General features: G+C 42.2%; 4 protein-coding genes across 5 annotated transcripts in view; 1 reads left to right on the top strand and 3 right to left on the bottom strand.

The window, feature by feature from the left end:
• The first annotated feature begins 58,806 nt into the window (after nucleotides 1-58,806).
• On the top strand, nucleotides 58,807-191,075 carry TRPC5 (transient receptor potential cation channel subfamily C member 5). Its single transcript, XM_063313359.1, has 10 exons — nucleotides 58,807-59,184; nucleotides 96,176-96,697; nucleotides 134,980-135,316; nucleotides 140,833-140,972; nucleotides 150,363-150,685; nucleotides 164,576-164,771; nucleotides 176,189-176,392; nucleotides 178,984-179,025; nucleotides 186,874-186,963; nucleotides 190,173-191,075. Exons 1-10 carry the CDS (start codon nucleotides 58,807-58,809, stop codon nucleotides 190,902-190,904), a joined length of 2,964 nt encoding a protein of 987 aa, XP_063169429.1. The 3' UTR covers nucleotides 190,905-191,075.
• A 1,212-nt stretch (nucleotides 191,076-192,287) lies between these two features.
• On the bottom strand, nucleotides 192,288-272,534 carry LOC134504245 (UDP-N-acetylglucosamine transferase subunit ALG13 homolog). Of its 2 annotated transcripts, XM_063313361.1 has the most exons (5): nucleotides 272,437-272,534; nucleotides 268,596-268,758; nucleotides 266,897-267,035; nucleotides 263,360-263,517; nucleotides 192,288-192,299 (listed from the first exon to the last, which is right to left on the bottom strand). In XM_063313361.1, exons 1-4 carry the CDS (start codon nucleotides 272,515-272,517, stop codon nucleotides 263,409-263,411), a joined length of 492 nt encoding a protein of 163 aa, XP_063169431.1. In that variant the 5' UTR covers nucleotides 272,518-272,534; the 3' UTR covers nucleotides 192,288-192,299; nucleotides 263,360-263,408. The 2 variants fall into 2 exon arrangements, with proteins under 2 accessions (XP_063169431.1, XP_063169430.1); XM_063313360.1 differs by lacking the exon at nucleotides 192,288-192,299 and having other exon boundaries at nucleotides 262,862-263,517.
• LOC134504521 (putative bifunctional UDP-N-acetylglucosamine transferase and deubiquitinase ALG13) lies at nucleotides 199,691-245,229 on the bottom strand. The gene is made up of 21 exons (XM_063313770.1): nucleotides 245,089-245,229; nucleotides 243,006-243,089; nucleotides 242,116-242,166; nucleotides 239,376-239,422; nucleotides 236,767-236,839; nucleotides 234,174-234,255; nucleotides 233,828-234,008; nucleotides 232,911-232,986; nucleotides 231,431-231,536; nucleotides 229,685-229,749; nucleotides 226,365-226,462; nucleotides 225,306-225,412; nucleotides 220,586-220,817; nucleotides 219,537-219,650; nucleotides 218,790-218,946; nucleotides 217,329-217,464; nucleotides 215,521-215,556; nucleotides 208,772-208,888; nucleotides 204,189-204,229; nucleotides 202,580-202,714; nucleotides 199,691-200,157 (listed from the first exon to the last, which is right to left on the bottom strand). The coding sequence occupies exons 1-21, from the start codon at nucleotides 245,227-245,229 to the stop codon at nucleotides 199,771-199,773; spliced, it is 2,466 nt and encodes an 821-aa protein (XP_063169840.1). The 3' UTR covers nucleotides 199,691-199,770.
• Nucleotides 272,535-288,302: 15,768 nt separating the features above from the next.
• The window catches only part of SERTM2 (serine rich and transmembrane domain containing 2), a 623-nt gene continuing 567 nt past the window's right edge, over nucleotides 288,303-288,358 (bottom strand). Inside the window, exon 1 of the mRNA XM_063313728.1 lies at nucleotides 288,303-288,358. This exon is cut by the window's right edge and continues 567 nt beyond it. The gene's annotated coding sequence lies outside the window, so the exon portion shown is untranslated.

Raw genomic sequence — 288,358 nt, 5'->3', positions numbered from 1 at the left:
TCCCCAGTTGTAAAGCTTCTCTTTTAACTATCAACTAATGTGCTTAATTATGATCACTCTGTATGTATAAGTAAGCAAGCCCCCTCAAGGCCTCTCACTAGTCTATAAAGTTTCCCCAAATTTAGCCGTAAAATCTGTGTTCTGTCTCTAGTAACTATTTTTTAATTTTGGTTGAGTAGTTGTTGCATCTATGTAACTTCCTACTTTTTTCCATGACTGGTAAGTAAGCTGACTTAAATGTTAATAATGCAGCATTTTTATTAGATATGCTGAGTTTGCGCATGTGTGTACATAAGGCACGTTTTGATTGGTATATGAGAGGTGGATTTTTTTATTTATTTCTCTCTCTCTTTTTTTCTCCTTCTGCCTATTTTTTTTTAACCAAAAGAGAATCAAAATGCTGGTCCTGCCATTTATGCGATTTCACTGCATAACAGTCATGCTTTTAGTGGTTATATGCATGTTTGTGTGTGTGTGCAGCTCCTTAGCCACAATAATGTCGGCCACCCTTTAGGCTGTCCTGGTGTGTTTTAAAAAAGTATGTAAATATATTCTTATTCTTGAATATATGCTTAAATCATTTACTCAGGCACATTTAGAATAACATAAAAGATCAGATAATCCCTTAAAAGTAAAAGAAAGAGCAGCTGCTTTTGAATTTCAGATATTAGCCTCATATTTAGACAATATGGAATATGCATCAGGGTAAAAGCTTCTAAAGTCCAGGCTTGTAAAAAGGAAACAGTAGTCTCCTTCGAGACAGGCTGGATTTCTGGGGACTTCATGGAGCCATTCATTCAGGTTTCTTGGCAGAAAATGAAAATGGGATGAAAACTATGAAAAACATTAAAAATAGGAAAGTACCTTCCAGGAGATTGGGGGTTTTTAATTTCCCAATCTACCCTTCAGTCCTGGAATTTTCTGAGGTCCCCTATCCAAATGCTAACCAAGACCAGCTACAGTTAGGAAGATGCTGGGTCTCATCTCCAGAGAGGTCCATCTATAAGGATGCCATAACAGGGCCTTTTCAGTGATGGCACCCCCCATAAAACAACCTGCCCTCAAATGAAAGAATTGCCTCCTCCCTAACAAATTTCTATAAACAAGGGACAATTTGGCTCTGAGACAGAGCTGTTGAGGGGCATCAGATACTTTAGGATCTACTCTTGCTGCTTGGTGCCACGATCATCTATATTACTTGTTACTATTTGGCTATTTTTAACCCTCTGTTTTCTTGTGGCACTTTGCTGAGAGCCACTGGAAGTACAGTAGTATAAGAATATCAGCGACAAAATGATAAATCAGTCAGGTCAAGTAGAAGCACAGCTAAAATATTACACCTGAAATGGAAATATGATCTGAGCCTTGGTGGTTTAATTGTTTGCTCATCTGGGATGTATTGTCAGTTTACTGATGTAGACTATTACATGTCTATCCTCTTTCCTCTAAGGAATCCAAATTCTTCCTGCCTTTCATGTTATTCTCATCACAACCCTGCACAGGAAATGACATGAAAGCAAATGATTGATCCAAAGTCACTCAGTGAGCTTCATGACTGATGGTGGACTTTAACTCTCTTCTGTCCCAATCCAACATCATTGCTGGGTTCATACAACACCCTAAATTACAGACCATGTCTTAGCTTAGGAGATTGTATGGACCCACCCTACGTAGTTAATTCAGGACTGAGTGTTCCATAGGTAAAGGTAAAGGTTTCCCTTGACGTAAAGTCCAGTCGAGTCCGACTCTAGGGGGCGGTGCTCATCTCCGTTTCTAAGCCTTAGAGTGGCGTTGTCATACACTTCCGGGTCATGATGACACGGAACGCCGTTACCTGCCCGCCGAAGCGGTACCTATTGATCTACTCACATTTGCGTGTTTTCGAACTGCTAGGTGAGCAGGAGCTGGGACGAGCAACGGGAGCTCACCCCGCCGCGCGGTTTCGAACCGCCGACCTTCCGATCGGCAGCTCAGCGGTTTAACCCGCAGCGCCACCGCGTCCCGTTCTATGGAGTGTTCCATAGAAACCAAGAAATCTGGATGAATCCGGTAAACCAAGAATCTGTATGCTCTGATCTCAGTAACTCATGACCTGATTACCACCTGCCTGGACCACTGCAATGTGCCCTACCTGAGGCTGCCTTTATAGAAGACATGGAAGCTACAGCTGGCACAAAACGCAGAGGTGGGACTGTTGGTGAAAGTACTTCGGAATGTAGAATAACACTATACTAAAGTCACTTCATTGGTTGCCAGGGGGTTTCCAGGCCCTGTTCAAAATACTGATCATTGCCTTCAAAGCTCTATTATCTGCCACAGCATTAGGATGCCACCTGCAACACCATGCCAGGATTGAATATGCCCATCCATCTGGCCATCTAAAGAGGGTCTGTTGGAAATCACTGCACTTTGGACGGTTTGTGGATATGGGCTAGACAATAAAATTTCTCCATGGTAGCCCCCACTTTATTGAACTCTTTCTCCCTGCAGTGCCTGCCTTGTTAATATTCCATAAGCAAGCCAAGAGTGTAGTGATTTAGAATCCTCTGAGATAGGGGCAGATTTTACTGATGAAGCCCACCCCACCCCAATTCTCATGATGGCAAAAGAGGAAAGGTAGCACATTCAGACTTGCAAGATTCTGTTACTATAACTGTTCTAATAAAGTAGCTTTAGGTCTGCACAGTGTCTGTTTCTTAGTCTGGTCTACCTGATAGGGCTGATATCAATCTTGCAGGTCTCATACTCTCCTTCTAGAGAGGCAGGAGATCTCATGTTTGCTACTGGAGATGGCCATACTCTTTATTCATGACAATCCCATGCTGAATGGCCTATTCTCCAGCAATTGCCTGGATCATCAGACAAGAGGAAGGCTCCTGCCTCATTGTAGTTATTTAATTGGGATTGATAGAGATTGAATTTTAGATTGTCTTCATGCAAAGGATGTTGAGCTATTGATCCTCCTCCATTCATTTAAAAATCAAGGGGTGGTGAGAGGTGGCCTTTTTATCTCAGCGGTCTTGGGGTTAACTGTAGGCCCCACAGGAGAGAAGTTCAGCCAGAGAGTTTCTAGATGATCAGCACCATGGCCAGCTCACTTTCAGCGGGATGCAGAAACAAACTGGCTCTGTGAATTGGCTTTGATCCCATTCAAATTATTGATTCAGTTCAGATCATCAGACTCATGTTTTTCAAATCATTTACTTGATTCTGAGAATTAACTCAATCTGATTCAGAGTATCTAACTGACTATGGGGGGAAAAGGACTTACTGACATGCATAAAAAGCCCTTCCAAATCATTAAATCAATTGGGAGGGGGGTGTCTCTCAACAATTCAACCCACATTGTCAGACCCATACAGAAATTGGATGCAGTCAGATTCAACTGAATTGTCTTCCAAATCAGAGTGTTGCATAGCTCTAGAGTATACAAGCCACCAAGAGTAGCATGTTTGTTGTTGCAACTTAGAAAAAGCTGGGAGTTCAAGCAGACATACAGCAGGTTGCTCCTTCTTTTTGGAAGTTGGTTAGGACTTTCGGCCAGCATATATGATGGACTGAGTCAAGTGTTCTTCTTCATCAACTGCAAAAGTTCTGAAGAGCAGCCTTCTAAGAGAAGAGGAAGAAGAAAGAAGAAATACCCAGAATGAAGACAAGTGAAAGGCCTGAGAACCACTCTGCCTCCATCCACATGCATTCTTTGGTGTAAAAATATCTCCCTTCCCTATATCGTATACAAATGGGTCAGATAAATGAATAAGGCATTGTGGCTGTCCTGTTTATACTAGTTGCTCTTGAATATACATTATTGTACCTATGTATATTCATCCCATTATTCTTGCCTTTTCCTTTATTTATTTATTTATCAAATTTATATAGCTGCTCATCTCATATACATGACCCTGGGTGACTTAGAAACCAAACAAATAGAAGAGCGGCAAAAAGAACAATCGAATCAAATCGAATTATCCATTCAGTCATATCCAACCCTTGGCAATTCCATAAGCCAGCTCTCTCCATGATTTCCAATCTTGTACAGCTTCTTTTGGTTGCTTTTTATTTTGGCCTGTGTCTGCCTTGATGAAATTCAAATAGCACGTTCCTTGGCGACCTTGTCATCTTTTGCCACTGACCGTTCCAAGCATAAGGTCTTTTTCGAACGATGTTGATCTCATGACATGACCGAAGTAACCAAGTCTAAGTTTTGTTATTTTCCCTTCTAGTGACATGACCAGTTTTATGTGCTTCAACACTTCTTTTTGTTATCTTTGCAGTCCAAGGGAAGCACAAGAGCCTCCTCTGACACCATAGTTAAAATAAATAAAAATATGATAAATAAATAAATAGTTCAAAAGAATCAATACAGCGATTTAAAAACAAGAAAAGAACAGTACAAAAGCATATAAAAACATCATAAAAATACATAGCCAAGGTAGTTTGAGCTAGCCAAACTAGGTTTAGTTTGAGATAACAATCTCCCATTACAGCATCTTCTCACCAATGGTCTGCAGTCTTCCTAGCTTCCCAACTTCCATTAAATCCCACGGAAGACCTTAGGATGGAACTTTTCAATGGTTGTTGTTTTTTTGTTTCAGATTGAGAAATGTGGAGCAGCCAAGGAGGATGTGGGAAGTTGCATCTTGGAAAACAACACCAGCAGTAACACCCTTTTTTACCCCCAACCAAAACAGACACAGCCAAGAGAATTTTGAAAGAGTAAAGACATTCTCAAGGGTGTTGAGATTAAGGTAGAAAAACAGAGGAATCTTTTGCAAATGCCAAAGCAGGTTTTGGTGAAGATTTTTTTTCCCCTTCTGCAGAATTTGGAGTTTGGATTTACATCTGTAATACCTTCAGGACATAGACTTTTTAAATGTATTGTTTAAAGTAGCATATGCATAAAGGTTGCAAATATATCTGTGCAGGGTTTTTGCTTGTTTATGCTTAAAAAATCATCGTTCTGGATGAATCATGGATGGATGGATTGAGATGCAATTCATATAGCCCTGCTATAGGTGTAAGTTTAACTGGTTTATTTAAGAAGAAAACACATCCAGTTCTAACCCCCTCCCCCCCACTAGTCACCAACAAGAAAGAGAAAAGATATCTGGAGCATTTATTTGCCTATAATGGATCAGCCATCAAAATATTAGCTAAACGTAGTTACCGTTTTTTAATGGATTCTTTGAATTTCCCCAAAATGGCAAATACCAAATAGTGTTTTGACATCTCACTCGAACTAGAAGGTTACGAACAGGATCCTTTGATTCCTAGGGAAAACAACAACAACAACAGCAGTGTTGCATTTGGATATAGCAGTTTCCCAAAAACTAAAGAGAAACAGCTTGAAGATCCTCAACAATATAGACTCTTTCACCAAGGGCCACCTAAGCAAGGTTGCAAAGATCTAGAACTACTTGGTGGCTATCTAGTGGTTATCCAGAGTTGTGCAACTCGGGTTAGGTAGCTATACTAACTATATTCTATAAAGAGTTGTGCACATGTCTACATAACTGTTGCTTTAGGACAAGAGCGCATGTAGAGAGAAGCTAGGCTGTGGTCCTGGACCACCTGTATGCTACTAAACAATCTTCTCTGTTGACCAGCTTGTGTCAGGTACTTACTGGAATTCTTGCAAAAGGTTGCAAGGTTCTGGGATTGTTGACCTGATCCTACAGAGCAATTTTTTCATCTTAAACAAGAACACATGTTCATAAGCATCAAAAGTAGGTTGATATGCTTCCTCAAGTCATTCTGAGGATGTACTCTTGATTGGTGAACTTTAAAAAGAAGCTGATTAAGCAAGAGGGCAGCCATCCTTACAGGAAAGTCTACAGGAAAGTCTACCTGGATTTCTGGGCCCAGATCTCTCCTAATAGGATTCTAGATACCAGCAAGAAGGGAGAGAGAGGGAGATGGGGAGCCATCTATCTGCTCTATTATCACAGAAACTTTAGGCAGTCTGGAGAGAGCCAAAAGCTCTTCTTTGGTTCCAGATAAAATCTACATCAGAGAAGAATTCAAGAGTTGCAATGTTCACCTTGAACTGGAGTCACCGGTTTCAGTTTTTGAAATAAGTAATTATGAAACTCTCTCTCAACCCTAGGAAGAAAAAGGCAATGGCAAGCCACTTTTCCAAAATCTTGCCAAGAAAACTGCAGGGACTTGTCCAGGCAGTCACCAGGAGTCAACACTGACTAAGTTGTACCTTTCACCTCTGGCCTTTGGTTGTAGTAAAGATTCATTCATTCAGTTCTTGGGGATAACACAGGCTCCAGAACTGCTCCTGCCAATCAAGAGGAACCAGTAGTATACAACTTCTCCAAGATACTACTGCAAGCATTAACAGACTTCATTCTGGTTCTAAAAATTGACTATTTGTCCCTACACTTAAATTTATGTACACTTCTGAAGAACAGAAGGAACACCCAGTGCATAGTTTTCATAGCAAGCAGCGTATTTTGTAAACAACCCCTTGGCGTCCACATATATGACCCAGGAGGATGTAAATTGGATTGCTGAAGAAGTTCTATGAGATGAATTGTTTCTCCAAAGTCCGGTTTTATGAGCAGAATCCCTGTTTCTCTAACAACTGGGATGGGCAGCAAAGCTGATTTCCAAAATAGTCCCATCCAAAACATTTAAGTACCCTCCCACACCAGCCACACTGAAATCAAACGTTTTCAGCCACCTCAAGCTGCATTTCAAGAATATAATCATGGAGATGGGATTTTTTTGAGGGGGTGGGCAGTTTGCAAGATGCAAGTTTTGCCTATATGACCTGGTGGTGACTGAGTTCTAGGCTTAGCTCAGATACGCCTGAATTATTCTCCTCTTGCATATGGCAAAGCAAAAAGGAACTTAAATGCAAAAAGTACAACAAACTCTTGGTTTTTGGGAAGTATGGAATATACTGAAATCTGTAATTATGCTTAGAGCGCCATCGCCACTGAACAGCAGGACGACCAAGTACGGTAAAACAAGTTTGTTGACTTGGTTTCTAAGAGGCAACTTCTCCCTAACACAAGACACATGAAGCTTCCTTATAAGCAGATAAATATTTTGTTTCCAGGAGAAAGATACCAGAAATATGGAACCTGTCTTCTGGACATGAGTCCATGTCCATTTAGGGCTAGTAATGGGATTAATGCTTGTCAGTGACTTTCTATTCAGTTCACTGTTAGAAAGAAGGAGAGAGAGAGGGGGGGGGGGAGATATTCCAGCAATTCTCATAGATCCAAGTTTCTATCTTGGATTATAAAGGGAAACAAAAGGTTTGTTAGTCTGAGCAGTAAATTAAAACTGCTCGGCTCATAAGCGTTTTGCAATTTTAACAGTTGTTCTGTGGCTCAGCACCACAATTCCTACCTAGCATCAGCCCAACGTGCTTACTAGAAGGGAACAGTTCACAGCAGGTTGCATGACTGGATAACTGCTTTCCTACCCACTGGGTTTCCCCAGCCTGATGCCCTCTTTCCTAGCGTATTCAATTCTGATTCCTGTAATTCCCAGCCATCATGGTGGGAGTTAGGACCACCATGGCTTCTACGTGAGATCTTCCTACTTTCCATCCCTTCTCCTTTTCCACAGATGAATGAAAAGAAGTAGAAATTTCTGCTGCTTTTGTGCGCAGGACTATTTATCTATTTGTTTATGAGATTTATCGGCCATCCCAATCTGTTACAACTCCGGGCAGCTTACAATAAAAACTCAGAATATTTCATCAGAAGAACATCAGGAGAAAATCAACCATTCGTTTAAAAGACCAAAACAACCCACAAGGGGTTTACCACCCATTCTGACCAAGAGCCTGGGGACAAAGCCAGGTTCTAAGGGCTTGCTTAAACAGGGCCAGGATGGAGGCTGTAAAAATCTCAGGTTTAATGGAGTTCTAGAGGCAGGTGCCATGACAGAGGCCTGCTTCCTGGGTCCCACCAAGCGGCGTTGTTTAATTGATGAGACCTGGACCATGCCAACTCTGTCAGATCATGTGAGATAGGTAGAAACTATGGAGGGAAGGCATAAAATAGCCCTCAAATAGCCAGACCCTATTACTGGGTTTTATAATTACTCATTTCAGAAAATGAAATTGGTGACTCCCGTTCAAGGTGAACTGATTTATTTGCATTATTTCTCTACTGCCTGATTATGTCAATTCTGAGTAGTATACCATAAAACCCTCAGCAAAATGCAACATTTAAAAAGAATACCTGCCCCCAAACTCACATTTAAATAATGGAGCATAACAATTCAATAATAATAATAACAATAATTTAACTGTGGTTGAAAAGAAGGAAGTGTGGATAACTGATGTGGCAATACCAGGGGATAGTAGAGTAGAAGACAAGGAACTGGAGACCATCACAAAAAATCAAGATCTGAAAATCAAAGTTGAAAGATTATGGCATAAACCAGCAGTGGTGGTCCCAGTGGTTATCTGCATACTGTGTGCCATCCCAAAAAGCCTTGGATGGCACTTAGAAAATCTGCACATTGACAAAATTTCCATCTGTCAATTACAAAAGGCCACGCTGCTTGTATCCGCACATGTACTATGCCAATACATTACCACATCCTGGGTTCCTGGGGAGAACTCAGTGCGAATGAAGGCCAACACCAGCTAAAGAATGGACAAATGTGATTTCATGTTGTTGTGAATAACAACAACAACAACAACAGCTAGATATTCCTTTCTAGGAGCTGAGCACCTCTGGAGTGCTCTGCAGTACTGGGATACCCCTGAGAAGGCTCCATTCCGGGCCATGCACTTCTCACTGTGGTGGGACCTGAGCAGACCCCCTCAGGATGTCCATCCAAATTGAAGAGCACCATCCTGGGTCAGACGGGTTCACTTCTGTTTGCCAGCATTGCACTGATTGGTGAAGCAATGAGTGAGTGAGTTAGTTAAGGGGCGGCCGTTGCAGGAAACCGCTGGAAACGACGGTTCCCGAGCCCCCCTTTCCCCCTTTTCCGGGTGGGAGGGAAGAAGATCAAGTTCAGGTTGGGAAGAGCCGACTGGAAAGCCGGTTGGGAAAGGGGCGCATCTGGCGGGGAACGAGAGGGCAGGGCAGCCAGCGCTGCCGTCGCCCCGGTCGCTTCCACGCGCCTCGCCCGGCCACTTTCCCGACTGTTGCGCTCCGGTTTCTTGCACGCGGAGGCCTCGTGGACCGCTCGCCGCGGGGCCGGAGGGGGTGGGGGGGTGAGGAGCGTGCAACGCCTTCCCCGCTCTCCTCCCGCCCTCGACCCCGGAGCCCCGAAAAGCAGCGGCGGCGGCGGCGGCGGCGGCGGCGGGGACTGTAGCCAATCCTGAGCGCAAAAGCAGCCGCGCCTGCCTCCCCCCGCCCCCCGCGGCTGCCCATCTCCCCGCCCCCCCGTCTGCCCCGCGGATCCGCGCAGCTCCGGGACCGGCGTCGCGAAGGGAGGTACGCCGTTCCTCGCCTCCAGGTTGGCGGATGGGCAAGTTTAGGGACCCCGGAGAGACTCCTGGAAGAAGACGCCGCGGGACGGCCCCCCCGGACCCCCGCCCGTGCGGCCCCCCTCGCCGCCGCCGCCGCCTTTCCTCCCGTGGCCTCGGTGACTGGATTATGGTGAAAGGGCGGAAAACGCTGGTTCGCGCCCTCCTTGTTTTTTCTCCCTCTACGGAAGAGGAGCGGAACCCGAGGACGATCCGGATCAGGTAGATCTCCGAGTGTCGCTCGCTTAGGTGAGTCGGGGTCCGGCGGCGTTACCTGGGCGAGAACCCCGCTGTTCCGCATGGTCCTCGGGGATGCCGGGGGGGGGAGCTAAAGATGCTGCGGGGGGCGCATAGATGCGTGTCTCTTGTTTACGGGGTTCAGGCGTGCAAGGGAGGGAAGGTCTCGTCCTGGTCCCCGTCTAGCTGGGGTGTCCTTCAGAAGCAATGAGGGCTTAGGGACTTCTGAGCCGGGGGTGGGAGAAAAGTGGCCTTCAGGCGATGGGCTTGGCGTTGCATTGGGGGAGAAATGGAGTTAGATCTCAGTTGCGCTCAAAAGCAGGCCCTCAGTCGCACCCCAGCTGTACCCCAAGTCCAAATCTCTCCTCCGTTCCTCCCTCCCCCTCCCACTCCCCCCAGTTTGTACACACCCGGAGAAAAATGGGGGGAAAGGATGGACATAAAGACGAGGACACATGCATTTCCCAGGCGTACAGGCACCCCTGTATTATAGTCTACGCAGGCTATCTTGGCTCCCCGCAATTTACTCCCGGGAAATTCTGTGGAGGCTGTACAAGCTGAAGGGTGCGATTTGACACCTTTCCTAACTTAATGGGACTTACTTTGACATGGGTGAGAGACGGGGCTCTGTAAATTTCTGCTCTGGCGCCTTCCCTAAGTTCCTCTAGGAAGACAGTCAAAGTGTCATGGCACAACTTTGGGGCAAAAGCCCTGCCCCCCCAGCAGAATGAGCAGGAGGGGCCCCAGGGGGCTCTGAAAAACAACCTAAAAGAGCTCCTTCTCAGAAATCCAGAGTACAAAACCACAACTCCGAAACTCCAGTTTCCAACCGGTATTGTATGACTTCAAGAGAAGCCAGGATAGCCATCATATAAACTGTGCAGAAGCCCTTGGAAAACCTACTTGCCATGAAAGGCCGTTTAAGGTAAGGAAAGAGGCTGGTTGCTTTTATGATCTCTGTAAGCCTCACCAAGATCTCTGATGCAAATTTGCTTTCTTTTGAAATGATTTGCTTTGATTGCTTCCCCTCAGATTTGATCCCTGGTCCCCAGGTTTGGGGTGGCTTCAGACAGTCTTCCTTAATGTTACCCCCCATCCTCAGAACTATAAATTCAAGTCTCTCAGAGACTTTACTTCAGAGAGAAGTAAAGACTCATCCCCCCCCCTCTCCCCCCGTATCTGTCTGTCTGTCTATTAATCTATCATCAATCCATCCATCTGTCCATCCTGGCTATCTGTGCAATCATAGACGGAAGCTGCATTAGGGAAGCCAAATATCTCAGGAGGCCTTGTCTTGAAAACCTGAAAAGATGCCAGCTCATCTACATTTTATGACTGGAACTTGTCTGCGTTGGGAGGGAGAAGCAGGTCTTAAATATAAACCACTCCATTTAATTTTAGTGGACTTGATTTTTGTTGAATACAGGATGGCTTTGATCCCAGGTACCCGCACACACATGTTTTCTTGTTAATTGTTAACAATTATTTATTGTTAATATCAAGCACTAAAACACGGATGCATTCTTCTGTGAAAAGGGTGGGAAAGAAGGAACAGAGAGTTGCTTTTCTCTCTCTCTCTCTCTGCCTCCCTTGAGGACAATTGAGATATCACTCTGTGTGCGTGCGTGCATGTTTCTAATTGTGTTGCTTTTTTGTTGAGTGACTGTATATGTATGTGAGAGAAGGAGATCCAAGCATGCACGTACACACCCAAAATGTGATGCCCCTGGGAAGCCTTTAACGTTTCCCACTGGACATATTTAATGCTGCCCGCTATACATATTCTTTTTCTCTACCTAAATGCTCCTTTGCTCAGCTATTTGCCAGATCTCCTGGCATGTTAAAATGCACACGCACCACCTCTGCATGACCACCAATATTGCTCGCCTCCATTTGACTGGAATGTGCTCGGAATTTTACTGTGGCTCTCTGGAGTCTCGCCAGTTTCTGGGCAGTGGCACGATTTGCTCCTGTTAGCAGTGTTGACACTTCCCGATGTTGCAGGCACTCCTCCCAGGACCTCCGTGTGCTCTTGAGTTGACCAAGATCATAGCACATCCCCTTCTTCACCGTACAGGGCTGGGGTGAATTTTTTCTTTGATCAGACCCACTGCCTGTTTCCACCGCAGCCACCAAATTTAGTTTCCCTTAAGCGCCACTCTGCTGGCCAGAGCAGCAGGAATCCACGTAAATGCTCCTTCAGGTGAACCTTAAACATACCTCGTCGTGTGACATAACTGAGCAGCTGAGATGGAATGAGAAGCTAGGCTCCTGCTAAGCAACCTTTCAGGTAGCAGGACTGAGATTTTTCCTGATTTCCTGTGGGCAAATCATCCACTTTTCCAGCCCCTTTCTTTTCTTTCCCCGTTTCTTTGCGCATTTTTATGAGGAAGAGCTGTATAAGTCTAAAGTATTCTTCTTGTTGATCTCAAGCTGCAGCTATCAAGAAGCTAATGTGCCTTCGATACCATTCTGCACAATAGGCACCTATGAGAAAGAGCCATCCTTTTGCTGTATGCGAGACTCAACAAGGGCTTTGAAATTTAGCTTTTTGTTACCCTGAACAAGACAAGATTCAGTAAGGGAGCACAGACCAATTTGTTTGTTCTCCCTGTGAGTTCTCTTGAGTTGAAAGCTATGGAGCAGTAAGTAGAAGCAGGTTGGGTATGTTTTTCCTAACTCATCTAGTGAACATAAAACACATCTATATATGGGAGTGAGAATATTGGTCTGTTGACCCAAATATGAGCACTGTTTGTTCCTTGGTTTCTCATTTTATTTTCCCGCTGTGTTTTTTAAATTCTCCTTCCCATCCATCAGGGAATGCAGTAGTAAGTTTGGGTTATGGGCCACCTAAATTTGTGTCGCATGCCCACCCGTGCAGAGTTGCATGCACAGACGCATCAGCTTCGTGCTGATTTTTCTTTGAGCTGTGGGAAGGCACACGTTGGATTGTCATAATGAATCCTGTAGTTGTTAGGCATCAGAAGTGCAAGCTGAATGTTGAGAGAATTCTTGACATTTAGTTCCTAAAAATTCTATGGGCCAACTGTCTTTAACCCAAGGGGTCCACAAATTAGATTGTTATAGTGGAAAGCCGACCATAAAATGGACAAGCCCCACTCTCTATATTAGAGCAGCTTTCTGGCTTTTGATCCTGGAGTTGGGATGTGTTTGGGACACATTGCAAATGCCACTAATAGGGCAAGGAAGGTGCAAGTTTAAGCCTTGCTGTTTTAGTGGGCTTTCTATGGTGGTCTTTGACTGTAATAAAGATTAGTTTTTTGTTCATGGGCTTTCTTACTCCAGGGAAAGCCAGCAAAATATTTAGCTCCTGAGTAGGGAAATCCATGCATGCAGTTCCCTACCTATTAATCATACTTTCCTCATAGCATGAAAAACAAAGGCATAATTTACTTTAAAGGTGGCATTTCTTTCGGTTTGCTGTTTGCTATTAGCTTGCCAAGTCAAATTAGACTTTGGGGAAATAACGGAAGAAACATTGTGTCCTTTCAGCTTCTGAATTACTAATAGAGATGTTTGTGAAATTACCATGCAAAATTACCTGCTGATATACAGTAAGTTTATTTAATTATGTAAAAAGTGACAGAAATTGAAGAGTAGCCAACCAATATCATCCCCCTTTCACAGGTCAAATTAAGTTTGGGTATTATCTTATTAATTTGCACATCTAGTCCATTTTAACCAAACCCTCATTTCCTCATTCAATTCCAACTAAGTTCATTTTCACGTCTGAGTGGTTTCCTATAACTTTTATAACTGTTTGCCGCCCAGAGTCAGTGGGTTGAGATGGGTGGCGTAGAAATTCAAAATACACAAACAAACAAACAAACAAATAAATACACTTCACGCACTGTTCTTCAATCAACATTGCATCTGAGAATTCCCCAATGCTAGCTCTGCTTTAGCAGCTGCCAACAAAATCGCTGCTAATCTCTATATCCTTTTCCTGCATAGCCTAATTTTACATTTTTGCAATGGATCCTTACGGAGATAGCAAAGTTGTCTAAAAATAGCAATGTACAAACACTTATTCTTTGGGAATAGCATGTTTTATCCATGCAGAAACAGAATTAAAAATGATACTGGGATTATAAAGCTGTTTGATGCTTTCCAGGAGCCTTGAAGTTAAACATCCAGAATTCTTGCCATTCTGTCCCACAACAGGCTGACTGTTCTTGAAACATTTTGAGTTGAGGACATTTTTTCATTTCCATCCTTGAAGCCCACATAATTTAATCAGCCTTGCATGACCTACATTTAAAAAAAAAATGAAACTCAGGTCTCCCACAGTTTTCCAGAACCAACTTTCTGCTTCACACCCCTGCCACTGCATTCTGTGAACCATGGTCTATGCCTTAAGCAGGCTGGGTGGACTAAAATGGTAGAGGTCTGGTCAGCAAATTGTGGCTTGGCACAATATGTGATGCCAGCTAAATGAAGGGTTCATGGAACATGCTACGTTTGCTTTTTGGTGGGGGCTTTGTGTGAACCCAGAAATGTAGTTTATTTCAGTAAACCAAGACTAAACAAATAATGGCTTGGTATCTTCTATGAATATGACCAAAGTTTACACAGATTTGGAAAGTTAAGAATGCTGCCTGGAGATGATGGAACAAACATGTGACACCCTCGGAGAAGAATAAGGCAAGGTGAACTATTTCAGACTATATGGATGACCCTGTCACATTGGTTTATTCATTTATCAAATTTATAAGGCCGCCAACTCCATAGCAACTCCGGGTAGTGTACAACACTAAAAACAGTGTGAAACAATACCATAAAGAAGAAAGAGAAATGGGTCAGATTCCACCAATAACAGCTATCTGTGCAAGGCTTCATGGAGGTAACAGGCACTTAACTCAGTGTGGTATGGAGGCATCCTTTCCACTACCTTCATCTCAGCTATCAACATCCCAGCCTAATTCATTTTGCTGTTTTCCAACAGAATTTGTTGATTTTAGAGAAAGCCAGAGAGGGAGAGAAAATACCAATTTAGGGGGTGGAGGGGAAGCAGGAAGATTCAGCCCAGAAATTTTGGGATGTCGTCTAGAATATTTGTAGTGCCACAATTTTTTCTTGTAGAAATGCTGCTTCAGAATTCATTGTAATCTGCTAGCAGGAGAGGGTGTTGCATGACTCAGATGAATGTAGCTCAGAGTAAACAAACATGTAAATCATTGTGGGCTACAGAAAGAAAACGAGAGAGAGAGAGGATGATCCCGGAGAAGGCGCATTCGCAGATGAGGTGCTTGCAATGATCGGCTGTGCCAAATGTCCATCAATTTTGGAAGAGCTGAGCTGCTCAACATAAAAATTGGGGTCAAATGTTGTCAGTCTTCATTGCATTTGTTTACATCTAGGAGCCTGTTCTCCATGCTTTAAGGTAGCGCTTATAATCTCCACATATTGTACAAGCATTGCTCTGTCCAACAGTATCTGAATCACTGGATCTTTCCCCTGTCCCAGCTCTAGTTTAGATGGAAGCCTATTCACTTTAATATGTGCCAACCAGGAGAAATGTTGAGCCAACGCCAGGCTGAAATTTAGCTTTGTCTAAGTCCATAATATTTATACAACGGAATGCCCTCACTCTGGTGGTTAAACTAACTGGGTTCACATGTACTGAACCATAGTTTGTAGTCCATGGTTTACTGAGTAAGCCTGGTGGGTTCAACCAATAAGCTAATCCATAAACCCCGGTTTTCAAACTGTGATAGCTGGCTCCACACCCTGCATTTTGCCAAAGCCACGTTAAGGCCTGGTGCGCTCTCTTTCTCTCTCAGGCCTATAGGCTTAGACACAAGCTGTGCCCAACACACTCTTGACACTTCTCGCTCCAACTACTTTGGCAAAAGAAGGTCCCCCTTCTCTGGTGCAAAACAGGTGATTGGAGCAATGCAGGATGAGATCCCATTCAAAGTTGCTGGCTGCAGGGGGCGGGGGGGAAACAAGATGAGACAAAGCTGTCTGTTTCACATTCTCCCATCTTGGGAGGGAGGAGAAGGAAGGAAGGAAGGAAGGAAGGAAGGAAGGAAGGAAGGAAGGAAGGAAGGAAGGTCCTCAAGTTATTTTCCCCCTCTTTATGAAGACATTTGAAAAATTTGGCACCTCTGGAAGAAGGAATGAACTGGAAAATGGATTTACAAGGCTGAGGAAAAGAAAATGGACAACCTACCTCCCCCCCCACCCCCAGTGACAGGGAATTCTGGGATTTGTAAGTCAACACACCAAGAAGGAACTCAGTGAGAAAGATGGAACTATACACTGAAGAAATCTTTAGCCCCAAAATGCAGTTGTGAGGTCTTTCTTATCAGATAACCCCAGCTATGGTCCCAGTCTCTTCTATTGCTTGATCACTGGGATGGGGAGGGGGGGCGGCGGCATGTAGTGCCTTCTAGCTTTGTTCATTTTCATTTGCATTAGTATCATTCTCATTTGTGATTTGAATAACTTGTAACTATTGTACTGCAACCAAAATGAGGGAAATTCTATAATAAAATAAAGGGGGAAATGGTTAGCTCATAGACTCATAGCACAGTACATAGAAATGTCTGCATTAGAATCGGTTCTTCCAATAAGCTATCAATGGCTTCTACATATCATTAGATTAAGTTTTAGAGATAATTGAATTTTCCAGCTCTTCTTTTCATTGAATAATGCATCTTGTTTATTTCAGCCAACAAAACGTTTTTCAATGAGGTACCAGCTGATAGAGGGAACTCCTACTTCTTTGCTCCAGTTAAATTTATGTATCAGTCAAGCATAGCTCTCATCATTCCACATTTTGGGAAAACTACACTTTTAATTACTCATATAAAGCTGTCAGAGGGTAAGATTAATGAGATTAATAACATCACATTTAAAATCTCATTTATGGAGATCCAATATGGCTTAATTTTGTCACTGGGCTGCTAAAGGTGAATAAAGACGACATCTGGTGCATATTCTCTCTACCTCTCCCACCAGTATAAAAGGCCAGAAATACAGCATTTTATCTCCAGTACTCACTGTAAGCTAATAATATCCCAAAGAGAGATCTCTACCGTAGCTACTTCACATAAACCCTATAGGTGAAATTACACTGAAGATTTGAACAAGTCAAACTGAGAAGGTCTTCCAGAACCCATGGTGCTGGGAAGCTTCTGACTCATTCTGGAAGCTAGCAGAGTTGACCCTCATTAATTGCTAATAGAGGAATAGCTGGTTTAGTCTGTAGGAGCAACATGATCTTGGGGCATCTTAAAAGCTAACAGATTTCTTATGGTGGAAGTTTTTGGACAATGTAGCCTGCTGACAGTTTGTGCTGGAGCCCCTCTCCCCTCCCCATTAAATTAAAATAGAACTCATAATAAAAATAACTAGACAACCCATGACCCATTGGGTCATCGTTTCCGATATTTCCTTACCAGATTCCTCAATGCCTTCAACAATGGCAGAGCTTCTTATCTACTGGAAAAGTTCTTAAAAATTCAGGGAGACATAGCAGAGATGTATCAGCCTTGAAAGTAGCCCATGTTGAACTGTATAGCCCAGTCAAACATCAGGACTTGACCACAGGAAATGTTTTATGACATTTAGTATTATGACATAAAATGTTTTATGATAATTTTTATGTCATAAAATTTGCCAGATTTCTATTTCATGGTGTCATGGGTGCATTTTGTAAATTACCCCATTTGAGGTATCTTGGTTCAAAAATTGTTGGCTGATGATGCACCATTTCACCCAGTTAAATGTTACAAGTATCAAACAGACACCACAGTTTAGATAGATAGATAGATAGATAGATAGATAGATAGATAGATAGATAGATAGATAGATAGATAAGTAGATGATAGATAGATAGATAGATAGATAGATAGATAGATAGAAGTATTAAAATATTAACATTTTGTGAGATTACAAATATCAGCAATCTGATGAGACATGAGCATTCTTGTAATTTAATTATTTCATATTATTGTGATATCAGGTATCACATGAGTTTGGGGTGGGGTGAGGAACAAAGCATTTTTTTTGCAGTGAGGAAGAAGGATCTGAGTCCTCCTGTAACATCAGACTGTTATGATGTTGCCAAGTGTTTTAAGTGGTTTATGTTTATCCCTGGCAGTTTAGTAGTAACAATATAGTTGGTGCAGCTCAACAATAGGTTTATACTTGCTAAGCATAATGAACAGGAAAAAACCTGCTTGCTAAACTTGCAAATAGATTTTGAAAATGATTAACTTGGGATGACATGGTTCAAGAAACTTAGCCTCCAATTCATTGCACGATGCAATTATTTGAATTCTTTCTGTCCAGGATATCTTTAGAATGGTACATACAGTCCACCTTCTTTTTCATAAGCTACCACACAGGGAAGTATAGATTTTATGTCCTCATTTTTACAAGGTTTATATGACTTCCACCCCACTCTTAGACAAGGGGGAAATTGCTCTATTTTTTTAATACTGTATGCATCCTGTATGGAGAGCCAGTTTGCTGTAGTGGTCAAGACACCAGGCTAGAAACAAGGAGACCGTGAGTTCTAGTCCTGCCTTAGACACAAAGCCAGATGGGTGACCTTGGGCCAGTCACTCTCTCTCAGCCCTAGGAAGGAGGCAATGGCAAGCCACTTCCAGAAATCTTTTAGAGAAAACTGCAGGGACTTGTCCAGGCAGTTGCCAGGAGTCAACACTGACTCAAAGGTGCGCACATGCACGCGCGCGCGCACACACACACACACATACACATCCTGTATGGTGTTTTTATTTCAGCTGGCCACCAGGAGGGGGTGCACAACTGACTTCATTCTGTCTGGAACTCATCCGGGATATATAGCCCTTCATCAGGTGTATAGAGCCGACCAGAAACTGAACTCACAGAATCTTACACTTTAGGTAACTGTATACAGTGCATTCACTTCAAGAGCTATGCCCCATGGTCACATGACTGCCATTTCTGACCTTCCCTGCTGGCTTCCCACAGGCAAAGTCAACGGGGAAGCCAGCAGGGAAGGTCGCAAGTCACTCTGGTAACTTGTCCTGGCCTTCCTGCACTCACGCATGGCTTGCGGTGGACTCGGAAGTCCTCCCCTGGCCTCCCCCAACTCTCACACAGCACTCCAATTGGCTTTTTTTTTTTTTAACATGTCTACTTGCCTCCCTGCAAAAGACAAAAGTAACATCCTTGGGGAGTTAGAGAACATGATCAGGAACACAACCTTAATAAATGGTTGCTTTGTGCAAGGGGATCTTCTTTGACATCCTGCTGTTAGAAGGCTCATAATATACTCTCAGCGTTGAAAACATGCTGCACTTCCCAAAAGCGGTCAAGGTCCCATGAGCTGGTATATATTATGGTATCTCATTCCACCAGAGCTGAAGTGGCAATTGTAATGATGAAGACCTCATGGCAGAACTAAGTCTCTGAAAGCTGGAAAGATGAAATCAAGTGCTCTTGAGCCTCACCAGGGGCAATTAAATAAATTACTAATAACATGTGGTGATAGTTTGTTGATGGACTCATGTGTGCAGAAGTTTTCACATAATGGAGAACCTTCCAGGGCCTTTCAGGTTTAAATCCACCTTCCCAGAAGGAGGCATACAGCCAAGCAATTGTGACTATACTTTATATAAATAAAAGCTGAACTTCATCTCTAGAAGGTCTCCTGGTTTCTCAAGGCAATAAAAGAAAAGTAAAACAGCTGAAGGGGGAGAGATAAATGGCAGGTCTACTTTCTCCTGCCTTTAATTTCCCCCTCAAACATAACCCTTGAGCAAGGCTATATTGCTGAATTAGCCATGTGCTTTTTCTTTAATATTGCCTCAGCAGCCTTCTACCATTATTCACCTCTGGTGTGAGGCTTCCACATGGAATTACCTGTCCTCAGAGAATTGTTCCTGATGTCTATTCTTAGTCACTTCTGATCTGGGGAGTGCTGTCTTGATTTTGGAGGTAAGATTAGTCTAGGGCAGGGTTCCTCAACCAGGGTTCCGTGGCACCCTCGGGTTCCATGAGAGGTCACTAGGGCTTCTCTGGGAGATCACAATTTATTTTAAAAATTATTTCAAATTTGGGCAACTCCCCTGTGTGGGGGAGATGGGCGGTGATAAAGTTTGATAAACAAACAAACAAACAAACTTCACATTCAAGAAGTACGTTTCGTTCTTTATTTTTAGTTTAAGAACACTGTTAATGCATCTCTATAGACCTACCTATGAAACGAATATCATAATTTTGTAACTTCTGGCCCATGGTTGAGCCTGAATGTGCTGGGGTTCCTTCCCCGAGGCCTGGAAAATCTTTCAAGGGTTCCTCCAGGGACAAAAGGTGGAGAAAGGCTGGTCTAGTGGCTTGTTCAGAGATCAACAGAGAGCTTTGACATTTCTACTGTGCCTTTTCTTGGTATCGTTCCCCTGTTTTGTCTGTAGGACTGTGCAACTGGATGGGATGTGGTTGAGAGCACTGTGTGCTGGGTTCAAGCATTACATGGCAGATTGTCCAGATATGGTTTTGTTGACAAGTCTTAGCTATGCTGCAAGCCCTTGTGGCCACAGAGCTGATTGCAAATTTAATAAGTGAATTAATTTATCTGGAGGTAATGGATTAATTATTAGTCTGTAATTAATTTGGCATTTCCATTTGAGTTATGAATAGAGCTTATGGTGATCCCAGCAAGTGTTAATTATTTGCAATAGTATCCCTCTGAATAGTAACATATGGCTGCGAGAGCTGGACCATAAGGACGGCTGAGCGAAGGAAGATCGATGCTTTGGAACTGTGGTGTTGGAGGAAAATTCTGAGTGTGCCTTGGACTGCAAGAAGATCAAACCAGTCCATCCTCCAGGAAATAAAGCCAGACTGCTCACTTGAGGGAATGATATTAAAGGCGAAACTGAAGTACTTTGGCCACATAATGAGAAGACAGGACACCCTGGAGAAGACACTGATGCTAGGGAGAGTGGAAGGCAAAAGGAAGAGGGGCCGACCAAGGGCAAGGTGGTTGGATGACATTCTAGAGGTGACGGACTCGTCCCTGGGGGAGCTGGGGTTATTGACGACCGACAGGAAGCTCTGGCGTGGGCTGGTCCATGAAGTCATGAAGAGTTGGAAGCGACTGAACAGATAAACAACAACGTGCCTCTGAATGGCTTATATAACTTATAGCCTGATAGCAGCAGGTACAGAGTTTGTACAGCATGCCAAACTGAGATAAAAGTGGTTGGGTAGTTTAGGGTTAGGGGAAACCAGCTGTTGTCCTCGCTTGTATGTGTTCAGCTGTCAACTATATAGATAGAAAGTTTCAGTCTGTATATAGAATGTACTTTCACCTTGCGTATTGCCATTGAGGGGACCCAGAGTAATGTGCTTGAAACATCTTTTCTTATCCAATATTTCAGAGAGATGGGAAAAAATAGTGTGTTCTCTCTCTTACTCTGTGAAAAGTCCCTCTGAGATGCTGAAATTAGATGACTTTGATGCAGAGCAGAGAATTGTTCAACCGCTGTGCCTCCATGAAGAGCGGGCAATTCTGTCTTCCCTTCTAAGATAGTATCCCGGCTTAGGTCATCCATCATGCCCAACTCCTGGTTAGGACTAGAGCAACTGGGTTTACCATCTTGTTATAGTTGGCTTTCACAATGGTTTGTTGATGAAAACATAGTTGCCGAAGCCATGTTTTCTAAGTCACAATGGCTGGGTTCATACCACAGAATAAGCCAGAACCAAGCAATCCATGTTATAACAGCCCAGAGTCCCCCTTTGGGGGACATGGGCAGTGACAGAAGTTTGATAGATAGATAGATAGATAGATAGATAGATAGATAGATAGATAGATAGATAGATGACTTCTAGGGTGAAACTAAGGCTCTGCTCTTCAGTTCCTGGTTTGCAATAACTATAGTTCACTGGTTTGCAAACAATGATTTTTTTGCTAACCATCATTTTTTTCAAAGAATCAGAATTAGAGTAATCATCCAACTTTTTCAGAGGACATTCCAGAAGATGTTCTGAGCCTTTGAAACTCTCATAGCCAACAATAACCCAATTTTTCATGATTTTCCAGTCTCCCTTAAAAACTGCTTAAAATTATGGCCATCGCCATCTCTGATTGTAGTGAATTCCAAGTTTAACTCTGTGTTGTGTAAAGAATTACTTCCTTTTATCAGTCATGAATCTTCCTGCATTTAGTTTCAATGGATGAGTCTGGGCTGCAACACTGTGAGGAAGGGAGAAAAACCTCTCTGTTCATGTTTTCCAGCTGTGCATGAACTTATATACAGTACTTCCATCGTATATTTTCTCTCTCACTTTCTCTCTAAAATGGAAAGTTTCAGATGCAAAGCCTTCTGTTGTGGGGGAGCTACTGTCACCTGCAATCTCACCCAAGGTGATATTGGGCCCAGCCCTTTTGGCCTTCCTCAAGGCCCTTAAAACCTGGTTTTGCCATCCAGCCTGGGATCCCATGGAAGTATGGAGCCCATAAAATGGTTACAGTGTTTGTAAATTTTGGAATGCACTTCCCACTGTTTTTGTTTTATTTATAATTTATATATAAATAAATCATAGTTTATTTATAATAGTTATTATAAATCATAAATTATAATATAAATTATGATTTATAATAACTTTTAATGGTTTTTTAATGGTTTTAAGTTTTTAAAATTGTTTTGATGGTTTGGTTTTTGTTATTTTTATTTATTTATTTATTTATTTATTTATTTTCTATCCCATCCTTATTATTTTTATAAATAACTCAAGGTGGCAAACATCCCTAATACTCCTTCCTCCTCCTATTTTCCCCACAACAACCACCCTGCAAGGTGATTTGGGCTGAGAGAGAGGGACTGGCCCAAGGGCACCCAGCCGGCTTTCGTGCCTAAGGCGGGAGTAGAACTCTCATACCACGCCTGATTGGCTCTTGGGCTGAGAGAGAGGGACTGGCCCAAGGTCACCCAGCTGGCTTTCTTGCCTAAGGCGGGAGTAGAACTCTCATACCACGCCTGATTGGCTCTTGGGCTGAGAGAGAGGGACTGGCCCAAGGTCACCCAGCTGGCTTTCTTGCCTAAGGCGGGAGTAGAACTCTCCTACCATGCCTGATTGGCTCTTGGGCTGAGAGAGAGGGACTGGCCCAAGGTCACCTAGCCAGCTTTCGTGCCTAAGGCGGGAGTAGAACTCTCATACCACGCCTGATTGGCTCTTGGGCTGAGAGAGAGGGACTGGCCCAAGGTCACCCAGCTGGCTTTCTTGCCTAAGGCGGGAGTAGAACTCTCCTACCATGCCTGATTGGCTCTTGGGCTGAGAGAGAGGGACTGGCCCAAGGTCACCCAGCTGGCTTTCGTGCCTAAGGCGGGAGTAGAACTCTCCTACCACGCCTGATTGGCTCTTGGGCTGAGAGAGAGGGACTGGCCCAAGGTCACCCAGCCAGCTTTCATGCCTAAGGCAGGACTAGAACTCTCATACCAAGCCTGATTGGCTCTTGGGCTGAGAGAGAGGGACTGGCCCAAGGGCACCCAGCCGGCTTTCACGCCTAAGGCGGGATTAGAACTCTCATACCATGCCTGATTGGCTCTTGAGCTGAGAGAGAGGGACTGGCCCAAGGGCACCCAGCCGGCTTTCACGCCTAAGGTGGGATTAGAACTCTCCTACCACGTCTGATTGGTTTTTGGGCTGAGAGAGAGGGACTGGCCCAAGTGCACCCAGCCGGCTTTCACGCCTAAGGCGGGATTAGAACTCTCCTACCATGCCTGATTGGCTCTTGGGCTGAGAGAGAGGGACTGGCCCAAGGGCACCCAGCCGGCTTTCACGCCTAAGGCAGGATTAGAACTCTCATACCATGCCTGATTGGCTCTTGGGCTGAGAGAGAGGGACTGGCCCAAGGGCACCCAGCCGGCTTTCACGCCTAAGGCGGGATTAGAACTCTCCTACCACGTCTGATTGGTTTTTGGGCTGAGAGAGAGGGACTGGCCCAAGGGCACCCAGCCGGCTTTCATACCTAAGGCAGGACTAGAACTCTCATACCAAGCCTGATTGGCTCTTGGGCTGAGAGAGAGGGACTGGCCCAAGGGCACCCAGCCGGCTTTCACGCCTAAGGCGGGATTAGAACTCTCCTACCATGCCTGATTGGCTCTTGAGCTGAGAGAGAGGGACTGGCCCAAGGGCACCCAGCCGGCTTTCACGCCTAAGGCGGGATTAGAACTCTCCTACCACGTCTGATTGGTTTTTGGGCTGAGGGAGAGGGACTGGCCCAAGGGCACCCAGCCGGCTTTCATGCCTAAAGCGGGATTAGAACTCACAGCCTCCTGGCTTCTAGCCCATTGCCTTAACCACTAGACCAAACTGGCTCTCTTTAATTGTGTGCACCACCCAGAACCCCATGAGTGAGATAGGCAGCTATATATGTTTAATAAATAAATAAATAAATCATTTTGGTTGCTCCCTTTTGCAACTTTGCCAGCTCCAGAGGATCCTTCTCTAGGTCTGATGACCAGAGATTTGCCCACTATTCCAAGTCCAACCTTGCCATATCGATCTCTTATTGTAGTTTTGAATTCAGAGAAGATGAACTCTGATTTTGATTTATACCAGTGTTTCTCAACCAGGGCTGGGGAATTCTGGGAGTTGAAGTCCACCCATCTTAAAGCTGCTAAGGTTGAGAAACACTGGTTTATACAATGCTTTGTTTGCATAGGTACTGAATTAACTCATTTTCTGGGCTCACATAATACTTTGAATCATACATTAAGCAAATGAGATGGCTCTATCCAACAGGGAACATTTGCTGTGAGTCCTGGCTCCAAGGAAGGTCATCATCAGGCACCCCAAGGGCAAACCTTCCTGTAGTGCTTCCTCATCTGGAATTGTCTACCTCCAGAGACATCAGCTCTATTCCTACTGCTATTCCAGAAACGAATTAAGAACTGACCTTTCTGAAGGGCCTTTGGGGATGGGTGAACACTGAGCGGTGTGGGTTTAGAAGGAGTGCCAGTTGACATTGAGTATTGGATGAGTATAGTGGCGCGATGGCTTATGGTTTTAATGCTATGCCATTTGGTGGCGTTGATGAGAGTGATTTAACTATATTTTAATTTTATTGCTATAATGAGGAGCGTAAGCTTCTCAGGGCCATTCTCTGATTGGAGCAGCCTAAAAGCTTTTAGTAAATAAACAAAAAAATAAGGATGGAAATCCATCATAAATAAATAAATAACCCACCAAGCTTGGGATATATATGGATGGATAAGCTAAGGATGAGGGGAAAATCTTGAGTTATACGCATGTAGTTAAACACACACACACACACACACACAGAGATTTCTCTGTGGTTGGAATTCATCTTCTCTAAACACAGATCTCAGATACTTTTACATTTATATGGGCTTTGAGCCACACAAACAGATAAGCAGCCAACATTAATTTTCTAATTCCAATTTCAAGCATCATTCTACTAATTGCTAGATTGTCAGTGTAATTCTCAATGATGGCAAAGGCATCGTTGATGGATTAGTTTGCCATGATGCAATGGGCTTCTGAGGCACTCTGGGCTGGGACTTATCTTTGCATCACACTACATCAAAATCAGTGTCTGACACACATCAGTTTGAACACAGATTGAAACATGACCATGGATAGATGGGACACCCGGAGAGGAAGCAAGGGACAATTAGGGGATCAATAACATTGTTGTGTTCCTGCCAGTTCTATTTGGGTTTCAGATCCTATTTTCTTAGGAGTATCCTCTGAACTAAGAATAAATATTCCTGATTGGAATGGAAATGATCCATAACCTGGAGCAGAGCAAAGGAGGTATTGCTTTAGCACGGGTTCAGAAAAGATAAGCAGCTTTATAGGGGATGTTGATGTTCCATCACTTCCTGGTTAGACCCTTGACCCAACACAGTCTTTATTTTCATGAGCAATTCTCAGGAATATTTAATAAACTGCCCAAGAGAACCGAATACAAGGGATTAACTAATGGCAATTATGTTTCATTGTAAAATTTCATAAAGAATCCATACTATTAGCAGGAGACTCTAATATCTGGCATAGATGTATTCATATTCTGTGTGGCCATAAATTGATATCTAGTCTTACAGGTGGAAAAGCAGAACTTGCAGAATGGTGTTTGGGTCATGGTCATCCAGAAGATAACTACCATAACTGTTCATCAAGCTGTTCAGGAATATTCCAGATCAGAAGCAATATTACGCTGTTATCGTTTAATCATATGAAAGATATATTGAAGCAGGATAGGCGCCAGTGTTCCAATGGCCCCCAAGAACAAGGGCAGGTTCTAGACCTAGAGAAGAGATACTGAACTTGCCTTCTAGTTCCATTGATGGAAGAATATTATACTGAGCATGTGTGAACACTCCGCAGTATTCAGAGATAAAGGCAACTTACAAGAACCAGTCTGGTGTAGTGGTTGAGGCACCGGGCTAGAAACCGGGAGACCGTGAATTCTAGTCAGGCCAAAGCCAGCTGGGTGACCCTAGGCCAGTCACTTTCCTTCGGCCCTAGGAAAGAGGCAATGGCAAACCACTTCTGAAAAACCTTGCCAAGAAAACTGCATGGACCTGTCCAGGCAGTCACTGAGAATTGGACACGATTGAATGGAATATATACAGTATAAATACAGTATATATAATATATATATATATAGTGTGTGTGTGTGTGTATACACACTGTATATACAGTATATATGATTTTTATTAAGAGTTTTCACAAAGATAAAAGACAAATATGAAAATATATGAAGAAGAAGAAAGACAAAAGAAAGAAGAAAAGTGCAGAAAGCAGTACAGTAAAAGAAAGAAAGAAAAGGATAAAAGAAGCAAAAAGAAGTGACTTCTGGCCTTCTTTTCAGCAGTTACAAACAAATTCATTATCCCTCCTCCCTCTTTAATATTACAAAAATCCCCTCATCTGCTTATTCAATCCTTTTTCAATCATCAAATCCAGAAATCATCATTTCAGTCTTTTCCATTTTCAGCAAAACGTCCATAAAGGGTTGCCAGTCTTTTATAAAAGTTTTTATTGTTTTGGCCCTGACCAAACAGGTCAGTTTTGCCATTTTTGCCAATCCTGTCATCTTCACAATCCATTCCCCCATTGTGGGTGTTTCAGTATTTCTCCATGGTTGTGTATATTATAATCTTGCTGCGGTTACCATATATAAAATCAGCCTTCAATGAGTCTTTTCTTATTGGCTATCCATAAAAGGTAAAAAGTTCTGGTTTCATCTCAGTGCTAATCTTTAAAATTCTTTGTATCATCACGTATTTGTATCCATTTTTTTTTGCCCTGTCACAAGTCCACCATGCATGATAAAATGTCCCTTCGTCATTTTTGCATTTCCAGAACTGACAAGACAAAGCTTTATACATCTCTAAGACAATTCTCTAGTGTCATATACCAACGGTACATCATTTTATCAAAATTCTCTCTTAAATTATAACTTGATGTGAATTTTGATCAATTTGCCCACATTCTCTTCTATTGATCCATCTGTATGTTATGACCAAAATTCTTGGCCCATTTTACATGCAGTCCTTAACTTGTTGAGATAATGGGAACTTTTTGACCAAAGGGTCTCCCAGTTGGTGGTCACAGGATACTAAAGTCCTCAGTAAGGATAATCCACCTCTTTCTCAGTGGTCTCATCCAGGCTTGGATGATCCTATCAGGAAGGTGGTGGGGCATGGTGCAGATTAAAAAGGAAAGGAAATGTAACACATTGATTAGACTGAGAAGCATAGGCATCCATACCTTAACCTCAAAGACAGCAAAATAATTAGTTATGAATGGGAGCATTCCTGGTCCCCTCAATTAAATAACATTTAGTGTGACCCCAGAAGCCTTCTCTCTTATAGAACCTGTGCATCCCTCTGGAGATTCACATAGCTTCCTCCATACAAGGGATCCATAAATCTTTGCTTCCAGGCCTGGAGTTAGATTACTTGTTGAGCCCTTGGCAGTTTTCTTTTGTAATGTAATGGGTGATACTGTACAGGCATACATGTCCTTTTCTTTTACATTTTTTCCCTTTCCTTTTAACTATGTAAGCTGCCCAGAATCATTTGGGAGTTGAGTGGCAAGTCAAGTCGAGTCAAGTCAAGTCAATCAGATCCATCCTGTAGAGGAAATTTAGAACTGACCTTGGGAAAGGTATGATTTAGGGGAGAAGGAAAGAGCAACTATTAAGAAAGGACTTGGAGAAGAGGTTACGCAATCCAGAGATCGAAGCAAGTGTAAGAAACTCAAAATAACCCCACCTTGTTTTATTTTGGTACACGATTTTGGTACAGAGAAACACTTGGGCAGGCTTTCAAGATTGAGTTATATACCTTACAACAACAGAGTAGCATTCCTGGAATCCCTGTTTGACCTGGCCCATCTTCAAAGGCTGACAACCCTTATCCTCTTTGCATCACAACACTGCATACAAAAATGGAAGGCTGGAGTTTGCACTGCCCATTGTGACACACATTTTATCACCCGCCCCTCCTTGTTGCCGTGCAAGGATTGCTGTGTTGAGAGGTTTTGGGGTCAGCAGACCATGGGCGATTTCTGCAGTGAGAAGGCCTTCTTACCTTACAAAGGTGGCTATACTGGCTTGCTCTGAATAGAGCTATTATCCAGGAATGAATTACTTAGGGGCTGGTTGTTAGAGGCTTGGACATAGCTCAGGAGCATCGGTCATTTCATGCACAGGAACAGGGAGTGTCTTCACTGCCTAGACATTATGGCTTGTTTTCTCAATTGTTCATGGCATGTTTGCATCAAGCCTCCACCCCTCCCCTGACAAAGATGAATTGTTTCACATTGCAAGGTGTTTGTTGGCATCAAATCATCCCTCTCCTACGCGTATAATCAGGGGGGAAAAAAAGATGACAATTTCTACAGTCATGCTGAGTTTCCTGTTTCATCTTGGGGATTTTGGAAAATTGCAGGTTAAAAAAAGTCCTCCCTTTTCAGTGTTTTACATTTCCATTGAAAAGTCAGAAAAGAAAAAGAGTGGGGGGGGGAGGGAAGAGAATAGATATCTATTACCAGCATAAGATGTCAAATTATCTAGTGAATATCTTTATAATAAGAGGCCATCCTGTTTTGACAAAGCTAGAAGTGTGTATATGCGTGCGTGTGTGTGTGTGCGTGCGTGTGTGTGTGTGTACTGTCATGAATAATGTATTACCTTCTCTGTCCATAAATGTTAATGCATTGTAGTGAATCAAATTCTACTTGCAGAGCAGAAGGACTTACACCCAAAAAGTATTTCCAGTGCTGAAATTGGCTTTGGCGTTTCTCTCGCCTGCAATTTGACTTGTTCGAATGCACACGGTGTTCAAGATGCCTTCCTTTCTTTCTCTCTGCCATCAATGGGTGCATTTGCACAGCTGGCTAAGCATGGCTTACCATGAAGCGTGTTAAGAAATTGACCCAGTCGAAGCAACATTAAAAAGACAGCAAGGAAAAGTAAAGCAGGCAGGGAACAGGAAGTCAAATTCACTTAAAATGCTTTATTGAACAGAATTCTCTGTTGGAGCATGTGCAAACTTGTATTTAGTCTCATTTTGAAGTGGCCTTCTTTGAAACTCAGATAAAACCAACTTTTTTTTCCCAAACCCAAGGGTGTATTTTGGTTGCACTGGTGTAATGCAAAGGGAAACACTAGGAAATTGGTTTATTCAGCAAATGTTTGATAGGACTGCAGCAGAGTCCCTGGGTCGAATTCTTTCTGCAACCTGAAGCCTCTGTTCTCATTGTCCACATAACTCAATTTTTGTTTTAAAAAAAGATTGCATAGAAAAAAGTCAGTACTGTATACATTCACACAGATCACCACCACCCACCATTCTCTGGGAAGATTTAACAATTTACTTGATTTGCAGATTCTGTAGCAGAAACAGGAGGGCATGTTCTATTGTCCAGGAACTTAGAAAACTCAGTGCATAAATTACAATCCTAACTGTCAGCCTTCCCAGGTAGACCAGACAGGAAACACGACCAGATGAGCTAATTCTACTTTATTTTAAGGCTACCTTGACAGAATCTTGCAAATCTGAAAGTACAAATCTCCCACTGTCTCTTTTACTTCCTGATAAGTTAGGAGGGTTCCTTTCTGAGTTTCTTCCTCTGCTTATTATGCAGCTGTGGGCTACACCCTTTCTTATCTGATTGTTCTGAAGGCAGCATCTCCTTCCCCGTCTCCCAAGGTCATTCCCCCATACCATCACGTAGCCCTGTTGTTTATTATTTATTGATAAGATTTATAAACCCTATCACTCCAGTGGCTCTAGATGGTGTACAAAAAGGATCAGAATACAATACAATAATGATATATAATATATACAAAACAATGGCAAATACCACCAGAGGTACAGATTTTACAATGGCTGATAATCTCTGAGAGCCTTCCAGAAGAGCAGCAGGTGCTGTGAGTCCAGGAGGACCTGCCAGATTGCAGGCCTGTGTTTTTCAGGAGATACATAAGCTTACCAAGGGTCAAAGTTGCTCTCACTGCAGAACTAGATGGCTTCTGGAACATCTAGCCATTCCATCTTGCTTGGGATGAGTCAACCTGTGTCTCCCCATCCAAACTACCAGGGGGTCAGCAGAAAGATGGAGAAATGATCATGCAATGAAAGACAGGAGATCCATACCTATCCCTTGATCACATTTTCACTAAGATACCTGCAAGAACTTGGATCCACTCATGAGAACTTCATATTTTTCTTAGCCTTGGGTGTGGGTCAGACCATCAATTTACCCCAGAGATCCAAATCACAGCTTGACACTTCCCTGGCCGCTACAGTGTTTGTAGATGGAGGGAAATTGTCTTTGATGATGGAAATTGTTTTTAAGGAAAGGAAACATCAGCTTCCTTTTAGGAAGAGAGAAGAGCAGATGTTCAGAGATGCACATAACCTCCTCATTATTCCTGATCACCCAGTTTAAAGATAATATCTCTATCTTTATGAATTCAGATCAAAGATCCTGCCACATAGAAAAATGCCTAATGCATTTTAGACTGTTGTTATTCTATAAACTGTTTCACTGCAATAACTTTAGATCTTTCTGCAGTAGTGAACTACAAAATAATGAGAGATTGTTTGCAGTGGCCAGCAGGTAAAGGATGACCCCCTGTTTCTATTCAAATTATAGAAATTATTTAAAAATGTGTTTCTACCCATATGTATATGCATACATACTTTTTGGAAATTAGTGAGATCTTTTGCTGTCTTTTGTCCTATTTTGGATGGGAGCAATGTTAGGGCTACCAGATATGGACTCTAAAACACTGGATGACCACAAGATGGCAACAGCAAGCCAGCTTTCTGCAGCTCTTTGCTGCCACCTTCTGGTTAACTGAATTTCTGCAGCTCATCTAATGGTCCTTAGCAATCTACAGTGGTCACCCTGAGGCCACATTATTTCTACTTCAAAGGAATTTGCAGAGAACTGGCTAACTTTGTGAATCTCGTTCACACATAACTCTAACCTGAGATATTTTAATCATGATTTCTTGAACAAGCCATAATAGCCTAATAATTCTCACCAACAATGGTTGAGTCTGTCCATAGTTTGGTTGAGTCTGTCCATAGTTTCAACTGGGAAACTGTGAGCATCCTAAACCAAGCCAAATCCAAAAATGCCAGAGAATTCCTGGAAGCCTGGCACTCAGACAAAGCAGCCATCAACAGACACATAGAGGTAAGCAACATTTACATGCCATTCAAAAGAGACAATAGAAAAGCCAAAAGACCAGTACACTCCCTTGCCAGCAATCAACACCCAGATATGCAAAAATCAACGCCAGGATTAACACCGGATGAACCATCAAACAGCACAATACACCCTAATCAAGGAACTATTAACTCAACCAAGCAGCAAACAACAGCCCAATCAAAGAACGCCCAAGGAGAGAACACCGCCCCCACCAACACAAGCAGGGCAAGACACCGTATATAAACTGAGAGCAAGGCCCACTCCCTCTTGGCACTGAAGATGTTGCCCAGTCTGGCAATGAAACATCTGCAAGAAAACAACAAGGCTCAGAGAGCACCAAGGACTCCACAGTTCAACTCTGAGCTACAGATATTCACTTCAATTGGTACTTAGCATTATATTTAAACCAGCTCATGGTCCACCTAAGGTTGCCAAATCTCAAAGTTGACCAGAAATCTGTATCAAAATTCACTTACTGTGTTAAGCCATGTTTTGGTTAACAGTGAATTACTGAATGAACAGCAAGTGATTTGATTCACTCATTGAAATAAGCTTTAAATCATGATTTACAAAGCATGGTGTCTGGATTTGTCAAGATCAGAAGAAGTCTTTATCAAGAAGTGCCAGTCCTAGCACTATCTTCTCCTTCAAATTCTCCAAGATTTGACGAGGAGGAGAACACTCAGAATCAGTGTTCTCTTCCTAGCTGATAGGTGAATATAACATTGGATGATTTTCAGAAACCTATAAGAAAGAGGATAGTTAAGCTACTGTAAGCTACTCCTAAATTTAGGAGAAGTTTGCATCCACTTCAGATCAACAGCCAAATGATATCAGCTTCCAGCAAGACACCATCATGAATTTATAGCCTCAGCCCCCCTCATAAACTAGTCAGATTGCTGTGAAGATACTAGATTGCCCCCCTGATCCTGAGTAATACAAGTGGGGTGGATTTGACACAGATCTAAAGCTGTAAAAAGCAGCTAAGAAACAGGTAAAGATTTTGCTTGCCAGCAGATGGCAAAGTGTAACAAAGTCCAGCTTATGTTTATATACTTCCTCCCATTTTCGTCTGCATAGTTTTTAAATAAAGTGGAGCACTTTATGTTTGAAATATTTGAAGTTTCAGCATAATTAAACATCAGAAATCCACAGGTAGAAAATAGGTTGTGCAATTTTTTTCCAGCTTCCTTTTTTCTTCCCTGGAATAATTACAGATGTGTTACAACCAATCAGGGAACTCATAGTGATCATGGCATGGCAGTTTTTTGTAAGCTGTGCATGTAACAACCTTTGATGCAGGCAAAGTGGGTTTGTGCCCTTAACAGGCTATTGGGTGGCTATTTACTAGTCCAGACAACAAGCAGTTTTGTGGTGAGTAATGCTACTCCAAAACAGGACTATGGCAAGGACAGTGCATCTCGTTCTGCAGCTTCCTAGACTTTGCAGGCATGCTGAGGACAAGTCTAGGATCTAAGGCATGCAAAGAACAAGGTCCATCTCAGCTGCCCCTCAAATATTTCCTTAACTTAATTAGTCTATTAATCACATTTATTCTTCCCAGATATTCTTTAAAATGCAATAAATCACCCTGTTGAATAAAAGCCATGTTTCTGATATATATTTCCCAAGGGAAAACCAATGGAAGATTGACATTACAGTATGTAGCATCAACAGAATGTCCATTGCCACATAATGTCAATGTAGCATTTGTCCATATTATGTGGGAATGGACATCCTGAGTGTTCTTTGGGTCTGCTGCTTAAGCTCTTTGTCATTTCCTCATCTGCATGTAAAGGACTATACCTTTCCCAAATTGAAGTTCTTGATATGTATTGCAGTACAATTTTCAAGGAAAGCCATAGTCAAACTCATTTGGAGGGCCCCAGATTCAAGAAGGAGGCATAGAAATTTAAGGTCTTCATTAAGGATCCCATTCTAACTGTGCTTGTTATGATCAGGAAGAATCTTTTTTTGAACATGGTCTCAGATACATAACTGGCCAATTTTGTCAAAGGAAATGACATCCTTTTTCTAGTGCTGAGGAAGTCATCCAACTCCAGCCTAGGAAAAGAGCGTATGGAATCTTTAAGAACTCAGGATATTGTTGGCTGGAGTCAGTTGACTGACTGTCAAGCATAACAGGGTTTGCTCATAGGGAAGCATGTGTTATGGGTAGCAATATTACATGTGATTGAATCTTGGCTCATGAGTTTTTGGCTTCTGGCCCATTAGTCTCTAAGGGCTAGCAACGGAGCCTGCTGAGCAATCCAGGCAACGTTGCTTTGCATTTTCTTTAGGGTAAGCGAGGACAAACTTTAATAGACAGGGATGTATTTGGGGGAACAATGTTGCAAAGTTGACTGGTTGATTATGTGCCATTAAGTTGGTGTCAACCTTTTGTGACCACATAGATAGTTTTTTTCCAGGATGATCTGCCCCTCACCTGGTCCTTCAGGTCTTCCAACTCTGCACTCATTGCCACTGTAACTGAGTCCATGTTGGTTCTTCTATTCTTCTCTTTCCTTCCACTTTTCTCAACAGTGGAGCCTTCTCCATAGAGTTGGGTCTTCACATAATGTGTCCAAAGTAGTATAACTTGAGTCTAGTTATTTGTGCCTGGAGTGAGAACTCTGGGTTGATTCTTTGATAATCCACATGTTTTGTTTTGTTTTTCTTGGTTGTCCATGGTATTTCTAGGTGTCTTCTCCAACACAGACATTCAAAAGTATCAATACACTTTCCCAATGTCCAACTTTCACTTCCCTAGAGTGTCCCAGGGAATAGCATTGCTCATATGATTCTGACCTTTGTAGGTATAAGCACATCACAGCATCTGAACATCTTTTCCAAGGCCTTCATGGCTGCTGTTTGTTTTCTGCCTCAGTATGGTAAAAACCAGTTGTGGATTTTTAGCAGCTGTGATTATAGATGACTCTGGGCACCATGTAAGAAGTTTGGGCATGGCTTGTCTAGAATCAATGACCTTCCAACATTCTATGCTTCGTCCTTGAAAGTTAGCCTTGGATCTGGTAGTACTTGTATTTAGCCTTCCTAGGAACTTTGGGCTCAGTCATGGTTTGCTAACCATGATTTACTCAATAAGTCACACTTTGTTGAGCTTATACAATACCTTAAACCATTACTGAAGGACCATTAGAATAGGGGTGGGTGAGTCATGTCTGTCATGTTTTGTGTAGAATTCTGATTTTGCTGTTGGAAAGGGAAATGGGGCTTTGCTGCTTATGACCCTGGCAGATAAAGTTAGCATGAAAAATTGTGTGCGTATCTGTGTATGCTTTCAGTGCATGCGTTTCATGATTAACTGGGTTTTCCTTTGTGTATGTGTACTTTGTGAGCCGCTTCTGCCTGTAATTCACTGAATTGTGAATCCCACTGCCAAATTCCGAAGCATTTTCATATGCATTGTGATTTTGGATGCTTCTGAATAGTCAGGACTTCTGAAATCCATTATTTATATACTGTACAAAATCTTTAGGGGGTGGATTTCTCATCCATCCTTTGCGCTGAGTCCTAGAGAGAAGGTAACAGTAAAGTGTTTTAGCAATAAAGTAATGTAAGCTTGGGGTGGGGAGGTAAATAATAGGCACAATTATTCAAAATAGATTCCATGCTTGAAAATCTACAAACTGTGTTTTAAATGTTAGTGTTTTAAGCAGTATGTTTCTTTCTATCGTAATTAAAAGACTCAGGTTTCTAAATGAAGTGAAAATCGCATTAGCAAATTAGGGGTAGGGATTTAGAAGCATGGCATTTGAACTTCTTGAGAATGTTAGCTAGTGTCATAGCCAGATTGACTATGAAGCCATATTTTCAGCTATGAGAGAGTGGCTTTTTCACTACAGTGGGGTTCTTGTAACATAATGCCAAAACCAAGCAAAACAATACAAAAAATGTATTGTTCACCATGTTGTTTAAGCCCAGCCACTATGGTTTGAAGCTAACGTTTAAAGCTTAGCACTCAACCCAGCTATTGTGGCTTATGCAACAAGCAAGGGTTTAGCAAACCCAGGATTAGTACCATGAATGAAATGAAATTTTGGATGAAAAGGATCTTGGAGGAATTGATATGAGTGTGTTCTGGACAGCAAGAATCTAATATAAGGACGAATGAACCAGCTCTCTGTAATTGTAACAGAATGATTTGTTACAAGAAAAACATGGAAATCCTAATGTCTAGTTGTAATGATTGCCTATCCCAACAGACTCAGTCTCACCAGCGGTTTCTGAATAAAACTGGTTTATTGAAAGAATAGTATGCTTATACGAAGAAAGCTGAGAATAGGCAAAAGCGCGCCAAATACAAACTAAAAACCCTCGCCTCTAACCCTAACCCTAACCCTCCCAGGTGTTGGCAAGCGTCACACATCGGCCTGGGAAAGCAACCTTGAATACATGTCATAACCCAAACACACATTCCTTCAGAGCAGCACAGAGATAACAGCCTGGCAGGGCTGACATTCCCCACCCCGCGGATGATAGACACGGATCAGAAACATGACATGCGAAACGTTACGATGTAGGCAAACCATTGGAACGATGAACATGACATATCGCCCCCCTTAAAGAAACTAAGCAAAATTAAGGAGCAGGCTTATCAGGATAAGCAGTATGGAAATGGGTAACCAGAATAGGGGAGTGAACGTTGTGGGCAGCAGCCCACTCAGGATGAGGGAAATGCTTCCAGCAAACAAGGTATTGTAAAACAGAATGACATCGTCGGGAATCAAGGATTTCTCTGACTTCAAAGTGTTGTTGACCATCAATCATGATAGGTGCAGGAGGGGAAAGTTGTGGATGCCAGCGGGTTGATTCATTGAAAGGCTTAAGCAGGCTGCAATGAAACACAGGGTGCAAACGTTTAAGATTTTTAGGCAAATCTAATTTAAAAGTAACAGGATTAATTTGAGCAACGATAGGAAAAGGACCAATAAACTTAGGCGCCAGCTTTTTGGAAGGCTGTGTGGATTTGATGAATTTGGTGGAAAGATAGACCTTATCACTGACTCGAAAAGATGGTGGGATGACTGCTTAGAATCGGCATGACGCTTATAAGTGGCTTGGGCATCTGCAAGAGCTTGTTGTATTTTTGGCCAGGAGTCTCCCAGGCATGCTGCCCAATCAGCAGGTGAAGAGGGAGGGGATGTTGGTTGAGGCAGCTCCGGGATAGGAACAAAATCACGGCCAAAAACTGTATGGAAAGGTACTTGGCCAGTGCTTTGATGAATGGCATTGTTGTACGCCACTTCAGCAAAAAGGAGAAGATCAACCCAATTATCTTGTTCAGATACAGTAAAGCACGCAAATACTGTTCAAGTGTAGAATTAACTGCTTCCGTATTTCCGTCAGTCTCCGGATGCGACGCCGTAGACAATGCCTGTTTAGTGCCCAGTAATTTCATAAATTCCCGCCAAAATCGGGACGTGAATTGTGTGCCCGTCAGTCACCAAACGGGAGGGGCATCCGTGAATTTTGTACACGTGTACAATGAAGAGGTGGGCCAGCTGCTGCGCAGATGGGATGGAGGTACATGGGATGAAATGGGCTTGCTTAGAGAAAAAATCTTTTACCACTCAAATTACAGTTTTCCTCTGGCTAGGAGGTAAATCAACGATGAAGTCCATAGAGATTTCCTCCCAGGGGCGGGAAGGATTAGCCACATGTTGCAACAAGCCCTGGGGCTTTCCCATTTTTCGTTTAGAAGCAGCACATACTGGGCAGGAACTAATATAGTCTTTAATGTCACGCCTGAGCGTTGGCCACCAAAACTGGCGTCTAACCAAATGAAGGGTCTTTAAAAACCCAAAATGCCCAGCCAATTTGTCATCATGGGATCGTGACAGGATGGTTCTGCGTAAAGCCTCAGACACATAGAGACGATCATGCTTCCATGCAAAACCCTGTTTAAAAGTAACATCATTGAGGTTTGCTTGCAATCAAGTGTCAGATTTCAGTTCGGAAAGAAACTGTTGTTGCAAGTCTGAGGGAACAGGCAAGGGTTTTGTGCGAGGCGCAACTGAAGCATCTGTTTGCTGCGCACGAGTTTGACTGCGAGTCACAGCTGCCAGACTCATTTGGGGCTCTGTCCAGAGAGTTCCCACTACATCGGGCACAGCGCTGGCATCCTGAGGCTGGTGCGATAGTGCATCAGCCAAAAAGTTTTTTCTTCCTGGAACAAATTTTTGTTTAAAGTCAAAACGACTAAAGAATTGAGCCCATCTAATTTGCTTTGGGTTGAGTTTACGAGACGCAGTCAGTGCTTCAAGGTTTTTATGATCAGTCCAAACCTCGAAAGGGTGGGCAGCCCCCTCCAATAAGTGACGCCAGCTTTCCAAAGCCGTTTTAACAGCAAAAGCCTCTTTTTCCCAAACGTGCCACCTCCTTTCTGTCTCTGAAAATTTATGGGAGAGGTAGGCACATGGCTTTAACCGTCCGAACTTGTCCGTTTGTAATAACAGAGCTCCAATAAAGAAATCAGAAGCGTCCACCTGCACCACAAATGGTTTGTCAGGATCAGGATGCTATAGAATAGGTTTGGACGTAAACAGTTGTTTAAGGGTTTCAAAAGCCACTTGGCATGCGGGTGTCCATTTTAGTAGCACTCCTGGATTTTTCGCCCTCCGTGTATCCTCCACACCTTTTGTTTTGAGTAACTCAGTGAGGGGGAGCGCAATTTCCGCGAACCGCTGGATGAACGGCCGATAGAAATTTGTGAATCCAAGGAGACTTTGTAGCTGCCTACGCATGCGTGGCGGCTCCCATGCCAAAATGGTTTCAATTTTAGCAGGATCCATTTCAATTCCTTTATCTGAAATTCTATAGCCCAAATAATCAATTTGCGATTTATGAAATGCACATTTAGACAATTTAGCATACAATTCAGCATTTCTCAGTTTGCTCAGTACTTGTCTAACTAGGTTAACATGCTCTTCCATAGTTTCGGTATATATTAAAACATCATCCAAATACACCAACACCCCTTTAAACAAGTGGTCATGCAAGACCTCATTGATCAGTTGCATAAAAACTCCTGGTGCTCCCGCCAATCCAAATGGTAGCACTTTGTATTGAAAAGTACCCAAAGGACAATTAAAAGCAGTTTTCCATTCATCCCCCTCCCGTATGCGAATATGGAAATACGCCTCCCTCAAGTCCAACTTAGAGAATATTTTTCCCTTTGCCAGATGTGTTAACATATCTTTTATTAGGGGCAAAGGATATTTATTTAATATCGATACTGCATTTTGCCCACGGAAATCTGTACACAGTCTCAAAGTGCCATCTTTCTTTGGTCGGAACAGTACAGGTGCGTCCACCGGAGAGCTGGCTGGTTCAATGAAGCCTCTAGCTAGATTTTTGTCAATGAACTCGTAGTGTTGCCAGCTCCTTCTGGGTCATAGAATAAATTTTAGGACTAGGCAATTTCACATTAGGAACAAATTCTATGGCACAGTCAGTTTTGCGATGCGGCGGCAGCCGGTCCACCTCCTTTTCACCAAACACAGCTGCAAAGTCCTGGTATTGCTCCGGCAGCCCTTCCAGCGGCTCGAGGACCTGCAGAGAAGTTGTTGCTGCCCATCCCACCTCGCTGTCGTCTAGTTGGTCCTTAGCAGGGGCTTTATAAAATCCATCTGCGAATGTCACCATTCTATGCACCCAGTTTATAAGGGGATTTTGCCGTACAAACCAGGGCATCCCTAAGATGACCAAAGGCCCCCCTACCGGTGCCACAATAAACGGTAATTTTTCCCAATGGCTGCCCATTTGCAATGCAACCATCCCGGTAGAGTGGGTAACTGGTTTCCCCCCTGCCATTGTCCCGTCCAACTGGGTAAAGATCATCGGCTGCTTTAAAGGGAACGTGGGTAACCCCAATGCAGTAACCACGTCGGGGTGCATCAAGGACCGTGAACACCCCGAATCGATCATGGCCCACAATTCTATAGTTCTGGTGCTGGACCCCAACTTCACTTTAACGGTCAGTGTAGGAAAATTCCCACTCACCGAAACATGGTCGCGCCCATTTTCTTCTTCTTCCACCTGCCCCACGGCACCCTTCAAAGCAGGTGGCTGGCATTTTCCGCCGGCTCTTCAATCTCCGGTCCCCTCTCTTCTCCAAAAAAGGGGATGCCTTCAAGCTCTGCCTCGGCCAGTGTGGCTTTCATCTTCCTTGGTAGGGATGGCGACTTCCTGGCTGGTTTAGCTGGGCAATCCTTGGTTCTTCTTTTTGGGCACACCGCCGCTCGGTGTCCTTCCTTCCCACAGCGCAGACATTGCCCCTTGGCAAAGCGACGTTCCCTCTCCTCCTCCCACGAACGCTGGCTGGGTCATCCTGAAGAGATTGGGGCGTGGGTGCTTTTGATTGTTTTGCCTTGTTTTACTGCCTTGCGATGCGTGAAGGTTTCCAGAGCATTTTCAGCACTGCCTGCTAGTTGAATCCAGCCATACAAAGTCTTTGGGTCATCACGCCCCAGAGCCCACTGAAGGACCTCAGTTTCCAACCCATCTTTAAACATCTCCACTAGGGTAGACTGGGACCAATCCTCAACTTTTCCGGCCAGTGCTTTGAATTCTAATGCGTAATCTGCCACTGAAAGTGACCCTTGGGCAAGGTTCTTCAGAGCCCGTTTCACTCTTTCCTGTGCCAAAGGGTCTTCAAAGTGTTGCTTTAGTGCCCACAGGAACTCCTCGAAGTCTTCTAACTCTGGGGCCTCTGCTTGGCACAGCTGGACGTACCAATCCGCCGCCCTCCCCTTTAGCTTATTGGCAATGGCATTGATTTTCCCCCTTTCGGAGTGAAAGCTCTGCTCCCAGTCCTCCATATAGCTATTAGCATTGGTAAGGAAGAAAGATAGCTTCGTAGGGTCGCCATCAAACTTCACCGAAAAAGGGGGTGGGGGTCTCACCGCCTCTAGAGGTTTGGATTTTTCAGTAAAGTCTAGGGTTCTCCTCCCTTTCACTGACTGTCGGAACTGGGCTCTGCTTCTTCACTGCGGAGATGGGGGTGGTGACTCAGGGTTGGCACTCTGGTCCCTATGGTCTTTTTGTCTTCCCTCAGCGGACCCCAACTTTCTATGGCTTTCCTTTAGCATAACCGCTAAGGATCCCAGTTTCTCCTCTAAAGCCTTCATACGCGCGGGGGTGACCGATTCTTCGGGCGTGCCGGTTACCACTACCACTGTGGGTGACAACGGAGGTCCTGGTTTCCGGACCTCTTGTGCCTCCCCTACAGCGGAGTCCTTGTCCCAAGTTCTATAGTCGGCCCCTGAAGTGCCCGTCATTTCCGACATTACCAGCTGCTCGCCAGGTTGTAGACCCAGCTGTTCTCGGCACGCCGCCCTCTCTGCGTGGGCGCTCCGGGCCACCTTTGCTGCCGTGGTGTCCGGCTCCTCTTCAATCCACTCAGCTTCCCGTAGTAGAGACATCGCTAGCGCTCCCCGTCACAGGTAACGTGGTTAGGGGCTAGCGGGTTAAGTTTTTGATGATTCTCAGCTTTATGTAATGATTGCCTATCCCAACAGACTCAGTCTCACCAGCGGTTTCTGAATAAAACTGGTTTATTGAAAGAATAGTATGCTTATACGAAGAAAGCTGAGAATAGGCAAAAGCGCGCCAAATACAAACTAAAAACCCTCGCCTCTAACCCTAACCCTAACCCTCCCAGGTGTTGGCAAGCGTCACACATCGGCCTGGGAAAGCAACCTTGAATACATGTCATAACCCAAACACACATTCCTTCAGAGCAGCACAGAGATAACAGCCTGGCAGGGCTGAAATTCCCCACCCTGCGGATGATAGACATGGATCAGAAACATGACATGCGAAACGTTACGATGTAGGCAAACCATTGGAACGATGAACATGACACTAGTGAGCTACAGCCTCTCACCAGAAAGGCGCAAAGAAAGTGTCCCGGAAGACTTCCAGGATGGAAGGATCCGAGATCAGCAATCTCAGAGACAAAGAGCAAGTAGAGAAAGGGACCCAAGGAATTGCAAAGGAAATTTCTAATTCTCTACCTGCACCTACCCAACACCCTCTGTGGCCAGTAGGTAGTGAGAGGCTGTAGAGTCAATGCTACTAAATTTACATTTCTAACAAAGGAAGGTTAGGAGGGAATCTGTAGCTCAGGGTTGAACTGTAGAGTCCTTGGTGCTCTCTGAGCCTGGTTGTTGGCTTGCAGACGTTTCATTACCTGACTAGGTTACATCATCAGTGCTAGTGAGTGTGGGGTTTTGTCTCTGCAAGTATAGAATAGCTTGCCCTGCCAGCTTTGGTGGGGGTGTGGTTTCCTCCTTGGTAGTTCCTTGATTAGGGTATTGTTTTCTGCTTGATGGTTTGTTTGTCTGGTGTTAATCCCTGCTGATCTGGGTGTTGGCTGCTGGAGAGGATTGGTTCTGGTCTTTTTTGTTTCCTTCTTAGCTTTTGAATCGTCTCTTTTGGATGGTGTTAATGTGGCTTATCTCTATGTGTCTATTGATGGGTGATTTGTCTGAATGCCCAGCTTCCAGGAATTCCCTAGCATAGTGATGATGATGATGATGATGATGATGATGATAATAATAATAATAATAATAATAATAATAATTCCCTAGCATCTGAGTGGTTGGAGAGCACCAGGGAATGTTACTATGGTCATACAGGTTGATTTAATTCATGGTGATATGGACTGACTGACTTATGGAATATATTTTCACTCATCTTCCATTATAAAATGAGGGATGAGCAGACATTTAATGGTGAGAGGCAGCACTGAACATTTTTGAGATGGAACGGGTAGGGGCAATTATGCAAAGTGGGTGAAGATGGGTTATATATCATTATGTTTGTCAAGAGTGCGGAAAAAAGAAGGAGAAAGCAAGTGATGGGGATGGATGGGATTAAACGTATCACTGGCTTCTCTTTCAAAGAGCCATGAGCTATTACTGGGTGCAGGTCAAGATGGGAAGAAATAGTCACCAGGAATCAAATCTGACTTGAAGCACCTGATGCTTTTTGAGCATGTGTCTGTTCTCTATCTCTTTGTGGGTGTGGGCGTATCTCTGCTGAGACGCATTTGCCCTCATGTGAATTTTCTAAATTTTTTCAGGCCATATCAGCAGAGAACCATGCCAGTCTACGGGAGCCAAAATCCAGAAGGAGTCTGGTAGCATCTTTTCAGGTGAACAAATGTTGTTAATAAATTATAATTTATATATACATGCACACACAATTTACAATAAATAAATAAATAAATAAATAAAATTTCTTAGTCTGAAAAGGTGCTACTAGACTCCTGAATTTTCGCATTACTTTGCCACTGAGTGTTGTCAAAGCTTCATATGGATTCTATTAATATATAGATAGCAACAAAGTTTGATTCTAGTTTTATTTCCTAACAGGTCATCCAGTGTGAGATGTGCCTGCATGAAAAATGTACTTGTCCCCTAATGAAACCAAGTTAAAGTAATCATTAGGGCCATTTGTGTGAGTACTATATTTTATCACCAGAGGTGATTTGGGCCAGCCCTGTCCTATATAAACCTCAGAAACTGATTCTTCACCACACCAATTCTTGAGGCAGGTCAAGCCCTGCTCAAAATACTTTTTTAAAAAGTCTTTAAAAAATACTTGATCTATCAGCCTGGAAGAACTGACAAACCTTTTTCTAAAGCTTTGCAATGTACCAATCCATAGCTGAAACATAGTCTTGAAAAAGGACCATCTTTCCAAGAATGGTTGTCCTTTCAAAATCATGCCAAGTGTGGATCATCCAGGAAGTCCCAAAGGTCCCCAAGGATCTGCAGGCCTTTCCTACTTTGGCTGAAGTCAATTTTTTTTGTTCCACCATCAGGAAAGAATTGGTTAAAAATGGTTTTCATAAGACAGTAGTGATGGGGAAAACAATTGCTCACTAAGATGTATGGGGATCCTCATCTCAAATTTATCAAAAACCACCACTCTTAATGGCACCACTGTAGGGTCTAGTTCAGTTCACACTTCAATAAATGTTTCAGATAGCAAGTCTGGTTACATAATGTCTGTGTAACTGTTATGTTGTAATACTAGAATACGATGCACATTTACTAATCTGATTCCCATCAGTAATGTTGTCTCCAAAGTAAACACAGGGCTAACATCATTTTCAAGAAATAAGTTTCAAGAGTCAGTTAATATTTCTTGTGAGGTCAAACTTCTTTGACCTTCGTTGAATCTATGATTATTCATTTCAATGGATGTCTTGGAAGAAAAAAAGACAGACAGTAAGCATAGATGTTGTGATCCACTTTTCCTGGACTTTGCATAATTTTATAAACCTCCCTTGTCTTAGCTTTTCTGGGAGTCAAGCAATATCCAAGTATTTGCAGGGGCAAACTATTCATGTGAAGAAATTCCTGATGCAACCAATTTTCCTGAAGTTTTCTCTTTGGGTTGCTCATAAGAGAACACTAGCCTGCTTTGGGTCAGGTGTCTTTCAGCTTAAAAAAAAATTCAAGACATGCTCTAGTAGGGTTGGGTAAAGCTTTTTGGCTAGGCTGGGGGAGGGGGGGAAATAAACTTGGCTTTTGAATAGCCTGTGAAGAGAAGCAATCTCTAAAAACGAGATGAGGCCCATACAAAAACTAAAGCTAATTCATTTGATTTTAATTCTGCTTACTCCATGTGACTGTATTAATAATTTCTTTTTCTGCAACATTAGCAATGGTGATCCAACAGCAATCATGTGTGGCTACACAGATCTTTTTTTTAAAAAAAAAATGTTGTGAGCTACCTAGAATCATTATATGAAATAGGCAGCCATATAAGTCTTTTAAATAAACAAACAAACAAATAAACAAAATAAAAATAAATACATTTTATTTATTAGTGTGGGAGAATTCCTGGGAAAACTTCACTCCCACAAAAATGTTCAACTGGATGCTGATTCCATCTCTCATTTTTCTCTCATCACTTCTGTGGTTCTGATAACATTTATTAGGATCTATAGTATAATGGATTCTATTAATATTCAAGTGCACCCACAAGCATTGGGTGCACATGTTTTTTCTTTGCTTGATTATGCACTGAGTGCTGTTATGAACATGTAATGGTTTAAGGGATGATGTGAATGTTGTGGCTGTTCTCACACTGAGCTTCCCACTTTCACTGCCTGTAGAACCACTTCTGTTTGGCAGCAAAAGCCCTGGAGAACTTATTTGAGGACAGGAATGGCAAATTATTAACAGAAGCACGTCTCTGCTAGATCAGTTTTCCAGCTTCTGGGCAACTTTATTAAAAAGGGGACTTATTAACTTATGATTCTGCTGCTCCTTGTCTTGGAGATGGTGTTTAATCTGATATTTGAAATTCAGTCTTCATACATCTAGTTTATTGTTATAAGTAGCTGTGTAAAGTCGCCCTGCCCTTTGTTTTTCCTGTACATTTTCAGAACCCGCACCATGTATGCAAATTTTGTGTTAAAATTTCCCACCTATGGAAACCAACATATACCATGCAACAGTTGGCTTCATTGTAGAAGACGTTGGCTATAGTCCAATGCCAGGTTTCTCCACCAGGGTTCCGTGGCACCCTCGGGTTCCATGAGAGGTCACTAGGGCTTCTCTGGGAGATCACAATTTGCTTAAAAATTATTTCAAATTTGGGCAACTTCAAGAGGCAAGTTTCATTCTTTATTTTGAGTTTAAGAACACTGTGAATGCATATCGACAGGCCTACCCATGAAACGCATATAAGAATTTTGTAACTTCTGGCCTCTATGAGCCTGAATGTGCAGAGGTTCCCCAAGGCCTGGAAAATATTTCAAGGGTTCCTCCAGGGTCAAAGGTTTGAGGAAGGCTGGTCCAATGCATCCAATGTGGTACCCAGTTTGGAGAAAGTTGGATGGATGCTTTATCAGATTCATATTAGAAGCAGAGTTCACATGATTTATTCTTTCTTTACACCAGATTTCTCTGCTGATATATTACAGTTTTGACACAAATTGCTATAGCTGAATGCCTGTTTCTCTAGTGTTACTCTTTTGTGTGAGTTTTCAAACAAAAGGACCGGAGTGAAATCCAGGTTGTCCAGTCTGATTTAATGAGACTGCCGCTTCATTGAAAACCTTCCAGAGCACAGTTCATAAAGGTAGAACACTTGGTGACAGATAAATATAGGCTGTGCCAATCAAATGTCCATTAGGTTCAATGGATATAATGCCAAGAAGCAGGGAACTTGGTTTGCAAGTGGTTTGGGGAGAGCAGTATTTTCATCTGTGGACCTTTGCTGCATTCTGAATAGCAAGGATTTTTTTTAATCATTCACATTTTTCTTTAGTTTTTAGAGTTCCGAATTACCTTCTTTTGGTCTGAAAATAGAAATGATATATTAGGCATTCTCAATTGTTCCATTTTTATTTCTTAATTTCATTCTGAATGGGGAATAAATCTCTCTCTTTAGAGCAGGGAGAATAACTACATGGATTCCATCATTCCTATGCCTTGAGAAAAACAATGCAGGAACAGAGTGTTTGATGGAATTTACCTGGGTGTAAAAACATGGATGTCAACAGGGGGAGGCATCTCATATCATGGGCATCATGACTTCATAGTGCAAATGATGCCAAATATACAATTCATATCATTTCTGCAACAACATCCAGATAGGCATAACAGGATTATAGTTTCTTAAAGATACCTGGAAGGATCAGATGCTAGGATTCTGTGCAGCACATCAGCAAAATAAACCCATTAAAAAATCTTGATACAAGACTATATAATGACTGAGCGTGCAGAAAAGTCTTAAATGAGTGAATTAACTATTTTTCAGATTCACTCACAAGGAAATCACCAAGAACCTGAAAAGGCCTGAGTTTGCACAAGGCATGAGGAATAAACCCAGGTTAAAACTAACCAAGCTTCACACATGAAGCACATGCTGCCACTGGGGGCTTCTATTTGCTACAGCTGCAAGCTGCAGGTCTCCCTGGTGTAGGCCAGCTGGATATTGAAATCCATTTCTAGACTTCAACCCCTTCTTCCTCTTTGGCGATGGCTTTTTAAAACGTTTTTATGACTTAAGTAGAAAAACAACAGGAAAAGCATTTTTTTTTAAAAGGAAAGGAATACATATGCATCCCTAAAAGTACACACATCACATTGTAATCCCTAACTCATCTACATTGTTTAATTTTTTTTAGTTGTTGTTAATATTATTACCATTGCATAAGCTTTGTAGTAAGGTGAAGGCTAAAATAAAAATTCAGAGAATGAAATTTGATATAGTGATTAAAATAAAACAAAATAAAAATTTTTAAAAGGACATTAGAGAAAAAAAGCATTTAAGTAGCCCTCTCTGCTTTATTTTTTTTTCCTTTGTTCCTTTCTTTTTTTTCCGCCCCAACTGCTAACTACTACTTAAATATTCTTTTTTTGTTAATCTGTTCAGTCATGTCCAGTTCTCAGAGACCACCTAGACAAGTCCCTGCAGTTTTCAGGGCAAGGTTTTTCAGAAGTGGTTTGCCATTGCCTCCTTCCTAGGGCCGAGGGAAAGTGACTGGTCCAAGGTCACCCAGCTGGCTAGGGAATTCTGGGAGCTGAAGTTGCTGAGATTGAGAAACACTGCCTCAAAATATCAGGCAAATCTCAGACAGGGTCAGCATGGGATGTCAAGCTCCAAGCAACAGAAAAAAAAATTACATTGATTCTCATTAGTTAGTCAAGCTGTTTTGTTGTTTATTCGTTTCGTCGCTTCCGACTCTTCGTGACTTCATGGACCAGCCCACGCCAGAGCTTCCTCTCGGTCGTCAACACCCCCAGCTCCCCCAGGGACGAGTCCGTCACCTCTAGAATACCATCCATCCATCTTGCCCTTGGTCGGCCCCTCTTCCTTTTGCCTTCCACTCTCCCTAGCATCAGCATCTTCTCCAGGGTGTCCTGTCTTCTCATTATGTGGCCAAAGTGTTTCAGTTTTGCCTTTAATATCCTTCCCTCAAGTGAGCAGTCTGGCTTTATTTCCTGGAGGATGGACTGGTTTGATCTCCTTGCAGTCCAAGGCACACTCAGAATTTTCTTCCAACACCCCAATTCAAAAGTATCGATCTTCCTTCTCTCAGCCTTCCTTATGGTCCAGCTCTCGCAGCCATATGTTACTACGGGGAACACCATTGCTTTAACTATGCGGACCTTTGTTGTCACTGTGACGTCTCTGCTCTTAACTGTTTTATCAAGATTTGTCATTGCTCTTCTCCCAAGGATTAAGCGTCTTCTGATTTCCCGACTGCAGTCAGCATCTGCAGTAATCTTTGCACCTAGAAATACAAAGTCTTTCACTGCTTCTACATTTTCTCCCTCTATTTGCCAGTTATCAATCAAGCTGGTTGCCATAATCTTGGTTTTTTTGAGGTTGAGCTGCAAGCCAGCTTTTGCACTTTCTTCTTTCACCTTCATCATAAGGCTCCTCAGTTCCTCTTCGCTTTCAGCCATCAAAGTGGTATCATCTGCATATCTGAGATTGTTAATGTTTCTTCCAGGGATTTTAACTCCAGCCTTGGATTCCTCAAGCCCAGCTTGTTGCATGATGTGTTCTGCATACAAGTTGAATAGGTAGGGTGAGAGTATACAGCCCTGCCATACTCCTTCCCCAATCTTAAACCAGTCCGTTGTTCCGTGGTCTGTTCTTACTGTTGCTACTTGGTCGTTATACAGATTCATCAGGAGGCATACAAGATGACTTGGTATCCCCATACCGCTAAGAACTTGCCACAATTTGTTATGGTCCACACAGTCAAAGGCTTTAGAATAGTCAATAAAACAGAAATAGATGTTTTTCTGAAACTCCCTGGCTTTTTCCATTATTCAGCGGATATTGGCAATTTGGTCCCTAGTTCCTCTGCCTTTTCTAAACCCAGCTTGTACATCTGGCAATTCTCGCTCCATGAATTGCTGAAGTCTGCCTTGCAGGATCTTGAGCATTACCTTACTGGCATGTGAAATGAGTGCCACTGTTCGATAGTTTGAACATTCTTTAGTGTTTCCCTTTTTTGGTATGGGGATATAAGTTGATTTTTTCCAATCTGATGGCCATTCTTGTGTTTTCCAAATTTGCTGGCATATAGCATGCATTACCTTGACAGCATCATCTTGCAAGATTTTGAACAGTTCAGCTGGGATGCCGTTGTCTCCTGCTGCCTTGTTATTAGCAATGCTTCTTAAGGCCCACTCAACCTCACTCTTCAGGATGTCTGGCTCTAGCTCACTGACCACACCGTCAAAGCTATCCCCAATATTGTTATCCTTCCTATACAGGTCTTCTGTATATTCTTGCCACCTTTTCTTGATCTCTTCTTCTTCTGTTAGGTCCTTGCCATCTTTGTTTTTGATCATACCCATTTTTGCCTGGAATTTACCTCCGATATTTCTAATTTTCTGGAAGAGGTCTCTTGTCCTTCCTATTCTATTGTCTTCTTCCACTTCTGTGCATTGCTTGTTTAAAAATAATTCCTTATCTCTTCTGGCTAACCTCTGGAATTTTGCATTTAATTGGGCATATCTCCCCCTATCACTGTTGCCTTTTGCTTTCCTTCTTTCTTGGGCTACTTCTAGTGTCTCAGCAGACAGCCATTTTGCCTTCTTGGTTTTCTCTTTCTTTGGGATGTATTTTGTTGCCGCCTCCTGAACAATGTTGCGAACTTCTGTCCATAGTTCTTCTGGGACCCTATCTACTAAATCTAGTCCCTTAAATCTATTCTTCACCTCCACTGCATATTCCTTAGGAATATTAGTGAGCTCATATCTAGCTGATCTGTGTGTCTTCCCTAATCTCTTGAGTCTGATCCTAAATTGTGCAAGAAGAAGTTTGTGATCGGAACTACAGTCAGCTCCAGGTCTTGTTTTTACCAACTTTATAGATGTCCGCCACCTTTGGCTGCAAAGGATGTAGACAAGCTGATTTCGGTGTTGCCATCTGGTGAAGTCCATGTATAAAGCCGTCTCGTAGGTTGTTGGAAGAGAGTGTTTGTTATGCAGAGTGAGTTGTCTTGGCAAAATTCTATCAGCCTATGTCCTGCTTCATTTTGTTCTCCCAGGCCATGCTTACCTGTAATTCCAGGTGTCATTTGACTGCCCACCTTAGCATTCCAGTCTCCTGTGATGAAAATAACATCTCTTTTAGGCGTGTTGTCCAGTAGGTGCTGCAGATTCTCATAAAACTGCTCTACTTCAGCTTCTTCAGCATTTGTGGTTGGGGCGTATATTTGGATCTCTGTGATGTTAGATGGCTTGCCCTGAATTCGAATTGAGATCATTCTGTCGTTTTTTGGTTTGTATCCAAGCACTGCTTTAGCCACTTTACTATTAATTATGAAGGCTACTCCATTTCCTCTGTGGTCCTCTTGTCCACAGTAGTAGATCTGGTGGTCATTTGATGTGAAGTGGCCCATTCCAGTCCATTTCAGTTCACTGACGCCCAAAATGTCTATCTTTAATCTTGACATCTCACCCATAACCACATCCAATTTGCCCTGGCTCATAGGTCTTACATTCCAGGTTCCAATGGTGTGTTGATCCTTAGAACATCAGATTCGCCGTTCACCACCAGCACCGTTGGCCGCTAGCCATCCTTTCGGCTTTGAGCTAGCTGCGTCATCACGTCTGGGGCTAGTTGAGCTCATCCTCATTTCTCCCCAGTAGCATTTTGACCATCTTCCAACCTGGGGGTCTCATCTTCCGATGGTATACCGACATGTCTCTGGTTGTACTGATCCATTTAGTTTTCACAGCAAGAATACTGGGGTGGGTTGCCATTACCTTCCCCAGGGATCACATTTAGTCTGACCTCTCTGTCATGACCTTCCCATCTTGGGTGGCCCTTCATGGTGTAGCTCATGGCATCATTGAGGTGCTCAAGCTCCAGCACCACGACAAGGTAATGATCCTTTGCTGAAGAGTCAAGCCATAAGGGGTTAATATACAGAAAGTTGGCAGGTGAATAACCCTGACCTCTAGCCCTCATTAGCAAATTCCTTAAAGCAGGGCCTCTGAGACCCTCTTGAGCCTCCCTATTTCCTAGAATGTGAGACAGAAGGACTAACTCCTCATTTGAAAGATGCCCCCTTTTTCCGCAGCCCCTAAGATCTCTTTTACGCTGGAGAACACCAAAGGATGCAGTCTGCAATTCCGTTTTTGGAGTGTAGAGAAGCGATGGTATCAGAAATATTTTCATCTAAAGTGGTTATGCTTTAAATGTCTATGATGAATCTGTAGCATCCTAGCCCTGCAGAAAATAAAGAAATGCATCGGTCGCTTGACAACATGGCGAATAAGATATAGTGCTGTAAGATAAAGTGACAGTATTTAAAGTAATGATAACCAGTGTAGCTTCCCAAGTGAATTTATTGAAATAACAAATAGCTTGATGTGCCATTTGTGAGCTGGCAGATGGTTCATCCTGATATCTGCTCTAGTCTGTTTATTTCAGCTTTGCTGCTCAGGATCCCAATAGGCTAGTGGTGGAAAAAATAAACCCAAAAACTCTGCTGTAGCAGTTTCTGATTTTTCTTTGGTGAAGTGGATGGTTAGCATCTTTGTATGAGCAATGCCTTTCTGAATCAAAAACACTTTATAGAGATGTATCCCCCATGTTATCAAGATGAGTTGGAGCTGATAAATGCTACCAGTTATCAGCTATGAACAAAAGGAGCCAACAACAAGATAAAGCAAGGTGCTCATTCTGCAGAATTTGACACGGATTGCACAGGGGCATGAAAACGGTTTTTCTGCTTTGGCTGAGCAATTTTCATACGTGAAAAAGAAAAGGTTGTGGTGTCAAATCCTGAAGTTCTAATGGTGAGACTTTTCTCCCTCCATCTGGAGAGTGGCCCAAATTTATGACTTTGGGCGTCATGGCAGTCTGTAGTGTAATAATATCTGGTTATCATTTGGTTACGGCTGTGTAGGAAGCAAGATTCTGCCGTTGTTCAACCAGTTCGCATTCAGTTTGCTAAAAAAGAATTTGCTTTCCTTTTCTTTTTCTTTCAAAGGAGAAGTTCTCATAAGTGGAGTGTGTTCTTGCAGTACTGGGTCCATTAAGGGATTGAGGTTATCAGAAAATTGTCAAAGGCTGGAATCAAGGCATGAGGTCAGGCTGTCACAGAAGGTGTTCTAGCATTTGACCACACAGACAGAAGTGAATATACTGAAGATATTCAGAGTAAGTCTCCATCCAGATATCAATCAGAGCTAATTGAAGAAACTGGGGGTACTCAGAGTATTAATCTATTTCTGAGTAAACTACTACTTCCAATTCCTTAGGCACTGTTCTAAAGAAACTGTCGCTTCATTTCTCTGTCCTTCAGTTCTTGACATTCTTGTGGTGTTGATACTCTTGTGGCTTGGAAGCCAGGTTGAAGTTGAATCCCAGGGTTGGGAACTTGAGAGTTCTCAACGAGGGCTTATCTGTTACAGATTTACACTCTTTGCAGCAGTGTCTCTCAACCTTACTAACTTTAAGCTGTGTGGACTTCAACTCCCAGAATTCCCATGCTGGCTGGGGAATTCTGGGAGTTGAAACCCACACAATTTTAAGTTGCTAAGATTGAGAAACTTTGCTTTGCAGGATGCTTCTGGTTCAGGATCAAAGGTATCTGTCTAAACTGAAATTATTTTCTAGGCATGATTGTCAGAGTATCTTTACAGACAGTCCTTGCTTAATGACCAAAATTGGGACTGGAATTTCAGTTGCTAAGTGAAGTGGTCATTAAGCAAATCCAACCCAATTTTACTACCTTTTTTGTGGTGGTCACTAAACAAATCACACAGTTCCCCATTGATTTTGCTTGCCAAAAGCTGGCCAGGAATATAAAAAATGGCAATCACGTGACCATGGGACTCCGCAACAGTCATAAATGTGAGCCAGCTGCCAAGTGCCCAAATTGTGATCATGCGACTGGGGGGACATGTGAGGACTGGTCATAAGTCAGTTTTTTCAGCACTGTTGTAAGTCATAACCATCACTAAACAAATGGTTGTTAAGTGGGGACTACCTGTATTAAGAACAAAGGGACTGGCATATAAGAACTTCAGCAACTGAACCGTTTCCCATTTTCAACCAAGATATCCCAAATGTCATCAGGCTGGGGCTTTTCTCATTTTCCTTTCTGTATTGCCTTCTGTAAACCAGCACGTATCCTCACTGATAATGGTAGAAGTTGCAAGTGCCTGTTTAGAAAGCTGGTCCTGAGAACAGTCTTCTCCACATTGGGTGCTCTTCAGATATTTGGACTTCAGTCAGCAAGTTGATGATTCTGGGAGTTGAAATCCACACAGATGGTGGGTGCTAAGGTTTGGGGAGGCTGTCCCAGAACATGGATAGACAACCTTTTTGGAGGAGCAGTTGGTGTAAGGGACATATTGAGAGCATGCTGTAGGTACTCTTGTAAGGTGACTTTAATGGTATGTGGGAATGACCTTGGGAGACAGGAAGAAGAGCTGTAGATTAGACAACCATCATGCAAAAGGTATCTCAGCCCACAGAAGCAGAAGGGGCATGGAAAGTATCTCAGAAGGGACCCTTCCTAGTTTTCTGGAAAGGAGGGGAGAAATGTTTTCAGACTTGCAAGATTGATGTCAGCCGTTTGAGGTGGTCCAGAGAAGAAGCACAAACCATGAGTATTAACACTACCTTATTGTAAGGTTACAGTCACAGAATCTTGAGTGCAGCAAGGCAGCCATGCTCCATTCCCCTTTTCTTTGCTGACAGCAATTCATTAGAAGTTGACGTGCTGCGTTGTGATTTTAGTTGAAGAGTGGTATTAATGAAATGAAAATGTCTTTATACCATCTTGCATCCTCCCATTTAGAACAGTTAGATAACGATCAGCTCCCCAAGAGTCAACTAGCAGCTAATTTTCCCTAATATGAAAACTTGTGGGAAACATAATAATTTTACTACAGCACGCAGTTATCCTGCTTGCCAGCATCTCTACTTTTGGGAACAGAGAATTGGTGGTCACAAAAGAGAGGTGAATGATGAAGAGTTGGTGAATAAATTGTTGAGCAAGCTAGACTTAGATGATCTGGGGAGATTCCTGGCTTGCTTTCAGTTAAGCAAGGTCTTAGACTGTTTGGAGTCTTGTCTGGGCTCTGTTGGATCAGATTGTCCACAGCTATACATTTCTGGGAAGGCCATGAGGAGGCCGGAATAAACACCAAGTGCCTGCCTCTATTGCTGACTATCTGTGCTCAAAGAGATACTGAGGATAGATTGCAACAGCATATCCTGTTGATGAGATCTATCCTTTTCTATAAATTGGTCTAATCCATTGTTTCTCATCCTTGGCCACTTTCAGAAGTGTGGACTTCAACTCCCAGAATTCCCCAGCCAGCCAGGCTGGCTGGGGATTTCTGGGAGTTGAAGTCCGCACATCTGAAAGTGGCAAGGATGAGAAACACTGGTCTAATCTATAAATTGGTCTAATCCAGCACAGTCTTCATTTGGATTGCTGGGGGACATGAGTATAATCTCCCCCAGCATTCTGATCCAGACCATGAAGATGTGTAATAACAGCATTTTATTCTATTTTATTTTTTGCATTTGCATTTGAATCTCTGCCCGCCCTCCCCGCCTTCTACCCACAACCAGGAATTTTGGAAGTAGGTATGTATAGGTATGTATATGAAAAAGGAAGGAATGTCAAAAGATACATTCTCTGGAACATCACGCAGGATCAAGTGGTTTTCCCACCTTCTGATTCTGAGCTAGGTTAGGTATGCCTAGAAAACATCGGTGATGAAAAACAGTTGACATGAAGCACAGTACGTTGTCTTCCTGTTCAGTTGGAAGAATAGTGGTTGGTTGCCTCAGAAACAAGTAACGGCATAATCCACTTAAGTTGAAGTGCCAACCTGTCTTGTTTTATGTCCCACTGGAACAGTTACATCAGTTTAAATCTCAGCACGTTGACTCAGACAGACTGGAGAGTTCAGGGAAGGTCTTCAGGAGGCCATGCAAGTTTAAAGGCTCTGCCCAGTCCCTCAAAAGTTCAGGGAATTATTCAATTGTGTAATTTTTGGGGATGGGGCAGGGGGAAAATTTCTGCAGCTTGCTGCAGGGCCACATGTAGTGGCCAGGAGGACATGTAAAACTATGATGTGACTGCAGGTTTAGGCACCAATGGGGAATGTGCAGAATTCCCTACTGTATTTATTACTGGGCATATATCCCATTTTTCCTTTGCAGCTCAGGCAGGTACACGGGGGGGGGGGGCACCCCTCCAGTGTTATTCCCCCTGCAAAAGCCCTGTGAGATAGCTGAGACAGAGTGTGAAGATATCCGATGAACTCTGCCCCTGAGTGGAAATTTGTGTCTGGATGTCCCCAACATCATAAACTGCTGTGCTACATTGTTCTTGCTTTCTCATAATCTTTGAACATTTAGAATCAGCCACAGCACCGCTGTGGTTCAAGCAAGGCTTGCTAATATGTCCTAATCCAGAATACAGGTAGTCCTTGCTTAACAACCAATTGTTTAGCGATGGTTCAGACTTATGACAGTGCTGGAAAAAACGACTTACAACCAGTTCTCACACTTATGACCATCGCACTATCCCTGAAGTCATGTAATCACGATTTGAGTGCTTGGCAACCAGTTCACATTTATGACCGTCACAGCATCCCATGGTCGTGTGATTGCAATTTTTGACCTTCTCATCTGGCTTCTAGCAAGCAAAATCAATGGGGAACCACATGATTCACTTAATGACCATGTGGTTTGCTTAACGCCTGCAGTGATTCACTTAACAACCACTGCAAAAAGGTCATAAAATCAGGTCAGATTTGCTTAATGACAGTTTTACTTAGCAACCAAAATTCCAGTCCCAATTGCAGTTGTTAAACAAGGACTACCTGTATAAGAGTTGATTCCCAGACTAACAAGGTTTTGGAGATTGTTATGTAAACAACCAGGTGCAAGTTTCCCTGTTACTAGTGAAGAGACCCAACTGCTCACTGGATCATAGGAAGATGGTTAGAAAGACAAAAAGTTTTCAGCCCAAATGTACATGGAGATAAATTGGTTCTAAATGAGAAATATTTCAGTAGCTGGAATTCATGTAACCCCATCCTTTTTGCCTCAATAAATCTTGCTAAAGAGAACTCTGAAAATATTGCTTGGAAATACAGTCACTTTCAGCTGTGAAGATGCCTCTCATTGAAGGTAGAGGATTGGGAGGGTTACTCTCACTGAATGCTGGCATTCTATAAATTCTTCTTTAAATTATTGGATGCTAGGCAGGCTATGAACACAATAAGTAAGCAAACACTGATTTGTTGTTGCTGATAAGATAATGCCATAGGTTGATTTTTTTTTTAAACCCATTCAATTGTGTCCGATTCTTGGAGACTGCCTGGACAAGTCCCTGCAGTTTTCTTGACAAGGTTTTCAGAAGTGGTTTGCCAATGCCTCCTTCCTGGGGCTGAGAGAAAGTGACTGGCCCAAGGTCACACAGCCAGCTTTGTGCTTAAGGTGGGACTAGAACTCATGGTCTCCCGGTTTCTAGCCTGATGCCTTAACCACTACACCAAACTGGCTCTCAGATTGATATTAGTTCATTGGAACAGACGTATCTCCAGAATTCTGGGGGTGCACATTAATTGCCAGAAATTTTCTATTTCCCTTCATTACCCATAATCACACAATTGCAAATGCACTGAAGCACCCTTTTGTTTTGCTAACAAATGCTTTTCTTTGGAAACCCACAATGTCAAGTCGGAGGGATAGAAGGTGGTGACAGAGTGACAGCTATTTAATGAACTCTTAACTTTTTTTAATTCTAGTTCCTTTATTTAGTTCCAACCAAGTAGTTTTTAGTGCAATTTTAAGTTATCTGCCCCACTGGAAGCAGTTTAAGGAGGATTCCAGCATTTACAGACTTACCTTAAAAGTCCCTACTGGTAGTTTTTCCATCATCACCTTCCAACTCAGTTTATTCTATCTTCCTCTTTGGGATTAGAGACCGTGCACCCCTGAAGGTTTAATGGCTAGAAAGAACTCGTGTTCAATTTGCAGTTTTTGCCGAAGAGAAAACTGTCTTGCACTTGAAGATGGCATCAGTGGACCAGGAGAAATCAGCACGCCCTTCTGTACCCTGAAATCCTCGTCAAGATTTATTTATAAATTGTGAAAAGAGAGGAGGTTGCACTAAAAATAATTAAAAGTGTCAGAATGTAAATAAAACTACTGCCAGGTCACACAGAGAGGGCTTGGGAAGAGCATCAGAAGACTGAAAAGATGCTTGCTCATTAGTGAGACACTGTAAGAAGGTGTCACTTCAGATATGTCAGTACTTCATTAATGTTCCAGTGACTGCAGTTAGTTCTCACGTATTGAGGATCTCGGACCCTGTGGTTATAAACCAGAGAGTGTTCAGCTTATGCATACATTCATATAGATTTGGCAACAACCTTTGACTTTTCCTGTCTGCTTCTAGACCTCCACGCATTTGCCATCATTTCTATGCATAATGCATTTTAGTGCACGTGTTCTGCATGCAGAGAGTCCCACCTTGAAATCTGGGCATCTCCAGTGCAAAGGACACTGGTCTTGAATCTGCCTTGCAACTGAAGTTCTGGGAAAGGCTCCTTTTTCAAACTGTGTAAGGATTCTGGGTAGCATCTTTGATGTCCCTTCATTTCTGGAGCGGGCTGAGGGTGCTACTGCTGACGATGTGGTTTTCTGTGACAGATCTTTATGTCACGCAAAAGCCTCCCTGGCCAGATGCTCCTTTCAGTCTGAACAAGTCCCAGAGAGGAACTTCTTGCAGGTGACTTCCTTTGGGATTTAAAGAAAATGCAGGAAGGCCACTGGTGATAGGATTGTTCAGTGGAAGACACTCTTTGGGGCATCTGGTAACTAAGTGTGAAAATGCCACAGTCTGGCCAGGAGAACTTCACTGTTTTTTTTCTTCTCCTATGAAAGAAGCAAGTTCTATATCATCAATCCGAATAAGAATTCTCTGGAAAAAAAGGAACAGTTCAGCACTAGGTGGTAGATTCATAATTGTGTAGTATTTAGGCTGGCAGAGATTTTTAGTAAGTGATGTTGATAAAGTCTGGGGTTGTTGGTTTTTTGGTAAGCCTCCTCCTTTGGTGTCAATGCATAAGCTGTGTTTGGAGGACCTTCAGCTGAGTAGGGCTATATGGACCACTGAAGTCTTCTTTAATGCTACCAGTGCCTTACATCCTTGAGGAGTTGCAGCTAGTCTAAATAGAGCTGATTCAGGGCTGGGTAGAGAGATAATTATTTTCTTTATAGCCTGCATTTCTATCCTACCCTTTCTATCAGAGTTCAAAGTGGCTTATACAACAGCCTTCTGAATAGGTGGAGCTCAAAGAGAATGCCTGCCTCAAACTCACCCAGGAAGCTCTTTGGTTAAGTTGGGACTTGAACCTGACCTGTCTGGTCCAAGACCCATACTTCAACCATTACACTACAACTGGCTCGGTGTAGTAAAACATCGCATACGGCTATGGAGCTACTAGTTGCATTGGCTACTACCTTTTTTCCTATTCCATCCTTCCTCCAATTGCTTGAGGTAACCCACCAAATCCGACCTGATCCTAACAATAATGCCGACCTTTGTAGCAACTGAGTAAAGCAGATGAGTCTTGACCACTTTAAGGTGGAGCCCTTGCATTTGTTGGGCAAGTTGGGATAAATGATAGGGATTTATCTGGAAGGCACCAGATTGAAGATGTTTGGTTTAGGCAGTGACAGGCCATGAATTGTTTAGAAAGTTTTAGGATCCAACTGAAATCCTGGTTTGAACCTTCTCAGGTTTCATTCTAGGCTCCAGTCAAGATACTACATTTGTTTGTTTGTTTGTTTGTTTGTTCATTCATTCATTCATGTTTATTACAGCCCTAAGGCCAGACACAACAGAACTATACAACAGCAACAATCTTACATTAATACCTATATATAAAAACGGAAGCAATCAATATACTACAATCCAAAAGTAATTAAGAATGAAAATACTAAAATGAATTGAAACAAAATACTATGTTAAGAAATTCAAAATCTAAGTGATGGTGCCAACATACTACAATGACAAATGTAGTAAATGACCCTCCCCATTTAGTGACGATCAAGGGGTCAAAAAAGTCCTAAGGAGCATACGCTTGGTGCTTTCCGGATATGCTGGAGTTTGATTTTCTATGGAATTCACATAATGGACATGCTAGTTTGGGATCAGGAGAGCTAATCCAATACATCTGGAGGACTTCAGGTTCAGAAGAAGTTGATGTGGAATGTTCTGCATGTAGTCTTTCCCAGTAATGAATTTAGGAACTGTCTCCTATAAATCCCTTCCTTCTTTGTTTTCCAAACAGGCCACCCAGTCGCTATGAAAAATGGCTCAGCTGTATTACAAAAAAGTGAATTATTCCCCCTATAGAGACCGGATCCCGCTGCAAATTGTACGGGCAGAAGTGGAACTGTCCTTGGAGGAGAAGGCCTACCTCAGTGCTGTGGAGAAGGGGGACTATGCCAGCGTGAAACATTCCTTAGAGGAGGCGGAGATCTACTACAACATCAACATCAACTGCATGGACCCTCTTGGCCGCAGTGCTCTTCTAATAGCCATAGAGAACGAAAACTTAGAGATCATGGAGTTACTACTGAGCCACAACATCTACGTGGGTGATGCGCTTCTGTATGCAATACGGAAAGAAGTGGTGGGGGCCGTGGAACTGCTTCTGAATTACAGGAAGCGAAGTGGGGAGAAACAGGTATGTCAAGAATGAACTTAGGTGCTGCTATTTTATCTCCACAGGGAGGGACGGCAGCATCCAAGAGATCAACACATGCAATATTCTGAATGTGGGGGGTGGGGATAGGGTGAACCAGTTCAACAGTCTGTGGGGCTGGTTTGAATCATCGAGCTGATCTGATTTGGAGAATTAGTTTGGAATTCGAATGAATTACCTTTGAGTCAAATCCCAGCATCAAATGTTTGCAGAGTCCTCATGGGGTTGCTTCTGTTTACATGGGATACAGTAGGGGACCCAGGAGAACTTGGTACATGGTCAGTTTGGAATACTGGGAGTATCTTTGACCTACCTATAGGCTGAAATGGGCAGTAAACCATACCAGTCATACCTTTTAGATGAATGAAGCATGATCTTGCATGGCAACAACTAGACAGGAAAGTTGTGGATCCTGAGTTATGCTCCATGCAGCTTTTCTCATGCCTCTGAAGCCACTTTGCTGTCTTCAGCTGGACTAGAAGATGATGTCCCTTTTATTTATTTATTTATGAGATTTGTCGGCCATCCGAAACCAGTCACTCTAGATAGACCACAGAGCCTGCGTATAAAACCCAATACATAAATCCACACAATGATTAATAAACATAAAAATGCCAGTCAAAATCGCAATTAAAACACGAAGAGTAATATGCTAACATTATTAAATATAGTGTCAACAATTGACTCATCACCAGTGATGGAGAAAAATTCAGACCCTAATTTGAGTTTTTTTCCCCTCTCTTATTACATCCACACAATGCTGGCTGGCAACCCTGTTTAATGTGACCCAGGTCATACTAGGGAGGGAGGTCAGAGGAATATTTGTAGGGCCATTGTGAGGATTATTCAAGGTATTTGATGGATAAAGTTGCTTGGATCTGCTTTAAGCTGGATTCTGTGATTGTGCATGTCCTGTTGAGGTGACTGAGGCATGCTGTGGCTTGGTTATCTGAGATGAGCTTGAATATATGAATCTTGAGAAAGTGCATGGAATCCTTGAGGCTGTGAATGCAGCCATCTGTTGATTAGATCCTGGTTAGTCAAGGTCTCCTGGGAGATGATGTGTAGTTGGATCCAAGAGGTGGTGAATTCATCCTTGGCTGAAGGGATGCACTTCATTCAGTACTTAATAAAATCCCTCTTAAAGAAATCATCACTGGACCAAACATAGTTGAATAATTTCTGACTGGTCTCCAATGTCTCTTTCTGGAGAAGGATTTAGAGAAGGTGTTGGTCTGAAGTTTTAGAGGACTGTGGAGGAAGCAGATTATCTGGATTCCTTCCAGTCAGGTTTCAGGTCTGGGCATAATATTGAGACAGCATTGTGACCTTTGACAGGCTCAGAATGGAGATAGTGTGTCTATTCTGGCTCTCCTTGATCTCTCAACAGCTTTCAATACCATTAATCATGGTATATTTTTGGACCAACTCAGGGCATTGGAAGTAGAGGGGATGGACACAGTGTTGTGGTGGATCTCTTCCTCCAGGACAGCTTCAGTTGGGTGAGGAAGAGATCTAGCTCTAGATCTCTGTTACGTAATGTGACTCAGGATTTGATGGCCTCCCTTTTCCTTTTTAACATCTACTGTAAATGAAGCCACTGGGTGAGGTAATCCAATGGCACTGAGTTAGGTATCATTAGTACACTGATAATACCCAGCTAGATATCTCAACCCTGGGCTGACCAAGTGATGCTGTCAAGGTTTTATCCTGGTGTCTGGAGGCTTTGGGAGTCTGGAGGTAGATGAACAGGTTTAGGCTCCACCATAGCAATACCATGTGACTGTGGATTTGGGGACCACCCAACTCTGGAGATCTTCCACCATTAGTTCTAGATGAAGTTGTACTACTCCAGATGGAACTGGTATACAATTTGGAGGTCCTCCTTGACTCCTAGCTTCTGCTGGAAGAGCAGGTGGCAGCTGTGGGTTCGCCCAAATCCATCCTGTGCTCCCAGATGCACCCATTTCTGGATCAGGAGGCCCTGCTGACAGCCATTCACACCCTTTATTGCACCATGCTCTACCTTAGGTGCCCTTGAAGACCACTTGGAAAATGTAGCTGGTCCAGACTGTAGCAGTGTGAGTAGTTATGGGAGCACCACAGTGCCCCCATGTGACATCTTTACTGCACAAATTGCACTGGTTACCAGTACAATTCAAAGTGGTCACCTTTGAAGTCTTTCATGGCATCAGGTCTGGATATTTCTGGGCCTACCTGTCTCCAATTACCTCTGCTTGGTCCATGGTCCATCTATTAAACAGTGACATCTCACTGGACCCAGGAGACATGTCTTCTCTACCTGCCCTCTGGAACCACTGCCTCCCCAAATTCAGTAGGCCCTGATCTTGCAGTGTTAAAAACCCCTGAGCTTGCTATAACCTGTATGTGTAATCCCCAGGGCATTGTTTTACCTTACTATATTTTTATCATTTTTCTGCATTATTGTTTTTCACCCTTGTTAGTTGTACAGAATCACTTGGCAAGTGGCCAGCCAAACAGATTTAATAAAGAAATAAACAAATTGGCAGTTGGACATGCACAAAAATCAACCGATCAATCAATCCATCTTCAACTGCCCTTATCAAGGTAGTTTTAGAATTAGCCTTGCTAACATTTAAATCAATCATTACGCTATGGCTTGGATTATTTAAAGCCATCATTTCTCCTCTGTCAAGTTTTAGTTTGTAAGTGCCTCAAGGCAAAGACTCTTGAGAATTGCTGTGCTGGTAGTACATAAATTATAATTACAGGTAATCATAATGCTACATTTTGGGTTCCCTGCCCCTCAGAGGTTACCATAGAACTGGAAAAAGGGGAAGAAAAAAGGAATCAGAATGATCAAAGGTCTGAAAAGATCAGTGGGCTATATTTGTTTTTTTTTAGGGACAACGAAAATGGCAATCATATATAGCTTTCTCCACAGAGGATTGCCTTGCAAGAGATGATACAGAGAAAATAACAAAGGACTTGGGAGAAAATATGAAACTGGACTGTAAATTTCAAATCAGATGTGAACAGGCTGCAGGCAACGCCTGGGATGGGGGTGGGGGGAAGACACACACCTGCTCATGTGTGAGTGCACACACATACACACACATTCTGCAATCTTTAGAATCCCCAGGGACCGTGCTGCTGATATCAAATCACCATATATTGGAAGCTTGTAATGTAAACTATCAGGCTGGCTAAACGTACCTCGCTTTTTTTAAAATGCCAAAACTGTTCATGAAAGATGGCAGATCTTTTTTCTGTCCCACAGCAGGCAGTCCTCATTTAGCAACCACAATTGGGTCTGGCAACTTGGCCATTAAGCAAAGCGGTCTCTAAGTGAAACTGTGACTGTGCTTACTATCTGACTTCAGCTTTCCTTTGCTTTACAGACCTGCAAAGGTCGTAAATGCAAGGACTGGTCACAAAGTTACTTTTTCATCACTGATTGTGGCACTTGCTAAATGAAGACTACCTGTCTGCGGGGTCCTGCCACTTTGGCTGTTATCGACTGAGTCCTCCAACCATCATGAGTATAAGCTAGTCTCCGAGCTTCAAAAAGTTTGCATGCTTCAAGTATATATTTTCTCTTGAAGGCAGGCATTAGCTAGCTGGTTGGTCTTCATTTTTCTCATTCAACTGCTATTTGGTTGCAAAGAAATAATTGTTGAATCACTACATTCCAAGGTGGGGGCAGGGAATAGATACAGACATTGCTTTTAATGTACTGATTTACAAAACTAAGGGGACTGAAGATGCCTTGTTGTCTAATCTGCAAGGTTTGAAACTCTTTATTTATATATTATTCCCTCCACCTTCTTCGGTATATGTGAACATTGATCTGCATCCATGTGTTTTTCTTGCCACTCACCTAGGTAACAAAATACCTTGAGCCAGCTCAGGGGAGAAATGCATTGCTACCTTATTTTAAGTGCTGGGAGATGCTATTACCCCAACCAAGCACAACTTCCTTTAGGAAGATATCTAATAACTGGACCATGACTGCAGGGGAATGGTCTGGCCTATGAATAGAAACAAGCAGGGTTCACCGTCAAGGGTCAGGATCACGGGGCCTATTCATTCATTCATTCATTCATTCATTCAATTTCTATAGCCGCCCATCTCAACTAGTGACTCTGGGTGGCTCATAACAATAAAAACCATAAAACCATAAAACAATTACAATTAAAACAATTACAATGAAAAATAAATATACATGGCTGCCAAGTAAACAATGTAAGATGTCAATACAACCAAGAAACGGGACCATTCACACGTTCGGGGCCCCAGGCTTGGCCACATAACCAGGTCTTCATGGCCTTATGGAAGGCCAACAGGTTGGGGACATCCTGATCTCTGAGGGGAGAATATTCCAGAGTGCAGGCACTACGGCTGAAAAGGCACGCCTTCTAGTCCCCGCCAACCGACATTCTTTGGCTGACGGGATCCGTAGCATGCCCAATCTACCAGATCGAATTGGATGGGAACAACTGGGATAATGCAAGAAGGCATTTCAAGCAATAAAAATGAACTTTTAAAAAAAATAGCTAACTTGCAAGAATTTTGGCCAGGTCTTGCAAAATCTCTGCGTTTTTGCAGGAGACTTTATAAGATTTCTGATGCTTGACTATACATACACATATATTTATGATGTTGTAGTGTCAAGCATAATAACTTTGATGATGCTTGCTGCCCCCAAAGCTTGCTTCCCAGTACAACCAATTCCTTTGAGTGGTAGGCTCTGCTCTGGGAATCAAATAAATGGTTACAACAACCATGATAAAATAAATTCAAACAGCAAAAACAACCCCTGAGACAGCATTACTTAAACCAGTGATTGGCAGCCAGGGAGTCTGCCTTGCCTGCCTACCCACAGTCCTCAAACTGCCTGATTTGGCCCTTCTTGGAAGATTAATGGCATATTGTTGGAGGACAGCAGCTAGCCTTAAAACTTGGTTGATCCTTCTGTGAGTTGGTAAACATGTTTTGTTTAAAAATATAACAAGGTTAGCTTGGGAATCCCCTATTGGATGACCACCATTCCTGTATTTAAATAGAATAAAACACTCCTATGCCTGCCAAGAATAGCTTAAAAGGCCAAAGGAAGATTTGGAAAAAATGGATGCATTGCTTTATCAACTAGCAAATTGGCCATGTTTATGGACTCTGCTTACTGTGATCAACTGAACCATGGTTTACTCAACTCAACCATGGTTCACTCAGCTGAACTATAAGGTGGCCACAAGAGCTGCTTTTGAACAATCTACCAGTCTAAATTGAGGATGGCTAGAATGTGGCTTAATGATGTTTTCATGCAACATGTTAACTAGCTCAGTTAATGACCAAGCAGCTGTAATCGTACAACATGCTAAATTTGGTTAGTGTTAATGTGGGAAGAGGAAAGCAGGCCTTTAGGCCTAATTCTATTATTATTATTATTATTATTATTGTTGTTGTTGTTGTTGTTGTTATTATTATTATTATTATTATTATTTTGCTTTCTTGTTTAGCTGCTTAAGCTTGCATATGAATATTATAATTCCCGCTTCTCTCCCCGCCCCCATGAGATTGAAGGATTGGTAATAAACTAATGCACTCATCAATTTATGTCTTTCTGTGGATCAACCTGTTAAATATATTTTCCTCCCAGTCCTCAGGCTTTTTTTTGTCTCAGAACTGACTGAAGTCTGTTCATTGTTATGGCAAAAACATTATTTTGCCCACAGAAGGGATTGCTGCAGTGGGCAATGCTTTTGACAATAGTGGTACATAACCCCAAACAAGCAAGGAGAACCCATGCCAGTTTACTGAACATTTTTGAAGGGGCTCCAGATTACAGATCAGAAACAGTCCTTGTCTGCCTCCTGCTTCAGCAGGTTGAAATCTCCAGAGTATTGACATGGAGTGGGTGGGTGGCAAGGGGAAAATACTTACTCTAAACATACGGCAAAACATATCACCAGGGATCTTGGCAGGCTGAATTTGGCCCCACTGTTTACATTTTGCTAGACATGCCTACACAGATCTTGCTCTCTGCCAATGGAATATAGTATTTCCTACAGGTAGTCCTTATTTAACAACCACAACTGGGACTGGAATTTCGGTTGCTAGGTGAAGTGGTAATTAAGTGGATCTGACCCAATCTTACAACCTTTTCTGTGGCAGTTGTTAAGTGAATCACCATGGGCGTTAAGCAAGCCACGTGGTCATTAAGTGCATCACACAGTTCCCCATTGATTTTGCTTGCCAGAAGCTGGCTGGGAAAGTCAAAAATGGTGATCACATGATGCAGCAATGGTCATACATGCAAACCAGTTGCCAAGTGCCCAAATCGTGATCACGTGACCGTAGGGATGCTGGAACAGTCTTAAGTGTGAGGACCGGTCATAAGTAGTTTTTTCCCAGCACCATCGTAAGTCCAAACCATCACTAAATGAATGGTTGTTAAGTGAGGACTATCTGTACTTCTTTCAACCCAATGGAATGTTGGAAAGAAATTAAGTAAAAAGAGCTGCAACTCTTCCTGTTTACACCATAATGCTCTGAAAACTAAACAGAACAGGTCCAAATTTAGTAGAGAGAAACCAGCCCAAGAGTGATTGTGAAAACACTGTAGGTTAAATCTAGCTGGAGGCTACAGAGGAGAAAATTCCAGGGCAAGATTCCCCAGAACATCTGTGGAAAAGGGGCAGTGATCTGGAATGTTGAGGTCTCTCCCATTCCAAGCCTGCCTCCTTCCTGGACGTGTGGCCCAGGACAGAAAGTGTGCAGCCTGCCTGTGTTCCTGGTGCAGACATACGCACCAGTGCAATGTAAGAGAAGAATACAACCACAGAGACATAACACAAAAGACAGTTCCACTCTGGTAAAGGGGTCGGAAAGAACCCCAAAATGATAACCTGCATGCTTCCCATGCTTTGTTGAAATTAGGGGGAAGGAGTAGTAGCTGTGGAGAGTAAGGAAGGAGACCTTGATGGAGAGATCCAGGAACTGTCACCTAGGCAAAGGGGCTGAAATGCTTTTTAAGCCCAGAGCAACAAGGTCACATTTAGGAGGAGCTTGGGCAAAGCCTCCCTAATTTACTGAAGTGTAGGAAGGAGGCGGAAGTACAGTGCAATCAGACTTGCAGTGTTATTTTTTATTTTGTGAGCTGCCCAGGGTCACTAATATGGAATAGATGGCTATGTATATTGGATGGATGGATGGATGGATGGAAGAAAGAAAGGAAGAAAGGAAGAAAGGAAGAAAGGAAGAAAGGAAGAAAGAAAGAAAGAAAGAAAGAAAGAAAGAAAGAAAGAAAGAAAGAAAGAAAGAAAGAAAGAAAGAAAGAAAGATTACCTGGTCTGGGCTACCTTGGGTAGACAGAAGCTTAGTGCATTGTATGAACCAAGCCTCTTTGAACCATCAGCTGACCAGTTTGTTGGGCAAACCCAGATAGCAATTAAATTTGATAGTTAGGTTACATGACATATGCATGCACCCTATCTCTTCACGATTGATAGTTGATGGTTATGGGGTTTTCAGCTCCCCGCTCCTCCCCATCTTCTGTGCCACTGTTAAGAGGCTTTCCAAAAATGGAAGGGGAAAAATATTGTAGAAAAAGAGCATCTAATTTCCTGAGCATGATTAGAAGATAAAGGCAGGCATGTAACTCCACGGATCACCCATCTGTCTGACCTCATCCCAATTCTCAATAAAAGTTTTCTCTGTCAGCACGTGAAATGCCATTCCCTGGAAATGTTATTGCAAAAATGCTGAGATGATTCACAGGACAGTAACTATAACAACCCAGCTCACCACTTTGCTTGAATTAGAGGTGCCTGACAAGAATGCAGAGAAGAGATTTTGTTTGCCTCGATAGCTTAAGAAACCTGAAAGCAAAAGAAAGGCCACCTGAGGGGAAGGTGTTTTGCAAAAGTGTTCACCACATTCAGACAGGAGAGAACAGGCTGATTTGATTTTAACCTCTAAGAGAAGGTTCATGGGCTAAATTATGGTATGTGAGAAGTTGAAAGGTCTGAATTCCCTCCTGGTACTCAAAAAAAAAAAAAAAAGATTATGAAGAAACAATGGATCCATAGGGGAAAATGTCAGGGGTTGAAGTGGAACCTTCCTATGATGCTGATTCAATCACCAAGGTTAGGGGCAGAAAATCAGCTCTTCAAACAAATCTGTTCCAAATTCTTTTCCATTTAAGATGTTAATGTTCTAGCCCTGAAACAGCTTAGGATCCGACTCCCTGAAAGACTCTCTCTCCCATAATGACCCTTTAAGATCTGTGGGGGAAGCCATTCTCAAGATGGCCTCCTTGGAGAAGGCTATTTATTAGCAGACAAAAGAGGGGTGTCTCCTTCGGAAGCAACTAACAAGTTTAGCTTCAGGAAAGAGAAGTAAACTGTAATGGTGGGCATAGATAGCCTTTGGATCTTCTCCACCCAATCTCTGGGTGGTAGAATTAGTTGGGCCATTTCATTATGGAAGGAGAAATTCACCCACTATTTTTCAAGAGTAGGTTTTCTCCTCAAGACCATGAGAGGATTCCCTCATGGCAAGAGGGAGTCCTCTTGTGAAGTCTACCTTTGGGGTTTAATTGAAGCAGGGGAAGGCAAAGAGGGTGCAGGCCACTGGTGAGAAGTTGAATGAAGAGAGGGAATTCACAAGTGCTCTGCTTGGTGGTGGTTGTTTATTCATTTAGTCGCTTCCGACTCTTCGTGACTTCATGGACCAGCCCACGCCAGAGCTTCCTCTCGGTCGTCAACACCCCCAGCTCCCTCAGGGACGAGTCCGTCACCTCTAGAATATCATCCATCCACCTTGCCCTTGGTCGGCCCCTCTTCCTTTTGCCCTCCACTCTCCCTAGCATCAGCATCTTCTCCAGGGTGTCCTGTCTTCTCATTATGTGGCCAAAGTGTTTCAGTTTTGCCTTTAATACCATTCCCTCAAGTGAGCAGTCTGGCTTTATTTCCTGGAGGATGGACTGGTTTGATCTTCTTGCAGTCCAAGGCACTCTCAGAATTTTCCTCCAACACCACAGTTCAAAAGCATCGATCTTCCTTCTCTCAGCCTTCCTTATGGTCCAGCTCTCACAGCCATATGTTACTACGGGGAACACCATTGCTTTAACTATGCGGGCCTTTGTTGTCAGTGTGATGTCTCTCCTCTTAACTATTTTATCGAGATTTGTCATTGCTCTTCTCCCAAGGATTAAGCGTCTTCTGATTTCCTGACTGCAGTCAGCGTCTGCAGTAATCTTCGCACCTAGAAATACAAAGTCTTTCACTGCTTCTACATTTTCTCCCTCTATTTGCCAGTTATCAATCAAGCTGGTTGCCATAATCTTGGTTTTTTGGAGGTTTAGCTGCAAGCCAGCTTTTGCACTTCCTTCTTTCACCTTCATCATAAGGCTCCTCAGTTCCTCTTTGCTTTCAGCCATCAAAGTGGTATCATCTGCATATCTGAGATGGTTAATGTTTCCTCCAGCGATTTTAACTCCAGCCTTGGATTCCTCAAGCCCAGCATGTTGCATGATGTGTTCTGCATACAAGTTGAATAGGTAGGGTGAGAGGATACAGCCCTGTCGTACTCCTTTCCCAATCTTAAACCAGTCCGTTGTTCCGTGGTCTGTTCTTACTGTTGCTACTTGGTCGTTATATAGATTCTTCAGGAGGCATACAAGATGACTTGGTATCCCTATACCACCAAGAACTTGCCACAATTTGTTATGGTCCACACAGTTAAAGGCTTTAGAATAGTCAATAAAACAGAAATAGATGTTTTTCTGAAACTCCCTGGCTTTTTCCATTATCCAGCGGATATTGGCAATTTGGTCCCCAGTTCCTCTGCCTTTTCTAAACCCAGCTTGTACATCTGGCAATTCTCGCTCCATGAATTGCTGAAGTCTACCTTGCAGGATCTTGAGCATTACCTTACTGGCATGTGAAATGAGCGCCACTGCTCGATAGTTTGAACATTCTTTAGTGTTTCCCTTTTTTGGTATGAGGATATAAGTTGATTTTTTCCAGTCTTATGGCCGTTCTTGTGTTTTCCAAATTTGCTGGCATATAGCATGCATTACCTTGACAGCATCACCTTGCAAGATTTTGAACAGTTCAGCTGGGATGCCGTTGTCTCCTGCTGCCTTGTTATTAGCAATGCTTCTTAAGGCCCACTCAACCTCACTCTTCAGGATGTCTGGCTCTAGCTCACTGACCACACCGTCAAAGCTATCCCCGATATTGTTATCCTTCCTATACAGGTCTTCTGTATATTCTTGCCACCTTTTCTTGATCTCTTCTTCTTCTGTTAGGTCCTTGCCATCTTTGTTTTTGATCATACCCATTTTGGCCTGGAATTTACCTCCAATGTTTCTAATTTTCTGGAAGAGGTCTCTTGTCCTTCCTATTCTATTGCCTTCTTCCACTTCTGCGCATTGCTTGTTTAAAAATAATTCCTTATCTCTTCTGGCTAACCTCTGGAATTTTGCATTTAATTGGGCATATCTCCCCCTATCACTGTTGCCTTTTGCTTTCCTTCTTTCTTGGGCTACTTCTAGTGTCCCAGCAGACAGCCATTTTGCCTTCTTGGTTTTCTCTTTCTTTGGGATGTATTTTGTTGCCACCTCCTGAACAATGTTGCGAACCTCTGTCCATAGCTCTTCCAGGACCCTATGTACTAAATCTAGTCCCTTAAATCTATTCTTCACCTCCACCTTAGGAATATTAGTGAGCTCATATCTAGCTGATCTGTGGGTCTTCCCTAATCTCTTTAGTCTGATCCTAAATTGTGCAAGAAGACGTTTGTGATCTGAACTACAGTCAGCTCCAGGTCTTGTTTTTACCGACTTTATAGATGTCCGCCACCTTTGGCTGCAAAGGATGTAGTCAATCTGATTTCGGTGTTGTCCATCTGGTGAAGTCCATGTATAAAGCCGTCTCTTAGGTTGTTGGAAGAGAGTGTTTGTTATGCAGAGTGAGTTGTCTTGGCAAAATTCTATCAGCCTATGTCCTGCTTCGTTTTGTTCTCCCAGGCCATGCTTACCTGTAATTCCAGGTGTCATTTGACTGCCCACCTTAGCATTCCAGTCTCCCGTGATGAAAATAACATCTCTTTTAGGCGTGTTGTCCGTAGGTGCTGCAGATCCTCATAGAACTGCTCTACTTCAGCTTCTTCAGCATTTGTGGTTGGGGCGTATATTTGGATCACTGTGATGTTAGATGGCTTGCCCTGAATTCAAATTGAGATCATTCTGTCATTTTTTGGATTGTATCCAAGCACTGCTTTAGCCACTTGACTATTAATTATGAAGGCTACTCCATTTCTTCTGTGGTCCTCTTGTCCACAGTAGTAGATCTGGTGGTCATTTGATGTGAAGTGGCCCATTCCAGTCCATTTCAGTTCACTGACGCCCAAAATGTCTATCTTTAATCTTGACATCTCACCAATAACCACATCCAATTTGCCCTGGCTCATAGATCTTACATTCCAGGTTCCAATGGCGTGTTGATCCTTAGAACATCGGATTCGCCGTTCACCACCAGCACCGTCGGCCGCTAGCCGTCCTTTCGGCTTTGAGCTAGCTGCGTCATCACGTCTGGGGCTAGTTGAACTCATCCTCTGTTCCTCCCCAGTAGCATTTTGACCATCTTCCGACCTGGGGGTCTCATCTTCCGATGGTATACTGACATATCTCTGGTTGTACTGATCCATTTAGTTTTCACGGCAAGAATACTGGGGTGGGTTGCCATTACCTTCCCCAGGGATCGCGTTTAGTCTGACCTCTCTGTCATGACCTTCCCGTCTTGGGTGGCCCTTCACGGTTTAGCTTATGGCATCATTGAGGTGCTCAAGCTCCAGCACCACGACAAGGTAACGATCCTTTGCTGAAGCTCCGCTTGGTTAACTCATCATTAAGGAAATGTCAGAATGCCACATTCCACCCATAAGGATTTCTCAAAATGTTCTTTTTTGTAATCAGGAGCAATTTCTTTCATCAAATTCAATAACAAGTGGTAAAACACACACACACACAAACAGTTCTCTGGTGATATTTTAGCATGCAAATGTGCGCACGTTCAAGGATATTTTGTTTTTAATTTCATTTGCCCTTTGGGGCAGCAAGGCAGGAGGACAGATGGGGGTGGGTGGGTTCACTAATATAGCTGCTGTCTTGCCTTCTGCAGTCTATCTTAAGAAACCATTTCCTAGGAGCTGTGAACCATTCAGAAGGATCTTCTAATCAAGGGGTTGGATCTTCTCATCAAGGGGTTGGATCTTCTTGATGGCTGCTTTGAAAGGGCTTCTGTTTATCACCTAAGGGGGTAGAGAGATTTCTGCCAGAATTGGTACAAAAAAGAAAAAAATGGAGGACAGTCCTGGTGGCAGAGTTGGAGCCATAATACACTGAGCACTGGGCTTGGACAGGGTCTTTATGAAACACCTTCTTTACCTTCCTCTTTTGGAGGGCTAAAACTCCTTTTTAGCTTAAGATTTTAGCAACCATCAATGTGCACACACTGACACTAATCAACAAGTAGCTCCCAATGGGGTATTTCGTTCTGTGTAAGTGTGTATGTGCAGATGCACCTTCCTCCTCATGCTCTTGTCCAACTCAAAGCAGCATACATACATGCTTCCACCTCCTATTTTCCTCACAACAACCTTGTACCTGTATGTCAACTTGAGCCAGGGGTGGATCTGTATGCATCTTTTCCCACTTCATTCACACAACTCTTTGTGGGTCCCTATTGGGACTTCGTCACCACTTTTCCTTTTTCTTTGGGAGGTGATGTTGTGACTCTGTAAGTAAATCCAGCACCTTGGAATAGCCCTCATAGGCTTTCCTCATTAGGAGCTTGAGCCCATAAATCAGCCCACCCTCTAGAGAAAACCTCTACCAAGTCTGCCCCAGTTTATCACAGCAATACCCCTACAAGATTGGCCCCTAAGGTCCCCCGTATGGGTCTGCATATTTCTACCAAGTCTTGCTCCGGTGACACTTGCCAGATTGGCCCCTAAAACCCTTATATTTCTTATTCAATCACATGTTCTAGTCTCCCAGGCACAATCACACACAATGTTCAGTTTACATTCATTTGCATTCTTTGAGCTGTACACATGAGGTGAATAACCAGACTTGGTTTGTTCTTTACTATTTCTTTACTGAAAGCTGAGTGAGTGATTCTAAAAGGTCAGATTCTGTGCTTCTATCTGGAGCTCACTGAAATGATTACAAAATTAAGCACCTAAAATTTGGCAAGTTATACAGTTCAGTATCTTAATCTAAGGGAAGAGGGAAAGAAAGGAGGGGGAAGGGAGGGGGAAGTAGGGCAGGCCTACTTGAGGTCTTCTTGGTGGTTTCAAACTTTCCCAAAATCCACTGTAGAGTCATTAAGTACTTCATCAATCTCTCCGAGACAGGATCTGGTGAAAGGGGTGCTGGGATAATGGGAAACAAAGGACTAGTTTTTCCCAGAAGGCAAAGTCCAGAATCTTCTTCGGTCTCCTCCTGTGATGTCTCCTTGTTTTCAGACTTAAAATATAATGTGTCACTGACCCATCCCTCTCATTGTTCTTCCCCCCAAGTTTCCTATATATGGCATGACCTTGTCCTCTTTTTCCAAGTGTTCTATTTGCATCAGCATCTTGTGTCAACTCATTTGTGAACTGCTGCTAGCTGTCTTCTTCATGGCTTTGTGCCAACTTAGCTGCAAAATCTGAAAGAGCGTGACAATAGGTCAAAGGGAGGAGGGAGGCTTATGCTACTGAGGCAAAACAAACTAAATGTCTTCTTTGGTAAAGCAGAACTTCTTAGCAGAACACGTGCATGTGTGAAAGTGTGGGCTGTGACAATGTTGCACCAGATTTGGAATCTCCTGTGTCTTTCCTTTTACCTTTTCTTCTATACCCTGTGTCTCGCCTCATCCTCCCCTACTATTGCTCCCTGTTGATTGACGAGCAAAGAAAAACTTCCATTTGGGGTCCTCATTTTAGTATGCCATGGCTGTTAAGCATGTGAGTTCTTCATTTACGCAGGGGAGGAAACCTTCGATAGGACAAGCTGAGGTTCTCCTTAGTGCTCCAAGTGTCCTCAGCTGCTCGCAGAAGCTCAGTGGCTACCCATATGCTCCTCAGCAGTTCTGTAATGTGATTGCTTGAAATGTCAGTAAACCCCATGAACCTGGCATCTAATGCTCAAGAGACATCTGTCCTTGTGTGTTCTGGGGAGAGTACACGTTGCAAGCTAAGGCAATATGTTTTTCTGTAAAAAATAAAATAAGAGTATGATCTTTTGCAGCCACCCTGCTAATCCTCTACTGCTTAGTACAAGACATTTCCATTGCTCTGGTGTTGGATCCCATAAATCCAATCATTGGTTTCTGAGAAGCATATTGGCAATGAACTTTTATTACTGCATGAAGTCAGTACATTTTCTTGCAAGTTAGTCTGCTTGCTTCTCCTGAGCTGATTTCCTGCAATGAAACAGAGGTGAAACATTGAGAAGTCATGAAAAACGGGGACGCTTCTAATGACTCTCCTCTAAAAGGCTACATAGAAAACTATCGTCAGGCAGTCTGAGAAGTGAGCTTTTGTCTGTCACTTTTGTGACCATGGCTAGCCAGTAAGCAAATCCTATCCTTTTCTTCACAGCTATTTGTATCATTCCATCTTTCAACATGGTGGAGCTGGGAGATGTTGGAGCCTGGCTGGGGTGCAATCTAGGGTGGCTTCAAAATTTGGGGAAATGAAGTAACAAATGGAGCTTCCCATGTTTCAGGACTGAAATGACACTGATGGATGACTACAGCTGTGCAGCAATCAGGATTCAAAGTGGAGGCATATATCATGCTTGTTAGCTGCTTCTCAAAAAAGCTGCGTCTTTTTCTGAGTTCCTGAGTTCCATTTAAGGCAAGCTCACCAGTACAACATGCCTGCCAGACACGTTTTCCCTCCACTGAACTGAAAGAGCTTCACTACTGACAATATCATGTTGAAAAAGTAATTGTCAAACCCTACATTGCTGGGCGAGGTCAAGGAAGCAAGGAGTACACAGGTTTCAGGAAGGTCTCCTGAATGCTAATCTGGGTAATGACAGGATCTTGGAAACTACAAGATAAATTTCTAGCCTTCATTTACAGCCATGTTCTCCTACCTTGGCAACTTTCAGATGTGTGGACTTCAACTCCCAGAATTCCCCAAATATGCTGAAGTTGAAGTCCACTCATCTGAAAGTTGCCAAGGTGGAAAAACACTGATTGACAGTGAGTTCATTAAGGTGGAGTCTCTTTGAATAATGTGAAACACTTCTTCCCAGTGTTCTTTCTGCGGCTTGGTCTACGTTGGCTGTTTCTTGGATAAGAATTGACATGCCTTCTGTCTCTTGATTATTTATGTCTACTCCCCTTCCCTTCCTTTCCCAGCCTCCCCACAGTCTTCTTCCATCATCTGGTATCTCTTCCTTCAGTTCCAGCTTCAGGGCTTGTTTCTTCATCCTCTTATGCGTGGTGTGTGGAGAAATGTAATGGATTAGAAAAGAAAAGAAACAAAAACAACTTACAAGAAGAAAGAGTGAGACTTCTCACAGGTCCCCTGCACTGGAGAGGAGAGGAAAGAGGACCTGTCTTCCCCTTGATGAAGAGATAGAGTTATTGCTATTCTCATTACAGTTGGTACATCTGTCCATGAGATACAACTATTGTGTGACATTGAGGACATAAAAATATATTATGAATATTAGATAGACAGACAGACAGACAGACAGACTGTATGTACATGTAGATCAGGTTTCTCAACCAGGGTTCTCTGGCACCCTCGGGTTCTGTACGAGGTCACTAGGGGTTCCCTGGGAGATCACGATTTATTTAAATTATTTCAAATTCGGGCAACCTCACATTAAAGAGGTAAGTTTCATTTTTAGTTTTAGCTTTATTTTTAGTTTTAGGACACTGTGAATGCATCTAGACAGGCCTACCCATGAAACGAATAGAATCATTTTGTAACTTGTGGCCTGTATTTGAGCCTGAATGTGCAGGGGTTCCCCGAGGCCTGGAAAATATTTCAAGGGTTCCTGCAGCGTCAAAAGGTTGAGAAAAGGCTAGTGTAGATATATATCACTTCCAGACAAAGCACTGAGATGTAACCCCTCTTCCTTTTCTTCTTCTTCCTCTTCCCTCTCTCCTCTACTGGAGGCTGGCAACCATCAGTGTTCTTTTGACGTGGATATTACATGTTTAGCAAACATTTTCAGCCAGGATCTGAGTCATCTTCCAAGGCTATATTTCCCTTTGATCTTCCTCCTCCAATTAATTGAAGAAACTGGTATTTCTTGTTGCTCATAATGTGACTAAATATTCCAATTTCCTTTTCTTGATAGTATTCACAGCTTCTCTATCTTTGCCATTCTTTGGAAGACTATCTCGTTTTTATACATCCAACCATGATATTTCAGTTCACGTTCTTTAAAAACCACATCTCAAAGGTCTATGTTCTCCTGAAGGTCATTTGGGTCATTGTCTGTTCTTCCCTTCCACACTAAAGAACCGGTAAGCCTACAGTGGCATACAATCCACCAGGAAAGTTCAAATCTAAAATCCCGAAAGCAAACAACTTTACTTATTCTTTGAAAAACTACTGTCACCTATTCAGTCCTTCCTCTTATTTTCATGGTATGACCCCATCTGTCTGTCATTCATAATGCAGCTCAGGTATTTTAGTTTTACTGATAACCATTATTTTTGTTTTCTTCTGATTCATATTTAGCCCATAAGATTTACTCAAATGATATACTTGGTTGAATAACATCAGAAAACCCGGCTCACTATTTGTTAATAGAATTGCGTCATCTGCAGAATGTAAGTTGTTAAATCATTACATCATCCATGTTTATACTCTAATGTAGCCACCCATCTTTTCATTTCCTAAGCATCATTATGGAGCTTACATGGGGCTAAGAAGCATTCTTGCAAATAATGAAGTCAGAGGCTTGCACGTTACTTAGCAAGGTGCCAACCATTGAAGTTAGAAGAACTTTAAAAAGTTGGATGCGGGAGTGAAATTACAGATCTCCAGAATAAATCTCCATTGGTGATGCAGGCATTGTTTTGCCTCTCCCATTATAGGACTTATGCCCACTGCAAGGGGGGAAAAAATTGCCTGTTTTGAAAGTTCTCCTGCTCTGCAATTTTTCTTTCACCCCCAGCCAGTTGAGAAAAAGAGCTATCCATCAGCTCAGTTTCCAAACAGTAGCACCAGCATCTAAACGTCTCATTATTTTTTTACTGATGCAGTCATAACTCATGTCTTCAGCTGGTAATAGGCCTTTGTCACTAATGGATTACATCCAATTAGCTAACCAAAAAATATATGTATCAAAAGCCACTGTAATAATCACTGATGGAGCTGGGAAATGCAATCTGCGATGTCAAAGAAAAGCTGGGAGTGAAGGAGACAAATCCAAGTCAGAGGAGAACTACACTATTTAAATTCACAAAGCGCACCTCATACAGGGATTCATCCATTGCCCAATGGATCTCTTTTTTGTTGAGTGACTAGTAAGCCATAACAAAAACCTGGTGACCTGTGTTTAATTTGGTAGGTCACTGCTTGCACTGAAACACCTCTCTAGTGGTATGGCAAATACTGGAGGATCCCTTTGCAGGGACTGCAGAACTAACTGCCTAGATCACCCAGCCCTGTTCTTGCTGCTAAAGGAATACAACAGCCTCCATTTGACTGGCACATAGACAGGTCAGCAAAATGGAAATGGTTTTAAGAAGCTGAAAATTTCTTCCCCCTTCCCAGCTTTCCATAAAGAAAGCTGAGTAAAACTCCAGACAGATTGTGTGTTAATTATTACAATAGCATATCTAGGATTCCTTGATTGAGCATGTTCCTCCCTCTCCCTCTCCCTCTCCCTCTCCCTCTCCTTCTCCTTCTCCATCCCATCCCCTTCCCTTCCCTTCCCTTCCCTTCCCTTCCCTTCCCTTCCCTTCCCTTCCCTCTCCTTCTCCTTCTCCTTCTCCCTCTCCCTCTCCCTCCCCTTCCCCTTCCCCTTCCCCTCCTCCTCCTCCTCCTCCTCCTTCCCCTTCCCCCATTTCAAAGTGGCTTATCTGCAAAATGCTCATAGTGTGCAATGCAGCCATACTTGGTATTAAAACAGTTTAATTGGGTAAGCTCTTTAGCAGAATTAATTTCCAGTCTTTTTTTCAAAATCGTACCACTGATCTTTCTGTCACTCTTATCACCAGCATGCTGATTCCCAACATTTAAATAGCTCTTAATCTGGATCAGTGAGTGAGTGCTGAGGTGCAGGGCGGTGGGGTGTTGGCTTGTGAAGTACAGGTAGACAGCTTTATGTCTTTAAAATGTTGATTGGCTCCTTTGTCATCAGTATTAGGAACCTTGCTCTGCTGCACCGTCATCAGGAAAGGAGGCCCGGCGAATGCTTTGGGGAACTGGATGGTGTCTAAAACCCTGCCCTCCCCCACTATTACAGCCCCCCCCTCTGAGATTGCTCCCTCTGCATTACAATTAAGCTTGGAAAAAGCTTCCATTAGTGTAATTAGACGTGCTGGATAAAAGGGGTGGGCAAGTGTGTGCCTGCCAGTAGTGGATGTAACAAAAAGTCAGTTCTTCTTGAGTCACGCTTGACTCATGTTGACTTCATGAACGTGAGCACAGAGACCCCCCCCTTTTTTTGTTGTTGTTGTTGCATCAAGACATAGGTGGTTTGTCCCTGCTTTTTCTGGGGTGATTTTTCAACAGCCCCATCTAACCAAAGCTTTTGGGATTTCCAAACCCAACCAAGTTCCATTCTCCTTAACTCCCTGAGATCCACTGAGTTTGGGGATCTGACCTTTGAAAGAGAACAAGGCAAGAGCAGTTGGCAGGGATGGAAGTACAGAAAGCAGCTTCAGTGGGGAACAAGAGACCAAGTGAGTTCCATCTGTTGGAAGCATGCCACAAACACTCTTGCTGGAGCTGACGAGGTCTAAGGGATGAAGAATTGCTGCTAATGCAAACACAGAATCCAATAGAAGAGAATAGCTGTAGCTCAGGGTTGAACTGTGGAGCCCTTGATGGTCTCTGAGCTTGGTGGTTTTCTTGCAGACGTTTCGTGACCTGACTAGGTAACATCATCAGGATGAGTAAGTCCTCTCCAGCAGTCGTCTCCAGCAGCCAACATCCAGATAAGCAGGGATTAAATACCAGACAATCAGGCAGAGAAGAATACTCTAATCAAGGAACCACCAAGGAGAGAGCCACACCCCCACCCAAACTGGCAGGGCAAGCTACTGCATATAAATAGGCAGCAAACCCCACCCTCCTTTGCACTGCTGATGTTCCCTAGTTGGGTCATGAAACATCTGCAAGCAAACCACCAAGCTCAGAGAGCACCAAGGACTCCAAATGAAGAATTTTGGGGCAGATTGCTGCTGGGTATATATACCAAGTCTTGCATGTCTGCAAACTTCTTTCTCCCTTTGCATTTCTGCAAATTTAGGGGGCTCCAATAATGTTGTCTTCTGCATGGCTGTCCAGAACTGGTATGTAGAACAGAGGTGTTACACAAGCTGCTGAAACAGGGAAATATATTTAGTTCAAGAGATCAATTTGAAAGTATCTCTTTCTGGATTACCTCTTTGGAGTAAGGTCTGAAAGCTATTTGTGGTGAATTTATCCTTCTGTCCATGATGAAGGCTGTCTGCAGCACCAATTTATATTAATTCTTCCAGTTATATTAATATTGCACAAAAGAAATATAGCAGGAAGTTTTAATAACTGGAGGAAAAACATCAGAAAGCACCCAATCCATCATTATAATAAACTTCCCTGGTGTGTTTGCTTTAGTCATCGAAAGCAGAAATTGTAAACAGAAATTTTCCTCTTTAAAATGTCAGGATGGATGTGGAATTTACATGGAAAATGGCATGAAACCTCCCAGCCATCCCTTTTACTCCTTTGGAATATCCTCAGAAAAGTCTGTAGAAGAGATCAAAGTGTAATGGGGAGAAAGTTCAATAGATGCCAATGATCTAAATTCAGGATTACAGATTTTCCCTTGCTGTGCCACACAGATGGATCATCCCAAAAGGGAACAGGTTTGTAGAAGATGTGCATGGTTGATGTATATGTATAGATGAAACTCTGTTAAATATATGCACTCTGGTATAAGTAGAAGAAATACAATATATTTCACCTTAGTGAAAAAGAGTTTCACTAGGAATACCTCTTCAAATTGGTGTCCAGCTATTTAGTTCGATTGGGAGGGGTTGGGTTGGATTCCACTTAACAGTTCATATTCTGTCTTTCTGCCCATTGGGCAAATCAACACCATCTAAAAAACAATAATAAAATTCAGTATTAAATCCAGATTGAAAATGGTTGGGGTTGTGCATTATTCACAGGGCATTCTATAGTTTGGGAATAATATAGCAAAGAGTCAGATCCTGGGTCTTCAACAGACATACCTTACTGAGGACATATTTCAGAGAGTCTTTCCCGATGATGTTAGTGTCCAGATAGTTGAATGCTGAGACAGTTATGTGTCAACACATTTAGGATTTAAAGAGTCAAGCAAGGTCATTAAATTGGGCCTCGAATTCCATCAGTAACCACTGCAGCTCTTTTAACTGGAACATAATTGCCATACTTTGGCCCCAAGTGATGCATGCATACACTTTGTAAGGGTCACCTATATAGAGTGCATTGCAGTAGTCAAGTCAGGATGTAGCCAAGGCATCCCAAGAAGGAAGAAGCAAACAACAAAACATGCATGACAATACCATCATACAAACATTGCAGTTTGGATCCCAAGTCTGATGCAAGTACATCAATATGTAAGGGTAACATTTGCACAATGATGTCATTGCATGCACATTGTCATTTGGTGTTGTGGCTTGCTGGCATAGATAATATCAAGCGGTTGGCTGCTTCAGCTAGCTCAGAAATGGTCATAGCAAGAACACTAGAACTTAATTGGGCAAATATATTCCTTGGTAGTATTAACTCCTTGGAAGCCAAAGTTTTCTGGGGTGCTGGAGCAATCTAATTTACAAGTTTGCTGGGATAACATTTGGCAGGCAATCAGAAGACCTCCAGGCTCTCCTGTGGGAAAATTCTTTATTTTTTAAATAGAGTTGGATAGTGCAGAAAATGTTTCCAACAGAAAAAATGCTCTCTGGAAGGAGTATATATGGCTGCCTTGTAATACTCTCTTAACAACTCACGGGCTGGGTTTGTACCATATATTGAATCCTAAGTTCACAAAGGCTGAGTTCATAAAAAAAAACAAATTAAGGTTAAAACTAACCAATCTTAGGATGTTGAGTGAGTGTTATTGTAAAATCTTTCAGTGACCTGATATAACATACTCTTCCAATATAGCCTGTCCTGTGTTGAAAGGGGAAGGATGAGGAGACAGTCCAGAAGAGATAGAGATAGAGGTAGAGGTAGATAGAGAAAATAATTATGTATAATATCTTCACAATAGATTCTCTATTTTCTGTCCTACTAAATGCCTTACAGATTTTAGATTCATCAGGTTGAATGTGGAAATTACTACTAGTAGTAGTTACAGTAGTTGGGAGAGTAAGAAGGAACATCACAAACTGTATTGGATCAGTGGTTCATCTGTTTCATAAACTGGATTCACACAACATGCCAAACCCAAATTCCTGATTAACAGAACATAGTTGCTGTGTTCATATAAGATGCAGTGGCAAAGCCAATAAGCCCCATGATGGCTTAATGCAATTTCTCTGGTTCAAATGATATGCAGAACCCCAAATTACCCCACCCTATTTGAGCCTAGTGTAGCATAGCATATTGTGGAAATCCAACTACTGATTAGCTTTACAGACTGGGATAAGCCATGATTTGATTTTGCTTTAGCAAAGTATCTCAATCCAGACTTTTTGGCTTGTAAACCTGGTTTAGAGCTTAGCGTGTTGGGCCCACCCAGCTAATGGTTAAACAGGGCTTAGCACAGTGTGTTAGAGAGCACCTTTCATACATCAGAGGCACTCAGAACTTCAAAACCTCAGTTGCCAAAAAGTAGGCTAACCATATTTCCTTGAGACAAAAACAGGACATCGGGATGGCAAAATGGGGTACGGCTGGGCAACGGGCTGGATCAGCAGGCAGGAACTTCTCCAGTTTTCTCGGGCTGGGAATCTTTGGATTCCTTCATTTGCAAGAGGCAAGGCTGGGCTGGAGAGTACAGTGAACGGTTGTCCCCGACAAGCCGTTCCTCCTCTGGCCGTGCTTTTACGTTCTTTTCTTCCTGCCCTTTCAAGGCAGGAGCCGATCGGCTCACCCTTTGATCACTGCCTCTCAGCTGATCCTGTTTTTTCCTTTTTAGGTTTCCCGCCAGGTTGAGCTCTGCAGCTTTTTCCCTGCCATTTCTGCTGAGCTCCCCCTCCTTCCACTCAAAGTCAGACTTCATTTGAACTTTCAAATTTTTAAGTAAGGTTTTTAAGAAAATGGGACAAAATGAACATTTATATTAAAATGATGGGACGGTCTGGAAATATTAAAAAAAAACGGGACTGTCCTGTTCAAAACGGGACGTATGGCCAGCTTACCAAAAAGGGCTGTGGCTGGCTCTCCAAACATGGCCAGAAGTTGGCCATCACACAAAGGGCTGGAAAACTCTCAGATCTTATGCAGCATCTTACTTTTTCTGCTGAGTCTAGAGCTGCTTTGCTGAAAATGGTGGAGCTGATCGGTCCAATGAACAGCCCTGCTGAATTGTTATTTGTGTTGCCCTCGCAAAATGAAATGCTTGAACTAGGACGTTATTTGGTATTACACATACTCGCCCCATAACTAGATTTGCTGTGCCTCCTGAAATAAATAATCAATATATATATCATGAGTACTGATGGTGAGCAGGAGGGGGCCTCGATCCAGGGGGGAAAACGCATGCGTAGTACTGAGGAGTTAAGCAGTCATTCAAAGAGACACAGAACAGACCCGCCTTGAGTTTTGGGGTTTATCTGTCTGGGTTTTTCCCACGCTTCTTCAGTTTGTTAGGATTTTCTGTCTAATGTAGCAGTAATAAACACTAGAGACCTATTCCTTGTCTCAGCATGGTTCCTGACTGTTAGGACATCAATCCTAACAAACTCAACTACTCCCATTGAAAGAGGAACAAAAAAAAAAAAGGAAGAGACTTTTGGGAAAATGTCTTCGGAAAACCAGGAAATTCGGCAAGCCATCCAACAACTGGCAGCAGCATTGCAACAACATCAACAACAAGTAGATCTCCAGATCAACACATTACAAGCTGCCATGGTACAGCAGTTACAACAACCAGCTCCGATTAACCCACAACCGGTGCCAGCAGCAGCAGCAGCAGCTCCGCCAGTAGTCTTGAGATCCCAGGGCAGTCTGCCAGAGAAGTTTGGAGGAGAAGCAGGACAGTTGAGAACCTTTCTCACACAGTGCACAATGTTTTTCGACAGCAGACCAGCAGAGTTTCCCACAGACAGAACCAGAGTCACCTTCATCCTAAGTCTGCTAAAGGACCCAGCAGCCAAATGGGCTATTCCCATGGTGGAGAACAATGACCCAATTCTCAATGACTACCAGAATTTTCTGGCAGGGTTCCGAGCACACTTTGACGACCCGATCAGAGAGGTCACTGCCAGCCAGGAAATTCGGAAGCTCAAGCAAGGCAACAAGAGGGTGGGAATTTACATTGCTGATTTCAAGCTGTTAGCAGGAGATCTGGACTGGAATGAGAGTGCCTTGAAAGACCAATTCAAACAGGGGCTGGATGAAGAAATTAAAAATGAATTAGTGCGCCAGGGAACACCAGCTACCCTAGAAGGTTTATATCAACTGTCTGTAGTCATAGACGCCAGGATAGAAGAGCTCAGACAGATGCAGCTGGGGAGAAACAGGGGCCTCAGAGCACTTCCAGGATTTCCAGCTCTCTCCGCAGCATCTCTCTACTCAGGACCAGAGGAGCCGATGTAGATTGGGGTGAGCAGGAGGCTTACTTCCGAGGCTGAGAGACAGAGAAGGAGAAAGAGAGCCCTCTGTTTCTACTGAGGAGTCCAGGGGCACATGGTGAGAGCTTGCCCAGCGAGAAGCCAAGCAAATTCCGTAAGAGCACCACGGCAAGCAGCAGAACCAAGAGCCACCTCCACCTCAACTTCCAACCAGGGAAACTCCATCAGTCTCCCTCCACAGAGCTTAGTAGGGAGACCATCAATCAATTAAGAAGGGCTCATTCCGAGGATTCCAGGCAATCCTTTTACTACTTACCAGTCATAATGCACGTAAACCCAGAGCACCAGGTCAAGCTAGAGGCCCTCATGGATTCCGGAGCTTCCACCAATTTTATTGATGTACAGACTGTACAAGACCTCAACATCCCGACCATAGAATTGCCACGTCCCATAGAAGTTGAGACCACTGACGGCCAGCCCCTCAAGGCAGGGCTGATTTGAAGTCTCACAGAACCTTTGCAACTAACAATGGGAGACCACACTGAGTGGATCCAACTTTATGTTACGGCATCACTTAATGTGCCTATAGTCCTGGGCACACCTTGGCTGAAGATCCACAACCCATTGTTGAACTGGACTATGGGAGCAATCTCCTTCCCAGCTAAGGAATGCCAGCACCACAAGATTCAAGCCGCTCTTCTCTCTCCAGCAACCAACACAGTCACGGAAGCAGGGGGGGTCCAGTTGCCAGCCAAGGATGCAGATTTCGCAGACGTTTTCAGTGAACAAGAGGCCACAGCACTACCCCCCCCCCCATAGGGACTGTGATTGCACCATTGAGTTGATACCAGGAGCCAAGATTCCAGCAAGGAAACAATATCCCATGTCCCCCAAGGAACTAGCCACCTTAAAGGATTACTTGGATTCTAATCTCCAAAAGGGTTTCATCCGACCATCTACTTCCCCAGCATCTGCTCCTACCTTCTTCGTACCAAGGAAGCCTGACCCATTGGCACCGGCAAACCAGGAGGCACCCATGAGAGTGGTGCATGATTTCAGTTCCCTCAATAAAGTCACGGTCAAGGAAAATTACCCACTCCCCCTAATATCTGATCTGCTGGATCACTTCCAGGAAGCACACATTTTTACTAGGTTGGACCTCAGGAATGCGTACAATCTGATCCGGATGAAAGAGGGGCATGAATATCTGACTGCCTTCGATACCAGGTTTGGTAAATTTGAGTACCTTGTTTTGCCCTTTGGCTTGTCTAATGCAGGAGCCATATTTTCCCGATTTATGAATCAAATTTTCTCTGATTTACTAGATAAGTATCTGGTCATTTATCTAGATGACATATTAATATTCTCTGAGGATGCTACAACTCATGTAACCCATGTACGTAATGTCTTACAAAGACTGAGAGAGAACAAGCTGTTCGCCAAGCTAGAGAAGTGTGCCTTCGATTTAACTGAATTACATTTCCTGGGCTATAAAATATCAACAGAACGCATATCCATGGATCCTTCTAAGGTCCAGGCAATACTCTCTTGGCAACCCACTCAAAATGTGAAAGAGGTACAAAAAATTCTAGGATTCTGCAATTTTTACAAGAGATTCATAAATAAATTTAATGACAGGGCTAAACCCCTCACACAGCTTTTGAAGAAAGGATCAAAATTCATTTGGGGGGAGAGGGAGCAAGCAGCCTTTCAAAAATTTAAGCAGCTCTTTGCATCCCAGCCGCTTTTAAAGCACCCTGATCCCACGAAGCAATTCATAATGCATTCAGATGCTTCAGATTTTGCTATTGCGGCAGTTTTATTGCAATATACTAACAAAACAGAGAATACATTGCTCCCTTGTGCATTTTTCTCCCGCACGCTCTCACCAGCAGAGAGAAACTATGATGTTTTTAACAAGGAGTTGCTGGCAATTAAAGCAGCATTTCAAGATTGGAGGCACTGGCTAGAAGGTGCAATCTTTCCTGTGAAAGTTTGCACCAATCACAAGAATTTACAGCTTCTACAAAACACCAGATCCCTCACCCCATGCCAAATCAGAATGGAGCCAGTTTTTCTCCCATTTCAATTTTGTTATTTCTTATGTTCCTGGGGCGCAGAACCGTTTGGCAGATGCCCTGTCTCAATCTATTCAGGCAACCCCCACTACTCACCAGGAGGTACAGGCTACAATATTACAACCTCACAACTTTCAGCAGTCTATGAGGGGGAACCAGACAGAGATTTTAGCAGCAGACAGACAAGCAGAGGACCTATTTACAAGTCAGAGCTCAGCAGCAACAGGACCCGTATGCCAGGGCCAGGATGGATTACCTCCAGAGGGGCCCTCAAGACACTGCCTCCCCATTTAATGTGGAGGCAGGAATCCTCTGGCATAGTGGGCAATTATACATTCCCCCCTCATTGAGGGAAGAAATACTGAGACTTTGCCACGACCATCAAACGGCAGGCCACAGAGGTGTTTTCAAAACTCTCCATAGAGCTCTGAGAGACTACTGGTGGCCTAAGACGACTGCAGACATAAAGGGTTACATGGCTTCTTGTCATACCTGTAGACGAGCCAAGCCTCTCCCAGGGAAGCCCACAGGATTCTTGCAACCCATACCCACCCCCAGTAGGTCTTGGGATACAATCTCCATGGATTTCATCACTGATTTACCCCTGGTCCAGGGGCTGACTTCCATACTAGTGGTGGTGGACCTTTTCACTAAAATGGCTCATTTTATTCCTTGCAAGGGCCTCCCATCTGCGCAAGCCACAGCGCAGTTGTTTATGGACCATGTTTTTAGGTATAGAGGCAGGATAAATCACTTGGTGAGTGACAGAGGCCCTCAGTTCACTTCCAGGTTCTGGAGGGCCCTTTTCCAGTCATTAGGGGTCCAGATCCACCTATCATCATCGCATCATCTGGCTAGTAATGGGCAAGCTGAGAAAATTAACCAATGGTTACAACAGTATCTCAGGTGTTACACCACTTATCAGCAAGACAATTGGCCAGCCCTGCTCCCCATGGCAGAATTTACTTATAACAACTCTGTGCAATCCTCTACCAAGACGTCTCCTTTCCAAGCACTCTACGGGGTTAACCCTCGGGTTTTGCCCACCTCCTCCCACCAGGGAACTGTTCCAGCCATGGTTGATTTTCTTAAAGAGCAACAAGCTGCACAGGAGTTGTTAAAGGAGCAGCTGAACAGGGCAAAGAGTGCTTACAAGAGAGCTGCAGATGCTCACAGACAAGAGGGGCCAGTGATTGCGGTAGGAGACAAAGTGTGGCTCTCTACCAAGTTTTTGACCTCTACCAGGCCCTCCAAGAAGTTGGACTCTAAGTTTGTGGGCCCTTTCACTGTGGTACAGCAGATAAATCCAGTGGCTTATTGCTTAAAGCTGCCAGCATCCATGAAAATCCATCCAGTCTTTCACAGAGCCTTGCTAGCCAAAGACCCTCCCCCAAGTACCTTACAATTGCAAATGCCCCCCCCCCTCCAGTAATTGTGGAGGCGGAGGAAGAATACGAAGTTGAGGAAATTCTGGACTCTAGGAGGAGGGGAAGGGGCATCCAATATTTAATACACTGGAAAGGGTACCCTGAGGAAGAGCACATGTGGGAAAATGCCAGAGATGTGCACCAACGCTGGTTCATCGATTCCATCAGCTTTTCCCTCACAAACCCAAGCCTCGCACTCTACCAGAGATTCCTCACTTGACTGAGCAAGCAGAGGAATCCCAAGCAGAGGAGTTCATAAGTTGGCAACCTCCACCCCCGCCAGAAGCTCTGAGGCCAGAGAGAGAGGAGGAGGGGGAGCTGCAGCCCTCCACCTCCGGCTTGCATTTCCCAAGGGGGAGGGGGGAAGAATCTTCTAATTATCTATAATTTTCCAGCAGCAGCCACCTGGGCCAGAAGCGTTATCAGATCTGGAGAGCAGCAGTGATTCGTCCTTGGAGGAGTTTTCCTTTGAAGAATTTCCATCGTTGCCCAGTTCCCATGGGAGCTTGGAGGGGGAGATGGACTCTCATGAGACCCTGGAGGGAGGAAGGAACTCTGGAAGGGAGGGGGCTGAAATGGAATGTGAATCTGGAGGGGAGGGTGATGTCATGAGCACTGATGGTGAGCAGGAGGGGGCCCCTATCCAGGGGGAAAAACGCATGCATAGTACTGAGGAGTTGAGCAGCCATTCAAAGAGACACAGAACAGACCCGCCTTGACTTTGGGGTTTATCTGTCTGGGTTTTCCCACGCTTCTTCAGTTTGTTAGGATTTTCTGTCTAATGTAACAGTCATAAAACACTAGAGACCTATTCCTTGTCTCAGCGTGGTTCCTGACTGTTAGGACAATATACAGCCTAACTCATTTAAATCTCCCCACATTTATATGCATTATGGTCTGGAGGGGGGGCATGAAGAAAACATGCTACTGGCAATAGCTTCCACTCGCTAGCCTCCATTCTTTTTCATGCCCTCAATTCCAAATGAGGAAATAGATCACTTCAAGACAGATTCAGAGGGATTCTCAATTACCCTTTCCAGGCACAGTGCACTCTGTTAATTTACTTCCAAATGTTTCCACTCAACATTGCTAATACAGATGATGAGGCCTGTAGTCCAAAACATCTGACAGTCCCTGCTTGGAGAAGACCATTACAACTTCCTTCTAGCCCAGCTTCTCTCTTCTGACAGCTGTAATGCTGTATGCTGTCTAAGGAGGCCTTTAAATGACGCCACCAATGCTCTTGGGTGTAAATATCCAATTTAAAACCTTGCATGTGTGTGTAACTCAAGCAGTAGAGGAAAAAGAAATACTATTCCCTGAACAATAAAATGGAATAACATCTTTTGACAGTTGATGCAGTTCCAATTATTATTTTTTAATGTGCAGGGAGGAAGGCAAGAGCTGCTGAGCTGTCTGTTCTGCTGTCCATTGCTCTCAATATATCAGTAGCTTCTCCATCAAGAGGATCCTTACCCTATGTTTTATTTCTTAAGTAGATGAGGCTGTATGAAGCGCCAAATCTCTGTTTTCCAGGATCCTTCAGAAGGTTCGGCTTATTTCACATTGGTATTTCCATTCATATTTGGTGCCCCAAAGAATTTACACAGGAGATTCCTCTTTGAATTTGAATTTTAAGTGGTTTTAGTATTGGGCAAAGTGCTGCTGCTTTGTCCAGAATCTGGAATCATGACACTGGTGAGGTTTAAGACCATATTGGTGAATGATTTGGCACCCCATCCAATCAAGCTGGTATAAGTTGATTACAATGTACTGGATGGTCCAATTGTGAAAGGCCCATTATGACTGCTTAACCCATGAGCATCTGTTGGGTAAAAGGGAACTTAATGTGGGTTGTGCAGTACACTATTATCCTCAGCAAGCCTATTCGGCATCTTGGCTCCTAACCCCTTGCAGAGATAAAGAGCTTGTTTTGTAGATCATCTCTTTTTCTTGCATTGACCACCAGGAGACAGTATGGACCTGTTTTATCTTATATTGGGACTCTTCAGACATACCTAGCCAGATCTTTCTATGGCTTCAAGCCCTCTGCTGGAAATTGAACTCATAGATCACTGCATTTGATGACTATATACAGTGGATCAGCGTTAGGAGCTATCTAGGTCCTGCTGCTTAGTAGTGTTGCAGGAAGGGATGTACAGGACCTACAGAATGGTATATACAGTCCACTTTTCCTGAAGCTCTCAGAGCAGCGGATACAGATGTTATATCAGGGTTCCTCAACCAGGGTTAAATGGAGCCCTAGGGTTCTGCAAGGGACTAGGGGTTCCATGGGAGATCACGATTTATTTAAAAACTTATTTGAAATTTGGGCAACTTCACTTTAAAGAGGTAAGTTTCATTCTTTATTTTTATTTAAGAACACTGCTAATGCATCTATAGAGGCCTACCCATGAAATGAATATTATGATTTTGTAACTTCTGGCCTCTATTTGAGCCTGAATGTGCAGGGGTTCCTCAAGGCCTGGAAAATATTTCAAGGGTTCTTCTGGGGTCAAAAGGTTGAGAAAGGCTGTGTTGTATTATGTCATGTATCCATATATGTGACTGTGGAAGTCATGTAAAACCTCATATATGAGGAGATGCCATAATGTAATGTCTGTATCTCTCTGTTCCGACAGCTGAAGGGCTGTATATACCATTCTGATAAATTCCATTTCTTGCTATATGAAAAAATAATCCTCTCTATGCTTTAAAGTAAATGTTGGCCTGATGGAGCCAGTATTGGCCTTACCATGAAGGGAGACCTATGGCCCTCTAGCAAGTGGATCCAACATTTTCAAAATATTTAAAACATCTTTTTGAAGATTTGAGGTATCCTTTATCCTTGCAGGGGTTGAAGGCATCCTGGCCCCATCCACCTTTGGATCCATCCATCAACATGAAAATTCGGATGTACCATGAGCTAATAGAAGCTGTGCATTAAGCAGCCAAAAATGATGGTCCCAAGCAGTAGCTACAAAGAGGTGTTGGTAGCAGGGCAACGTAGTTGTTCCTGCTGAGCCTTTTGCCCTTTCCTTTGTTGGTAGACTAAGCTATGTGTGCCAAGTAGCTCACCCAGCAGGTCCTATTCTGGTCTGCTGCCCTGAAGCATGGGACCACAGTTATCTAATCTGTGGAACAAAGTAAATTTCAATTTTAATAGAATAGGTAGATATAAACCAAATTTAAAAATGTCCTGGAATGCAGAACAAGTATGCAGAATGACATCACCATTGCCCAGGGGATGCCCGAGGGGGCTCCTTTCACGTCCCTATTATTTTCCACTGAAGTGGTACCTATTCATCTACTTGCATTTGCACGCTTTCGAACTGCTAGGTTAGCAGGAGTTGACGGGAGCTCACTCCGTCACGCGGCTCGCGCTCTTGGGTTTCGAACTGCCGAGCTGCCGACCTTAATAGTCCTCTGACTCACCGTCTTAACCACTGAGCCACCGTGGCCCCTATGTTTAATTGAGGTAGAAGGGATTCTTTGAATCTGTAAAGTTTAAAGCTCAATGATCTACCAGTATGCATGTTAAGGCTAAAAATGACCATGCATGGAACTATGATGTATCTAGTAAGGACTGGCAACCTTGTTTCTCTCCAGGTATTGCTGGACCCATCTGTCTATTTGATTATTAGCCATGTTTTTGGAGCTGTGCAATGGGAAGCTGTAATTCCACAAATCTGCCACCCCCTGTATTGTGAGATATAAGAAGATGAAAGCAGGAGAACAGGGATATAACAGGAAATGATCAAAAGTAGGACACTAGATTTGTTAGTGAAGAGCTCTCTTGAATGCTATAATGGGCACCAAGCTTGTGGGTTTGTTTTTAAAATGTACAATATTTAAAGTCATAAAAGTCCACTGGGTTCATGGGAATAGAGTTTCAAGGAATCTTGATCTCCCTGCACACACCAACTCTGTTTGCACAACATACTTAATTTGGCTACTTTGAAACTTGGTAAGAGTTTTTGGTGGCTTGGCTTATTGTTCCAACCCAACCCAGTTGGGTTATGTTACGATTCAGTGAATTGGCTGAAGTCAGAAAATGGATTAACTCTGTGACCAACCTGAGTGTATTATGTGAATGTGGGCAGTGAATCTCTTTCTCCTGTTCTGAGAAGTGGTTTGCAATTTCCTGCCACTATGCAAATCAACCTTGGTGGTCAAATTCAAATCAATCTGCAGGCTGACCATAAATAGGACTTTGCTGGATCAGTCAAAAAGGCTGAATATCACTTCCACATCATAAAAGGGGGGATGACTTTCTGGGCTGGGAGAACAGGTAGTGTGTGTGACCCCTGGAGTTTATTAGAAGTCCATTTTCAAAGAACCAGACCATGGATTGCCCTTAGGCAAGGACCAGGGTTGGCCCAATGAAGAGATTGGAAGGAGATTTAGAACAGACAAAAGAAATTAGTTCTTGGCACAGTCTGGTAATTAACCTGTGGAATTTGTTACTAATTTGGATGGCCTTAAAAAGGGATAGGATAAATTCACAGTGTACAGGTCTTTCAAAGACTAGTTGTCTTGAACACACAATGCTCTTTAAGAGTTGGGAATAGCTTATCCCTAAATACCAGCTGCGGGGAAACCATGATATGAGAGGTATGTTTCCATCTTCTGCTTGTGAGCACCTTGTGAGCACCTCAGAGGCATCTGGTTGGCCACGGAGAAACCAGGTGCTGGACTAGTTATTCACAAACCATACAGAAATCTAAACCTGGCTTAATAAAACACAATTCTTGTGCTATGCCCAAATAAATCAATGATGACTTGTAGCGATGGCCTGGTTCACATAGCATGCTAAGAACATGGCTAGGTTCCTACAAAATGCTGACCCACAAACTATCCAACGCCACTTTAGCATTTTGTGTGAACACAGCCATTATGTTGGGATAACACCAAGAGATATTAGTGCACACCTGCAACTTCCAGAATTCCACCCATGTTCCATAATTATAATGGTTGGTTCCAAGACTGATAAAGATTCAGGAGATGGTTTTGTAAACAGCCATTTGCAAGTTCATCAGGGATCAGTAAAAAGAACTGCCCCCTCAGTAGTCCACAGGAAAGCCATTAAAAAAACCTAAACAGCTTCCTCCCTAATATATTGGGAGATAACTCAATCTCTAAATTGGAAGTAACTCTATTGCTGAAATTCTTGCAACTTTATCCCTTTCATCTCCATAAATCTTGTTAAAGAAGAATCTGTGAGAATCTTGCTTGGAAGAATTACTTTCTAATAGAACTGAATGTCTGTAGTGTAGGGTTGAACTGTGGAGTTATGGTTCATTGCACAGTTCATCTCACTGATGATGTTCCCTAGTTGAGTAATGAAATGTCTGCAAGCCAACAACCAAGCTCAGAGAGCATCAAGAAATCCAGAACTACAATCAGTTGAAGAAGCTTCCAAAAAAACTGACACTAAATCCATCAGATCTATGTTAGGGGCTCACCTTCAATGAGTAGGACAGCTTGGGGTTCTCTTTTCTTGCCATTCTTATAGCAACCTGTGCGTGGAGTTCACACTTTCTGTGAAAAATCCCACACCTCCGATTTCAAAGCGATCTCCTTCTCAATTTCAGATGTCAAACAACCCTGGAGATCTTTTGAGATGTTTTTGCATGGAGTACCTTGGATGGTCTCAAGGGAAATGGGCGCAGTGTTCACCTGGAGTTAGTCATAGCCATGGATGGAGAGGGTAGCTGGTTGGAGAATCATGCAAACGTTGAGTTGACCATGCCACAGCAAACGGACTAGCCCTCATTCCAAGAAGAATTGTCTGCAAAGGTTGCTGTGCTTGAAGGTTTCAGCTTTCTGAACAGCAGATGTCAATAATAACCCACAATGGGGGTGCACATTAGCCTTAGTTGTGAGGTGTGCTGATCATTTAATATCCCGCTGCTGTGGGGCTGGCAGCTTGCAGACTATTTACTTCTCTTTCGCTTTGAAGTGATCTGCTGCACATACACCATCTCTCCCTTCCTTTAAAGTGGGGGTGTTTGGACAACAATTCCTTCTGAACAACAGCTTGAACATGAGACTGAGAGGGGAAGAAAGAACATTAAAGGTTAGGCAGACTTTTAATCCACCGTTCTTCTTATGTACTGTGAAACTTGCAATGTCTAACTTCCAGAAGTATTTAATCAGTTTTATTGCTCATTTCTCTCTCGCTGTCTCTCTTTTTTGCCAAAGGTGAGTTTACACAGAATTATACATTCTGATGGTGTGACTGGTGAACTGTGTTTAGCAGGAGGCCTTGAATAATTCTGTTTTCAAATGTGAGAAGGTTTTTGTGATGGCTTGCTTTCCCCCCCTCTCTTGTGCTTAAAACAGGAGGGATTTTTTCAACAAAAATAAATTTTGGTTGGGACTGGATTGGCATGATCCTTCCCAAATGTACTTTACAGGGGCGGTAGCATTAAACTGTATCTACCTGCAACCATTTTTTTCTGGTCAAAAATCTGCAAAAGATGCATCAAAGAATAGGTTATATTTCTGGAAGTGATGTACAGACAGCAGTGGTTACATTTTTTTTAAAGAAGATACTATGCTAAAGAGATCTATATTTTAAAGATCTAGGTAAGAGATATTAACATAATAAGAACAACATCTAGGAACTGTACTTAAAAGAGGAAATTTGCATTAACCCTTCCTCCTATTAACGCTGATGTGCCTCAACCAGTCTTTACATCTTATCTGGGTTTGAAAATTATTTTTTAAAAATAGAAAACTAGGCATCATCTTCATTCCCAGGAGCAGTGCTTGGCCCTGTATCCTTGGGAATAAAGACGATTTGTTTCTCCACATTTTTTAAAAAATCAGCAGGCTAACAAAGGTCTGAGAACCAGTTTGGTGTGATGGTTAAAGCACCAGGCTAGAAACTGGGAGACCGTGAGTTCTAGTCTTGCCTTGGGCACAAAGCCAGCTGGGTGACCTTGGGCCAGTCACTCACTCTCAGCCCAAGAAAGAAGGCAACGGCAAACCACTTCCAAAATCTTGCCAAGAAAACTGCAGGGACTTGTTCAGCCAGTCACCAGGAGTCAACACTGACTTGAAGGCACAATCAGCACTATCATCACCATCAAGGACTAGAGAAAGTAATTGTGATCAACCACATCTGTATGTCTTTTCTGATTGATCAAAGCCACTACAATATCCTTTTTTGTGCATGGTATAAGAGCCATGTATGATACTCTCAAAATTCCAAATGCATCTATTGGTCCAACAATTTTTGGACCCTCTGCATAACATACAATAAGAATGCAGAGGTGATAAGGATATGAAAGTTCTGCATTTTAGGAATTGTGAATGTAAATTGCAAATCTATTTACAGGCTTTTCCTCCAATCCAGAGTGAAATGCTGACCTTAGTTAAGGTTAGCAAAGTGGAGCAGATTTCTTCTGCTTGGTACAGCCCTCATAGCAACGTACAGAAATGATACTTTCCCATCACAGACTGTAAATCTATAGATATTTGCTTTCTCCCCATGGTTTGTGCTTTGTTTTCTGTTAAGGACACTTCAGAGATCTCCATCACATTTATTACCACCCTAAGGCCAGACGCAATAAAACTATACATAATAACAATCTTACATTAATACATGTATGTATGTAAAAACAAAAGCAATCAATATAATACGATCCAAAATTTGTTTAAAAATAAAAATGCTAAATGAATTAAAATGAAAGACTATGTTAAAAATGCCAAATCTAAGTGATGGTGTGGCGTATTGTGCAGAAAGTAGCACAAAACTGGGCAACCTGGGAGGATACGTTCAGGTCCTTATCTGAAAGAAGTAACATTAGGTAGAAGTCACTCTCCCTACCTGGAAATTTCTTCAGTAATGGATATATAAGGCTCTGTCTAGAGTCCTTATATAGGGAACAATATAATAGCATATGGCTTAGGGTTTCTATTGAACCATCTCCACGTGGATGTAGCCAAAGGTGCATGGGAGTACCCTTAAACCATCCGAAAAGGACTGCTGAGGCCAATGCGTCCAGCCTGACTAAAGTAAAAGCTTTACAAAACTTCAAAATTATGATAGATGATAGATAAGAAGCTGGAACGAACGCTTCCGGAAGAAATTGGTGGATATTGGGCTGTAGCACCTTACTTAAATTCGTTTGTAGATCTATATCCCAGATTCGTTGTTTCAAGGCAGTTCTAGCATTATCATATCCTAATGAGCAGACTTTCCGTAGAGTCCCTCTGTTACAGTATCCTGAGGATGATAATAAAATTGTGGCAAATATATCCTCGGGAGGTGGGGGGCTCAACCCCAACTGTCATCAGAGATGCAGCAGCTTGTTGGCACCACTTCTACATTCACATTTTGACCCTGGGATTCTCACATTGCCCCTTCTTCATGCCACTCTCTGAACTTTGAAGTGCTAGGTCACCAAAAGTCTTGTAATTTCTTAAGCTTGGAGCACCACTTTTTGACTTTGAGCAAATTGGCGTCATACTGATTGAATTGGGTGAGTGAATGTTCTGTTGGGTTTCACCAAGGTCTGGTGAAAGTCTTTGGAGATGGAGGAAGCTGATGAAATGCAAAAGAAATGCAAACAGGATTACTTCTGGTGGAGAAATCGCTCAGAAAGGCTTCCTCATTTGGATTCTATCAAGATGCTTGGTGGACTAGTCTGTGCTTTACTGGGAACAAAATAGGACCCAGATTTGCATACAGCTGGAATACCTCACTCTAGATGAACAGCTGTGAATTTAGAATTAATACATTTAGTTTAAGTACATAATTTGCTTTACTAAAGCAGAGACCATTTTGACCAGGTGCACAATGGACCATTTGCTCTGCCTGTTGTCCAGTGTTGATGTCAACCTCAATGGTTGTGTTCTCCTATTTTGGGGTTCTTGGACCCAAACTTGAACTGGATAGATGCCTCCAAAAAGAGGATTGTTCTCTGTAAGGTGGGTCATGGAACTAGGCAGATTGGTCCTTCTTTCAGATACCACTCAGAACCCTCTGTTCTAAGGCAAAGTATCCTTGGAGTTGAGTGTGTGACTCCACATACACGTCAATGTTGCTTTCTTAGCCCAAGTATAGAAGTGGTGGGTCATTGCCTTCTTCCAAGATGTTTTTCTTTTCTAACTTTCCCATCCAGCCTGCAACCTGCGGATTTTCTGACATTTTGCCTTCCAAATACTAACCAGATTTGACTCTGGTTAGTTGTTAGAGATAAGCCAAGGTCAGCTATATACTGCCATCTGCTGAGGACGAAAGGACTTCTCCCTCAAGTCAAGCTTGATTCTGGTTGATTTCATGAACCATCCATGTAGTTTTCTTGGCAACAGTATGGAAACCATTGGTCATCTTTTGGAATGTTTGTTCAGCTTTCCAGTCTGGGTTTCATAGGACTCTTATGGGGTGTATTTTTAAACACTATTTTAATGTTAGTGAAGTGAAACAGATGTTGTATGATCCTGTTGACATGCCGTGGTTTTAGAGCACTTGTGCAGGAAGGATTTTAACAGCCTGACTGATTTTGCATAGGTACCCACGTTAATGATGGACACCCAGTTTTCGGAATTCACCCCCGATATCACCCCTATCATGTTGGCCGCTCATACCAACAACTACGAGATCATAAAGCTGCTTGTCCAAAGACGGGTCACCATCCCACGGCCACACCAGATCCGATGCAACTGCGTGGAATGTGTCTCCAGCTCTGAAGTGGATAGCCTGCGTCATTCCAGATCGAGACTGAACATTTATAAAGCTTTGGCCAGTCCTTCGCTCATCGCCTTATCCAGCGAGGACCCGATCTTGACAGCCTTTCGGCTTGGTTGGGAGTTGAAGGAACTCAGCAAGGTGGAGAACGAGTTCAAGGCTGAATACGAGGAGCTTTCCCAGCAATGCAAGCGGTTTGCAAAAGATCTTCTGGATCAGGCACGCAGCTCCCGGGAACTGGAGATCATCCTGAACCACAGGGACGATCAGAGTGAGGAGTTAGATCCCCAGAAGTGCCACGATTTGGCCAAGCTAAAGGTAGCAATAAAGTATCATCAGAAAGAGGTAAGGCTTCTGATGTCTTCCTATGTTTTTGTGTTTGAGAGAGCCCTGGTCCTTCGTACCCTTTTCTGATTACAGATCTTCTCATCCAGTTCAGATTAAAAGGCTTACTTTCAGGCACTTTTGCTTGTTTTTCAGTTTTCTGATAAAGGGTGATGGTCCGCTGAGTAATGCCTTGCATGCTTATCAACTCTTTGAGGTAGGCCCCTTCCGAAAACAGATTCCACAAGGTTCACTGGAACTCTACTTTATTGAAATAGACTGTTCTAGCAGAACGTTGTGTCAGGCCCAGCCCAAGAACGACAAAGAATCAATCCAACCAAACTTCAGTTCTTTATTTGCTCACATCACACCATATAGACAGAATCTTGCCAGACTAAAGCTACTCTACCTAACCTCAGGGGAAATAACTTGGGGAGGCTCTAGGGCAGGGCTATTCTGAGCATCCTAGCCTTCTCATGTTCCAGTTCCAGACTGTGTCTCCTCTTATCTTGCTCCCCACCTTGGAATGTGCTCCCTCCTTCCTGATAACCAGCAGTGTTGCTGGTCCCTCACATCACCTCCCCCTTCAGAGATACACATCTTGAAAGCCTGACAATATTTCGCTTCCCTGCCCCCCATACCAAAGAGAGTCAAGGTAGGGTCACCTTTAGTTTCTTTCTAACCCTGCTTAATTCATGTTTTAGTAGCTGCTTTTTCCTTTTCCTGCGATACTCTCCAGTACTGTAATGGAATCAAACCAGTGCTCTGTCTGTAGTGGGTAAAGTAAATATAACATAAAGCGACCCTATAATGCCTATTCCAAGGGTATAATTCTCAACCATACATCTTTGCCCCTGGCAAATTAAGCAATGCTGTGGATGTCTTATCCCAGTGCCTGTGAGGGTCTGGATGGGGAACAACAGGCTTCAGCTGAACCCTGGCAAGACTGAGTGGCTTTGGGTTTGGGGCCTGCCAGTTCTAGGACTATGCCATCTTTGCTGCTGGATGGGGTGGCACTGCCCCAAACAGTCCTGGTGAACAACCTGGGGGTCCTCTGGACTCACAGTTCCTGCTCGAAGAGCTGCTGGCAGCCATGGCTAGGAGGGCCTCTGCACAGCTTCGTGTTGTGCGCCAGTTGTGCCCGTTCCTAGACTGGGGGCTCTGCTCATGGTCACTCATGCCTTAATCTCCTCCTGATTTGACTACTGTAATGTGCTTTACATGAGGCTGCCCTGAAGAGTAACTGGAAGCTTCAGCTGGTGCAAAATGTAGCAGTGTAGGAAGTTATGTGTGCCTCTAGAACACACGCGCTGTTCCACAAGCTGCACTGGGTGCCAGTCTGCTTTCAGGTCCAATTCAAGGTGCTGGTTTTGACATTTAAAGCCCTCCGTGGCATGGGGCTGGGTTATCTGAGGAACCACCTCCCCTGATTATATCTGCCTGTCCCATCAGATCCTGCAGAAGAGGTCCCATCTGCTAGGGAGCTACACTTGGTGGGTCCCAGGAGGTAGGCCTTCTCTGCTGTGGTGCCCACTTTGTGGAATATTCTCCCCACCCCCAAAGTGAGGTTGGCTCCACCCCATTGATTTTCTGGAAGTCCCTCAAAACCTGAGGCATGGGGGCTCCAGGGGACTGGCACCGTACTGAGGTGGCTCCATTGTGATTAAAATCTGCTGTCCTCTCTTAGCTTTTGTGATTTTCAATTTTTTAAAATAATAATTGATTTTTATATGTTAACTGTTTTATTGTATGCCACCCAGAGTCACTTTTTCGTGAGATGGGCAGCCATATAAATTTGATGAATAAATAAAGAAGTAATTTTTAAAAGATCCTGGATTGATGATGTTTGCACTTTCCTAATCACTGGACTTTGCTACATCAGCTTATAGCGTTAGCAGCTTGCTGTTTTCTTAAAAAAAGGTCAAGCAACTCAACAAGAATATACTCTTACGAAAAGCCAATTAAACAGAGGATCCGTATTCAAAAGTAGTTCATCTCTGAATGCTAGAAGCTGGAGAACCTTGATCTGCAGGCTCCTTTCTTTAAGCCACCTTTGTAGGTTTTCCTAACAGGCAACCTGCAAATAAACCTAAGAATGTCAAAAAATATTGGCCTTCAGTTTAGTCCATCTGGGTTAATTTATGGAAATGCATTAAAGAGTTGGTAAGTGGATGGGATTTGGAATTCGACAGAGAAATCTCAGCTGCTCTGCAAAGGATTCCAGTTGGGTGAGGTGTTTATCTCTAGATAGTTCCTTCTCAATATGGCCATCTTGGGATAAACACCACTGGCTCTCCAGCGTAGAAACAAACTTGCCAAATTGCCCAAGATTTCTGCCTAGTTCCACATCCACCCACTCATACCCAATTAGCATAAATTGTTTGAACTCTAGTCAGCTCTGAAAATGTGTGGGAACCATTCAAATGCATCTACAGAATGGTGGCAGATGGCATTTCCTGGTCACACTTACAGTTTATTCATGGCAGTGTGCTGCTGTGAAAACAGAGTAACGTTCTTTCAGAGCACTGTGCACCTGCTGCAACCTCTCACTAGCAGCATATGGGATTGCCGTAACGCAGGGAGAGGTTGGAGGGAAGAATCCAGAAGGGGGATGGCGGTGTGGCCTCAGTGAAGCTTGGGTGGGGTGAAAGGGTGGCACTGAGTAGATTAAGGTGCAAAATCTGGAGTTCCTGCCAACTCAGAGGCTGTGTTTGGACCATATATTTAAACTTAATGGTTGAATTATAAATCACCGAATGGGCTTGGCTTGTACTTAATTTGGGGGGAAAGATCTTTAACCTGGGTGATCCTTGTTGACACATTCCTTGTGGGAAAAAACCCCCAAAGTTTTAGATTTAGCTTATTGTGGATTCTCAGCTCAAGTTTTATTTTTATGAATAACTTTTATTAAAAGGAGCTTTTGCAAAGATTGAAAAAACAACAGAAACATAGAAGAAAGAGATTATAAAAGGGTGAAAAAAAGTGAAGAATAACAAAAAAGCAAGAAAAAGATATCTAAAGAAGCAACTTCCAATCTTCTTTGCAGCAGTTAGAAACTGCTAATTTCTAATTCTAATTTCTAATTCTAACAGTTAGCAATAGCAATTACCATCTCCACCCTCCCATATTGCATATCATAGTTTCCTTATTCCCATAAACAAACCTTTTTAATCAATACATCTGGAAATCAGCAGTTCATTTTTATCCATTTTCAGCAAAGAGTCTATAATGGCTTTCCAGTCTTTTATAAAACTAGCTGTAGTTCCCTCCTTAATCAAATAAGCCAATTTAGCCATTTCTGCAAACTCAGCCATATTGACGATCCATTCCTCCATTGTGGGTATTTCTGTATTCTTCCATCTTTGTGCATATAATACCCTTGCCGCAGTTACCATATATAAAACCAGTTGTCCATGAGCCTTTTCTACTGGAATGTCCATAAGTCCTAATAAGCAAAGTTCTGGTTGCATCTGAATTTTAATTTTTAAAACCCTGTGCATTACCATATGAGTTTGAATCCAGTATCTTTTCACTTTTTCACAAGTCCACCATGAATCATAAAATGTCCCTTCATGTTCTCACATTTCAACAGTGATTAGAAGTACCTTTATACGTCTTAGACAACTTCTCTGGTGTCATATGCCAACAGTACATCATTTTAAAAAAGTTTCCTTTTAAATTATAAGACAATGTGAATTTCAGACCATTTGACCACATTCTCTTCCACTGATCCATTTGAATACTATAACTAAAATTCTTGGCCCGTTTTACCATACATTGTTTAACTTGCTCTTCCTCCATTTCAAATCTCAACAAAAGTTTATACCAATCAATCAAAGTTTATTGATTAGCCCTTAGGCCATATCAGAATACAGGATTAAACACTGAATGTTAATAAAACTTTATATAAAATTAATATAAAAAGACAAATTAAATGAAGAGCAACTAAAAATACAGTGGATAACAAAAGTTTATACATTTTCACAATCACGTGTTCATCATTTGTACTTAATTCATTTTCAAATTCCATTTTATCACATTCTATTCCTGGTACTTTTTTATCTATATTAAATCTTTCTCTTCATTGTGCATATGAAAACTAAATCCCTCTGCAGTCAATTGTTCTCTTGATTTCAACTTAAGCTCCCCATTTCCCTGTACTAGCAAATCTTTATATGTTAACCATTTGTCTTTGCCTGCTGTTTCTTTTCTATAAAATGCTTCTTGCGCTGAGGCCAAAAATGGTATTTTCAGGCATAGCCTGGGCCTCAGCTCAAGTTTAATAACACCAAGGGCTTTACAAGGAGTCAGGCAACATGTTCTGGATCTAGAGTTACAGAAGAACAACAGCAAAAATTCTCATCAAGGTAACTACAGGCTTTGGGACGGACTTTTTTTTATTCCTGAGTGTTTATGAAACATTCTCTCTGCTCATAAGAGCATTAATTCTTTGTAGGCTTAATGCTCAACTAGGAACGATTCAGGAAGGGAGGTACCATAATCTCCCCTTCAGAGAGTGAGCCTGTCCTCACATGGAGGATACAATTGAATCAACTCACACGTTTTGCTGGGTTGTCCAGTGGGCCGTACATGATGCTCTGAATTAACATCCCCGCTCCCTGCTAAATGTTCTGGTTGTTCTATGGAAGAGAGAGAGAGCTCTTATTAGCAGACAAATCTTCAGGATTTTTTTTAAGAGGTTGCAAAATATTGCAAAGCCATGATGGCTATAAGGAAAATTTAGGGATAAATGATATTTTTAGATTATTTTCCATGTTATAAAGCACTTACCCATCTATTTTACTTTATAACACTCATATATAGTGTCATTTATTGTCTGGCAGGAAATTTGGGCCTATGACCGTTAATAAATATGTCTAAATCTGATGCTGGTGGGAAGGTGGACTTCTGAATAATTTGCCAATGCTACTACTAGCTTATATATACTGCTGTCATGTGATTGCCATTTGTGTGCTTCACAATCAGCTTCCCAGAAGCAGAGTCAATGGAGAAGCCAGCAGTAAAATCGCAAGTCGTGGTCATGTGATATCTCACTTAATGTCCATGGGTGATTCACTTAACAACCGCAGCAGAAACGATGTAAGTCCATTGCAATCATGTGATATTGTCCTAACTGCCCGGAAACATGCTGAGACAAGGAACTGGTCTCTAATGTTTTATTGCTAGTACATAACAGGAATCCTAACAAACTGAAGAAACCCAGACATATAAACCCCAAAGGTTAAGGCGGTCCCGATCTGTGTCTCTTTGAATGGCTGCCCAATTCCTCAGTGCTACGCATGCGCTTAACAGTCTGGATGGGAGCCCCCTGCTCGCCATCCTTACTCATGACAGATATTGTGCTTTACAACTGTGTCGTTTAGCAATGCAGTTGCCAGTCCCAATTGTGGTCATTAAGTGAGGACTACCTGTATTTCAAAAAAAGCTACATGGAAGTGTCCATGTGGTCATTAGGATTCAAGTTCAACTTGAGAGAAACTTCACGTTTACTTGTAACTGCAATTCTACAATTGCAATTAAAAAAAAAAATCTTAATAATTTCTGTTTCCTGCTGAGATTGGAGAGGGAAGGCGAAATCTATTGTTGGAAACTCCTGTTCTCCTGCTCCCCTTCATAACCAGTTCTTCAAAATGTCAGAAAGTTCAGCATTAAAAGGGGGAGCATCATGGGAAGAACTCAGCTGGCTCTTCAGGAAGGGTCGTCGTTCTGCCTTCCATCCATGCCTTCAGCCCCAGGGAAGATCTAAAAGATCTCTTGAGCTGGTTTAAAATATCCTTCCAAAGACAACCTGAATCAGGATTGAATTGCAAAGCACATGTGTGAAGGGAGAGCGAACAGCTCAGAAAGAGGGGGAAGACTGAGAAAGTCATGGTCGGATGCAGCTGATGAAATCTTTTTTCAGAAGCGGTGAGGAGTTTAAGGGAAAAAGGCAACGTATGAAGCAGTAGATGGATGTGATGAAGGCTAGAAAGCTACGGAGCTGTAGCGTGAATAGGTATTAGTTAGATCTCCTTTCCTTTTATCTTTTACCTCCAATTCCTTCCTGACTCTTTTTTTGCCCTTTATGTAACAACGCTCACTAGAAAGGGAAAAGCAGTATGGATGTGCAGGTAGGTACATCTCTGGGGGGGTAAACACCAACATCACTTTCATCCTGCCAGCTGGAGCCCAGCAGGAACTCAGCTCATTGGGGACTCCTCCTCTCCTCTGAGATTCCTCAGTAGCATCTCTATCCTGAAATCCCATGGATCGTTACATTTAGAAGGGATCTCTCTGATTCATAGGATTGGCATCTGAATACGTGTTTTGGTCTATCCTGTCCAACGTCCTCTTCTGTATAATAGCCATTTAGATAGTTTTGTGGTCCACAAGCCAAGTCTTCTTCTTGGCTTATGGCAGCTTTCTCACTTAATTATAACGGATGAAATGTGAAAAGGAACGTAGTTATCTCCCAATATTCATAAGTTTGTGACAATCCCAGTAAGTCCTGACCTCTCTTGAGATCAAACTAATTGTTAAAACATGGAAAATCTATCTATGTAATTTTGACATGAAGTGCACGTCAGGATCCATTCACTTCAGCAAGAGGTGGATCTGGATAAAGAGGGCCAACATTCTTTCTAGCTTTGGTTGGACCATATGGCATGGTAGGAGTCTTCATGGAGCTGCAAATGCTTTTGCTCTTTCAACCTTGGATCTCCACCACAGTGGCTGTGAGTTCTGGTGTTTCTCCTTCCTTGGGGTCAACCAAGCTCCACACTCAGTGATTTTATTTTTTCTAAATTCTCATTTTTTTTAAATTGAAATCTGGCATAGTGCAAAGCAAGGCATTAGCCTCTATATACTTTGTTTTTGCAACAGAACTTTTCACACATTTTTGGTTAAAAAAAACCCATCATTTTCCAACATGTTTATAAAATAAAGATGACGGAATGCTTCAGTAAAGTTCTTTATATGGAAGTGTAGTTGAGAGGACCAAGGGTAGAGGCCATAACAGGTGGAAAGTTTCACCAGTTGGCTTTCTAGTTTATGGATGTTCTGTGATTAGCCAGGGGCATACAATCATTTTGAGAGAAAGTACACATAAAATGCTCTCAAAATCCCAATCTGCCTACCAGTTCACAAAGACTGGGGACCTCTGCTTTGGACTTTTACACAGTCTATTGTCGATGAGCCTCCACCCCATCTCAGATTGGCTTAACACACTGTCCAGCCTCACTAGATGGCTACAGGCTTAACAACATCTGCTGTGGATGAAGAAGTGCATCATCTAAGCGTTTCCCAGATTTTAGTTCTCAAAATCTTCAGGCAGCCTAAGAAGAATGAAACCAGATTGCAAAAGGCTTATCTAAGAGTACAGAGCTGAATTCTGTACAATTCATTGGTTGTATTCACACAGTGCCCTACATTAGGCTGAAACGGGGTTGGGTGGTCCATGTTGTAGAAACCCAGCCATTTTCTTAGGGCCACATAGTCATTAAAAAAAATGTATTTGTTTGAGCATCACATGAATACAGGAGTTAGGGTTTGTTAACCCAGGTTAAAAGTGTGAAAACTCAATCACTGTGTAAAAATATGCTTGCTTTATCCCAAATCTAACAGGAATCAATTTCATGCACCACAGCTATTGATCTCAAGATACTACTTAAGAGAAGGAACCATAACCGTTTGAATAAATATATCATACACATTTTTATTGTAGCTCATGATTTGCTATTTAATGATTTGGCAAAGCCCAGAGGATTCAGGGAAGGTTCCTTTGTCCTCAGGGGGAGGAAAAAAAACTTCCCTTACATTTTCTAAAAGTTCCCATGAAGATTCTTTTAAAAGCTTGTTAACTCTCTACAGCTAGATGTAAGCCGGAAGCAAGAAATCTGGGGAAGTTCTTTCAGGCGTGAAGATAAATGCGTGCATGATTTTGTAGGCAAAGGTCCTTGGGCAAAACTGTGAAAAGCAATTAAAACAGCATTTACCAAAACACAAATATTATGAATAGGATGATAAACTTGGCTGCTCCACCCACTTTTATGATGCACAAGTGATCATTCTGCAGTAAAGTATCTTGCCTCTATTGCGATTAGATGCTCTAATATTTAAAGCAATTCTTGAAACTAAGGAGAAGCAAGAAGAAGGATGGCAAAGTATTGATCAAAGTCTCCCTAATCTACAGCATCCTATTTTTAGTGGCTTTTGATTTCTGAAAAAGATTTGTGTTCACCTCTATCTGCTAAACTGAATGCCTTAAATTGGCTGCCCACAGAGGGTATTTAGTGCCCTCTGAACAGAGCCACCAATAAGTATTTGTGATTTGCAGCTAATAATATAACCATCCAGGTTTCTTCCCTGCTACAATTACTCCAGTTTAACTGAAATTATTTTGGATTTACCATGCATTTTTTAAAATGAATTCCTGCCTTGGAATCCTATTTGTCTTTGAATATGAGGATTTAGGTTAACTTTATTTTTGTGTATGGAGTTACAGGAATAGGAATGTGATAGAGGTCTACTCTTCAATTTAGATTTCGGAACTTCAGAGAAGTTGTGGACCATAGACAATGATCCAGATTGGATCACTTGTTTTCCAAGGCCATGACACTTTTTAAAAACATTTTCCCATAGGTCTATCTCACCCCATTGCCACAGACACTCTCCCCCACTGCAAACATGGCATAAAACACCTTTTAAACTGAAATATTTGTAAATAAATTTTCTTTCAAAATGCCTTTTGGGGACCCAACAATGCTAATGTTATGTTGATACCAGGGAAATAAAATTCCAACAAAATGCAGCTGAAGGGGAAATATATAGGCTACAGCTCAAAACGGCATGTGACTGTACAAGAATGATGGACAAACTTGGTAGTTTATAGACTCCTTGGGTCTTCCAGCCTGCCTTCTTCGCTAGTCCCATACTTTTCTCATTGTGGGGTTTCTGAAGTTGGGATTTCTAACTCTGGAAACAACCAGCTTTGCAGATTCCTCCTTTTGAAGTCCAAACTCTGATTTTCAAAACTCTGATTTTCAACCTTACAGCATCAGAGATCCTGTCCCAGCATTTGATTATTATTACTTTTTTTAAAAAATGAATATTTCAGAGGTTCAAATGAAGAAAAGAACCAAGTTCCAGTTCATAAGTTCTGGGCTATGCACATCAGTTCAGTTCCTACCCAAATTTGCAATGATGATGTTCCTCAAGAATCCCTACTTGACAATGGGCAGATGGGAGAGTTGAAGAAGACATCAAGCCATTAAATCCCAAAATAATTTTGGTTGGTGCTCATTCGTGATGAGTTGGGCCCATTGATAAATGCAGATACAAATGAGGAGAACAAATGGAAGTGGTAGTGGTAGCACAGTGTCCATAAGCCCATTCCAGCATTAACGTGAGATGCTCTTCAGGTTGAATGGTGAAGAAGTGGAACACCAAAAGACCAGCTGTTTTGCTTGACCAGTCATTTCATAACACTGCACAGTCTGCAAAAACAGAGTGAAAAGTATCCACACTTGAGGGATCAAGTCCAGTATTGAAAATGCTTCCTCTTCTGCCAACTGTGATGGCTACTTGAGAATGATGTTGCTTGTTAGGTGTATCCACCATCTCTCTCAAATATATTTGTCTTCAGCCATGAAGACAGATTTTTGTAGCATTGCAGCATAGTTCTAGTTCACTTTTGTGTCCTGTGGCTGGCTAGGATCACTCCCCACGTTGCTCATTGAGGAGGGAATCATGAGTACAAAGTGAATGTTCTTCTCACCGCCACATGGCCCTGCTGCTATTTTGGGGCTGTAACCTAAAGAACAAGGTTGCAAGCTTCTCCTTCTTTCAATGGCTCTTCCTTGAAGTGTTGTCTCAAGTGTCTGTCACTTTTTCTAACACCTTTCAGCTGGTTGGTTTCAGTCTCCATCATGCTAAGGAACAGTTGCCCTACATTATCCTTGACTGGATAATCTCTCTTTTGGAAACTCAGCAAAAGAATATTCCACCCCATCCACATTGTTACGAGTGGCATTATGTCCCTGTCCTGAATTAAAGCAGCTGCATGTGAAATCTATTGCCCTTCCTCTCATCGCAATGCCTGGAATATTTCAACATGATTACTCTGATTCCCACAAGTATTTGCCTCTCCCTTTCTCAGATTATCCCATTTTAGTTTGTCTTCATATACACGGTGGACCCTAATTCTTATTTTTCTTATTCTGAATGCCACTGTAAAGAGCTTGGACGTTTCCGTATTGGATAATGGAATATAGTACTTCACTCCAAGCAATGGATTAACCGAAGGATGAGTAACCCAGCCCAAACCCAAAACGGCTGCCAAGGCAAGAGGTTGAACGTTGCATCTCAGTATGGTTACCTGTTCTAGATCTTGCCACCTCCCGGCCAGTCACCTTGTAAAGCATTTTAATCAGCTCAGATGCAAAAGCTACTCTCTGCTCCCCAGCAAACTAATTTCGGTTTGTTTTTCTTTTCAATAGCTTTAGGCAAAACAGTATTTCCTTGGTGGCTGTTATATTACCCAAGCTATAACGGCTTTGAAAATAAAGACGTTCAAGGCCTTTCAGAGATACAGAGACTTTCTCCCTCTGAAACTCATGCCAGTGGCCTGTAATCCTTGAAAGCCACCAGCTGATTTGCATTGTGGATGGCAATCTGGCTTCTACCTTCAGAAAGCAGGAAGAAATAACACCTTTAGATCCTTTGTGTACACATTTGTATTTCCATTCTTTGTACTTGTCTTTACTTGTGCTGGTTTTTTCTCTTCCTTTAAAACGTCTAATTAAAAAAAACAGGAAGAAATGTCAGGATTGAGACTGTTAAGTCATGTGTTTTTGCCTCATCCTTCTTGATTCAGAGAAGAGGGGGATGGGATGAATCTGGAGCCCCTTCAGAAACTTGGAGATCTAGAACATTTTCTTCCTGTCAGCTCTCAGGGGGGAATATTTTAATCTTCAGTCAAATTTATTTCTTCAGCAGATTGGTTAAAACACACAACCATCACAGTAACAGAACAAAGCATTCGTCATTTAGCTTGCATGACATTTACCAGATCTGATCTTCAACATTCATTGCAGTTTCATCATGGCACCAGTAAGCCCCATCTTGAGGACCTGCAGAATCTGGAGACCCGGTGGTGCAAGCTGCTTAATGCACAGAGGCAATGGTATCTCTGGGGTGAACTAGGATGACCTTGTGTCACCCTTAGAATGACCTTTGGAGCAGAGTGTCTTTTATTTGAAGTTTTTACTTGAGAAGGCATCCAATCAAGTCCTAGTCTGGTTTAAAGGTTTTTTAAAAATGTAGGAAAGGGAAACAGGAACTCGAAGTGTCCATTAATCATCTGAATACTTCATCAGACTGCTGGTCTTGGCATTCTCCAGGAGGCTGAAATATGCTGTATACCTCTTTAACTTTCAAACATTATTTGTTTGAGTAATACTCTATTTCTGAACTTGAATCTGTTCATCTCAATCTTTCTCCACTCCTCCTGTGAGGAGTGCTAGGAGAAAGATAGTTTTGCTAACACGACTCAATCTGAACGGGGGTGGGGAAGATTTTTTTTAGGACTGTCTATTAATTCATGCTTCAGCAAAGGATCGTTACCTTGTCGTGGTGCTGGAGCTTGAGCACCTCAATGATGCCATGAGCTAAACCGTGAAGGGCCACCCAAGACGGGAAGGTCATGACAGAGAGGTCAGACTAAATGCGATCCCTGGGGAAGGTAATGGCAACCCACCCCAGTATTCTTGCCGTGAAAACTAAATGGATCAGTACAACCAGAGATATGTCGGTATACCATCGGAAGATGAGACCCCCAGGTCGGAAGATGGTCAAAATGCTACTGGGGAGGAACAGAGGATGAGCTCAACTAGCCCCAGACGTGATGACGCAGCTAGCTCAAAGCCGAAAGGACGGCTAGCGGCCGACGGTGCTGGTGGTGAACGGCGAATCCGATGTTCTAAGGATCAACACACCATCGGAACCTGGAATGTAAGATCTATGAGCCAGGGCAAATTGGATGTGGTTATTGGTGAGATGTCAAGATTAAAGATAGACATTCTGGGCGTCAGTGAACTGAAATGGACTGGAATGGGCCACTTCACATCAAATGACCACCAGATCTACTACTGCGGACAAGAGGACCACAGAAGAAATGGAGTAGCCTTCATAATTAATAGTAAAGTGGCTAAAGCAGTGCTTGGATACAACCCAAAAAATGATAGAATGATCTCAATTCGAATTCAGGGCAAGCCATCTAACATCACAGTGATCCAAATATACGCCCCAACCACAAATGCTGAAGAAGCTGAAGTAGAGCAGTTCTATGAGGATCTGCAGCACCTACTGGACAACACGCCTAAAAGAGATGTTATTTTCATCACAGGAGACTGGAATGCTAAGGTGGGCAGTCAAATGACACCTGGAATTACAGGTAAGCCTGGCCTGGGAGAACAAAACGAAGCAGGACATAGGCTGATAGAATTTTGCCAAGACAACTCACTCTGCGTAACAAACACTCTCTTCCAACAACCTAAGAGACGGCTTTATACATGGACTTCACCAGATGGACAACACCGAAATCAGATTGATTACATCCTTTGCAGCCAAAGGTGGCGGACATCTGTACAGTCGGTAAAAACAAGGCCTGGAGCTGACTGTAGTTCAGATCACAAACTTCTTCTTGCACAATTTAGGATCAGACTAAAGAGATTAGGGAAGACCCACAGATCAGCTAGATATGAGCTCACTAATATTCCTAAGGAATATGCAGTGGAGGTGAAGAATAGATTTAAGGGACTGGACTTAGTAGATAGGGTCCCGGAAGAACTCTGGACAGAAGTTGGCAGCATTGTTCAGGAGGCGGCAACAAAATACATCCCAAAGAAAGAGAAAACCAAGAAGGCAAAATGGCTGTCTGCTGAGACACTAGAAGTAGCCCAAGAAAGAAGGAAAGCAAAAGGCAACAGTGATAGGGGGAGATATGCCCAATTAAATGCAAAATTCCAGAGGTTAGCCAGAAGAGATAAGGAATTATTTTTAAACAAGCAATGCGCGGAAGTGGAAGAAGACAATAGAATAGGAAGGACAAGAGACCTCTTCCAGAAAATTAGAAACATTGGAGGTAAATTCCAGGCAAAAATGGGTATGATCAAAAACAAAGATGGCAAGGACCTAACAGAAGAAGAAGAGATCAAGAAAAGGTGGCAAGAATATACAGAAGACCTGTATAGGAAGGATAACAATATCGGGGATAGCTTTGACGGTGTGGTCGGTGAGCTAGAGCCAGACATCCTGAAGAGTGAGGTTGAGTGGGCCCTAAGAAGCATTGCTAATAACAAGGCAACAGGAGACGACGGCATCCCAGCTGAACTGTTCAAAATCTTGCAAGATGATGCTGTCAAGGTAATGCATGCTATATGCCAGCAAATTTGGAAAACACAAGAATGGCCATCAGACTGGAAAAAATCAACTTATATCCCCATACCAAAAAAGGGAAACACTAAAGAATGTTCAAACTATCGAACAGTGGCACTCATTTCACATGCCAGTAAGGTAATGCTCAAGATCCTGCAAGGTAGACTTCAGCAGTTCATGGAGCGAGAATTGCCAGACGTACAAGCTGGGTTTAGAAAAGGCAGAGGAACTAGAGACCAAATTGCCAATATCCGCTGGATAATGGAAAAAGCCAGGGAGTTTCAGAAAAACATCTATTTCTGTTTTATTGACTATTCTAAAGCCTTTGACTGTGTGGACCATAACAAATTGTGGCAAGTTCTTAGTGGTATGGGGATACCAAGTCATCTTGTATGCCTCCTGAAGAATCTGTATAACGACCAAGTAGCAACAGTAAGAACAGACCACGGAACAACAGACTGGTTTAAGATTGGGAAAGGAGTACGGCAGGGCTGTATACTCTCACCCTACCTATTCAACTTGTATGCAGAACACATCATGCGACAAGCTGGGCTTGAGGAATCCAAGGCTGGAGTTAAAATCGCTGGAAGAAACATTAACAATCTCAGATATGCAGATGATACCACTTTGATGGCTGAAAGCGAAGAGGAACTGAGGAGCCTTATGATGAAGGTGAAAGAAGAAAGTGCAAAAGCTGGTTTGCAGCTAAACCTCAAAAAAACCAAGATTATGGCAACCAGCTTGATTGATAACTGGCAAATAGAGGGAGAAAATGTAGAAGCAGTGAAAGACTTTGTATTCCTAGGTGCAAAGATTACTGCAGATGCTGACTGCAGTCAGGAAATCAGAAGACGCTTAATCCTTGGAAGAAGAGCAATGACAAATCTCGATAAAATAGTTAAGAGCAGAGACATCACACTGACAACAAAGGCCCGCATAGTTAAAGCAATGGTGTTTCCTGTAGTAACATATGGCTGCGAGAGCTGGACCATAAGGAAGGCTGAGCGAAGGAAGATCGATGCTTTTGAACTGTGGTGTTGGAGGAAAATTCTGAGAGTGCCTTGGACTGCAAGAAGATCCAACCAGTCCATCCTCCAGGAAATAAAGCCAGACTGCTCACTTGAGGGAATGATATTAAAGGCAAAACTGAAATACTTTGGCCACATAATGAGAAGACAGGACACCCTGGAGAAGATGCTGATGCTAGGGAGAGTGGAAGGCAAAAGGAAGAGGGGCCGACCAAGGGCAAGATGGATGGATGATATTCTAGAGGTGACGGACTCGTCCCTGGGGGAGCTGGGGGTGTTGACGACCGACAGGAAGCTCTGGCGTGGGCTGGTCCATGAAGTCACGAAGAGTCGGAAGCGACTAAACGAATAAACAACAATTAATTCATGGGCACAGATAGTTTCCAAATTGCCCATTGGTGGTTAACAATGAAGCCCTTCCAGAGGACCTTGAAGACCTGGCTTTTCCCTTAGGCATTGTGGCCAGGATGTTGATGGAGCCTGGCATGCACATGCTTGTTTATGCTGTCAGAGAAATGTAGCTGTCCTTTTGGCTTTGAGCTAGCTGCATCATCACGTCTGGGGCTAGTTGAACTCATCCTCCGTTCCTCCCCAGTAGCATTTTGACCATCTTCCGACCTGGGGGTCTCATCTTCCGATGGTATACCGACATATCTCTGGTTGTACTGATCCATTTAGTTTTCACGGCAAGAATACTGGGGTGGGTTGCCATTACCTTCCCCAGGGATCACATTTAGTCTGACCTCTCTGTCATGACCTTCCCGTCTTGGGTGGCCCTTCACGGTTTAGCTCACTAGAATTTTACATACAGCTTTAAATCAGTTTTTATTGCTCTGTATTACTGTAATGCAATTTTGCTGTCCAACTCTTACTGTTTTGATCATTGATTAAATAAATTTGTGAAGATGGCGATGAAGATGATGATGATGATGATGATGATGATGATATGACACTTTTGAAAGGGCTTCCAAGTATGTCACTGGCTGGAATACACTGTTGAAATGAAGTCTCAAAATCAGAATTAAATGTTGAGGAAGCATTGATGTACCCTGCAGGGGGGAAGTCGGGCTGTTCTACCAGCGTCTGTTCAATGTATTTTCAATGCAATCTAAAAAAATTACCATACAGGTATAATTTTTAATGTGAGTGAGAAGGGAAGTCATTAAATGCAAGAGAAGTAATTGCATTTATTATATTTAATCCCATTGCACTGAATCAAACATTGACCTCACCTCTGCCTTTTCTGGCTACCCACACCGGTCCATTTATGTGCACTTCCCTGTCATTTTTGGTGAGGAACAGCACAGCTCCATGTCATGAGCCAAGTTAGCACTTCAAAATATCCTCAGAACTGTCCCTCTTTTCATATATAAAAGATTTTTTAGAAAGGAAGATAAAAACTAATACAAACTAATACAAAGTAAGAAAAAGAAAGAAATCAAGCAGAAAACTAAAAGTGCAAGAAAGGGGGAAAGAAGTAATAGAAAAAAAGAAAAAAAGAAAAACATGGCTTCCGATCTTCTTTACAGCAGGTTTAAGTACAATTATAAATTTACCTCTTACTCTATGGTGACAACATAACTCTCTTCTTTCTGTAACCTATCCTGTCTAATCATCAAAACCGTAAATCATAATGTTCATTTTTTTTTCTGTCTCACACAAAAAGTCAATAGGGGGTTTCCAGTCAGCAAGAAACATAGATACTGTCTTTTCTCTGATCAAAGAAGTCAATTTAGCCACCTCAGCAAGTTCCATCATCTTCACCAACCATTCCTCTCTTGTGCAGAATCTTTCCATCTTTGTGCAAACAAAAATCTCCCTGCAGTTATCATGTACAAAAACAAAGTTCCATGACTTTTTTCCAACTGTTTATCCATCAATCCCAAAAGAAAAACCTCTGGTCTCTTTAAGTCTCTAAAATCTTCTGAATCTCTCTGTGTGTATTTGAATCCAAAACTTTCTAGCTTTTTTACATGTCCACCAAACATGATAAAAAGTCCCTTCGCGTTGTTCACATTCCTTCCCACAATTTTCATCTTTGGTCTGTAGCACAGAGATTCCCAGGGTGATCAAAGCATAAAACTAATGAACTTGCTCTGAATTTTTCATTGTGAGGAATTAATCTCAGTGATTCTCAATGATCCTGTCATTATTTCTTCCCTCATATAATATGCATGAGAACTTTATTTTAAAAGTGAAGTATCATTTGAGCTGAGGGTGCCTGATACCATCTTCCATTTAAAAAACTAACCAAGGTGAAAACCCATTCAGTGTACATTTTTGGCATCAGAACTTCCATCAAGCTAGTTGAGCATGTTGTGTGAACACAGCCATCAAATCTGAGTCTAAACCATTGTCCAAGTCAGTCCAGAACTTGCCAATCTTAACTAGTCGCTGTTCTCCAAGGGTCCCAGCCTTGGATCTGGACCACTTCTAGGCAGGGTTTATTCAATCTCAGTTAGATCTGTCTTGTAAAACTCAAACTGATCTCATTGATTGACAGGTTCTGTGCTAGAGTACCAGTGTTGCTCAAAGGGATATAGCTAGACTTATGTTATAAATATGAGTCCTTTTATTTTTATAATGAAAGAGTTTAAGTCATTAAAAATAAATACTAAGGAAAAGCAAGGCCCTAAGAAAGAAAGCCATGACGAATCTAAGAAGAGTGCCCAGAAAAGGCTCTCATGTATATACTTGTATAATCCCTTTTTTTAAAGAACCTTACTGGTTTTCCAAGTATAATCAAAATACAAAGTATAGAGTACAAATCAGAGAGAGTATAGAATTAAAGAACAAAGAAAAACTAAAAAAAGTGCAGAACTAGATAGAAAGCAGAAAAAGAAAGTGACTCCAACTTTCTCCACCAGAGATACAAATGCATTTTATACAGATATAATCTCTTACCATTACTTAAACCTTCGTAACTTTATTTCTATAAAATCAAACCATTTAATCGTCAAAACCCAAAATCAAAACTTCATTTTTTTCTGACACAAGCAAGTCTAAAAGTGGTTGCCAAATAGAAACAAATCCAGAAACGGTATTTTCTCTTATCAACACTGTTGGCTTAGCCATTTGGGCCAGTTCCATTAATTTAATCATCCATTCCTCCACTGTAGGAATTTGTGAGTCTTTCCATCTTTGTGCATATGAAAGTCTTGCTGCTGTAATCATGTATAAAAGCAAAGTCCCATGTTGTTTTTTACTTCCTCAATCCCAAGAGAATCAGTTCTGGTTTCTTCTGTAAGTCCACGTTAAGAATCTTTTGAATATTAACACATATTTGATCCCAGAATTTTTTAGCCCTCCCACAAGTCCACCATATACTTGTTTAATCCTACTGGTTCTTTTCCTTAATTTTTAAAAGGTTTTCCATAATAGCTGATAAGCAGAAGGCAGAGTCCTTTCCCCTTTATTGTTTTATCCTTCTTTATGAGGCAGATGCGATTGTCTGGGTCTTGCTCCGCAAGCAGTAAAGAAAGTAAAATGTTTCTAAATATTAGCACCATGGCATTATCCTTATCATTTATTTTAATACCTTAATTTTAGCTCTTTTATTGGTTCATTTCACTTATGGAAATTTATGCATGAAACAACAAGTTTAGCTGGATTTGATGGAGCTTAAGAACGGATTCTCAGTTCCAGCACGGATTTAAGATGTTATTTTAAAAACCAAAATAGATGGCAGGAATGAAATCTGGGACCTTTGGCATATAAACTATACTTTTTTTTCACTGAGGCATCCCCTCTTTTGTGTCCCTAAAGGCAAATGCAATTTTAGGCTTCATGAACAGAAATATACTGTAATTTGGAAATCATGGGAAGTAATAATTACTCTTTATTCTGTTTGGGCCAGACTTCACCTTGAGTGCTGCAGCCCATCCTGGCTCCGCTATTTAAGCAGGATTCAGAGAAATGAGACCAGTTTTGGAGAAGTGCAGGTAGGGTCATCACAGGAATAAATCCTATGACAAAATTGACCTGGAAATATTAAGCTTTGAGAAGATAGGGAGAGAGATGATATTATTCCTCGGTACTTGAAAGGGTGTGGTATAAAAGGTCAAGACCTGTTCTCTTTTGTTCTAGAGATCCAGGCAGGGAGTAATGGATTCAGGTGACAGGATGGCAGATTCCAGTTCTGATTAGGAAAAACCAGCTAACTCTAACAGCATGTCTGATGGAGGAAGTCCTAAGCCGGAGAGGTGGGAGCTCTCATTCACTGGATATATGCTGGTGTCATGCTCCCTGATCAAATGTTCCCAGATCATCTGATTGGACTTCCATGCATGAACGGAGTCAACACGTGTTAGAACTTGTGGGTCAGTAGAACTGGGAGGGGGAACATGCCAGGAGTGTGAAAGCATCCTGTTTGGGCTATCTTGGCTATCCAAGGTCAAGCTGCCGAGCCGTTTGAGACATCTGCAGGGAGCTGAACTGACTGACACGAAGAGGGGGGCTGCATGCCTGAGTAAGGAAGGGGGTTTGGACTCATTGGACTGTTTAACTCGGGGAAAGCACGGGAACTTTCATTTGCAACTTTTTCTCTGCATCGTATGCTACACTCCATTAAAGAGATTTCTACTTTAACACGTATGAATCGGATTTACTGGCAAGCTAAGTAATACGGTCTTTACAGCTGGCTGGGGAATTCTGGGAGTTGAAGTGCACATGTTTTAAAGATGCCAGGTTTGAGAAACGCTGGCCTAGAGAATGCTTTCCAACTCAGATGACTTCATGCTTTGTCTTAATTCCAGGGACTGAAATTCAGTTTAAGAAAGTATTCTCCTGTGGCCACTTTTAATTCAGTTGTCTCTGCTAGCAGGGCTTCTGACCATACACCAGCTAAGGCTGATGTCAATCAGTGTGAGACTCACTACTCAAAAACTAGAATTCTAAGACTGAGGGGATCTTCTACAAAAAGGCCTTAGGCGGGTTTTTCATCTCCAAGGGCTCTACCATTTTACCTTTATAACCATGACAGGCTGCAGCAATCTTCATCAATGCTCAGAATCCTTTTTAATTTTTTTTTCTGGGTTCCTGATGTAGCCTCACTGCAGGGAGTTAAAGAAATTGAATTGTTTGTTCCTCTGGCCCACCCAATTTTAAAAAGGAGGCAGGACAGGCTTCAGCACCAAAGCCTTGGTGGTCCCTACTGCTAGGTCTGTGTTGAAATGGAAGGTGCTTATTCAAGTCAGCTTCAGAATGCTTATTTTCAAAAGAAGAGAGTAGCAAAATCACGTCCACCTGTACCAGATTAGGGTAATGATCAGGACTGCCAAGAGAAACAATGATTATCTAGCTTTCCTCTTTTGGAGTGGCTGGCTGTCCGCCCAACAAGGTAGACCAGACTGAGGAACCAAAGCTGTATAGATCAGGACTACTTTTGTTGTAACAACTGTAGGAGCAGAATTTTGCAAGCTTCCCCCTCCCTCCCTTTTTCTTCACGTGAACTAGGGAGGGATTTGTTTTCTCACATTACTCTATTGGACTGGGTTCATGATCCTCCTATCTGACCAGTGCCTTGGTGGCAACTCTTTCTCCTGTCCGTCAAAGCCATTCCCTATGCTCTCTGCATTGGGCCAAAGAGACTATATTATCAGAATCACTTTAGAATTTCAGTTGACCGAACTACAATGATTTCTGATTTTTCATCGTGTCCCTCCCATTCTTCCACACTTTCCTCCTGCAGAGGTTGTTAGTTGTAACTAAGATAATGCATACAAGTCCAAAACAATGCCAAACCTCATTTACCAATTTCAAGTCATAAATCTGAAGTCATAAACAGTCAATTGGAGTTGGGTGGCTAATAAATTGAAATACATAAAACTACTGTTTCTCCATTAGAGAAACTGGTTCTCTAGGTTCAGTTTGGTTGCTGGTATTGTAACTGGGAGAGGAGAAAATGAGAGAGAGAAGGAGATCCCATATACACATTAGAGCATCTCTTACATGTTGCAGATTAAAATATTTCGGCATCCATTCATGTTTTTTAAAGAAAAATCTAGTGTGCACACATAATATTCACATTTCTTGATTACGTGCATTAAAAAGTATATCATTTTTCTCTGCTTGTTATTTCCCTAGTATGTTTTACACATGTTCTCCACAGATAGACAGATAGACACACACACACACAAACACACACTTTTGTGCATATTTCTCTCTAGTCTTAGATCTTCTAATGCATTTTCCAGGTTGCTTTCCAAATTTGGAGAAGAGCAGATTTAGATGTATAACCATCTGAATTTCAGCCCATGTTTTAATGCAAATTGTCTAACTTCCCATTAAAGTGCAAATTTGATGCATTTTTTTCCTGATCCTTTAGCTGTGATTAAATCTCAATTTGGGGATTTGTAGGCTCATGCATTTTCATAAAAGGATCAAGTCAGGCATTTCTTGCAGTCAGCTGAGCTTTTATATTACAGTGTAATATTTAAATTAAAACATAAATGCACATTCTTGGACTAGTTGAGAAAAGACAAAACTTGTAATAGTAATGGAAAGAAGGTACTTTTTTTTTTTTTTTTGCAGAATGGTTCCTTTGTTGCCCAGAAGGCTAAATTCTTTCCTCAAGCAATAACTTTTATGGGATTTGGCTTAAATAGCAGGAGATAAATTAATAAGACGTAAAGTTCTTGTATGGATTAGTGTTCAGGTGTTTGGGTCAGGAAGTTCGGCAAATGTTTTGTGGGTGGGATTTTAAGATTGAAAAGTATTGTTTACCTCAGATGTCACAGGTCATTGTTCTTAACTGTTGGGTTTTTAATCTTTATACACCACCTAGAGCCACTGCTGTGAGATGGGTGGCCATATAAATTATCCAAATCAATCAATCAATCAATCAGTCTGAGGACACCACACGCAACCTGTAAGACAATTTAAACACACCTAGGACCAGCTCCAACATTTCACATGATGAGAGGATCCATCAGTGAGCATTTCCCCAAAATTCCCTTCTCCTTTGAAACAAATTCTGAAAGCAACTTCTTGCTGTATTATCAGATTGAATGAGAAGTAGTGGGAAAAAATCCAGGAGGATTTCTTTGCCTGCTGTAGTTTGAAAAACACAAAGGAAGAATGTTATAGACTTCCACATCATCCCATCTTTTCAAACAGCGGAAGAATCGGGTTAGATCTTCAGGGGAAAATTCAGGGCTCAACACAATGAAGGAAGTGAGCAAGAAAGCCCACAAGTGAAATGGACTGGATTACCATGTACATTACCAACTTGAGGGGAGCGTTAGACCATGGAAGTTCAGAATCTAAAGTTACCTAATGGCATCTTTGCCTTCAACAACGTCTCTGTTCCATAGCAGGCTTCTGCACATAACTGATGCTCTGAATTGATTTGGGCCAACGTGGAGTATCAAATTACATTGATGAATCTAATGAAACATCTGTAAACCCATTCAAAGACTTTCAGCTTGTCGTGGTTCAAGACTAATCAAATTAAGACCCCTTCGGGGATTTGGTCTGAATCAATTCAGGTGTCCAAATTAAATTGATTTCCCAAAATAGTTTTGGATGTTAGAATAAGATTGGATTGATTTTCATATCTGATTCACACTTCCCTTCTGCTTAGTTTATGTCCGTGAAGTCTTTTATTGACTTCATTACCCTCGATCATCTTTTCTCCCGAGAACAGAATTTAGCATGGTGCCAAATGTGCTGAGGTGTGAAGGACTCCAAGGTGAATTGATACTTACACCATTGAGGGAGCCTTGTGCTTAATTATTCAGATGGACTCATGAACACTCACACCTAATGGCTAAGCTTGAAAAATATGGATATGAAGAATAGGCATTTATCTGCATTTGGAATGACAAAGAGGGAAATACCACAAAGTTCAGGTAATTAGGAAATTTGTGTAATTAAATACATCGATGGAATGAGAGATCATAAGGGAGCCCTAAAAATGACAAATGTTATGCAATACCCTTGGCAGCTATAGTAGAGTTTGGCTGAAACATCTGGTATTGGTTAACATTCGCAACCGCACAAGGAAATGCCTCTTTCCATCATTTGTTCAATATTCCGGATCATAGGAATATTCTGTTCATTCATATACTCTAGTTTCCAACTGCCCCCAGTTAACCTGACCTAAATCAGAATGGCTATGTAATGTTCTGAAATTATTTCTATAGGGTCATCCTTGATGGGTTGGCATCTGGCATTTGCTAACCCAAGTAGCAACTAAAAGGAAAGAATGGCAGCAGCTGGGAGCATTTTAATTCATGTGATTTAAGATGGCACGAGAAAGAATTATTTTGTCCATATAGAAGATTTACTCCTTCAGAATAAGGTCAGACCTTGTTCTCTAAATCACAAGAAGGCAGATTCTGCTTAACAGAAGGTTGGTTTGATAATGGATCCAGTTTCCCAGAGTGTTACTGGCTTCCCCTTCACTAGATTCTATGATTCTATGAATCTGTTGGGGCTATACATAAGCAATAGAACATTCTAAGGCTATGGATTAACCACCTCCGGTGAGACAATGCAAAATAAATGCCCAGTAACAATAGCTCTGTATTTTCATCCTTTCTCTTTTTGGCAAACGTACTGGTCCAATAAGAGAGGCAGTTTGGTGAAGGCACCAGGCTAGAAACTGTGAGACCGGGAGTTCTAGTCCTGCCCTGGGCACAAAGCCAGCTGGGTGACCCTGGGCCAGTCCCTCTCTCTCAGCCCAAGAGCCAATCAGGCGTGGTATGAGAGTTCTAGTCCCGCCTTAGGCACGAAAGCTGGCTGGGTGCCCTTGGGCCAGTCCCTCCCTCTCAGCCCAAGAGCCAATCAGGCGTGGTAGGAGAGTTCTAGTCCCGCCTTAGGCACGAAAGCCAGCTGGGTGACCTTGGGCCAGTCCCTCTCTCTCAGCCCTAGGAAGGAGGCAATGGCAGACCACTTCTGAAAAACCTTGCCAAGAAAACTGCAGGGACTTGTTCAGACAGTCACCAGGAATCAAAAAGTGTCTTGAAGGCATTCCGCGCCCGCCCCCCCCAAAAACCTTAGTCCAATATCAAGTAGGGATATATACTAATAATAATAGTAAAAGTTTTACCAATCGAAGCAAATATGTGTAGCTCAGGGTTGAACTGTGGAGTCCTTGGTGCTCTCTGAGCCTTGTTGTTTTCTTGCAGATGTTTCATTGCCAGACTAGGCAACATCTTCAGTGCAAAGAGGAGAGCAAGGCCCCCTCCCTCTTCGCACTGAAGATGTTGCCCAGTCTGGCAATGAGACGTCTGCAAGAAAACAACAAGGCTGAGAGAGCAGCAAGGACTCCACAGTAAAAATAAAAAAATTAGCAATAGGATTTTTAATTTTCTTAAATGGTGGGGTGGTCTATTTTTCTGTAGACTGGATGGTAGATAGTGCTCAGCATAAGCTACATCCATCTACTTTGGCTCAAGGATTGCAAAGGAGGGGCCAAGGACATACTTCACGTCCTATTATTCACGATGTACAGAATTCTGTCCTGAGCCAAGGAGAGAACTCTGGAATACTGTGTGTCATTTTCAGAGCTTGGCATCGCCCTTTTGACCTGGAAATTAAGTTCAAAATATTTTGCACACTCTTAGTAGAATTCTGTACAACACGTGTTGGCTATGGAAAGGCAACTAGATTTGTCAGCTCTTTCTAAAGATGCGTTTTGGAGTAGCCAATCTTATTTTAGGACAGCAAGTTATCTAAATCAGAAAACTATTTCCAAATTTAGGAGAGGGTTAACCTTAGCTTGTTTTAATGCACTGCCAACAGCTGTACTTGAAGGAAAATTTAGGAAAATGCCCTATTCTTCAAGATTTTACTGTAGTGAGAATGAGGTGGTGGAAGATTTGTTGTTGTTTATTCGTTCAGTCGCTTCCGACTCTTCGTGACTTCACGGACCAGCCCGCACCAGAGCTTCCTGTCGGTCGTCAACACCCCCAGCTCCCCCAGGGACGAGTCCATCACCTTGCCCTTGGTCAGCCCCTCTTCCTTTTGCCCTCCACTCTCCCTAGCATCAGCATCTTCTCCAGGGTGTCCTGTCTTCTCATTATGTGGCCAAAGTATTTCAGTTTTGCCTTTAATATCATTTCCTCCAGTGAGCAGTCTGGCTTTATTTCCTGGAGGATGGACTGGTTCGATCTTCTTGCAGTCCAAGGCACTCTCAGAATTTTCCTCCAACACCACAGTTCAAAAGCATCTATCTTCCTTCTCTCAGCCTTCCCTATGGTCCAGCTCTCGCAGCCATATGTTACTACGGGGAACACCATTGCTTTAACTATGCGGACCTTTGTTGTCAGTGTGATGTGTCTGCTCTTGACTATTTTATCGAGATTTGTCATTGCTCTTTTCCCAAGGATTAAGCGTCTTCTGATTTGCTGACTGCAGTCAGCATCTGCAGTAATCTTCGCACCTAGAATTACAAAGTCTTTCACTGCCTCTACATTTTCTCCCTCTATTTGCCAGTTATCAATCAAGCTGGTTGCCATAATCTTGGGTTTTTTGAGGTTGAGCTGCAAGCCAGCTTTTGCACTTTCTTCTTTCACCTTCATCATAAGGCTCCTCAGTTCCTCTTCGCTTTCAGCCATCAAAGTGGTATCATCTGCATATCTGAGATTGTTAATGTTTCTTCCAACGATTTTAACTCCAGCCTTGGATTCCTCAAGCCCAGCATGCCGCATGATGTGTTCTGTGTACAAGTTGAATAGGTAGGGTGAGAGGATACAGCCCTGCCGTACTCCTTTCCCAATCTTAAACCAGTCCGTTGTTCCGTGGTCTGTTCTTACTGTTGCTACTTGGTCGTTATACAGATTCTTCAGGAGGCAGGCAAGATGACTTGGTATCCCCATACCACTAAGGACTTGCCACAATTGGTGGAAGATACAACACATTTATTTATTTATTTTTCAAATTTCTATCACCGCCCATCTCTCCTGAAAAGGGGACTCTGGCATTACTTAGATGTTCATTCTATAAAGATACATGGTTACATTTCATACCTCCTTTATTAATCAAATGTCCAGGTCATACAAATTTATTTTACATACAGTAGCTGACCAGTATGATTTAGGTTCTTTGAATGTGACCAAATTTTGCTTCATTGTCTTCAAGGTTTATCACCATCAGCTATACCGATCATTTAGACATGGCTGTTTCTTTGAGTCTTATTGTATTTTTACCAATTTTTATTTATCATACTTTGTTTCATTTTGTCTCATCTGTTTTCACCTTTATGCTTTTGAAATGGAATACTGGTCATTGACTGTAAGAAAAGACCGACTGACTGAATTTTATATGCTGGGGCCATTGAGGCCATCTGGAACTTCCTCATCAAGTTACACTGATCTTACCTCCAATTCCCGAAGACCAGAAAGAGGGTAGAAATTCGTTGGGTGTGTGACAGTTGTATTTGCAAGAGGATAGAACAGGCTATCACGGGTGAGAACAGAATTTCCCGAGTCATCAGAATTGCTACTTCTATTCAGAACAAACATATAAACAATATGTTTATGTATGGATATACAGATGCATCTTGGCTTGGTTTCCTTCTTTAATAAGATTTCTTCTTTTCAGCCCACCAGCTGAAGTTTCTCCTGTCGGTTCCTTTGATGACAAGGCTTAGCTAACTTGATCCTTAATTTGGTTGGCAAAAGAACACATTGAAAATGAGTGTATTCCAGTTATTTCCTATACTGCCAAATGTTGTGGATTAATCATTCTCCCTAATTTTCCAACTTCACCTGATATGAAGAAAATATGGAGTCAGATGCTGCTTTGGTACACTGAGAAAGTACATTATCTTCTCTCTGTTGATTATTGAGCATGTATAATTAATACAATGTAATTTCACCATTGCTTAAAAAAAAAAGGCCATAGATGCAAATGTAATGGCAGCTGTAAAAGAATGTCATTTGCTTAAAGAGTGATTAGTGGGGAAAATAAAATATGTAGCCAATTCGGCATTTGTTAGGGCTTGCAAGATCTCCCTTATTTTTGCAGAGCAAAAATGTTCAGCTCAACAGAGTCATGCAAGAAGACCATAAAGGTGATATTTAATTCCATCCTTCTTTCCCCAGGCAAACAATTCTCTCTCTTTTTTAAGTAGAATGAAAATCACATTCAGGATTGTTCAGCTGCTCTTCTGAAAGCTTGCTTAACTGGGTTAAGGGGATGGTTAGCATGCCATACAAGCACCATAACTTAGTCAGAACTGGTTGTAGGGAAGATTAGTTAGGTTAAGATAGCTCTCCCCATCAACCGTCTCATGCAAATGTGAAAAAGAGAAGTTAGCCTATTCTTCCTACTGTCAGCAACAGAAATGAATGTCTAGAACAGGGTTTCTCAACCACGGTTCTGTGGCACCCTAGGGTTCCACGAGAGGTCACTAGGGCTTTTCTGGGAGATCACGATTTATTTAAAAAATTATTCAATTTCGGGCAACTTTGCATTAAAGAGGTAAGTTTCATTCTTTATTTTGAGTTTAAGAACACTGTTAATGCATATATACAGGCCTACCCATGAAACGAATATTGTAATTTGATAACTTCTGGCCTCTATTTGAGCCTGAATGTGCTGGGGTTCCCCGAGGCCTGAAAAATATTTCAAGGGTTCCTCCAGAGTCAAAAGCTTGGTCTAGAAGGATGCTAAATGGGATGGTTCTAGATCACCTTATTTCTCTAATCTTTCAGCTTTTCCTTCCTGCCTCATGTTCCAAGTCCTACGAGGGTTAAACAGAAGTAGTTTAGTTTATTGATTATTGATTGACAAGATCAAATAAAATAGGGTGAAATAATACAGTATATTAAAATATATAAAAATTCAATGTAATAATCAAAAAAGATCATCCCCTTGGCAGTTGACCCCAATCTGATCTAGGTTGGAGTTCTCAGTTGGATGGCTTCAGCTATAAACTTGCAGTCTTTCTTCCCACCATGTGTTTGTATCCTGGTGGAGTTAAGATGGTTGATGGGATCCCAGTGAGTTGTCCTGTCAATTACTGACTTTAAATGCTGTGCTCTGGTGGAAGCATATAGTTGACAGTCAAAAAGGATATGAGTGATGTCCCCTTTTCATGGCATGCCACATAGACATATCCTCTCTGGATAAGGTTCTTGATGAAATCACCCATGTTTTCCCATAGAATCCAGGGGCTCAAATTTTGCTATGCTTAGGGCTGTTCTTTGGCCCTGTGTCATAGTTAGGTATTTTTCTAGTTGAAAATACTTTTTGTTCTAGGCCAGCCCTTTTAAAGATTTCATGTTAGCAAATGTCTCTATGACAACTTGAGCACTAATATCCAGGACCCACCGATTGAACATGTCCTTGGGTTGGTGGCTGATGCAGATTATTTATTTATTTATTTATTTATTTTATTAATCAAATTTGTATAGCTACCCATCTCACAGAAAAGTGACTCTGGGCAGCTTACAGCAATCCAATAAAACAACTCATACAGTACATCAACAATCAATATAAATAAAATATATAAATATAAATATAAATATAAATATAATATATAATATATAAATTAATCCTGCATCTGGGAACTTAACCATCTCTAGTTCTGGATGGGGTTGCACTGCCCCAGACAGACCCAGTGTGGAATCTGAGGGTCCTCCTGGACTCATACCTCCTGCTCAAAGAGCAGGTGGCAGTCGTGGCCAGGAGGGCCTTTGCGCAACTTCGGGTTGTGCGCCAGCTACGCCCCTTCCTGGATCGAGAGGCCCTCCGGTCAGTCATTTATGCCCTAGTCATCTCCCATATAGACTACTGCAAAACACTCTACATGGGGCTATCCCTGAAGAGTATCTGGTCCAGAATGCGGGCACATGGGCAATCTTAGCAGCCTCAAGGTCAGCACATGTAACACCTTTGCTGCAAGAGCTGCATTGGGTGCTAGTTTGCTTCTGGGTCTAATTCAAGGTATTGGTTATGGCCTTTAATGCCCTACATGGCATGGGGCCAGGCTACATGAGGGACCACCTCACCCTCATCACATTGACCTATCCCACCTGGTCATGCAGAGAGGGCATCCTATGGACCCTGTCCATGAGCGATTGCTGATTGGCAGGGTCCAGGAAGCGGACCTTCTCTGCCATGGCCCCCATCCTTTGGAACACTGTTCCCCTGGAGGTGAGGCAAGGCCCCTCTCTCCTGACCTTCCGGAAAAAGTTGAAGACCTGGCTCTGCCATCTTGCTTGGGCCAGGAAGCAGGGTAGTCAATCCTGAGGGTGGCTAGTGCCTTAAAGTGGTCCCCTTGTATTTATGAATCTGAATCAGAACTTTTGATTGCCACCTTGGAAGCTTTTTTATACTTTATATTTATTTTTTATGTAATATATCCCATTTTTATTGTATTTTAATCTTTTTTAGCTTTATTGTAAACTGCCCGGAGTCCCTTTTTGGGGGGGAGATGGGCAGTGAAGAAATTTGATAAGTAAATAAAAAAATCAGGGTTAAAAGATAAATATGGTGTTGGTATATACAGTAGCATTACCACTTATACAAATTTCCACATGTGTGCTGGTTAGTTATTTCTTGGTCTGCAACTTTTTGCCTGCTCCTGTTGTAAGTTGGCCCTACTGAACCTAGTGGGATTTACAGTGGTTTTAAGCTACAGAAGATGGTGTTTCTGGGGAGAGCCAAGCACTCACCTCTGTTTCAAGACCCTCATGAAGGGGGACATAACATTTCATGAGGTAGCCTGTTTCACTTGTTGAAAGCTTTGGCCTGGGTGTAAGAGAGAGAATCGCACTATGAAGGAAAGAAAAGTCAAATCAAGCCAACAGCTAAAATAGATTGCTTTGGAAATGTCCATCAAAGGAAAGAAGCAACTGAGAAATAGCCCAGACAGTATTCAACAGTGCAAAAAAATAAATGAAATGAAATGAAATGAAATGAAGGTGGGGAAACAACAAAACAAGATAGGGAAACAACAAAAAATTCTTTTTTCTACCACATCATGATTCTCACAGAGTTGTAAGTACTCCCTTATTAAAAGATAAATATGATAAAAACAAGTATACAACCCAGGCGAGACTAAGGATAGCTAACTCAGCAATGGAGCCATCTAAACATGTCTCTGGTTCCCTGGGGACATAACCCAGGCCTGGTGACATAACCAGGTCTTGAGGGACTTCCAGAAGGTCCAAAAGGGTGGAGCTAATCTAATATTGGGGGAAGAATGTTCCACAAGGTGGGCACCACAGCAGAGAAGGCCCAACACCTGGACCCATCAAATGCACGTCCCTAGCTGATGGTACGCTCAACATGCCTTCTCTGCTAGATCTGATGGGCCAGGCTGAAGTAATCGGGGAGATGAGGTCCCTCAGATAATCCAACCCCATGCCATGAAGGGCTTTAAAGGTTAAAACCAGTACCTTGAATTGTACCCAGAAGCAAACTGGCAACCAATGGAGCTTGCGGAGCAGAGGTGTAACATGCGCTGTTCTAGCAGTGCACGTAACTGCCCACACCGCTGCATTCTGCCCCAGCTGAATATGGAAGTGAAAATCCATGGAGAAGTAGATACCAAGAGGGAGTAGACCTCCATTCTGCCATGGTGCAGATACTGAATGGGCCACAATGGACTTTTTTTCCACCCAAAGATTTCTTTTTTAAAAGTTATAAGAAGGGACAGTCTTTCAGATACTTTGGCATTTGAAAGGTGTCTCCTCTCATCTGCTGCTGGTTCACTGTGATGAATATCAGTAGAGAATAGCCATAAGGGTCACTGACCTTAAAATGCTTATTTTCTTGCTTTTTTTAAAAAAAATTATCAAGTGAAAAATTATATTACCATAATTTGGTGACTGAATTCCAACTTGAGAGGCTCTGTGAGGAATTGAAAAAAGCTTGCAGTGTCTCACCTACTCCAGAGGTATCAGAAAAGTCAAGATGGTGGCTGAATCTGTGATTGAAGCCCTGCCCCTTTTACATTGATGCAGGCATGGCCACCATCTTGACTTTTTTGACAGATACACACAAACACCCCACAGATGCCCATATGTAGGGCATTGCTAGCATCACAGCTTGGTTTTCGTTAGTTAAACGAATGTATAAACCTCTGTGAATGCTACAGATTTAAAATCTGAAAATGCAAGATTGAAAGAAAACTAACTTGAATATGGCATATTGGCCATCCTCAAAGAAATGAACACTTACATTTCCTTGTAAGACCATTCAGATTCCCATTCATCATAATACTTACTGCAACTCTCCATCCTGTGGCTTGAACACAGTTGAGTGAGTTAGTTGGTTCACCAACGCACAGATGTCTTTGTTATTACCCAGCAACTGTTTTGTGAAGGGCTACACTTCAGAAGGTAATTGTCACTGTCTGTGCTTCCTACCATTAACCTCCTTCTTGCTGTTCACAGTTCCATTCCCTCCCTACCACCAGCCAAATGTTCTAAAGGTATATACTTGTAAGTCAGCCTAGCACTTCAGGCAGCTGATAGATGTACTGAAGTACACAAAAGCTTATGCCACAGTAAATTTGTTTCACTTGCACTGACTAATTTTTTGACCAACAAGATCTAATTTGTAAGATTTGTTAAAATGGACCCTGCCACAGTAAATTTTGTTCTTATGTAATCCTTGTAATTTTTTTCAGAAGTTTTTCATTTTTGTTGTTGCAGTGTTACGTTTATGATAGCATAAAGCATGGTCTTGAAGTAGGGATCTTAATCTTCCTGGGGCACTTTTGACATTTTGAAGGCATGCTCCCTCTTTCTCTTCCCTAAAGTGGGAAGTCAAAACATATCTTCCTACCAAGCCACACCAGATGAATATGGTAGATTACAATTCATATCTTCAATGAAGAGGCCTTCATCTTTCAGTGGATTGATTCTGTCTCCTCCCCCCTCCTCCTCTTCCTCCTTGAAGGAAAGAATTTGAGAAATCAAGGAAAGCTTATAGAAGAGCTACAATCTTGGCACTAAGATAATAAAAAGTCTCAGAAGAATTAAAACAATGAGTCACCACTGTGTTAAAGAAAAGTGAACTGTATGAAGGTAGGATAAAGCAAGTTCAACAAAATCTGCAGTTTCAAATAAACCATCACTTGTTTTATAAAGCATTGCTGAGAAATACTACAAACCTAGATGTTTGCCCTAATCAAAATGAAATATTGCAAGTTTGGAGTGGCATGTGGGATAACCCAAAAGAACATAATAAATATGCAAAATGAATGAACATCGCCTCAGTAAAAATGGATGATACAGTCCCAAGATCAGAAATGATTAAAAAGCAAGCAAAGAAGGTTAAGAGCTGGATGGCACCAGTATATGGATTTTGATTTAACATCTGACTCTGTGCAAGGCTGGTTACTCAGTTTAATGAAAGATTACAAATTGGAAATGTTGAAGAATGGATAATAACCGGTCATACATTTTTAGTAATAAAAGACATAGGCAGGAGTGTAGGTGCAAGCAATCACAGACCAATTACTTGATTACTGCCAATGTTCAAGCTGCTAACTGATATATTAGCAACTGTGATCTCAAGTCACATATCCAAAAGTTCATTGCGTGAACCTGAACAAAAAGGTAAATGCTGAAATTCACAAGGGACAAAAGATCATCCAAATGAAGACAAACCAACTTGCAAATGGCTTAGAAAACAATTTTAATGGAAAATGGTAAAGAAATTGGGAACGTAACATCAGGAGAGGAATTTTTCAAGGGGATTTATTGTCTCCATTGCTTGTTGCTATCTCCATGACACTCTTCACTCATGTTCTAAATAAAAGAAAGATATGAACTGTCAAGAAACCAGAAAAATACCCTACCTGTTATACAGAGATGATATGAAGCTATATGGAAAATCAAAATCTGTGTAAGCACTGGCACATTCAAGCATTCACACTAACAGTCTAGAGTCCAAGCTCCTTTTACTGTTTTAATGAAGCGAAATGACCAGCACTAGAGCAAAGCTGCAAATGGGAAGTACCCATGCAAAACCTACATTTAAAACCACATTCACAAAATTACTTCTTCCCCCCCACTCCCCACTAAAGCATGTCACCCCCCTTTCCCAATCCAGGTGGCTTGCTGGTGTATCTCCTCTCACTGGCCTTGACCTGTGAACACCATAAATCCCTAGCCATAATAATCTACTTCACACCCCAACCCAACGCCCCCGTCCATCTGGCGACACGGAGTCTCTTCCCAATGATAAGGGACCAAAGGAAGATGCTCCAATAAGGGATTCTGCTAACCTTTTGATCGGAGGGATCTGACAATCTGAAGTTGAATCCTTACTTAATAGGGTAAGGATATATACTGAGGATATCAAAATGGAATTTGGATTTGACAAATGGGTGATGCTCAGCATAAAGAAAGGAAAAACTGAACAAAATGAAGAGGTACCGTTCAAAAATGGGAATGTTGTAAAATCTTTGGCCATGGAAAGATACAAATATCTAGGAATACTGAAATAAGACATTTTGTATAATGAAGTTAAAAAAAAACAGTTTTGAATATTTAGTGCAAAAAATTCTCAACTCAACTTAAATGGTAGAAATATAACAACATGTGTTCATGGTTTTAACACATATCTGATGCCAGTATCAGGCAATTAAACTGGAGACAGCTGAATTAGATCATTTAGATGAGAAAACCCCAAAAACTGATGACAATGCATCATGCACCGCATTCATGAAATTAGGTTGATTGACTATAATTAATACAAAAAATTGGAGGCCATGGTTTACTGCAAGTAAAACAGACAGTTGAAGAAGAAAAACATGGATTAAATAATTACATCAAGGCAATCAAAGAGAAAATACTCATCTCAGTTTGCAAAGAAAACATCCTGAGCATAACAGAAGCACAAAATGACTATAAAAGTAAATTGTTGGAAAACCTTTTAGAAAATTGGAGATATAAACTATTGCATAGCCAGGACTTACAAGAAAACTGAGAATAAAGGGGACAAAATCAGTGGTTACAAGCTGGCACCAATAAGAAGGAAACAGAAGGATTAATTTTTGCAGTTCAAGAACAAGCATCACAAATAAATGTGATGAATCAAGGATTCAACATGGATTGAACAGCAGCAAATGCAGATTTTATAAAGAAAAGAAACTATGGATTATGGAATTAGTGGATGCAACAAAATTGCTCAGACTGACTACAGTGTAAACAACTTCAGGACAGAAAAGTCATTGTGGTCCATTGGTATCTGTGCAAAAATTGTAAGTTTTTAGTTTCCCGAATGTGATATAATCACAAAATTGAAGAAGTTGTTGAAAATGATCTTGTTAAATTTTAATGGGATAATTAGATACAAAGAATGCCATCTAGAACATAACACACCAGATACAACAAATAATTGAAAAGAAAAAAATTGTAGATGCAGCAATACTTAGGAACAGCAGGATTGAGGGAAAAGAATAGGAAAAAAATTACAGAATATAAAGATCTAACAACTGAAATGGCTAGATTATGGAAAAGATGCTGCAAAGTTGTCTCAATAGTTATTGGTGCATTGGGCAGAATAACAAATTAAGCAAATGTTTACAAGAACTAAATATGTTGGCTACATCAGCTGCGGATTTGCAAAAAAAACACCACCTTGCTGGGCACATATGATATCTTACAACATGACTTGGATAATTCCCAGGTACCCAGCTGGAACTCAAATTTCGAATGAACACCAGTGAAAGATGTGATTCTTTTTGTTTGTTCTTGGTTCTGTATTATTCCTTGAAGAATTAAATAGATGAAGTGTTTTTGAATTGTGACAGGGTAAACAATATGTTTCATTAATCACTAAATAAATGCATGCCTTTGAAAGGCACAATAGATCTATTCAGCAATGAGGTTACATCCCCAGGTGGCCAAATTCCAAAATGTTTGGCCTAATGCTGGGTTGAGAAGGTCATTTTAATGCTCCAAATGGCAAACCAGGTGGTTTGAATGCATTGGTTAGAACTTTAAGTGAACATGACCTCCTAAAACTCCCACCACAAACATTGGACTGTTATTCCTATGGATTCCAGCAGGTGCTTCTGGAATGGGGTGGCATGTTGCCTTTAGCTGTCAGTTCAGGAGGAGGGAGGGGGCTTCACTCAAAGTGATGTTCACAAGGCAACTGGTCAGCTGGCCAGCCAGCCAATGAATGGTGATACAGTGCCTCTGCTTTTGGGGACGGGGAGCCAAGGAGCACTGGAGAAGGGAGTGGGCAACTTCTTCTCCTTCAAGCAGTGAATCTCCCTTATCCATGGAATTCCCTCTCCCAGTGTTGCTGCTTGACCTTTTGACCAAGAGCAGCCCAGGAATGAACCTAGAATATTGTACATGCCAAGTAAGTTTTATACCACTGAGCTAAGTTCCCTATTCTGTACATCGTACTGCAAGGCCCTTCAAGGTAGTCCAGACAAGAAGAACAGCTATGAGTACTAGTTCTATCTTTCTTGTAAGGTTACATTAACAGAATCTTGCAAGACTGAAAGTATTTCTCCTCTCCTCTCCTTTTACTCTCCAGAAATCTAGGGAGGGTCCCTTCTGAAATGCCTGCCCTCCTCCTGTGGGCTGAGATATCTTTTACAGGTTGATTGTCCAATCTATGGCTCTTCCTCCTGTCTCCCAAGATCATTCCCCCATACCATTGCATCGGAAGAGTTAGATTTTTCCTGTTCTTGTAGGTTAACCATAAGGAATAAGAAACACCCAATACTCTGTGAATGGACGATGTGCTTTGGAATACACATCCAGAATCCTTGACAATGAGTAAAAGTGCTTTGCAAATGTTCAGAGCTTTCTTAGCAGAAAAATTATTTAATTTATTAAATTTGTTGTAGTTGACCACTCCATTAGACTCTGGGTAGCTTACAAAACCCAGAAAACAATAAAAACAAACCCACATAAACAGGCAGCCTGGACTAAAACAACTATAAACTATTCAAAAACATGACAGGGCTCCATCAGGAAGCACATGATCCCCAGGCCTGGGAACACAGCCAGTCTTAAGCACTTTTGGGAACCCCAGGAAAGAAGGTGTCATCCGTATCTCTTGAGGGGATGCTGTTCCATGGCACACTTCTTTGGTCCCTCAAAATGGCAATATTTACTTGAAATAATGCAGTTTGTTCTAGGTATGGGATTGTGATTCTTGTTAGTAGATATTTCCACCATAACCAGGTACTGAAGGCATCATAACATTCTAAACCATCACGCCTGGGTTATATTGTCTTTTTCTTCCTAACCCCTTTTCCTTCCTACATCAACCATTCTGGGAAATTGTCTGGCTGCAGGGTACCAGGTAGATGACTTAATTAAATCTTAGTAAATAAATAGCTTTGCTGGGATCTTTCTCTTCTGCCTGTGATCTTTAAGCAAGTCCAGGCGTTTAGGAGCTGTAAGCAAAAACACTTGGCCGTGGCATTCAGCTTGGCCCCCAATCAGATTCAGGGTGGAAATTAGCGGTTCATCAATTCCCTCCCCGCAGCTACGAGGCGGACTTGATTAGAAGATCCTATCCCTGTTTCAAAATGAGATTTTCTTTCCTCCGCCTCCTTAATGGAACTGTGCTCCCCTCCCTTTTCCTTTTCTTCCTTTTCTCGAAAGAACCTCTTGAATGAAATATGAAGCCTCTTAATTTTTAATAGCAATGGCAGATTTGCAAAATGAAATCATTTCATTGGGCACAGACCCAGCTGGAGTTGCAGGAGAAAAATGAACTTGTCTTCTGACAGAAGGGATAAAAATCTCTGCCTGCTCTTCTATGGTTCTTGCCCATGGTGCTGGGACAAGAGCAGACTGGCCAATCCCATTGACGACATGTATTAGAGCTGGTGCCTTCTTAAATGCACTGGTGCAAGGGAGCCCAGGGCAGGTTAAGTTTAGGCTGTGACCCACTTTCTTGGGCCCTAGGGAGGAATGAGAAGTCTGTGGTATGGGAATTTTTAGGCAAACAAACTGGGAGGGCTTTTATAAGCAGAAATGTGGAGTATGAATTTAATAACACAGATAATGTAAATAAACCAGTTTTAGGGAAGTAAGTCCAATGAGCATGAACAAGCCAAATTTTAATCTTTTTGCAAACCAAAAAAACAGCACCAGCAAAAACATAGGTACCTATTGCAGGATGTGCGTCTTAAAGAATGAGTGCATTGGAGGAATAAAAAGCCTGCAGCTTAGGAGATGGAAACCCCAGCAATGCATATAAGAGAAGTGCATTAATTTGTATATTTGAAAATGTGTGTGTAGTGTTTTATGCCATGTTTATTGGGATTTGATTGGGTTTTATCGCCATGTTGTGGTTTTCTTTCTGTTTTTGTTTTTCTCTTTTTCTTGTATGCCACCCAGACTTCTTCAGGACAGGGGTGGGTCAAGCAAGCAAACAAATAAATACACATAAGCACAGGTAGAGTTTGCAAAATGAGAATTTTGCAGAAAGTCATCTTCCCCCTCCCCACAAAAAGATTGTCCCAAATTATCTCTGCCTCACCTTTAAGAAACACATAAGGGAGGCACAAAACAGTTCACTTTACCAGATGTCCTCCAGGTATTTTTAACTACAAATCCCAACATACCTAGGCAGCATTGAGAGGATGAGATCCATAATCCAGCCCTTGGGAGGCATTTAATGCAGAGAATGCTCATTAGACTAAGATTCTAGAAGACGGTTAGTAAATTTATTTGGTTGAGACCTGAAGAGTATATTATTAAAGTTAGCATGGGGCCAGAGAACCATGGACTAGGAGAAAACATGAAGACTTCTGCCCTTTTGGTGAGTTGAGGATGGCAGAACTCCAGTAGCAGAACTGGATTTGAAGTTGTAATCAGAGGAGTTGAAATAACACTGGACTGACTTGAGGAATATGTGGGTGGTAGTAACACACCTATTAAATATTGGTGATGACCATTCTTTTTGAGAAGACAGTCATGATATTTATGCCTCAGTAACAAGCATCTTGGAGACGTTTTCCTGGATGTTGACTACATTAGTCTTCTCTAACCTGAGCAGCTTCCAAATGTGTCTTCAATTCCCAGGAGTCTCAGCAACCCCCATGCTAGTTGGAGAATTCAGGGAACCAGACTCCGTACATTTGGAAGAGCCCAACATTGAAAAACATTGAGCTTGATCAAGAATTAGGAAAGTATTTGAGAATGGAGACTGCATGTTTTTCTTAGAGGGCCAAGAGAGAGAGATGGCAGGGTGATTGCATGATGATATCATGCAAGAGGGTCAGTTAAAGACTTCTGCAGGTGGGATGTCAATTTGAGTTGTTCTAAGGTAATCTGAAAGGGACGTGGTGGTGCTGCAGGTTAAACCACTGAGCTGCTGAGCTTGCCGATCGGAAGGTCGGCGGTTCGAATCCGCGTGATGGGGTGAGCTCCCGTTGCTAGTCCCAGCTCCTGCCAACCGAGCAGTTCGAAAACATGCAAATGTGAGTTGATTAATAGGTACCACTTCGGCAGGCAGGTAACGGCATTCCGTTTAGTCATGCCGGCCACATGACCACGGAAGTGTCTATGGACAAACGCCGGCTCTTCGGCTTTGAAACAGAGATGAGCACCACCCCCTAGAGTCAGACACAGCTGGACTTAATGTCAAGGGAAACTTTTACCTTTACCTAAGGTAATCTGAAGCTTCTTGCACCTTGTTTTATTTATTTGCCCCAGCAATTTTGGTGATGGGTAGTGAAAAAAGTTCCAGGGGAACTCTGAGGCCTGCAAAACAGATTAGGGGCTGTGTATTTCTCACAGACCATAGATTGCCCCAGGCTTGATACAGCAAATCCTTTCTTTTGTTCTTCCAGTTGCCACTGCTGTCACTTGTTGCAATTGTACTCATCTCCACTTCTCCTTTTTTTCTCTCCCCCTCTCTCCTTCTCTCTCTCTCTTTCTCCCACTCCAGTTTGTTGCTCAGCCCAACTGCCAACAACTACTAGCAACGCTTTGGTACGACGGCTTCCCCGGATGGCGGCGGAAGCATTGGGCGGTCAAACTTTTGACCTGTGTCACTATCGGACTGCTGTTTCCAGTGCTTTCTGTGGCTTATTTGATCGCACCTAAGAGCAGGCTGGGGCTGTTCATTAAAAAGCCATTTATCAAGTTTATCTGCCACACGGGCTCCTACCTTACCTTCCTCTTCATGCTACTGCTTGCATCCCAGCACATTGTCAGGACAGACCTGCACATGCAAGGACCTCCTCCTACTGTGGTGGAATGGATGATCCTCCCCTGGGTTTTAGGTAAATCAATGAAGGCACTGAGGGTTAATGAGGACTGCTTGCAGATTGATTTTGATTGGGATGTTGCTATCTCCATGTAAATAAGTTTGGCAAATAAGACACTTCAGGACCAACAGCTGCTGTCTCTTCTATGGGAAAAAAGGCCACATCCTTCTTACTGTCTGTTGCAATTTTGGAACATCCCATCCCATCCCATCCCATCCCATAGGAGTAGAACCTATGGAGACACCAATGAAAACAGTTGGCAGCTGTGAAGGACAACTCAGGATCAGTGGCATTGTCAGAGAGGGCACTGGGATCTATCTTAGTGAGGTTGTGTAACTGAATGAGTATTGACCTGTTTTGTATGGAGAGGTCCTCAAATTCAGTCCCTGGCAACTCTGAGTCCATGTAGGAAATTATGGGAAAGGCTTCTGCTATAACCTTGCAGAGATTCAGAATGGCCAAAATGGGTTAGGTAAACATACAGTTTGACCAGGGTCTTCTGGTGTTGCTTATGAGTCTTGTGGCTCTTGAAGCATCCAAATACAGAACATCCTGTTCCATGGAGAATTCAGATTATCGGTGTTCTGACATCAAAACCTTTAGCATATCTCAGTCTAAACACTGTTGGACACTGAACTGGGTGGGATACGTGAGTTGCAAGACTTCTCTGCACCATTCTGTAAGCCATGTTCCCCTGATATCCTCCAGATATGCTAAGATGACCACATCCAGAATTCCCATGAATTTCCAGGAACTGAGTGAGTAGTAGTTCTAACATATCCTTGAGGGATTAGGTTGAAAGGTACCATGCATGAGATATAGTGACAGCAGTTGGCTTAGACAGTTATTGAAACAAGATTATTTGACCAGCTGAAGGAGAACTCAGGTTAATTGAAGACTGGCATCCCTGATAGTAGAATGCAAACTCCAGTTCTGGAAACAGAAGGGACAATTAGAATGTCTATTGTTTTCCTGCCCTGTTGTTTAGGCTTCCTGAAACATCTGAATAGTGTGTGAAACAGGAACAAGATACTTGATGTAGATATCCTTGAATCTGATTTAGAGGACTCTTCATTGAATTAGAAGGATTAAGATGGTGAAGGTAGATATTACATCTAGTAATATCCACCCAGGAATCTTATAGATAAATTCTTATTTTTTTAGCATATCTTATGTTGCAATTTATACTTAAGAGAGGGATCTGTGATTTTTTTAAATATTGGACTACAAGTGTTATTATTAATGATCATGCCGGTTGGACCGTCAAAGAGCTGGAGATCAAATAATATGTGAAGGATGACTGGTTCCTCATCTCTGTACAGTAGTCTTGATGTTCATGATATTTTAATGAAATATATGAACACATGTTCAGTCAATACATAAATTTAATTGACTGATTGACTGAATGAGTGAGTGATTTGACCACCCAACTCACAGAATGTGACTCTGGATGGTAAACAGCAATAAAAGCAAAATCACCATTTCCCAACAAATTTACTATAAATATATGTATAGCAAACTTTCTTTTCCTGATTTGATTTGTTTCTTAGCATTATATGCTTTCTTTCTTGACATTGCCCAGCTAGATAAAAGGACCTAGAAAACCATCACAAATTTAAACAGGGTTGGACCTGGTTAGTAGTGGGATGGAAGACTACTGTATCAAGAAATCCTAGAGTTGTAAGTTAGCAAGGAAGTTGGGGAAGAAAATTCCTGGGAGAAGGCAGTGGCAAATCCTTTCCATATTCCTGCCCAGAGAATTCCACGGGCCTGTTATGAAATCTCTAGCAGTTGATCTCAACACAAAGATTTTACTTTTCTTTGCTTTTGATGTTAAGTCAAAGTGACTTCATTCTAATGGTAATTGCAGTTGGCTTATTGCACTTAAGATGGTTATGCTGGAAACCAACACATGATCAAAGAAGTGCAAGGGGAGGAGATGAACAGCTATAGATTTCACCCATGGCTTCCTAATACATATCTGATGAACCTCCTCCAATTATATCTATGTGACCAGTGAATCCATGGTACAAATGAAATAGAAACCTGGGGGTTTCTGCTATGTAGCTGGGAGTCATAATTCCTATGCTACACAAAGTCAAGTAATGTCACAGAGGCAGTATGCAACCCTTTACTCAGGCTGCATTGCAGTTAATGTAAGCTAACCAACAGCTCACATGTGGATCCCAATAATACCAATCGAGCATATTTCAGGGAATATTCTTGGATGCAAAGTTCCTTATAAGAAGAGAAAGTAACTGTAGATAAGCTACAGTCTAAAAGCACCCTACAGTTGCTAAATTGATTGATTGAATATGTGCCATCAAGTTGGTATCAACTCTTAGCAACCACATAGATTTTTTGCAGGATGATCTCTCTCTAGCCTGGTCCTTCGGATCTTCCAACAGTCAGTTGCCAAATAATGGTGTGCTTAAAATGCTGAGTTGAGTTTTATGGACATGTTTTGGTATGAAAAAATAGGGGGAGAAATTGTTACAGACATGATAATTTTGCCATTTTTGTACCATGTAGCTGTTGTTCATTGTTAGTCATCAATTCACATGACTATATTTATACTTTATAAATATATTTCTTGCCTCTGCCTTGTTGCATTATCAAAGCCAGCTGAAGGTCAAGTTGGCAGAATGGTGATATCACAGTATTTCCCTCTAATTTTCGTGTATTACTGAACCATTCATTAAATTGTGAAATGGCATGCAAAATAAAATAAAGCATAAGGTACTGTAAAAAGAGTTCAATAAAAAAATATAGTTAAAAAAACCAGGCCATATAAGAAACATTAATAAAGACAACAAATACCTTGTGTGTAGAAAGGGAAGACCTAAGCAAGGGAGAATATATTTAATAAATGTCAAAAACACAGTGCAATGTAGAACATGGCATTTTAGCCAATTAATTTGACTTTGAGTCTACATAAAGACAACCCTGAGTGATGGCAAAGATTTATTCTGAATGGAAAAACCTTCTTTTTCTTTTACAGCCTCTGATTATTCTTGAACTAATAATATGATTCCTGTTCCATTTTATTTACTTTCATCGAATCTATTTTTAAAAACAAAAAAGTTTGGAGTGGATATCTGAGGGGTTTTTAAATAAGGAAATGAAGTGAAATTGTTAACTGTAATTCCTCACTTCAACAGCTCTTAAAAATAAATCAGGGACCGAAGGGATTCTTCACATTGTAACTTTGACGTGGCAGTTGGGTGAAAGAAAGTTGATGCCTTGCATGGTGGCCCACAAGCTTTCCTTATTCAGTATGTTACCCACTCTTCTTTTTTTAAATCTTTTTTCTGCTTTTGAGAAGGAAAAAACCTCTATGTGTACATACACACACATACATTGAGAATCAGGCAGCATACAAGATGATGATGATAGTGATGGTGATGATGGTGGTGGTGATGATGATGCCAATGGTGATGGTGATGATCTCATAGTTCCAGTCTGTTTTTTAAAACACTTTTTAAAAAGTGTTTGTCTTACATAAATAATAATATCTTGAGATTATTGATCACACCGGAGAGTTAGAGTACAATTCCCTGCAAATAAGTTAATTGGAAGAGGGAATTTTTTATAAAATGTCCCTTTGATTAAAAAGGAAGAGTCATGGAAGGTGCTGTCACGTTCTCTGCAGACAACAGGACAGTAACTATAGTAACAATTCTATGATTACTCACAATAACTGTAACTCATGGGTTTCTGCATCAAAAGATCCTCTACCATTTTAGTTGTGCCGGCAAGAAACTGGGGGTAGCAAAGGGAAATTTTGCTTGATTCTGGCAGCATGAAACCAGCTTCTGAACTGTAATTCCAAAGGGTCAGAAATAGAAGAAAGGAATTGAGATTGCAAGGAAATGTCTCCTGTTCTACTGTTTTTATTACTATTGTCATTAATGTTTCCTCTATATTGAATCCACCCAGGCTGCTCCCATTTCTCTGTTGGCAAAGCTGCAGGCCAGACCTTGACCATCTCATCACTAAATAAGTGTAAAACAGCAGTTCCCACCCATGAGAATTTCACTGAAACGTTTTTTCTTTGCTAAAATAAGCCACTTTGCTTTCACCAGATGAAAGGGAACTCGGGGGGGGGGGATAAAGCAGATTAGTTTTATGACTGAGACTTTCTAGCCCAAGGCTATTAAATATTTGTGCAGTCCATAAAATAAATAAAGAAATGAGGTAGTGATGAGATGCAAGCCAACAGGAATCTCATTAGTATAGGCAGACTTGATCAATGGCTAGAAATGTGTGGAGTGGTAGAAAGAAAAGAGATGAAGCATCTTGGAGAGCCTTTGCACATTTTTACACTGATTCCTTCTTTATTTTTTCCATTCCTCTGCTCTTTTTCGATCTAGTTCTTCTTGAAGACCCATGCACATAAAATTGAGAAAAACCTTAAAAAGTAACAAATAGTAATTAAAAAAAAAAGAATTGAGCAGCAGTCCAAACAATCACTGTCATTAAACCAATCAGAGTGATTCACAATAAAAATCACAGCAATTACAGAGGTAAAAACAATCACACAGTTATGGGATTTTAAAAAAAAGGGGAGAATTCTCTGTTTTCTCTGTTGATTGTGTTTAGTAAGGTTGTATTTAGAACTCCACTGTCTACTGAGTTGGACCATCTGGACAACTGTTGCTCCATGGTTACTCTCCAAGGACTGCCCTTCGCCACACAAAATCCAGCAGAGGGATGAAACTCTGTTTTGGGAGTTAGCCTCCCCAGACTAACCTGGTTTCAACTCATATTGCTCTGCCATCATGTGGCTAGCCGATCTTGATACAGGTAGTCCCCAGCTTACGAATGAGTTCTGTTCCAAGGTCTGACCTGAAGCTGAATTTGTATGTACTGTAAGCCAGAACAGTATTATTGTATAATACTCTATAAATAGTACTGTGTAATTAACTCGAACCATTGTGTATTTTAACTCAAATCATTGTGTATTTAACTCGAATTTTTGTGTTTAACTTGAATTTTGCTACAGCGTGCTCTGTTCTTAACTACAGGTCGTCCTTAACCCAAGGCGATCTTAACTCGGGGTAGTCAAAATGAACCATCAGAGATTACAGTTGCTTGGAGATGGAAAAGCCTGAATGAACTGTCTCTAAGATGAATCACTTATTAGAAAAAAATATTTCTCTCTCTCTGAAAAGTTGCATGGAACATCTGCAGGCAAATCCCAATGTCACTCTCTGAACTTTCATCTTGATACAAAAGAGTTCATATCCAGTGACTTTCCATCTTTTCGGTTTGAAGGCATAGCACAGTTACTACACTGGTGCGGCCCCTTTCATTTCAAGCGACATTTTACGTCTTTGTAATAATCAGTTTTGAAAACAGCCCGGTTGTGTTTGATAGAAAAATAGGACCAGAGGGAGAAAACAGGATGGAATCTGGTGTTTCCCAGCTGCTATGTTTTAATTAACTTTTCCAGTGTGTTCTGCTTTGGTGCCCGGTAACAGTGACTTAAAAGAAATGAAAGTTCTTTTTTCACCCCTCCCCCCTTACAGGCTTTATTTGGGGAGAAATCAAAGAAATGTGGGACGGAGGCTTCAACGAATACGTGCATGACTGGTGGAACTTGATGGATTTTGCAATGAACTCTCTCTACTTAGCAACCATTTCTCTGAAAATTGTCGCATATGTCAAGGTACCCTAAATCAGTGCAGTGCACATATTTCTTCTGCATTACTTTTTATAATTCTTCTGTTAGATGACAAGGAAATTGCTTTTGATTTTTTTTTTCCCCTCCAAAAAAACGGAAGGAAATTTCTGCAAACTCCTAAGGATTCTGGCATTGAGCTTCACTCTTAGATGGGCGTGTGTTTGTGTGTCTGTGTGCTTGTGTTGTCTTTCACTGTACAATCCTCTCTCAAGTGCTCTGCTGTTTGCTTAGTTTCCCCGACTGCCATTAAAACCCAAGGGGAGTATAACAGAGAACAGTGACAGCACTGAATGGTAGCTCAGAGCTATAAAATAAGATCAGAGACCACAAAAAGAAATGATAAATGTATTTTAAGGCAAACTGAGAATGGGAGGGTGAAAAATGGAAGCTCTGTTTGCAGAGGAAATAAACAGGAGGGAAATAGGAAGATGGTTTTTGGACAGTTTTACTATTAATAAGCAAATGTGTATGGCCTCCATGGCCTGATGTATCCACTCAGTGACCCTTAAAGGACATGGTTTGTTGCCAAGAATCCCTGCAAACTCTTCTGTCATTATCCTTCTCTTTCTGATTCAAATCCCTACCTCTTCTTAGTCTCAGCTTCATTCAGTGTAGCATCTTGGTTCATTGTTACCACCCCAAGATTACCCTGGCTTAGGAATCGTTCTTCCAATAAACCATGATTGCAGATGCTGATTAGGATGGGACCCCTGGTTTGCACCAAGTTCAGGTATTATGGTGTGTTCATTGGTTTAGTCATTTAAGAGTTGGAATGCTTCTTCTTGAAACATGTTTTGGGAGCCTGCTTACAATTAATGTGTAAAAGCATATAAAACTCATGTCTGAAGCCCAAAACAACAGCCAGTGAAAGAATTAGAACAATCAATACACTGAAAACAGCTGCTGGACCACAGAAACTAAGTCAGCAGAAATAAAATTAAATGAAGGCCACATTGGAATGTGAAAGGGAATAAAAATTAAAATGTCAAAGCATCTTTGGTGCCAAAAAGGTAATAGAATAAATGCCAAGCCTGCTTCCCTATAAAATGTATTCCTAAATTTTGGGAGGGGGTGGTTATTACTACAGTAGGCAGTGATTAGCCAAAGTCATTAATTCCCATCCATTATTACATCAGCAAATGTCATGATTTAATATCTTAACCATTGTGACTTGCCATCAACTTGGGTTATTGCTATAAAACCAAGGCAGAAGAAAAATATTATTTTTCTTTTGTTTTATTACCTTAATCTGTGAAGTACTTTGAGTTATTTTTTTAAAAAAACAGAACAATGGGGCATAATGATTTTGAATCCTTGAAATTGTTCTGATGCAGGAAGACCGTGGGTGCCCAAGAAATTCCAATACCCTGTCCATATGTAATATTTGGCAGGCATCCAGGAAGGGGCTGTAAAAGTGTTTTCCCAGTTTTCTTGGATTTTTTTTTTCTTTTTTGAGTGTATGTATGTGCCTTCAAGTCAGTTTTGACTCCTGGCGACTGCCTGGACTAAGTGCTGCAGTTTTCTTGGCAAGGTTTTTCAGACATGGCTTGCCATTGCCTTCTTCCTAGGGCTGAGAGAGAGTGACTGGCCCAAGGTCACCCAGCTGGCTTCGTGCCTAAGGTGGGGCTAGAACTCACGGTCTCCTGCTTTCTAGCCTGGTGCCTTAACCACTACATCAAACTGGCTCTCTTGGTCTACTGTAACTATATTAAAAATCAGTGGCACAATTTCCTGCCATTTTGAAATCTAGGGAGAACATTGTTTTCAAAACCAACACTCCAGCCTCCAGGACAGAAAAATAATTCTATTTTTTCCCATACTGGAAACTGTTTCATCTATTTTGCATCGTCACCCCACCTGTGGTAACATTTGCTTCCCCAATGTTCAGCGTGGGTCCTGATCACCAAAAGGTTGACTGCCTTTGCATTAGGGTGAAGAAATCTTGTTTGGTCCTCCAAATCCATCTCAGTCCTTTCTTTTCCTTCCTTGGGTCCAAAGGATAAGGAACAGCAGACAACAAAGTGTGACAAATAGTGGTGTCGAGGTCTGGTTTTCATTGTACTCTTGTGAGCTTAGCTCACAGTTTGGGCCTTGGCACCTCAAGGACCATTGTTTGGTGAGAATCAGGCATGACTTGCATGAAAAGGGGCAGAAATTCAAGGTAGAAATCAGCGTACAAAATATGGAAGAGCTTGTTCGATTCCTTCTTCCTATGATGCTACAAAATAAAACAAGGCACCCTGGGTTTATGCACTGCCCTACACCATAAAATGCTTTGTTAGGCTTTTGGCTTAGCGCATGGCGTGAACCCAGCTGTTTGTGGTTTATTCAGCAAAGCATAGTTAATCAGTTTTGGCTGAATCTGATTTCTCATTTTCCCCCAACCTTACCTTTTTTCCTGCTGTTTCAGCACCAGTTTGCATTAAAAAAAAAAAAGATTAGCACAAAAATCTGTATTTTTCCTGTCAATTTTTCTTAATATAGGTGTTTTGTGTCCTTAGAATACAATATATTATATTTCCCCTAATATAACATATTATATACGCTCTCCTAGCACACTTTTCGCATTTTTGTACAAATGGGTTGAACTAAAAAGTGCATCACAACAATTAGGCCAATGCAGATATCAACCTGCAACTATATTCTAGCAGTCAGATGGATTCAGGAAGTTCAAATTGGCTTTCATTAAACTGAGAGGCAATGAATTTTTCTTTTTTCTTTCCTTTTCATGCCTTTGGGGGCAGAAAGTTCCAAAGTCTAAGTGACATGATGGAGATCCAGTTCTTCCATAATCACTGACATATGACTGGAGTCCCCAAGGAAGTCCTATTTTCATCCCTAGAAAGTGTGTGTTTGTCTAGACTGAACACATGCTGTAAGTAGAGTTGGATACGTGTCCCCATCCTCTTACTATTTTCAGTCATGTGTGGATTTATTTTGCAATAGTTGTAGGTCATCCCAATCCCAGTGGATTCTGAAAGGGTATAACAAAGTCACACCCAAATGTAAACAATAATTCATTAAAATCACCTATAGACAATTCAAAGTCCATAGGCTTCCATTAAGCTAAATTTATCCAAGGGCCAAATTGTTTCTGGAACAACATAGCTTTGACTAAGTTGTGAAACACCAATAGGATTGGGATCATCTGTATCTCTGTGGGGGGAGGGGGGCATTACCAAGAAAACCTGTTGTCTGCTCTACCCTCCAGCTACTTCACCAAGTGTGGGGATCTTCAACAGACCCTTGCTTGATTACCATGGTAGAGGGGCAGGTTAGATTCCTGCAAAGCATTGTCCAATGGATTCTGACACTGTGCCATAAAAGACATTTTGCTCTGCTCTGCTCTGCTCTTCCCAAACTTCCACAGTAATGCGACGTTTGGTGGATTACAAAGAATGCTTGCAAAAAATTACGAAGAATACTAATCTTTTTAGGCAGGTGTCTCTGTGAAGTCCATTGCAAATGTTGGGTTCAGCCTTTTGTTTCCAAAGAGGTGGTTCTTGGCATTCTAAAGGATTTCATACATTGGCAAACAAATGACTGTACGATAGAAAGTCAGAATAAGAAATTCTAGCTGGGGAAGGCATCGTCTCAAGTCCTAAAGCCTTCAGGATCCTGAGTGTGCTTTCTCACACCGGATCCCGGTAAAGCTGTTTTCCCTGCCCCAACCAAAGGAGGATACCCAATAGTGGATTAGTGAGATAACACATGTACAACACGCACACACTTTCCCAAACTCTATATATCAAACGGATGCATCTCTAATTATTCACTCATCATCCCCTTTATCTCACCCCAGGAGCCACCATCTACCAGTTGCCACTACTGTGCCCCAGAGAAAGCATTTCATCCCCCTTTTTTGCACAGCGATGTTTTACCAGTTTAAAATCCAAACAGTGCACTTGGTCTTTGTGAGCAAAGTCTCTTTTGACAGATGAATATCTAATACATCATTCACTAATCCAAAAGAGACCCATCAGTTGTGAAATAGCTCTGCAAGCATGAGTAGTGGGCATACATGTACCTTGACAAGGATGTCCACTGCATCTTGGTCCCACAGAGAAGTTTCCTGCAAAGCTTAGTTGATGGTGGTGGGTATTTCAGGCATTTTCAAAAGAGAACAGAAAGGGCTGTGGGAGGCAGAGTGAGTGCTCTGAGTCCACTCTTGTGCACAAAACTCTCAAATAGAGTTGCCAGTCTTAGAGAGACCCTCTTGTTGGCAGAATGCTGGGAAAGCCTTTAGCCCAGGAGAGATCAGAAAAGTCACACACACCAAGCATTTCTATAAAAATAATTTATTTACAGAAAGGAAAACATATTTAAAGGACTTAGCTCTCATTGAGAGCTACCTGGCTTGCTACATGCCGGCAGAGAGAAAAAAGAGGAAGTAAGAAACAAGTCCCGGCAGGTTTCCTCCCCCCAGGCAATTTGCATGAAGCCCGTGAGAGGAGACAATCAAATACAACCCCTTCACCCGGCCAAAATGATTAGGTACAATAGCAGTCTTAATCGTTAGTAGGAAAACCTCAACACCTCTGTCACTAATGGCACAAAATGAATGACAATGGAAAAAGGGAGAAGGTGAGCAAATTGCCTTTCCATCAGGGCCCTGATGCTGGTAACCAAAATGAGAAAACCTGAAAAACTTGCAGTGATAAATGCTTTTAGCTGCAGTTTTCTTTCCCTTGGGGACTATTCCCTGGGCTAGAGTTGAAACCAGGAGAAAATGGCAATTATACTATTTTCAATAGGGCTTTCTCCAAAGTTGGCATTCAGCCACTGGAATTCTCTGCCCCTGAGAGCACTCTTCAATGATGTTCCATACAGAATCAATACTATTTTATTTTAGCAGGCTTTTACCCTGCATCTTGGAGAGCCAGTTTGGTGTAGTGGTTAAGGAATCAGGCTGGAAACTGGGAGACCAGCAGTTTTAGCCTCACTTTAGGCACAAAGCCAGCTGGGTGACCTTGGGCCAGTCCCTCTCTCTCAGCCCCAGAAAGGAGGCAATGGCAAACCACTTCTGAAAAACCTTGCCAAGGAAACTGCAGGGACTTGTCCAGGCAGTCTCCGAGAATCAGACACAATTGAATGGGGAAAAAAAGAGAACTTGAATCTTATCTGACTTGGTTTGCTTCCCCTACCTCTCAGCTTGATTCTAATTATTTGTGTGCTTTAAAACTTTTTCAGATTTTGATGCCCATCAGGACCATTTCAAGGGTCTGTATTTGCCCTTTTCTTGCTTAGCTCAGGAAGTAAGCCCTAGCCACACAGTTCTTTACCTTTTTGTCTGGTTATTGAACACAGATGGTCAAAACATTCTTAGATGCTCTTTCTTGTGCAGTGAAAATATTTGGTACCGTGATGAGAGATTGAAATTCAATCATCTTTAGAGGTATGCAACATGTTTCAAAGTAGAAGTGTTCCAACCTTGAAATGGAGCATTTGGAATGTAACAAAAGTGATCTGGCCTCAAAATGAGTTATTCTGATTTCAGAATGGAGATTGGAACAGCTTTTTTTACAACGGGAACTCTGCCAGTATACTCAGAATGACCTGTTTCAAGGATAGAATGGATGTTCTGAGGTTGGAATATTCATCAGAAAAAAATTGCGTACTTCAGATAATGTCATCTCTGAGAACCAGAAGCTTGCCTGTCCTTCTTTGCAGTCTGCCTTTCCTGTCTGTGCTATTAATTGTCCACCCTACTGCTCTCGCCCTATTGCTTACAACTTTTCCAATATGGTGTTGTAAATCAGATGATCTTCTCATGATCTTTTGGTGCCAACCAGAAATGTTGGGACTACGTCTTCCAGAATTCATGTTGGCCAAATCAGTTGAAAAGTTTGGGAGCTGAAGTCCCAGAACTTCTAAAGCATGTCTAACTCAACGACAATAACTAACATAATGTGACATCAACTCTTAAACTAATTAAATATTGCTAGCATTATTGCTACACTTTTATTTAATAACACACCATTCTGTCATCTAAAATTCAAATTTTAGTAGAGGAATTCTGGGCATTGCACCCAAGATTTTTGAGGACAACAGGCTTATGGTTATACCTGCTCATGATATGTGAAGTTAGCCAATGATCAATTGTTCAACTAATCAGGGTTTTAAAAACAATAATCTTTGCAATTTACAATGAGGTAGGGGGACAAATTGTACTTGCAGAATAAGCAAATTTCCTCTATAACTAACTTCTGCTAAACATTCTACTATGCAATAATTTACTTGCTTCCATAGCTGAATTGTGGCCAATGAGGTCAGTGTTCTTTTATTGAAATCAACTTCATTCCTAAATATTTGAAATTTCAATTATCCAACAATAGGCATTTCCTCTAACTAGCTAGTTGGCAACCAGCCATTCCCAGAAGTTCATATAAGGACAGTTGGTCCATGCCATTAACTGCGAGTGAGGAAGACATCCACACGTCACATGAGTGAGACAGGGGAGGTGCATCCATCTCCATATAAGTGATGTCCAGGTCCCTTTGACATTCACTAGGATTTGGAATGTTGCCTTGAGTATTTTGGCAAGAAAGGGCCAAAAACTACGCAGGACGGGAGAAAGATGCGTCTCTGACATTTTTCTTTTATTAAAATGAGCTCATTAGAGTTTGTCCTTCAGTTTGTTCCCCCCTACCCCCACAATATCTTGGTAAGCAAATGATTTCATCAAATTCTGTCTCTGTTGGATTCAGCAGACACACTGACCACGAGCCAGGCACATTGGGGAGAAATTTGTCAGGGACTGCAAGACATATTTAGTATCCCAGAGCCCTTTTGGCATCTGTTTTAAAGCGTCATCTCACTCTCTTCTTGTAACTTCCAGATAAAGACTTATTGAAGAGTTAAAAGTGAATTTTCTAAGGGCCTTCTACAAATCAAGTTCTATCCATGACATTCACAGATGTAGAGAACAGTTTGAACTGTCAAAAACAATTAGAAGTCATGTAGAAATACGTTTGTACACAATTCCTGTTCCTCTGTGCTTGAAAAGAATTGCTTTTATTTTTTAAAAGAAGTTTAAGAATTCTCCATTCCTATAGCTCAACTGAATTTATGTGCTTGTCAGTTGCAAAACAAATCCATTTATATTTCCCTCAAGGGGGGAGAGGGAAATAAAATATCTGACCTTAAAAAGCAAGCAAAATATTTGCTGTATAGTTCTAGAGTAAAATAATTTCTGAGAGTTTACCAGTGAAGCGGCCATATTGATGTCAGCCATTTTGCTTTCTCTTGAAACGTACTGCTGTCTCTTGGCTCAGCTTCCAATGGGACAATCCTTTACATCAAATGTCTGCAACGTTTTGCTAGCCAATAACCAAAAATGGTTCTTTGGAAGAAAGTGGTTGCGAAGTGATTGGGGCCACTTCATATAAGCCTTGCCATTATAATTGTCATCTGTGCCCCATTGCAAAATGGCAGAAAACCGAGCTGTCTGTTTGTAGCCAGCCTGGCCAGGGAGCCTCTGAATACCAGAGAAAAGGAACTTGGAAGCTTTGTGCAATCCTGAGGCCACATCCTGCTCAGTTCTCCTATACAACATAGCACTGCGGTGGAAAATGGCATGGGGAGAAGAGACATGCCAAACTAAATTGGGTGCCTTTGAATTGGTTTAGGCATTCAGTGACTTCTGTGCTTGTAAACATGCTAAACTGGCATTCAAATCCTCTCTTTCCCATATTAAAAAAAATGGCCATCATGGGATCCTTAAATCTGATGAGATGATGGTAATCATACCCCGAGGTCTCATGGGACAACTCTGAAATCCATTCTTTTTAAAATTTATGTTGCGATTTGATTTGATTTGATTTGATTCTGAGGCCTGCAAGGGCTGTGTGGATGACCCCATGGTTAATGTACGTACATGTTTGTCTGCTTTTAGTACATTCTCTCAGTCCCTAGGAATTATGAATCTCAGTTGAGGAAGGTGGAGTGCACAAATGTTTCCTAATTTCACATATGAACATAAATACAGGACCAAGGAGGAAGAAATCTCCACATTCACCTCAGATTTCATTCTATGTGAAAATGGGTGCTGGTCTGTTGGAACTGCCTAGAGAAATGTGTCTTAGCTGAGATGTTCCAGTATTCTCCAGAGCAACTCAGATAGTTTCTTTAAGGAGGAAACTCTGGAGTTGTCTCTGTTTGACAACCACTTTTAGAGTATTTGCTTGTATCAGAAAAAAATGAAGCTTTGATTTTGGGTTTTGATGGTGAAATGGTCTGATTTAATAGAAATGTTACTAGGGTTTAACTAATGGTAAGAGATTATATTTGTAAATGCATTTATAGCTGTATTGGAGAAGGTCGGAAGTCACTTTCTGTTTTCTTCCTAATTCTGCACTTCTATATTTTTTCTTTTTTCTTTAGTTTTGTACTCTATCTTTTCTATATTCTACATTTTATATTTTAACTATACCCTGAAAATTAGTAAAGTTCTTTTTTAAAAAAAGGAGGAAACCAAAAGTCACAGTAGTTTACTTCAGATTATTTTTCCCCCATTCCCACCACCACCACCCAGATGATTTGGTGCAGCACATAATTTTTTTTGTGTGCAAAATTTTGGTTATTTCCTCCCATGGAAAATGTCTGAGTTGTTATCTTTCAATGACTACAGTGCAAAATACCTCTTGCAACAGTCAATGAAACCTTCTCCCCACTACTCCAAAAAATCTGTCAAAACTCTCCCACTTGAGTGCCCCCATTTGCTTTCCTTGGACATGCAGGCAAAATTCAAGCACAAGTTCATTTCAAGCTCAAAATGTTTTGAGATCCTCATGGCCCTTTTAAGTGTGCTGAGCTCAGAACAAAACTTAAGTGCTCCGACAGTTCTGTTTTGAGGTTCAGGTTGAAATAAAACACTTCAGCTCTTTTGAGCTTTGTTCCAGTGGAACACAGCCAACTCAATTGTTCCAAAGTGACGTTTTGACGGGACTGTTTTGTTCTGCGCTTGAAATAATGCCCTTCCTATTTCATGCACACTCCTAATTACTGGTGGAGATATGCCTTCGGTTTGTTCTTTAATCATCGGATAATTTATCAAGTCGGTCATCAGGACTGTGTTCTAATGGAAGGGAGGGTTAATCCACACATCCTGGTTGTTTTAGTCTGCTATGTGCATGCATTGGGAATCAAGTATTATGAAACTTGGGGGGAGGGAGTCATCTAGAGGGAGGTGCAATGGCACCCTTCCATTTTCATGCAATTTGTCTGGTCTGCCTGCGTGTGTGCACTTGTGTGTGAGAGAGACAAAGCATGGATGAGCGGAACACTTCAGCGACGTGAAATAACATCTCTTAAAGAGTTGACTTGCAAGCATTCACCTGTATTCCTTTCCCCCCCTTCCCCTGTTATTTCTTGCAGTACAATGGTTCTCGTCCAAGGGAGCAATGGGAAATGTGGCACCCAACCCTCATAGCAGAAGCCCTCTTTGCCATTTCAAACATTTTAAGCTCCTTGCGTCTCATCTCCCTGTTTACAGCAAACTCTCACCTGGGACCCCTGCAGATCTCTCTGGGACGTATGTTGTTAGACATCCTCAAGTTCCTCTTTATTTACTGCCTGGTGCTGCTAGCTTTTGCCAATGGACTCAACCAGCTTTACTTCTATTATGAGACAAGAGCCTCTGAAGAGCCCAACAACTGCAAAGGGATCCGCTGTGAGAAGCAAAACAACGCATTTTCCACGTAAGGCTAAGTCACCTGGATTCCCTTGTTGCACGCAAGACTTGAATGTTGTTGTCTGTCTGTTTGTCTCTCTTTCTTGCATAGTCCTGACATGTTGCCACAGCATCTGGGAAGGCAAAAATGGTTTTTCTTTTGTTCATAGTTGAGTGTCGGTCTCAGTTGTCAAGGTGTGAGTTATCTCAGGTGAACATATTGCAAAGGGCAAAGCTGAACTCCAGCATTTGACAACAACTAGACACTCTGGCATTCCAGTTATTAGGCTTAAAAAAAAAATCAGCAGAGCTGCTCTCAAAGAACTGACTGTCCTAAGCTGGCTGTTTGGAGGGCAGCTCTTCATTCAGGTTAGACCTCTAAAACAAAGCATGCTTCTATGACTGAACCATGCAAAACCAAAACTCAAAATCCATCCAAAATGCAGAAATGCTCAGAAGCTCAGAGGAAGTTGCCATTTAAGAAGAACAGCCTCTGTTTTCTTACCAGGGATTCTGTTGTGCTGTTTTTTTCTAGGTCAGTGTGTGTGTGTGTGTGTATTTTAAAGCTAGATTTTAGGGTGTTCCAATGAGAAGCAAGATAGCTGCAAGATCAAAGCAAAGTTCCTTGTGATCCAATAACATCTTTCCAAAACTAAAAATGAGAAATGCGCTCCTTCATCTGCAAAACTCAGACCTCATCACCCATCTCTATCTGAGAAAGGGACAGAGTGAATATTTAAATAAACAACTTTATTTCTATCATTCCTTCAGGGCTGTCCACAGGGTATGGTCCAAAATGTCAAGATGATGGCTGTGACACTGCAGTCAAAGTTCTGCCTTTTATGTGCATCACACAGAGAAAACAGGTGAAGCTCTGATGACACCATTGCAGCCACCATCTTGATTTTTTGGACCATACCCTGCAGACATCTCTGTATTGTTTTTTGTTAGGCAGGGACAGCAGATGGTGGAAAGATATAATCCCAGGACCACCTGTAGTTCCCAAGACTCCTTTTTGCAGACCCCAAGACCTTCTGGGCCATAACTGCTAAAAACTGATGGAACATCTCCCTGTTATTCTGAGCCAGGAATTACAGCCATAAATTAGGGCAACATAGTTAAATAAACAAAAGGGGAAAAAATGGTTTCCCCTAAACAAAAGGGGGGGGGATTCCAGTGGAAAAGTCAGCCAAAAAAAGCAAGTAACTTTAATAGGCTAACCACCACCACCACCAATTCAAACATGTTAGCATTAGATGAATATTTGGGGGTGGGGGATAAAAAGAAAATATTACAAACCCAACCACAGTGAAATGCATAAAAGAACCTGTAAAAATTAACATGAACTATAGATTATAGTAGCAGGACTGGACTTACACCTATGGTGCAAGCTTTATATCACCTGTGATACCATTTGTTTCATCAGAAGTATGATCCCAGAAAGAAGCTTCCTTATAAGCAATCTCTGGATCTGAGTCAGAAAAGAGCAGTGTGTGATACAAAGTGTATCTGATCTACTTGGATAATTACTTAAAAGAGGGGTTATTAGTAGATTCTAGGAATCCTTATAAAAGGAACAAGCAAAAAAATGAATAAATAAAAGTGTGCCATTGACTCAAGAGACCCTGAAGGACAAGGATGTGGCCTTTCTGAATATGGGACATCTGCAAATCTACCTTGGCAGAAGGTGGAGTGTTAGTTGGGCGAGTAAAAATGCATGCTGGTATCTTGGAGGAAGGTCACTAAAAAGGTAAGAAGCCAGGACAGAGATTTGAGGAAAGGTCCCAACACCAGCTGATAAATTCTTTGGCCTTTCAATATCCTATAATAGACGGCAAGATGCTTTAGCCCCTTAGTTTTGTTTTCACATACAGTAGGTTATCCATGTGGCATTTTCTTTCTCTCCCCCTGTGTGTGTGTGTGCACACACACAATAATAAATCTTACAGCAGGTTTCCTTTGTATTAGATATAATCTTCATTAAAGAAAAATTTTAAGAGAATAAAAACAATGCGAATTTTGAAAGAAAAAAGTAAAGGAAGTTAGAAAAGGTAAAAAGAAGGTAAAAAGAAAGGTATAAAGAAGGAAATAGGGAAGGGAAGGGAAGGGAAGGGAAGGGAAGGGAAGGGAAGGAAAGGAAAGGAAAGGAAAGGAAAGGAAAGGAAAGGAAAGGAAAGGAAAGGAAAGGAAAGGAAAGGAAAGAAGTGGCTTCTGGTCTTTTTAACAGCAGTTACAAGTACATTTATATTTTACCCTCCCTCTCTAAGGTTACAACATAATTTCTTTCTGTCCATAGTCAGTCTACCCTTTCTAATAATTAAACCCGTAAATCACAAGTTCATTTTTTTTCTTTTTTCAGCAAAACGTCCATAAGGGGTTTCCAGTCACTAATAAATGTAGTTACTGTCTTTAATCAGACAAGATGAATAATGCAGCAGAGTTTCCAGACTCTTCAGTTGTTAGCCATATCTCTCTAGTCTGATGCTCCTGCACCAAGATGCATTGCACGCTAAAAGTGGAATATTTAGAGTATGTGTGTTCTTCTGCTGGCTAGGTCCAAAATAGAGTTATTCTCCCCCCTGGGTTGTAATACTAATCTTAGCGTCATTTGCTGAGTTAGCTGGCAGAGCAGCTCTCTGAGATGTCGTTGAGAAGGCTGACCTGGAAATCGAGTTCTGCTGGGCTTGCAAAAACCTAGGAGGGAGGCATCCGCTGGATCCAGTTTTAGGCAGGATGAGCAACCTGCAGGACTGCTGAGATCTGACACAGGGCAGCAGTTAACATCTGCAGGGTTTGCATTGACCCTTTGCGTTAATCGTCCGGGGCACTGTTTTGAAAGGATCAGAGGAGGGAACGTTGACTTGACTGGATACAATCCTCAGCTGAAGGAATGGGAAAATGAAATGGAAAGCAGCAAAGTCAGAGGACTGGCAGATTGTAGTGACATGAGGGAGGAGTCTCAGACAAAGAAAACCCAACCTAAATTCACCTCCATATCCATAGTTAATCAAGCTCCATTCTATTCCTGCTGCTCTCAATAGATTGCGTGGACTCTTCCATATTTAGGCTTACCCTGGCAAGTTGAGTGAGCAAAGCTGGTGTGATTAGGTTAAGATTCAGGGCTCTGTTTGCATACCGTGATTGGGCAAGTGATTTACACCCCACTCTGTGCACCAGCAGTGCCCATAATTAGTTGTTTTTGATTATCCTCTCGCCTGCTACCAAGGAGGCACCTCCGGATGTTTTCCCCCTAAAGGTAAAGGTAAAGGTTTCCCTTGACATTAAGTCCAGTCGTGTCCGACTCTAGGGGGCGGTGCTCATCTCCGTTTCAAAGCTGAAGAGCTGGCGTTTGTCCGTAGACACTTCCGTGGTCGTGTGGCCGGCATGACTAAATGGAACGCCGTTACCTGCCCGCCAAAGCAGTACCTATTAATCTACTCACATTGGCATGTTTTTGAACTGCTAGGTTGGCAGGAGCTGGGACTAGCAACAGGAGCTCACCCCGTCACGCGGATTTGAACCGCCGACCTTCCAGTCGGCAAGCTCAGCAGCTCAGCGGTTTAACCTGCAGCACCACCAGAGTGAAATAAAATGTTTAAACTCCATAGTGGCCTAATCAGAGTCAATGCCACCATAAGTCAGGTCTGAGGAGGGCTTACCCACCCTAACTCTCTGCTTTTTGGCAGCAGACCTGTGCAGCCATGGGGTTAGAGGGGAGTAGAAAGGACATAGAGGCAGAATGACTAGAGCTATCATGTTCTTTAGGCCACTCTAGGACTTAGTTTCTGTTTGTCAATTGGATGGGAGGTATTCTTCTATCAGTCAAATGATACTCCTAACCAGGGAGATTTAGTTTCATTACAAATTAATCCCAGCTGTTTGGTGTTAAAACTACTACCTCTAAGCTCCCCACTCCCAAGACTGGGTTTGTCTGATCACATGGCACATTATTTTTAAATCAGTTAAGGATGTTATAAACAGAGTCAGTGTGACAAGCAGATCCAGAAAGTTAATTGAATTAACTGAGTATAATTAAGTCGCGCAGAGTCACTTGCTGAGATGGGCAGCTATAGAAATTGAATAAAATAAATAAATAAAATAAAGTCAAACTTGGGAAATAGTTTCATGTGGATAGAGTCACAATGAGGTTTAGTTTTTGGTTTAGCAAGTTGTTGAACCCAACTGTTTGAGGCTTAATCAGCAAACCATGACTTAACACAATATGTGAATCCAATCACAGAGCAAAATGAAGAAACAGGACTACAGATATTCTTTTTCTGTATTATATATGGTATTAAAGTTCAGTTACAGGAGAAACAGTCATTAGAATGTTTAAAAATGTGTTTTATGGGTGTAGAGAGTAAGGAAGATGGCCTTGATGAAAATATGCAGGAACCGTTTCCTAGGCAAAAGGGGCTGAAACAGTTTTTAAGTCCAGAACAAAGAGATAAGAAGTAGCTCAGGGAGGCATCTCCCTGAGGGGAGGAGATACGACATAGTTAGGCTTATATGATTCTGTTATTATAAGCAATCTCAATAAAAGTAGTTTTAGCCTTCCTGTGGAGTTGATTTCCTGGTCTGGTCTACCTAGTGGGGTCGACAATATGTTGCTGTCTTTCATGTTCACAAATAATTGTATTAATTCAACTTCTGGCTATTAGCTCAGTAGCAGCAGTAGGAAAAAATGTGTAGGAAGGTAGGCCTCTTATTAATGGAGTATAAGCTCACCAACTTTTGTGGTGGTAGTTAAATGGCAGATCTTAACAGATCTTACATTACAGGATGGACCAGTTTAAGTCCAGATTATGGGATTTCAGCCCCCAGGCATGAGGGACAATTTAGAGCCTTAGTTTCTACCTCTCTGGTTTATAAGTGGGACAGGCAACCTAATGTCTTCTAAGTGATGTGGACTTCGACTGCTATCAGTCAGCTGGCATAGCCAATGGCAACAAATTCTGGGAGTAATTGTAAAGACATCTGCAGGGTTGACTACTTCAGAAATATAGCATCCTTTTTCTAAAAGAGTACCCTTGTGATGTATTGCACCAAATCATCTGGAATGTCCAGGTTGGGCCAGGATAATCTATAAATATGTACAGTCATAATCCTGACCCCAAACATCTGACCATTCAAATCATAAGGATCCAGCAATACTCAGCTGAAATGTGCTGAGCAGATCAATGGAAAGATAAGTGTTGGGCCTTGTCTATTCACTTCAGAAAAAGTTGAAGAGTTTTCTACTCTTTTTGAAATGGGAAGGGGCTCGAGCATATTCTTGTTTCTTGTTTGTATTTTTGATGTTTTTACAAGTTGGTAAAGCCCCATGTTCACCAGGCATTTCTTTCAACGTCATCCTGGCTTCAGAAACTTCCTTGAATGCCTATGGGAGGGATAAACACCTTCCCCATCTTCTGGGTTTCACCAGTATTCGCCCTTCTGCCATCTTTAGAGACATCTTCCTTTCCACCTGCCCCAAAATAAATGAATATGTATACATGTGAGCTTATATCCCAAAACTTTTCAGGAGCAAAACTGACAAGAGAGTTTTCCCATGCCTAGAAAATGAATTTATTCTTTGATTTATAGGCATGGGTACAACATTTAATATGTAACCTATAATATCAAATGCTCTTATCCTTGAATCGTTCCTTTTTTATATATAACAAAGAAAAGGCAGATGTTAACTTGATGAATTAGACAGAGGGCCACAGAGTCATTTTTAAGAGAATAGGAAGAAAGAGTTCAATAGATTGGTCCATGTTGCATTCTGATGTTATTTTAAATCAGGAGCACTTACGTTCTGAAATGTGACTGCCAATTTTTATTTAAAACAACAGCCATATTTCAGATATTTAAGACTTTTATCAAAATTGAACATCAAATAGTTAGGAATGGAAGGAGCTGGTGCTGTGGGACATTGGTTCTTGAAACAGTCTTCTGGATTTATTGGCTCTGAGTTCCATAATGCTGGCCAGCATGGCCAAAGACTGTGCAGGGTGTGGGTGTATTATGGGAACTGGTCCAATACATCTGAAGAATATCAGGATTAAGGAAGATTAAGTATGAAATTGTACAGCCCCATTTTGTCTGTAACATTGCCTCATTGAATCCCATACAGAAGAACTCCACAGCCTTGTAAAATATGTTTATGCACTTCCTCTAGCGAGGTGAAATGCAGGGTTAGTTTTCATTGGGTGAAAAGACAACTGGAGAGGATTTCATTTCTTTGAAACCTCCGTGAACTTGCAAAGCAAAAAGCAGAGCCGATGGGAATTAATTGCTCCTAAGAGCAAGCAACCTTGAATTGCTTTACATAATCTTCCCCAGTGCTAGCGCATTCTAAACAGTTTGTTTTATTTAAGATAACCCGTTTTACAGAAGACAGTCATCCATTGGGAGGCTTGTCAGAAGTAGTAGTCCTTTCTCTAAAAATGTCTTCTACTTTGAAGGGTTGTATAATCCAAGTCTGCCAAGATGATCAAGACCTGCAAGAAGTGAAAATAAGGGTTTGCAGGTGCACTCGGCAACATTTGGATACTGGACGGAGCAGGGTGGTGGAATGAATTATTTTTCTTTTTAAATTATAATTTGCATTAGTACACATACTTTACCCTGCACATGTTACACGGAAGTGGTGCCATTTTTTCCGAGCCTAAGCCCACTCTTAGTCATCATTTATTTATTTATTTATTTATATCCCGCCTTTATTACTTTTATAAATAACTCAAGGCTGTGAACATACCTAATACTCCTTCCTCCTCCTCTTTTCCCCACAACAACAGCCCTGTGAGGTGAGTTGGGCTGAGAGAGAGGGACTAGCCTAAGATCACCCAGCTGGCTTCCATGCCTAAGGCAGGACTAGAACTCACAGCCTCCTGGTTTCTAGCTTTCTCCAGTAACGTCCAACTTGCCAATTTTGACCCCTCCCTACGACACTGCTGGTTCCCTCTCATTTCCTCCATGTAAATTCTAATAAACTCGCTCCGATTCCACTACTTATTTCCCTGCTTCTATTAGCCCAGACAGGTAAAGGCTGACTCTCTGAGATAAGCTTCACTCCTGCTGATTACATGGACATATCCATCTTGCTTTCTTGCTGTTTCAGGTCTCAAACTGACACACACACAGTTGCTAGGTGAGGAATCAATTTACTCAAGGGTGAGCAGATAACAGCAGACGAGGGAAGAAATGTAAATCAGCAAAGTCTCTTGGAAAGTAAGCTTGCCTGGGTGGTTTTGCTTTCAACAGGAGCACACAGAAGAGTACAGGTAGTCCTCACATAATGACCATTTGTTTAATGATGGTTCAGAGATACGAAGGGGTAAAAATGTTACAACCCGTCCTCAAAGTTAGAACCATCGCACCACCCCTGTGGTCATGTGATAGTGATTTGGGTGCTTGGCAACTGGCTCGCATTTACAACTGGTTGCAGCATCCTGCAGACATGTGATCACTATTTGCAACCTTACCAGCCAGCTTCCAACAAGCCAAACCAATGAGGAACCACTGATTTGCTTAACGACTACTGCAATTCGCTTAACAGCTGTGGTAAAAATGGTCGTAAAATTGGGTCTGGTCATGTGATGCCTTGCTTAATGTCTGCATGACTTAGCAACCAAAATTCCCATCCCAGTTGCAGTCATTAAGCAAGGACTACCTCTAGTCAAAATCCAGTCCAAAGTTTAGAGAGCCCAGTCAGGTTTGTCAGCCAGTCCAAAGTCAGAGTTTCACGAGCAGAATTCAGAGGAATGACACACCAGAGCAGGAAATCAGACTGTTGTTTCCAACAAGGGGACATGGGTCAGAGCTGCCTCTTGAATCAGGCTGCAGCCAGCTGTCTTTAATCAAAAGATTTACTCCCTTGCTTGGCAAGGAGCCTCATTGAGTATCTTTGCTCTGCCCTCTACTCCACTCACCAGGTGTGAGGGCTGGGAGGCCTTACATCATCCTCATCTGACTGCTCCAGCTGTTCAGGTGGGGCCTGTGTTTGATCAGCCTGAGTGGATTCTTGATGCTGACATTCCTCAGGTTCAGCTGGAGCAGCTTCTTGAGAGTCAGATTCAGAGTTTTAATCCTGGGCCAATAATACACAAGCAATTTCCTCTAGCTTCTATGATCTTTTTTTTTTTAAACCTCTCAATTTTGTCTGTAGTCCAGCAATTTTATGGTGTGTCCCATCTGAGAACTAACCAGGTCCAGCCCAGCTTAGCTTCCAAATTCAGATGAGATTGGCCAGGTGCTGTCACCTATCCAGATGCAGAAGGGACCTCACCTTTCAAAGACTCAAGACTCAGGAACAGCCCATCCTTTAATTAAGTCCCTTGTCACGTCTCATACTTGTCAGGCAAAGTTGTAGAATAAACCCATCCAGAATAATTGGGTCACCCAACCTCCAAACATCAGGCAAGCAGCTTTATCTCCCTATTCCAGACTGAAGCTGGGATCGATCGATAGCAGCTCACCTACAGTCACCCATGAGTTACAGTGTAATGAAGGACATCACCTTCACTGTTTATGAACTCATAAAACGCATGATCTGATCCCTGGCTCAAAAGTCTAATTTCTCAGGCGGCCTTCCTTGTGGAAAACAAGAACAGAAACAGCTCCCATTTTTTTCACAGAGAGGCGAGCTGCCACTGCAGAGAAAATGGTTGCAGCTTTGCAGACCCAACCCCTAAGCTCATCTCCCACTATAATTGTACAATCAGAACTCATACGTAGTTATCACTGCAATTAAAATCGGTGTCTTAGCGATGCCCAATGGGTGAAAAAGAACTCTTGACAGTGTGGCATTCAGTGTTTGAACATAAGTGCAGGTAAAACTTCATAAATGCAGAGGGGGAACAAACCTTATAATATACAACGCAATGTGAGGGGGCTTAACATTGGAAGTGGGGGAAAGTATTATAGGAAACAAGGGAGCAGCAGGGGCCCCCTTTGAAGGCAGAGCAACTGCACGGCAACAGCATTTTCATTGGCGTCTCATTTCTGAAGTTCTTTCTGCCTGCCTTGAAAGCTGAAACAGTCATGATTAACACCCCTGGTTCCAAGTGACATTTTGCACTTTGAACAGACACGCAGCATGAATGACATGCTAAGAATGGGCTACCTGTGAAACAAGAAATTATGTCTGTGGGCCGGGGAGAAGGACTGGCATCGCGTTTGAGTTGCCACCAGCCCCCAAATGCCATTTTGGGCTTGTTCTGTTGAAGTCACCCTTAAGAGAAAGCAATGCTTCTGGCTTTTCCTTCCATTAAGAACATCTCAAAAAGGCAGTGGCTTAATCAGATCTAAGGCCTCCAGACCACATTCCTGGGGATGTGCTGGAGGTTGCTTAAAATACAGAGCTACATGCTGTTCGTCATTACATCTCAAGGTTAGCCTTCATCTTTTTTCTGAAAAAGTCCAGCTCCTCAAACAGCCATATACTTTACTGACAAGCGAAGGGTCAATCTGTTAATAATTCATTTTCTAATGTTTTCTCTCCCTGTTCTTGGCAAGCCATCTTTGCCATTGATGTGCTATCTGGAAAATATTTTTACAGTGGAGTCACAGGGGAAAATAGTCAACACATATGGAGGCTTGCCAGAAATATTCATGTCACATCTGATTTCCCCCTCTGGCCCCCACCCCAACGTGTGGCTTTAGCATCCGTTTGCAATCAGCAGTAGCCACAGGGTGCTGTGGGGAGATGAAAGAATCAGCTATTTCTTAATAGAGCCATTTGCAATCTGGACTCCTCCAGCGGTATGTGGATTACCAATCTTTTATTACCGCGGCCACTGGCCAATCTTGTGGAAAATAATTACAGAGATGTAGTGACACAAGTTAGGTCACAGGAGACAGGCTACAAGTCAATTTACCTTTTTAAACTCAAAATATCCTGGTGATCTCCTGGTACAGCCAAATAAACCATTTGCAAGAAGGGCCCAGTTTAGCTGTTGTTCTGAGGGCTGTTGGAAGTTGATTACAATAAGCTCAGTGGTTGTCTCAGTTGGAGAAAAATATGATCTGCATAAAATTCTGATTTCCCCAAGTGGGAGGGGAGTTTAATTAAGAGGCATTTGAATGGGTTTCTATAGAAACATGGGTAGAAGAACATATGGCCCCTTGAGGCAACTGCTCCATTACTATGGGAGCATAATTTTAGGTCATCATACTAAATTGACCTTTGAGAACTTGGGGGTTAAATATTGAAGCTTGATGCCAAAACAATTTTTTTTGAAAAGGTGATCTAAGGACCTAGCTGGTTTGAACCTATACAGCTGGTTCCCTAACTCGGTTTAAGTCTTCTGCTGTGTTCATTCTATAGTATCATGGGCTCCTAGCTTGATCATCACTCAGCAGTGCATCAAGTTGCCACAGGATCCTCAGCTCTCCACATCTAGGCAAATGAATAATTATCAAACAAGATTAAAGGCCCAACCTTTGTGGGTGAAAAATTAGGCTTAGCCAAAATATAAAAATTGTAAGCCATGTCCTCATCTCATTCCAGGTCAAGCCGCACCTCGGTATAGACAATCACATAATTGACTTGTTTGATCAAGGAGGGAACTACAATTAGTTTTATAAAAGACTGGAAACCCTTTAGAGAATTTTTGCTGAAAATGGATAAAAATGAACTGCTGATTTTGGGATTTATTGATTAAAAAGGTTTGTTTATGGGAAGAAGGGAACTATGGTATGCAATAAGGGTGGGCGGAGGTGGTAATTACTATGTTTGTAACTGCTGCAAAGAAGATCGGAAATGGCTTCTTTAGATACCTTTCTTTTTCTTTCATTTTTGTTATTCTTCACTTTTTCTTTTACCCTTTTACAATCTTTTCCTTTTTCTATTTCTTCTATGTTTCTGTAGTTTTTTTTAAAAATCTTTGTAAAAAGAAGCCACAAATAGCTTTATCAAGAGATGACATATTTAGCTCCTCTAGCATCTATCTATCTACCTACCATCCATCCATCCACCTTTCACCCATCCATCCATTGGTCATCCTGAGATTCCTAAGATGTGTGGGTGCTACAAATCTGTGGCAAAACCACCTAGTATTTAAAACATATCACTTGCTGAATTCTATGCTCACCAATGCTCCTGACTAATATATTTGATCTTCTCCCAGAAGTCATGGTCTTAATTTGAACAGAACTAGACTTCAGCAAGTGATCTTTGCAACAGAAGAAGAATGCCTTCAATGTTCTCCTTAACCCCCTTGAAAGCTATGCCAGAATGACTGTATCAACAGCTCTGTGGTTTTTGTTGGGGGAAGGCACTCTACTTTATTTAAACATCCCAGTATGGAATTGATGTAGCATGTAATAATTAAAACAGCAGTGGGGAGAATAATACACTTTTGCCTTACCCTCCTATTTTGTATGGCTTCCAAGAGGTGTCCCTCTTATGTCTTCCTGTCTGAGGTGTAGTAGTTTATTTATGAAGATAAGCAGTTGATGGTTTGCCAAAGGGAGTGGTCTTAAACTTCTGCCAAAGATTCTCCCTGGAGACTGAATCAAAGGCCTGTTTGAAGCCCATAGATGCTGCAACTAGGGCTGATTCTGGTTTATGTATATATTTCTTCACCATAGGACAAAAGACCAAACACTGGTCCAATATCAAGCATCTGACTGCAAACCAAACCTGTCATCAGCCATGACGTTATCTAAAGCCAACCACTGATCCAATTTGCAGTAGAAATGCCAGGTAGAAAGCTAATAATGATTAAGGAAGTGATTGAGTGATCTTTCCTACTGTTCTTAAACTGGGTCTTTTAATGGCCAGACCCAATCTTTGGAGAGTGGGGTAGCTTGGTCAATGTTGGTATAAAGTGAAACCAGTATGTGTACCCAGCAATCAAGGTAGAATAAAGTCATAGCTAAGTGCCTTTCCAATTCTCTACTTCCTAGCTGGTTGATCAGTTTAATGTCTCAGCATTCAAGACAAAAAACCAGATAGGCAGACAGTCTGGGTCTGTCTCCCACGAGGAAGAATGAATGTTTTTTCTCCCAAATAAAGCCTGCAAAAACCCGTGATGTGGCCAACATGAGAAGACAGCTCAAGATTCAGTCATAGTGCAGATAATCTCCAAAAATTTACAGACTCATTCATTCTCATTGCTGTTATCAGTTGTTGCCGAATACTTTTTAAAGCATTCTTTTTATCTTCTACTTTGGACTTACACAATAATTTCTATTATAGAATGCTCTAGTGAGGGTTCTCTCTGTAGGCTCAGTATGTGACAGCCAGACTGTTCTTTGTCCTTACACATCCACAGTCAGATTTCATTTGATTTCATTTTTTACTAGTCAGTGTTGGTAACTGTTAACAAATCTGAGTCAGTCCTTCTTATCATGACCTTGGTTGACAAAGATAAGAAAAGAATAAATCTGTGAAAGTTGTTTGGGGTTCGGTTTCTTGGCTAAGAACATCTTTTCCACAGATAACCATACAGGCAGTCCTTGCTTAACAGCCATTCATTTAGTGATAGTTCGGACTTACAACGGTGCTGAAAAAACTGACTTATGACCTGTCCTTGCACTTATGGCCGTCACAGTGTCCCCACAGTCACATGATCACAATTCAGGCTCTTGGCAACCAGTTCACATTTATTTGTATATTCATCACATTTCTTCACCCCCCATCTCGGTAAACATTTATGACTATCACAGCATCGCGTAGTCATGTGATCACCATTTTCAACCTCCCCAGATGGCTTCCAGCAAGCAAAATCAATGGGGAACTGCATGATTTGCTTAACGGACACCTCAAAAAAGGTCATAAAATCGGGTCGGATTTGCTTAATGACCACTTTGCTTAGCGACCAAAATTTTGGTCCAAATTGTGGTTGTTAAGTGAGGACTACCTCTATGCAAGAAGGACTTATTTCCATGTCTAAGCTTGGCCTAATCACAAGGTCTGAAAATAATTTTGGGGAATTTGAAGGCAGGTAGTTGGTATCTAGACAATTCTCAGTTGCAAAAACTCTCCGGTGAGTTAGTAGATGATGGGGGGTTGCTCTACAGACAGTAGCTTGCCCTGGGGCTGCCTGTTTTAAAATCCAGAGGTCTAAGTTGCCAATACATGGCATCAAATGGAGGCCTGCATACCTGCGTTTCATATATTTGGACTGACAGATTATCCAGGGGAATATCTTTATTACTACTTTAAGGATGCTGCTAACTCATTCCCAGACAACATGGGGATTGTAATCCAAGCACACTAGAGGGCACCAGCTGGTGGAGATTGGTTGAATAATATTTATAAATGGAAAGGAATCATACTGTAGATGATGGAAAGGGGAACAAGCATGGACAAGGCATCTCCTACTTGGAAAAAGCATTCCCCTATTCTAGAATAGTTTGCGTGTGGACAGCAGAACACACCTCTCAAATTCATGCTTGCTTTTCTTTCCTCTCTCCCTCCTCCTCGGTTTTTGTAGTGCCATTCCTGTCACAGGAAGAGAAATCCTGTCATCTTACAGTGTTTTTTGAATGCTATCTGGGATGGATTTTGCTGCAGACACTAGAAAGTAGAAAATAGCTATGCTGTCGAAAGATATCTTTAGAAAGCAGCTGCAGTCTGATGTTGGTTTTCCACCCCTCTCCTGCAAGTTTAGTTCCTCTGCCAGCTTAACAGATGTAGAGTCCCTGCTATAGACTTCGAGAAATGTATTCACATGGGCAAAATGCTCAGTAGCTTCTCTGAATCTGTGTCCTGGTTTTCCAAGTGCCAAGCTAAGGGAGAAATCTCACACTATTCAAAACATCAGTGATAAGCTGACAGCATACAGGAAGCTGCACAGGCTGGGAAGTCGGAGGATGAAGGTCCAAAACCTTTGGTAGCCCCGGCTCAATGCGAAAGATGAATGATGTATCTGTTCTCCTAGATTCAATCCAATCAATAAATCATTTATCTTTTCTTGTTTTGCAGACTCTTTGAAACTCTTCAATCTCTCTTCTGGTCTGTGTTTGGTCTGTTGAATCTCTACGTCACGAATGTCAAAGCCAGGCATGAATTCACGGAATTTGTTGGGGCCACCATGTTTGGCACATATAACGTCATCTCCCTGGTGGTTTTGCTAAACATGCTCATTGCAATGATGAACAATTCCTACCAGCTGATAGCAGTGAGTTCACACATTGGTGCCCCTTCCGCTTGCCTGAACGATGCATTCAGATGGATGTGTGTCTGGAGCTAGCAGCCATATCAAGATCTGCAGCAAATGTGCAACTCATTCGCTGTGTTCTCAGGTGGCATTGCTTGTTAATACCATTTAATGGTGGTAATGCAGCAGACAATTTGTGGCAATTGGCAGAGGGTGGGGAAATGGGACGGGAACTTTCCAGACATGCACACACGTACAGTATTTACAGGGATATTGAATATATACAGTGGCCTTAGCTTAACAAACGATTCCTATACAACTCTATACATACACTTTCAGATGGAGCTTTTTGCAGTGCCTTAACTGTTTCCCTCCCTCCCTCTTTCTGTGCTTTTACTTCTGGGCTCCCTTCTATCTCAGGCAGGAGAGCAAGAAGAGGGAGAAATCATTCATTTCTGGAAGTTTCTGGGATTCCAGCTCCTTGCTCCAGCCATCCTCACTGGCTTCTGATCTGTTCTCCAAAAACTGCAGCCTTTTCCACCAGTGGATTTCTTTCAGGTCCTGCTTGCTCCTACTGGTCTCCAACTGCAGATCCCTCCTCCTTGACACACACAGTGTCACCAGCCCACGCCATATAAAAACAACTCTTGGGAGGCCCAACATGCTGCTTCTCCACTATTTAATGTTTCTGCCCTTTTATGTATTTATAGCTGTATGATGGGTGCTTTAATTAAGCATGACGCTTCCTGTGATACTGAACCTGATTTTGGCCCACAAGGGAGAAAAAAAACTCTAACCTTGAGACCTCTGCATCATCCATCAGGGCATCTCAGCCTAATGGAGCTGTATATTGCAATATACAACTGCACCACTAAATCAAGCCATGCTGTAGACCTCAAATATCTACCAGGAAGCCTTGTTCTCTGCTATGTTATGGGCATTTTGTGGACCAATGGTATGCATACAGAGAGCCAGTTTGGTGTATGGTTAAGGCAACAGGCTAGAAACTGGGAGACTGTGAGTTCTGGTCCTGCCTTGGGCACAAAGCCAGCTGGGTGACCTTGGACCAGTCCCTCTCTCTCAGCCCTGGGAAGGAGGCCAGGGCAAACCACTTCTGAAAAAACTTGCCTAGAAAACTGGAGGGACTTGTCCAGGCAGTTGCCAGGAGTCAAAAGCTGACTGGAAGGCACCAAAAAAAAAAAAAAGTCTGCGTAGAAATCCCAGCAATATTTTGCAGGCCCCAGAGCCTTCCAAGATTACATTACTAAAATTTACTGGCAAATTGATGCTTTTCAGTGGTGCAGTTTTTCAAGTATTTTTAGGGACAGGTAAAATAGATTCAAGCTTTAATGCACCTGTGCTTTCTTAATAGAATAAAACCTTTCTACTCACCCCAGAACAAACCTATTGAAAAACTGGGAAAAAGCCAGGCTGGAAATGCCAAGTGCCTCCAATAAAATAAAACTAAAATGTGCTTCCCCTAGAACCCACCCTTGTTTCATGCAGTGGGCTTCTTGCTTCCTCCTGCTCCTTTTTAAAAGTACCAAATGAACATGTGTTTGCCATTTGTCTATCACTTTATTAAGTTAAGAAAAGAAAAAGGGTTTCATTATATTTTTGAAAACTCCAGGTTTCAGTATATGTGTGTATATGTAGGTATGTATTTCTTGGTGACATCACAGAAGGCCAGTCAGTCATTGCCGTTTGCAGTCAGTTTCTCCTGCAGCCTTGGAGAAATGTGGGAATATTGCTTTTTGGGGTTCAGTCCTAGGGATAAATAGATAGAGATGGAGAATATGGAAACTGAAGTGATGGAGATGGAGGAGCTATGTAGAGAGGAAGGTGATGGACTTGGCATTGGTGGAGATAGAGGTGATGATGGTGATAGAAATAGGGGATACTGAAGAGGGAGGAGATAGGTTGGTGTTAATACATTTGGGGTATTTGCACAATACATTGGTTCATAAAGTAACCAAACCCACAAAGGTTAAAACTACTTGAAAGGTTAAATCTAACTAAATTTAACATGTGGTATGAATTTAGCAGCTAGATTTGGTTAAGTGTGTAACTCATGTAATATGTCTTCATTCATTCATGCCCTGCCTTGTCTTCAACAGTTCATGTTGGCCCTCATAATATGCCAGGCTTCATTAATACCCTGCAACAACAGTGAGGTAGATTAAGCGGAGATATAGTGGCCAGCTCCAAATCACCCAATGAGCATAGACCTGGGTCTCTTGTTCGAGTCTAATTACTGAATTAGACTGATTTACACTGAATTACTGGTCACTGAATTTCACTGATTCTTTCTTCTTCCTGTAAATGGGTTTTCAGATGTTCCCATCTCCTTGCAGTGAGAACAAATGCAGTGCAATGACAAAGAGATTAAGCTGTTCAGATTTCTATCCTGCCTTTCCCCAGGATCAAAAAGAAACTACATAGGAGTCATTCATCATTTTATTTCCATGTGAGATAGGGTGTGCTGAGTGAAAGAAACTGGCCCTAGACTCCAGGCAGAGAAAGGACCTGAACTTGGGTCTCCCCTGTCCTAGTCCAACAACCTCATCACTACACCACATTACACAGGTGAGGTTGGCTTCAGACCATCTCACATGAGCATGGCCATATTTTCACTTGGTTCTGATCACATGAGATGGTCCTGAGATCATCTTTAGACTGGAGATAAGCTCCAGTCTTCCCATCTACAATATGGGATTGATAATGCAGACCTACATGTATCTGCATTATTGGATTGTAAGGATTGTGGAGATTGATGTTACTTTAGAATCTGTTTTTAGCTACATTTCCCATGGAGTCTATTATAATAAATAGGACTTTGATTCTATCAGACTGTGGAACAGTGAAAACAGTGAAAAGCAGAATTATTCTGTCATCCCTGCTGGAAGAGAAGTGGCTTTGTGGCTTGCCCCAGTTGACTCTTAACTTGCAGCTATTTCATCATGCCACATGAACTATTCATAGCCGAGTGGATTATGATGCAAGTTAGAACTTTGGGGCCTGGTGCTTGACCTTGCTTCTGTTGTGCCCTTAATTCTCTTTCTTCTGTGTGGTGTCTTGTAGAACCTGATCTAGAGATCAGGAGTTGTCTTACTATTGTTCCATGGGAGCTATTTAAAGTAAAAGTACATCAGCTAGATAAGGGTAAGGCAGTCTTTCATGACACAGTCCCCAGGGAAGTTCAATAGAAACTGAAGAGAAAATCAACCTGTTAGAGAATTGTTGAGTGTGTTGTGCCTTCAAACTCTGTCCCTGTTTTAGTCACAGCTTGCTTGCTTGAATACCTAAATATAGATTGATGTGGCCTTTCAGCCTCTTGGTATCACTGGGTGTTTGGTAAGGCCTCATGAAAAGCAAAAGCAGAAACTTTCCTTCTCTCCCTCTGTTCATGCTGGAAAAAGCGCCTTTCTTCAGTTTATTGAGCCCAGGAGGTTGATGTTCAGACCAGCTCCAAAGGATGTGGTCTGAACATCCTTTGAAAGACTTGCCTTCTTTCCAAGCCACTTTAGAAACTCTCTGAAAGATCTAACTTTCAGAGACTGTCTCAAGTGGCTTGGAAAGAAGGCAAGTGAGTCTTCACCAGAGGTAGTTGGCAGCTAGGAAGATTCAGCAGTCTCCATGTGGCTCTTTCCTTTCATGGCAACCCTGGTGGGTCCATATAGCCTTTTGCAGCCCAGGATCAGTTGCCTTCCCTACTTTTCTATCATTTGGATATTGGCCATGTTGTGAATTATTGGGCTCATTGTAATGCTAAGGAATTGTCACCTCCCCGGGTCAGGAGCCTGGCAGGTTTCTGATGAGGCTGCAGAGCATAATGAAGCTCAGGACATCTTACTTCAAGGGAACTCGTGGCACCTCTTTTCACCAGCTGAGTATGTAAGCCCTCTATCACCTGAAAACTCCAGTTCAGATTTGTAGATTCTGCAATTTGTCGGGTGTCTCGGGCATCCCAAAGAGTAAGGGCCGCTTTACCTCTGTTAGGGACAATCAGAGGTGGAACTAAGGAATCACCTGGCTCCTCAGCCTTTTTACGGCCTTGGTTGGGCTCAAGCCAAGGGCTGTGACAGGGATCCCTGCTGAGAGTTTACAACTTGTTGCTTCCTGCATGAATCTTCCAAGTTACTGTAACAGTGTTTTATCCTGCCTACTTCTTTTACTTCTGGAGGACATTTCCAGGCATTATATTATAGACTGCCCTAATTTGCATTTTGAAATCTCTTACTCTGCCCAAACAGAACTAACCTTTTGTCTTCAAAATTGGTGCATCCAGCTAAGAGAATCAGAAACTCACTACTAGTTCAGTTCAAAATGTCAACAGACTTTGCTGAGACCATCAGTGGAGATTATGTTATAGAATATCCTTTCTCTGCACACTTGCTCGGTACGGCTTTCTGCCTGGATAGATTTCTTCATCTATTATCATTCAGAGTGCCACAGAAATATCTTGGCTTTATGAATGCAGATGGAATATGCCATCATGACTACAATGGGCAGCTGATCTATCTCCATGAGGCCAAGGATCAGTATCGCTATCAGTGGCTTAAAGCCACCGTGTTGGTCACGAGGCTGACCCCTCTTGCCAATTTCTCCCTTTGTCACGAATTGAGCAATTTTACAATGGCATTGGCCTTCTGCAGGTTTCTTTGGGCCATATGGGGGAAAAAGAGATGAGTTTGCCACAGTGTCAGAAAATCAGTCAGCCAAGTTTTAAAAGGCCCAGTTTGGTTTCCTGCAGAAGAATGGTGCTTTGCCCAGCTCACACAGGCTATTTGTTTCTATCATTTGTACTCAGTTTTTAAGCTACTTGATGTATGCTGGAATGGGGAATTTTAGAGGAGGTGGTAGCCACTAATTTATAATGTTTAAAAAGGGGATTGGACAGATTCACGGAGGATCATAGCTACTAGTCTTGATGTATTTCTGCTTCTTCCAGAATTGGAGGTAGCATCAACTGAATAACAATTGCTTGGAGCAACAATGGAAGAGGGATACCACCCTCTTGTTGTGTTTCCTGAGCTTTCCGAAGGCATATGGTTGGTGACCTAGATGGGTCATTAGCTTAATTGAGTTGTTTATGGGTTTTATATCACTTCTTGTCATACTTATTGGTTTATCATCATTTTTATTGTTTCTGGTTTTCTGAGTTTTTAAAGGTTTTAGAAACCCTTAATATAGGAAGCATGGCATTCTACTCAGAAAACTTGACCTTCTTGGATGAACCATGAGAAACTGTGATATATATCAAACAGAGATTAAGATTGCTATTTTATTTTTAGTGGAAAAAGAAAAGTGTATCCCTGTAGGACATAGAGGACTCATTTCACTAAGAATTGTAAGTCGGAATGATGGTAGACTGGGTTCATGAGCTGATTTTGCATGTGTTCAAGCTAAAATGGTCTTGGGTAGTCTGTGATTCAGTGTGACATAGGAAACTTAGCCAAGTCTGATTCTTATGCTAAGACACTCATGTTTGGCAATAATATGGTTTACTGGTTCAAGCTGTGTGTGTTCTGTTTTGGTAACCAGGATTTAGTAGATTGTATAAACATAGTAGCTATGATGTGGACTTTTTTTTTTAGACAACCTCTTTTTGGAATATTTGTGGGGATTTCCGAAAGGTGATAGTAATTTCAGCATTTCCGGTGTCCCCCAAATTGAAAAGCATAACCAAGAGGGGGCACAAATGTTTCATATTTGCAAATGTTAATAGGTGTGTGAATATCCTCATTTCACACAAGCAGGGAAGACAATGAACAAGGGATCCATTTGCCTGCTGATGGACACCCCGACCTGTCTTTAAAGAGGCTGTAGATTAAATAATCTTAGTACAAAAGAGAGTTCTGGACAGAACTGGCTTTACCACCATACCTGTCGTCTTATATGATTATGGAGTAGTATGAAAAATGAGACAGCCTTGGTCAGGATGTGAAGTCCTGGATTCAAACTTCAGCTCTACCATGAACTTGCCAGTTGGCTTCAGGCAAAGCACAAGGGAGACAACAAAACAGACCTTTCCTCCAAGGCTTTGATATGGAGCCATTGAAGGTACCATGTAAAGGTTAAGTAGCATTATAGTTGAAAAAAGGTAGCAATATCAGAGGCTTTCTTACTAACGGTCCTCTTTCTCACCAGACCCCCTGCTCTCTGCCCTTGAGTTATACAAGGTGGCCTTGTCTTGAATGGTTCAAATTCTCTCTGCTTTACCAAAATCTGCCTTAGAATTTCTTAGTATCTTCCTCCTCTTCCAAAGGAGTGTTTTGGCTTGTACCTTGTGGTCAGGAAGCAGAATATCTTTCTGTTCCTCCTGATTTGGGAATGACTTTGCTGATGTGGCGGACAAAATTACTGCTGTAATTCCTTACTCTGGCCTCTCTTTAACTCCCTCTGAAACCTCCCTGGCTGCCCATAGTCTCCAGACTGAAAGATTTGCTTGTGACTGAGAGTTAAAGAAAGCCAGGGAAACCAAAGAACTTACGATCTTACCTAGTAGCACTGATGATGTTACCTGGTTGGGCAGTGAAACGTCTGCAAGAAAACCACAAGGCTCAGAGAGCACCAGGGACTCCACAGTTCAACCCTGAGCTACAGAGATTCTCTTCTATTGAAACCAAAGAAGCTGCAGGCCACTAGAGAGAGAGAACCATACCATGCTACACCCATGAGAAGTTCACAGAAATGCTGTTCCCCTTTGAACAAAGCTTCAAAAGCAAACAAAATGACTAGAAATAAATAAATAAATGCTTCAAGCTCGTGGCAACCTCTATCCCAAACCACTGCATCAGAATCTTTGCACAGAATCCCACTGGAGTGGAAGGAAGTTTAATTGTTTCTGAGAACAAACAAATAAGGAATGCCTGAGGACAGCAAAACCCCTGTTTTCTTTTTTGCTAGCCTTGGCCTAATTATAGCTTACCTACAGACTTGAACCACAGCTTTAATATTCATGAGCTGTTGGCCGGGCTTTCCAATGGATTCAGCTGATTCAGTACGTTCTGGCTGTGTTTTGCTTAGGTCTCAGGAATAATTAAATACGCAATTTTTCTCTCTTTGCAAGGCTAACGAGTGATTGATGGCATTTTATCAGCATCTGGCACCGCTTCTGGGTAGGGATGGACAAATCGCTCCAGTTTGGCTTTACTCGGCTTTCCTTCACCCCACCCCTCCCATATTTTCTAACAGTCCCTCATTAGCTTACAATGATAAAAACAAGTCCCATGAAAATTGATTTGCATTTCTGGGTACATTTCCCTTAATGACAGCAGCTCTGTTCCTCAGACACTCTTTTCGAGAAGCCATTTTCTCTTGCATAATTGGGTTTGTCCTTTTTTGGATTCTATCAGCAGATGCTTTTTTTTTCCCCTAAGCAAATTTTGATCCAGAAAATAGCATAGCAAACTTCAGAAAAGGACAGATGCAGTTCAGCTCATATATATCCTCAGAAAGTGTGAATAAATTAATTCCCGTGAAAATATGAACGAAACAGAACATGCCATTCCTGCTTCCAAATAAACCTTCATGCATGGAGGGTTCAGGAATGTTTCTTCCAGCGGTCCTCTTCACCCAGCATCCTTTCCTATTTCTCCTCCTTGATCCCTCTGCTGCTGTCAGCTCATTCACCAGAAGACTGGAAAATGAGAGCAAGTTAGGCTACAAGGAAGGACCAAATGTTATTTTTTTGCAAAGGGCTGGTGAGCAGCTGGTGGACTTGTTCCATTTAATCCTTGAGAAAGAAGAGGTGGTGCATCAGTCCATGCATCTTGCCTTCCTCTAATGAGGTGTAGGTATTGATTGGGTCTAGAGCAGCCTTTCTTGACTTTTTGATCCTGGAGGAACCCTTGAAATATTTTTCAGGCTTCAGGGAGCCCCAGCACATTCAGGCTCAAATATAGACCAGAAGTTACCAAATTATTATATTCGTTTCATGGGTAGGCCTGTAGATACGCATGAACAGTGTTCTTAAACTGAAAATAAAGGATGAAACTTACCTCTTTAAGGTGAAGTTGCCCGAATTTGAAATGTTTTTTTAAACAAATTGTGATCTCCTGGGGAAGCCCTAGTGACCTCTCGTGGAACCCTAGGGTGCCACGGAACCCTGGTTGAGAAACCCTGGTCTAGAGGGCTGGCAAATAAGAAGCACAGAGGGTAGGGACAATGACCTTGATGGAAATATGCAAGAACTGTTGCTTCAGCAAAAGGGGTGAAACATTTCTTAAGCTCTGAGAAACAAGATTGTATTCAGAAGTGACTCAGTCAGATGCTGCCCTGATTCAACAGGGGAAGGAGGTCCAGCATAATTAGACTCACAAGCTTCTGTTATTAAAGCTACTCTCAACAAAAGTAACTTTAGCCTCCCTGCAGAGTTGATTTGCTTAGTGGGGCTGACAGTAGGGATAACAGTGGCGAAGAGCAGCAAATCCTTTTCTTTTTCTTAAACATTTAGCATGCTGGCTGGGGAATTCTGGGAGTTGAAATCCACCCTTTTTAAAGTTGCCAAGGTTGAGAAACCCTGCTCTGGACTTTGTGCACTAGACTAGTGAAACTCACAGCAGCTCTCCAGATGTGCTCAGTCGATCTGGGACTCTCAGCTCCCATGTTGCTTTGATGTTGCCCCCATTCATTTTGATTAAACCCTGCTTTTAAAAAAAAGTGTGGGGGGGTTTATGGATGTGCTCATGAATGTCTACATATTAGTATAATAAATCAAGTCAAATCAATCTGTTAAGGTCATAGACCAGCAGAAGAGAATGGGGCATTGTCATTAAGAAGAAACCTAAAAATGTAATAGTATATCACAGCCTTATACAATATAAACTGTGTGTGTGAAATACAGAAGGTATAAAAGGTATTTTTAAAATGAGAATCTGAAAGGACAGATGGAAGCATTAGAAGGATGTAGGGGAATTAGTGCCACAATATATCAAAATGAAGTCAGGAAGCAGTAACCTATGGAACCCACATTGCTGAAGCTATTTTGTTCATTTATTTATTTATTTATTTGGGGGGTGGAATAGACTAGCATTATCTGGCATTTATGGGTTAAGTAGGGGGAAACTGTGAAGCATGAAGAACATGAATGAGAATTAAGTCTAGACATTCTTCAAGTTAAAACGGAATGAAAATGTGGGATCCAGGAGATGTTCCCCAACCCAAAGGATAGAACAGAAATTTCTCCCTTTTCCAGCCGCAGCCATCAAGAGTCTCTTCCTGCACACAAGCCTTGCAAAGGAAATAAACTGATTTGGAAGAAGCAATGGTTTTGCCAGCTCTGGGCTGGCCCTCATCCTTAATTCAGACCCGACAAGCAAAATTTATGTTAGCCCTTGTTGCTGAATTAATTACACAGGATAAGATGCACATCCCTCTTCCATTTTTGGTCACCCCTTTCTCTCTTGACCCCCCTCTCCACCAAACTGGACACACATCATTAAAAAGACTTGCCTGGGAAGGTAGCCAACTGCTAAAAGAAGAGCTAAAAAGAATTTATAAGTGACATAATCTACATCAGCTATTACTGATGATGCTTATCAGGAATGTAATAATCTCGGGCCACAAGAATCAATGAGGCTTGCAAAATTTGGCCAGTAACTTCATTTCTGAAGACAAGAATGTTCAAGGGTACAAATTAGCTGCCGTCTTTCCATAAGGAATTTAGTAGCAAGAGAAGGAACAAAAATGTGCCATCAAAAATGTGCCATTTACACCTCTTTCCTCCTGCTGCTTTTAGAGCATCAGCAATTATTTCTATAAAATGATCCCCCCACCCCCAAAGTATGGATCACCATTTTTTCCCTTTGGAGTTCCCAACTCTCCAGCGCGATGTTCTGATTTACCTGGATATTAAAATCTAAATAAACAGGGTACAACTGAACTGGATTTGCACAAAATAAAGAGCTAGACATTTGTGTCTTTGTATAAACAAGCATTTTAAAAAAGATTAAAGCCAAACAGAAATTGTGCTTTCTCCACTTCAGAAAGTTTTGAAAGGCCCCACATTTTCCTTGATGTTCTTTCATGGCCTTTAAGAGATGAAAGCTATTTCATGCACAACCCAAATATGACCAGAATCTGCTGAGCACAAAGGAATATAGGCTTTAATTAGCCCATGCATATTATCCAGACTGTCAACATAGCAAAGCCTTCAACCAGACATTTTTTTAATAGTCCAAGTATCCCCAATTTTCTTCTTCCTTTACAAATACAGCTACAAAAAGAGAGATGAATATTTTACCTAAAGAAGTTCTTAGCTGATGGTAGTGTCGTTGTTAGCGCACCACCATTGCTATTGTTAATATGTAATGGATTTTATCTGTCGATCACACCATTTTAATTTCAACCATTCATAAGATCCCTAAATGGTGGTGCTGCATTTTTATCTGGCTGGGGTAAACATTGGGGGTGGAGGGTGTACATGTGAACCCAGCCACAACTTTGTCCTTGATGTGTATGACACGGATACATTGAATGAATGAAACGTTTGTGACAATTGCAGAGTGCGCTTAGTGCTGAACTAAGAGTACATTTTGCAGCCCCTGGTTGATCTAGGCTAATCTTGAATATCTAAGTGGACCTTGGACGGGTGACCACTAAGATATTCCAGGGCAGTTGGCTAGATGGAGAAATAGACAATCCAGGAAGAAGGCAGTTACAAACCATTTCTGTCTTGTTGCCAAGAAAATACAAATTCAATCCATTTAATTATCTTGATCACTGTCTGTACGAGTGTAGATCCCACAGAATTCTTAGAATAGCTGCAGTATCTGCCAGACAATTGGAAAACAATGAAAATGAAAAATCCTTGGGTTCATTTTCTTTACGGTTGGCTGGATAAAAGAATGGAAGAAATACTCTATCTGGAAAAGAATCCCATTTCAGAGAGGATCAAACAGGACCTGAGAAATAACTCGTAGCTGTGAATTGAGTTGGGCTCCAGCTGTTATGTTTGTTGTGGATGAAGAGAATGAATGGCTTCAACAAGCTTTGGTAGTTCTTCATATACTGCTCAGGGTGGTGGGATGGTAAGAGGGCAGGGGCTGGGACAGAGGCTCTGAGAAACAAGGAGAAATTAAAGTGTCAGAGCGATGTAGCAAATAGGTGCTGGAAAGATCTGGGTTCAAACTCGTCTTCAGCCCAGGAACACCCCAGGGCATGAAGAATGGTCATACTAATGGGGAACATTAGAACTATAGTCCACCTGAAGGGTACTCAGATGCAGAAATCTGGATATTAGGGATTTGTATCCTTATTTCTGTTCCAGACACAAAGTATTTTTACTCTATCCAACCATCATGCCTACCTTTGCCTTAATATGTCCCCTATGCTCCAAAATTATTTTTAGGACACGGATGTTCTTCATGGCAGTTTGTGGTGGCCAAAAGATGACTTACCTTTTGTTCTTTTCTTTCCCATCTCTTCCCATCCAGGACCATGCTGACATAGAATGGAAGTTTGCACGCACAAAGCTCTGGATGAGTTATTTTGATGAAGGGGGTACGCTACCACCTCCTTTTAATATTATCCCTAGCCCCAAGTCATTCTGGTACCTTTGCAAGTGGGTCCACAAGCAGCTGTGCCCATCCCGGGACCCAGAGAATGAACTGAAGCACGAGAACCTGAAGACTTTTACGGTGAGGAGCAGGCTGGCTTTCACTATCTCCTGGGAGAGTCCCTTCCTTTACTTTTGGAAGGCAGGGTGAATCTCTGGCCTGCCCTCTTTGTTGGACCCCAGGTCCCATCAATCCCAGGTCAGATGGCCAGGAATCAAAGGAGGATAGAGGGCAAGACTTTCTCCACATCTGAAAATAAGAAGCTTAGGATCCTTCTCTGATCCCAGGTCTCCATCTTTCTTCTTTCTTCTCCTTCTCCTTGCCACATAAGGAAACCCAAACAGGCCAGATAGGTTGACATAAACATCTGCCTGTTTCCATCATGAAAAGCCACTCTCAAACTACTTGAGACTTTCCATGATGAAACTTGGGCACTTTGGTGAAGTTCAGGGCCTGCAGGACTTTGTATTCTAATATCCACAGTTCCCACTTAGCATCCTGATGCTCGGCACTAGGCTCCTCAGTCCAAAAGAGCATCAGAGAAGCTTAATCAACTGGCACTGATTGAAGCAATGTCATCAAAGGAGTCCAGAACCATAATCTTAGGGGACAACACAGTGATGCTGAGGTGAGCATAAATGGGTTGCTTTTCATTATCAAAGTACGTACCATACAGAGGAAATCAAAGGCATTTGGAATGTACTATGCCTAAGCAGTTCATTTAATTCATTACTTTGCTCCCTTACCACCTCCTGCCAGATGATCTAAGGGTCTGATTTACAAGGGATCAGATCTGTAATTGATGGCTTATTTCCATAAGCTTGCAAAGCCACCAAACGACCATGCATAACTCCTTTGGTCCTGCCAGCTCAGCAACTGGACTCCTTTCCTCTGCCTCATCACGTGAAATGCAGAGTGGGGAGATCTGACTTTAACTAGCACCATCCTGGAAAATTCTGCATTTTCTTCCAACCAACTTCATTCAATTTGATGAAAGGGAATTTGCTTTTGAAATGTCTTTCCAAGGAGAAAAGGATGTTTCTGGGTGAGTGTGATACTCCTGCGCTTACTTAATGCATGGTGGTCAAGGAGTAGGTGTGAAGGACATCCTCTCTTTCTTTTGATAGTCCCCTCTCCAGCAGTCTTCCTGGGTTCCCATGAGTCCATTCAACTCAAGGAAGCTTCTCCTGGTGTGTCTGTACGTGTGTGTGTGAGAGAGATTAGGAAGTGTGAACAGCAAGGGTGACATGGCGCAGGATACAACAGCAATAGTAGCCTTCTCCACCACTTCCAACATGGAAGTCAGCTCAAAAATTCCAGCAAGAAATATTTAACCAAAATTGTCACACCATCCTGGGAATAAAGCTTGCAAAGCAGATTTCAGAATGGCATTAATGACCCAAAGCAGAGATAGGGTTCTTTCTCTAAAAACCTTGGTTGACCAATTAGGAATGTTCTATTCTTTTATCCTCTTCTTTTCACTTGTACAAAAGCTCCCTTCGCTGTTGAACGATGGTTTGAAGTTATCTTTTTATTTCTCAAATTTACCACTGCCCATCTCCCCCTCAAGGAGGGACTCTGGGTGGTTAATTGTTTTTTACAGTAAAAAACAATTAACCATAATATAATACTGTGCAATAATATAAGATAAACAAACAATAAAATGTAAAATATAAATATGCTAAAATGCAATAGAATCCAGATGGCAAGGTTCTCTCTCAAGCCGTAAGCAAAACAGGGCAATTCTAGGGAGCTAGCCATCCCCAGGAGGAGCTGTTCTCCTTCCCGCCCCAGGCATGATGACAGAACCAGGTTTTTAAGTTTTTGCGAAAGTCGAGGAGCCATGGGGCCTGTCTCAACTCCAGGGGCAGAATGTTCCACAGGGCAGGCGCTACTGCAGAGAAGGAATGCTTCTGTGACCCCACCAGATGGAACTCTCTAGCAGATGGGATCCGTAGCATGCCCTCTCTGCACGTCCGGGTGTGGGAAATGGATGGGCAAAGGTTTAAAGTTATACTTCCACCTGTACTAGCCAGAGTGAAGGCTAACCAGGTTTCCCATTTTAGCCAAGAGGGGAATTACAAGTTGAAAGGGGTTCAGAAATCTCATTAGAATGAATGTCAATTGCACTCAGACCAGATGTCATGCTGAAGTAGAGCATGAATGTTGAAGGCAGGGAATGGAAGTGGGAAATGGATAGACAAAGATGGAGGAAGTTATGGAAGAGGAACACCCATTCCCAATAGAGAATCCCAGGAAGATGGGGAGGAATCTCAGGTTAGGAATTCATTAGACCAGTGTGGGGAATTCCCCATGGCTGGGGAATTCTGGGAGTTGAAGTCCACCTATCTTCAAGCTGCCAAGGTTGAGAAACACTGTATTAGATTGTAGATCTTTGTTAATAGATTTTAAGCGCTAGTAATGCACAGATTATGTGGCCTATGGAGTTCATCACTACAAGATGCATTTGGTGATTTTGAAAGAAGTTATAGAAGAGAGAGAGCATACACATAGGGGTTCAAAAGCAGTTTATGTCCACCAGATGATCCGTTCTAAGACAGCAGTACAGTTTTTTTAAAAAATTATTATTCATAAGCAGCCTTTTATAGTGAGAGAACTGAAAATCTAATGGCTGTTTCATCTCTATACATGGATTACATTTTTCATTCCAGGAACGTCATGCGGACAATTTGATTCAGAATCAACATTACCAGGTAAACAATTTCATTCTTTACACTGCTTTGTCAAATGTCCTTGGATCTTCTGTGGCAGCCTTCTCAAACCTGGTGCCCTTGATAAATGGGCTTTCGGGAGCTATGGGAGTGATAGTCCTTCCCATTGAAGGCACGGGTTGAGGAAGGCTATGCTATGGGCTGAACTTGAAAGAGATATGTTAATTATTTATATTATATACATATAATCTGCCTTTCTGATGAATCTGATTTCCTCTCCTAGTTCCAGCTCACTTACTTCATTAAAAAAAAGTACTTCTGAATGACTCGACTCCATACCACACAGGGGTGTCCCCAAAAGGGCTCTCAAAAAACTCAAGATGGTGGCTGCAACCATATGTCAAAACCCCGTGCCCTTTTTGTTGAGGTTTTCCTACTAACGATTAAGACTGCTATTATACCTAATCATTTGGCCAGGTGAAGGGGTTGTATTTGATTGTCTCCTCGCACGTGCTTCATGCAAATCGCATGGGGGGAGGAAACCTGCCCGACTTGTTCTTACTTCCTCTTTTTTTTCTCTGCCGGCAATGTAGCCAAGCAAGGCTTGCTCCAAACGGGGAGCTATGTCCTTTAAATATGTTTTGTTTTTTGTTTTGCTTTCTGTAAATAAATTATTTTTATAGAAATGCTTGGTGTGTGACTTTTTTGACCTCTCCTGGGCTAAAGGCTTTCCCAGCATCTGCCAACAGGTTATGTGCCCAGTGAGCAACACAGTAAAACCCAGAGAGATCAGCTCCACACCTCATGCACAATTTAAAGGCAGGTAGCAAAGACCTGTGAAGATTTTCTTTGGAGCCGCCTGGAGATTTTCCAGCAACTGCCGGTCTACAGGACAAAGAAGCTAGCTGAGGTGACTTGCAAAAGAAGGAAGAAGCCATGGCTACCTCCCAGCCCTCAGCGATGCCTCTGGAGCGCCTATCAGAGACCAACTATTTGAATTGGGCCCTGAAGATGGAGATGTATCTTCGCAGAGAGAATCTTTGGCTGCCAATTGGTGAGCAAACCCCCCAAAATCCCAGTGCTGAATGGCTGAGACAGGATGAGCAGGCTAGAGCCACCATTATCTTGGGAGTTGAGGACAATCAGCTAGTCCACGTGCGAGGCATGCAGTCTGCAAAGCAACTTTGGGACGCTTTGAGAGACTTATATGTAAAGGCAACAGCAGGGAGTAAAGTTACTCTGACGAAAAAGCTGTACAGAGCCTACCTTGCAGAAGGAGATAGCCTTCCTGAGCACCTGCATTATATTCAGCAGCTGTTTGTTGAGTTGCAGGAGAGAGGAATGGAATTTACACCTCTCACAAAATCCTATATCCTCCTGTCCTCACTAAATGAAACATGGGACACGCTGATTTGTACCCTGGAGGCTATGCCTGAAGCAGACCTCACCCCATCGTATGTTACACAGCGCTTACTCGCTGAATGGGAGAAGAGAGAGGAAAGATCCCCCCCCCCATCTCTTCTGGAAAGCTGCAAGACCAGAAAATGAGGGAAAAGAAGGGAAAGGAACCTGAGGCCACAGTGCTAGCAAGCCAGCGATGCTTCATTTGTGGTTCAGCTGGACATTTGCAAAGAGACTGTGCCATGAGACCCAAGAGTAGAAAGACAGAGAAGAAAAACACAAGGGCAACACAGAAGAAGGCTCTTCAGACAACCCAAATTGCACAGGTTGCTGAGAAGGGTAATTCTGATGTATGGGTGTTAGATTCTGGGGCCAGTTGTCATTTATGTAATTGTAAAAGCTCTTTTGTGTCACTGTCTAAAACTGAAAGACAAAGTGTATCTTTGGCTGATGGGTCTGTGACCAAAATTATGGGACAAGGTGACTTGTATTTATCCTGCTTGGGAGAAACTGTAAAAGGTGTGTTGTATGTGCCAAATTTACAATCAAACCTTTTATCTGTGGCACCATTGGCTGCAACAGGGTATATCATAACATTTAAGAAAAATGGTTGTTACGTAAAAATGGGAAATTGTGTGCTACTGGTATGTTAAAAGACTCCTTGTACATTGTGCAAAATGCAAGGAAGCCAAGCTGCAAGGCTGCAGTTGGCAACACTCCATATCATGACCAATGTGTACACCTGATGCACAGGAGATTTGGTCATGCTAATTTCAAGTATATAGCACAAATGCCACAGCTGTGTGCTGACCTAAAGATAAAACCCTGTGATAAATACTTAGACTGTGTAGTTTGCAAAGAATGCAAAACGCTAAAAGCTCTTGTGAGTAAGCACAGTGACAGAGTTACAACTAGACCTTTGGAAATTGTACACTCTGACATTATTGGTCCTTTTGCTCCAAGTCTTGGACAAGCAAGGTATGCAATGACCATCATTGATGATTTCTCAAGATACACATTTATCTACATCTTAAAACATAAAGATGAAGCATTTGAGAAATTTAAAAGTTTTGTGACATGGGCAAATGGAAAATTCCCTAGGCCTGTATCTGCACTCCAATGTGATAGAGGAGGAGAATACCTTTCTCACAAATTCAGAAGGTTCCTAATGGAAAAAGGGATAGAACAAATTCTTTCTAACCCTTACACCCCTCAGCAAAATGGTGTTGCTGAAAGAAAGGGCAGAACCTTGCAAAATGCGATGGAATGCATGTTAAAAGATTCACGATCATGTTTTAAGTACTGGGGAGAGGCAATATCTACTGCCACTTATGTACAGAACAGGTTGTATAACTCTGTGATTCAGGACACTCCATTCCATTTGTTTTATGGTGTGAAACCAAAGGTAAATCATCTTAGAGTGTTTGGTAGCACTGCATGGGTTCACATTCCAAAACAGCAGAGAAGGAAAGGAGGCCCCACAACAAAGAAAGCCATCTTTGTTGGCTATGAACAAAGCCAGAGGAGCTACAGGTTCATAATGGGAGAGAAATTAATAATTAGCAAAAGCGCTTCTTTTGCTGAACAAAACTGGGGGAGATTAAACTCTAGCTCTCCAGTTGAACTGACCACCACAAGAGAACAGCAAGGACTTGCTGATGGTGATCTTTTGCCTGATGAGGACATTAAACTAGAAAAGCAAACTGAAGATCTGTCTAATGAGACAGATGCTTCTCAGGAAAGTGATAGGAGTCAAAATTTAAGCCCTGTATTACCTCGCAGATCTCAGAGGAGTAATAAAGGCGTTCCTCCATCACGTTTTCAGGCTGAAACAGTAAAGGCTTTTCACATATTCACAGAACCTGAGTCTTTAGAACAAGTGAATGCTTTACCACCTGAGATTGCACAAAATTGGCATTCTGCCATGCAACAGGAATTAGCATCCTTGAAAGAAAATAAAACATGGAAACTGGTAAATCTACCTCCCAATGAACGCTGTCTGGGTTGTAGGTGGGTTTTCAAACTGAAAAGGGATGCTGATGGCAAAATTCAAAAATATAAAGCAAGGTTGGTTGCAAAAGGGTTCACTCAAAGGAAAGATTTAGACTTTGACAAGACTTTTGCACCAGTTACTAAAGGTGAATCAATTAGATTACTATTAAAAGTTGCTGCACTAAAAGGAATGTCAGTTAACCACTATGACATTCAGACTGCATTTCTCTATGGTGATTTAGACCACAGATTATACATGCAGCAACCCCCTGGCTATGAAAAAGGGGAGAATCTAGTCTGTGAACTGCAGAAGTCAATCTATGGGTTAAAACAAGCTGCTAGATCCTAGAACCAAAAAGTAGATGAAAAACTGCAGAATTTTGGTTTTGAAAAAGGAAAAGCAGATCCCTGTGTATATATGAAGAAGGACAAACAAGGCTGTATGTATCTGTGCATTTATGTTGATGATTTGCTGCTGTTCACATCAACAGAAAAACAAAGGCTTGATTTTGAAGCCTGCATGAAAAGCCATTTCATATTAAAAAGCCTTGGAGTTGTGACCAATTACCTTGGTTTGGAAGTACACAGAGACAAGGATGGTAGCTTTCTGTTAAACCAACGTAGTAAAATTCAAAAGCTCCTAGAAGATTTTAATATGCAAGACTGTAAACCAGTCTCTACTCCGATGATAATAGATTTTCAGAAAGATATAGGAGAAACTCAATTAACTGAGGCAGAGAACTATAGATCTGCAATTGGAAGTTTACTGTACATTGCAAATCATTCTCGCCCAGATATCTCAAATTCTGTGGCCATTTTAAGTAGACAGGTAGAGAAGCCTACATCTACTGGAAAAGCAGCATTGAAGAGGTTAATGAGGTATTTGCAAGGAACAAAGAATTATTGCCTGAAGCTAAATGCCTCTGGAACTGAGAAATTGCAGGCTTTTGCCGATTCTGACTGGGGAGCAGATGTCAGTGACAGAAAATTCACTTCTGGGATTTTAATTCAATTTGCTGGATCTAGCTTAGGCTGGCATTCTAGAAAACAAACACTTGTTGCTCTTTCCACTGCAGAAGCAGAGTTTTATTCTCTAACACAAACCTGTAATGAGGTTACATGGTTTAAACATTTGTTAAAAGACATAGGCATGGAAGTGAACCAGCCTATAACTGTTTATGAGGATAATCAAGCTTGCATTGCTATGGCAAAATCTGAAGCCTGCAGAAGTAGAACAAAACATATCGATATTAGATATCAATATATCAAAGATATGATAAGCAAAGGAGAAATAATGTTAAAATATTGTGAATCAAAAGACATGATTGCTGATATTTTAACCAAACCTCTTCCTGTACCAAGACACAAAGAGTTGTCAGAGAAGATTGGTTTGCATCTTAATCTGTAGTATAAAAAGGGGAGTGTTGAGGTTTTCCTACTAATGATTAAGACTGCTATTATACCTAATCATTTGGCCAGGTGAAGGGGTTGTATTTGATTGTCTCCTCCCATGTGCTTCATGCAAATCGCATGGGGGGAGGAAACCTGCCCGACTTGTTCTTACTTCCTCTTTTTTTTCTCTGCCGGCAATGTAGCCAAGCAAGGCTTGCTCCAAACGGGGAGCTATGTCCTTTAAATATGTTTTGTTTTTTGTTTTGCTTTCTGTAAATAAATTATTTTTATAGAAATGCTTGGTGTGTGACTTTTTTGACCTCTCCTGGGCTAAAGGCTTTCCCAGCATCTGCCAACACTTTTTACGTGGGTCCCCCCTGCAGATGCCCCTGGTTCCATATTATACCTTGAACTGGTTTTGACAGTTTAGCATGCAGCATGCTCCTGCAACAGGGATTAAGAATTATGAATATATGCACTGGTTTTATTCAAATGCTAGCAACTGATTCTTGAATCTCACAAAATCAAATACAATAATCCAAATTTTAATGAAAAATGAAAACTCTCCTTCAGAGAAATCTGAGCTCTTAGAGCATTAGGGTGATGTCAGTACTTCATATTTTTAAAAAGTGGGGGGACTATTCAAATAGTAGTTTGATTCTTGTCTTGGCTCTCTGATTTGGTAGTAGCCAATATCTCACAAATAGTAAACAGCACAAAACACCCTAACAAACAGCACAATACATCCTAATCAAGGAACTATTAACTCAGGCAATCAACCAAGCAGCAAACAACAGCCCAATCAAAGAACGCCCAAGGAGAGAACACCCCCCCCCCACCAACACAAGCAGGGCAAGACACCGTAAATAAACTGAGAGCAAGGCCTACTCCCTCTTCGCACTGAAGATGTTGCCTAGTCTGACAATGAAATGTCTGCAAGAAAACTACAAGGCTCAGAGAGCACCAAGGACTCAATAAATGCAGAGTTTTGTATCAATCCAGCTGTTGCTGGATTATCTGTCCATTAGTTTAATCAAGCAATTCCATTCTTATGTTCTGTATTTTCTTTCTGTGGCTGCATTCCCCTGATTTCATGAAACGTACATTGTGAGGGCTGCATTCTTAATTTGCTTAATAACCCTTTGCTTTAATACACCGTAAATAATGTTATCAGGTAAATTACATAATTTAGTTCAGGTTGTAGAGTCATTTGACGAAGTAAACCTGCTTCGAGGAAGGAATCCATTTTATATACAACTGGAATAGTTTCATTTGTCATTTATGCCTAATTAGCTAATCACTTAATTCACTGTAATGTCAGAATTGTTTTCTGCTTATGGAATTAATTTGCCCCATTGCAGCCAGTGTATTCCTAGCACGTTCACAGATCAGGCAGGGTTTCTAATTAATTCTAATTTCTAATTAACAGTCATTCTATTAATTCTGCAGATATGATTTACTCTTTGCTTCTGAATAACTTTTCAATTTATTGGTAATATCTTGAGTTAACAGGATAATCAATGGCCTCTCTGGAGTTGTGTAAAATGCATCCATTTTTAAATTCTATTTTAGACGGACTTTAATTGAGCAAAGCTAGAGTTAAAACAAAGGATAAAGGATATAGAGGGGCAAGCAGACATAGGGAAGGTTCCACTTTTCCTATCTCCTGCGCATGAAAAATATGTTGTTTTTGCCGCTAGCTATCTCAGGCAACTCGAAATTCCCATCCATCGGAGAGCCTTTTCCTTAGCTCGCTGCCACGCTCTCCCTTCTGCAGTAGGTAAAGGTAAAGGTTTCCCTTGACGTAAAGTCCAGTCGTGTCCAACTCTAGGGGGCGGTGCTCATCTCCGTTTCTAAGCCGTTAGAGCCGGCATTGTCCGTAGACCCGTCCGTGGTCATGTGGCCGGCATGACGACACGGAACGCCGTTACCTTCCCGCCGAAGCGGTACCTATTGATCTACTCACATTTGCATGTTTTCGAACTGCTAGGTGAGCAGGAGCTGGGACTAGCAACGGGAGCTCACCCCGTTGCGTGGATTCAAACCGCCGACCTTCCGATCGGCAAGCTCAGCAGCGCAGCGGTTTAACCTGCAGCGCCACCGCGTCCCTCCCTTCTGCAGTATTCGAGGGCAAATATTAAAAAATCCCAATGGCCGCAAGACTTTGTCCATGTGACTCAGGGGAGGTAGAAACTATACACCATGTCCTTTTGTACTGGGCCTTTTACAAAGATGTTCGTATTAAATTCGTTACGCCACTGATTACTAAACATCCCGGATGTACAGATCCTGAGTATACACAATTGCTTATAGACAGAAACTCCACAGTTACGGCGCAGGGAGCAAGGTTCTGCGCTGCAGCAGTGAAGGTTCGATATACCAAGGGGGGCCAATCTTTGTAATGTCTTGTATACATTAGTAAACTCTTTATAATCTTATCTCTATAAGATAGTTGCAATGTAGTTTTTCATGTCTTATATCCCGTATCTAATACATTCTTAAAATTCTACACTTTTAAATAGTTAAAATAGGCCACACTTTAGACTTTACACATAGATAATTTGTGTATTTTACCTGATTTTTAATATATATATTTTTATTGTATGTTTTTAATACTTTGTGACTATGTTTATCTCACAGAATAACACCATTGTATTGGTCTCTGACCGTAATAAAGAGTGGTGATAATGATGAAATTCTATTTTAGATCCTCTCTATCTGTATAATTACCAGTTAGGTTGCAGCCCAGGCATTTTCTCATTCCCCTGAACTATCTCCAGAGAGGTGCCTACAGTCCTTTAAGGATTCAGCTGTACATCTTACCAAGAAAGCTGGCAAGAAGTACGTTTTTTTAAAAAAACGAGAGAAAACAAATTACAGTATTGTAGTATTTTATGTTTTTGTGCTATTCTCAAAAAGCCTCTTGCATTTCCTTTATTTTATTGGTAAATACTCCCACCTTTCTCATTCAGTTTAACGTAACAGAATTTGCTTCCAGAATAATTTCAGAGGAGAAGCAAGCATACAAGTATGGAGTGTGCTTCTTGCCCTTACTGAATATTGTGACTTAGAAGAATGTTAAGCTTCTTGGGCCTTTCATTTCAGGAAGTGATCAGAAATCTGGTGAAACGCTATGTTGCTGCAATGATAAGGAATTCAAAAACCAATGAAGGCTTAACTGAAGAAAACTTTAAGGTAAGGTGGGGGTATGATGTGTCTATGTCCTGCTCACCAGGAATGTAAGAATCGCCTTCCTGCATAGGCCAAGGCCCAACTTAATCCAGCATAAAGCCAATCAGCCAGATTGCTTACTAACACTTCAAATCTTTTCCAAGGTACTTCTTTTTGTTCTCATTAGGACAAATTTTCCATTGGAAGGAAATGAAATGAAGGGAAAAGTTCTTGACTTTTATAATTTCCTAGACACTGCTAAGTGGCCCTACTGGTTTTTTTTCTTGACTTGGTCAATCCTTTCTTTGTGACCTTCTGAGATTATGAAGAAATGTATCCTTTTAAAATTTTCCTTTCAGTATCTTTTTCATCCCCCACCCCCCATTCTTGAGAAGTTTCTCTTCTGGTTCAAATGTGACCTTGTTCAAGCCAATTCGCAGTTTTCCACTTTAACATATGCTAAATGCAATCGTACTGTGGTCACTCTTTCCTATAGTTTCCACAATACTTGCATATTGTTCTAGATCAGTGTTTCTCAACTTCGTCCATTTTAAGTTGCGTGGACTTCAACTCCCAGCATGCTGGCTGAGGAATTCTGGGAGTTGAAGTCCACACATTTTAAAAAGGACAAAGTTGAGAAACACTACCTAGATCATGATAACTAATTAGAATTAAATTAGAATTACCTCCTCTCTGATTCCTGTTCTTAGGGTATTTAGAAATGTGTCATGGCCTAAACATGAATGTATCCAACTATGGGAGGGTAAATGATTTTCCCAATTATTACAATAACTTCTTTGTGGAGTCCTTGGGGCTCTCTGAGCCTTGTCGTCTTCTTGCAGACGTTTCATTGCCAACTAGGCAATGTCTTCAGTGCGAGAGTGCAAGAACTTCTTTGCTTGATTTTTCACCATCTCAAAATAGCCCTCAGCATTTTGATCAAGTGGAAAATAGTGTATCCCTAAGTCTAACTTATAATTGCCACCAATGCTCTTTCTGTGGAAGATTCAGGTCTTCCTCTCCTTCCTAGTACTTTAGATGTTTATACATTCATACCTTCATGGCATCCCCACCATTTGATCCAGATGATGTTATCTCAAACCACCAAAAGCACATACGTGGCTACAAAACACAGCAAACATTGTGAGCTTCCACAGACACACACACACACACACACAAACACACACACTTTGTTCTTGGACCAACGTTTTAAGGTCGATAGTTCCATTTGGGAATTGTAGTTCTAGCAGAAAGGGAACAAGCCCAATGTTGAGAGTTGTTTGGTGTCTCTTGGTAGGGGATGAGTGAAATTCCTGCCAAACACCTTGGAGAAACAGGTTACATCATAAAAGGTAACACTGAGTTAGAGGCTCCCATGTCCTGATGCAGCTGCTCAGGTACTTCAACTTGTATAAAGTAGATGTCACTGATTGCTGCACCTCACTTGAGTTCTAGTCCTGCCTTAGGCATAAAGCCAGCTGGGTGACCTTGGGCCAGTCACTCTCTCTCAGCCCTGGGAAGGAGGGAATGGCAAACCACTTCTGAAAAACCTTGCGAAGGAAACAGCAGGGACACGTCCAGGCTGTCTCTTAGAATTGGACATGACTGAACGGATTAAAAAAAAAAGGTGACTTTCAGGCTTAATGTTCCTTGCAGCCTTTGATCTAATTCCAGTGTAGGCCTCAGATAAATGCTTCCACTTCCTTCCCTGCAGCTGGGATAAGAGTCAAGGGTGACATAGAGAGAGAGAGAAACCAGGCTATCAAAGATTAAGCGTGGTATGCGAGGGAGCAGGTTGTCCCTACAAATTTTCAGCTTGGATTTCAGCTTCTTCCTTCATCCCCATCACTCACACCATCTGCAATGGAGGTCAAAAAGATTGTGACCCTTAATGAAAAGCATATTGTCAGCTCCTGCTCCATCTGTGCGTCTGTCTTACATGAATTTAGCAACTAGGACACTTTTCTTGTTATTAAGCAGTTGACTACAATAAAGGGGCCAGATGAGAAATGCTGTCACTTAAAAAAAAAAGACTCGTTCTGCAAATGTTTTTTGCAGAGATAAAATATCTTGGGCCCTATCCAGTTGAGCCAATACTTAAAATATTGTAAGTAGGTTCACTTACCAATTATTTTATAATTGGGTTCACATGCCATAGTTTAACCACGCTTATTGATAACCACAATTAGTTAAACTCAGCTAAGTCATGGTCTACCAATTACATTGATGTAGTTCACACATTTTGCTAAGCCATGAATTGTTTAACTATATTTTTGCTAAATAAATCACCATTAGCTGGCTTCATACAACGTGCTAAATTATAATGCATATGATTTTGGCTGGGGGGTGGGCGGGTGGGTTGGGTGAGCCCATTCTCTATCCAAGAAGCATCTCACTTCTTCTACTAAATATATATTATTTATCAAGTTTAGTGCAAAATTTTACCCACTCCCATTCTGCTTTTCTTAAAGCATAGGCAATGAAATGAGGTAGGGGGAAGACTTTGGGATATTTCTTTCCTTGTGCTTCTGGGCAAACATTACGTACCTGATTTGTGGCAGAGGGGAAGTTTAAGGCACTTCCTGCGCCCTAGTCTCCACATTTTGAGTGTGAAATTCTTGTTGAAAAGTTTATCAGTATCATTACAGGTAGTCCTCGACTTACAATCACAACTGGGATTAGAACATCCATCACTAAGTAAGGTGTTCATTGAGTGAGTCGCATCCAATTTTACTAACTTTTTTGCAGTGGTTACTAAGCAAATCATTAAGTGAATCACATGGTCGTTAAGTGAACCTGGCTTCCCCCATTGATACTGCTTGCTGGAAGCTGGCTGGGAAGGTCACAAATGGCAGTCATGATCCTGGGATACTGCAATGGTTGTAAATGCACGCTGGTTGCCAAGCACCTGAATTTTGATCACATGACCACAGGGCCGCTGCAATGGTCGTAAGTGTGAGGACCGGTCATAAGTCATAACTTCGAATGGTCACTAAATGGATGGTTGTAAGTCGGGGGCCACCTGTATGTGCTGCTTCACTGGGGTGTTCAGTAGAACTATCCCACCTAGCAGTTCCACCACTTTGTTAAAAAAAGAACTAGTAACCTTTTTTCTGGTGGAAAATAATGGAATACTTGCAACGTCTTTGCCCTGTCCTGAGAGAAGTGTTCAAAGCAATGCAGCCTGTGTGCATAAAAGTGTCAATCATCCCCTGCCACTTCTCTCCCCTTAGGAGTTAAAACAAGATATTTCCAGTTTCCGCTATGAAGTCCTTGACCTCCTGGGTAACCGGAAACCTCAGAGGAGGAGTTACTCCACCAGCAGCACCGAGGTCTCCCAAAAGGAGGATGCCCCCGAGGAACGCACTGGAGAAACGTCCAGAGCCAAGGGCGTCTCTTTTGGCGTGGCCAACAAAAAGACAGACTTCAACGTGTCAGCTCTCATTAAGACCATGTCTGGCATTGAAACAGTGAGTGAAAAACCAAAAAGCAACGGGATCAACAAGCGCTCCTTCGTTCGCAATGGGAACAGAGTCCAAAGGCTGTCCAGCTCCAAAAAGGAGTCCTTCAAGAGGCTGGGTCTCCTCTTCTCCAAGATGAACGGTCACCTCGCAGAACCCAACCAAGAGCCCATGTATACCATTTCGGATGGGGTCATCCAGCCACATTACATGTGGCAAGACGTTAAATATTCTCAGATGACAAAAGAGCAAGGCAACTGCTCCAAAAGTGAAGTTAACCTCAATGAGGTGGATTACAGTAGAAACATCAGGCATCATACGGGACAGAGCCAATGCCCTGTGGTTTGCGCCAGCTCCCTTCACTGTGCTTCCAGCATCTGTTCCTCCAATTCCAAACTCATAGACTCCTCGGAGGATGTTTTTGACTCATGGGGAGATGCTTGTGACATGTTTAGGAACCAATGGAACGATGGGCAGGAGGAACAGGTCACCACACGCCTATAAGCAGAGCTGTTTAGTAACTTGGCTGTGGACCACCGCCAACCCTGGAAACTGTTTGCTATCACAGACTATTCATAGTTAGGGATACCTCCTCTTTCCCATTTTGTCTCCGATCAATGTAGATCCCAGATTCTGTTAGCTTATTTTATAGCCACAGCACAACTTTTTCTTTAATTTGCTTTCTTAAGACTTACAGATGCCAGACCTTTCATTTGAAAGGTCCAATTCTTTGATGAATGTAAGAATCTACAGAATACTTACTCTCTAAAGTGGGCTTCATTATGTCCTACAGGTAGTTTGTTTCTCCTGCCATCACTTTTGATGTATTTTTGTTACTGCAACGTTGGCCTCCCCAACACAGCATCTCTTTCATCCTCAACTTGGTGAGCGACTCTGCTTCCCAATGTCTTAAGTTCTATCTTCTGGCCATTTACTACTGTCCAGGACCAGCAGATGTGAAGCAATTTAGGAGGCGGCCAAGAACCAACTGTGGCTACTTACAGGGGGACTGTTCCAAATATAAATGGGCTTTTCGCTTTCAAGCAATACAACTTTCCATGATTTCAACTGTTACGTCCTTTATTAAAGTTGCATATTGTTTTCTTAATGTAAATTATTACCATGAGTTAAAAGTTGAGTTCTAGAATTTACTGCTTTCAGGTATCCAAAGCATGCATGCACACATACCGTTCACCTGTGCTTATGTATGGGGTATGGTGCACATGCTCGTATACACACATCCCCAAGAGGGTGTTCAGATCACCCTCTTCCCAACGATGCTAGTAATATTCTCTAATTCACCTATGAAACTGTCCCAGGGATTTTTCTACGAACTGCCATGGTCTTGAGGTTTGCAATATGAGCACATCTCTTTGCATCGTACACACACCAGCAGTCCAGCCAGGAATTAATTGATGCATCTGCACCTCAGATTCTTGGTGATCTGAATAGAGTTTGGAAATTCTTATCCTTCCTCTGGTTTTGGATTATGGATATTTCTTTGGTAATCATTTCAGTATCCCAGATGCTATAATACATGCCTGGTAATTGCAATATTAAGATCCACTGTCTCAGCAGCATTAACTGACTTTATTTGAAGCAACATCAGCAAAAGTAATAGCTCAGCAGTTTAAGAGAAGTGTATTTTCTAGGACCTAGGAATATTAAATTTTCAGCTGCAATGGTGCCAATCTAGAGAACTCATGGTGCCTTCAGCATTTCAGCATATACATTTTGGGCAGATGGTGAATCTCTGCAGAGGTCTCAGGCCAAGAGGTATAGCCACAAGAATTGACACTCCTAGAATTCCCATTCCTCAAAACCTAAGCCCAAAACTAACACAGTCATTTAAATCATTCTGACTGGCATGTCTACAAAGGTGAGTCAAAATGTTGTTGTGTGCATTTGACTTCTGAGAAGGGAGACACTCTGGAGATCAATTTATTTTGGATGTGATCAAGCCCCAGAACTCTGCAGTCTATTTTATTTACAAGTGACTGAAAAGCATAAGCATAACGGAATTGGTCTACTTTAAGTCAACAGCTCAGTAGGCCCAGATCCCCACAGAGCAAATTGTCCAATCCTGCAAAATTGATCCCATTTACTGCGACTGGAGTTAGAATTTCTATGCTCAGCTCTTTCCCATTCAGATCAACCACCTTTCTCTTTGTCTTGCACCTGCCTAGAAAAAAAACTGATTCTACATCTCAGTCCTGCAGGTAAATTTCCCAACATTTAGTATGGGAAAAATCTCCTGCAGAATGCAAAAGATCAGATTTCTCCCTGCAACTCCCAAACTCACGATAACTGCTTGCAGGGGTGAGAAAGCTCATGGCATGGTTTACACCACGTTACTGGGAAGAAGGAAGAGGTGGACTTGCTGCTTTCTATGTCATTAACCAAGTTACACACTTAACAATTGAACCTGGTGATGACTATCTGCTTACTGGGCCTCCATATGAGGACACAGATGTGTTATTTTTAGGGGCAAACTGTATGTGAGCATCAGCTACAGTTTGCATCAAGCTGCTTCCTCCGACAAAATGCTTTTTAAAAAAGCTGTTAAGCAAATGGGTGCTCCCCCAGCACCCTGCTGGTGCACAGGCTCTAATCTTTCCAATTTGAAAGACTTCTGCACTTCACTTTGTTCTCAATCTTGATTGTCCTCTCCTCAAAAACTTTGGGAAAGAAAAATCCAATCATCACAAGCAAGCTATGTAATTAATTTCAGCCCCTAGACTCTACATTCAGGGAAATGCATCTTTGAGCAGCAGCTGCATGCTTAATGCAATGTGTAGTTTCAGGATGAGCTTGCATAAATATGTACAGCTCTGGATTCACTTGTAACAATACACTAATGCACCGTATGTCCAAAAACCCAGATTTCTCAACCAGATTTACAAGTCCTTACCCTTGCCTATCTGAGGGGCTCTGCTGCACCAAACTGAATTATTTGCTGACCCTCCAGAGAGTAGGAACAGACCCAATTTATAAAGCAGTAAATTGCAGCTGAACTAGTCCTATTAGACAAAGTGATTCAGCCACCCAAGTAGCAGATGTAGGAGTGAGTGAAAGGGTCATGCTCAGCCTTCTGAGCCTCAATGCATTTCTCTCGCAGAGCTCCAGACACCGCTGAAGCCTTTTAAACTGGCTCCAGGTGCTGTAAAATAACACTGTCCCACCAGCAGCATTTAAGATAAAAATGACCATTAACTTCTGTATGTGCAATAGAGGCGATAGAGGTTTCTCTAGCTGGAGGCTCCAACTGATGGGAAGATGTCTGGGGGGTTTGGTCTCAATGTCTACAGGTAGTCCTCGCTTAACGACCACAATTGGGACTGAATTTTTGGTCGCTAAGCAAAGCGGTCATTAAGTAAATCCAACCCAATATTACCTTTTTTGCGGCAGTCATTAAGCAAATTGCCACAGGCGTTAAGCAAACCACATGGTCATTAAGTGAGTCAAGCAGTTCCCAATTGATTTTGCTTGCCAGAAGCTGGTCAGGAAATGGCGATCGCATGGCCACGGGACACTGCAGCGATCGTAAATGTGAACCAGTTGCCAAGCTCCCAAATTGTGATCACGTGACTGTGGGGACACTGCAACGGTTTTAAGTGTGAGAACCAGTCATACATCAGTTTTTTTCAGCACCATGGTAAGTCCAAACCATCACTAAACAAATGGCCAAGTGACGACAACCTGTATCCTGAAGCTAGAATTTGTTACGTGTACATTTTAAATTTTCTTTAACTATATTAAAGTTATTCTCTTCTTCCCATGCAGAACTTAAAATGAAAATTGAGGTGGTCAGGACTTTGATCATTGCTCCTGCCATAAAGGAGGAATCTACCCACCACAGACAGGCACATGCCAATCAGATACTGTGGCAGAGACCTGTAGCTGCTGCTCCTGGCACCTTTAGACCCACGTAAGTGCCATGAAGTGGTCAATACACTCAACTCAGCACCAGCTGTTGCTCCATTGATCTGTCTTTTCAGTTTTAACTGTCGGCTGAATGAGCTGTTGCATTAGGAGAGGAAACTTGACCAGCCCATCGGCAAAAGGAGGGACCTGCAATCTGTGCATGCGTAAGTCAGGGCAGGTGTTTGGCTGTGTTACCTTCTGATACACCTGCCTTTTGAGAACACTTTTTTCTGAATAGGTCACACTCTTTACTGATCAGAACAGGGAAGCCAATGCAAGTGCAAAATGACAACTGTCTAACCAAGCACCAGTTTAGTGGCAGCCCTCCCGTCACAGCATACTGATATTCTACAGCTATTCTGGCTACAATAGTAAAAACAACAGAGTGTTTAACATCATAACATCTTTGCTAGAGTTGAGCCAGGCTCCTTTAAATTTACTAGCTGCATCCCAGAAAGAAAACCGCATGCACCATACTGAGAATGGCTCAACTTTCCCATCTCTCTGACCAGATTATGCAAAATCCTATTCTGTTTTGTGCATGAACATAGTGTCAAAAGTTAAATAATGGAAATATAAGGATGGGTAGGCAGTTTTGGTGTGAGAAGTCCCTTGTCGCTCCTTGAGAGGACAAAAAACAGCGGAAAATCTCACTCAGGTCAGCAAATATCACCTAGATGGCTTGCCTGTCAAATGTGAACAGGTCAGTGTTTTTTTCCTTGTCCCTGAGGCTGGCATTTTAGCAAATATTTAAGCAGATGAACCCAATGGCCCCACTCCTAGCTTATTTCAACCTATCATCCATGCCTATGCATTTGGAGAAAATATACTCAACTTTGTTCATCCAACATTCAGGGCATGTTGGAATAACCTTCTCTCTCCTTACTTGCAAATTTTGGGAAATGCAATCCCAGCATAGCTGGAGGAGTCAAAATTTGGAAAGCACCAAGAACTGACACTAACTGCTAGTTTTGGCTATTGTTTGTGGAAGTAACTCAAAATGTAGCATGCTATAGTCTTAAATTGGAAAGAATCCGCAATTTTTGTCTATGTCCTGTGCCTTTTCTTCTCCAGTACTACTACATCAGATACTCTCAGACCATTCACTAACCCGTAGTAATTGGTTTTATCAATCGACCTAATAAAGCAGCATAGCAAAAGATTTAACTGGGAAATTGCATTATACCAAACTGTTGGGCCATCTGTGTATAGGCTGCTCTGCTGGTAAAGACACTTCTCGCATCTACCTGCAGCCACCAGAGATGAAAATTTAATCCACGGGCCTGTAGAAAACCACAAGATGACCTTGGAAAAGCAATGTGACAGGCTTTCAAGATAGATGCGAGTCCTATGAGGTAGGCCAGGTCAGAGACCAGACTCCACAAATACTGGAATTCTGCTTTATTGATGTACGCTATAGTAGAAGAATCTTGAAAGCCTGATGGTATTTTCCCACCCTTCCTCTTATACCAAAGAGTCAAAGTGGGGTCACTTTTAAGTTTCTTTCTAACCATTTTGCTAACTGCAAAACAATTCTTTCTCCAAGGTCATCTTTGTGATTCCCTACAGTGCCTGCTAAGCACGTACTGTCCCTTCTCCGCCTCAGAGTTGAATCTACCTTTTATATGGCAACCGTTTATCTAACGCCATCTCAGCTCCTTCCACACAAGGCAAGCATTTTCTGTTTTCTTGGGAGAAAGGGAAAAAAAAAAAACACATCTCCACAGGAACTCTCCTTGGTTTCCAAGTGAGGATGCAGGTCACTCAACCTTCTAGGTCAGCTCCAAATATCTACCTGATTGGCAAAACTGTGGGTTTTATAGGTGGATGGACCATACAATGATTATGGAGCTCACTTTTCTCAACTAGAGTGTAAAACATTACATAGAAGGAGGTCCAACCAAGACATTCTGTATGGAAGCTGCTGTTGATGCTAAGTAGTTGTCAGTTCAGCCTTCTCAGTCCAGCAGCCTTAATTATCGGTATGCCTGAAACCTCCATTCATTCTACCTCTACCAGCCTAATTTTGGCAACGGTTCACAGCAAGGTTCTCTTTAAATAAAAGAACTGCAGAATTGGGAACACTCTGGTATGAAAGGGGAAACTTTGGAACAATTTTTCATATTTATTTTTGGGAATGCATATATCTGTCACCTAAAAGAGCATCATGCTCCAGTTTTAATTAGATGTAATGATCTGCTGGGAATATGAGGGGATTTATTTTCATTGTGCACAACCTGCCATGATCGGTCGCACAGGCTCCTTTATTGAAAGAAATGTTAAATAGTAAAAATATTTTGGAGGAATTTAAGTAGGAAAAGTATCACAAAAAATATGTTCAGCAAGAGACACTGATTAGCATGGGTTTACTGAAATTGAAAAATAAAACTACATATCCAGGCAGCCCAAACTATTGTTACTTATATAAATTGAAAATTTAGTCTGTTATACTCTTCTGTGAGCATGATATAATCTTCAGCATTAACTATTCTGCATATTTTGTTTTGCAAACAGTGAAGTGGCAAAAGACTTGCAAGAATCAGACGTTTTACAAAGCAATTTCTCTGCCTCTGAACTTTTACATGAGCATCATCTAGTATTGCGTCTTTATGCCAAGATCTTTTTAGGCATTAGAAATCAAAACTTTGAGAGGCAAAGTCCTAGGCCAAATACATTCTTCACTTCTAATGCTTGTGCAGCTGTAAAGTTGAATAATTTTATTTACATATTGCCCACACAATAGGGAAAAAAAGATAAAGCCCAGAGTGTGTCTTCCGTCTTCTCCATCTAGCAGAGATCTGGACCTACCAAGGAAATACACAACAGTACCCAGGTATCTTCAGCATGGGGAAGAGTACTGTATTCCAAGCAAAGGTTCAAAGTTATTGGATCTTTAAGCAGCACCATCTGCATGCCACAGAAGTGTCACCAAATGCTTCGATGAACCGTTTGTTGAATGAAGAAAAAAAAAAATAGGCAAGAGGACAAAAAAGAAGGCAATGACCATAGTCTGCTAGCAATTAAGAAAAAAAATAACAACAGAAAACTGCAATAAAGGGAACTGGGTGGGATCTTGAATAGAAGGAATATTTTGTGTCAATTCACACTGCTTATTCTCCATTTGGGAACATCTTCCACCAGAAAGGATGTTGAGCTTTGTGACCAAAACTGGAACAATGTCTCTAGAAGATGGTAGGTAAGGGATGACCTTGTGCTGATGCAGCCTAAAAAAATCTCCAAAGCTTTTTTTTTTTTTGTAACTCACCACTTTAATCCCCCCCCCCCCCCCGTTGATCACAGAAAGTTTTTAGAGCAGTGTTTCTCAACCTTGCTGGCTGGGGAATTCTGGGAGTTGAAATCCACCCATCTTAAAGCGGCCAAGGCTGAGAAACACTGATTTAGAGTCTTGCATTTCTTTTTATCTTCTCTCTGAGCAGAACCTCCAGGACTAGGAAGACCAAGTTTTATTCCATCTGTAACCCTCAGTCAAAATGTCCATCTCTGAACCACACAGAATATTAAACAGGGTTGTTGGTGTTTTTTGTGGGGAGGGGGAGGAAATGAAAGACTACATAATTTTTTCAAAGAAGTATAGGCCAGATTGGGATACTTTGATAAGAGTTTTAGGTCAAGACTGCTAATTCCACGTATTTCCTAATCTAGGTAAATGTTTGATTGGCAATTCCATGGCTGTGCCTTTGCAGCTTCCTTGGCATCAACCTGGCAGTGCTTTGCCACTTTTGTCTTCTAGGAGTTTTTTTCTTAACCTTCCCAGCCTAAGCCACAGCCTGTTGATCTCTCTTTCAAGTCTTCACCAAATCCAATCCAGATTATTTTATCTACTGTCCACATTTCTACCCTGCTGCAATCCAGAGACCCTGCTACACGCTGGCTGCCACCAACGGTGATCCTCCCTAATTTAACTTTTGAGGAAAACACCACACACAGGAGAGGAACACGATCTCTGTCCTTCAGCCTGATGGAACGGCTGCAGGGAGCATGCTCTCCCCCCCAATCACCCCCACTATTTTCCAGCCAGAAATATTGGATTCCAGCTGCTTCAGGTTAGCTTCACTGGGGGCTCTGGGATATATGAGTGTTATATGTCATTTGAAATTCCTCCAGTCAAGTTCCGATGGCAACTCGGTATTTCATCCAGAACGTGGCGCCAAAGCAAAAAAGATTAAACGCTGCAAAGCAACCACCTTGAAGCAGCTCTAAAGCAGAACGAATGCTATGGGTGTCTTCTGATGCAGTATTTTACAGCTTCCTAAAACAGAATTTGGAGTCTTCTGCCTGCCTTTTCTCTTTTCCCCGGGTGCGGAGGACCACAGAGGTGACCTTGGAGAAGACAGCAGAGACGGTGAGCAAAACGTGAATTAAGCCCTGGGAGGGAAGAAGGTGTTGGAAAGAAGCTTCCTGACCTCACCTTGACTCCCTTTGGTACAAAGGGAGAGAAAAGGAAATGCTGTCAGGCTTTCAGGACTCTGTTCTCGAGGCTATTTCAATAAAGGAGAGTTCCTATATTTCTGGTGGAGTCTGTATCCTGCCTTCACTTAACCTGAAGGGCTGACATTCTGGCCTGATGGTTTCAGTATAGCTGGTTCTGCTTCACTCACTCAGGTAAATAAGGACTAGATGATCTTACGTGCTTTTTAAATTTATTCAGTGCTGTTGGTGCCAAATCCTACCCCCCTCCCCAGTTTTACCACCATTTGTGCAGATTTTTTTTTCTTTTTTACAGACAGAATACAGACCACCACAACAGCGGGGCACAGTGCCCAAGTCCCCACCTTCAGAAGACCAGATTAAAAAGAGAGAACAGTCGGTAGGGCTCTGTCTTTTCAACCAAGCATACTGTGGAAAGGTGGTTCTGTTTCAGTCAAGGAATGGCCGCGTTAGCAACTGGTAAATGGTCTCGGAATTCTAAACATCAAGCTTTGTTTTCCACTGTTTTTGCCTTTTTATTAAAGGGGCAACAGGATCCAAGAGTCAACATCCATGAAATCTGACAAAGAACAGCTTTACAGTGTAAGTCATCTAGCTAATGCCAACATCTACTGTGTTATTATGCAGAAAATGTCATGAGTCTAACTGGTACTCCTCTGAACATGTTACGAACCGTCTTGTTGCAGCGACGTCCGATGGAAGTTTGAAGTTACAGCGGTGTCCGTGGTCCTAAAATGTTAAAGACTGCACCCCTCCCCCCACCATAAATACAAATCAACGTTGATCTAAAACATGAAAAAATAAACAAAATCTCCTTTGAGCCACTGGAAGGTTAGCCAATGGAACAGTGTGGCAGAAGGAGAGAGAAACGAACCAAGCAACATAAAACGCAAGAAGAGTTGCATTAGATTGCCTTCCAGACAGTTGGAACTGCAACAGCATTCTGGGAGCTGTAGTTCCAAGTGGCGGAAGGCTCCCAGACGGAATCCTTCCGAGTCTACATGCTTTGAGCTATAAAATGCGGTGCAGGATTGGATGAGGTAACGTAGCTAACCTGGTGGAAATGGCTGGGATTAACAGTATTGTGGATTCGGGCAGAGTTCCCATAGGACGGACCGACCGGGTACCAAGGACTGACGCAGTGATATGCAGGCACAAACGGGATGCACGATTCGTATCCTGGCAGAGCTGGCGGGGTGTATGGGTCTGTTACAACGGGGTAATAGATTGCTCCAGGTGGTAGCGGAGGTGGTTCTGTGACGGATGAGGCACCTGGAAGAGGGGGAGATATTCCACATGAAGTATCAACAGAGAGGGCATTTCTCGGATAATAACCTTTAAAGAATTCAGTGGTTAAAGGCCTGGACAGCATGCTAATTTGGTACTGTCAGACTAGTGATTGATTGTTAAGAAATGTCTGGAGTTGCTTAATCAACCTCTTTTAAACCAATTCAATATATCTGCAAATTAACCTCAATAAAGGCATCATTTTAAGATGCTAAGTCTATGACCACTGAACTAAAGCCATGGCTAGCCTTGCCTTTTTACACACAGAATCAGTTGAAGCACATGCACAGAGGTCTGCAAGTCCTCCATTCTCATCATCGACAATGATTAATTCATTCTTTTGCATTAGTTATTTTGCCACCAAGTCTTAGCAACCATAGAAACCTTCTCCAGAATGATCTGTCCCCAACTTGGCTTTCCAGACCTAGCAACAACAATTCGATTTATATATCGCTCTTTCCCCTACAAGGCACTGTTTACAATGTGTCCTGATCCATTAACTACATTAGGTGGATTTATCAATTAATAAAACCCAGCAGCCCTACCCCACTTACCAACTACCATGGTAGTTTAGAATACAACTCCCATGAAACTCCCCTAGCTAATACAACAGTCATGCTGGGCGGGGGATAACCAAGTGTCCAGACAACGTCCAATTGGGTAAAGTTGGACCACACATTGTCTTCTGCATGACCGGCAACTTTAACTAACTACAGAATCCTCCTCCCTTCCACAGCATGCATTTGAACGTGACCACAAGTGACAAAAATAGAAAGCCAAAGGCTTTATTGCACATGTTACTCACGCTGAACCGTGAAATTAGATTACTGCAATACCATAATTGCAAAGCAAATACTTAATCCATCCAGCCCAATGACTGAACAGATCTATGTTCCAACAGCGTTCAATGTGAACCTAACATGCGTTAAAGGAGAGATCTTCCCAGGATGAACTGTGTGAGGCGCCCTGCTGCAGAACTGTTTTCCCAGAGGTTTTAAAAACGAATTGAAATCTCAAAACAGCTCCCAGGAAGGTCTCCTGGGAGGAAAGGGAACAGTTTGTTGCTCTTATCAAAAAAGAAAAATGCTATTTTTCACCACAGCTGCCTTTTTTCCCCTTGTTCCTCAGGGAGAAAAATATATTGCTATTACAGCACCTCTGGAAAGTAGCATTATTAACACTGGAAACTGGCAGATGTAACTGGATTATTGAAGGAATCTGTAATCCCAAACACTCATGATAATTGAGGAGCTTGCTTCTCTGCCTAGCCTATGGCTGGTAGAAGCTCTTAGCTGTCACTGATCTTCAAAAACTAAACTGAGAAGTACTTAGACCCATGATTCCCAACCTTAGCAACTTGGAGATGGGTGGACTTCAATTCCCAGAAATCCCCAGCCAGCCATGCTGGCTGGGAAATTCTGGGAGTTGAAGTCCACCCATCTTAAAGTTGCTAAAGTTGAGAAACGCTGACTTAGAAAGAAGAATCTCAGGACTAAAGACTATACAGGGGGAAAAAAAACCAAGGAAACAGCAAATTACTTCCATATTGTTGGCAAGAAAGTTACATGGTCATGTCCTGACAGTCATCAGGAGCTGAGCTAAGTATGTTATCCCTTTATTCCAGTTTAGCACAAGGAGACACTATTCTAGGTTGCGTTGGACCTACAGAAGACTTGAATTTTGATCATCTTCACCAGTGCCTCACTGCGCTGGTGTCACGTTCACTGATTCAATGTAGTTCGTACATCGTAACGTTTCACCTGCCATGGCGCTGACGAGCGTTTCTGTTTGGGAGGGAGCTGCTGTGAGACCTTGTGCCAAGCTCTGTATGTGAAATCAGGACAATGGAATGTGTTTGGGTTATGTTCTCTGTTCAAGGCCTTTTCCCGCAGACCATCAGAAACCGTTAGGAGCACCTGGGATTGTGAACTTGAGAAGATTCTACGGGGGGAGGGATTTCATTTGCACCGAGGGTTTTTAGTTTGAATTTGGCACGCTTTCATCATTCTCAGCTTTCTCTGTGAACCTGCATACTATTCTTTAATAAATCAGATATCTTTGCATTTCTGCTCACGAGTCTGATGGTGTTTTAGAATAGGCAACCATTACAGCTGGTGAACAGTGGGAAGAGTTAATGGTTCTTCTGCTATTCTCATTATAGTTACATTTGCATAATGGTCTAGAATAAAATAATATTTTTATTATTAATGAAGTTACTAGAAGGGATTATGCCATACAGAGGGAAAAAGAGATTCAGAAAAAAACCAGGCAGGTTAATCAGGTAATAACCAAGTCCTGGCCTCAAGAGAGGCCACTCATCAGTCTGGCTGAATGCAGAACTGAAGCTGTGAATATATGCACACACAGTTAAAAAAAAAATAGAAAGCATTTTGAAAGGACTGAATCTGCCATGACAAATTCAGGTTGGTGACACTAAGCCTGCTTAAACGATCACTACTCAGAGACCAACCGGTTGCCGACGTGTCTACAGGCATCTGGCGCACATCATTCCTCCCTACGTCGGGGTAAGGCAGAGGCGCTGATGGATCCACTGCAGAGACGGGCTCAGTGTATGCCTGGTAGGGTTCCATGTGAGGTGATGGTGGTGCTTGCTGTACGTACATCACGGGGTTCCAGCAGCTCTGGTGGTAATACTAGGGCAATTCAAGGCAAGAAAATCAAATTTTAAACTGGTGAGCTGTTGCTGCCCAGACTGACCGCAGCAGCTGTTGAAATCTGCCCATTTAGATCTACTTATGCTAGAAATGCATTGGGTGGATCAACTGTCCTGCACAACGCACTGGATCAAGGGCACAACACAGCTAATCTTAGTCAGCAGAGCATTCAAAAGCATGCTTTGTCCCAAAGGATGGTCAAGTGGTTTAGTGGCTGCCTAAAACCTCATTCCTTCCAAACATGATTTTCACAGAGTTCTCTTTAGCCAGATTTACTGAGATGGAAGAGATGGGGTGGCAAGAATTCCAGCAATGGAGCTACTTGCTGTTTAGAAACAACATTTTTATGTGCTTATTAGAGAGGAGAATTTCCAATCTCCTTTCTAGCAACCTTGCTGGGATCGAGATTTGTATTAGAAATCACTCCTCGGATAACGGAGGAGCTTATACCAGCTCCAGAACCTTTGTCCTTATAACTATAATGCTATCCAAACCAGGATAAGATTGACCACATTTTTCCTGCTACTGAACAGAGCAGTCTTCAAATTGGAAATTCTCTGCGTTCCTTCATGGAAGACAGCAATGGGGATGAGTTAGACCTTTTGACTGCCAGCCGTGTTGACACCAAAAACTGTGTGCTGCTGGAGCTCATGACTAGGTGTAAGCTCAGTGGATGAGTCAGATCAAACCCCACCATTATAATTAATGGGATGTTACTCCCATTACCCAGGATGTCACTCCTGTTCCTCTTAGGCCATTGGTTTGAATGGGCTGAGAGTTGCCTTCTGCAACCAAGCGTTTGGGGTTTCAACTCTTCAGGTTTCAGCTCCCATCTAATGTCCCAGCCAGTGCATTATGGGGGCAGGAATTCTTCAACGTGAGGGAAATCTGGCTAAAACTTAGATGGATTCCCAATCTATTACATCTGATCTGCAAAAATAAATGGCCAGAGGAGAAAGTCGCTGCATTTTAGCGACACAGGTCTGGTAAAAGAAATACATTAAAGTATCTTTACAAATGAGCAGAAATTATTTTTCTGTGCTTTATGTGAGGGACAAATAATACAAGAGAAGAATGGGAATCTATTTCTTTTGTAAACTTTTTTCAAAAATAATAATAATAAACTGGGCATTCCCTAAGGAAGTAATACTTAACTCTTGTCTTACCCATCAATGCTGCTTCTCTTACACTCCTCTTTCCAGCTCTGGCAAATATTTGCCCAGCTAGGGAACAGCAGCTTAGGAAGTCAGCATGGATAAAAGCAATCTATTTAAAATCCTTGGTGAAGATAGAGAAGCTCCAGGATCTTCCACACAATGCCTATTGCAGACTTCAACCAAAGGATTCCCCATCAGACTTCAGAAAATCTGAAAAACATCTCTGTCCACCAAAGACTGATGTCCCCACTGCCACAAAAGGTGGCTGTACCACTAGACTTCTAAAGGGCACCTACCTGCAAACCCAAATTAAAGTAATACTGCAAAATCTTTGGGTCTGAAAAGAAAAGAATTTAGTCACTGCATTTTCGTACACATCTTAAATTAAGGTCTGAATATTTGCATTTTTTACATCTTTGTCCACCTATTCGTATGAAAACTTTTGAGGTAAGATATTTTCTCCCAAGTAGCTAGCATTCAGGGGCTTTTCAAATTGGCTTACAAACATATTTAAATGGAACTTGTTTACTCACCAACTTTGGTTATGAATAGAAAGGTCAATTTTAGGAAAGGCTATTGGTTTGACTAAATCATCCCTTACATTTCAGAACTGGGACAGAGCGTTGTGGTTTTTGTAACTGTACCCACAAACAGAATAGGTACCCATGGCCTCAGATGAACCAAAACCTGCAAAGTGTAGACTATCAAGGGATAAAAACAAAGAAGGAGAAGAAGAAAAACGAACACATGTAATATCTGGAAAAACAAATGGAATTGACAATCAAATTTCCCGGCTCGGCTTCTCACAGTGCCACTGCTTTGGTGGTGACATTCAAAGCCAATTGCAAAATTTTAAACAGAGGAGAGGGGGGAAAAAATCGTTCTATGCTGTTAGGACAGATCTCAGCATGGGGAAAATACAATTATTCTTGAGTTATCCTTCTGTAATCTATCTACCTTTTCTTCTGTATACTGTACTTTTAAACCACTGAATGTTAGAACTGTCTGGCCTAAATGTATATAAACACCACAAATCAGCAGAAGCACAAAAAGGGGGAGGTTAGAAACCAAACAATCTTTTTTTTTCCTTTTTAGTTGTTCCCTATTTTGCTTTGTCTATGTGCTGTTTTTTCACAACATTCACAAACAATAATAAGTAACAAGCTAGTGGAGTCCTTAGTGTTAAGTATTCAGCTTAAGACAGAAGCCTTCATTGTACAACAAGTATGTTGATGTAATTTGCAGCTGCTTATTAAGGTTATATTCAGTTTTGGATGTAAAATAATAATCTTATGCTTAACATCAACATTTCAAATCATGGCTGATACTGAAACCTTTTTTAAAATCTTTAATGGTCTAAGTTATCGAAACATTAGAGCAGGGTTTCTCAACCAGGGTTCCGTGGCACCCTAGGGTTGTGCGAGAGGTCCCTAGGGGGTCCCTGGGAGATCATGATTTGTTTAAAAAGTTATTCCAAATCCAGGCAACTTCACCTTAAAGAGGTAAGTTTCAGTCTTTATTTTCAGTTGAAGAACACTGTGAATGCATCTATACAGGCCTACCCATGAAACCAATGTAAGAATTTTCTAACTTCTGGCCTATATTTGAGCCTGAATGTGCAAGGGTCCCCTGAGGCCTGAAAAATATTTCAAGGGTTCCTCCAGGGCCAAAAGGCTGAGAAAGGCTGCATTAGAGTGTTAATAATCTAGTCAATACTGTATAAATACCAGTGTATCAAAAAAAATATACCGTATTACGTATGTCTTACAACAATATAATACAATTTTAAACTGTGTGGACATCATGTCACTGCTACTTTTGGACTTAGATAGCTGAAAATAGGAGGTAGGGATGACAGGAAGAAACAACATAACTTATTAGCTGAAGGGAGTTAAGATCTGACACACGCTTATTTGCACATGCCCAGGCAGAAGTGAAAACTTATTTGGAAGGAGATCATAGGCAGGCAAATCCCCAAAGCAAATCTCCTTGTTTTACAAGAATGAAAACACAGAAAGATAATTAAGGAACAAACCTGTGGGATGAATAGAAAAGCTGCATTCTTTATTCTGGTGCACTTTATGTTAGGTTTACAATTCCCAGAACTCCAGCAAGATTCTGGGTTAGGGAAAGCTTTTATACAAGAAAAGTGGGATGATCTAAATGCATATATAGAGATGTGAAGTTTCAAACCAGAAGTCCCTCGCAGGAATGACATAGCCTGTTGGGTTGTTTTTAAGTACCACACACATAAATGGAACTATGAAAGGAAGTATCAAATAGTTCAGACCATACAGTGAGATATGCTGTCTTGGAACACAGCTTGATGTAAACCATACACCTTATTGAAGATTTTATTCCATGTTCTCATTTGGTATATACTGTGATACTGACGGCAACCAGAAATATTTAAAATTTCAACATCAATTTTAAAAGAAAAACTTTAGGAAGCCTGACAGTTTACACAATCTTAATTCAGGTTAAAAAATAATTTAAGTAGAACAGGTATCAAGTGGAATTCTGAGATTTCCTATATTTAAATCTAATAAAAACATTATTAAAATGTGTGCTCCTTTTTATAAAAGACCCAAAGCAGTTTACAAGAATGACAATAACAGCACCAAATCAATCAATCCATTAAAAAAAGACAAATATTACATGGGGGAAGCCCAATATGAAAAGATTTGTGTTTAAAGTTAAACCACAGAAGTCAAAATACTTTTTTTTTAAAAAAATCTTGTTAACCTTGTAAAAGCAACAAAACAGATCTTTCCTCAGTATTGAAAATCTGCATCCACACGCTCAATTAAACAACAGACAAGAAAACTATAAATGGAAAGAAAAGAAATAAATAAAATTGAGATGCTAAATAATTTAAGCCATATGTATAATTTATTCTTCTCTCTGTGGAACACACACTGTAACAATTACTAAACCAGAAATAATTTTTTTCAGTATTTGGAAATCAAGGAAAAAAGTCTCAGGTTAAAAATCGTATGGATTTTAAATAATTGCATTAGCTTGTGCCGAATCAGTTCAAAGTATCAGAGATACAGCTTCCAAAAATGCTGTCCCCTTCAACCCATCCATTCCTGAAATAGGATACTGCACATTCACAGGAAGACACCATTAGCAGCTTAACCTTCTGCAAACAGTGAAGTTATTTCAGCCAATGAATGAATGAATGAATGAATGAATGAATGAGTGCATATGCACTAATAAAAGGACATCTGGCACATATTACTTTGCTCCCCATTTCTGAGTGAGTAATTCTTCAAGCAACACAACCGAGTTAGCAACTTGGGAGCATTACAGCAAGCTTACAGTGCACAATGTACTTTCTATTTGCAAATACAGAATCCATGCAAGCTGACAGACCTGTACCTGACTTCCACTTTATTCTGATTACAACGAATTCTGACCCACCGTGTACAGTATTTGCAAACTTCATCAAATGACAACTCTAAGTTATGGAGTTCTCTAGTCTGCTTTGCAGGACAGTTATTGTCCAGCTTCTACCTTTTCCTTCTAGATGATTTTGAAATGGAGGAACCATATAATTACAGTTCGCTTCCCTAATCCGCTTCTCCCGTAGATGTGTTTGATGTATAATTTCTTACACCAGGGAAATTCAGATAGCTCCAACGCCGGGCTTAGAGTGACACAGCTCCTGAAAACGGGGCAGTTGGTCTATTCTGAAGATATATCTCTGGATATATTTATTTTATTTTATTTTTCAAACTTCTATTACCGCCCATCTCCCCCAAGAAAGGGGGACTCGTTATGTAACTGGAGAGAGTCAATTTGGTCTAGTGGTTAAGGTGTTGGGCTAGAAACCAGGAGACTGTGAGTTCTAGTTCTGCCTTGGGCGTGAATCCAGCTGGGTGACCTTGGGCCAGTCACTCTCTCTCAGCCCTAGGAAGGAGGCAATGGCCAACCACTTCTGAAAAACCTTGCTTGGTTTCTAGCCTGATGCCTTCACCACTACACCAAACTGGCTCTCAAGGAGAGAATTAGAGATACGTTATATTTCATGGTATCGGGTTTTACACTTTCATTCCATCCCCTTCTTTTCTGAACATTAAATACAATTAATTAAACTGTTTAAACCTGGAAAAAATGGAGTGGCTTCTCATCCACTTTTCTTCCTCCAATCTGTTTACAAAGCAGCTTCCTACAGGTTCCGGGCTAGAAACCAGGAGGCTGTGAGTTCTAGTCCCGCCTTAGGCACGAAAGCCAGCTGGATGATCTTGGGCCAGTCCCTCTCTCTCAGCCCAAGAGCCAATCAGGCATGGTATGAGAGTTCTAGTCCCGCCTTAGGCATCAAAGCCGGCTGGGTGACTTTGGGCCAGCCACTCTCTCTCAGCCCAACTCACCTCACAGGATTGTTGTTGTGGGGAAAACAGGAGGAGTACTGGATATGGTACATTTGCCGCCTTGAGTTATTTATAAAAATAATAAAGGCAGGCTAGAAAATAAATAAATAAACAAATTCCAGCCCACACTCCTAACACTTGATGTTTTATCTCCAGAATAGACCAACTCCCCTGTTTTCAGGAGCTGTGTCACTCCATGATTCTACTTCCATTGTTGCAGCAGTTAAGCAAAGACGCATTTAATATGACTACATATTTTAAATACATGTTCTTACAAAAAATATGCCTTTAAATATATTTTGAAGCATTTCTCCGAGGGGAAAAAACGGAACCAGAAGTTTCTGGCATTCAAAATTTGCTGGATAATAAAGTCCCAATTTGCACTTTAATCTGGATAGTATAGTCTGGGTTAATGCATATAATAAAACATAATTCCACAAGCATCTCTAGAATTGACTGATTTTACATAACTAAAATTACTCCCACACTTAAGAGTGTCTTACCTCTAGGCAGATCACTTCCACTGGGATCACAAGAATAAGGTGGTGTAATACCACCACTTTCCCCCACATCACTGACAGGAGGAAGGGGAGACGACTGATACACTGATGGGATTACAACTATTTAAAAAGGGGAGAGAGAAATGTTAAATCAGATTTTGAATGCAGTGGAATCCATAAAACAGACATCCACAGTCTGGCCTTGTTACAGAAAAATAGTTGGAATCCTTTTACATTCCATTTTGAATGGTAAGATCCATCTATATCAATCATCTATCATCCTATCCTCCATCCATCCAATTTAGATAGCTGTCCATCTCGTGAATGTGACCCTGAGTGGCATACAGTAAAATGAGCAATAAAAACACATCTTAAATAACCAAGATCAGCACATGTCACCCCTTTGCTCCGCGAGCTGCATTGGTTGCCAGTCTGCTTCCAGGTCCAATTCAAGGTGTTGGTTATCACCTTTAAAGCCCTATATGACACGGGTCCAGGTTACCTGAGGGACCGTCTCCTCCCCATCATATCAACCTGTCCCACCCGGTCATGCAGAGAGGGCTTGCTGAGGACCCCGTCTGCAAGAGAATTCCATCTGGCGGGGTCCAGGAGGCGGGCCTTCTCGGCAGCAGCCCCTGCCCTTTGGAATATCCTTCCCCCCCGAAAGTGAGATTGGCTCCCTCCCTCCTGGACTTTAGGAAACAGCTAAAGACCTGGTTCTGTCATCATGCCTGGGGCAGGAGAGAGAGTAGCCATTCCTGGGGATGGTTAGTTTCTTAGGACCCTGCTCTGCTTGCATCACAGAGAACTTTCAGCCATTGGGGGTTTTATCATATTTCTTTTATTATGTATTATAGTATTTTATAGTTTTATATTTTTCTTATTTATGTTTTATTGTAAACCGCCCAGAGTCCCTTTTGGGAGATGGGTGGTGATAAATTTGATCAATCAATCAACAACTTCTTGCTTACTAAAAACAACTTATTACTTCTGATATCAGAAACTTCTTCCATACTCCCTAACGTTCGCTTTACCCGTTTCTTGAACAAAGCAGCTCAACTGTACTGTGCTTTAGTAGGACCATAATGATCAGATATGAATGAGATTATGTGGCTTATGTGAGTTCTGCATATAAAGGGTAGATATTTAGGAGGCCCGTTGGCTGCCCCTAGAGCACGTTCCCACAATTGCTGGAAAGGGTGTCAAGATGCTGCCGTTGTATTACTTTACTTCAAATACTCGGAGCCCATCTACTTTTTCTGTTGAGATGGGAAAAGCAGAAAAACTTCAACAAAGAGTCTAAAATGAACAAATAACTCCCTTCTGAAAGACAGTCCAGCCCGTATAAGCAATCCAGACTTTGCCTACTTTATAGGTAAAGGTAAAGGTTTCCCTTGACATTAAGTCCAGCCATGTCCAACTCTAGGGGGTGGTGCTCATCTCCGTTTCAAAGCCAAAGAGCCGGCGTTTGTCCATAGACACTTCCGTGGTCATGTGGCCGGCATGACTGAACGGAACGCCGTTACCTGCCCGCCGAAGCGGTACCTATTAATCTACTCACACTGGCATGTTTCGAACTGCTAGGTTGGCAGGAGCTGGGACTAGCAACAGGAGCTCACCCCGTCACGCGGATTTGAACCGCCGATCTTCCAGTCGGCAAGCTCAGCAGCTCAGCGGTTTAACCCGCAGCACCACCGCATACCATCAACCTAACTGCTCTTGTAAAAACGTGTTAAATGTGGTCCTTGGCCACCAAAAGGTTGCCCACTGATGTCAGGTAGTAATGTTTGTACACGCACGCACAGAAACAACATTTTGGAAGAGACCAAGGTGGCCATCAAGTCCAACCCCAAGCTGAATACAAAAATCAAAATCAAAGCATCCCTGAAAGACGAATGTCCGCCTTCTGCTTCCCACATCCCACAAAGGGGAGCCCATCACTGCTCTCGGTAATAGGGTCCAGTGTCAAACGCTTCTATTGGCAGGAGGTTGATCCTAACATTGGCTTGCAGTAGTCCAAGACCATTCCTCTGTGTCTTACCCTCTGGGATGAGAAAGAACAGGTAAAAGTACTAGTAGATCCCTGCACAATCATCTTAGTCTTTACTTCTCAGTAAAAAGGTTCTTCGACTCAGGCTCAGCCAGACTCATCCACCCATCTTGGCTAGAAATGTGAAAATGGTTTGCTGCTCTCTTGTTCTAAGTAATTTTCTGGATTTCCTGATCTCCCCTACAACCCTGGCTTTCCTAGTGATCTCCCATCCCAACATTAACCAGGGTTGACCCTGCTTATCTTTTATCCATCAACTAAGGTTAACTAAATGCCGCTGTATAGTTGGGTGTCCTTTTTCAATCACAGGGTAAAAGCCCTGAAGCAGCAGGCACTTTGTGGACGCAAGGGGAAACACCCAACTGAGGCTGATATGGGTGTTCTGCGGACCACTAGGCAGAGTGGAGAGCACACATATTTCAAGCTCTTCCAGCACTCCTCATTCCGCTTCCTAGTCCATGTATGCGGAATACTGGGACTGTATGAAGTTTTAATTCAGAGAAATTTGAATAACTGAACCAAACTTTCTGAATCAGATCAAAACCATTTGGGAAATCTAAGCAATCTCACTCAAGGTTCCCAAAATGATTTAAACTGGATCCACAATCCAAGTCAAATTGAGAATCCCAACCAGATCGGATCTCTCTGCCTCTGCCAAGTATCTTCTAAAGTATGGAAGGAAGCTAAACCTTTTGCATCCACAATGAAAAAAAACAGTATGTATGTATATATGTATGTATGTGATTGATTGATTTCTATAACCAGCCCCTTAGAGGACCTCCATTCCTAAGGATTAGACTTCCTTGTAACTTTATTGCCAAAGTACGTAACAGCATTTGACTCCGCCAGAAGAAAAAAGGAACTCCCTTTAGCGCCAACCAGGGGCTAAACAACTACCCTGATTCAAAAAGAGCGTGGTGCCCAGGAACCCTAAACCAAAAGCCTTTTCCGGAAATACTGCAAGGACCCGAATGAAACCAATACTCCACCTGGCCTTCCCACCGACGGGGATACTAAGATCGACGGAACAGCATTCTGGGGGGCAGATGCAGTGATACTGACTTGAGCTGAAGCACTGGAACTGGAGGAAAAGATGGCAGCCGGCGCTGTGTTCACACAAGCAGAGGTGGATATAATGGCAGAATTCACCATCACCTATGAAGGAGCGGGCAGAAAGTTCAGCATGGTTTCCCCCAACAGAGAAACTCAAATCACAAAACACAAGGCATCCTGGGAGCAAATGGCTCTGCAGGATGAACTCTCCTCCGATCTGAATAGCCCAAGTTGGGTGCCACAATAAACTCTAGTTGAGCATTACCAGCATACATCTCAGGCAAAAATTCACTTCCAAAATCTCTTTATCTGAATGTCGTATGGGCTGAGTGACTTTTTACTTTAGAACATTCTAAATTTTGACTCTCCCGTGGAGTATGGATTTTTCAGATGCATCCACAAATTCCACAGATACTGGCTGTCACAAACCATCCCCGTGTAGGGGAGATAGGTGGTGATAAAAATATGATATAAATAAATAAATAATTAGCAGTGAAATCTGATACAAATAATTAGCAACTTTCCTATTTTTCTTTCATCTGCTCTGGCCTTTAAGAAGTCACCCTGGCTGCATAAATGATACAGCTTTGAAGCAGCTGGGTTGGGGTGCACTACTGGGGAGAAACGGACAAAGCCTACATTCGGTCTTTGAGCAATACAGCATAGAAAGTAACTAAATACTACGATCAATAGAATTAGCGTGATTAATCCCCTTGAATGTAATAATTTTCTTCTAGAGTGGCATTAAACACTGGAGTTTGGAAGGAATTCTGTAGTGGGCTCCCACTTAGGCACATTTTAGTTAGCTGAATGTTTTCTTTCCTTTATCAAGGCTAAGTTAAAATAGGTGCTTCACTAAAACGTCTGGGATCTTCAAGCCACTTTGACTTAAATGCTTCTCAACATACAATTATATCCTCAGAGAAATTTACCTTCTGGGAGTAACCGTAGGAAGCAGCTCCTTCCTGAGGAGAGACACAATTCGTCCCTGCATCCTGCAGAGACTAGACATTTCAAAAAGAGAATGACAGAAATGAGAATTAATCTTATATGCTATTGAAGGGTCACTTGGCTTAATGAAAAACAAGGGATATTAAGAGTGTTCAGAGAGATAAAAATGCTGGGTCTTTGAATTTACATCTTCTGTGCCAAACTGAATTTTGTTTTCTGTTGAATCCCCTTATCCAAATCCACCTCAATTCAGGGATTTGCATCCTGATTTGCAGCTACAAGTAGCCCTCGCTTAACAACTATTTGTTTAATGCTGGTTTGGACTTACGATGGTGCTGGAAAAGCTGACTTGCGACCAGCCCTCACACTTACGACCGTCGCAGCATCCCCCGGTTATGTGATGATTTGGGCATTTGGCAACCAGTTCGCATTTGTGACCATCACAGCATTCCGTGGTCACATGCTCGCCATTTTTTACCTTCCTGGCCAGCTTCTGGTAAGCAAAGTCAACGGGGAATCGCATGATTCACTTACCAACCACGCAGTCTGCTTAATGGCCACAGTGATTCATTTACTGACCGCCACAGAAAAGGTTGTAAAAATCAGGTTGGATTCGCTTAATGACCACTTTGCTTAGCAACCAAAATTCTAGTCCCAATTGTGGTTGTTAAGCAAGGACTACCTGTACTTCCAAATCATGGTTTGTGTAATCCTGTTTCCCCCAAGCTGGTGCCATTCAGATATTCTGGACTTCATCACCTATAATTTCTAGACAGCATGTCAAGGAAGGCTGGGCCAATAAAATACATCAGTGGGCAGCCACTGTGAAGTTCTTTGAACCAGAGAGAAGTACTTCAGCTCCATCACAACCCAACCATTATGTTTTCATGCTCCACTAGGTACATTTATCCTGTGAATATATCCACTGCTTTGGAAGGCATGTGCAGGGAAGAAGAGCAAGATAGATCAGGTTGCTGGCATGTTCACTGGGGGCTTGGCCACAACTGGATCTCTCGCTTACTTGCAAAGAGAGAAAAACAGAGAAATTTAGAAAACGTTCAGAAAAGTGGATACAAGCCCTCACCCATTAAGCGGACAGATCAACGAAACTTTTGTTATCGTCACGGAGCAGACAACCATTTCCATTTTCTTATGGTGAGAAGGCAACTGTCTTGCTCCACAGAACATTAACTAGTTCCAGCTAAGAGCAACTCAGTCTCTCCTCTGAAATGACCAAGTGCTGGCAGCAACCCAACGGAAGGAAACTCAGTTGGAGGAGACCGATGGAAAACCAAGCTGCCATGATTTTGGGGGGATTGCGCTTAGAAGACCTGCACTCTCTAGATTTCATAAATATTAGTCTGAGTATAATGCCAGGGGACTAAGGCTTGGTAATGCATGTGATGATATGAATTAATAACTCATAAATTAAGTATGAAAAGTAACATTAAAAAGTCCATTATGTTCTGTTTGGTGTTCTGCCTTTTCTATTACTTAGATGTAAACCATCCCCAATATTTTATCAGGCTACGTCAGATCTTCCAACAATAAAACATGAAGACTACTGTTTTCCCTTTAAGGCGTAGTGCTTTGCACTCTTCTTTCCAGTACCCTTACATTATTTAACACTTTGATTGTTACAGATGGTGTAACATTCTTTAATACATGAGGTAACAAATTTCCCCTTCCTAGCTATACATAAAAACCACCTGGCTAATGCTAAGAAACAACTTAGTGTTTTAAACCATATGATTAAGATCTTACAGTTGCTAACAAACCCAATAGCCCCACAGGGTCTCCCAGTTTTTTAAATGTTAGAACCCAATTACCTTCTGCTCCATAGGCCAGTCACAAAAGGCAACCTACAATTTTAGGTCAGTTAGACCAAAAATAGAAATTGCCAACAAACCAGGTTCCACTTAATGAAACGAAAGCAAAGGATTCCAAGCTGTTAACTTTAAAGCAGGAAAGGCTGGCAGTGAGGGGAGAGAAAAAAACAGGATTGTTTGTGGTCTGTATGGCCAACATAAGCTGGTTCCTTGGCCAAGATGTCTTCTAACGTGAGCAACTGAGCCACAGCAAAGTTGGAAAGCAACTATTTGGCACGCTCACCGGAGCAAGCGCCATTCTCGTTACTTTATGCAGAGTGGTTGCAATTTCCACAGTTCAAAGACCACCCTCACAACAGTATTATATAACAGAGCCAAGCTTGGAAATTGCTTCCACATCCTCTCTGTTGGGCTCCTAGCAGGTTCTGACCATGCTAATTTCACCGTTCTTAATTAAAGCTTACCAAGTTTGCAGTAGATTCAGTTGCATTAAATACTGTTGTTGTTTCACAGTCTGGATCTGGAAAGCAGGGAGAAATACGAAGTTGACAGGAGCAGCTACCTGATACAACTATCTATGAAACTTTTGAGAGAGCCAGTTTGGTGTAGTGGTTAAGGCACCGGGCTAGAAACCGGGAGTTCTAGTCCTGCCTTAGGCAGAAAGCCAGCTGGGTGACTTGGGCAAGTCGCTCTCTCTCAGCCCTAGGAAGGAGGCAATGGTGAACCACTTCCGAAAATCTTGCCAGGAAAACTGCAGGGATTTGTTCAGGCAGTCTCTGAGAATCAGACACGACGGAATGGATTAAAAAAATATATCAAAACATTAAGTTATGCTGAAGTAGACATTTTGGGAAAGAGTCTAGCCTCACCTGAAGGAGTGTACAGATAATCCTCATGGTATTCCCCTGGAAGAGCAGAGGGGAAGTGCACCATTAGACACACATATTAGAAATAAATTTCATGTACCCCCTATAGACTTTTTGCATGAAATGGAAAAAATGCACTTATGACTTAAAGTTTTGATGATTAGAAAAAAAATGGGTAATAGAAAAAAGTGAGGTTTTTCTGCATTCATAGCGTAAGAGATAATTTTGTAATTGTACTTTGCCGCAAAGGAAATCGGAAGCATCTTCTTTCTCTTCTTTCTGCACTTTTTCTTTTTTCTCATTCTTTCTTTTACTCTACTAGTTTGTGTAAGTTTTTATGTTCTTTGTAAAACTCTTAATAAAATTCATTAAAAAAATAAATTTCATGTAAAATAAACACTTCAAGAGAAAGGATGAAAATGTCGTCTTATGTTTAAGAGTCACGTAGTTATCCAAAACCTTTAGATGACATTCCCCCAATCCTCATGCCCTCCAGATGCCCAACATTACACACTTCAAATTCCATAATCCCCAAATTGCACAACCATTAGCAATTCTGACTGGAGATCACAAGACTTCAACAATTCTTAAGATCTGGCTGTGTGAGACTGGCTTAAATTATGGAATATGGTAATAGCATTTGTCATGCACCCCACTGCTGAATTTGTATCTGGTTAAACCACAGGTAGTCCTCACTTAATGACCATTCGTTTAGTGACAGTTCAGACTTACAACGGTGCTGAAAAAAACGACTTACAATCGGTGCTCACACAACCGTTGCAGCGACCCTGCGGTCACGTGATCATAATTTGGGCACTTGGCAACAGGTTTTCATTTATGACCACTGCAGCATCCTGTGGTCATGATTGCCATTTTCTATCTTCTCAGCCACCTTCTGGCAAGCAAAATCAATGGGGAACCACGCTTAACCCATGTTTCACTTAGGAACCACTGTGATTCCCTTAATGACTGCCACAAAAAAGGTCATAAAATCAGGTCGGGTTCACTTAATGACCACTTTGCTTAGCAACTGAAATTCTGGTCTCAACCATGGTCATTAAGCGAGGACTACCTATATTTAAAAAAAACCCCACAGAAATAACTCGATGTGCCAAAAGTTTCAGGACAGCATACTTTGCTGGAAGGAAGAAACCTGTTTTCTGATATAATCTACTAAACCAGACAAATTGCACTAATGATTGCGCTAAGTTTAATTGCTAGTCTTTTTTTTTTAGGTCACCTGCATAAATTGTCAACGTATCAAATCAATACAAAATAAGAGCGATTTTCCAAATGTTTGGAAAAATATGCAAGGATCGTGACCACAAAGCACTCTAAACATTTGGTATACTCTCCGTGCAGGAAGGGTAGCGCAACAGATTCCTCCAAACTAATTAACATTCGTGCTATGCCAGGTCCAGGTTCCAATTAAGAACACATTTTTGAAATAATGAAAGAACTACTGGTGCCTGTAAGCGTACAAAGTGAAAATTTCAGATCAGATCAATCCTGAAAGGTAACAGCACGTTCCATTCCAAGCTGGGAGGCTTCTGAGAAGAATTTTTTAATGAGTTTACACCTAATCAATATCCCTAACTTTACGAAGGAGGTGAAGTGGTTGCCCTGGCAGAAAGCATTTTTTAACCGTTACGAGTTGGTATGATTCACTAAAGTTCTCTTGAAGTAGGTAAGTTTGAATAAGCAAGTCTCTATTACGGTCAAAGACCAGCAGGAGGAGGGTGTGAACAGGAGGATCTGCGTGAGCATCGTCTCTGAAGTTGGAAAATGATGAATCCTGTCTTTATCCTTACCATTATCACTTGGTTCATCCACTTCTTCTTCTGAAGAATTCAGCCCCTGCTTGTTCACTGGGACGGAGCTTGGAGCCCTTCTTGTGACCCAGAATCCTGCGGGAGGAGGAACTAATGGCGCTGGATTACCCTGATTCTGAGAAACAAGTCAGATTATTTTTTTTTAACCTTCACACCTTCACCTTATTCCAAACATGCAGCACAGTTTCAGCATTTCCTTATAACCTCAACAGTATGGAATAAATGGATTGGACTTTGGTAGATACGAGGCACTCGGGAACATCCCATGTGATTCTAAAAAGAAGTTTGAAGAACAGCTTGCATTGGGATACTCTTTTCAAATTTGGATGAGAAAAAAAATGTTTCTTAGTAATTAGAGCTTTCAGAATTTGTTTTTAAAAACCGGTGCACAGAGGAGGGCAGAAAAGGCTAAAGCAAGCATTAAAAAAATCTCACATGCAAAAAGATCTCTAGGTCATTTTCAGGATTCTGACAGAAGCAGAAAACCTCTTGTTTTGGCACTCTGAAATCCACTTTTATGGTAGAAGTTAACAATGAAGGTTTAATTATTTTTTTTGAGAATAAGATTGCCAACACACATTTACACCTTTGAGAGACACCGTTGAATTAGCAATTTAGTTTCCCTTTTTCACTATTAACTCTTTTAAACAATTTCATTGAGCACTGCTATATTAATACATTTTATCCCATGAACAAAATTGAGAGCCTAAATTCTGATGCTCGGCAATTATACTTCTTCTTTGTAGACTGATCTTTTCCCATAATGGGGATCTGGAACTGTATTTAAGCAAACCTGATTATTATTCCTAACAGTCTGCTGGATTAACTCAATGGCCATTTAGACCAGCATTCTGTCTTCCACAGTGGCCAAGCACACAGGTTTAGGATGACAAGAAGGGAACAGTATTTCTTCAACATCTCCTAGGATTCTCCCGTGTCTGCCTTTGCACCAAGCTAAAAAAGCCACAGCCACAGATCCCATCTTTCCCCATATGGGAGTGGACACAACCCCCACACTTTTGGACTGCCATTCCTTAAAACCTTCCCAGCTCTACCAAATTGGAGTTCAGTGGCAGTAACCAGCTCATCCTTCCAAATGTACGTCTGAGCTGTAACCATTTTAGAAAACACATGGAACTTAGGTAACATTGCACATAATTGATGACAACGATGAAAAATGATGGGACTTGGGATTACATCTCCCATCCTTTTCCATCACGGTTACTAAGAACTAGGACTGAAGAGAATTGTGGCTCAGCAAGTCATCCATCCCTGTAACAAAATACTAATCTGGTGCATCATTTAATTATGAATGCATTTCTATTAAAAGGGTGCCGCTCAGTTTTTCCTCTTGCAGTCCCTTCTCCCCCACCCGCTTGCCGCCTCTCTGTAAAGGATTCATGCTGGCATTTTTCTGTTTAATTCAGCTCAAGGACTTACAGGTAAAGCAGGAAAACTTGCATCATCCCCTTCTTCAATTTCATAGAAAGTTATTGTTTCTTCTAAACCTTGAGGCTCCTCTCCGTTCTCAGGTGAAAATCCATACTGGCACTCTTTATTTACACACTGCATCTGTCTGCGACTACGGCTGTATGAACTTCCAGAAGGATGAATAGGTTAAAATGTCACTACCACCACCAGATATGCTAAGCCTGAGACATTCGGAGAAAATTCCTACAAGGGCAACTACCAATGAACATTTGCACACAATTGTTATCAGACTGTCACTTTTCCCACAGTAAGATTCACATAACATGCATTGGCACGCTGAATCAACAACGCAACTGCTCTGAATCTAAAATGGCAGGAATCTTTGGTTGCTCTGGAAAATGTTTTAGTTGGAAACGGTTTAATTTTGCTCCAAGGATACAAAAAGTTGCATGCCCAGATCCGAAGAGCTTAAGGAACTAGTGAAACAGTAGTATTTTACAGGCAGGAACTCACAGGTTTTATCCCATGCATATAAAGGCTATAATGAAACCTAGAGAAATAATTTTTTTTCCTGACAGCAGTTGGAGAAAGTTAACAGACCAATAAACCAACTTGGTATAAGACAGTTCCAAAAATTTCTCCCGGAAATTTTTCATCAAGAGAAGATCTGAACATTGAAGTCAGCTGACCCTAGACAGGGAATAACATTCATTGCCTATTGTACTGCATTAAAACAATATGGTTACAATTACTTACCGGGATCTATATGAGAAGTTATCATAGCTCTGATAACATCTCTTTCCTGGACTAGGATAAAATGCTATTTCTGGCCCAGTCATGTTGTTCCTGTTTATAAATCGGGCAGATCCCCTACATTTCAAAGGATAAAAAAGCAAAGTAACTACGAATTTAGAAGTCTCAAGGTGGACTCTTAATTAGCACCATTCAAGTACTTCTGTATACATGTCCGTGAATGAAGATGCTGCAAACGATTTCAGGCTTAGCTTTCATTTGGCAGTGTGGAAGAGTGTGCAAACGATGCAGGTTCCTGCCTTTCTCTTCCGCCCAGCATGTTACTTTTTAATTGCACGTGAACTGTGCTAAGTTTTGCTTAAGTAAAAGTCAAGAGCACCCTTGAGTCCATCTTGACTCTTGATGACTTGATGGACCATCATCCATATGGTTTTCTTGGCAACAATAACAGGAGGAGTTTGCCAGCGGTGCTGCCTTTGATATTTATCTTCTCGATTTTGTTTGCAGCTCTGAGTTTTCCTAGATGGTTTCTTGTTTAAGTACCTGAGTTTATGAGCTGCCACTGTGTAGATCATATTAGTTTGGGGGAGGGGGGGGACTAGATCAAATTGCACTTTATTTTCATTGCTTGTCTAAATTAAAAGTTCTCCCAGGTTGGAGATAGCATGCATTTACAGAACGCAGGTTGGGAAGAAGGTAGCGTATGAACCCAAATTACAAATTACAAGTGAGTCAGTCGTTGAAACAATACTAAATCATGGTTTAGCGGGCTAGCAAATTCCCTCCGCAAATTTCATCTCCCTTTCACTAGCACAGCACGCTTCAGTTAAAATATTCCTTTTTAACCTGCAAACGATGCACGTGGAAATAAAGGCCGCCGAAATCAGGGAGACGTGGTCAAAAGTTCTGTGTAGCTCTGTGGACACCCTATGACAGTGTAATACTCAAATCAGCATGACGCTTATGGCCAAAATCATGATGAAATCAGCAACGCAACAAACTCTGAATTGCTTAATAACAAAATGTGCTGGCTAGGCTACGAGTCTCCTTACCTGGGCATCCCATATCCCCGGCCAGTCCGCTGCGGATTCTGAAAATGGTAATGCTCGTATGGATTTATGTGTCCATTTTGGGAGCAGTGGACCGAAGACGATCGATCCGACATCACGCTGTGCTGCAGTCGAGGGGGCAGGACAGGGTGACCCCTGCTGTAAGCCACAGTCATATAGACTTCCTTCCCACGCACTTTCTTGAACAGCTTCTTCCGTGATTTTATATCCATATCTAGAAGCGGATTAAGAATAGCAGATCACCTTGAAGGAGTACCTCAGATTAACCTACAAGCTGGGTCAGCTTTCTTATTTTTGCAACTGGGGGCTTTTTTCGGTTTGCCTGAAATAAAACAGTGCTGGGGCCAGGAGGGGAGAATTTTAGAATGATCTTAGGAGAAGTTATTATGTGACGGCAAGAAAGCTCAACTTCATCTAAAACTAGATTTGGAGAACGGGGTGGGCGGGGGGAGCAGCTGTAGCAGAAGGGCCACGTGTAGGAATCCAAGTAAGGCCCAATAGTATGAAGAAGTCAATATATAAGTGTTATACACTTGAAAAAATTTTGAGGTCCCCTTCTGAGGAATCCTTTATTTTAATGTACTTTACAGGACGAATATGAAATAGGCCTTTCCACGTGCCCTTTTTTGAACAAGAGGGTATGGAAACCTACGCCAACACCTCCCCTTTCCCTGTTGCTTTTTTAAAAACTTAATCCAAACTAAGAAGTAAAATAGGCTTACCACCCAGATTTAACCCCCCAAAAGTTTTTAAAAAAAATTCAGAGACTTTCATCCCTCCTCCACCATGGAATTCCTGCTTCCTTGCCATGCCTTCTTTGATCCTTGGGTGGTGGATGAGTAGCTAAACTTTTACATGTAAAAAATGTCTTTTGGGCAAAACAGTGGAAGACAAATCAGTACAAAACAGAATGCACGTGGGACCTTACAATTCTCTTTCACTTAATCAACAAGTTTTGTTTTTGAGCTAACAGTTCGAAACAGCGCTTCCCTTTTCTGGCCAAAGTCGTGACCACCATTCATTTCCTTACAGAGGTTAGATGGCAAATATATTTTATTCTGTTTTATTCGGACCAAGTGTACTTAACACTCCAGAAAATTTTAGCATTGCTTTTTGCACTGAACAAGGAAGGGGGAAAAATCAAAAGTCAAGTTCCTTTTCAGTGAGATATAAATTCATAGATATTTTTCCCCTGAATTATTTTAACAGCTAAAATCTTGTCGAATTTACTTTCTCAGCACATCATCTTATTGCATAACCTTTTTTTTCCTCCCAAACTAATAAAATCCTGGATTTGGTTTTTCTGCCAAAAGATTTCTTTAACCTTTTCATTTGTGGATGCTTATTTTTGCCACATACAGGAATTTAAAATACGGAGACTATTGTTAACTTTTCCTTTAAAATAAAGAAGGGAAAGAGATACATCTGTTGTCTAATGAATAACGACAGTAGCTTGATTAGCTATTTGTGGAGCTCCAATTAAGTTTACCTCATTTTTCAGTTTGGATGATTAAATAACACAAAATGTTTTTCTGCTCCCGGGTTGGATTCTGAACAGAACAGAAATTCACCATCTGTAAGAATTCTGTTTTTCCTCTCCCAAAATTTTAAAAGAAATCCAGCCAATATTAATCTTTCAAATATTTTTCTCTGTAGTATGCATAACCAAGATAGTTGGAAACTCCATTTCTTGGTACAAAGTGTATTATATATCAATATACAGTAATTTGAAGATTTGGTATAAAAGGGCTTTTACACAATCCAAGGGGGGACAGTAAAAAATAATACAAGGGAGAACAGTTAAGAAATGGTTGCTTCCATTTTATATAGATGAGCCAGTTTGGTCTAGTGGTTAAGGTGCTGGGCTAGAAACCAGGAGTCTGTGAGTTCTAGTCCCGCCTTAGGCATGAAAGCCAGTTGGGTGACCTTGGGCCAGTCCCTCTCTCTCAGCCCAAGAGCCAATCAGGCGTGGTAGGAGAGTTCTAGTCCCGCCTTAGGCATGAAAGCCAGTTGGGTGACCTTGGGCCAGTCCCTCTCTCTCAGCCCAAGAGCCAATCAGGCGTGGTAGGAGAGTTCTAGTCCCGCCTTAGGCATGAAAGCCGGCTGGGTGACCCTGGGCCAGCCCCTCTCTCTCAGCCCAAGAGCCAATCAGGCTTGGTAGGAGAGTTCTAGTCCCGCCTTAGGCGTGAAAGCCGGCTGGGTGACCTTGGGCCAGTCACTCTCCCTCAGCCCAACTCACCTCACAGGGTTGTTGTTGTGAGGAAAATAGGAGGAGGAAGGAGTGTTAGGTATGTTTGCCACCTTGAGTTATTTGTAAAAATAATAAAGGCGGGATAAAATATATATATATATATATATTATTCTAAGTTCCCACATAATTGTCTGGTCTGCTGTGAAAATATAAATTTTCCATCAAAATTATCTAAACTACCAAACATGATGTACCTCTGAATACTGAGAATGCATTTTCTAACAAGAAGAGTTAGTTAATGAACGTGACCTATTTAGAAAATTCTTAATGAAAGGTTGAACTACTCCAGGATGTTCTTAGCTGATTGCTAAAATGAGCTGACACCGACGGATTTTAATATCTCTTGGCTGTATTTATAATTAAATTTCAGAGTCACTGGTCTGAGATGGGTGGCTATATAAATAAATAAAATGTGTATATATACAGTATATATGAGAAGAAGGAAGGAATTGGGGTACATTTGCATACAGCACAGGATACTAGCCTTGGCGTTAGTATCAGCTGCATACAAAAAAGTGTGTTGCACAAGGTTCTGATTAACATTATGACCTTTGGTTAATTACATTTGATCAGATTCTACCTGGATATTTCCATATTGTCTCTGAAGAGAAAATTAGTTTTTCCTGTTTCATAAGAACGTCGTAATTGTTTGAAGCATTTTTCTTCAAACAACCAGCAAGGATCGCTTGCGTGTCATGTTGCAAAACACAAGTCCTCACCTCTTTTAGCCAGTTCAGCATAACTCTTCAGATGTAAGAGTAATCTAACAGATCTGCAGGATGGTAATTAGAGAGAAGCTTTTGCATCTTTAGGGACTGAGACAGTGGGAAGGCTCTTAGAAAGGTACAAAAAAGGCTGAGATATTGAGTGAAGTGTCTACTTGTAAAAGAGTGACCGAGCACATTTCTTTCATTATCTCTTCGGATATCCACTTTATGAGTACATTTAAAGTTATTAACAATAATAAACACTTGCAGCAAAATTTGTTGCAGCAGGCCCTTAAAGAGTTGGAAACTTTAGATCTGTTTGCTTTTTGGGAGAAAAGCAAACTTTTCAGTTATATACAAGAAAATCATTTTGATCTCAACCACAGGTTGAGCCACATCTAAAAATGCCCTTGTAGATTCTTTATGACTTAACACAGGAAAGTGTCAGGGATTACATATGTTGATGATGAACACTTTCACACCCAATGAACACTTATGAGGGGGATGGATTTTAATATGCTTTATCTTCTGAATGTTCAACCGTGTCTGTTATAATTCATAGCTAGAGTTTTACGATTTTATATCATTGCAACTTCCTTGTGGTATTCTACCTCCAGGTTTAGATCAGTTTAACTTTAACTGATTAAATCTGGATTAAGTCTGCATTTGACCAGGGTGTTTCCAGATGGGGAAAAATATTTATTTTAAAGTAACATATACTCATTAAACATCTAACTAGAATTCACCTGCTTCTTCATAAACATTAAATACTTCTTTTAAGATGTTGCAAGACGCTTGAGTAATAATAAAAAGGAGTTTTCAAAATTGATTTTTTCAATTAATTGTGGGGGAGAATCTTTTAGCCAAACTGAGTGTTTAAAAATGATTAATCCGGGGATCAAGTTTGACTTGAGGGAGCATTTACCTTAGTAACTGCTTATATATGGCAGTAATAATCCAGACTCAAAATAAACTCCCCACTAATAAGTTTGATCTATCAGATCTCACAAGTCCCTTACAGCTGACATCAAACCTGAGGAATCAGGCAAGGATTGCAAGGATTTTGCAAGTGCAACTTTGCTCCTTCTTGTGGGAAGGTAGTATTTATTAAGAATATTCATTGAGAAAAAGCCTGCAAACTCAGAACTTGAGGGAGAAGCAGGCACGCTCAGCTCCTCTCAATAGGATGCCAGCCTGAAGAAATGTTTTTTCTCAAAGACCTTGGAGACAAAAACACTGTGCGAAGTTCCAACATTTTAATCTACCTGGTCTCAGAGAGGTCTTGCCTTTTGGTTGCTTTAAAATATCAAAATTTGGGGATCAAGACTGGATAAGAAATAGGTGTGGGATTCGCACTGTGATGCCCTCTTACCCAATTTGCTCTTCTTGAATGTCAACCTGAAGCTTTTTCTTTCTTTTTCTTTTTTAGAGTTTTACTACACATATACTAGGCACATACATAGTAAAAGCTCTAATAAAAACACTATGTAAAAGGGGAAATGGCACATAAAAGCACATGTTTGGGAAGAAATTAGCACAAGCAGCTAGGAAATTCCTTGTCATGATGAATTTTCAACTCAGAGAGAGATGAGCTGGACAGTGAAAGATGGGAAAATGGGTGGCAATTCATCCCCTGCCAGAAGAAAGGCTGTTGAGTTACTGTTGGAGCACTGTTGCAGTCACAAGCTTCCTTACTACTCTAGACAGCTACCCCATTACTGTTTTTACTCATGGGTGTACCCACCTGTTATCTTCTGATAGGTTCCTCCTTTTCTAGCAGAGACCACGTTCCAGGCAGGAACTGGATTGACTTGGGTCACAGGCTTCAAGTTCACCAGTGGAACAACATGCCTACACATCACCCCAACCAGAGTTAGCACAACCATACAACAAATCTCAGAATCGTAACAATATAAGACCTGTGACATCTAAAATTAAAGCCTGTTCCCCACTTCATTGGCTTGTTATCCGTAAGAGTCCCACACGAAGATGATCAAGTCTGCACAATGATACTGACCATTAACATAAATTGACTTGTACCACAGTTGGAACTTAAATTAGTTGTAATCCTATTTAAGGTTACTCAGGCAAAGTACACACTAACTTAAGTTAAATAGCCTGAAGAAACAGAACTGTCTTTGTTACACACAAGCTAATAGTGGAAATAGGCCCATTTCCATCAAATTGTCAGAGAACTGGACTTGATAAGCCAATCTCTCCTCTTATAGTTACTTACAAGTATTATTCTCTTAATAGGTTTCATACTGTGTTCTTTTGTAATACTACAATTTGTTGAGTTTCCAGAGAACTCAAGCAAAAATGCAGAATCAGGAGGCATATTAAAGATTAATACATTTATTATCACAAAAGCTGAATGGATCATACAACGTTTGATCCACAAAAACAAATGCAATGAAGATGTTTGTTTTTAAGGTTTCACAAGACGTCTTAAATTTTTAAGTGTCAAGGTCATGCCTGTACACCGTATCATAATAGTATGATAACACTATTAACATGGGGAAATTAAAGCTTTAATTTTCAACACACCTTTCTCTGGGAAATAAAATTGAAACCTTTTCCATGTTAGAAACCGTTGAACCGAATCCCCCATATTGTAAAAGAATTAAACCCAGCTTATCTGAGGAAGTGTTACGGAAAGCAAGATGTCAGCGTTTGTACAGTATTAGTTGTAAACCTGTCAACCTTATTTCAAACTAGCACAGCTAAAATCCTGATATTGATAACTGTTCCAATGAATAAATGCAATGAATACATTCTTGATCAAAGAGAAAGAAATACATACTTCTCTGCCAGCTCCTCAATGAAGACAGTTACCATATTATCCTGTCCAACATCCTGTATATGGGCATTGTAATATTTACCCCCAGCTTCTAGGCGTACCTGGGAAAAATAAGACTAACTAAATCCAACGGGATACTCAGAATAATCGGCATTTACATTTTCTACACAGCAGCACTGCCAAAAAGTGAAAATAGCCAGAATCAACTTATGAACTGATGTGCTTCATTCTTGAAAGCAAAACCAGCCTTGACTAAGAGCCAATACACTTCATAACTGCTGTTTATAATCTGAAGTTAATTTATATTTTCTGCCCTGGATGATTTGTGATGCAGTAAATGTAAAGCAAAATAATAAGACAGGCAAAGGGCCTTTTATTTGCATCCTTGTTTTCTATAAAGACCCAAGAGGCCCAATACATGTCTTTGATACAAGCCAGAACCATTTTAGAAATATATCTGGAAATAGTGTTATGCACTAATGTTAGGCATAGTGAAAACAGAAAATATTGCCACCTCTTTCTCCTATACAGCCCCAGAAACACTACCTAAAAACACTAGCACAACTTCCAAGGATAATTCAGAACCCATCTTTAAAGTATGAGGAAGGAGCCATGTGTCCTAACCTCTCAGAGATGCTATCTGCCTTTCCCAAGAGGTCAAAAGTGTTAAAACCAACTCATTAATACTGGAAATTTAAATGTATGATTCTTTTGAGATCTCACTGGAACTTGTCACCAGATTTGTAACTTAGGGACAGTGAGATCCTAAGAAGATCTCAGTTAATGGAGCTCACCTAATTTGGGATTAAACACTAAGAATGTACAAGCCAGAGAGAAATCTATATATCGAGATGAAGTCCTTACATGGAGTTCCTCTCTAAAAGAAGAGGATCTAATTAGAAAACTCTGTTACTCTAGGATAAGAGATATCGATCGAATTAAGGTTGTGGTATGGAACTTTCTACATAGAAAGCATCTCCTAATTCTCTGAGCCACGGAAAGCTGGTTCACTCACATACGAAGACAGCAGAAACAAGACTGAGAAAACGATCCAGAGACCCTAACAAGACTTCCAAGCTCAAGACTTTTTTTTCCAGTGAGGGCTCTGGATCTCTTTCACCCATTTTTAGAACTTATTTTTTGGATCACAACCTTAAATACTAAAAAGTACTGGTTGGTACACCAGCTATCAGGGTATAAGACTCCATTTGTTATTAAATGGTTGGACTGCAACCTCTTAGGCATGAATATTTAAAGAATTTTAAATATTAGAACTGTAAATACATAACTGGGCACCTATAAAATTGGCTAAGAATTCTGGGAGGAACAATTCAATCCCATTTGAATGGTGCAAGCACTTGGATTCCTTGGAATAAGGCTCTTAATTAAGTCCTATTACCATTACCATTGAATTTGGTAGGTACAGGTAGTCCTCAACTTACAACCATTCATTTAGTGACTGTTCAGTTATGACGGCGCTGAAAAAAGGGACTTAGGACCATCACAGCATCCCTGTGGTCACATGATCAAAATTCAGGTGCCTGGTAACTGGCATGTATTTATGATGGTTGCAGGGTCAAGTGACTGCCATTTGCGACCCTCCCAGCTGGCTTCTAACAAGCAAATTCAGTGGGGGAAGCAGGATTCACTTAAGGACCAAGTGGCAAAAGAGGTTGTAAAATCAGGCGTGACTCACTTGACGGCTGCCTCACTTAGTGATGGAAGTTCCAGTCCCAATTGTGGTTGTAAGTCAAGAACTACCTGTAAAGCTAAAAGGTCTTTCTGATCTTGAAGGCCTTCTGTATATCTGGAACTGCCTAGCCCAGAGATTCAGTTGGCCCTCTGATGACATTGTGTCACCTCGATTAAAATGTTTTAATTTTGGCAGACCTTTCCCTAACTCTTCATAGATTTTAACCCCCTTTTTGCTTAACTTTTAGCTGTTTGTTATTTTTATCTACCACTCCAGCTACTTTAGCTTTTGGTTATCCAGAATGGTGGTGTGTCATTTTTTTAAAAGCATCTTCACATTTACATCCCATGTTTACGCCAGGAAGTCATGATAATGGATGTAGCAATCCCTTCCAACTTCTCCAAGGGATTGCTACATCCATCTACTGGGAGATGGATAGGGTTAGAGACAATGACTGGCCCAAAGTCAGCCAGAAGGAAGACTAGACCTGAATCTCCCCAGTCCAAATTCAAGTTAATTTCCCCATATTGGCTCTTTTATACATAAAAGAAACCTGATGAGCTATTACAGAATAGGGCTTTCTCCACAAAGTTGAAAATGAGAGTAGCTTTCCCCAACATGGTGCCCTCTAGATAACGTTGTGGCTGCAGCTCCAAGATTGCCCAGGACACATGGAGAGCATCAGGTTGATGAAAGCTAGATTAAAAAAATGAAATTATGTATGTTTATGGCTTCTCTCTCTCTCTGGCTCTGATTTCAGAAACTTCAGAGTTGGATCAAGGGTTCAATCCATCATGTTTCAATAAGAAACACTACAGGGAACGTAACAGAAAAAAATACCTTATAGGAGAAACATGTATCATCAATATTAAACAAAAAACACTGTCAGGCAGAAAAGCAGGTAGTGGGAATATGAGCAGCAGCTGTTGGATATAAAGCTGAATCAGGCTAAGCTTTCAGCATATCCCCATTACAGGTAAAATAGGAGAAATTCAAAATCATTTCTTTCTAGAGCAGATTTATTTTGCACAGCATCTCCGATAAGTTAACAGGACCTCCAGCAATGATGGAGATCTCCATTGAAAACATATGAACAGCACCAGCTTCCCTGCCCTTGCTCTAACAGAAAGCTTTTCTTGCATTCCTTAATTGACTTATAAAACCCTTTACACCAGTATTTTAAAATAATTTGGCCCTAAAGAGCCCATCAATATAAATGTAGTTCAGAAGTTGCTGCACAACACACATCTCCAACCTTTGGAGAGCCTCAAAGTGGAAAACTGGAGATAAAACAGTGGAGAGACTGCCAAGACACTGGAATTATGAAGAAGAGACCTCAACCAAACCTAAATATGACTGAGATCATGGAATAAGCAAGCTCAGAAAACTAACTGAAGGTTTTTCTGCTTCTGTCACAGCACTTTTAACTTGGACATCCCAGTCAGGAACAGAAACTGGGAACTTTATTGTTTAATAAACAAAGGACAATTTTGTTCTGCTGACTACAGATGACTTTAGAGAACTTTTCCACAATGACCAAAAATCCCTTTTGCATTCAGTAGGTTTAATTAGAGCATATCAAAACTTGCTTTGAACAATTATCTTTACTAAGTAAACATAGAGGACTAACCTGACATTTGTCTCCTAAATAGTACTGTCTTCCAGCAAACACCAAGTAATCTGTTTTTTGAAGTTCTACAAAGGGAGATCAAAAGAAAACCTAAGCTACTTATCAAGCATTCATGGGTACTAATCTGATGGTAAAATACTTTGCTTGGAAAAAAAATATTGCGCAATTGGCTTATTTTCCTGATATCTGCTGCAGCTGGCAAAAATGTTATGCATACCCAATGAATATTATGTATGTATAGCCTCCTCCAATACAGATGTCTTCAAATGCTTCCTAGGGATGCATGTCCAACAATCTGGGGGAAGTAAATGAGAAGGCTGCACAGGCAGTCCTCGTTTAGAGACCACAATTGGCATTGGCAACTTGGTCATTAAGTGAAGCAGTTGCTAAGTGAATCCACAACTGCGATTATGATCTTACTTCAGCTTTCCTTTGCTTTACAGACCTGCAAAGGTCATAAATGTGAGGATTGGTTATAAAGTTACTTTTTCATTACTGTCCTAACTGCGAACAGTCACTCAATGAGGCAGTCACTAACCGAGGACTACCTGTATAACAAATAGAGGAGCTAATATAGGCAGGGTGAAGCAATTCATAGGTTACCTTGAACTGAACTTCATAATTAAAGCTTTTAAGCTTCACTTAAAAGTTAGTTGCTTTCTGTCAGTCAGGGGAAAATATAAGCTGAATAGTTCCATATTAAGAATTAAAACTTTGCTGCCAGTTCCCACCCTGTTTTTGATACACTGCTGGAATACGCAAAGCAAACTTCCTCATCTGGTGCTTTGCAGATGTTTTAGGAGTGCATCTCCAAGAACTACTGTCTAGGGTTGTACTCCCCATATTTCTGGAGGTCATCACGTTGGAGAAAACAAGGGTAGAAATTGTACTCTCCCTGTGGGGGAGATAGGCAGTGATAAATTTAATAAATAGCGGTATTTCTCAAATTTAAGATGTGTGGACTTCAACTCCCAGAATTCCCCAGCCAGCAATTCCCCACCCATCTTAAAGCATGCTGGCTGGGGAATTCTGGGAGTTGAAGTCCACACATCTTCAAGTGGCCAAGGTTGAGAAACACTGAGCTAGCCTATGGCCCTGGGACTTCCTCATGGTCTCCCCTCCAGATATTAATCAGGTTTGCCCTGACTTAATATTTTGGGATACTCTCAAAAAATGCCATCTCATTTATGAGAGTCTACTGAAAATTAGGCATTTCCTCACAAATTCATGTCATTTCCTTATAAAGCCATCTAAGCCAGTGATCGCTACATTTTGCAGTAACAGTTGCCACAGATTCAGAATGTCATGGCTCTTAATCTCAGAGTCCTCTTACATTCTCTGAGTAGCAATGTTGGAGGCCAGGAATCAGTCCAATGATCCTGCAGGATATGCAACTAGACCAGAGTTTCTCAGCCTTGGCCCCTTGAAGACGTGGGGACTTCAACTCCCAGAATTCCCCAGCCAGCAAGGTCCATGCATTTATTAATCACAACGTAGCTCAGGTAATGTGTCTGCATAAGAAACAACTATCTGTACTTTATGATTGTTGTAGAAAGGATCAGTTACCCGCAGCAACTTCTTAACCTGAGAATTTCACACCTGTGCACTGGGAATTCGGCTGCTAGGCCAGAGTGTTTCATCCTTTTGGAGACAACCTCTGCTAGTCATTTTCTTTACTTCAGCCATCAACTGCAAAGGTACGGAACAAATTTTCAAGGTGCAAAACAAATCATAGACACAGGCTACCTTTTCTGCTGTCCAGCCAAACATCGAACTCTATGTTCCGATAGATCTCAGGATCCAAGGCTTTCAATACTTTATAGGGAAAGGGCATCTTTGGGTTGTCTGGAAGCTACAAAGTTGAAGGGGAACAAATTAAAAAAGCTGCTGGCTACAATTCCTCTCAGCCTGCCAACTCTAAAGGAAATGCGCAGTTTATACTTTGCACCCACTTGAAATGCCCACATAAGAACATGTGAAGTTCAGTTGGCCCATGGCAATTAGAAGATAGATATTAAATAGTACAGTAATGCCAATGGATTAAAAAGCTTTCACCACCAATTAGGCATTTTTACACTTAACTCATCTGAGGCTGGGAGACAAGCTAATTAACTTGTTATATTTAAAATGATTTATTAGCTTGCTCCAATCCTGGTGGACTTTTTATTCTAGAGATGCAGTGAAAGGCAGTCCTCTCCTCTTGGGCATTTGGTTTATACCTATTTGGCCAATAACCACCAAATAACAAAGGACATATTTCAGGCCCAAAGTACTTTGAGAAGTATTTTAAGGTGAATAATCAAACAGCCGTATGCTCAACTATGCTCGGTATTAACCATAGGTACAGGATTTATACATGTAGACAATGCAGCAAACCACATCTGCCGACAGTTGGCTAGTCCCTCTTTCAATGTTTATGAGTGGCCACTTTGCACTTATTTCTACTGCGGAGAAAAATATCATGTGCATGGTGACCTAATCAAGATCAGAGCCCCTTTTTCCAAAAATAAGCTCCCACATCAGGCACTGACAAGAAACTGTAAAATAAGAGTAGAACTCCTCTGATTTTTTGTTCCAGCTCCTGGATCCTGCCTCATTTTCCTGAAGGACTGCTTAATCATAAGACAGCCATTACTTTGGGTTTAGGCAACAGCAGAGAAATGGACCACAAACCAAACAGTTCTCTGGGTGTGGATAAACCACATTATGGTTTGCAAATTCCATGTTCTGGATGTTGCAAAGCCATACTGTAGTTTATCCAAATCCAGACAACTAAAAACTATTTATTGGTAAAAAGCTAGAGAAGGAATCTATAATTATTTGTTACATCAAAAGGAGGGATGGAGTTGAAAAAAGCTACACACACAGAAAGGGGGGATACGAGAGAGGAGACATCGCTTTAAAAAAAATCTCTAAAGAACAGGCAAGACTCAAGAACAGAATGTTTAAATGTCACATTTAGGTTGCACAGCTCAAGAAAACCAGCAGTACATTAATGACACCTTAAGTATAGTCTTCCAAGATGTTATTTTTCCAGCCCTTGTATCTGCCACCCCTGAAGGAGAATTTAAATGTTTTAGACATCTAAGCCTTTAACCACAGCAGCACAATCAGAAGAAGATGCAAAATTAAAGGAAGAAGAGGTGAGGCCATGAAATCCTGCTTCCTGCTACATATGGGAGGGACGCTTGGACACTTGGGATCTCCTTGTCCGAAAATGCCAAACCTTTGCTTCATCTGTGCCTTGCTTGCATTTTTCATCCAGTGGGTTGGCTGAATCGAAGCTTTCCCAATCTTCCAACCTAAACAATTAAAGACACATAGGTTCAAAAAAGCAAATCGTCCCTATTGCTGTCCAGTGCTGAAGCGGGGAAGCGGGAAAGCAATGCAGCAGCATTTTGGTGCCACCCAGTGTTGAAGTATCTGGAAAGCATCTTCCCAGTCGCAATCTGCATTTAGAATTTGACCTACAAAAATAACTAATGACAGCAGCTTTGTAATCCCAATGGAAGAGTTTCCATCTGTGAGAGGCTGTGGGGAGGCTGGGAAAGGAAGGGAAGGGAAAGTCGCCATAAACGATCAAGAGACAGAAGGCAAGTCAGTTGCCAGCTTATCTCATAAACAGCAGCTCAGCCCAGGTGGTGAGCAACCTGGGAAGAACCATTTCAGATCATTCAAAGGGACCCCACCTGAATGAACTCACTATAAATGAGTCTGGGAAATTTCTCTTGCAGGTTCTAAGATTCTGTCTCTACCCTAAGACTAGAATTCAAGATACTGTCCTGAAGTCTGTGTAGTTCTGGTTTTCTTAATCTTGGCTGGCTGGGTTGGGCTTGACACCACCCTACATATCTATATACATCCCAACACAGCAGCTTTCTCCAAGCCAGTGCCCTCTAAATTTGTTAAGGAGCAGCTTCCAGAATTCACAGGCAGGATGAGTTTTGGCCAACCATTGCAGAAGACTGCTGAACTGGGACAGCCAGTTGTGCTAAAGGTAACTAAGCACTGCAGACAAACAAACCTTTGTATTAATGAATTTTCACACATTAGACAACAGGTATTAAGATGCACTAAGACAACACCATCTAAGGGATAACTCTAGTGAGACGTATGACTAATACTTCGATTTTCAAAGGATACCTCTTTTCTGGAGAATTTCTGGATGCCCTTTCAGGAAAACAATCAAAATTTGCATCTTCACTCCCAACAGATGCACTGTTTCTGTTTTTCTTAGCCCCATTTCGAAACATCTCCACGGCAGTTCTCAGTTCCTCTTCCTCCACATTGAAGACATTTTTGTACAGAATCTCATACAGGACAGCTAGGCAAATAAAGGATTGCAACTTTACAAAAAGTTTACCAGTTAGAACATACTTCTAAAAATGGGGATTTCTGGTACCTAAGACAAACACGTTTAACAAGATAGAGCTATTACTATGCTATTTAAAACAGAGTGGTGGGGTAGAAGAGGCAATGTTTTGTTTACCCTGGCAGATCGCAGCGTTTGCCTGAAATTGTTTGGTATACACAGAATCGTAATGGCCATTACTGGAACAACACAGTAGAATCTGGAAGAGAAAATCTTACTTTACAAATAATCCTGGAAATATGAAAACATGTGTATTTTTGCTCACAGTCCCCCAAACCATACGGAAAAACAGTCTTGATGCTTCCCCCATTTATATGAGTTAAATGCCATTCATAGATTAAATGTAAAAACAATTTACATACAAGTAAAGGCTGGTTTTTAGATTAAGTCTATACATAAAAGCATATTGTATGATAGTAGTTACGAGATTATTTTATGAAGGTTTTGCAAACACTTATTTTGTCAGGGTGGTGGTGGATTTATTTGTATGACTGTACGTGTATCCAGCTATATATATATATATATATAGCTTTATATTTATCTACATTGTATTTTATATTGGTAAATTGTTTATTTATTGGGTTTTAATGTTTATTATTGTGGCTTAAATTTTATTGTAAACCGCCCAGAGTCCCTCTTGGGGGAGATGGGCAGTAACAAAATTTGAAATAAATAAATAAATTAAATAAATATATCACAAGGAGAGAGCTGTCCAATTTATCAGGACACCATTAATCTATTAACTCTTTCTAAGAGCCCTACTCTACTCATTTGTGAATGGTAAGGATATGGTATTAAGGAGGTAGCATATTCTTAATATTCATATACCTTAGAATGAAATTAAGACATCATACAGGATCCAGTTTCTACTACACTGGTCTTGTAATCCAGATGCAAATAAAATTAAAGGGATGGCATATACTCAACGCTTCCGCTATAAATGTGAAGCTGTGAAATGATGAATCGTATAAAGGTTTTACAGAAGCCGGTAGACAGTGCAGCAAGCAGTTATTAGACTAGCATCAGACTGTGTCCAGGCCTAAAGATCAGTGTGAGAATATTGGCTGTTGAATTTCTACAGTTAACAGTTTTGAAATAAGGATTCTAGCTGGCAATAAGGTTGCCATGAAGCACTCAACACTCAGAAATTACACTTTTAAGTCCTGCACATCTACAGAGTAACTGATAAATCTTCAGAGAAATCCATCAGCCAGCTACGTTCTTCATTAAGAGGTGTTAAGAATGAAGAACAAGAATGTTTCATGAAAGGAGACCCTGTTTTTCTACTGGAACCATACATACATATTAGTGCGCGCGCGCACACACACACGCACACACTTTCATCATTCAGCCAGTACAAAGCTTCCAGGAGCATCCAGCTGCTCAACTCAGTGTTGTGCTAATTAGAGCTTTCTTTCGAAGGGTACATAACTTGTCAAGATTATATCTGGGCATGGAAAATTTAAACTGGAATGGGTGGAAAGCACACTTAGCATTTTATTTTTATCAACTCAGTTGCTAACAGCAAAGTCATCAAAATACGTACTGCCCTTCAGGTTTTAATTAAATGAGACCCAATGATTTTCAATCAAGAAACCTTTTTATAGGAACTGGACATAATTCTTTAAACAAACTACCTAGCCATAGAAGCTACAGGCAGTCCTTGACTTACGATCACAATTGGGACCAGAACTTCCATTGCTAAGCGAGGCAGTAAAGTGAGTCATGCCCGATTTCATGACCTTTTGCCATGGTTGTTAAGTGAATCACATGTCATTAAGCGAGTTCAGCTTCCCCCATTGACTTTGCTTGTTGGAAGCCAGTTGGGAAGGTCGCAAATGGTGATCACGTGACCCTGGGATGCTGCAACAGTCATAAATACATGCCAGTTGCCAAGTGCCTGAATTTTGATCACATGACCACAGGCATGCTGCGACGGTCACAAGTGCAAGTACTGGTCATAAGTCACTTCTTGCAGCACCATTTTAACTTCAAACTGTCACTCAACAAATGGTTGTAAGTTGAGTACTACCTGTATACCATAATGGAGATATCTTAGAACATGATCTGTGGAAAAATTAAAACCCTCTTCTTTAGGTTCTAGATAAGGAACCTACAACATTTGCCACCAAGTCTTTCTAGCATCTATTATATTTAGAAGTAATAGTTTTTTGGGGAGGTGAGGGGAGAAGCAGCAAAGATGACCTTACCTATATCATAAGCAGAATGCTTTGGGAGGTAACTGATTCATTTTATCATCTGTCCAAGTTCTTATGTGCCATTATATGGGTAAAACAAAGAAACCATGAAATGTTGGACTATTCAAACAACCTCATGGTAACACTGCTTGGACAATCTTTTCTCTCATCAAATCTTCCTATGATGTATAAACTGTGGACCATTTCCCCCCCAAAAGTTATACCTGCAAGTACACAATGCATACTTGGGATGTGCAAAGAGGGTTTTTTTTCTGAACTGTTTATAACACAAAAGCTCCTGAAATGTCTCACTTCAAGTATGTTTCAAGCATTTCAGAAGGAGTCGGAAACTAACAAAAGGTTTTACACTCCCCAAATGGCTGACACTTGGAACAGGACCACTCAGATTTTGCAGTCCAGGAGGTTAAAAACAACACATTTTGCACATCACCTAACGCACAGAATGGGACTTTCATTTGGGACCTCTTTCTCTCGTAGGTCAGCTCACTTACCTTATCCTCAAAGCCGTTGTCGGTAGCATAAGCAGCAGGTTTTCCAGGGTGCCGATAAAGAATGAAGTCTCGGCTAGAATTACAGAGGTGAGAGAGACAGAAAAAAATAGCTCCTCTTTCTTGGAAGTATATCACTAGTCAGCCCTTCAAGGTAGGCCAGGCCAAGAAACAGACCCCACAAATTTGATTGAAACTCTACTTTACTGAGCCAGCATTTCCCAACCTCTGCAACTTTAAAATGTGTGGACTTCAGCTCCCAGAATTCCCCAGTTAGCACAGAATATATAAGAATATATTACTGTATAGAGTGGAATATCTACCACACTTGTCCATCCTTCTTTCCCAACATGATGAACTGAAATTGTCAAAAGCCAGTTGGAGAACATCAGGTGAGGAAAAGCAATTTTACATTATTTCTGAAGGTTCATGTTAGAGCAATGACACATTCCAGCTTTAGAAGAATCTTCAAATAGTACTGATTTCAGAGGAGCAAAGGGCACTCACACAGGCTGACCAAGACGGAAAAAAGATTGCCTTTGGGGAAGAAGTAGTAAACCACACCTGCCCACTATGTGCTTGTTTGATTTATCTGTTAGACTTGCAACCTGCCTTTCTTCCAGGAGCAAAAGTCAACATACCTAAAGCTCCCTCCTTTAATTATTACCTACACCACCTATTGTGGAAATAGTTTGGGCTGCTGGCCCAAAATTCTCCAGTAAAGAGTAGAGTTTGGGCTGGGTCTTCCCAGTACTAGTCCAACACCTTAGCTACTACTCCACCCTGGGTCTCCACCATGAGATTCTCCTTTGAGCCAGTTTCAGTCTTATACAGCAAAGACTGGTAGACATGGTCAAAACACTCCATATTAGCTTGAAAGGACAGCATTTAATGCCAGAGAGTTTCTGAGATGTATTTCCTATAACAGAAAGCACAACTCTATGGAAGCGCTTCATTTTTTCTGAGCTTACTCTACTGCTGATTACTGAGGTCTCTTCCAGTTTACAATAAAGTGTAAAACAAAACTAAATCAGTCTTTAGCCTCTCCCAACATCAAAGTGAGATCCAGAAAAGGAAAAACAAAAAAAAACAAGGAACAGAAAAAATATAAAGTACTGCCTGTTCATTTTTTGGAAATCTATTTTAGATATTGCACAAAACATTTTGCAGCATGCATGCTACTATTTTCATTTAGCAACCTCAAGACGCCAATTCAAAAGTTCGGTTCCACTGTTTGGTACATTTAGGTACATTTTAAGATTTACACACAGTCAGCCATAATTTCATTTCTTTTGACAAGCATTGCTGATGAAAAATAGCCCATCCTGCAACTGCTGGTTTGAAAATAAAGAACCATCCCCTGTCCTAAACACTACTGTAGTCCTTTGATCAGGTATGTTTTTTTCCTTAGGTTTAAACAAAATCTAGACAGCAGGCAATCTAAAGTTGGAAATACAGCCAAGCTGAATTCAGAGATTTACCCTAACCACAATTAATTCTATGACTCCTAAAAGTGTAAGGAAGGAGGAATGATTGGATGAAACTGGAGGAAGTAAGGAATAGCCACACACAAACAAAGGAAGATCAGGAGGTGATTCTGTTGCTGGCTGTCCCACCGGGTGGACCCTGATGATCTTCAAGTGAGTGCAGCCAATGGAAAAGAGGTTCCTCTCTCTGATATAGAACAAGGATAATTTCAAATATAGTATATTGCTAGATCATTAGTCCAACCAACTGCCCAAGCAAAATGACTGGCTCAGAGTGGATCATGAAAAAAGACCCTCTCTCCCTCACACCACTGTGGTACTTGAGTTATGTTCATGCAACTTCCAGACATGTGCAATTCTCTCCCAGTTTTATTTTTTCAAAACAAGAGTCACTGAAATTCCAGTCTTCAGTCGTCCACTGGCACAGCTGGTAGAGCTTCCCAAAGGTCCTACTTCTGCAGCTTTTCTGCTAAAAACTACACACACCTTGCAAGTTGCAGGTAGCTGTATGCATTTTACCCATCTGGAGACAGAGCAGCTGGAACTCATTTTTAGCAGCAAAACCATCAGGGAAGGATAAAAGGAAATGAAGCTCTTCCATTATTCTTTCTACCGATTCTGTTTTTTTCTTTCTTAAATCCCTGCTGTGATAAAATGTCTTAACAGTTTTAACTGATAGCTAAATGTCTACAAAAGCCTTGGAAGCTGCTTCCATTAGTTAGCTTTTAGTTTATAATTTTACCTAATGGGTTTTATGGTATTTTTATGGTATTTGACCATACACTGCCTTGAGAAAGCTTGTTTTAAAAGGCAGCACGTACTGTAAATCGCACAAACAGATAAAGGAAAACAGAACAATACTGCTTTTAAGCCAGATCCAATAAATTCTTGTTACAGCCAACAGTTTAGTAATTACCAAATAGATTTATGTCCTATTCCAACATTGCTTCAGATAATTTTTATAATGGCTAAAGGCTGTAAGTACTGGAAACTCTCCAATGTCTGTAAATGAAATAAATGAATACTATCCTGGGTCATTTGTGCTTCTGTCAAGTTACAAGATGTATATTTTATCTAAATAATATGAACAGATCAAGTCCTGACATAAGAAAATGGAATACTTACTTATAGATCAGTGAGAAGGCACTGATTTCCAGCTGCCCAGCACTTTCCTGTTTAACAGAAGGGAAATGAATCGACCACTTTGCAATATAACAATTTTGCAGTGACTCCAACATAAGCCCTCGCCTACTGCCCGATCTGGTTAATGATGCAACTCTTAATGTCCACATTAGATTACCATAATACACTCAACAGAGAGCTCTCCTTGAAGACAATTAAAAAAACTGCAGCTAGTCCCAAATATGACAGCTACATGCTTGGATTAAATTAGACTACCCAGCATTGGTTACATTACTTGTCTCCAAGCCTTGTTGCCTATATGAGTTCAAACTGGCCCCAACCCTACTGGCCTTTTGTAATGCCATAAAGATGTGGCGTTGCCACCAGGCTTAGGGATCTGGGTGTAAGGTAGTGTGCATACCGCAATTACATTGAGTGTCATTGCCTGTTTTTATGCTTCGGCTGTGGATAATATTATATGGCTTTTTGATATGGTCCTCTATGCTTTCTGTTTTTATATTGCATTCTAGTTTTTGTATGGCTTTTAATTATTATAAACCACTCAAAATCATGTAATTGAGATGGGTGGCTATCTACATTGAAATAATAAATTTGGATCACATTATCTGAATAATAACCTAAACCTATGAGCCTGGCCAAGCATTAACTTCTGCTCCATCAGGAAGGGGTTATACTAGAAATAAAGGACTGAGTTTTCCCACCTTTGGAGCTTCCACCACTGACAATCAGGAATTCTTCAAAGTCATCTATTTTGCTATGAATTTAATACCTGACCAATCTGTGTGCTCTATGAAGGTGCATGTTTAGCTGTAACTTTTTTTTTCATGTTTTTGATAAGCGTATAAGCTGCCTCGAACAGGCAGAACACCATGAAATGTGGGTTACAAATATTTTAAATAAATAAAATGCATCAACCAGTAAGTGACCTGAAAGAGCAACACCTTCAACACTTCAAAACTGTACCCAATGTTTCTTGTCTACATTTCCTAAATTTGGGGCTTTCCTGGTATGCTGGATGGTTGGACAAGCTAGGAAACGTGCTTATGCTAGGCAGAGGAATTTTCCTTATTTTAGAAGTTATTGCAAAGGAAAAGAAACTTTGGGTGCAAATCTCATGGAAAGGAGTGTGGTGTTATGAGACCGCCAAGAGATAGGTCAGTCCTGTTTTTTTATTGAACAGGCCCCTTCAGGATTCTGCAGGCAATTTAATGTGGTTTAACAGGATTTAACATTTAATCCTGTCAAATCACATTTTCAAAAACATGAAAAAAAGACTTTAGGAAAAACTTTGTCTCAAAAGAAACTTTGTCTTCACCAAAGATGAGTTCTCTGTGGGAGAAATTGGTTGACTAGTTGTTCTCACCAAGAAATTTGGAGCTGTCACCAACTCAGTTTCTCTGCCCACAAATTAGAACATTTATCCCAGGTCTAATTCCAGGAACACCAATGCCATCCCAGCACATCTAGAGGACCCCAAACCCAAGAAAGCTGACCTATGGCTTATTGGGACCATGGATATCCTACATTTCAACAGAGATGATCAATACCATATTACATATAATTAAAATCACCAGAAAACCTTCAAACAGTCCTAAATATAAACATAACACAGGTAAAATAAAAGCTGAACATAATAGTAATTGTAGTCACCAGAAGGAACTGTGAAAGATATCTTCACAAGTTACAGTATTCTCAAACACATACTCAAAAACTCCACTGAGTCTTTGGAAATAGGGCAGGATATAAGAATTTTTATAAATTGAATTGAAATATGCTACTTTAAGGAGCAATGGTCACCTAGAATGCAAAAAAAAAAAAAAGGAGTACATTATAGCATCAATGTATTAACAATGTTTCTTTAATGAGGATTATGTGGAGTCCTTGATGTTCTGGGTTTGGTTGTTTGCTTGTAGATGTTTCACTGCTGGACTAGGGAACATCATCAATGCCAGTGAGTGTGGGGTTTGCTCCCTGTTTATATACAGTAGCTTGCCCTGTCAGTGTTGGTTTCTCCTCGGTAGTTCCTTGATGAGGGTATTGTTTTCTGCTTATCTGGTGTTAATCCCTGCTTATCTGGGTGTTGGCTGCTGAAAAGGATGTGTTCTGCTATTTTTGTTTCCTTCTTAGCATTTCGCTCTTTTGAATGGTGCATAAATGTGGTTTATCTCTGTGTATCTATTGATGGCTGATGTGTCTAAGCACCAAGCTTTCAGAAATTCCCCAGCATTTTTTGGATTTAGCTTGGTCCACGATGCTCACAGTTCCCAGTTGAAACTACGGTTCAGTCTGTCCATAATCTTAAAACTCAACAGAAATAGTAAAGTCAGTATCAGCTTCCATATTCTTGCAAGGAAAAGGATGATTCCAACATGCTTGGTGAAAAAAGAGAGACCTAAATTTCACTTTTCAAAATACCATTACTATTTTCCAAGAGTAATCTGCAAACAAATTTCCCCAAATACGACACCTTCATGGGTCAGACAACACATCCCAGCATTCTTAGCTAGTAAAGCAAATTTAATCCATCTGGAAAATCCCGGATTGGGAAAAATTGATCTACAACATAGGTTGGTCAGTGAACAAAACCAATTTGAATCTAAATGCTAGTTGTTAAGGAAAACCCCCACAGATAGCTTCTTTTACTTTACGTTGCATAAAACTTCCAGGGGCTTCTATTCAGCTTCTGTTGAGTCTATGGCATATTTGCCAAAATCTCTCTTACCTTGGGATCCCCAAGTCGTTCCAAGTATTTCTCAAATGATCCTTCCACATACTTAATTTAAAAAAGAGAAAAAAAATGAATTTAACTAGTGATTCTGCCTTTACCAAACATCCTAAATTCAGAGTAAAACTTCCAATTCATATTTAGACCACTGATCTGTGAAAGCCACCACTGACTCACCCTTACATGTTTATAGCATGTATATAGTTAACTGCCCAAAACTGTGTCTCATGAATCTATTTATGATTTCATTTTCAAACTTCACAGCAAGTATGTTACCAGGTATTGCAAAATGAAAGAAACCACTAAGTAGGAGCTGTGCTAGTCTACAGCGGGAAAAGATCAGGAGCCTACAGCACCCTTTCCAAGTCACAAATGTTATTAAAAGGCATAAGTCTTTGCAAGCTGCAGCTCCCCTCATCAGATGCATAAAATAGCTAGCCGCTCTGTGCAAAAACATATGCCTTTTAATAACATTTGTGACTTGGAAAGGGTGCTACAGACTCCTCCTGAATTTTGCCACCAAAGACTAACACAACTCTCCTCCTACAACCAATACCACTCAGTAAATCAAAGTGTTTTCATTTGGAGGTCTGATACAAAATATGTGTATGCCTAAACAAATACCTGGAAATGGATTTAAAAGTGTTTCAATCATACTGAAACAATTTGGCAGGATAATAATTATTAAACTTGTATGCTGCCCGACTCTCAGCAACTATGATCAGTTCACAAACTTCAAAGAAATTACTATAAAATAAAAATTATGATTCAATTTCCCATTTAAATCCCTCATTTCAAAACTAAAAATGTACAAATTAAGTGTACATATGGTTGGAGAAGTTTGTAATAAATGCTTAAAAACATACTTCAAAAACAAATATACTTACAGACTCAAAATTCAATTGATTTTTCCTCATGAAGGAAACACAAGCATTTCTGACTGCCATATGATGAATCTGACAAGCATAAACCTAAAAAAGTAGATATTCCTTCTAATTAAAACTTTAAAGCAGCATGAACCACTTATATTTTCTTGAAGCAGAGTAGAGCTATGTGCAAGTTACATATCCATTTTGAAAGATCAGAGTTATTAATGCTTGCCAAAATATTCAAAGATTAAGAGAATCCTTCACATCAAGTAACTAAATCTGGAATGTAATTGTGTTTCCTGGTCTTAAAAGCATCAAAATACAGAGGAACCAAAATAAAGAAGCAACAGCATGATTCTTTGGTTGGATAGGGATCAGATGGCAACCAAATCTACCAAGTCTGGCATTAATCTTTCTTTGGACAGATCCTGAAACAGTTCAGATCTTGCACAGAGGGTACATTCATTCAATAAAAGGCCTCTGGATCACCGCCAGCCAAAATAGGCAGATCCACTCAGCTATTTCAAATTGGTGAGACAGTGGGTCAGGTATTTTGGATACTCCATCATGTTCCATAAATGGCTTGGAGCATTCATAAATTCCCCGAGAACCACTCCATCTTAAGTAGTCAATGGGACTCCAGTGGAAAAGGGGCTACAAGCCCTTAGCTAACCAAGCATGTTGTTCAACCACAGGTCTTACTTTCAAGTGTTGAATATTTGTTTACAAATGTTATGTTGCCTTTCAGTCCAGGTAAACCCCCAAAAAAACACACAATACCTACCCATAGCTAAGATCTAAAATACACACCATAACCCATAACAAGACAAGGGAAACACTGACAAACTCTGCCTGTGTTTGCATAATATGATTAACTTAAGCATGATTTACTCAACCACAGCAAAATAACGCAGGTGTGAAATATAGTTTGGCACTGGGGAGTTTTAGGCCCAACTTATCAGGAGGGCACCAGGTCAGGAAAGATGCATCATTCCTTGGTGCCCTCCATGTGGGTGGACTTAACTCCCAGAATGCCCTAGCCAGCATCACCATTTGCTGAGAAACTGGAGTGTTGAGGTTCAGGTATCTGGAGGTGTCAAGACTCAGAAAGGCTGCATTCATAAACTACCAAATATTTGGGCAAAGTAATAGAACAAGAGAGTTTTCATCCTCTTATCTATTCTGCATTTAAATTTGACCAGATGAAAAAGAAAAGTGAAAATGCCAAGCTGATTCACTCCTGGTGAGTACAGTGCACAAGCCTTTCAGGGCAACCATACCACAAGTGGTTTTCCACTGCATCTTCCAGGTTGTGTTCTGGACTTCCCAGGCTAGTCTTCAGCCCTATCTCCTGCTGGTCCCCATCCAAGAACTAACCAGGCTTAGCCCTGCTTAGCTACTGAGCCCAAACAATATTGGCCAGTGCTGAGATGCACAGCAGCAAGGTGGTTTATATTTTGAATTTTACAAACTGGCTTTATGCAACCAACTTTGATCACATCCCACATAAAGAGAGTAACTGAGTTCTGCTAGACCCTGTTTTAACCATGGCACTGGTAAGCCACTACTTAGCAGTAAACCAGGACTACAAATGAAGATAGCTGGCTTCTCAAAACACAGGAAGTCAAACCCAACCAAACTTTGCAGTTTAACATATTGTGTGAACCGTTTCACCCATCTGCCTGTGCTAATAAGCAAATTCACACTTTACAGGTTATTTATATGTATATCAGCCTATCCATTATTGACCACAGCCTGTCCCAGGTTAATTTTGCACTTTAACGGGCAACCTGTAAGCCCTTTCCAGAAGGGAAAAGTGCGTTAAATGAAACCAAAAGCACAACTTAGAATTTTCACTGAAAAAGGAAGAGGAGGCTGGCCGGGAAAGGAGGTACAACGTGGCGTGCATCCTCTGCTTGGCCGCTGCCCCGCTTTGAAGAGCCCCTCAAAATCCAACGACGATGCCGACGAGGAGGGCGCCCCGGTGCCCGCTTGCTTGCACTGCGCTCGCCCCTCTCCCCGCTTCCGAGGGTCTGCACCCCGAACGCGGGGCCGGAGGGGCCAGGACCCAGGCGTCCCCGCGGGCCGCCGGCGGGTTTACCTGCTCGGAAATGGCCCGGAAGAGGCAGGTGGCGTCCTTGGCCGTGAGCTTGCGGTAGAGCCCCAGGCTGCCCAGGTACTCGTCCATGGTCACCTCGCTGAGGGACTTCTGCCCGAAGTACTTCTTCCAGCCCTTCTGCATGGCCGCCGCGGGGGCGCAACGCGGAGCGAGGAGAGGGCCCTGCGAGCCTGCCGGCGGGGCGCAGCCGGGGCCCCGGGGAGAGGCGGCGCGCTCGGGGCGAGGCGAGGCGGGGTCCCCAAGCGGGCGGGCGGGCGAGGGACGGGACAGGGCTCGGGCTGCCGGGGCGCAGGGGGAGGGGGAGGGTGTGGCCCGGCCCGGCCCTTTCAAGGCGAGCGCGAGGCGTGGCCCGGCGGCGCTCAGCTGGCGGCAATCCGGCGCGCGCGCTTCGCAGGGCTCCCTGAGAAATCCCCGGGCACTGGACGAAGCGGAGCGACTGTTGGTAGCTCGGGTTGAACCGCGGAGTCCCCGGGGCTCCCTGCGCCTGGCTGGGTTCTTGCAGACGTTTCACTGCCAGGCCAGGCCACGTCTTCAGCGCGACACTGAAGATGTTGCCTACTCTGGCGATGAAACGTCTGCAAGAACCCAACCAGCGCAGGGAGCCCCGGGGACTCCACAAATCCCAAGGTTTCGCGCTGAAAGAAGCCCAGGTTCTGCGCAACACCCCTCGGAGAGCACAAAACACAACAATTGGTAACTTTCCGGAGTTCTGTCAATACAGAGGGGGAAATAATTCAATTTAAATTTATTTTCCCCTCTGTATTGATAGGAACTCCGGAAAGTTACAACTCAATGTTACTTAGTTTTGATTTTATTCCCCCTCGCCGGAATCTTCGTAAATTGTGATGGTTTGGGTGGAAATCTTGGCATTCTTGAGTCTTTCGGAGTAGCTTCGTTGTACTACTCCATCCTGAAAATCTCTTATTAATTCGTTTTTGGGCTCCTAAGTTGTACAAGGGTTACTGTGTTTTGCTCACTTCTGGCTTGAGGAAGAGTTTGTCGGCAGTAGTTCTTAGTTGGTTTATGTTCTTTGTTTTTACACAGTTCATTTGAGAAAAAAATCCCTACCCAACCCAAGGAGTGGGGTGGAACTATCGAGTTTGTCCTAAAATCTGATAGTAATTGATATTTTGGTTCTCCTAGACCAGGGTTCCTCAACTTTGGCAACTCTAAGCTGTGCGGACTTCAACTCCCAGAATTCCCCAGCCAGCAAGGGGGAATTCTGGGAGTTGAAGTCCACACAGCTTAGAGTTGCCAAGGTTGAGGAACCCTGACCTAAACCATTTGTGATGTCCTGTAATTTACACCAGGACTCTGGAATTTTCATGTTTTCAGGAACGCAGTGCAAGCCCTTTGACATTTTAAGGCTTTGCCACTGCATCACCAAGGTCATTTAGTTTATTTCAGGAAGGAGGGTTTTAAAGTGAGCTGCTATATTTGCAACAGACGTTGGAGTTTGGGGATCTCTGGCCATCTTTGGATCTAAAACTTGCAATTTAGCAATGATGCCGTCTTCATCAAAGGAAAATCTGCTTTTAATTTGCACGCCCAGTTCTATTAGGAATTTCAAACCATTATTTTTAAGCCTAACATTACTATTGCTAGGAAGAGGTTCCTGATCTAAAAGGGCCATTGTCCTTCCACCAAGGTATATATCTTCTATATTTTTATGGTTCACCTTCTTGCTGGGGCCAAGTTCAGACAGTTTACTTTGCATGAGACACTCTTATTTACAAGAATTGTTTTATATTCTGCCGATACCATCGAATACAACTTACACAGTCTAAAATGCTCCAACTGGAATTCAGGGTTAAGAGCATTTACCTTTTGCAGTACAGGTCAACATCCGCTCCCTCAGATTATCAGCAAGGTAGCACATTCGAGATTTCAAAATAGATTTGTAATAACAAATTCAGAATACAATACTCCAGCAAATAATTCAGCTAACTATGAGAGTTTGAGGGTTAATGCCTGTCTCCTGGCTGTATGGATGATAGGTTAGATCATGCCAGTTGCTATGTGTGTTTATTTTTGTTTTCTATTATGTATTTTGTGTTTTTATTTGTTTTATTGTAAGCCGCCTAGAGTCATGTAAAAGTGGGATGGACTGTTATATAAATCGAGCAAATAAATAAATAAATATGGTAGGAAACAGAGCAAGTGTTTTTGTTCCGCAGTTGATTAACGTCTCATATATTCGTCTTGCTTGATCGACTTTATCAGTTCTCGATTCAGACTGAAAATAGAACACTAGAGCTTCTTGCTGTTTTAGAATTGTACTTATTTCAATTTCTCTGGATAGCCGCCTAGTTTGGGCCAGCTTTGGTTTAATTGTTTGTTTGTTTGTTTATTGAATATCTATGGCCGCCCATCTCAACAAGTGACTCTGGGCGACTTACAATCACAATAACTATAAAACAGTTAAAATAATTAGAACAATTAAAAGTACAAAACGAATATATCTGGTCGCCAAGTAAACAATGCACGGATGTTAATATAGCCAAGCAACAGGGCCCTTAACATACTCGGGGCCCCAGGCCCTGGCACATAACCAGGTCTTCACGGCCTTACAGAAGGCCAACAGGGTCAGGGACATCCTGATCTCTGAATATTTGTTTGTTTATTTATTTATGATGAATGGTCTGGCCAACATCTGGTATCATTGCAAAATCGTTTTGTCTCTTGCTGCTACATGAAAAGTGTGATGTTGTGTTTTAAAAGAGACTCTAAATGTCAGGGTAGGACTGAGACAGCATGGTTTGCACAAAGAGGAAAAGAATGGCGCATACATCCAAAAATGAAAACTGGTGACACACCATCTTTTAGCAACTTTTGAAATCGACTTGTCTTTCCCTTCACTGTAGAGCAGTTGCCGCTCCTGAATCTGATGGTATTGTTCAGAAGAAGGGTTCTTTCACTGAAAAGGGATTCAACATCATTAAATAGACCCGCTGCTGTCCCATTTTCCACTATAGCTGTGTCAAGAAGAGCATCAACAACGTCAAGTTTTGTCTGGTGGAATTAACGTATCATTATGGCCAAAACGTGTGTTACAAAAACATCAGTACTCTCATCAGTGATTATTGAAAATTTTTGTTTTCGACGTATTTCACTGAGTTCTAATTTTTCATGATAGGCAATGCCATCCTGTATGATATATGAAACCGTTGATCTTTTCATATTTATGTTTTTGGCAATATTACTATCTGGAAATGCTGATGCCATGCTTTGATGTGGTCAATTGACTAATGATTAAAGTATTCTACTACTACTATCTGGGAATGCCCTTTTTTAAAACATCAAGAAGATGATTCACATGTGCAAAAGTCACATGATGTTCTGAAAAGTAACTGGCAATTAGGGCTTCAACCTTTGCAACTTTTTCACTTTCTGAGGTTGCCTTCTTTGTTAAGAAAGATGTAATAGCTACTACAGCATTTGCAGTTTCAAATTTTTTCTTACGTTTCTCAGTATTTTTGTGAGTTAACAACACTGACTTATTTGCATTCTTAAGTGAAATTTTACAACACACACAGTAGCTGTTGTTTTCATTAGCACTGTCCTTTTTGAGCCAGCCTTTAAATTCAGGTTCTTGCAGTCATTCATTTTTAAATGATTGCACCTACCATGTTTTTCTTTTTTTTCTTCAGCAACCCTTCACTCATTGTTGGTAATAAGGGATGCAAATTGCAATACTGCAGATGCACTACTAAATTGGAACTTGAGAGCACGCACGCAGGAACAGTGCAAAGACGAACTAACAGTGTTGCTAAAAACGTGTCGATAAGTTGCTAGTTTTAGAGGAATGAAGGTGCATCTGCCAGCCAATCAGGTGGCAAAGTTAGAGAGTGGAAGAGTCAAGATCAAGCAGCACTTAAGAGAAGGAAGAGGGGCCAGCTGTCAGAGATGCTGCTGCCAGCCAATAAGGTGGCACCACTCCAGTGCCAGCCTTGCAGCCAAAGGTCTGTGCTCTATGGACTGCGAACGAGTTCAGCTCATGTATCAGACATCAGACATGGACTGAACTCGTCTGCAGTCTGCAGCAATGTCAGTCAATGTCAATATACAGTAAGATAAAGGTAAAGGTTTCCCTTGACATTAAGTCCAGTTGTGCCCGACTCTAGGGGGCGGTGCTCATCTCTGTTTCAAAGCCGAAGAGCCGGCGTTTGTCCGTAGACACTTCCTCCGTGGTCATGTGGCCGGCATAACTAAACGGAGTGCTGTTACCTGCCTGCCGAAGCAGTACCTATTAATCAACTCACATTTGCATGTTTTCGAACTGCTCGGTTGGCAGGAGCTGGGACTAGCAACGGGAGCTCACCCCATCACTCGGATTCGAACCGCCGACCTTCCAATCGGGAAGCTCAGAAGCTCAGCAGTTTAACCCGCAGCACCACCGCGTCCCTCCCAATATACAGTACATACAATATAATTTAATATATAGAAAAGATTAGATTTCATTAAATTTTAAACTAAAAAACCTAGAAACCCAGACGGGGATTGAAAAACCCAGACCTGAGTTTAAGATCCCAGCACTGGCCCCCAGCACTCCTCACCCATGTGGCACAGCAGAGAGGAAAGCGGGCACGTGGTCGCACGCCCTGCACTTTGCCTTTCCACGAGGTGCTCCAGGCTGCCTTCGCCCCAGCTCTTTCACCTAAAGCAGAGCAGGGATCCCACCAAGTACTCAGGCAGGGTGCCGAAGGAAGACCTCCCAGGCATTTGAACAGAGTGCTGACCTGTAGTAGGGAGGGTGGGATGTTTGTTCCGGGGGACTATATGAACCCAGTCTGCTTACTTAGTATTGTGTGGGCTTAGTTGGGTTAATTAAGGTTAAAGGCGTTGCACATACATAGAACTGCTCTGCCACAGCAGCTGTGTTCACATGATACACTTAACCATAATTAACGGGGGTTAATGCAATATGGGGACCTGTAAAATAACCTGATGGGCTTGTTTTGCACAGTATGCTAAATTAAACTAAAGCGTGGTTTAAAATCTTTTCCTAAATGATAATGTTGGATTTGGTTTAGCCCGTTCAGCTTGCTAACCATGATTTATCATCGTCCGCAGACCGCTGTTTTGACAGCACACTGTGGAAACCCACCCACCCCACATGGTTCTTGCATGATAAGGTTACCAGATCAGGGTTGGAAAAATTCAGATGACCACAGAGAGGTACAGCTGCAGAGGGATACAGAAAATCTTCCTCTCTCACCAAATTTTGCACCCCAGATCTTCTAGTCCTACTTCAGGACTCATCGTGTTGCATAAATCAAGAAAAATTAGTTGAGGAAACCATGGTTGGCTTAACCCTGGATAAGTGTGTCATGTGCTTTAGGCTATGTTTCTGGCTGCATCAGCTTTTCACCAGTCAGTATGTTCCATCTGAGCTGGAATGCCTTTCCTGTCACTTGGGAGGCATGTTGTTGAAATGCTTCTTTGCTGACACAAGGTAGGAGTGTACTGAACGATGGGCATTGCAGTTCTAGGACAGGAAAGTGTATAATAGATCTATAGAATGGTTAAATAAGTCAGTGGTAAATCATGCAGAATATAGAGCTGCTTGCTGGAATTATCAACGCAGGTGGTAGGATGGATGGAGAAGAAGGAGGAGTGAAAAATCTGTGTGTTTTGTCTGTTGAATCCTTGCATTCGCATGCACAAGTTAAGCTGCGTAAGCTCATCTGGATATACATGACACACTACACCATGGTTTGCTTAATTGTGCTTTATTGAATAAACCATAACTAGTTGGTGTCATGTTCATCGTTTCAATGTTCTGAATACATCGTAACGTTTCGCATGTCATTTTCCTGATCCGTGTTCACTGGGTGGAAATTTCCAGCCATGCCAGGCTGTAATCTTCTTACTGCAACTGTGGGATGTATGTTTGGGTTATTGACTCTGTCCAAGGTTATTTTCTCAGGCCGATGTGGGGAACGGTTGCTAACACCTGGGAGGGGGTGGTTGCTAAGAGGGAGCGAGGGTGGGGTTAGGTTTCAAGCAAGGGTTTTTAGTTTGTATTTGGCGCGCTTTTGCTCATTTTCAGCTTTCTTCGGTTTGCATACTATTCTTTCAATAAATCAGTTATCCTTAAGCACCTGCTTGTGAGACTGAGTCTGTCAGAATAGGCAACCATTACATAAAGCTGAGAATCTTCAAACCCTTATTCCGCTAGCCCCTATCCAGCGTCACCTGTGAAGGGGAGCGCTAGCGAGGAACGAGTCGAGATTGTAGAGATGGCGAGCGAGGCATCGAGTGAGAGGGAACTGGACTCCACAGTGGTTAGAGCGGAGAAGGTACCCTGCAGCGATGCTCCGGAGGGTCGGGCAGAACCCAACCCCAATTCGAGGGAGACGAAGGGATGTCCAAAAGTGCCCGAAACGACCAGCACTTCGGCTGGTGACTACCTTACGTGGGATGAGGAATCGGTCACTGGGGTGGCTCAAGCCTCCTGGAAGCGGCAGTACCTGCTGTCACCTACGGTGGTCAGAAAAGAGGCACCCAAGGGGTCACCTACTCCTGACTGTACAAAGGTGTTGGAAGCAAAATTAGATTCGGATGAATTCCTGCTGAAAAAAATGTTCATGGGCTCAGATTCACCGGGGAGAGGAAGGGAAGGATCCCCCCGCATTCCATCTCCCCGGCACCCCTACCATCGCCCCGAGGGAGAAGCAGGGTGCGGCGTCGAGGAGAGGAGAGGGGCCCGAGGGTGACCATGTCAAGGTCCCCTCTGGCGGAGAGACACTCGCTAGGGGCCATGCAAAGGGCTGAGCGACCAGAAACTGCGAGACCCCTGCCGTTCACAGTAAAGTTCGATGGGGACCCTACCAAATTGTCCTTCTTCTTAACTAATGCGAGTAGTTATATGGAAGACTGGGAACAGGGGTTCCGGTCAGAGAGGGGCAAAATAAACGCCATTGCCACAAAGCTGAAGGGGCGGCCGGCCGATTGGTATGTGCAATTGTGCCAATCGAACGCTCTGGAGTTAGAAGACTTTGAGGAATTCTTATGGGCATTGCGGCAACATTTTGAAGACCCGTTAGCTCAGGAAAGAGCGAAGCGAGCATTGAAGGGGCTGGTGCAAGGGGCACGCTCCGTAGCAGATTATGCACTGGAGTTTAAAGTGCTGGCTGGAAAGGTGGAGGATTGGTCCCAGTCCACGCTTGTGGAGATGTTCAAGGATGGACTGGAGACAGAGGTTCTGAAGTGGTCTTTGGGGCGTGAAGACCCAAGAACTTTGTATGATTGGATTCAGCTAGCAAGCAGTGCTGAGCATGCCCTGGAAACGTTTGTGCACCGAAAAGCGATGCGGTATGAGAGATTCACCAAAGGGTCCTGCGCCTCGGCTCCTCCAGGGAGATCCAGTCAGCAGTCCTGGGAGGAAGAGAAGGAGCGACGCTTTGCAAAAGGTCAATGCCTGCGGTGTGGAAAAGAGGGACACCGAGCAGCGGCGTGCCCAAAGAGAAAGACCGAAGACCGGGGGGAAAAGTCATCCGGAAAATCTCCTTCTCTACCAAGGAAAATGAAGGCGGCATTGGCAGAGGTCGAAACTGAGGAAGTCCCTTTCTTCGGAGATGAGGAGGAGGCTGTTCGTGATCAACCAGTGGAAAACGCCAGCCACCTGCTTTAAAGGGCGCCGCTGGGCAGGTGGAAGAGGAAGGGCACGATCACGCTTCGGTGAGTGGAAATTTCCCTACCCTGACAGTGAAGGTGAAATTAGGGTCACGAACAAGAACGGTGGAACTGTGGGCAATGATTGATTCAGAGTGCTCACAATGTTTAATGCACCCTGATGTAGTAGCCGCCTTACAGTTGCCCACATTCCCTTTGAAATGACCCATGATCTTCACCCAATTGGATGGAACCACGGCGGGGGGTAAACCGGCAACTCACTCCACAGGGATGGTGGCATTGCAAATGGGAAGCCACTGGGAGAAGCTGCCTTTTGTGGTAGCGCCTGTGGGGGGTCCGTTTGTCGTTTTGGGAATGCCTTGGTTTGTTCAGCAGAACCCCCATATTAATTGGGTGCACAGGACTGTGACTTTTGCTGATGGATTCTACAAAGTGCCGGAGGGGGATGAATTGGAGAGCGGTGAAGTGGGGAGGGCGGCAGCAACCACGCCGCACCTCCTTACCGCTCCGTTAGACGGCCTACCGGGGGAATACCAAGACTTTGTGGATGTCTTTGGAGAAAAGGAGGCGGATCAGCTACCGCCACACCGAAAAACTGACTGTGCCATAGACTTTATCCCTAATGCAAAGTTGCCTAAACCAAAAAATTATGCTATGACCCAGAAGGAACTGGCAATGCTAAGGGAGTTTGTGGACAAAAATCTGGCTAGGGGTTTTATCGAACCAGCTAATTCCCCAGTGGGTGCACCTGTTCTGTTCAGACCGAAGAAAGATGGAACTTTGAGATTATGTACAGATTTCCGTGGGTTGAATGCAGTCTCAATATTGAATAAATATCCAGTCCCGTTAATCAAAGACATGTTATCACACCTGGCAAAGGGGAAAATATTCTCTAAGTTAGATCTGAGGGAGGCATACTTCCGTATTCGCATAAGGGAGGGGGATGAATGAAAAACTGCTTTCAATTGTCCTTTGGGCTCTTTCCAATATAAAGTGTTGCCTTTTGGGCTGGCGGGAGTGCCTGGGGTTTTTATGCAATTGATTAATGAGGTCTTGCATGACCATTTATTCAAGGGTGTCTTGGTATATTTGCATGATGTATTAATCTATACTGAAACAATGGAGGAGCATGTAAAACTGGTCAGACAAGTGCTCAGCAAGCTGAGAAAAGCTGAATTGTATGCTAAATTGTCTAAATGTGCTTTCCATAAATCCCAAATTGACTACTTGGGTTATAGAATTTCAGACAAGTGTATTGAAATGGATCCGGCAAAAATTGAAGCCATTCTGGCATGGGAGGCACCACGCACACGGAGGCAACTCCAAAGTTTCCTCGGTTTTGCCAACTATTATCGGTCATTTATAGAGGGGTTCGTGGAAATAGCGCTGCCCCTCACTGACTTGCTGAAAACTAAGGGACAAGGGGACACGCGGAGATCAAAGAACCCGGGGGCATTACTTAAATGGATGCCTGCATGCCAGGTGGCTTTTGACAGGCTTAAGAAACTATTCACAGCAGAACCCATTTTGCAGCATCCAGATCCTTACAAACCATTTGTGGTGCAAGTGGATGCCTCTGATTTCTCCACTGGGGCACTCCTGCTGCAGGCAGATGATTCGGGGTGTTTGAAGCCTTGTGCGTACCTCTCCCGTAAATTCTCTGAGACTGAAAGGCGTTGGCACGTTTGGGAAAAAGAGGCTTTTGCTGTTAAAGCTGCTTTAGACACTTGGTGCCATTTGCTGGAGGGGGCTACCCACCCTTTTGAGGTTTGGACTGACCACAAAAACCTTGAAGCACTTAGTGCACCTCGTAAGCTCAACCCAAAGCAAATCAGATGGGCTCAATTCTTCAGCCGTTTTGATTTCAAGTTAAGATTTATCCCGGGAAAAAGAAACTTTCTGGCTGACGCGCTGTCCCGCAGACCCCAAGATTCCAGTACTGTGCCTGATATCGTAGGGAAGCTGTGGACGGAGCCCCAACTGAGTCTGGTAGTGGTAACTCGCAGCCAGACTCGCGCGCAGCAACCAGACGCTTCACTTTCACCCCGTCTGGGACGTTTGCCAATTCCCTCAGAGTTGCAACAACAGTTTCTTTCCCAATTGAAATCTGACACTTGGTTGCAAGCTAATTTAAACAATGTTACGTTTGACGGCAATTTTGCTTGGAAAAATGATCGGCTCTATGTGCCTGATACTTTGCGCAGAGACGTTTTGCTCCATTGCCATGATGACAAACTAGTGGGACATTTTGGCTTTGTAAAAACACTCCATTTGGTTAGGCGGCAATTCTGGTGGCCAACAATAAGGCGCGATGTTAAAGACTATGTTGCTTCCTGCCCTGTCTGTGCTGGCTCCAAACGAAAGGTTGGTAAGCCTCAGGGATTGCTCCAACCAGTGGCCAGTCCCTCTTACCCTTGGGAGGAAATCTCTATGGATTTTATTGTGGATTTGCCTCCCAGTCAAAGAAAAACTGTGATTTGGGTGGTAAAAGACTTCTCAAAACAAGCACATTTTATTCCATGTGCTTCCATTCCCTCAGCACAGCAGCTAGCCCGCCTCTTCTTTGTACACATGTACAGGCTTCACGGAAGCCCCTCCCGCTTGGTGACTGACAGAGGCACACAATTTACTTCACAATTTTGGCGGGCTTTTATGAAATTGGTGGGCACTAAACAAGCACTGTCCACTGCGTCGCATCCTGAGACTGACGGATCTACGGAGGCGCTTAATTCTACATTGGAGCAATATTTGCGTGCTTTCATTAATTATCAACAAGATAATTGGGTCGATCTTCTACCCTTTGCTGAAGTCGCCTACAACAATGCAGTGCATCAAAGCACTGGTCAAGTGCCATTTCGCACTGTCTTCGGCCGCGATTTCGTACCCATTCCTGAGCTGCCTCAACCAACCTCTCCTCCATCATCCCCTGCAAACTGGGTGGCACATCTGGGAGACTCCTGGCCAAAAATAAAACAAGCTCTTGCTGATGCCCAAGCCACCTACAAACGTTATGCTGACACCAAGCGAGCACCTCAGCCATCTTTTAAAGTTGGAGATAAAGTCTACCTCTCCACCAAATTTATCAAATCACCCCAACTCTCTAAAAAGTTGGCACCAAAATTCATGGGGCCCTTTCCTATTGTTGCCCAAATCAATCCTGTTACATTTAAATTGGACTTGCCTCACAATCTTAAACGTTTGCATCCTGTTTTTCATTGCAGCTTGCTCAAACCCCACCACCAATCGGGCCGCTGGCATCCGCATCCCTCACCACCTGCTCCTATCATGATTGATGGTCAGCAACACTTCGAAGTCCAAGAAATTCTAGATTCTCGGCGTCTACGTTCTACCCTGCAATACCTCGTCCGATGGAAGCATTTCCCACATCCTGAGTGGGTTGCTGCTCCCCATGTTCGTTCACCTATTTTAGTTGCTCGTTTCCATACTGCTTATCCTGAGAAACCTGCTCCTTAATGTCTCTTTTCTTTGGGGGGGCAATATGTCATGTTCATCGTTTCAATGTTCTGAATACATCGTAACGTTTCGCATGTCATTTTCATGATCCGTGTTTTACGGTGGAAATTTCCAGCCCTGCCAGGCTGTAATCTGCTTACTGCAACTGTGGAATGTATGTTTGGGTTATTGCTTCTGCCCAAGGTTATTTTCTCAGGCCGATGTGGGGAACGGTTGCTAACACCTGGGAGGGGGTGGTTGCTAAGAGGGAGCGAGGGTGGGGTTAGGTTTCAAGCGAGGGTTTTTAGTTTGTATTTGGCGCGCTTTTGCTCATTCTCAGCTTTCTTCGGTTTGCATACTATTCTTTCAATAAATCAGTTATCCTTAAGCACCTGCTTGTGAGACTGAGTCTGTCAGAATAGGCAACCATTACAGTTGGCTAGACATACCAAAGCCAGCAACCACAGCCACAAAGGTACCTGAAACAGCAACAGAACATGGGGTGGTGGTCTGGAAGTTCAGCCACCCCCAAGACACCGCTCATCACCTACAACATATATCACCCACAATCTCCATCCCTACTCATAGGACCAGCACCTCCCACAACACACCACCTTCACTGAGATGAGGGCTCCTCTTCCCCCGCTCCCAGGAAAAACAGGACAGTTGCAAATTTCAGTCGCCTTCTGTGATGGTTGGAGGGCAACTGCATGAAATGTTCACTTGAAAGGACCACTCTTTGGTTCAGCTTAGCTCCAAAGCTGCTTTCTCTACCTGGTGTCCTCCAGCAACTTGGACCTGGGTTCCTGTAATTGGCCAGTGACACGTGCTTGATATTAGCCCAGAGGTCGAGAAGGGAAAGGCCGCTGGCCACTGTTAAGAGTTAAAAATCAGATATGTCAGAAATGTACAGGTAGTCCTTGCTTAATGACCACAATTGGGACTGGAATTTCAGTCGCTAAGCAAGTGGTTGTTAAATGAATCCGGCCTGATTTTATAATCATTTTTGTGGCAGTCATTAAGCAAATCATGCCCCATTGATTCTGCTTGCCGGAAGCCAGCTGGGAAGGTCGAAAATGGCAGTCACATGACCACGGGATGCTGCGTCAGCCATAAATGTGAACCTGTTGCCGTGCCCTCAAATCACAATCACATGACCGCAGGGACATTGTGATGGCCATAAGTATGAGGACAGGTCACAAGTCGGGTTTTAGCACCGTTGTAAGTCCAAACCATAACTAAAGAATGGTCATTAAGCAAGGACTATCTGTATCAGGTTGGACAGGTCAACTGAGCAGCATAAAACGAATCTGCTCATCTAGGAGACAGCCTTCCAAAAAGGTGAAGACAGCAATCACTGCATATCTATTTCTGCAGTACTACAACTTAGTACAGCCTCCTTTCACTTCTAGTGCTGTATAGGGAAGGCTGGCAAGTGAAAATTCTTTTCATCCAGGACAACTAAATGATAGCAGAACCTTGGATATACCTGATTGGAAGATTTATAGCCTGGCTTTCAGTCAACGGATTCTCAGAGTGGCTGAGAATACAGTCCATCTACCCCCCACCCCCCGCAGCAGCTGTCTGTTCTTGGCTGATGAACAAGGCTGAGCAAGCATGGCAGAAAGTTCCGCTCTTTCGGAAAGGTAAAGTGTGGGAGGTGACATCCTTGCATCATACTTCCTGTTTGACTAAAATGTGGAAGACTTACAGACCACAGATTCACACACCACGCTAAAGCATAAACCGTGGTTTGCGAGGACAACAGCTGGATTCACACACAGGCCACAATTTATTTAAAAAATTCTCTTGGCCTAAATTACCACATCTGGGCTACAAAATCAGGCCAACCTTTAGAGGGTGGAAAAGCGTTGAAAGAGCGTTCCCAGTCTCCTCTTGGTCATCTAGGGATTGCCCACATTTTTGCAGCTCAGCTGGGACAGCTGTAGCTAACCCCAAAACCAGGCTTTACAAACCGGAGGGGTGGGTTAACTCACCGCAATCAACAAAACCTGCCCAGTTCATTGTAAACCGCTCAGAGTAGCTCTTTGAGGGAGATGGGTGGTGTCAGGGTCAGTCTCTCTTCGCAATAAGACACAGACTCACTTAATGGGTATTAAGGATTTCCGGTTTATTGGAATGGTGGCTGACAGAACGACAAACGGGAACGGGGTGCGGTGGTGAGGCGCCCTGTTGCGGGGTCCCGTGCTCCTCCACCCTTCATTGTCCCCAATCCCTCTTGATGGGCTCCTTGATAGCTGTGTGGGCGTTTTCCCGGTGTCTTTCCTTGTCCTCTTGGTTCCAGTGTGTCCTCCAGGGCTCCAGGGCACCAGGTGCGGCTTATCGCTGCTTATCTGAAACCCTTCTTTTCAGCTGTATATGAGTCCATGGGTGTGGGTGCTTTGGGTGCTTGGTTTAAGCACTGTTTTAATTATCTCCTTCCTCTTTTCCTTAATGATCATGATCCACATTGTGAGGCTCTTTGTGCCTTGCAACGGGGTCATGACAGGTGGTGACTAAATTTGCAATATCAATCAATCAATCAAACAAACATTTTACTGCTCAGACCAATATCTAAACCCAGCCGTCTTTCATGCACTGGGCTTCTTTCAAGAAGCACCGGCTGCACCGGTGCGAAAGAAGGCAGTGCGAAGAAGGCCCTGGCCGGTACACTAGGAGGGGGCTACATGGCAGGGGCTGTGGCGGTGGGCAGGGCTGGGTGATGGGGGCAGCTAGTGGCAGTGGGTAGGCAGGTGGCCAAAAGGGCAGAAATGGTTGGGAGAGATAGGCAGGTGGGAGGAGTTCAAGAGGAGGCAAGACCGTACCGAGGCTCAGGGCTGGGAGGGACCAAGCCAGGAATGGCTCGAATCGGGGTGGGTTCTCGCCTAATGACCAGTGGGATTCGGTTAACAACAGCAACAGTGATTGCTGGGACTGCAGTTGCTAAGTGATGCTGTCACGTGATGTTTTGCCTAACGACCACATTGTTTAGTGACCGAAAGCCAGTTTGGTCTAGTGGTTAAGGTGCTGGGCTAGAAACCAGGAGTCTGTGAGTTCTAGTCCCGTCTTAGGCATGAAAACTGGTTGGGTGACCTTGGGCCAGTCCCTCTCTCTCAGCCCAACTTGGTGCAATGTAGACTAGCCTCCTCGTGGGGCACCCTGGGCAATGTGACTTGTCACAGCTAAATAGTCTACACATATGGCTGCTGGACCTCACAAGGATTTCCCAGCAAGGAAAAGGCAGCATGAACACCCAACTGCTATGCCATACGATTAAAGAAAAAAAAAGCGACAGAAATTCTGGTCCCAATTGCCGTGGTAACTTGAGAACTACCTGTAACTCCATTTACTTTCCTCCTCTGATTTTTTACTCAGACACACATACACAAACACACATTTAACAAGAGAAGGGTTTATAAACTGCACAGAATTTCTGTATTGTATGCATAATGATCTTCAGCAAAGGATCGTTACCTTGTCGTGGTGCTGGAGCTTGAGCACCTCAATGATGCCATGAGCTAAACCGTGAAGAGCCACCCAAGACAGGAAGGTCATGACAGAGAGGTCAGACTAAATGCGATCCCTGGGGAAGGTAATGGCAACCCACCCCAGTATTCTTGCCGTGAAAACTCAATGGATCAGTACAACCAGAGATATGTCGGTATACCGTCGGAAGATGAGACCCCCAGGTCAGAAGATGGTCAAAATGCTACTGGGGAGGAACAGAGGATGAGTTCAACTAGCCCCAGACGTGATGACGCAGCTAGCTCAAAGCCGAAAGGACGGCTAGCGGCCGACGGTGCTGGTGGTGAACAGCGAATCCGATGTTCTAAGGATCAACACACCATTGGAACCTGGAAGGTAAGATCTATGAGCCAGGGCAAATTGGATGTGGTTATTGGGGAGATGTCAAGATTCAAGATAGACATTTTGGGCGTCAGTGAACTGAAATGGACTGGAATGGGCCACTTCACATCAAATGACCACCAGATCTACTACTGTGGACAAGAGGACCACAGAAGAAATGGAGTAGCCTTCATAATTAATAGTAAAGTGGCGAAAGCAGTGCTTGGATACAATCCAAAAAACGATAGAATGATCTCAGTTCGAATCCAGGGCAAGCCATCTAACATCACAGTGATCCAAATATATGCCCCAACCACAGATGCTGAAGAAGCTGAAGTAGAGCAGTTTTATGAGGATCTGCAGCACCTACTGGACAACACACCAAAAAGAGATGTTATTTTCATCACAGGAGACTGGAATGCTAAGGTGGGCAGTCAAATGACACCTGGAATTACAGGTAAGCATGGCCTAGGAGAACAAAACGAAGCAGGACATAGGCTGATAGAATTTTGCCAAGACAACTCACTCTGCATAACAAACACTCTCTTCCAACAACCCAAGAGACAGCTTTATACATGGACTTCACCAGATGGACAACACCGAAATCAGATTGACTACATCCTCTGCAGCCAAAGGTGATGGACATCTATACAATCGGTAAAAACAAGACCTGGAGCTGACTGTAGTTCAGATCATGAACTTCTTATTGCACAATTTAGGATCAGACTAAAGAGATTAGGGAAGACCTAATCCCTAATTGAGCTCACTAATATTCCTAAGGAATATGCAGTGGAGGTGAAGAATAGATTTAAGGGACTGGACTTAGTAGATAGGGTTCCGGAAGAACTATGGACAGAAGTTCGCAACATTGTTCAGGAGGTGGCAACAAAATACATCCCAAAGAAAGAGAAAACCAAGAAGGCAAAATGGCTGTCTGCTGAGACTCTAGAAGTAGCCCAAGAAAGAAGGAAAGCAAAAGGCAACAGTGATAGGGGGAGATATGCCCAATTAAATGCAAAATTCCAGAGGTTAGCCAGAAGAGATAAGGAATTATTTTTAAACAAGCAATGCACGGAAGTGGAGGAAGACAATAGAATAGGAAGGACAAGAGACCTCTTCCAGAAAATTAGAAACATTGGAGGTAAATTCCAGGCAAAAATGGGCATGATCAAAAACAAAGATGGCAAGGACCTAACAGAAGAAGAGATCAAGAAAAGGTGGCAAGAATATACAGAAGACCTGTATAGGAAGGATAACAATATCGGGGATAGCTTTGACAGTGTGGTCAGTGAGCTAGAGCCAGACATCCTGAAGAGTGAGGTTGAGTGGGCCTTAAGAAGCATTGCTAATAAGAAGGCAGCAGGAGACGACGGCATCCCAGCTGAACTGTTCAAAATCTTGCAAGATGATGCTGTCAAGGTAATGCATGCTATATGCCAGCAAATTTGGAACACACAAGAATGGCCATCAGACTGGAAAAAATCAACTTATATCCCCATACTAAAAAAGGGAAACACTAAAGAACGTTCAAACTATCGAACAGTGGCACTCATTTCACATGCCAGTAAGGTAATGCTCAAGATCCTGCAAGGTAGACTTCAGCAATTCATGGAGCGAGAATTGCCAGATGTACAAGCTGGGTTTAGAAAAGGCAGAGGAACTAGGGACCAAATTGCCAATATCTGCTGGATAATGGAAAAAGCCAGGGAGTTTCGGAAAAACATCTATTTCTGTTTTATTGACTATTCTAAAGCCTTTGACTGCGTGGACCATAACAAATTGTGGCAAGTTCTTAGTGGTATGGGGATACCAAGTCATCTTGTCTGCCTCCTGAAGAATCTGTATAACAACCAAGTAGCAACAGTAAGAACAGACCACGGAACAACGGACTGGTTTAAGATTGGGAAAGGAGTACGGCAGGGCTGTATACTCTCACCCTACCTATTCAACTTGTATGCAGAACACATCATGTGACATGCTGGGCTTGAGGAATCCAAGGCTGGAGTTAAAATCGCTGGAAGAAACATTAACAATCTCAGATATGCAGATGATACCACTTTGATGGCTGAAAGCAAAGAGGAACTGAGGAGCCTTATGATGAAGGTGAAAGAAGAAAGTGCAAAAGCTGGCTTGCAGCTAAACCTCAAAAAAACCAAGATTATGGCAACCAGCTTGATTGATAACTTGATTGATAGAGGGAGAAAATGTAGAAGCAGTGAAAGACTTCGTATTTCTAGGTGCGAAGATTACTGCAGATGCTGACTGCGGTCAGGAAATCAAAAGACGCTTAATCCTTGGGAGAAGAGCAATGACAAATCTTGATAAAATAGTTAAGAGCAGAGACATCACACTGACAACAAAGGTCCGCATAGTTAAAGCAATGGTGTTCCCCGTAGTAACATATGGCTGTGAGAGCTGGACCATAAGGAAGGCTGAGAGAAGGAAGATAGATGCTTTTGAACTGTGGTGTTGGAGGAAAATTCTGAGAGTGCCTTGGACTGCAAGAAGATCAAACCAGTCGATCCTCCAGGAAATAAAGCCAGACTGCTCACTTGAGGGAATGATATTAAAGGCAAAACTGAAATACTGTGGCCACATAATGAGAAGACAGGACACCCTGGAGAAGATGCTGATGCTAGGGAGAGTGGAGGGCAAAAGGAAGAGGGGCCGACCAAGGGCAAGGTGGATGGATGACATTCTAGAGCTGACGGACTCGTCCCTGGGGGAGCTGAGGGTGTTGACCGACAGGAAGCTCTGGCGTGAGCTGGTCCATGGATTCACGAAGAGTCGGAAGCAACTAAACGAATAAACAACAACATGCATAATGATAACAGGATTTAGTCATTTAAATAGCATGGAAAACTGTTGGCCATTTTTCAGAGTAATTTGACACATTTAAAAAGGGAATGTTACTTAAATTGATCGTTATGGTTTACTGAATGACCCATGATTGCCTAGTTCACAGATCATAAGTTTGGTTCACATACTGTGGGAAATTATTCTGCTTAATGATGGTTTATTGAATGAAACTGAGTTTACACAACATAGAATATCGTAACGTAGTTTGGTTTTGGCACTTTGTGAACCAAGCCAAGTGCCTTATATGACTGGCAAGATTTTATTCTCATCTCCGTTTGAGGTTTACAAGGTGCTGCATAATACACCAGCTGGTTTCACACAACACATTAGGCTAAGCTAAAAGGGTTTGGGTTATAGAAAGTACATCTCTTAATCAGAACTGACTCTGTTCAATTAACGCTTTAATGTTTAACTTAATTTCACTGGAGGTGACAAATGCTGTTGTAAGCTTGCATAGACGTTATACCATTTTCATTTATAGCAGCTCTCTCTTTTAACCCACGTATTTAAATGCCAATCGCTTTGTCCAAGAACGCAGCAAATTTTTCTGGTTGTCCAGGAAGAAAAGGCTTCAGGGTAGACAAGTCCATTGATTTGAGCATATCCACAAGGGTCCTATAAAAAGGGGAAAAAATCATCATCATATCCTATCAAAATGACCATGAAATACTTGTTTTCGCACAGCTGCATCCTGTTTTTCCTATAATCTTGGACTATGCATTCACTGAAACCTGTGAGACTTCACACCAGCTATGGAAAGGAATCTCAGGTCCCCAGGAACTCAGCCCCACATTCAATAACAGAAACTTCAGAGAGTGAGTGTGAAAAGATACACTGATTAATTGCAGAAGAAAGAAGTCATGTATACAAAGAACACAGGAATCAACCTCTTCTTGTATTGTACCTATCCACCCCAGTGTTCAAAGCCTTTTCTTCCTGTTTTTTTCAATCCATTGGACTTTTGGCCTCCTTTTCACAGCCCTGAAAGCCTGAGGCACTTGCTCCATGTTTACGTAACAAGTCTGTCTGGCCTGAGAATCCTTGGTCCATGCCTAATCAGCAGAAATCATGCTTTATACCATGTCTCCACGTGCAAATATCTGGTTCATCAGAATTTTCCATTTGTAAACAGAGACTGGTAGAGTAAGACTGTCCCTTATGCATTTTAGAATTATTTCAAAACAACGCATGTTAACAAAATTGCGGGAGTGGTGCTGATCCAAGATCTCAGACTTAACAGATTACTCCAATGGGAACTGAGCAGTGTAGTAGCGGGGTGATGGTAGTATATCAACAGTCATATGGGTAGAACCTTAAACAAACCAAGATAGTTGAAAGAAGACCTTGGGAAGGAGAATGGGTGGAAGTGCTGCCATCATGGTGGAGTGAACGAGTTATTTGTAAAATCCACATGATTTTGAAAATAATGCACAAAATACAGCCAACACGTTACCAGTTATAGTCAAAAATAAATCACTCAAGTGTCTAATGCCCTCTACTCATTTTACACTAAACCTGGTTTAACAAAACACAATCATGATGTTCACATAACCGTCTTATGTTTAAATGAAAAAAATCACATGTTGGCCTAATGTGACAGCCTCGTTCACATAACACACTAAGACCATGGCTGGGCTGCCACAGAACCCTGAACCACAAACGATCCAGCCTCATTGTAGCTTAGTATGTTATACAAACCCAGTTCCAGACATCAGTGGCCCATCATTTTTGCTTTCCCTTCTGGATGTACCAAATCATGTCTGAGAAATGCACAAGAGGTTGTAAACTTTAAACCAGTTCTAACTCTTCCTTATTTTTTGTAATTGCACTGCTTCTCAAAGGCTTATTCGCTCCGCCATGATGGCAGCATTTCCACCCATTCTCCTTCCCAAGTTTTTTGTTCAACGATCTCGGTTTGTTTAAGGTTCTATTCATAAGGCTGTTGATATACTATCATCACCCTGCTATTACACTGCTCAGTTCCCATTAGATTAATCTGTTAATTCTGACATCCTGGATCAGGACCACTCCTGCATTTTTGTTAACAATATCAGCATTGATATTGGGAGGAGATGGGCGGTGACAAACTTGATAAATCAATCAATCAATCAATCAATCTGTGGCAGAACTTCATCCAGAGCATGGCATACACCTCTCTAAAATTCAAGCCCTCACTCAGGAGCTAGCTAGAAGACTCATTGCAAGGATGAGTTATTTTTATTGCAGATACAGTGAAGCTCTGATCATTTCTCAGTTACTGCAGAAACCACGAACCAAACAATCTATATGTAACAGCCCCAGGGTTTAAACCAAACCTCTGTTTCTCCCACCATCACATAATAACAGACTTCTTGCTCATTTTTCAGATTGGGATGTAGAGGCTACTTTCTCCATTAGATAATGATCTAATATAGTTCCAGACTTTTTACTTTCAGCTTTGCCAGCTTCAGCCCTCACACCATGGCACATAGGACTTGGCACCACTTCAAAACAAATTGGCTGTTAGGTTGAAGTCATCCTGACTATTTTGGGACCTGCAACCATTTTGTTCTAGCAGTTCATAAACCAGAAGAAAAGATTATCATAAAATCATCTGTGAGATGATCAGCAGGCAGAAAACATCCATTCCAAATGAGCAGGGAGATGTACCCACAAGAGGGCAGACATTGAAGAAAGTCCAGGGAAGGGTTTCTCGGCCAGGGTTCCATGGCACCCTAGGGTTCCAAGAGAGGTCACTAGGGGTTCCCTAGGAGATTATGATTTATTTTAAAAATTATTTCAAATTCAGGCAACTTTACTTTAAGGAGATAAGTTTCATTCTTTATTTTTATTTAAGAACACTGCTAATGCATCTATATAGGCCTACGCATGAAATGAATATCATAATTTTGTAATTTCTGGCCTATATTCTGTGAATGTGCAGGGGTTCCGCAAGGCCTGAAAAATATTTCAAGGGTTCCTCCAGGGTCAAAAGGTTGAGAAAGGCTAGTCCAGGGAACAGCATCCGTGAGTACCATGGACAGCTCCCAGCTGATAGGCAAAGGACAACAAGAAGCCGTCAAACCCAGATTGAGCACTTACAGCTCAAAATGCTTGATGACAGATCTAGACAAAATTGAAAAGCCTTTCTCGCCCCAATCTGAACAAAATGAATGAGAAAATGTCAACAAGTATCACTTTACTAGTTTGGTCAGGAAATACACATCCTGACAAGCTGTCATTGAATAAGCAATATTTATATCCTGGTTGGAGTTAGGATTAAGAGTTCATGTACTGCTCTGGTTCTTCATAATGGTGAGGTTCAGGACAAAGAAACTTACCACATTAGTGGTTTAGGAGAAGCTTCAGAAGGTCTCTCGTTCAAAACTATTCCCAGAAAGCTGGAAAAACTGTGCATGATAGATATGGCGCAAAGATATATGCTTCCTGACCAAACAGGGATGACAAACAAGGAAATAACAAAAGCAGGATTGGACCACCAAGTTGTAAAGTTTGCCTCTTTAATTTGTGAGTCATGATGTCGCATTGATATACAAAAGGGGCAGAATTTGCATCACACCATCGCAACACTGCTTTTGCCATTTTGATGAACGCAGCAGATCCTGCAGAGACTTCCACTCCCAAACTGAGATTGTTCCTTGCTTGTTTGCTTGCTTCTGGGGCAATTTCGGTTTTGCACACAAGGGGTTGTTACAGTTGGCTGCATTTTTCCACCATCTCACCATGTCTTCCCAATAGCAAGGTAATCAACTGAGTAGAAGGAGTGCAGTTTTTTGTGCAATGCTTCACTAAGAAATAAGGAATTACCCCAGGGCAACAGCACAAAAAAGAGCTATCTTCTCTTTTTTCAGATCTTAAGTTAGCTAAAACGCCATCCTGGACAAAGGGGAGATTGAAGACCCCATAAAGCAACTAACTGCTGTGCTCCTCCATTTATTGACTTTAGAGCAAAGAACATCTGCATGGCAACCAAGGAGGCTACAAAAATCCATACCTGCTAGTGCAGTAAAAGAGATGACCATCTTTGTGCAGCTGCCTCGCCAATTCCAACTGATGGTTGTCCATGAGTTTGTCGTTAATCACAACCAGGAGAGGTTTCCCAGCTTCCAAAACTTCCAAACAGCTGCCTGCTCCTGTAGCAAAGAACCAGAAGGGTAGGAACCAGATCATTCTACTTGAGATAGCAGCAAAAATGGGTTTGTTGGAACCAGTTCTCTTTGGATTTAATATGAAGGCCTCCTTTGCTCATGGCCAAACTTGCATTCTTTCATGAATTGAAGATGAAGTGCAGAATATAAGTCAGAGGGGTACGAGGCGAGCACCCCATCCATCCCCATAAGCCTGGGGTGTGATCATTCATTCATTCAATAAAACAAATGAATCAATAAAGGAATACTTTTGCATTCAAACTTGTGTTTAATGGGGCAGAAGGTGAAATTATTCAATATTCAAGGGATGGCCCTACTTACAGTATTAAATAAAGTCAAATTGTGTTTTGGTTTTATTCTGGTCCTGCTCATTTCTTTGTTTTAGTCCCAGCCACGTTTTGGAACATGCCAGTTAATAGTCAAGGGTAGGATCAGGATTCTAAAATGGTTGCATTCTTTTAAGGGAAATTAATACATTAAAGTTGCTCTCTTGCACACTGTCTGACCTCTGGCTTCTAAGTACACATGGATAGGATTCTGTGATGAATAAGCAGATGCTCCATTTTTGATGTTCGTCTTAAAGGCAAATTGAAGAAAAATCTTATTGATCATCAACAGTGACAGCTAGTTTGGTAGTGGTTAAGAAGCTGCACTAGAAACTGGGAGGCCATGAGTTCTCATCTTCCCTTAGGCATGAAAGCTGGCTGGGTGACTTTGGGCCACTTGCTTTCTCTCAGCCAAACCCACCTCACAGGAATTGTAGTGAGGAAGAGGAGGGACCCATCTTGAGTTATAAAAAAAAAAGGCAGGGTATAAATAGAGTAAAGCCAGTTTGGTGTAGTGGTTAAGGCATCAGGCTAGAAACCCGGAGACCAGGAGTCCTAGTCCCTTCTTAGGCACAAAGCCAGCTGGGTGACCTTGGGCCAGTTGCTCTCTCTCAGCCCTGGGAAGGAGGCCGTGGCAAACCACTTCTGAAAAACCTTGCCAAGAAAACCACAGGGACTGGTCCAGGCAGTCTCCGAGAATCGGACATGATTGAATGGATAAAATAAATAAATAAATCTAGTAAATAAACATGCACAAATGTAACACAGCAGAGCTATGCTTCCACCTATATAGACCAGCAGTTGGTTTTGCATGAAAAACATGTACAAATCCATCTCTCAAACTATACCTTGCTTGGCTAATGCTAGAGGAGAGGTGAACTCTCTTCTAACGTTTTTGGATTTTGTTTGGGCTTTCTTTTACATATAAGGGGAAATGACATTTCACGTTTAGAACACATCCCTCACTGTTTATAGCTGCTCACTGACGGTAAATACAATAAAATCTCCATAGCTGTATCTCCCTTGAACATAAGACATTTCTGTTTTAAACCCCACCTCCATGTTTGTTTCCAAGGGGTGAGCAATCTACATAAATAAAGGACTCCTAACGATCCACGATTCCACATATAAAGACGAACGACCCTCCTACATTTTTCTCGTTCTTTTCGATGGGGCCGTGTTGCCAGACAAGACTGGATGCAAATCTGAGATGCTTTACCTGCGTGGCTTATGACAAGTTCTGCTCTCTCCACATCTTCAGAAAGCGAGTTCTTGAACCTGAACACTTCCAGGGTAAATGTGGCTGTGCTAAATGAGTCTGGACACTCCTTGCCCCGGCCGACCTGAAGGACGAGTTTGTTATAGCCAAGGTCCTGTAAAGCCTGCAGTCAGAAAGGGACATATATTCTCACTGAGGTTAAAAATAAAAACTCATTAGAAACCGCAAAGATGAATTTATTTCTCTCTCCAAGGTGAGAAAGCGTGCAAGACTTACGATTTACGACTGTGTTTCTGTGTCCTACTGTGAGAGAAGAATTGTTATAAGGCAGTGTTTGTTATTGTTTGGTGCCTTCAAGTCAGTGTTGACTGTTAATGGTTTTCCTGCTAACAGATTAAGGTGCTATTGTCTCTAATCATTCTGGCGGGTGCAGAGGTTGAATTCAACTGCCCCCTTTTCGAATGTTAATTATTGCACCTGGGGGGAGGAACCTGCCCGGACTTGTTTCAGTTCCTCTTTTCTTCTGTGCGGGCATGTAGCAAGCCAGGTAGCTCTCAATGAGAGCCACATCCTTTAAATATGTTTTGCTTTTGTTTTGCTTTCTGTAAATAAATTGTTTTTATAGATATGCCTGGTGTGTGTGACTTTTCCGATCTCTCCTGGGCCAAAGGCTTTCCCAGCAATCTGCCAACATTGACTCCTAGTGACTGCCTGGATGAGTCCCTGCAGTTTTCTTGGCAAGGTTTTTCAGAAGTGGTTTGTCATTCTCTCCTTCCTGGGGCTGAGAGAGGGGGACTTGGCCCAAGGTCACCCAGCTGGCTTTGTGCCTAAGGCAAGACTAGAACTCCCGGTCTCCCAGTTTCTAGCCTGGTGCCTTAACCGCTACTCCAAACTGCCTCTCTTAAGGGAGTGTGGTTTCTTCCAAAGGTGTTAGACTATTAATTTCCACCAGCCCCTACCAGCATGGCCAACAGCCCACCATATTTGAAGGACCGCCTTTCCCCAGTTATATCTACCTGGCCCACCAAATCAGGGAGGCAGGTATGTTACAGGTTCCTTCTATGAGAGAAGTTCATCTAGTGGGACCACGAAAAAGGGCCTTTTCTGTGGTGGCTCCCTCCCTGTGGAACATCATTCCCTCAGAGATTAGATTGACACCCACTTTAATACATTTCCCAAAGGCCCTGAAGACGTGGTTCTGTCAGCGGGCCTGGGGACCCCGGGTTGAGACAGAGCCAATCAAGTGACTGATTTGATTGTATTTGTAGCTGTCGTGGGGGGCAGGTGGGGTCGATGGGTGTATATGTATATGTATATGTATATGTGTGAGTGTCGGATTTTAATTTTGTAAGCCACCCAGAGTCACTGGGTATGAGTTGGGCAGCCATATAAAATAAACAAATAAATAAATAAAATAATGGGAATTATAGACAAAAACATGGGGAACGCTATGGTGCTAACCCTCTAGTTCTTGTCAGACCTAAAAGTGATGCCTGCTCCACCATCTGATCTAAAGTGGAATGCAGGTGGTCACCTGCTTTCCTTGCTGTCAATCAACTCAGCAGGCTGCCCTTAAATCAGAGGCAAGGCATCACCTTTTAGCTGCCAATCTGAAATGTAAATTGTAGACTGAATCATTTTAAGAAGCTGTAGAATTTTCAGAAGAGAGTAAATAAGGACAGGAAGGGCATTTGCAATCCTAACCTCCTAATTACTTGATACTGTAGTTCAGTGTTTCTCAACCTGAGCAACTTTAAGATGTGTGGACTTCAACTCCCAGAATTCCTCAGCCAGCATGGGAACTAGGAAGTCACCAGCCACGAAAACTGACTAGTGCTGACCTCCACTTTATTATTCCACTTGTCTCTCTATAAGCAGAAAATCTAACCCATGATTGGCATTTGACATGACTACTGGTCACCATTTATTATATGACTACGTAAAGGTGGTTTGTACCTTCCTTCAGTGGGCAGAGCCTTGTGGTCTCCCCTGCGCTGCTCAGATAAACTTGGCTCAAGCAGATTGTGTGGGTTTGTTTTTTTTTAAATGGTATGGCATAGCAGTTCAGTGTTCATCCTGCTTTTCTTGCTGGGAAATCCTTGTGAGGTCCAGCAGCCAGATGTGTAGACTATTTAGCCGTGACAAGTCACGTTGCCCGGGGTGCACCACGAGGAGGCTAGTCCACATTGCACGGAGTTGGGCTGAGACAGAGTGACTGGCCCAAGGTCACCCAGCTGGCTTTGTGCCTAAGGCGGGACTAGAACTCTCCTACCATGCCTGATTGGCTCTTGGGCTGAGAGGGAGGGACCGGCCCAAGGTCACCCAGCCAGCTTTCATGCCCAAGGCGGGACTAGAACTCACAGCCTCCTGGTTTCTAGCCCAGCACCTTAACCACTAGACCAAACTGGCTCTCAGATTGTGTGGTCTGCATTTGTAAATCGGGTCATGGGGCGGTTTTCTCCTTTGCTGCCTATCCTTTAATCACCTTATTTTGCATGTTAATTTTCCCACTGATGCCATCTGAGCCATACATCAAACATTGGGAGGGGGAGGAATCTGATTTCCAACCGTGAGCAGTGTCACGCTGGCTGACACTAGCAGGGCAGTTAACAGAGCATTGATGTGTGGAGACAGAATTTTACCTGCATCCTTCTTATAAGGAATGTACGTGTTCAGCTGTGTAAGCTGTAAATATCAAGGGAAATAACAGCTTCCTTGTCTCAAGAGCTCCAAGGCTCTCCTGGGGGATAAGGATGCCTAAGAATAAGTTGGAATATGAGGGAGGCTGGCAAGTACATGATAGGTATAAGCTGGGGGATGGCACAAATGGAAGACAAGGGAAGGAAGTACAAACCAGAACCAGCAGAAACCAGTAGAAGATAATACAAGAATGCAAGCACGTGCACATGAGGGCTATCTTGTCCGGCAGGTGATTGTAATGTTAAATTTCCCTCCCACTATGAGATAATTTCCCTCCCAAAGGAGGGCCCAAAGTGGAATTTTACACCTAGAGGAGGAAAGGAATCCCTAAACGGTGATGGGTGTAGATGTAGTGTATAGTTAACATGGATAACACAAACGTATGCATGCCTATGCACCCTGTGACAGAAATTGCCCAGCAGTCACTTTATGCTTGTAACTGTATCTTACAGACAATGGAATAAAAGATGCTGCCCGCTAACACAAAGGGCTCTCCTTTTCAGAGGAGAGGCCCCCTTGTTGCTTGAGCGCTCAGATAAAAGGGTCATCCTATTTCTCGCTTGGTGTGCTTACTGGGACCCATACCAGGTTTAAGGGACGCCGGTCCTAAGCCGTAATTTTGCAGCCCTTCAGATGCAGTGCTTGACCGCGCTCGGAAGGGGCCTCGCTTTTGAGCGTGCACACACAGCGGCTCACTGCATGCACGCATGCACCGGGGCTCACTGTCGAGCGTGCACGCATGCACCGGGGCTCACTGTCGAGCGTGCACGCATGCACCGGGGCTCAGCGGGGCTCACTTTCGAGCGGGACCCCTCGCGATCTGGACCCCTGAACTTTGTTTTATTTGGCAAATTCGGCAGGCTTCCTGCCGAGCGAGCCAGTCAAAACGGCGCGCCTTTCCGCCCCGCCCAGATTTCCCCACGCGAGGAAACTTTTCGGAGGCAGCCGAAGACGCCGGCTCGGAATGCGGGGCGGCCACAGAGACACGGCCGGCCGGTGCCTAGAAGAGGCACAGGAAGTGACGCGCAGAAGCGCAGCCTCGCTTCTTCCGCCCTTTGGCGCCGGCCGCTTGCTCTGAGGCGGGGCTCGAGGGTTAAAAGAAGGCGGCGGGGAAGGGGCAGGGCGGCGCCGGGAGACTCGCCTGGGTCGCTTCGGGAGCCGTCACGGCGGTGATGAGCTCGTCGAAGCTGGTGGTGCCGACGGTAACGAAAGCGGACTTCATGGCCGACGAAGAGGCGGGGCGATCATAGAGAGGGTGGCGGCTGGCACGACCCCGAGAGCTGCTGCACTTCCGGAAGGAAAGCTCACCGAAGGGGGTCGCCCTAAGACCTGAAATGCCTGCAGTGGTACGCCATAGAGCTAGGAAGGTAGAGGAGTACATTTCATTACGAGGAGGAAGCACTTTCGGGTTCCAAAATAAAAATGCCGCTTAGATTTAATGCCAGCTTTAATTTAGACGGGCATGGAATGTAATGAGAGGGCAAACAACGTGGCGGCCTTTAAATATGTGGCGCTACAGCAGTTCCCATAACTTCCGACCAGCGGCTATACTGGGTGGGGCGTATGGAGAATGTAGTCCAAAGGGAGGGGGCGAAGAAAGTTTTGCAACGTGAAAAAGGCCCCTCCAAATTCCAGTGCAATTTCATCTCTACATTATTGGGTGGGCAAGAGAAAAAGAAATATATTCTAAGCCCTGCAAAAGTTTTCTGCAAATGCTTTTCAGCAATTCTCCAGTGCCTTTTAATGCTCATGTTTCAGGCTGGAGTTCCAGCTGAAGCAAATTCAGTTTGCAACGGCCCCCCACTCCCTTTGCAGATTATTCTTTCGGACTGCAGCAAAGGTTCAAAAAGCCTCCCCACCCGCATTTGTTCTGTGCAACCAGAGGCTTGCACTGGATTGTATGCAGTCAAGAGTTCAGTTGCTTTTATATCCCTGCTTTATAAGCAAATACACTTGAGTATGAAAGGTCTAGATGCGAATTCCTAGGTGCGAAGATTACTGCAGCTGCTGACTGCAGTCAGGAAATCAGAAGACGCTTAATCCTTGGGAGAAGAGCAATGACAAATCTCGATAAAATAGTCAAGAGCAGAGACATCACACTGACAACAAAGGTCCGCATAGTTAAAGCAATGGTGTTCCCTGTAGTAACATATGGCTGCGAGAGCTGGACCATAAGGAAGGCTGAGCGAAGGAAGATCGATGCTTTTGAACTGTGGTGTTGGAGGAAAATTCTGAGAGTGCCTTGGACTGCAAGAAGATCAAACCAGTCCATCCTCCAGGAAATAAAGCCAGACTGCTCACTTGAGGGAACGATATTAAAGGCAAAACTGAAACACATTGGCCACATAATGAGAAGACAGGACACCCTGGAGAAGATGCTGATGCTAGGGAGAGTGGAGGGCAAAAGGAAGAGGGGCCGACCAAGGGCAAGGTGGATGGATGATATTCTAGAGGTGACGGACTCGTCCCTGGGGGAGCTGGGGGTGTTGACGACCGACAGGAAGCTCTGGCGTGGGCTGGTCCATGAAGTCACGAAGAGTCGGAAGCAACTAAATGAATAAACAACAACAACATGAAAGGTCGGGATTTCTGCTGTTCGCTTCTCCAATTTTTTTTTTTTTTTAAGTGCATGGAACTGTCCTAGCTATGGTTCAACAAACAAAAGAATTTCTTTATTAATTTTCAAGGGCAGTGAATGAAACTTCCACTTTCAGCACCATTCCATTATGTCAGTGTTTCTCAACCTCAGCAACTTTCAGAAGTGTGGACTTCAACTCCCAGAATTCTGGGAGTTGAAGTCCACACTTCTGAAAGTTGCTGAGGTTGAGAAACCTGCTTTATGTGTTCTGTGGGTTATCCACAAAATGATGTTAACGCAGCTCAAAACATATGCGGTGAATCACAACAGATGCAATTTTAGCCTTTCGCCTCTTTTCAAGCTTTTTTCCCTTCTGGAATCTATTGGAATTCTGTGTGCCGCTGTTTTTGGGTTGAGCTACAGACATGAGCAACGAAGTCTGAAGTTGAAGGTTGCAAGCCCTGCTTCTGGATTTCTCAGGATGGTGTCTCTTTCCTGAATGTGGCCCAGTGGAGCAGAACCCTCTTAATTTCGCTAGTAATGTTCTGCATTTCTAATATTTCGCACAATGGTGCTGAGCAGCATTTTGCATCTTAGTAACCCATTAATTGCATGTTTTAAGTTCCACTCTTTGGCAAGAAAAACTTTATGAGAACAAGAACAAACGTAAAATCACCAGGGGATGGAGTTGCAGAGAATAAGGAAGATGATCTTGATGGAAATTTGCAGGAATGGTTAAATGGGCAAAAGGGGCTGTAAATCTTTTAAGGCCAGAGAAACGAGATAATGTTCAGAAGCGGCTCAGGCAGGCCACTCCCTAATTCACTGAAGTATGAGAAAGAGGAGAAAGTACAGAACAATCAGACTTGCAAGATGCTGTTATTAGAGCCAATCTCAATAAAAGTACTTCTAGCCATCTTGTGGAGCTGATTTCCTGGTCTGGTCTGCCTGGTGGGGCTGACAGGAGATAAAGGATGCTAGCAGTTTCTGCCAAGAAGGTTACATCTAAGAGCATAGCAAAGAAGGGAAGGGAAGGGAAGACGAAAAAAGATCCCTACACACCCATTCTAAATAGTTTTAAATCATGACCACTTGGGGGGGAAATGCAGTCTGGTGGAACTGCTTTTATTTTTATTTTATTTACTTTTACAATGTTTGTAGGCAGCCCCAGGTAAGAATCAAAGTAACAACGCAACATATTAGCAGAAACAAATAACAGCAAAGCTGGGGACATGGCCACCCTCTCCTTGGGATTTCCTTTTGCTTGTTGAAATACTTATTTTTGGGGCAGGGTGAAGTGTCTAGTCCTTCCTTTGCTAAGCTCTGCACATCAGATTTGCTCTTTAGACCATCCTTTCTCAACCTCTTGACCCTGGAGGAACCCTTGAAATATTTTTCAGACCTCAGGGAACCCCAGCACATTCAGGCCAGAAATTACCAATTTATTATATCCGTTTCATGGGTAGGCCTGTAGATATGCATGAACAGTGTTCTTAAACTAAAAATAAAGAATGAAACGTACCTCTTTAATGCGAAGTTGCTCGAATATGAAATGATTTTTTAAATAAATCGTGATCTCCCAGGGAACCCCTAGTGGCCTCTTGCGGAACCCGAGGGTGCCACGGAACCCTGGCTGAGAAACCCTGGCTTAGATGCTAGGGAAAGGGAAGATGTAAATGTTCTTTCCAAACTCCTCTTGAAAAGCTGGTATTTTAGCCAGGCCTTTCCTCTTCCAACCAACGTTTGGCAAAGATTTATCCGCTGATCGTTTATTCACGATTCCATTTCAAACTCCTCTTTTCCTTCGTTCGTCTAATAATAGATGTGTGCTTAAAAACGCAATCCAGTGCTTTTCACCCAACGTTAAGGTTACATTTTTACTCCCAAACTAAGCAAGCTTGGGTTCCCAGGGATGGTACATATCCATTTTCACCACTGTTGCACTGATAACAACTTTTAAACAAAATTAGTAGTTTATTCATAAGATATTTTTCCTAATGCTGCCCTTAACAAGCCAAGACGTTTCTGTTTTGTTTTATTTTTATTTTTTAACACTCGCCACAGTGACTGGACTCTGTTGCACAGCACAATTATTTCCTATTGGATAAGGAAGAAACACATTTTTTTTTTTGCCAAGTGTATAAATTGTTTTATCAATTACTAGGCCACTCTGTAAGGGACGTGGTGGCGCTGCGGGTTAAACCGCTGAGCTGCTGAGCTTGCCGATCGGAAGGTCGGCGGTTCGAATCCGCGTGACGGGGTGAGCTCCCGTGTCTAGTCCCAGCTCCTGCCAACCTAGCAGTTCAAAAACATGCAAATGTGAGTAGATTAATAGGCACCGCTTTGGCAGGCAGGTAACGGCGTTCTGTGACTGTCATGCTGGCCACATGACCCGGAAGTGTCTACGGAGAAACGCCGGCTCTTCGGCTTTGAAACGGAAATGAGCGCCGCCCCCTCGAGTCGGACACGACTGGACTTAATGTCAAGGGAAACCTTTACCTTTACCTTAGGCCACTCTGTAATGCTGTTGCCCTTGATTCTCCAGATTATTTCATCATGCAACAGCTATGCTGTTCGAAAGTAGATCTTTAGGCTGCCTCACTAAGGTTGTGGATTCAGATTCTGCCTTGCCCCCTCACAGACTTATACCTTTCTCCTGAAAAATGGTTTGTGGGGGGCGGAGGCTGAGTTCATGCATTATGCTAAGCAAAAGTTTATTCATGGCTTAACAAATCCTTAGTTGGCTTCACACGGTATCCTAAGCCATAAATCTGTGTGAAAGGTCCCCTGTGCAAGCACCGAGTCATGTCTGACCCTTTGGGGGGACGCCGCTTTCGCAACGGTTTCTTGGCAGACTATAGCGGGGTGGTTTGCCATTGTTTTCCCCAGTTTCCACTTTCCCCAGCAAGCCGGGTTCTCCTTTTACCGACCTCGGAAGGATCGGAGGCTGAGTCAACCTGAGCCGGCTACCCGAGAGAGAATCCAGCTTCTGCTGGGACCGAACTCGGGTCGCGGGGTGAGTTTCGGTTGCAATACTGCCGCCTACCCCTCTGCGCCACACGAGGCTGTAAGCCATAAATTTAGGCTTTTCCGAAAACTGAGCTACAACGAGAAAGCTGCATTATGGCGTAGCAGAATGGGCAAACTCGGCTAGAGACAGACCACAGCAGGGTTGGCACCACATGCTTATAATCCACAAAGAAATAACCAAGTCTTGCTTAGATGGTGGTCACACCTAGAGTTGTATGGGAAGAGGTTTGACACTTGTGCACATACAGGCCAGCAGGGGGAATATCATTAGCTAACTGCTAATTGTGTGAACTTCTAACTCTCAGCAAATCATAAGCTGATTATTGGAAGTTTAGTTCTTAACACCTGAATGAGGGCAATGTTATGCCACATTCCGTGATGTCTTTAGCGTGGCTCCTGCTAGCCATGCTGATCTTCAATTCTTAATGTGCTATGACTGCAAGTTATTTTATTTAATCCTTCTTAAAAGCCATGCATTTTAAAAGATAGCACACAACCTAATCTCCACCATATTTTTAACGTTGAATAAAGGGACATTTCAAACTTACTCTCCCATTAACTGACAACTTCCACTAAGCTTACATTGCAGTCAGCAGGTTCACAAAGCTTCAATCCTTTGAAAGTAATCCTATCAAAATCCAACCGGGTCTTTAATTATGTGCCATCACGTCAGTGCTGACTCTTAGCAGCCACGTAGAGATTTTCCCTGTGATGATCTGTCCCCAACCTGGTCCTTCAGGTTTTCCAATGGTGCACTTATTGCCGCTGTAACTGAGTCCCTCCCCCTTGCTGCTGGTTGTCCCTTTCACCTCTTTCCTTCCACCTTTCCCAGCATTAGAGCCTTCTCCAGAGAGCTGGTCTTTCTATCCTAACTGGGCCTTTAGAAGCACAATTCTTCCCCATTGCAAGGGACCAAAGGAAGCTGCCTGCAGTTAACCTTCAGTAGGGTGGCAGAAATCCAGACCACCACTAGATGACATCAAAGACAGAGGATATTACCTGTTGTAGCCCAGATATGAGAGTTCCTAACCTTCAGGCTAGTTTATGGATTCAGAACTCAAGAGGTATAGAGTAAGTTTTTTGGGATGGTAGCACTTCAAGCTGCTAAGGATCAGGATGCGCAGGTTGAAATGAGGGAGAAGACGTCCTACATGTGGAAAGCTAGCATGTCAGGGAGAATACTCAGCCTAGCTTCTCCTCAATGATTTCTACATGCTGGGGTCCTTGGGTCATAGGAAGAGTTTAAAATGTGCCCGTGCTAGGTACAACATCTGGAGATGTTCCCATTCCTGAGGCAGTTTGAGATGGGAAAGGTAGCATATTCCTATTTCAAGTTCATGCATCATACTTAGCCCTGTCTTTATTTTAACTCCAGTTTGTTGCATGTGCCCCTGGGTTGAAGCACCAGCTCTGATCAGAAAACAGCGTGAGCTTGCTGATTGTGCTAAGACAAAACCAAACTGACCACATTATGGCTTTCATACAATATGTGGACCCAGCCAACGTATTAGTTATTTTTATTTATTAGATTTAATGACAGTACAGGAGCTCAAGATGGAATCCATAGTGATCTTTTCTCCTATGTTTTTCCCTGAAGCAACAACTCTGTGCTTGTTGGGCTGAGAGAGACTGACTGGCCCAGAGCCCCCTAGGGAGTTTCTCTGGCTGGGGGCGTGGACTTGAATCTGGTCTCCCCACTCCTTGTCCAGCACCTTCACCACTACTTGGGCTGAGATGGACAGACTGGCCCAAAGTCACTGATGGAGCTTCTGTGGCTGATGTGGGGGAGTGGACCCCAAGTCTCCTCGTTCCTGGACCCTTCACCTCTATGCCACACTGGCTCTCTATACTGTATTGTTGACTTGTTTTTCTCACGATGATCTTTTTATTGATGACTTATTTGCCCTAAAATGTTAAAATAGCCTGGCTAGCTGTTTCTCCTTTGTAGCTTGATTTTCAGGAGTTTTATTTAATTATTATTTGATGGCCATCCTCTTCCCATGCAACTTTGGGTGGACACGAAAGGGTTAAAAACATTGAAAACATGGGGAAAAAAGAGGTTTGATGTTGAAAAATGTTAGAGCCACTTTGGTCTGTTAGAGCCACTTTGGTCTAGTGGTTAAGGCAATAGGCTAGAAACCAGGAGTCCGTGAGTTCTAGTCCAGCCTTAGGTATGAAAGCTGGCTGGGTGACCTTGGGCCAGTCCCTCTCTCTCAGCCCAACCCACCTCACAGAGTTGTGATGGTGGGGAAAACAGGAGGAGGCAGGAGTATTAGGTATGTTCACTGCCTTGAGTTATTTATAAAAATAATAAAGGCGGGAGAGAAAATAAATTTTAAAAAATGCTTTTGGTCAGCTCGGTGGAAAAGACCTCATAGTTGTGTTGGGACTGTAATCCTAAAATTCCCAGTCCCTCTGCCTGGGGCTATGGAACTGGTAGTCCAAAGTAGAGCTACTGCGCTGTTCAAATATGACCACTAGAGAGCAGCAAAGAGACAGAGCTCTACTCTCTGCCATCTAGTGGCCATTCCAGTCACTGCAGGCTAGCTGCCCAGATTCCCTGGGAGTCGGGCAGTACATACATTTTGAGAAGGAAGAAGAGGAGGCAGCCCAAGTCCTCAAGCATCCAGAAGGCACCAATTCTTTCTTTTGTGATTCGTTCAGACCACCATCATAAGCACATTTCCTTGGGAGTAAGACACAGACTTGCTTGCAAGTAAGCAATATCATTTAAGGCAGCAACCCTTTTGCCCGCTGAGCACCATTTTTGGAAGATGCCACGGACAAGACGCCTGCAACAGCTCCGGGCAGATTCTCTGGTTCTGGTTTCTGTCTTTTAAAAAAACAAAGTCAGGCCAGAGTTGCAACAGGGAGAAAGAGCTCCCTGACTTCGAGAGTAGCTGCATGCCGCTGAGTTCAGCTGGGGATACATTTCAAGTTCTTTATTGTTTTCTGTTTATAAACAACTTGCCCCAAGGTGCTAATTAGCTGCTGGGATTGCATATGCAAGTTGTGTTTGGCTGTTTTTTCCATACACAAGGTAAAGGCATCTATCTAGTCTTTGGACGCAGAGACTTCAGGGAGATTAAATAGCATTTAGGCCTTGTTGGGTTACCTTCACCACACTCAAGAGTTGCAGATCTTTTTGATCAAGGTGCTATTAATGTACTACCTGGTCTTCTTTATATGCAACTGGGTCAATAATGGATAAGCCTTTCTGAAAACCTCATAATTCTGTCAGCAGTGGGGCAGAAGGGGATTATTTTTATCCAAAACCAGCTCCTGCTATTCTCACTTGCTTAGCCATGTTATATGAGCATCATCCTCCAGTCAAGAGTGGGCCAGTAGTTTCCAAATTCCACTTAGTCAGTCCTCCAAGACAAAAGCTGGTGAAATAGATGAATGGCTGAAAAAGCTGGGTTTCTCTTGATAGAACTCATTAGCAACCCCAGACAGTAGAGAGCACCCATCCCAAATGCTGACTGCATTGTCCAACCCATGCCTGCTGCTTTTTAGATGGCTAATGAGAAAGGTAAAGAGAAAGGGATAAGGGACACGGTGGCACTGCGGGTTAAACCTCTGAGCTGCTGAGCTTCCAGATTGGAAGGTCGGTGGTTTGAATCCGCATGACGGGGTGAGCTCCCGTTGCTAGTCCCAGCTCCTGCCAACCTAGCAGTTCGAAAACATGCCAATGTGAGTAGATTAATAGGCACCGCTTTGGCGGGCAGGTAATGGCGTTCCATTTAGTCATGTCGGCCACATGACCACGGAGGAAGTGTCTACGGACAAACGCCGGCTCTTCGGCTTTGAAACGGAGATGAGCACCGCCCCCTCGAGTCGGACACGACTGGACTTAATGTCAAGGGAAACCTTTACCTTTACCTTTTAATGAGAAAGGGACTAGTGATACAATGAAGCTTTGCCAGAATCTCTTACCTCAAATACTTCCTGAGTGACTTTTGACCCAGTTAGAAGGATTATGGGCTGCCAGAATCACCAGTAAGGAGATTTAACTGGGATAGCAGTTAAATGACTGGAGAAAGAACATGCAAAGAGCCACCATCTTTTTGCAAAATGTTTAACCTTGAAACTGTCTTCTGAGTTTGCACAACACATTGATTTGTAAACGAACCAGATGCAACATACTGAGCCTGAAAACACACACACATACACACACACACAACAATTCCCATCCATGCAGCTACCCATAGAACCAAATCTTATGTTTCTGGCAATGTGTCCTTCTGGAAAATGCTGTTCCAGGTTTTGGAAATAACTCTTCCAGACTTGCATTATAGACCCACTCTTTCAGCATTTAGAGCATCTGTAGCGGTGAATCTCTTTTCATGAAAATCCAGCTTTTAAACTGTTACTTAATGTATCATTAATTAAACTCTACTTCTAATTTCTGTGTGTTTATATTCAGTGGTTTGCGGCTTTTGGATTTGCTTAGTCTCCCTGAAGCATACAAATTTAAAAAGTGGTAAATCAGGCTTCACAAGGGTGCCTCCTACCGGTTCCAGCAAAGTAGGTGTTGTCCTGTACGTATGGTCCTTTCCATCATCAACAAAATCTACTCCCACCTCTATGGAAATCGAGTCATCATATTTGAGGCTTCCCAATAGGGTACCTGCAATAGGATGCTTCCCTTGGCAACAGTAAGATTTTTACCCCACTTTTTTTTTCACCCCTCCTTTTTTTTGTTTTTTTAGTTCTAGTTGGAGGGTTGGTGCCAAGCCAAGCCAAGCCACCAGCATCACCATCATTATCAAGAATGCCTCTGGATGCCACAAGAGCGCCATAGCCACAGTTGTAAAATAGTAACTGCAGAGGGCTGCATGGGAATACTTCATTGGGGAGCAGACCCCCCTATGAGAAAAGGACATGATAAGAGACCATTCCAAACACCTCCCCAGAATCCAAATATGCGCACTGTGGATGCTGTAAATTGTGCAAAAAAGGATTGGGACCACCTTTCCTGCTTGTGGGTAAGGAATGTCTTCTGTTTTCTCTATTCCCCCCTCCATCTGTCATTTCCTCCTGCCCCAACATCAGTATTCCAGATGATTACTAGTTTGTGGAGCTTCTGACGTTCATCGGCAAAATAAAAACTAGAATGCTCAATGAACACGATAATTCGATATACAGTAACTCCATGTTGGAGAAACATTTCCATGGCTCCCAGCCAGTATAGACTGGGTGTCATGTCACCATCGTAGGATGATGTGTGTTGTAGCCCCCTAGATTATGAAGATGCCAAATTAGGGGAGGGTGATTTGGCTGATCATCTGAAAAGTATTTTTGCCTGTTTTGGTCTCTTCTCTGAAGGCTGCGGTCGTCAAGAGAACTGGATTGCGATCCCTATGGATTTCCATGGTACAAATGAACACCAATTACAGTGTTTACTCTCCACCAGGGGTTTAAGCCACCGTTTTGTCTTAATTATGGTGTGAACTGTGCACTGAAAACAGCCAGCATTCTATAAAGAACAACCCCCCTCAGGTAATTCTAAAAATCTTGAATGCCAATTATAAAACATTTCCCAGCATGCTTACCAAAGAAATACTGTGCTTGTAAACTCCCTCCCCACCCCCACCCCCACCCCCACCCCCATATCATTCATTCACACACAAGATCAGCTCACATGATAGCAAGGAGATGACATGATTTGAGCTACCCGGACTTTTCATCCTTGAATGAGCAAAGGAATGTTGGGATTTCTCAGCTGCATTTCGAAAAGACCCATTGATTTTGCATTTGGTGAAAATGTTAGGTGAAAAAAGAAATTGCCAGAACACGATCAATGGAGTTTAATTTATTGGTATTTATCAACATTGTGTTATGTCGATCAATACATGTTTAATATGATCAAATTTTATGTTAAAGCTGTTGAACGTTGAATCAACTTTCAAGATGCAGTATGTTGATAAATACAATATGCAATATATATGTATCCCTCTATAGATTGTTCCAAATTGCAATTTTTAATCAAATTGGGAGGAATCCTTGAAGATGTGATGGGACAGTTGTCAGATTAATATCACTGAGTTTTAATGACATTGAAATAGAAATAACGTCAACTCAAAACCAGTTTTCTTTCACCCCAGCAGCATTCAGAGAGGAAAGGAGGGTCAGAATGATAAAAGCAATATTGGCGCATCCTGATTCAAGCCCACTGCTTTTGAGTCACAACACTGTGTGCCCATACAAAAGGGGCGGGGCTTGGTTGGAATGCAAGAGCCTGTGGATGCTGCTGACTCAGCTTGACCCACTTCTGTCTGCTTCACAGCCAAGCATGGTTTTCAGTCCAGAAAATTATTGCATCTCCACACCAAACCACTGACAGCAAGGCCTTTTAAAAATTCTTTGTTAGTCTCAGTTGCAGATGTTGATTTTACCAAGTAAGGTCTGTGTGGATTCTTCATAAGCAAACTGTGCCGCAAAGAGATAAATGGCCTTTATTTGGGCATTATTGATGGGTGTTCATAAGAAATATAGAAGAAGGTACTGCTTACTTGATGGAAGAGGCAGTTTGGGTTATATCTGTAAATTTCTACTTACAGGTTTTACAAGTTTGGGGGGGGGCAGCAAAAAATAGGTTTGGAGAACATCTTTCACTGAGTCTGTCTCTCACGTCAAAAATCCCTACAGTGCTAGGCTGCTGTTGTGAAAGCTGAATTTTCAGAAAAGAATAGACATTTTCGAAGGCTATGTACAAAACCAGGGATTTATGGTAAACGCAAGAATTTACATCAAGGAAAATTTTGGTAAATAAAGTTTTCTCGACAGATGTATGCTGTTAACTCCATACAATAGGGAATGGTGTAAACAAAATTACAGAAAGGTAAGGAATATGGGGCACAAAGATTATTTTCAAATAGATCATTTAAAAAAATGATCTATTTCGATATTACCTTATTAACATGGGGAGTTAAAAATGGGATCCCACTGATCTTGCCCATCTGTACATCCAACTAAAGCTCATAAAACTCAGATATCCCAGGCGAGCATTCACCAAGTCGAAAGACCAGCCTGATCTGCAGCTTGGGTTGGGTACAAAGTTTTAGGGTAGTGCAATGCGGAAAGAAAATCCCTGCATTTCTCCCCAGTCTTCACTAAATCTGATACAAAAGAATTTACTTTCAATTTTTCATTCAAAGGAAATGAGAATTTCACGAAAATTCTCACGAACGTGGTATGGTGTTGTTGTGAGTCACATTCAAAAGGGGCGGGGCTTGAATCAGCAACCTTGCCTTCATCAAAAGATAAAGGGAGGGAGGGGGAAGCACACTGAGGCTTGCAAGATTGATGTCAGCCCTCCAAGGTAGACCAAACCAAAGCTATGAATGCTAATAATACTTTTATTGTAAGGTTACAGTAGCAGAATCTTGCAGGTCTGAATGTGCTTCCCTCTCCCTCCCTTTATCTTTGTGAGAACAAGGGAGGGTCCAGTCTGAGACACTTTCTCAGGTTACAGGTCTGGCCCAGACTCAGATTTCTTTTATCTGACTGTTGTCTTGGTTGCAGCTCTTCCTCCCGTTCTTCAAGGTTATTCCTTCTGCCCATTCGGCCTTCACAACCCTTAGCATCAGGTATGCTGGGTGGGGTTGTTAGGTGTTGTCAAAGCTCAGGTCCTCCACTTGAGGGAACCCAGAGCCACATGGCTACTTATCAAAACAATTGCTGCAAGCCCAGATGGAGAGAAGCTGTATTCTTAGCTTGTTTTTTTTTCCCTTTCTCTTACACAAAATTAGCCCAAACTCCCAAGGGAGAAGCAACACCCTGAATTAAAGAAAAAAATATAATGTATCTGCTAACAAAAACACAGCACGGTTTCTGAGACATTGGAGGAATATGTTCTTGTTATTGTTACGAAAGCTGAGCCATGTGTAGTTGCTAATTTTAGCATGGCTTGGATCAGGGAATTTCAAGGTCCATGGAGAAAGGGATGCTGCAGATAAATGTTCTACAGCGGGAACTCCTCTGGGGGTTTATTTCTAGACCAGGCCCATACCCCTGATAAGTTACATGCCTGGTATAATTTGCTATGTACGAATCTCCTTCCAAGGAAAGTATAAGCCTGATGAAGTCAACAATAGACTTCATCAACATCTTTCACCTTTCTATTGAATTCTGTACATATCCATTTGTATATGGAGAGGACCCTAGAAGTCCCTAGATGGAGATATTGCTACCTGTTGGGTTCACAGTTTTTCTAGGTTGATCCCTCATATTCTCCAACCAAATCTTTGCTTGATCTGTATAGATTTCTTGTAACGTTGCCAACATCATAGTTTATTTGTAGGTGCTCAGCTATATCATTGGATAATGAAAATGCTGCCTATCAGAGCTAGGAAGAAAATATAATTTAGTGCCCACTGACCTTGAGAAGAAAGCCCGTTTGGTGTAGTGGTTAATGGCACTGGGCTAGAAACTGGGAGACTAGGAATTCAAATCCTGCCATATGCAGGAAGCCAGTTGGGTGACTTTGGGCCAGTCATTCTCTCTCAGCCCGAAGAAGGAGGCAAGGGCAAACCACTTTAGAAAATCTTGGTCATGTAGTCACCAGGAATCTAGACTGACTCAAAGGCAAAGTAAGAGACAGTATGGTGTTGAAGTTAAAGATATCAGGCTAGAAACCAGGAGACCATGAGTTCTAGTCCCACCTGAGGCACAAAGCCAGCTGGGTGACCTTGGGCCAGTCACTCCCTCTCAGCCCTAGGAAGGAGGCAACAGCAAACCACTTCCAAAAATGTTGTAGAAAACTGCAACAACTTGTCCAGGCAGTCACCAAAAGTCAAAACTGACCTGAAGGCACCAAAAACAAAACACCCACACCCTCCTCAAAGTTGTATTTGTTGGTTTGCAAATACCTCCCATCAAAAATCACTTTCTACTCATACCCCAAATTACTACAATTTGCTGAAGATTCTTCTCCACTTTCTGCAATCATGTATTTGGTCATCATCTTTGCCATACCTAGTCATTCTTGGATGATCTCCACAAGCTTAGCAAGGTTGGACATGGTCAAACATGGATGGGAAACCACCTGAAAATCTCATGTCTGTAATCTGGTCTTAGAAGTTGAAAACAAAATTCCCAGGAGAAGGCAGTGGCAAACAATTTTGGTATTGCTGCAAGGGATGAACTTTAGATTTTTTATGTTGGTGCTATAAGAAGGTCATATAATCTCATCTTGTCCAGCTATAACCTCATTTTGGTTTCAGATCACAACATATGTAAATACAATTTTGGGAAGAAATATTATACTTACGTGATATTGAAATATATTCTTGAAATATGGAATTTGTTATCTCATGAAAACCTGTGGCTCTATGAGCCTCAGGCAAGACAAAGGCGATAATTTTACATAACCAGAAAGAAATTTCTCTTATTTTGAGGACTGGATCCAGGGTATGAGTCTATTCTCTATTTTTAAAAAAAGTTTCTGTTCTCTAAAAATGAGAAGATGGTGCAATATGTTTCTTTTAGACCTAGATTTAATGATAAGTTTAAGAGGTGGCTTAACTATATTATCTGTAGTTATTATTTTCTATTAATGTGGGTTTTCTTGGTTTTTCTATTTCACTATTAATTTTTTTTTTAAAAAACCCTTGATACTGTTGCTAAGAAAATTACAAGAATGTATCCACAAAGGCACCAGGAGTTGAATTCAAATCGAAGGAGTCTCTGTTTGCTTTATTTAGGTTACTATTTATTAAAGAAACTAGGAAATGTGGACGGATGGATACCATCACAAGGCAATTGTAAGGAGAAGATGTTCTTACCAGAAGGTGTTAAGGAGGGATTTTCAAGAGAGGGATGCATCAGCATGGGATCAGTGTCTAGCTAATGTCCTAGACCTCCTGAGCTTTACTATGTTTGCATCTATTTGCACTGCTTCTTTGGATGGTAGTAGGAATGGAGTCTTGATGGAGAAGCCAAATTAAGAGACACGGGTGACAGTAAGGAGGAGGGGATAGCCCACTCAAGAGAAAGGAGCCTCAAGGAGAACATCTAGTCAGAGGGGTCCCTCAAAATGTGGAGCTAGCAAAGCCATAGCATCATGTGAATACAAAATGATGGTTGGCTAGTTGACATGTCCTGTTTTCAGCAAGGGTGGACAGATAGTAACTTTGCCTGAAGCAGCTTCCAGTCTATTGTCAATCCCAAGCTAGCTGCTTTAGGTTAGCCTTCCCTAATCCGAGTGCCCTCCAGAGGTGTGGATTTCAACTCCCAGAATTCTTAAGAAGACATTACCAGCTGGAGAGTTTTGAGGGTAGAGGTCCAGACATCTGGAAGGTGCCCAGCTTGGAGAAATCTGCTTTAGACACCAGTGTATAGGCCCATCCCAAACCTAGACCCCTGGTGGAACATCTTCAGGAAGGGAAATTCAGCTGGATTCCTAAGGGGGAAAAAATCAACAGTCCAATTTTACATTTTTGTTTTTTAATAGGGACCAGCTGGAGTTACTCCAGCCCTACCTGACTGGTAAATTGGTGTCTACTGAAACCTGTGTCAACTATAAGCATCTTCATTACAATCCTGAAACTAGCATTAATTCAGATGCACGTACATCAATCTTGCAGAACCCATTTATTAGAACAGAAGAAGCCACTCTTTCAAAAATGGGCTTGGATCCTGCAGTTTGAAGTGTCCACAGAAATCAACTTGTGCATGGTAGTTATATGCTTGGAGCAGAATCCTTGGGCTGGAGAACAAGTCTTCATTTTGCAGCCAAAATTTGTAAATCTCTTGGGGCAGAAGCAGTTAGAATTTGCTTTCCTTGTTTCGGGCACCCTCTCTCTGGAGAACTGACAATGCATCAATTACCATTTAGCACTTGTATCTTGCACTAGGAGATACATCTGAGACAAGCTTAAGCATGAATTCTGTCATCCAGAAATTATGACCTTTTAATAAATGCTTATCCAGAAATTCACCAAGAAAACAGATCCAATATAAACTGCCCCAGACTTTGAAAACATCAGGGAAAATGGTTAGTTTTTACTGTTTTGTAAGGCTGTCTTACCAGTTTGCATATGTTTGCATGCATGAGAGATGGTTGCAATGAAACATCACAGCAGATGCTCCTTGCAGCTCCTAAGGCTAAGTGAAACTTGCAGGAAATTGAATATTCCATCTTTTTTTTTTTAGGTGAGACTCTCCACATCCTGCCATGAATGAACAAATCCTTCCAGGAATCCCAAAAGCAATTGGACTGCTTTTGGGAGCCTGGAGGATAACTTCAGGTCTACTTAGGGATCCAGAAGGTCCTGAAGAGCAATCTTCAACAAGATCGCTAGCCCTTAGACCAATAGTGTAGTTTCAGATGTAGAACTATAACCCCCCCCCCAAAAAAAAATGACGATGAGGGTGATGATTCTTTGAAAATGAGACAGCCCTTTAAGAGGCAGAGCTGCTAAAATAAATCTCCTAAACCAGACTATGAAAA

Source organism: Candoia aspera, chromosome 12 (assembly GCF_035149785.1).
Source record: "Candoia aspera isolate rCanAsp1 chromosome 12, rCanAsp1.hap2, whole genome shotgun sequence".
NCBI lineage: Eukaryota > Metazoa > Chordata > Lepidosauria > Squamata > Boidae > Candoia > Candoia aspera.
Note: the sequence above shows the minus strand (reverse complement) of the source record. Positions and strands in the feature narration are given on the sequence as shown.

Bases quoted from the DNA above. Each gene is read 5' to 3' on its own strand.
- TRPC5 (XM_063313359.1), top strand. From the start codon at position 58,807: ATGGCTCAGCTGTATTACAAAAAAGTGAATTATTCCCCCTATAGAGAC. The intron at 59,185-96,175 runs GTATGTCAAGAA...GATTTTGCATAG, and splicing joins AGCGAAGTGGGGAGAAACAG to GTACCCACGTTAATGATGGA. The intron at 164,772-176,188 runs GTGAGTTCACAC...CTTCCCATCCAG, and splicing joins ATTCCTACCAGCTGATAGCA to GACCATGCTGACATAGAATG.
- LOC134504521 (XM_063313770.1), bottom strand. From the start codon at position 245,229: ATGCAGAAGGGCTGGAAGAAGTACTTCGGGCAGAAGTCCCTCAGCGAG. The intron at 234,256-236,766 runs GTAAGTGAGCTG...TTTCTCTTCCAG, and splicing joins ACAACGGCTTTGAGGATAAG to ATTCTACTGTGTTGTTCCAG. The intron at 226,463-229,684 runs GTTAGTCCTCTA...TATTTTTCCCAG, and splicing joins ATTTAGGAGACAAATGTCAG to GTACGCCTAGAAGCTGGGGG.
- LOC134504245 (XM_063313361.1), bottom strand. From the start codon at position 272,517: ATGAAGTCCGCTTTCGTTACCGTCGGCACCACCAGCTTCGACGAGCTC. The intron at 267,036-268,595 runs GTAAAGCATCTC...TCTTTGCTACAG, and splicing joins ACTTGTCATAAGCCACGCAG to GAGCAGGCAGCTGTTTGGAA. The intron at 263,518-266,896 runs GTATGGATTTTT...CCCTTTTTATAG, and splicing joins CTCTTTTACTGCACTAGCAG to GACCCTTGTGGATATGCTCA.